At 37.1% G+C, this 288358-nt stretch overlaps 1 non-coding gene across 1 annotated transcript; it reads right to left on the bottom strand.

Annotated features, from left to right (window-relative positions):
- Positions 1-126310: 126310 nt before the first annotated feature.
- On the bottom strand, positions 126311-126417 carry LOC128291211 (small nucleolar RNA R71). The gene has a single exon (XR_008280987.1). It is a non-coding gene; the product is annotated as a small nucleolar RNA R71 (small nucleolar RNA).
- Between the last annotated feature and the right edge of the window lie 161941 nt (positions 126418-288358).

Raw genomic sequence — 288358 nt, 5'->3', positions numbered from 1 at the left:
TTCGGTAAACAAAACATGGGTTTTTTATGGACTGATAAGGAAGTGGCACACTGAATCCCCGGCACCAAGTCTGTAAGTGTTCTTTTTCGCTTACATATTTATATGGGCTGGATGGAAATAATATTGTAGATAGTCTCGAGCCTTAGAGATAGTGCTATTGATAATGTAGTATTAGGGCTACAAAGCGGGACCGTAGCTAAACTGTGATTGCATAAAATAACTCAAACTCTATCTGCTCATAAGACATTTCAGAATAATAAAGTGAAATCAAGACACTAATGTCATAAAATTCGTAATCAGATAAATCGTTATGAGTACAAGGGCTACCCGAGGAAGAGGCCATGGTCGAGGCCGAGGTAGCACTCAAGCTGGATCTGCGTCATCTGAATACATGCCTGCTGGCAAGGTACGTCCACCACCAGTTAATGAAAATGGGCCATATGACCGGGCCGCAGGGGATGACGCTCTGTCTCAGGCTATGTTGAGGGTTTTGGAAAAGGTGGCCGGAGCTAACGTCGGGCCCATGAATAGGGGGTCCATTTCTGAACGACTTCGGGCCAACGGAGCTGAGATTTTTAGGGGCGTATCTGGAGTGGCCCCAAATGTGGCTGAGTACTGGTTGGAAGCCACAGAGTGGATCATGGACGACCTGGACTACTCGAAGAGAGCGGTTGAAAGGGCGGTGTCGTTGCTGCGGGATGAAGCGTATCAGTGGTGGATTACTGTGAGAGAAGGTACCCCAGCTGAGAGGGTAACATGGGAGCTATTCAAACAGACCTTTAAGGCAAAATATGTTGGAGCTAGCTATGTGGATGCACGTAGAAAGGAGTTCTTGAATCTGACTCAGGGAAATAAGACCATTGCTGAATATAAGGTAGAGTTTCTACGATTGAGTCGGTATGCTAATGGCATTGTTTCCACCGAATACGAGCGCAGCGTTCGTTTTGAGGATGGCCTCAGAGATGAGTTAAGGGTGCTCATAGCTCCGCAGAGAGAGCGAGATTTCGCTGCGCTGGTAGAGAAGGCTAAGATAGCCGAGGAGGTGAAGCAAACCAAACGGAAGAATCGTGATAAGGATCGGAATCAGTTCAGGAGGGATGCTGGACCAGCGGGTGCTGCAAATCAAAATGTTAAGAGAGCTAGGATGGAGGAACTGGTTCGAGAAGTTCCGGTGAACACGGGTAGACTGCAAGCTTGTGGGGATTGCGGCAGAATGCATCAAGGAGAGTGCTGGAAGCGGTCTGGAGCTTGTCTTCGTTGTGGGTCTAAGGAGCATAGGATTAAGGATTGTCCTAGAAGGGCCACTCAGACTCAGGGGGCCGAACAAGGGGCTGTGCGACCAGCTCAACCTGTGAGGGATGGACCGCCGCTGCCAAGAGGTCGTGGACAAGGTCGCGGTGGTAATGGCCGTGGACGTGGGACACCCGGTAGGGGTATTGGTAACGCAGATGCTCGTCAGCCAGCTTTGGTGTGTGCTGCTCGTCACCGCGAGGAGGGTGATGCACCTGATGTCATAACGGGTACGTTTTTTATATATGGTGTACCTTATACTGCTCTGATTGATGTGGGATCAACCCATTCATATGTGGCATATAACATTTCGGGGGCACTGGGTGCGCACTTCGAGGAGACTGTGAGTGGAGTGTCTGTGATAAGTCCTTTAGGTCATTCGGTTAAGGTAGAGAAACTCTTCAAGGAGGTGCCTCTGGAGATTCAAGGCGGGGAGTTCTGTGGGGATTTGATGGAGTTACCACTTGAAGAATTCGATTTGATATTAGGGATGGATTGGTTGACCAAGCATAAGGCAACTTTGGACTGTGCAGCTAAGAGGATGGTGTTAAGGACTGTCAATGATGAAGAGGTGATGATTATTAGAGAACGGAGGGATTACTTATCCAATGTAGTATCGGCGTTAAGGGCCGAGAAACTGATGCGTAATGGGTGCGAGGCATATCTAGCTTTGGTAAGCCAAGCTGAAACTGAGGATCTGACTGTGGAGACCATCAGAACTGTTAGGGAATTCCGGGATGTCTTTCCGGAAGAGCTTCCTAGATACCTCCGAATCGGGAAGTTGAGTTTGGAATCGATTTGTTGTCGGGAGCAGCTCCAGTATCTATTGCACCCTATAGGATGGCACCGAAAGAGTTAGTGGAGTTGAAGGCTCAAATCCAAGAGTTGTTAGATCGAGGCTTCATTAGGCCTAGTGTGTCTCCTTGGGGAGCACCGGTCCTGTTTGTGAAGAAAAAGGACAGAACGATGCGCATGTGCATCGATTATTGCCAGTTGAACAAACTGACGATTAAGAATAAGTATCCACTACCTAGAATTGACGATCTGTTTGATCAACTTAGGGGAGCTTCAGTATTCTCCAAAATCGATCTTCGTTCTGGATACCATCAGCTAAGGGTAAAAGAAGGGGATATTTATAAGACAGCATTCCGAACGCGATATAGACATTATGAGTTTGTGGCCATGCCGTTTAATGATTTAACGCACCGCAGCTTTCATGGATCGATGAACCGAGTATTCCAACCTTACTTGGATCGGTTCGTAGTCGTCTTTATCGACGATATCCTAGTATACTCTGAAACGGAGGCGAAGCATGATGAGCATCTCCGTATGGTCTTTGTAAGTGTTAAGGAAAAGGAGCTCACGCGAAATTGAGAAGTGTGAATTTCGGTTGAGGAGGTAACCTTCCTAGGGCATGTGGTCTCTCGCCGGGATTAAGGTGGATCCTCGTAAAATTGAAGCGATTCGGAATGGAAGCCACCTAGGTCGAAGTCGTAATTCGGAGTTTTCTAGGGTTAGCGTGTTACTACTGAAGGTTTGTAGAGGGTTTCTCGGTGATGGCGGCACCCTTGACAAAACTCATAAGGAAAGGAGTACCATTTGTCCGACCGAGAAACAAAAAAGCTTTTGATCGGTTGAAAAAGGTATTGACCAAGCGCCGGTGTTGATTCAACCGGTGTCTGGGAAGGACTTATCTTGTATGACGATGCGTCGCATGTGGGGTTAGGTTGTGTCTTGATGCAAGAGGGCAAGGTGGTCGCTATGCATCGCGACGACTTAAGGCTCACGAGGTGAATTACCCTACGCATGATTTGGAGCTAGCAGCGGTGATTTTTGCGTTAAAAATTTGGAGACACTACTTATATGGGGAAAAGTGCATCATATACACAAATCATAAAAGCCTAAAGTATTTGTTGACTCAGAAGGAGTTGAACCTTAGGCAACGAAGATGGGTGGAGTTGCTTAAGGATTACGACTGTTCGATAGAGTACCACCCAGGAAAGGCTAATGTGGTGGCAGATGCATTAAGCCGAAGGGTAGTTACTGATTTGAGAGCCTTGTTCGCACGATTAAGTTTGTACGACGATGGAAGCTTATTGGCAGAACTGCAAGTAAGGCCTACTTAGACTGAGCAGGTTAAGGAAAAACAATTGAAGGACGATTCATTAGCTCTTCGGTTCCAGCAAGTTAAGAATGGTGAGAACGAGGATTTTGGGTTGAACATTGAAGGAGTTCGTGCTTCCGTGGAAGGGTTTGTATTCCAAAGGACCACGAATTGAGGCGATTAATTACGAAAAAGGCTCATGGTGGACTCGTGCCATGCATCCCGGAGGAATAAGTTATATCGAGACTTGCGAGAGATGTACCGTGGCCCGATTTATAACGAAGGTGATGAATTTGTTGGGAAATGTCGACATGCCAAGCGAGTTAAGGTCGAGCACCAATTGCCTTCGGGATTATTGCAACCTGTGAAAATTCTGTTATAGAAGTGGGAAAGAGTAACAATGGACTTTGTGAGTGGGTTACCTTTGACACCCACCAAGAAAGATTCGGTGTGGGTAGTTGTAGATAGGTTAACAAAATCTGCTCATTTCATACCTGTTCGTACCGACAACTCACTGCAAAAGTTGGCCAAGTTATATGTGGCGGAGGTAGTGCAATCGCATGGGGTGCCAGTGTCGATAATTTCTGATCGAGACCCTAGGTTTACATCTCGGTTCGCGTAAGTCGCAGGAAGCGTTGGGTACACGATTGATTTCAAGATTTTCACCCACGCATGATGGACATCGAAAGGGTTATTGAGTTCGGAGGATATGTTGAGGGTTGTATCATTGATTTTGGTGGAAGTTGGGAGGACTACTTACCATTGGCGGAGTTTGCGTACAATAACAGCTATCAAGCAAGTATTCAGATGGCACCATATGAAGCGCTTTATGGGCAAAGATGTCATACGCCGACGTGTTGGACAGAGTTGGGTGAACGACGAGTGCTTGGATCGGAATTGGTGGCAGACACTGAAAGCAAGGTTAGGCTGATTAGGGAACGGTTAAAGGCGGCATCGGATAGACAGAAGTCATATGCGGATCTGAAGCGCAAAGAGATTGAGTTCGCTGTGGGAGATGTGGTTTTCTTGAAGGTTTCCCCTTGGAAGAAAATTTTGAGATTTGGTAAGAAGGGTAAGTTGAGCCCACGGTTTATTGGGCCTTACTGAATTGTTAAGCGGGTTGGACCAGTGGCTTATCAACTAGAGTTACCACGTAATCGCATCGTATCCACGACGCTTTTCATGTATCCATCCGAGGAGTATCGATCCGACCCAACTCATATCATACCGATTGTAAATCGAGATATCAGATTTAACTTTCAAGAGGAACTCAGTGCAAATACTTGATCGTGATGTCAAGGTGTTGAGAAGGAAATCAGTTCCACTAGTGAAAGTACTTTGGAGGAACCATGGCAAGGAAGAAGCTACTTGGGAGATCGAGGAGGCTATCGTCAACAGTAGACTTCAACTGTTTAATAAGGTAAAATTTCGAGGACGAAATTTCTTTAAGGAGGGTAGAGTTGTAACATCCCGATTTTTCTGATTTATTCGTGGTTTTCAATATTTTATAAAGACTTTAAAATTTTGTATTTGGATGTGAAATTAATATTTTGAGTAAGTAAATGGGCTTATGGAAGGCCCATGAGTTGGCCAAACCCAGCTTGAATTTTTGGAATTTTAGACTTGAGTTAGGGGTTACGGCTAAGTGGCCCTTAAGTAGAGTTGTGGGTAAATTGCATCACAAAAAGAGCCTTGGTAAAGTGGCAAGGGTGACGCCACTAGGCTCCTAGAAAAGTGGCGTGTGGAGCGGTGGGAAGGCATGGGATCGATTTCTGTGTTGACAAATAGATGCATTTATTTTTAAGTGCGGGGAGGGGTAAGTGTTGGAGTTCAAGTGGATTACGCTAGAAGAGAGTTGGATCGGTTTAAATGCTTGGATTAAGGAGGGATAAGGGAGAGATTTAAGGGATTTGGATGAGGCTAGGAGTTGGCCGAATTATGGGAATTGAAGAGGAAAATCGGCAGGGGTATTAGGTTGGTATTTCACACTTAGGGTATTGAGTGGTGCCGCTTTTTCTTCCGCTTAACACCTTAGGGTTGTTTTTCCTCTTTTTCCTCTCTAGCCTAAACTACCACCTCCCTATTCTTCTTCTTCTATTTTTTCTACTTCAAAACTATTCATCAAACACGCTTATCATCAAGACCTTTTAGGAATCACAAAAGCCGAAAACCTGTGATCACTGCTTGTGCCGATTTCTTCAAAGCCAGGTTCTTCTATGTTCTTTGTTTTTATTAATCTACGATTATTTTTTCTTAATCCTAAATACCTGACGGCAATTTTACTTCGAGGTTATAGCCCCACATTATCATCTTCTTCACCACCCAAAAGCCGAAAGTACCATTGGTTTAGGGGCTTATTGCCGAAACTTCTTCAAACCCTTGGATTCAGGTTTGACCATTGTTCTAAGGTTAGATCTGCACCGGATTGCAAGGAAACCAAGTAGGAGTAAGGGGTAAGTACTTATCATCTCAGATCTGTTCTTATTTTGCAAAGTTAAGAAAAGCCGAAATCCCTAAAATATAGGGAGGCTGTCGATTTGAGCATAAGGCTTTAAGGGTTTGTAACTGATGTTTTCTTTCGGTGATTAGTGCCTTCTTAAGTATTGGATTGAAAGCGTGAATCATTGGAGCAATCGGATTCGGAGCTAGCTATCGATTTTGGCAAAAGGTAAGATTTCAAAGGCTTGTAGGGACATGGTTCGATCATGGGTGAGTATGTTTTGGAGTTTAGTGATTATGGTTTGTAAATAAGCACTGTGCTAATCAATTGTAGGATATCGGAAGAGATCTCAGTAGCAGTCGTCGCAAATCAGGTGTGTACCGAACACCCTTCCTTAGTTTAATTTAAAAAGTTTAAATGCCAAATTCCAAAGATTTCATAGGCTTGTGAGTATGCGAATGCTCTCAAGACATAGAGTAATTGTTAGATCTAGCACCGCAAAGTGGTAAGGAGGTTCGTGTGACATTTTAGCGTATTTCGGAAAAAGGGGCCTCGATGGGCCAAAACTGGGCCCAATGGGCTTACGGACCAATATGGGTAAGAGATGGGCAAAGTAGCCTGTCAGTTAGAGGGTAGAATTAAATTGCATAAAATTGTTAAGAATTACTGGAATAGCTTATGTAGTTACGTAAGTTACGAAATTACCCCTAAAGAGCATAATTACCGAAATACCCCTAGGGTTTAAAATGGCTGAAATGCATGAATAATTGATACTGTATTTTGCATATTATGCTTTTATTGATATCTGTTGCATGGGATTGGGGTATTGATGGAGGAAGTACTGAAAGTGGTTCATCCACGTACTGGAGGCTTTGCCTCAACATACTGATATTTGAGCAGCGTTGCTGCCACTGTGGAGTGTAGGGCTGGGTGGGTTGAGATATTCCCCACATGGAGTGTAGGGCTGATACGGGGACTGTGTAGTGGTTGGTGGGTTGAGTAGTCTCCCCAGATGGGTTTGCATGCATTATTACTACTGTTACTTATGTTACTGAACTAGGCCTAAGGGCCACACTGTTATGTAAAAAGGGGCTAAGGCCTTACATCGTATTCAAAAGGGCTTCATCCCATTGTGTATCGTTATCTGAATAGGGCTTAGGCCCAATGGGCTCGAGCTGATTTGGGCTTTGATGGGTCAGATACATCGAAGTTTTCCCAAACTCACCCCTTCCCTTCCATCCTTGCGGTGAGTCCTAGTTGGTGGACTTGGAGTCAAGGGATTCAGAGTGGCCATGAAGATTGATTGCCGATTTTAAATAAGTTTAGCATTTAATTTGGATTATTTTTTTTTATTGTGCTCAAAGTTGTAATAAGGACGCTCTTTTTAATTAATTTTATTTTGGGGATTATTAAACTGGTTAGCACTAGGGTTCGTTTTATAAAAACTACTTGTTTTTAAAGATCACGATGACGCGCAAAGTTTCCGCAAAGTAAATGTTTTTTCCAAGAAAATAAATGTTTTTAGCAAACGTTTTTCAACCTTAATCATTTTCTTAAAATGAGACATAACCAAAAGGTTTTCTCCAAATCATACGAGATGTTAGAGTGTGGCAATGGCGGCGTGCATGTCTAGGATTGGATCTGAAGGGAGCTTGGTACTTAAGCAGTCCGACGGACTCACCTCCTCTCCTTCCTGGTTTCCTACCTAGTGTACGGCTTCCGTTCACTTTAACCTACTTTTAAAAGTGTCTTTTACAATCACCAACTAAGATTTTCCAACTAAGTAATACGGAATGTTTTGAACGCTTCGATGTGGCGCATCAGATCCGGTCATAACGTCTAGGCCGGGTTTGGGGTGTTACACACCTGATTGGAGACTGGAGTTAATCCATGCTCTGAGCACTCTTAGCCGACGCCCAACCCAAACGAGCATGCCATAAAGCGAAAGGGATCAGCCAAGAAAGGTATGCCTACTCTCCTCATGGTTTGCTCTATTTAAAGCCAGCTCTCTATCTACTCTTATGGTAGCTTCCCGATGTGGGATCCCTCCATCATCAGAGTTTAAATTCAACACCAACTCTTGCCACCCCCTGTTAGCAAAATAAATGCTCTTTGCTTGCTATGGGATTCGAACCCATGCCTCCCCTCAAATGCTCCATACGGTACTTGCCACTAAGCCACAAGGCTTTTTGTGTCACAATTTCTCCAACAATATTCTTAAGGCCTACCTACTACACCCAAGGTTTGATTCAGCTTAAACCAAAATTTTTGCTAGAGTCCAGATTTGAACCCAGGACTTCTCCAACACTTCTCAGCACACTTAACCACTAAAACAAGCCTTCATTATTGAAATTTACACGCACAACAAAATATTATAAGTTGCCTTCAACCGGCCCCATGCTCAAGGCCCAAAACTTCTAGGCCCAAATTCAGGGTGTTATAGAAAATTTTATCGTTTGTGTGCTCAATTTACTAAAATTACTTAATCATGTAAAATGCAAAAGTGACTTGCTAATTGTTAACGTGTTATATTGCTATGGCTTTTATTATGTTGGGCCATTATGTTGGAATTTAGCCATTGAACATTAGTATGGACGGTAATTGCTTAAATTATATGATTTTTATGTTTATTTATAAAGGTTAAAAAGGTAAAATGGCTTTTATAATATATTAACTAAAATAAAATATTAAAGAAACACATGCATACTCATCTTTATTTGCCGAAACTTGAAGAACAAAGAAACATTTTTGTTGTTTTAGGTTCGACACTTTGAAGCTTTAAATTAGGTCAAGAAAAAAGGAAATCAGACTTGGATCGGGGGAAATAAAAAATTGTCGAATAGTCATCCCGATCCGTTCGTCTCCGTACAAAGTAAGTTCGTAAGTGAATAAATGATGTTAAATTGAATGTATTAATTTTGTACATAGCCGAATTGAATTGTATGTATGTATAACTACATTGCCGAATTGAATTTAGCATGTAATGATTTTTTACGAGCATGAATCGATCGAATTACAGCGCCTGAAAGCCCCGTACGAACCATAGGAATAGTTAGGATACATATGTCATGACATAGGATTCTGGTATGTAATTTCATGTAAGACCACATTTGGGACATTGGCATTGATTTGAGATTTGCGTGTAAGACCATGTCTAGGACATTGGCATCGTATATGATTTCATGTAAGACCCTGTCTAGGATAGTGGCATCGATATTTGATTACATGTAAGACCTCGTCTGGGACGTTGGCATTGTATGAGCTTTTTGAGCTATCCAAGTATTCTTATTGATTCCAAATGGTTCAATGGGCAATGTTGAGTTAAGATCCAATGTGAAATCGAGCTAAATGGTTCAGGTATGAGCAAAGTTAAATATTCATGAAAATAAGGTAAGTATAGTACTTGAGATGATGATATAAATTATGCATGTTAAAAGAGTGATTTATATGTACATAAGATTGTTCATATTCAACCAAGTTGAAATTATAATGCTAATGTTCATTTGATAATATATTTGCTTATGAATTACTAAGCAATTTAAGCTTATTGTGTGTTTGTTTATTCGTTGTTTTATAGATTTTGGAAGCTAGTTATGAGCTCTGGGATCGTCAAGGAAATCAACCACACTATCGAATGCTATTTTCGTATTTTAAAAGCTTGAACTATGAACATATGGCATGTATAGTCTAGTATTTCTTTTGGTTGGTTTTGAAGTGTGTATATATATAAGCTAGTCTTAATATGTTTAAACTTGAATTTGTATGTATATCAATAGCCATGTGAAAATGGCTTGATTATAATATTATGGCTTGTGTGTATTCGATCATGGTCTAAGATTATTTTGGAAGTGTGTTCTATGCTATAAACTGTGTGGTGGATGGATGTTTGTTTCGGCAATGTGAAGTATTATGTATGGTTTTATAATATGGATTGGCATAAGTTGATATGATGATTATATATTGAATGTGAATTGGCTAAATAGGTTTGGTTATTAAATGACAATCTAGGAAACTGTTTCAGGTTAATTTTGCTAGCTGAATTGATAAAAAGCAAGTTGGTCTTGTGTGATATTTAGGTACAATGCATAATATGTGTAATAAACATGATCTGATTCAGAATTTGTACTTATGAATTAGGATGAATTGGTTTGATTTCATGATTATATTATAAACATGTTGTATTGGTTATATGATTAGTTAATAAGTGAATTAAACGCATGTTTATATTCGGCTAGTAATAGGTTTAATTAATAATTTATGCCTATGAAGTCATTGGTTGTGAAATGATCAACTTTGTTATGATTAGAAAATGGCATATTTTAGCTTATGATTGAATGGCATAATTTGAACTATCTATGTGGTTAACCTTGATAACTGAATAAGCAAGGAATGAATTTGTTAAGTGCGTATAAATTTTGACATGATGATTAGCCTATAATGTTATTATGAATAATTCTGCATTGGAGTTTATTATAGCTATGGTTTTTATGGTGACTTGCGCATATTTCAATAAAGTTAAATGTAGATAGAATTATGTTATAAAGTTAGTTAAGGTTTTATAAGTTAATGATTATATAACCATGTGATACGGATTGGTATGGTTATTTATGTGCTTAGTTTATAAAATGAAACATACATAGTTTTAATTTAAGTGCTCGAATATCATGGATTTAATGGCCATATTGTTTAAAAAAAATGTTTGCTTGATTCATTGCTTGGATTGGTTCATATTTTAGGTATACAATATTTGTAATTCATGATTAGTATTGAATTACTGATTTGGTAAATATATTTAGATATGGCTTTGACATTAGGAAATACTCGCATGGTATAATGGTAATTAAATCATATTTGGTCATGTTTTTATATCACCAATGCCACATAAATGAATGAAAAATTTTAGTAGCGAAATATGGTTCGTTTGATGTTTAATCTGTACATGTGCAAAAGCTTTATAATAAAAGGTTTGATATTCAACTAATGGAATAGTTGTTTTGTTATATGTTCTGTATATGATATGTTTTAAATATATGCTAGAATATATTTTAATTATGCAATGTTATGATTGTTATGATTTTAAGACTCGATATTTGATTAAGTTACGAGTATTGATGTGATTGAATTTCGAGTTGTGAAATGTAATGATTATCTATTTGAACTGTGATATGACTGGTAATGCCTTGTAACCTTAATCTGGTGACGGATACGGGTTAGAGGTGTTATAGGGTACCTATTTCCACTGTTTCAGATCGAGATCCGAGGTTCACATCACGGTTTTGGAAGAAACTAAAAGACGCATTGGGTACAAAGCTACATTTTAGTACCACGTTTCACTCGCAGACGGATGGTCAATCCGAGCGAGTTATTCAGATACTCGAGGATATGTTACGTTGTTGCATTCTTGAGTTCAAAGGTACGTGGGAAAACTATTCGCTGTTGATTGAATTTACTTGTAACACCCCAAACCCGGCCTAAACGTTATGACCGGATCTGGTGCGCCACATCGAAGCGTTCAAAACATTCCAGACACTTAGTTGGAAAATCTTAGTTGGTGATTGAAAAGACACTTTTAAAAGTAGGTTAAAGTGAAGGAAGCCGTGCACCGGTAGGAAACCGGGAAGGAGAGGAGGTGAGTCCGCTTGACCGCTTAAGTACCAAGCTCCTTCGGATCCAATCCTAGACATGCACGCCGCCATTGCCACACTCTAACATCTCGTATGATTTGGAGAAAACCTTTTGGTTATGTCTCATTTTAAGAAAATGATTAAGGTTGAAAACGCGTTTTTGAAAACATTTATTTTCTTGGAAAAGCATTTACTTTATGGAAACTTTGCGTCATCGTGATCTTTTAAAACAAGTAGTTTTATAAAACGAACCCTAGTGCTAACCAGGTTTAATAATTCCCAAAATAAAATTAATTAAAAAGAGCGGCCTTATTACAACTTTGAGCACAATAAAAATAATCCAAATTAAATGCTAAACTTATTTAAAATCGGCAATCAATCTTCGTGGCCACTCTGAATCCCGCCCAGCTCCAAGTCCACCAACTAGGGCTCACCTGCAAGGATGGAAGGGGAAGGGGTGAGTTTGGGAAAACTCAGTGTATACAGAAGTCCATCCAAAGCCCAAATCAGCTCGAGCCCATTGGGCCTAAGCCCTATTCAGATAACAGTACACAGTGGACAGAAGCCCTTTTCAGAATATAGTAGCAAGGCCTTAGCCCCTTTTTACATAACAGTGTGGCCCATAGGCCCAGTTCAGTAACATAAGTAACAGTAGTAATAATGCATGCAAACCCATCTGGGGAGACTACTCAACCCACCAACCGCTACACAGTCCCCGTACTAGCCCTACACTCCATGTGGGGAATATCTCAACCCACCCAACACTACACTCCACAGTGGCAGCAACGCTGCTCAAATATCAGTAAGTTGAGGCAAAGCCTCCAGTACGTGGATGAACCACTTTCAGTACTTCCTCCATCAATACCCCAATCCCATGCAACAGTATCAATAAAAGCATAATATGCAAAATACAAGATCAATTATTCATGCATTTCACCATTTTAAACCCTAGGGGTATTTGGTAATTATGCTCTTTAGGGGTAATTTCAGAACTTACGTAACTACATAAGCTATTCCAAAGAATTCTTAACAATTTTATGCAATTTGATTCTACCTCTAACCTGACAGAGCTACTTTGCCCATCTCTTACCCATATTGGTCCAGTAAGCCCATTGGGCCCAGTTTTGGCCCATCGAGGCCCTTTTTCCAAATACGCTAAAATGTCACACTAACCTCCTTACCACTTTGCGGTGCTAGATCTAACAATTACTCTATGTCTTGAGAGCATTCAGATACTCACAAGCCTATGAAATGCCGAATTTTGGCATTTCGCTTTTTAATTAAACTAAGGAAGGGTGTTCTGACACACCGATTTCTGACGATCGCCATCGAGATCTCTTCCAATATCCTACAATTGATTAGCACAAAGGCTTATTTACAAACCATAATCACTAAACTCCAAAACTTACTCACCCATGATCGAACCATGTCCCTACAAGCCTTTGAAATCTTACCTTTTGCCAAAATCGATAGCTAGTCGAATCCGATTGCTCCAATGATTCACGCTTTCAATCCAATACTTAAGAAGGCACTAATCACCGAAAGAAAACATCGCCATAAACCCTTAAAGCCTTATGCTCAAATTGACACCTCTCTATATTTTAGGATTTCGCTTTTCTTAACTTTGCAAAATAAGAACAGATCTGAGATGATAAGTACTTACCCCTTACTCCTACTTGATTTCCTCGCAATCTAGTGCAGATCTAACCTTAGAACAATGGTCAAACCCGAATCCAAGAGTTTGAAGAAGTTTCGGCTATAAGCCCCTAAACCAGTGGTACTTTCGGCTTTTGGGTGGTGAAGAAGATGATAATGTGGAACTATAACCTTGAAGTAGAATTGCTGTCGGTATCTAGGATTAAGAAAAGATAATCGAGATTAATAAAAACAAAGAACATAGAAGGACACGGCTTTGAAGAAATCGGCACAAGCAAAGGATCACGGGTTTTCGCTTTTGTGATTTCGCAAAGGTCTTGATGATAAGGTGTTTGATGAATAGTTTTGAAGTAGAAAAATAGAAGAAGAAGAATAGGGGAGGTGGTAGTTTGGCTAGAGAGGAAAAGAGAGGAAAAACAACCCTAAGGTGTTAAAAGAAGAAAACGGCACCACTCAATACCCTAAGTGCCAAATACCAACCTAATACCCCCGCCGATTTTACCTCTTCAATTCCCATAATTCGGCCAACTCCTAGCCTCATCCAAATCCCTTAAATCTCTCCCCTTATCGCTCCTTAATCCAAGCATTTAAACTGATCCAACTCTCTTCTAGCAGAATCCACCTGAACTCCAACACTTACCCCTCCTGCACTTAAAAATAAATGCATCTATTTGTCAACAGAGGGAATCGATCCCATGCCTTCCCCACTGCTCCACACGCCACTTTTCTAGGAGCCTAGTGGCGTCACCCTTGCCACTTTACCAAGGCTCTTTTCGTGATGCAATTTACCCACAACTCTACTTAAGGCCTCTTAGCCAGAACCCCTAACTCCAAAGTCCAAAATTTCAAAAATTCAACAGGGTTTTGGCCAACTCATGGGCCTTCCACAAACCCATTTACTTACTCAAAATATTAATTTCACATCCAAATACAAAATTTTAAAGTCTTTATAAAATATTGCAAACCACGAATAAATCCGAAAAATCAGGATGTTACAACTCTACCCTCCTTAAAGAAATTTCGTCCTCGAAATTTTACCTTATTAGAACAGTTGAGGGTACTGTTGACGCATAGCCTCCTCAGTCTCCCAAGTAGCTTCTTCCTTGCCATGGTTCCTCCAAAGTACTTTCACTAGTGGAATTGATTTCCTTCTCAACACCTTGACGTCACGATCAAGTATTTGCACAGGTTCCTCTTCGAAGATTAAATCGACCGCACCTCGATCTCTCAGAATCGGTATGATATGAGTTGGGTTAGATCGATATCGCCAAAGATGGATACATGAAAACGTCGTGGATACGATGCGCTCGTGGTAACTCTAGTGATAAGCCTTTGGTCCAACCCGCTTAACAATTCGGTAAGGCCCAATAAACCGTGGGCTTAACTTACCCTTCTTACCAAATCTCAAAATTTTCTTCTAAGGGAAACCTTCAAGAAAACCATATCCCCAACAAATAACTCAATCTCTTTGCGCTTCAGATCCGCATCGACTTACTTCGCCTATTGATGCCTCCTTTAACCGATCCCTTATCACCTAACCTTGCTTTCGAGTTCCGCCACCAATTCCGGTCCAAGCACTTGTCGTTCACCCAACTCTGTCCAACACGTCGGCATACGACATCTTCGCCCATAAAGCGCTTCATATGGAGCCATCTGAATACTTGCTTGGTAGCTGTTATTGTAAGCAAACTCCGCCAACGGTAAGTAGTCCTCCCAACTTCCACGGAAATCAATGATACAACCTCTCAACATATCCTCCAAAACTTGAATAACCCTTTCTGACTGTCCATCTGTCTGTGGGTGAAAAGCAGTGTTGAAATCCAATCGTGTACCCAACTCTTCCTGCAGCTTCTGCCAGAACCGAGATGTAAACCTAGGGTCTCGATCAGAAATTATCGACACTGGCACCCCATGCAATCGCACTACCTCCGCCACATATAACTTGGCCAACTTTTGCAGTGAGTAGTCAGTAACAGTATGAAATGAGCAGATTTTGTTAACCTATCCACAACTACCCACACCGAATCTTTCTTGGTGGGTGTCAAAGGTAACCCACTCACAAAGTCCATTGTTACTCTTTCCCACTTCCATAACGGAATTTTCACAGGTTGCAATAATCCCGAAGGCAATTGGTGCTCAGCCTTAACCTGCTGGCACGTCAGACATTTCCCAACAAATTCAGTCACCTCTCGTTTTAATCCGCCACAAAGACATCTCTCGCAAGTCTCGATATAACTTATTCCCTCCAGATGCATGGCACGAGTCCACCATGAGCCTCTTTCGAATTACTCCGCCTCAATTCGTGGTCCTTTGGAATACAAACCCTTTCACGAAAGCACGAACTCCTTCAAGTGTTCAACCCAAAATCCTCGTTCTCACCACTCTTAACTTGTCGGAACCAAGAGCTAATGAATCGCCCTTCAACTATTTTTCCTTAATCTTTCGGTCCAAGTAGGCCTTACTTGCGATTCGCCAACAAGCTTCCATCATCGTATAGACTTAATCGATGCGAACAAGGCTCTCAAATCAAGAATTACCCTTCGACTCAAGGCATCCGCCACCACATTAGCCTTTCTTGGGTGGTACTCTATCGAGCATCGTAGTCTTTAAGCAACTCCATCCATCTTCGCTTCCTAAGATTCAACTCCTTCCGAGTCAACAAATACTTTAAGCTCTTATGATCGTGTATATAATGCACTTCTCCGATATAAGTAATGTCTCCAAATTTTTAACGCAAAATTACACCGCTAGCTCCAAATCATGCGTAGGGTAATTCACCTCATGAGCCTTAAGTCGTCGCGATGCATAGCGACCACCTTGCCCTCTTGCATCAAGACACAACCGAACCCCACATGCGACGCATCGTCAGTATACAAGAAAGTCCTTCCTGCACAGGTTGAATCAATATCGGCGCTTCGGTTAGTACCTCTTTCAACCGATCAAAAGCTTTTCTTTGTTTCTCGGTCCGCATAAATGGTACTCCTTTCCTTATGAGTTTTGTCAAGGGTGCCGCCATCACCGAGAAACCCTCCACAAACCTTTCGTAGTAACTCGCCAACCCTAGGAAACTCCGAATTTCCGATACTGACCTCGGTGGCTTCCATTCTAAAATCGCTTCAATTTTACGAGGACCCACCTTAATCCCCTCGGCAGAGACCACATGCCCTAGGAAGGTTACCTCCCTCAACCAGAATTCACACTTGCTGAATTTCGCATAGAGCACTTTTTCCCTTAACACTTGCAGCACAATACGGAGATGCTCATCATGCTTCACCTCTGTTTCAGAGTATACCAGGATATGTCGATAAAGACGACTACGAACCGATCCAAGTAAGGTTGGAATACTCGATTCATCAGATCCATAAAAGCTGTAGGTACGTTCGTCAGCCCAAACGACATGACCACAAACTCATAATGTCCATATCGAGTTCGAAATGCTGTCTTATGAATATCCCTTTCTTTTACCCTTAGCTGATGGTATCTAGAACGAAGATCGATTTTGGAGAATCTGAAGCTCCCTCGCTTGATCGAATGATCGTCAATCCTTGGTAGTGGATACTTATTCTTAATCGCCGTTTGTTCAATGGCGATAATCGATGCACATGCGCATCGTTCCGCCCTTTTCTTCACAACAGGTGGTGCTCCCCAAGGAGACACACTAGGCCTAATGAAGCCTCTATCTAACAACTCTTGAATTTGAGCCTTCGCCCACCAACTCCTTCGTGCCATCCTATAGGTGCAATAGATATCGGAGCCGTTGCAGGCAACAAATCGATTCCAAACTCAACTTCCCGATTCGGAGGTAATCCAGGAAGCTCTTCCGGAAAAACATCCCGGAATTCCCTAACAGTTCTGATGGTCTCCACAGTCAGATCCTCAGTTTCAGCTTGGCTCACCAAAGCCAAATATGCCTCGTACCCCTTGCGCATCAGTTTCTCAGCCCTCAATGCTGATACTACATTGGATAAGTAATCCCTTCGTTCTCCAATAATCATTACCTCTTCATCATTGCCAGTCCTTAACACCATCCTCTTAGTCGCACAATCTAAAGTTGCCTTATGCCCGTCAACCAATCCATCCCTAGTATCAAATCGAATTCTTCAAACGGTAACTCCATCAAATCCCCACGAACACCCGCCTTGAATCTCCGAGGCACCTTCTTGAAGAGTTTTCTACCTTAACTAATCGACCTAAAGGACTTATCACAGACACCCCACATACAGTCTCCTCAAGTGCACACCCAAAGTGCCCCGTAAATGTTATATGCCACATATGAACGGGTTGATCCCACATCAATCAGAGCCGTATAAGGTACACTATAGATAAAAAACGTACCAGTTATGACATCAGGTGGGTCACCCTCCGCGCGGAGCAAAGATACACCAAAGCTGGCTGACGAGCATCCGCGTTACCAATACCCCGGCCGGGTGCCCCACGTCCACGGCCATTTCCACCGCGACCTTGTCCACGACCTCTTGGCAGCGGCGGTCCATCCCTCATAGGTTGAGCCAGTCGCACAGCCCCTTGTTCGGCTACCTAAGCCTGAGTGGCCCTCCTAGGACAATCCTTAATCCTATGCTCCTTAGACCCACAACGAAGACAAGCTTGACCGCTTCCAAAGACTCTCCTTGATGCATTACGCCGCAATCTCCACAAGCTTGCGGTCTACCGTGTTCACTGGAACCGCTCGAACCGGTTCCTCCATCCTAGCTCTCTTAACATTTCGATTTAAAGACCACTGGTCCAAAGATCCCTCCCTGAACCGATTCCGATCCTTATCACTATTCCTCCGTTCAGTTTGCTTCACCTCCTCGGCTATCTTAGCCTTCTCTACTAGTGCAGCGAAATCTCGCTCTCTCTGTAGAGCTATGAGCACTCTTAACTCATCTCTGAGGCCATCCTCAAAACGAACGCTGCGCTCGTATTTGGTAGAAACGATGCCATTAGCGTACCGACTCAATCGTAAAAACTCCGCCTCATATTCAGCAATGGTCTTATTTCCCTGAGTCAGATTCAAGAACTCCTTTCTGCGTGCATCCACATAGCTAGCTCCAACATATTTTGCCTTAAAGGTCTGTTTGAACAGCTCCCATGTTACCCTCTCAGTTGGGGTACCTTCTCTCACAGTAATCCACCATTGATACGCTTCATCCCGTAACAACGACACCGCCCTTTCAACTTCGCTCTCTTCGGCGGTCCAGTCGTCCATGATCCGCTCTGTGGCTTCCAACCAAGATTCACCACATTTGGGGCCACCCAGACACGCCCTAAAATCTCGGCTCGTTGGTTCAAGTCGTTCGAAATGGACCCCTATTCATGGGCCCGACGTTAGCTCTACCACCCTTTCCAAAACCCTCAACATAGCTCGAGACAGAGCGTCATCCCTATGCCGGTCATATGGCCCATTTTCATTAACCGGTGGTGGACGTACCTCGCCAGCAGCATGTGTTCGATGACGAGATCCAGCTTGAGTGCTACCTCGGCCTCGACCACGGCCTCTTCCTCGAGTAGCCCTTGTACTCATAACGATTTATCGATTACGAATTTTATGACATTAGTGCACTCGATTTCACTTTGCTTATTACGAATGTCTTATGAGCAGTAGAGTTTGAGTTATTTTCGCGCAATCACGTTTAGCTACGGTCCCAGCTTTTGTAGCCTTAATACTACATTATCAATAGCACTATCTCTAAGGCTCAAGACTATCTATAGTATTATTTCGATCCGGTTCCATATAAATATTTAAAGCGAGAAAAAGAACACTTACGGACTTGGTGCGGGGATTGATTGTGCCACGTCCTTTTGTAGAAATTAAAACCCTATTTTTGTTTACGGAAATAAAAGATTTGATTGAAAAACACTTTTATTTTAAAACTATTGATTTAACCTGTTTAACAATGGAAAAACTTGAACATTCTTTGAAAAACTTACCATTTCCAAAAATACCCTTCTTAGGCTCGAGTTTTTGAAAAGATTTTGGACCGATCCACAGTACCGAGTTGTTCAAACCAGCTCGATACCACTAAATGTAACACCCCAAACCCGGCCTAGACGTTATGACCGGATCCGTGCGCCACATCGAGCGTTCAAAACATTCAGTATTACTTAGTTGGAAAATCTTAGTTGGTGATTGAAAAGACACTTTTAAAAGTAGGTTAAAGTGAGCGGAAGCCATGCACCGGTAGGAAACCGGGAAGGAGAGGAGGTGAGTTCGCTTGACCGCTAAGTACCAAGCTCCTTCGGATCCAATCCTAGACATGCACGCCGCCATTGCCACACTCTAACATCTCGTATGATTTGGAGAAAACCTTTTGGTTATGTCCCATTTTAAGAAAATGATTAAGGTTGAAAAACGTTTTCTGAAAACATTTATTTTCTTGGAAAAACATTTACTTTGCGGAAACTTTGCGCGTCATCGTGATCTTTTAAAACAAGTAGTTTTATAAACGAACCCTAGTGCTAACCAGTTTAATAATTCCCAAAATAAAATTAATTAAAAAGAGCGGCCTTATTACAACTTTGAGCACAATAAAATAATCCAAATTAAATGCTAAACTTATTTAAAATCGGCAATCAATCTTCGTGGCCACTCTGAATCCCTTGACTCCAAGTCCACCAACTAGGGCTCACCAGGGATGGAAGGGAAGGGTGAGTTTGGGAAAACTTCGTGTATCTAAGTCCATCCAAAGCCCAAATCAGCTCGAGCCCATTGGGCCTAAGCCCGATTCAGATAACGAGACACAATGGATGTAAGCCCTTTTCGAATCGAAGAGCAAGGCCTTAGCCCTTTTTACATAACATGTGGCCCATAGGCCCGATTCAATAACATAAGTACATGTAGTAATAATGCATGCAAACCCATCTGGGAGACTACTCAACCCACCAACCGCTACACGGTCCCTGTACCACCCTACACTCCATGTGGGAATATCTCAACCCACCCACCCTACACTCCACAATGGCGAGAACGCTCAAATATCGATAAGTTGAGGCAAAGCCTCCGAGACGTAGATGAACCACTTTCGATACTTCCTCCATCAATACCCCAATCCCATGCAACGGTATCAATAAAAGCATAATATGCAAAATACAAGTATCAATTATTCATGCATTTCACCATTTTAAACCCTAGGGGTATTTCGGTAATTATGCTCTTTAGGGGTAATTTCGTAACTTACGTAACTACATAAGCTATTCTAGTAATTCTTAACAATTTTATGCAATTTTATTCTACCCTCTAACTGACAGGCTACTTTGCCCATCTCTTACCCATATTGGTCCGTAAGCCCATTGGGCCCAGTTTTGGCCCATCGAGGCCCCTTTTTTCGAAATACGCTAAAATGTCACACGAACCTCCTTACCACTTTGCGGTGCTAGATCTAACAATTACTCTATGTCTTGAGAGCATTCGCATACTCACAAGCCTATGAAATGCCGGAATTTCGGTATTTCGGCATTTGCCGAATTAAACTAAGGAAGGGTGTTCGGTACACACCTGATTTGCGACGACTGCTACTGAGATCTCTTCTGATATCCTACAATTGATTAGAACAATGCTTATTTACAAACCATAATCACTAAACTCCAAAACTTACTCACCCATGATCGAACCATGTCCCTACAAGCCTTTGAAATCTTACCTTTTGCCAAAATCGATAGCTAGCTCCGAATCCGATTGCTCCAATGATTCACGCTTTCAATCCAATACTTAAGAAGGCACCAATCACCGAAAGAAAACATCAGTTACAAACCCTTAAAGCCTTATGCTCAAATCGATGACCTCCCTATATTTTAGGGATTTGACTTTTCTTAACTTTGCAAAATAAGAACAGATCTGAGGTGATAAGTACTTACCCCTTACTCCTACTTGATTTCCTCACAATCCGGTGTAGATCTAACCTTAGAACAATGGTCAAACCCGAATCCAAAAGTTTGAAGAAGTTTCGGCTATAAGCCCCTAAACCAGTGGTACTTTCGGCTTTTGGGTGGTGAAGAAGATGATAATGTGGAACTATAACCTTGAAGTAGAATTGCTGTCAGGTATCTAGGATTAAGAAAAGATAATCGAGATTAATAAAACAAAGAACATAGAAGGACACGGCTTTGAAGAAATCGGCACAAGCAGTGATCACAAGTTTTTTGCTTTTGTGATTTCGGCAAAGGTGCTGATAATAAGCAGGTTTGATGAATAGTTTTGAAGTAGAAAAAATAGAAGAAGAAGAATAGGGGAGGTGGTAGTTTGGCTAGAGAGGAAAAGAGAGGAAAAACAACCTTAAGGTGTTAAAGCGGAAGAAAAACGGCACCACTCAATACCCTAAGTCTTTGAAATACCAACCTAATACCCCTCACGATTTTCCTCTTCAATTCCCATAATTGACCAACTCTAGCCTCATCCAAATCCCTTAAATCTCTCCCTTATCCCTCCTTAATCCAAGCATTTAAACTGATCCAACTCTCTTCTAGCGAATCCACGAACTTCAACACTTACCCTCCCGCACTTAAAAATAAATGCATCTATTTTTCAACACAGGAATCGATCCCATGCCTTCCCCCCGCTCCACACGCCACTTTTCTAGGAGCCTAGTGGCGTCACCCTTGCCACTTTACCAAGGCTCTTTTCGTGATGCAATTTACCCACAACTCTACTTAAGGCCTCTTAGCCAGAACCCCTAACTCCAAAGTCCAAAATTTCAAAAATTCAACAGGGTTTTGGCCAACTCATGGGCCTTCCACAAACCCATTTACTTACTCAAAATATTAATTTCACATCCAAATACAAAATTTTAAAGTCTTTATAAAATATTGCAAACCACGAATAAATCCGAAAAATCAGGATGTTACATTACTTATTATAATAGCTTTCAATTGAGCATTAAAATGGCACCGTACGAGGCTCTATACAGATGTAAATATTGAACACCGTTTTACTGGACGGAGCTCAGCGAGAGTAAGATTCACGGGGTTGATATGATTAGAGAGACTGAAGAAAAAGTGAAAGTGATTTGTGAAAGTCTAAAAGTAGCGTTAGATCGACAAAAATCATACGCAGATTTGAAACGAAAAGATATTGAGTTTCAGATCAGGCATAGAGCATTTCTAAAAGTTTCACTGTGGAAGAAAATACTTCGGTTTGACTGTAAAGGGAAATTGAGTTCATGATATATCGGACCATATGAGATTATCAAGTGAATCAGGCTAGTTGCTTATTGATTATCCTTACCTTTTGAATTAGAGAAAATACATAATATGTTTCACATATCAATGCTTCGACGATACCGATCTGATCCGTCACATGTTATTTCTCCTTCTGAGGTTGAGATTCATTTAGATTTTTCGTGTAGTGAAGAACTGATTCGGATTCTAGCTTGTGAGATCAAAGAGCTGAGAAATAAGAAAATCGCGTTAGTGAAAGTCTTGTGGCATTGGCACGGGGTTAAAGAAGCTACGTGGGAACCCGAGGATATTATGAAAAAGCATTACCCAAACCTATTCATTGGAAAGATTTTCGAGGGTAAAAATCCCTAAAAGGAAGAGTTGTAACAGCCCGGTTTTAGCTAAAACAGAATAGTGGTTTCAGAACCACATATCTGAGGTCGAAAAATTATTTTAATATTATTTTTAATGTCTATGAAATGTGAAAGTTTCGTGTTTTAATTTTATTGATTAAATGGTTAATTTGATAAAAGGATCTAATCGCGTAAAATGAAAAAGTTGCATTCTATAGGTTAAAAGTATTTGATTGCTATTAAATTAAAAGGTGGAAGTCCTTATTCTAAAATTAAACCTATGATAGTGGAAATTGACATGAATAACCATTCATTATGTGTTTTTACATGATATTGAATAAGGTCATTTTTGTAATTAGCTAAATAAATCATAATTTAACAAAACCAAAGCTAAAATTATGTTCATCTCTTCCATTTTCAACCAAAAATAAAGAAGAAAAGAGAATTTTAAAGCATTCTAGGGTTCGGCACCTTTAATACTTGATTAAAGTATGATTTTTGATCCATTTTTGATGGTTTCTACGTTTTTGTGATCGTTGCTTTGAGTACTAACTAGCCTGTGCCCTAATTTTTGAGTTTGTTGGTGATTTTGTAAAATGCCATTGGTGTTGATGATGAAAAATGATAGATAAATGATAAATTTTTTATGTTTTATCAAGTGATTTTTGAAGAAAATACAAGTTAGGGATTAAATTGTGAATTTTATAAATTGGGTGGTTGAAATGTGAAATAAATGCTAAATATGGGATGTTAAGGACCCATGTGAAATTCGGCTAGTTTAAATTAGGGTGAAATTATGTGAAATTTGTGTTTTGTGAATTGAGGACTTAATTGTAAAAATTGTGAAATTTTAGGGGTAAATGTGTAAAAATGCCTTAAAGTGTGTTTTGGGTTGCATTGAGTAAATAAATGAATAAACGAGTTAATTTTGAATATATTTAGATTAAGAAAGAAAGAAATCATATTTAGATCAAGGGAAATCAAAAGTTGTCAAGTAACCGATCCGATTCGTTCATCGTATATACGAGGTAAGTTCATATACAAATAAATGTCTTTAAATTGAATTATAAGTATTTATTTATCATTGAATTGTATTGAATACCGAATGATCGAATACAAGCAAGTATCGCAAGGGTTACGACGTTCAAAAGACCCTACGAACCTTAGGAATAGTATAGGATACAAATGTCATGATATTAGTTTACCGAGATGTTATTACGTGTAAGACCATGTTTGGGACATTGGCATTGCTATATGATTTCGTATTAGACCTTGTCTGGGACAGTGGCATCGATATGTGATAACATGTAAGACCATATCCGGGATATGGCATTGTACGAGCTATATGTGATTTCTGAGTATCCTTAACGATTCCAAATGGTTCAACGGGCAAAGTCAAGACGAGAAAGAATGTGTAAATGAAATTAAATGACACAGGTATGTATAAAATTCTTATGTGTATTGAAAGGAATGGTAAGTGAAGAGTTTAGATGTGGTTGTGTATATTAAATGAGAAAGATGGATACTTATGTATATGTTTTAGCCATGCTTGTATAATTGAATTGAAATATAATTGTTTCATATGGTGATTTTATGTGTATATGGCTTACTAAGCTTTTAAAGCTTACTTTGTGTGTGTTCTTTACCTGTTTTATAGATAATCGAAGCTAGCTCGGACTCGAGGATCATTTGGAAATGTCATCACACTATTGATCACTTAGTTGGTACTTTTGAAGCTTTGTAAATATGGTATATGGCATGTATAGTGTAACAGCCCGATTTTGGGCCTAGTTAGAACAGTGGTTTCAGGACCACAAATCCGATAAGGAAAAATTTATTTTTATTATATTTTTATGGTCTACAATTTCACAGAATGATTTTGTGAAAATTTCGTTTGAAAATTTCGACGTTTGGGCACTCAATTTAGTCAAAAGGACTAAATTGTAAAAAGTGTAACCTTGAGTTCTAGAAGCTAGAGGTGTCTAATTGCTATGAAATTTTTAGTTGGATGTTCTTAAATGGTAATTAGACCATTGGTTAATTTGTTGGACAAAAATGGACATGAAATAGGTGAAATATAATATTTTTAAGTTAGGGGTATTTTGGTCATTTAGTAATCAAAACGAATTAAAAACAAAATTAAAAGCCAATTTTTGTCCATCTTCAACCCCATGGCCAAATTTCACAAGGGAAAGCATGGCTAGGGTTTTTCTAGCTTCCAAGCTCGATTGTAAGTTCGTTCTTGCCTTGTTTTTAATGACTTTTACGTTTTTAAAATCCTCGTAACAAGATCTACCTATTTCTACCATTTGTTTGAGTTATAAAAGTTATAAAATATGTAGTAAACGTGCAATATAGTAGAAATTGTGGGCTGTTATAGTGATGAAAATGGTTCGGCTAGGCTTAAAGTACAAAGAAATTGAATAAATTTCATTTTACGAGGCTAGCAGCAAAAATGTAAAATGACAAAGTTTAGGGGCAAAAATGTAATTTTTCAATAATATGATTTTTGGGTCACAATAAATAATGTGACTAATTAAGAAGCTAAATGTGATATTATAGATCAAAGAAAACGACGTTCGGACCTAGAACAAGGAAAAATGAGTAATTGACGATTAGGTCCCTCTTTGCCATTTTTGGTGTCGGTTTAAGTTCATGTGTAAATAATGCAATGTTGTATCATGTTCTAATGCTTAATTAATGTATGAATTACTATGTTTAATTGTTTCAATGAGTGTATGAATGATACTATGGTCAATGAGAATGACATTGTGAACAAGTTCAACAAAGATGAGACGTCGAGAAAATCCCGTTTGAACCTTAGGAATAGTTTAGGATACAAGTGACATGTCACTAAAAACTATGTGATTATGAGCTCATGAGATTATGTGTATATGTGACTATGTGAATCCGGGCCCTAGTCTTGTACGTTCTACCGGTGGCTGGGTAGCCCGGCATGTGTTGTGGGTACCTATCAGCTTGTGTGAGCAGCCTATGTAGTTACGTCCTGACTGTCTGCTTGTGTGAGCAGGCCTGTGATTAGCTTGAGAGCGAGCAATGTGTGATTGTGATATGAGGTAGCATGTGGCTATGTTTGAAGCACCATGTGCAAGTCTTTCGTGTATCCGATAGTATTCCAAGTGTTCAACGGGTAAATCAATGAATTATGTGGCAAGTAAGTCAATGATGAGGATATATGAGAATGTGCTACGAGTTAGTACAGGTATGTACTTATAACCCATGATTAAAGGTCTATGTATACTATGAATATATGGTAAGAATGCATACAAGAGAGTTATGCTTGTGAAATATTGATCGTCATGTGACTAATGATCTGCAATTATGGTAAATGGATGTATGATAAGATTTGAAAATAATCATGCGTTAGGCTATGAGCCTAATTGAGTTGGGATATAGTACGATGTATATACTTAAGTTGTGATTCAATAGATATGTGAAAGAATGTTAAGCTATATGTTGAAATTATAATTACTCGTAAATGATGTGTGTGTTGTTAAGCAAATTGAAATACCTTGTTAATAATGTGATATGCTATAATGGGGAGATTATGGTTGCTAGCCTAATGACAAGACAATATAATTAGTGTGTGTAAGATAAAAGAGTAAGCATTATGAATGTGTAATAATAGTATCATCGTGGATGTATAAAATAAATGCTAATAGTTGCTCTTATTTGTATATGAACTTACTAAGCTTTGAAGCTTACTCCCCTTTCCTTTCCCATGTCTCATAGGGTTAATAAGCTAGCTCGAGTTGGAGATCACCAGAGATGTTATCACACTATCAAGCTATCATCGTGGGGTAAAAGAGAATACAAGCCTTTTAAGTTTATGGCATGTATAGGGACTTAGTCATTTGGTGTATGAGTCATTATGATTTGGCTAAATACATTAGCTTGTGATGATTAAAGATTTAATGTGATTTGTAGCCATGTAAATTGGCTTATATTGGCCAATGAATGACATGTAAATATTCGATAATGACTAGCCATTGGAATGGCTAGTTTTGGATATGATTTGTTGTTTGGTATGTCTAAATGAAAGTTAATACAAAGAAATCATGAAAGAGTAAAATTAGCATTAAAATAGTTTTGGACAACAGCAATAGTATAACTTTGAAAAATCACCAAAAATTATGGAAATCAAATTAGAGGTTGAATAAATATTAAATTAAAGCCTATTGAGTCTAGTATTACATAGAATAAATGGTGTAAGAAAACGAATATCATTTTATGAGATATTTGAATTTTTGTGAGACAAGCTCAGAATGATTTTGGGTTTCCCTATTCTGAATTTGGAAAATCATAAAAAATTGTATCAAAACATTTTGGGGGTTCAAATTTACATTTTTAATTTCTCAATTAGTCTATTTTCAGTAGAAACAAATGGGAACATGATCTGAATCCTGTACTATGAGATAATTAATCTTTAGTGAAGAAAGGTCAAAACTATCATTTAGCAGAACAGGGACAAATTTGAAGAATTAACTGTATTTATTGGCTAAACCATAAATTCTAAAAACTTTGTGGTAAGAAGATATTTGAGTCTAGTTTTGGAAAAATCAAGAAGATCTAAATTTAGAGTTCTGTAGCTTAAGATATAAATAATTTAGTGACTATGACTCAAGTGGACAATTTTGTTATGAACAGTAAATAATTGTTTTGATATGTTTTTAAGTCTTGAGTATGGTTGTGTTGGTAGCTTAATTGTGCCATGTTAAGTTCCATTGAAAGTGTGTATGTGAGTGTGCAAATGAGGGTGGCAAATGGCTTGGTAAATAGCCATTTCCTTGGCCACAAGGGCAGAGACACGACCGTCTGTCTGAGCTATGTGAAGGACATGGCCACGAGACACGGGTGTGTGACTTGGCCGTGTGACCCCAAATTGTGCATGACATCATAAACAAAGAGTTACATGGGCTGAGGACACGAGCGTGCGTATGACCACACGGCCTTCCCACACGGGTGTGTGATTCTCCAAAGTATGAAAATTTTCTAAATGTAGTAAAAGTTCCAAAAGTTCTCGGTTTAGTCCTGAACCACACCCAATGTATGTTTTGGGCCTCGTGGGCCTGTATAAGGGACGATATGCATGTGAATGAAAAATTTTAAATTTGGGTGAAAATTCATGTCTTGATTTTGTATAATTGTGTGAGTTTATGTCCGGTAATGCTTCGTACCCTGTTCCGGCGTCGAATACGGGTAAGGGGTGTTACATATAGTTATATCAGAGCTATGGTTTATTCAATTCTCAGACTAACATAGTATATGTGAGTCTAGTTATACATGCCATATTACTACTTGTGATAGTGTGATATCTCTCGATCTTGACGAAATTGTTCTGTTGAGATAGAAATGTTTTCCAACTGAGCTACTTTCAATAAGGCCGAAAGTGATATTAAGATGTTTGAAAATGTTTTTGTGATGAGATGAAACTCAGAAAGGTAAGAATAAAATTTCATGATATGTATGTGATTATGTATAAAATGAAATAGACATAAGTTGAGAAATATGGAAAAGTAAAATGAAATGAAAGTTTATATTGTGATAAGCTCACTCATGTTTGTTCGATATCCATATGGTGTTATGTGCCTAACTTATTTGATTAAGTAAACATGATAAGTAATCTTACTCAAATCAGTGGAATATGTGTTTATGTGCACTTGTTTGAATAAGAAAATCGAAAAGTTTATATAACATAAATATGTATGTTAATTTGCTTGAAGTGAATTATGTGATTGTGATGATATTTTGCAGATGATAAATGCTAAGTCATATGTGTGTATTTATGAGAGTCAAATTAGAGGATTTACGACCTCACCCCTTTACCAATATGGTATTTTATAATAAGATTTTACGAGATTTATGTTGAATGAACTCACAAGTGCGAGACTAAAGAGTTCAGTAGTGGAATAACTAGAATGTGGTTAGAGTTGAAAATAGTTGACAAGTGAATACAGTTTTGAAAAAGATATCAGATTATTCTAAAGATTATTCATATTAAGCAATGTCACGGTTAAAGAAAAGTTAATCTCAGCTATTCAAATCATTTAAGTATGATATCTAAAGAATATGTTTGCTGAAATTTCTCCCGAATTGGTTTTCGTTAGTGAGTGGAATAATACGGGGTTCATGATAACAGAATTAGTCAGAGAAATGATGTCTGAATTGTAATGATGTCTGAGTATAACAATTATGCTTGAATAGATTACAATGATCTCTTTTAAGTATTCTATATATATAAATATTCACTCATCCTCAGGGGTTTATGTGATTGTATGTTTCCGGATGAAATCCTTATCGTGTGAGAATGTTAGCTGACTATAATGTTAGACGAAAGTTATGTTGATCTGGTTGGTTCATGATCGGCATTTCTTTATCTCTTCAAAATTCTATTCTAATATGTTGGAATGAAGTCGATGGTAAAAAAAATTTTAAAAACTATTCTTATGTTTCTACCGTTTATGGTTTTGTTTTATATATGTAGGAAATATATTATCTCTGTTATGATGGAAGTCCAGATCTTTTGTCTTTCTCTGAGGAATTATCAAGATCTTTATTATCTTCTTGTGAGTTATGTTCTTGGACTTCTGGTATGGTATCGTATCTTGGATTTCTTTATCTCGATTTTTCTATCATTCTTATTTCATGAATTATCAACCATGGCTTATCTTTAAAGTGTTTTCTTCAGCTTGTGATAACTATGTCTATTATGAATATGCTTATGGTTCGATCATAGAAACGTGGTGATTCTGATATCTGGATTTCTCTAATTTTCGTGTAAGGAATTGACATCGGTAAAGGTATAAGTGGTGAAATCACAAGCTTCAATTTGTATGATGGATTTCTTTTCTCAGATTAGTTAATTAAAGTCAATGTATTCAATCGGAATGTCTTTGTTTCTTTGAGCTAATGCAATTGTAAAGGTCTTGATTAGCATGATAAGAGAATTTTGAACGATTGTGTGTTTGAGTTGTTTTAATAACATGAAAAAAGGAGCATTTTGTTATGTTATTATTTGATAGTCGAAATCGACTTGGTTGTTTTTATCAGAGTGAGCTGGTCAGTTGAAATGTGATTTGAGTTACATGTAGTTAAAGTATCTTCAATTATGGTAATAAATTTTGTGCATTCACGAATATATCGATGGACAGTCTGAATGAAGAATTGATATTCTAGAGAGTATGATACCGAGATATACCTATTAGATTTGTTCTAATCTGATGATGTTATTATGAGTTAAAACTGTTTTGAATGATATGGTTATCACATTTATGAAAATTTAGATGGTTTGTGCATGTTAGCAACGTTGAAAACAGTTGAAGATATTATTAAACGAAGCTCTGGTTCTGAATTTAGTTTGACTTGAGTAATGAATTTATGATTTTTCAATGATGCAGTATTGAATGGATTGGAATGTGTTTTATTACTAGAATATAAAGTGATGGTTCATGTTTTCATATGGTTAATGTCATATTAAAAAGAACTATTCGACCAGTGATTTAGAGATGGTCACTTTTATGTCCTTATTGAGAATTTGATGATATCATTTATTCGACAAAAGGTGTCTCATGTTCCTTGATTTCAAGAATTAAAGTATCAAATGTCATAGAAAGATCTGAAGTTAAGATAGTGTTACAGACTTGAGCTATTGAAAAATCCCGAGCAGTTATTGATTAATCTCTGGGAAAGCAGTTATAGTTACAGATGCCTGGATGGAAAATCTTTATTTATTTATTTTTGTGAGTACTGGTTACGGGGTTGATCTTATTTGATGATAGTCTGATTTTAGTTAAATAAAAAGCTACAGTGATGTTTTCTTTACAAGTTTGAGAATTTCAGAATTGTGTTAGTGAGTGATAAGCTAAATGAGTACAGCGAGGATCGACTTTTGATCCTGAACTTCAAGTTGGACCCGATTCATGTTATTATTATTCTGAGATGGGATTTGTGTACTGAAGAATTTAGAGCATATGCAGGAAAATTTTGTACAAGGCTTAGTAGTAGCTCGTTGGTTCATTCTGGGAGTAATAAAAATGTGTAGTTTTTTGAAATAGATGTTTTGGTGATCAGGTTTCTCATTTGACAGATCAGCCGAGTTATATGTTTCTGAGGTTGTTAGCTCTCACAAAGTGCCAGTCCCCACTATTTCAGATTGAGATCCGAGGACTACATCCCAATTTTGGAAAAAGCTACAGGAAATTATGAGTACATAGTTGCATCTTGGCACGGTAATACATCTGTAAATCGGTGGTAAGTCTGAGAAAGTAATTCAAAACTTTGACGATATGCTCCGACATTGTGTGTTAAAGTTCAAGGTGATTAGAAAGAGATATACGCAGTTGATATGACTTGTGATTCTAGGAAATTAGTTAAAGTGATTCATGAGAGTTGAAAGAAATTTCTTCCGATAAGATTTTCATGGACAAAAATCCCTAAAGGGGGAGAGTTGTAACAACCCGATTTTGGGTCTAGTCAGAACAGTGGTTTCGGGACCACAAATCCAACGAGGAAAAATTTATTTTTGTTATATTTTTATGGTCTACAATTTCACAGAATGATTTCATGAAAATTTTGTTCGAAAATTTCGACGTTTGGGCACTCAATTTATTCAAAAGGACTAAATTGTAAAGAGGGTAAAACTTGAGTTCTAGAAGCTAGAGGAGTCTAATTGCTATGAAATTTTAAATTGGAGGTCCTTAAATGGTAGTTAGACCATTGGTTAATTTTTTGGACAAAAATGGACATGAAATAGGTGAAATAAAATATTTTTAAGTTAGGGCAGTTTGGTAATTTAGTACTTAAAATGAATTAAAAACAAAATTAAAATCCAATTTTTGTCCATCTTCAACCCCATGGCTGAATTTCACAAGGGAAAACCATGGCTAGGGTTTTTCAAGCTTCCAAGTTCGATTGTGTAATATCCTAAATTAGAGCTTAATCGGAATAGTGGTTTCGTGACCACAAATCCGAGATAGAAATAATAATTTTATAATTATTTTGATCATTATGATATGATTGCATGATTGTGTGAAAATTTCGTGATGAAATTCTATGCCTAAAGTGCTTAAATTGAAAGTAGGGACTAAATCGAATAAGTTGCAAAACTTGCATTCTAGAAGTTTTTAGTATGAAATTGTTTTGGAATATTAATGAGGAGGTCTTAAATAGAAATTTGACCAATTTTAAGTTCATGGACAAAATTAGGACATGGAAGGAATTTTTGGAAAGTTTAGTAGTAAGGGTATTTTGGTCATTTAGTTATTAAAATGAATTAAAAACAAAATTAAAAGCCAATTTTGTCCATCTTCTTCATTAGGCCGAAATTTCAAGGGTTCTCCATAGCTAGGGTTTGTTTCAAGCTTCCAAGCTCCATAGTAAGTGATTCCAAGCCCGCTTTTAATGTTCTTTACGTTTTGGAATCCGGTAGCTCGATTAAGCTTATGTTAGCAATAATTCAACCTAGGGTTTATATTTGGAAAAATACCCATAGGTGAAATTTGTGTATTTTGATGTTTTATGATAGAATATGAGGTTTTAAATTATGTTAGACAACTTGTGCTACTCGGTTTTGAGTGAAAACGAGTAAAAGGGCTTAATCGACAAAAATACCTAATAGTCACAAGTATATGTTAGAGAGAGAATTTGATGTTGCCATAGAAGGGAAAAATGATCAGCATGTTATAAAACATAAGAATAAGGAATAAAGTTTAATTCCCGAGCCTAGGGGCAAAAGTGTAATTATGCAAAAGTTTAGGGGAAAAAGTGTAATTTTTCCAAAGTTCGTATTAAATGCTGTTTTGATGAATGTATGCATTAAATAAGATTAATTTGGTATTATAGATCAAGGAAAACGAGATTCAAGTCGCGATCGAGGAAAAGAAAAGATTGTGGACTAAATTGCAAAATCTTTATATTTTGGTACCAAGGTAAGTTCATGTGTAAATGTAGTAACATAATTTTCATTTTAAGCAATTTAATGTTGTTTATATGATATGATGCTGATTATTATCATGAAATATTATGCTTTGTGGTTATTGTTGAATAATATGTAATTATGTGAATTACTTGATGAGTATGAACTATCACCGAAGTACCGATTTCGATATTCCGTGGAAGACGACAAAGATGTGTGATCGAGGAAAACGCCCGTTTGAACCTTAGGAATAGATTAGGATACAAGTGACATGTCACTAGGATGGTTGAGCATCCGAACTCGTTGAGTTGAGTCCGAGTTCACTTATGGATGCGAATGTCCGAACTCGTTGAGTTGAGTTCGAGTTCGTGAAATGTAACTAGGCATCCAAACTCGTTGAGTTGAGTCCGAGTTCACTTATGGATGCGAACGCCCGAGCTCGTTGAGTTGAGTCCGAGTTCACTTATGGGCGGGTTACATGGTAGCTTGATTACATATGAGGCACTTATGTGCAAATTATCCCGTATCTCGAGTTGTATTCGATGTGTTCAACGGGTGAAATTTCTAGTGAAATGGAAGAACACTTAAGATGCAAGCGACGTTTTGGTAAGTGTTGTGAAATGGACACTTTGGATAGGTATGTTCTTAACCCTCGGGTTGAAAATAGATACAACAATGATAAGGTGGTAAGATGAGGAATGATGTTTAGAAATGTGATATATGTTTTGGTGATACCATGCTAAAGTTGTTTGGTATATTTGTATTGTAATGTTACTTGTTATTTATATATGAACTTACTAAGCATTTATGCTTACTCCCTCCTCTTTATTTACTGTAGTTTTGAACAAGCCAGCTCGAGAATCGGGACGGGTCGAAGGTTCGATCACACTATCCAAAAGACTTTCATCTGGGTAAATGGCTTGTAAAACTTAAGTATGGCATGTATAGCAATATACTTATTTTGTGTAAATAATTTTATGATATGGCCATGTTTGGTTGAGAAAATGTTTGATATTGATAAGTCATGGTGATGGATAATTTAGATCATGCTTGATATTATGGAAGTTTAATAGGTTATCTAGTTCATAAAAATTCATGGAAAGATGAAACTTGCCTTAAAATAGAATATTGCTGCAGCAATGACATGAATTTGAAAAATCACTAAAAATAGTATAAATGGAACTAAATGATAAGTAAGTTATGAAATTGAAGCTTAATGAGTCTATTTTCATGTGGATTGAACAAAACAGGCATATAAATTATATTTTATGAGATATTTAAACTTTTGTGAAACAGGGCCATAGTGATTTCTGGATCCCCTGTTTTGAATTTAAAAATTCATAATAAATTTTACAAAAATAATTAGAAGTTTTTCTTTATATGTACAGGTTCTTTATTGAGTCTAGTTTTAAGAGAAACAAATCTCATAGTCATTTAATTTCTGTATAGAGAAATATATCAGATTCGTAATACACAGAGGTCAGAGCAGTTGAACCCTGAAATAGGGGAGACTTTAACTAATAAACTGTACTAATTGGTCCAACCAAAAATTCTAGAAATAAATTAGTAAATAGATATATGAGTCTAGATTTAGGGAAAATTTACGGATCTAGATTTCAAGTTTCGTAACTCGAGATATGATTTTTCTTGCAACTGTGATGCGGGTAGTTAGAAAGCTGTGAATGTAGAAATAAATTATTTGAAGTTCTTAATTTGATAAATATTGTTCGGTAACCCCTCAAGCTCGAATCCGGCGATGGTCTCGGGCATGGGAGCGTTACTGATTGTAAGTTCGTTCTTGCCTTGTTTTTAATGGTTTTTATGTTTTTGAAACCCTCGTAACAAGATCTACCTATTTCTACCATTTATTTGAGTTATGATGAAGGTCTAGGGTTTGACCCATGTTATAAATTGTGCATTTTGATGTTTAATGGTAGATTATGCATATTTATGATTGGAGAAACAACTTTTGGTAAGTGATTTTCGGTGAAAATGCTTAAAATGACTAAATTGTAAAAGTTATAACATATATAGTAAAAGTCTGTTCTAGTGGAAATTGTAGGATGTTATAGTGATGAAAATGGTTCGGCTAGGCTTAAAGTACAATGAAATTGAATAAATTTCATTTTACGAGCTTAGGGGTAAAAATGTAAATATGATAGAGTTTAGAGGCAAAAATGTAATTTTTCCATAATATGATTTTTAGGTCACAATGAATAATGTGACTAATAAATAAGCTAAATGCGATATTATAGATCAAAGAAAATGAGGTTTGGACCTAGAACGGGAGAAAAATGAGTAATTGACGATTAGGTCCTTCTTTGCAATGTGTAAATAATGCAATGTAGTATCATGTTTTAATGCTTAATTACTGTATGAATTTCATTGTTTAATTGTTACAATGAGTGTATGAATGATACTATGGTCAATGAGAATGACATTGTGAACGAGTTCGACAAAGATGAAACGTCGAGAAAATCCCGTTTGAACCATAAGAATAGTTTAGGATACAAGTGACATGTCAATAGGAACTATGTGATTATGAGCTCATGAGATTATATGTATATGTGAAAATGTGAATTCGGTTGCTGGTCTTGTACGTTTTACCAGTGGCTGGGTAGCCTGGCATTTGTTGTGGGTACCTGTCAGCTTGTGTGAGCAGCCCGTGTAGTTACGTCCTGACTGTCAGCTTGTATGAGCAGGCTTGTGATTAGCTCGAGAGTGAACAATGTGTGATTGTGATATGAGGTAGCACGTGGCTATGTTTGGTGCACCATGTGCAAGTCTTTCGTGTATCCGATAGTATTCCAAGTGTTCAACGGGTAAATCAATGAATTATGTGACAAGTAAGTCAATGATGATGAAATATGAGAATGTCCTACGAGCTAGTACAGGTATGTACTTATAACCCATGAGTAAAGGTCTCGGTATACTATGAATATATGGTAAGAATGCATACGAGAGAGTTATGCTTGTGAAATATTGATCGTCATGTGACTAATGATCTACAATTATGATAAATGGATGTATGACAAGATTTGAAAATAATCATATGTTAAGCTATGAGCCTAATTGAGTTGGGATATAGTCCGATGTATATACTTAAGTTGTGATTTAATAGATATGTGAAAGATTGTTAAGCTATATGTTGAAATTATAATTACTCGTAAATGATGTGCGTGTTGTTAAGCAAATTGAAATACCTTGTTAATAATGTGATATGCTATAATGGGGAGATTATGGTTACTAGCCTTATGACAAGAGAATATAGTTAGTGTGTGTAAGATAAAAGAGTAAGCATTCTGAATGAGTAAGTGGTAATCATGGGATTTAGTGCAAATTTTAATAATAGTATCATCGTGGATGTATAAAATAATTGCTAATAGTTGCTCTTATTTGCATATGAACTTACTAAGCTTTGAAGATTACTCCCTTTTCCTTTCCCATGTCTCATAGGGTTAATAAGCTAGCTCGAATTGGAGATCACCGGAGATGTTATCACACTATCAAGCTATCATCGTGGGGTAAAAGAGAATACAAGCCTCTTAAGTTTATGGCATGTATAGGGACTTAGTCATTTGGGGTATGAGTCATTATGATTTGGCTAAATATATTAGCTTGTTATGGTTAAAGATCTGATGTAATGTGTAGCCATGTAAATTGGCTTATATTGGCCAATGAATGGCATGTAAATATTTGATAATGACTAGCTATTGGAATGACTAGTTTTGGATATGCTTGGTGTTTGGTATGTTTAAATGAAAGTGAATGCAAAGAAATCATGAAAGAGTAAAATTAGCATTAAAATCGTTTTAGACAGCAGCAGTAGTATAACTTTGAAAAATCACCAAAAATTGTGGAAATCAAATTAAAGGTTGAATAAAATATGAAATTGAAGCCTATTGAGTCTAGTTTTACATAGAATACACAGTGTATAGAAAAGAATTTCATTTTATGAGATATTTGTGTGAGACAAGGTCAAAATGATTACGGGTTCCCTTGTTCTGAATTTGGAAAATCATTAAAAATTGTATAAAAATAGTTAGGAGTTAAAATTTATATGTTAAAGTTCTTAACGAGTCTATTTTCAAGAGAAACAAACTGGAACATGATCCAATTCTCGTACTATGAGATAATTAATCTTTAGTGAAGAAAGGTGAAACTGTCAAACAGCAGAATAAGGAAAAACTTGAAGAATTAACTGTACTTATTGGCTAAACCATAAATTTTGAAAATTATATGGTAGGAAGATATATGAGTCTAGTTTTGGAAAAATCAAGCAGATCTAAATTTTGAGTTCTGTAGCTCAAGATATAAATAATTTAGTGACTATGACTCAAGTGGACAGTTTTGTTATGAACGGTAAATAATTGTTTTGATATCTTTAAGTCTTGATTATGGGTGTGTTGGTAGCTTAATTGTGCCATGTTAAGTTCCATTGAAGGTGTGTTTATGAGTTTGCAAATGAGGGTGGAAAATGCCTTGGTAAATAGCCATTTCCTTGGTCACACGGGCAGAGACACGGCCGTGTGTCTCAGCCGTGTGAAGGACACGTCCACGAGACACAGGCGTGTCACTTGGCCGTGTGACCCCAAATTGTGCATGACATCATAAACAGAGAGTTACACAGGCTGAGGACACCGGCGTTTCCCAAGCCACTCGGGCCTGTGTATGACCACACGGCCTACCCACACGGGTGTGTGACTTTCCAAAGTATGAAAATTTTCTAATTGTAGTAAAAGTTTTAAAAGTTCTCGGTTTAGTCTCGAACCAAAACCCAATGTATGTTTTGGGCCTCGTGGGCCTGTACAAGGGACGATTTGCATATGAATGAAATGTTTTAAATTTTGGCAGAAATTCAAGTCTCGATTTTGTATGATTGTGTGAGTTTATGTCCGGTAATGCCTCGTACCCTGTTCCAGCGTCGAATATTGGTAAGGGGTGTTACATATAGGCTAGTGTCATTATGGTATATTTTGAGTTGTGGATTTAGCCATGTGAGTTGGCTTGAAAATAACGTTGATGATGGAATGTTATTTGGCTTAGAGTATGAATTGCAATATGGTATGTGATGTATATATGTATGCCTTGTGAATTTTTATGTGATGTATATATGTATGCCTTGTGAATTTGGTAATCTTGGTATGGTTTTGAGATGCAAAAATGACTAGTTGTTGATGGTGTATAATGGCATGATTGGAAATGATGTTTTTGGTTGGCTAAATGGTTGATATTTGGATGCCATATTGTTTGGCAAAGATTCATGAATTGGTATATGATTTAGTAAGTAAGTAATGAATGATGCCTAGTTAAAACAAGTCAGTGAGTTACACGACTTAGACACACGAGCGTGTCTACTGGCTGTGTGAGGCACACGGGCTGGCACAGGGGCATGTCATCAGCCATGTGACCCAAGTCAGTTTACCCTCAAGTTTTCACATGGCTATGAAACACGGGCATGTCTGGTGGCCGTGTGATGCACATGGCCTATTCATACAGGCGTGTGACCCTTGAAGGCTTGAAATTTTTTTTTATGTTTCCCAAAGCTTTCAAATGTTATCAGTTTAGTTCCGAACCTCTTCCAAGCATGTTTTAAGTTCTTGTATAACCTTATAAGAGATAATATGAATATGTTAGATTGATATTTATGTGAAATTGAATCAAGTATGAGAAACGTGTATTATATGCTGTGATTTGATAGGTAATGCCTGTAACCCTTATCCGGCGATGGACATGGGTTAGGGGTGTTACTCAAATTGCCAGGGTACAACTCAATGGCGAACTCCACTTCTGGTAAACCTGGTAGCTCGTCAGGAAACACATCTAGGAAATCTTTAATAGTTCACATCTCGTGAACCCCTTTTGCCAAACTTCCGAGCCCATTACAAATACGAGATAGGCCTCGCAGCCCTTTCGCAACATGTTTTCTTCCTTCAGTGCTGAAACCATGTTACACTAAGCTCACTCACCTACCAAAACTACTATTTTGCCTTCACCACTTTCTAAAGTAACTTAATTCAACTCAAAGTTGATTTTAGATTTGAGCTCTATTAGCCAATCCATCCCAAGGATCATGTCGAACCATAGAATGGTAGCTCTATCAGATTTGTATAGAAGACTTGACCTTGTAGTCTAATGGACTCCTATAGTATACTCTATTGACTAACACACTGTCCCCAAATGAACTAGTGACAATCACACCTTTATCTATGGTTTCAACCATTATTCCCAACTTACTATCTATACCGTTCAAAACATAGGAGTATGTTGAACCGGAATCAATCAACGAAAATATGGGAATAGTTCGCAGTGTGAAGGTACATGTGATAACATCAGTGGCACCTTACTCATGTGGCTTTGACCTACCGTAATTCAGTGTAGCAGATTAAACTAGTTTTCGCACCTTAGGAGCTTGAATATAAACATTTTATTTGCATTTTACTTACATTTCAATAAGTTTAGTTAAGTTTAAATGTGTAATTTGAGTCTTTTGTTGACCTTAGGGGATGAATGGGGCCTACGAGTGAGCTAATATACTTTGTTAGTGCAGGAGACGATCAAAAGATGAATTAACTCAATATTGGCCACAAGGTTGCAATATAGAGCATGCAATGTCGCAATATAGGGAGCAGAATAAGAAAAATCCAAGACTGCCTTCAATGTCGCGACACAGCCTGAGGATGTCATGACATACCTTTGAAGACACCTTAAAGCTGAGCATACTGCCCTCGATGTCATGACACAGGATCTGGTGTGTTGCGACATCACCTTTGTATGGGAAATAATTACGAGCCAAAGGCATTTTAGTCTGTACAATCCGGCTTTAAGCTCGAGAAGGTTAGCTGACCTATGGTTAAGGATGAAAACCATTTTAATTCTATAAATAGGCTCAACTAACAGATGTTATGGACACCTTTTGTATAATTTTCTCTTTAATTCTATTCTTTAGTTTTTTTTCCTTCTTCTTCGGTTTTTCTTGTTCTTTGTATTTACTTTCGGGAAGAAATCAGATAATGGAATTATTCTCAAACTCTGTGAGGATTATGCGCTTAAATTCAATACAATCAAACTTTTTCTAAACTTTATTCTTGAAATTTTTCTTCATGTTCATTCTTTCATTCAAGTTTTTATTGTTTCCTAGATCCATGAGGAACTATTCCTCCTGTGAGGGATTAGCGAGTAGAGGTATGAATAAGTAATTATTTTGTATGGATTTCTGAATAGATCAGCTGTTCAAGAAAGTAAGAACCTAAACCCTAGGTCAACAACCCTAGAAAGTAATCAAGGTGGGAATTGACCCAAATTTAGTATGGCCTATCCGTGAACATGTAACACACCTAACCCGTATCCATTGTCGAAACAAGGTTACAGAGCATTACCAGAGTTTACAAAGTAATTTCATATAATTCATGTCATTTACTTTTCATATCCAAATTTAATCATATTGTCCCTTGAATGGACCCTCGAGGCCCAATTTAAACATTAGAATCAAGTTGGGACTAAATCGGGAACTCAAAAAAAATTTCACAAAATTCTAAATTTTTTCTTATATACAGGGGTCAAACGTCAGTGTCGGTAGGCTGTGTGGCTCACACGGCCATGTGGCATGCCCATGTCTCAAGCTGTATGGGCATTTGATATAAGGCACACAGCCGTGTCCTAGCCTGCGCTCTTACCCGTGTAACTCCCTAACTTGTGCCACACGGCCTACTACACGCCAGTGTGCTAGGCTGTGTGGTCAATTTAATTTCCTCAAATTAGATGCAGGTTTTACATGACCAAGACATAGGCTCGTGTTCTGGGCCGTGTAGAACACACGGCTGAGACAAATGCCCATGTCTCCGCCCATGTGCCCAATTCTGAGCATTCTGTTTCTAAATTTTAAGCTGCAGAGGACACACGGCCAAACCACATGCCTATGTGCCGGGCCGTGTGTCACACACGGTCAAGACACACGCTCGGTGTCTACCCATATGGACAAAATAAGGTCATTTCCTAACCCTGTTTCTCACCCAAATTTAACCTTCAACCTACAAAAACAATGTTATATATTTGCCAACCAATTTAAATCATATAAATCTAGCAAACATCATTAATATGTATGAAATAGTATCACATATTCATATGATCAAGTTTACTTTCTTATGATGATTTATATTTTACTCTAATTCAATTTAACCAAACCTTATACATATATGTATTAAACATGATATAACTTTATATTATCCAAAAGATACCATTAATAGCCATTCCAATGGCTAGATTACAAACATCCATTTACATATCATCATTGGTAAAATTAGCTTATACATGCCATTATGTCAAAGCAAGTTTTCTATTTATACCAAAACAAGTTGGATGATAGTGTAATGATGCTCCGACCGATCTCTAACCTTTACGAGCTTCCAAGTACTATAAAACAGAGAAAAGAAAACCTAGTAAGCATTTAATGCTTAGTAAGTTCGTATAACAGGAATTTAACTTACCATATATTTACATTTAAGATAAAAATACACGAATACATCCAAGCAATTTGGCTTATAGCCTAAAACACAACTTTACAAATGCCAGAACAGGGTTACAGAGCGTTACCAGAGTTTGCAGAGTAATTTCAGAAAATTCATGTCATTTACTTTTCATATCCAAAGTTAATCATATTGTACCTTGAATGGACCCTCGAGACCTATTTTAAACATTAGAATCAAGTCGGGACTAAATCGGGAACTTAGAAAATTTTTCACAAAATTCTAAAATTTTTCTTATATACAAGGGTCATACACTCGTATGGGTAGGCCATGTGGGCATTCGATATGAGGCACACGGTCGTGTCCTAGCCTGTGCCCTTTCCTCTGTAACTCCTTAACTTGTGCCATAAGGCCTGCCACATGCCCGTGTGCTAGGTCGTTTGGTCAATTTAATTTTCACAAATTATTTGTAGGTTTCACACGACTAAGACACACGCCCGAATAGCACACACGGCTGAGGCACACACCTGTGTCTCCGCCCGTGTACCCAATTCTGAGCATTCTGTTTCTAAATTTTAAGATGCAGGGGACACACGGCCAAACCACATGCCCATGTACCAGACTGTATGTCACACATAGTCATGACACACACTTGTGTGTCTACCCGTATGGACAAAATAAGGTCATTTCCTAACCCTATTTCTCACCCAAATTTAACCTTCAACCTACAACAACATTTTCATATATTTTCTAACCAATTCAAGTCATATAAATCAAGCAAACATCATTAATATGTATGAAATAGTATCACCTATTCATATGATCAAGTTTACCTTCTTATGATGATTTATATTTTACTCTAATTCAATTTAATCAAACCTTATACATATATGTATTAAACATGGTATAACTTTATATTATCATACCAAAAGATACCATTACTAGCCATTCCAATGGCTAGATTATAAATATCCATTTACATATCATCATTGGTAAAATTAGCTTATACATGCCATTATGTCAAAGTAAGTTTTCTATTTATACCAAAACAAGTTAGAGGATAGTGTGATGATACTCCGACTGATCTCCAACCTTTACGAGCTTCCAAGCACTATAAAATAGAGAAAAGAAAACCTAGTATGTATTTAATGCTTAGTAAGTTTGTATAACAGGAATTGAACTTACCATATATTTATATTTAAGATAAGCATACAATAAATCATCCAAGCAATTTGGCTTATAGCCTAAAACACAACTTCACAAATCACGTTAGTCAAGTAATTCACATAATACCAAGAACATGGATGAGCTTATCATTTATTGCCTTTCATATTCATATGCTTTCCATAATATTATTCCATATTACATGTACATTTTTATGACAAATCATTTCAAATTCAGTTTAGCCATGCTAGAATTTTACCCGTTGAATTTATTTGAAATATCAATGGATACGCTCATATAGAACACTTTAGTGTACATTACTATAATTCATCAATTCATTTCCAGTGGTACCCAACTAGGGCACATAATCAGGAAGCACACCCTTGAGCCTTATAATGGGAAGCTCACACAGAGACACTTCGGGAAACTCATAAAGAGCCTATCGGGAAGCTTATCCGGGCTATATAATGAGAAGCTCATAAGAGCCATAATATGGAATTTCACAAAGAGCCTTGTCAAGAAGTTTACAAAGAACCATATCGAGAAGATCCGGATAGCCAATATCGGGAATTCGAGCGAGCACTATCGGAAAGCTCACAAAGAGAAAATTTAATGGGAAGCTTTAGAGGGCTAATAACGGGATGCTCTTTCAAGCCATGGTGTGTCCGCAACATATGCTAGACTACAACCAATACGGGAAATCCTGTGTCTATCGATTTTCATTTATTCAAATGGGATTTAACATTTCTCGGGTATATCGGATATATAATTATTTTCATCTATATAAGAAATTTATAATTCACATATACAACATTCAATTCAAACATAAGAATGTACACAATTTAGTTACACGAACTTACCTCGATACTTATTCGTACACAAAATCTACTAATCCAAAACTTTTTGTTTTCCTCGATCCAACTCAGTATTAGGTATTTCAGGATATATATAAATAAATTTAACATCAATTTAATCCATTTCAAACTCAATTTAATTTAATTCACATCCTAGGAAAAATTACTAATTTGCCCCTATACTTTTCCTAAATGACGATTTCATCCCTAGGCTTGAAAATTGAAATTCATGCAACTTAATCCTTATTCCAAGCCTAACCGAAAATTTCATATAACTTTTACAGCACATGTATTTCACAAAATTTAGAATTTTTCCATAACTTTTACATCTTTACAATTTAGCCCCTAAATCATATTTTCATCAAAATTCTCTTTGTAAAAGTTGTTTATCTATCAACAACCTTTCCTTTTCTACCATAAATTTCAAAATTTTAGCATATTCATCCATGGAAAAACTTTGATACTTTGATAACTTTTCAAATTAATCCCCAAAAAAGATAGATTAAACTATCTCGAACTCAAAAATATTAAAATTACTAAAAACGGGACAAGAAAACATACATAATTAAGCTTGATTAGTTTCTTTTCTCTCTCCTAAGGTTTTTCATGGAATTTTTGGGGATGAAGATGATGTAAAATGATATTATTTATATTTAATTATTTATCATCCATTAAATTCTCCACTTTCCAATTTAGTCCTTGCCTTTTTCTAATTTTCCATGGATGATTCATAAAAAAATATCTACTAACTTTTCTTTAATGGCCTAATTACCATATAAGGACCTCAAGTTTTGAATCCCATAGCTATTTGATACTTATAGCTACTAGAATTCAACTTTTGCATTTTATACAATTTGGTCCTTTTCCTAATTAAAACCTTTTCCTAATTAAACACATATTCGATAAAATTTTCTTATTAGAATTTTCATATGACATTCCTATCATAATGCAAATCATGCAATAATATTAAAATAAATTTTCTTTTCGGCTCAAATTTGTGGTCCCGAAACCACTGTCCGATTTCACTGAAAATGGGCTGTTACAATTCTCTCCCTTTAAGATTTTTTGTCTTCGAAAGTCTTACAAGTAAAGAGGTTTGGATATTGCTTTCTCATGGTATTCTCCAGTTTCTAGGTAGCTTCTTCAATCCCATGTCGTTGCCAAAGAACTTTCACTAATGCTACCTTTTTATTTCTTAATTCTTGTGTTTCACGTGCCAAGACTTTGACTAGTTCCTCACTGTATGTCATGTCAGGCAGAATTTCAATTTCTATCATAGAAATAATATATGAAGGATCCAACCGATACCGTCGCAACATAAACACACGAAAAACATTATGAATTCTGTCAAGTTTTGGTGGTAATACTACCAATATGCAACAGATCCATTCTTTCTGTGATTTCATATGGCCCAATGAAATCGTGGACTCAATTTTCCTTTACGACCGAATCAGAGAACTTTCTTCCAAGGTGATACTTTCAAGAATACCTTGTTGCCAACTTGAAATTCTATTTCTTTTTGTTTAAGATGGGCATAAGACTTTTGACGATCTGAGGTTGCTTTCAAACTATCTTCAATTACTTTTACCTTTTCTTCAGTTTCACAAATCAAGTCAACTCTGTGTATCTTTTTCTCGCTAAGCTGTATCCAATACAATGGAGTTCTACATTTACGACCATACTGTGATAGCCCAAAATTGACCCTAGTTGGGAAGTGGTTTCGGGACCACCAAACCAAGGTATAACAATAATCTAATATTCATTTTGATGCCTATAATATGTGTTAATTCGTGTGTGACATTTTTGATGTTTTGATTTAGGGTTTTAAATGTGAATTTCACTAAAAAGGACCTAGTAGTAAACTTTGAAAATAGGATAGGGAAATGTGTGATGACTAGTTGATCATGCATGCAAAAATGAGGGGTTTGCATGTCAAATTTCCCTAAACTAAAGCCTAGCGGCCGGCCATGACAAAAAATTATGGGCAAAACATGTCATAGACATGTTTTGTTGGTGCATCATGGGAGGAAACAATAAAATAAAAAGTTAGTAATAAGAAATGAAAAAAAAAAAAGAGAGATCATCATTCATGTTCTTGCTAGCTGAAACTAGGAAGGAAAAAGAGAGAAAGAAAAGCTTCATCCTTGGGTTCTTCTTGGCCGTTTTGAAAGGAGAAAGGTTGAAGATATTCGGCCATACTTGCATCTAAGTTAAGGTATGTTTGATGATATTCCATAAGATGCATGCATGTTTTAGTTGTTAGCTTGAGTTCTACCTAGCCCCATGGTCTAAATCTTGCTATGTGATAGAGATGATACTCGGCCATGGATGTATCATTCTTGCTTGGTGTTGATGTTATGTTGACGAGATATTAAGTGATTTTTGAAAACCATGTTGAAATTTGATTAAGTGGGGTGAGTATGGTTTTCGGCTATAAAAGATTAATAAGGGTGATGGTTGTGTTTCATGCTAAACTTAGATAAATAATGGTAGTTTGCTTACATCTTGATATCTATGAGTTCCTTTCTTGGTTCTACCATAGATCCACGAAGTATATGTTTATGTGGTGTTGTTGGAGATTATGATAGAAGCTAATGAGTGAGAGTTTGATAGATACTATGAGGTTAAACTTTATGAGATTGTAAGCTTGTAAGTTGGATGATGAAATTCATGCTTTGTGAAGGTAAATGGTGTGGAAGGAGCATTCGCCATGATGAAAATATATGAGATAGTTATAATCAACTTGAGATTCGCCCTTGCACCTACATGTATATATGTTGCACATGATGTATTGGTATGACATATATACTATCTCAAGGTATATATTTGCATATGATGATGTTTGGTTATGAAATAAATGATGGATGCGTATTGAGTTACAATATGGAATCGTTAGTTAGTAAAATGTATGCTGTTTTGTGTGGTATTAAGTGTATAATTGGCCTCAACATGGACATGCATATTCGGCCACATGAAGGGGGTGGTGTGCATGCATTCGGTTAGAGGCAAGTATATTGATGCCTATTCTTGGCTTGGAAAATTGGCTAAGGAGAGTACTAACTAATGTGTTGAATTCGACTCGTGATTTCGTACACATGTGACTCTAATGTCTAATGTATATAAGGGCTAAGTACCTTGAGCTTCACTTTGATGTTTGAATGAATTGTATTGAATTGCTTGTTGTGATTAAAATTGTGCATGACCATTGTGTATTTGAGCTAAAGGATGGCCATATGACCATTTAAACTCCTTGTCATATTCGCCATAAGCTATCATAAAGAGATTTTAATAAGTTAAATTTGTGTGAATTAGCTCAAGAGCTTAGAGGACCACAGTTGGATAAGGGAAAGGAAAAAGTGATCGAATAGCCGTCGAAATCGTTCGACAACATCCGAGGTAAGTCTTCGAGTAATGACCCTACTTGAATTATATTGAAATGATTTGTCATATTATGGCGGACAGCCGAATGTGCGTAGGGACTAAGTTATAAAGTCAATTGAAATCATGCTCTTTGTGTGTGGCTATTGAGCCGAAATTGGAAAGGTTTGATAAATGTTTTGTGTTTGAGCCTTAGTAACGAGAATGAAATATGGATGTGTCGTGATTATTGATATATGTGTACATGAGCATTTGAATGATACCCGGGCTAAGTCCCGAAGGCATTTATGCTAGTGATTCTATCCGGGCTAAGACCCGAAGGCATTCGTGCGAGTTGTTATATCCGGGCTAAGACCCGAAGGCATTCGTGCGAGTTGTTATATCCGGGCTAAGACCCGAAGGCATTTGTGCAAGTTACCAAATCCGGGTTAAGACCCGAAGGCAATTGTGCTTGTGGTTATATCCGGCTAAATTCCGAAGAGACTCGGTTTGAAGGTGAGCGTTTTGATGCTGTAATAAATTCAATTAATACGCTCGAAAAACCCATACGATAAGGTATGTTTACATGTGCATCGGAAAGGTCGATCCGTTTGAAATAGTATTCGTTCAATCGACTAACGAATTTTCGGCTCTTAGATAGGTTGATACCTTGTGTGTATATGTTGATGAAGTAAGTATGATTATGAGAATGTGTATTAATAAAGTGACTCATTTAGCTATGTGAATGTAATACTTTAGCCAAAGCTGATTTCTTTACTTGAGACTTACTAAGCATTAAAATGCTTACCCCGTTGCTTTGGCTCTCTGTTTTATAGATTTTGCTCGTTAGCTATCGGATTCGGGATCATCGAAGTCGAAGTCATCCACACTATCAAATCCCCCTTTTTGGTACAATTTTGGTTGAACTTTGAAATGGCATGTGTAGGACTACTTTTTCGTTTGTTGGTCATAGACCCCTTTGATTTTGTATAAATTTGGATAGCCATGCGAAAATGGCTTATATACAATTTGGCATGGTATCATAATCATTTTGTATGTTGTTCATTAAGAGGTATGGAAATGTTTGGAAACGATTAGCCATTGGAATGGTTAATCATGATCATTCCTTGTGCCATGTATGCTAAAAGGGCTAGTTGAATCAAAGAAATTATGAAGTAGGTAAAGGTTACCTTGAAAACAGATGCTGACAGCAGCAGTGATGTGGATGTGAAAAATCACTAAAAATAGTAGGGATGGAATTAAATAGTGACTAAATTATGTAAATGAACCTTAATGAATCTAATTTCATATGGAAGAAACGAAACGGTCATATGAGTTATATGTTAAGAGATATTAAACTTCTCGTGAAATAGGGCCAGAACGGTTTCTGGATCCCCTATTCCGAATTTGGAAATTCATTATAAATTAACCAGAGATAATTAGGAGTCATACTATATATGTATAGATTCCTCTCTGAGTCTAGTTTCTATAGAAAGAAACGGCACCAGTATTTAAGCCCTGTACAGGGAGATATCCAAGTCTTAATGCGCGAAGGTCAGTGTAGTCGATCCCTGTAACAGGGGAGACTTTAACTAATAAACTGTACTAATTGGCCCAACCAGAAATTCTATAAAAAAATTTTTGGATGGACATATGAGTCTAATTTCAGGGAAAAATTACGAAACTGATTTTCGAGCTTTGAAACTCAAGATATGATTTTTAAGGCAGCGGTGATGCAGTAACCAGCTTGTCTGGAAAATTTTAAATGGATTTGTGAAAATGATTAAGTCAAGTTTGTGTGCACCTTGTGTTCGACTCGATAGCGGACTCGGTGCGGGTGTTACAATTTTATTGGTATCGAGCTACGGTTTAGTCGATTCTAGGACTACCGTAATGCGTTTGGGTCTAGCTATACATGCCATTTTATGTGATTATTTGATAGTGTGGTGATTTACGACGTTTCAATTTGTGTTTATTTATAGTAATGGATCCGATCCCAACCGAGCGATAGGCGATGATGTGGAGAGTGTGGCGCTGCTCCCACACAAGGGACGATCTTGGCGGACTCTCAACTGTTGCTAGTAATCCGAATGATGAGGCTAGGCAAGCTTTTATAGCGTGATGAATGATTGGTTCAACCAATACATTCGAACCAATCTGTTGTTCCACAACCTCCATTCCCGACAAATACCACCCCACACCTACAATGCCTCGTGGCCGACCAAATAAGGTCCAATAAGCCCCAGTTGATGAATCCGAAAACATGGGGCTCTTGAATTTAAAGCTACGGATAGCGGCGATGCCGAGCAAGCTGAATTTTGGTTGGACAACACTATCCGGATACTCGATGAGCTATCTTGTACACCGATGAATGCCTAAAGTGTACTATCTCCTTGCTACGTGATTACGCCTACTATTGGTGGTGTACTCGACTACTGTTGTGCCCGAGAGCAAGTAACTTGGGAGTTTTCCAAAGCGAGTTTGAAAAAGTATATCGATCGAGATTTATGGATCAAAAGCGGAAGGAATTTCTTGAACTTAAACAAGGTTCCATGTCGGTTCTACCGACTATGAGCGAAATTTGTGAGGCTTAGCCGATGCAGCATGAATGCATTTCTTGAAGGTGTGATGTGTAAACGCGAAGATGGGTGAATGATGATATAAAGTTGTATGTTGGCATTTTGGAAATCAGAGATTTTGTGGCTCTTGTCGGCGGCGGGCAAAGCCGAGGAGCTCGATATGGAGAAAAGAAAAGTGAAGTGGGAGCAAGGGAGTTTCAGTAAGAGGTCTTGGGAAGCCCTTCCACGATCATCAAAGAAATTTAGAGATGGCTTAGGCGGTCTAGAGACACTTCGGCTTTTCTAGGCGAGATCGCGATCGACCCCTGTGACCACACGAGTCACTTGATCGCCAATGGTGAAAATGATCGTCGAGAGAGAGCGGAGTGCCAGCATTGTGGCAAATGGCATTCTGGAAGTTGTAGATTCCGTGACCGCTCCTGTTACAAGTGCGGATCAGTTGACCACTTCATTAAAGATTGCCCAAGGTTGTCTGAACAGAATGTAGATCAGAGTGGGAAACCGGGTGCTACCACTGCTCGAGGTAGACCATCTAGAAATACGGGTAATGCTAGTGGTGGTCAGAGAGGATCTAGAGATGCTACGACCAGATCCGAGGCTCGCGCTCTGCTAGGGCTTATGCCATACTGGCGCGCGTGAGGATGCTTCCTCGCCGGATGTTATTACGGTACTTTCACTCTCTTTGATACTAATGTGATTGCTTTGATTGACCCTGGTTCTACTTATTCTTATATATGCGAAACCTTAGCATCCAGTAAGACTTTACCTATTGAGTCTACTGAGTTCGTAATTCGAGTGTCAAATCCCTTGGGTCGTTACGTGCTTGTCGACAAAGTGTGTAAGAAATGCCCCCTAGTAATTCGAGGTTCCTGTTTTCCGGCGGACTTGATGCTTTTGCCGTTCGATGAATTTGATGTTATTCTTGGTTTGGATTGGTTGACCGTGCATGATGCGTGTGAACTGCAAAAGCAAGACTATTGATTTGGGGTGCGCAAATAACGAGATGATCCGAGTTGAGTCTACGGACTTGAAGGGGTTGCTAGCTATACTATCATCAATGTTGGCCCATAAATATGTAAGAAAAGGGTGCGAAGCATACCTTGCATATGTACTTGATGATAAGGAGTTAGAAATAAAACCCGAATCTGTGCCGGTGGTTTGTGAATACCGGATGTTTTCGAAGAATTATCGGGTTTGCCACTGTTAGGAGATAGAGTTTGGTATTGAGCTTGTACAGGACCACATCGATTTCGATAGCTCCGTGTCGTATGGCACCAACGGAATTAAAGGAGTTGAAAGCTCGATTGCAAGAGTTGGTGGATGAGGTTTTGCTCATGAGTTTTTCACCTTGGGGTGCACCGGTGTTGTTTGTGAAAAGAAGGGCGGAACCATGAGGTTGTGCATCGACTATCGTCGACAATAAAGTGACAATAAAGAACAAATATCCGCTTCTGCGTATCGATGATTTGTTCGATCAACTGAAGAACCTCGGTGTTCTCAAAAATAGATTTGAGATCGGGCTATTATCGATTCTTGATTCGAGATTCGGATGTACCCAAAAGCGCTTTCGAGCGAGTACGGTCACTCTGAGTTCTTAATGATGCCGTTCGGGCTCACTAATGCCCTACGGTATTTATGGATTTGATGAATCGGATCTTGAACGATATTTGGACGGTTCGTAGTTGTGTTCATTGATGACATCTTGGTCTATTCAAGAGATGAGACCGAACATCTTTGAACACCGAGATTAGTGTTGCAAATTTTACGGGATAAGCAGTTATATGCTAAGTTCAGCAAGTGTGAATTCTGGTTAAGAGAGGTTAGCTTCTTGGGTCATGTGGTATTTGCATCGGGTATTCGAGTCAACCCAAGCAAAATTTCAGCCATACTTAACTGGAAGCCTCCAAGAAATATTACTGAGGTTCGGAGCTTTTTGGGACTTGCCGGTTACTACCAACGGTTTGTAAAAGGATTCTCAATGATAGCCACACCCATGACGAAGCTACTTCAAAAAAATGTTAAGTTTGAATGGACGGAAAAATGTCAGAAAAGTTTTGATCAACTGAAAACTTATTTGACGGAAGCTCAATTTTAGTGCGGCCGAATCGGGCAAAGAGTTTGTCATCTATAGTGACGCCTCCCTACTTGGGTTAGGTTGCATATTGATGCAAGAAGGTCGAGTTGTGGCCTATGCGTCGAGACAATTAAAGCCACATGAGAAGAATTATCTGACCCATGATCTCGAATTAGCTGCCATCGTATTCGCCTTGAAAATATGGCGACATTACTTATTAGGTGAGAAGTGCCATGTATTTTCGGATCACAAAAGTCTCAAATATTTGATGACCCAAAGAGACTTGAATCTATGACAAAGGCGTTGGCTTGAGTTGTTGAAAGATTATGAGTTGGTCATTGATTATCACTCGGGAAAGGCTAATGTGGTTGTGGACGCCTTAAGCGGAAATCCTTTGTTAAGCTTTGCGGCGATGAATGTACACTTATGCATTCTACCCGACATTGTGTTAGTAGTGAATTAAAAGCCAAACCATTATTGATTCATCAAATTCGTGAAGCTCGAAAGTCGATGATGAAATGGTTGCAAAAGCGGCTGAGTGTGTTCGAACAAGGAATCGGAGTTTCAAATTGATGATGATGATTGTTTGAGGTTCGAAGTCGTTTGTGTGTTCCAAGGAATTGAACTCATTTGAATATTCGAACGAAGCCCATTGTAGCCGAATGTCAATTCACCCGGGAGTCGAAGATGTACAACGATTTAAAGCGTCGGTTTTGGTGGCATGGCATGAAACGAGACATCTCCGACTTTGTTTCGAGATGCTTAATATGTCAACAAGTGAAAGCGAAACATCAAGTGCCTTCAGGATTACTTTAGCCGATCAAGATACCCGAGTGGAAATGGGATCGAGTCACAATGGACTTTGTGTCCGGACTGCCATTGTCAGCAAGTAAGAAGGATGCGATTTGGGTTGTTGTTGATAGACTAACTAAGTCGGCTCACTTTATCCCCGTGCATACGGATTTTCCATGGGATAAACTTGCTGAATTGTACGTTTCTCAGATTGTGAGATTACACAGGGTACCGATTTCTGTTGTGTCGGATAGAGATCCGAGATTCACCTCGCGATTTTGGAAGAAATTGCAAGAAGCTTTGGGTACCAAGCTGCATTTTAACACCGCTTTTCATCCCTAAACCGATGGTCAATCCGAGCGGATAATTCAGATACTTGAGGATATGTTGAGATGTTGCATCCTCGAGTTCGATGGTTCATGGGAGCGGTATTTACCTTTGATTGAATTCGCACAACAATAGTTTTCAATCAAGTATTAAGATGGCGCCTTCTGACGCCTTATGCGAGCGTAAATGCCGTACACCATTGTTTTGGACCGAGCTCTGTGAGAGAAAAATTTTCGGAGTGGATTTGATTAAAGATGCTAAACAGAAAGTAAAAGTAATCCGTGAAAATCTGAAGATAGCCTCCGATCGTCAGAAGTCGTACGCGGATCTGAAACGAAAAGACATTGAGTATCAGGTGGGAGATAAAGTGTTTCTTAAAGTTTCGCCTTGGAAAAAGATACTCAGATTTGGCCGTAAAGGCAAATTGAGCCCGAGGTTCATCGGGCCATATGAGATATCCGAACGAGTCGGTCCAGTTGCGTATCGTTTGATTTTGCCCCCTGAACTTGAAAAGATTCACGATGTCTTTCATGTTTCGATGCTTCGACGCTATAGATCTGATCCGTCGCACGTAATTAGTCCATCGAGGTTGAAATTCAAGCCGATATGAGTTATGAAGAAGAACCGATTCGTATCCTAGCTCGTGAAGTGAAGGAGTTGCGAAACAAAAGGGTTACATTAGTAAAAGTGTTATGGCTCAAACACGGGATGGAAGAAGCTACTTGGGAACCCGAAAACTCTATGAAAGAGCGTTACCCAAACCTATTTACGGTAAGATTTTAGGGACGAAAATTTCTTAAGTGGGGAGAGTTGTGACACCCAAAATTGACCCTAGTCGGGAAGTGGTTTGGGACCACCAAACCGAGGTATAAAAATAATCTAATATTCATTTTGATGCCTATAATATGTGTTAATTGTGTGTGACATTTTGATGTTTTGATTTAGGGTTTTAAATGTGAATTTCACTAAAAGGACCTAGTAGTAAACTTTGAAAATAGGATAGGAAATGTGTGATGACTAGTTGATCATGCATGCAAAAATGAGGGTTTGCATGTCAAATTTCCTAAACTAAAGCCTAGTGGCCGGCCATGACAAAGAATTATGGGCAAAACATGTCATAGACATGTTTTGTTGGTGCATCATGGGAGGAAACAATAAAATAAAAAGTTAGTAATAAGAAATGAAAAAAAAAAAAGAGATCATCATTCATGTTCTTGCTAGCCGAAACTAGGAAGGAAAAAGAGAGAAAGAAAAGCTTCATCCTTGGGTTCTTCTTGGCCGTTTTGAAAGGAGAAAGGTTGAAGATATTCGGCCATACTTGCATCTAAGTTAAGGTATGTTTGATGATGTTCCATGAGATGCATGCATGTTTTAGTTGTTAGCTTGAGTTCTACCTAGCCCCATGGTCTAAATCTTGCTATGTGATAGAGATGATACTCGGCCATGGATGTATCATTCTTGCTTGGTGTTGATGTTATGTTGACGAGATATTAAGTGATTTTTGAAAACCATGTTGAAATTTGATTAAGTGGGGTGAGTATGGTTTTCGGCTATAAAAGATTAATAAGGGTGATGGTTGTGTTTCATGCTAAACTTAGATAAATAATGGTAGTTTGCTTACATCTTGATATCTATGAGTTCCTTTCTTGGTTCTACCATAGATCCACGAAGTATATGTTTATGTGGTGTTGTTGGAGATTATGATAGAAGCTAACGAGTGAGAGTTTGATAGATACTATGAGGTTAAACTTCATGAGATTGTAAGCTTGTAAGTTGGATGATGAAATTCATGCTTTTTGAAGGTAAATGGTGTGGAAGGAGCATTCGGCCATGATGAAAATATAAGAGATAGTTATAATCAACTTGAGATTCGGCCCTTGCACCTACATGTATATATGTTGCACATGATGTATTGGTATGACATATATACTATCTCAAGGTATATATTTGCATATGATGATGTTTCAGTTATGAAATAAATGATGGATGCGTATTGAGTTACAATATGGAATCGTTAGTTAGTAAAATGTATCTGTGTTTTGTGTGGTATTAAGTGTATAATTGGCCTCAACATGGACATGCATATTCGGCCACATGAGGGGGGGTGGTGTGCATGCATTCGGTTAGAGGAAAGCATATTGATGCCTATTCTTGGCTTGGAAAATTCGGCTAAGAAGAGTACTAACTAATGTGTTGAATTCGATTCGTGATTTCGTACACATGTGACTCTAATGTCTAATGTATATAAGGGCTAAGTACCTTGAGCTTCACTTTGATGTTTGAATGAATTGTATTGAATTGCTTGTTGTGATTAAAAATTGTGCATGACCATTGTGTATTTGAGCTAAAGGATGGCCATATGACCATTTAAACTCCTTGTCATATTCGGCCATAAGCTATCATAATGAGATTTTAATAAGTTAAATTTGTGTGAATTAGCTCAAGAGCTTAGAGGACCACAGTTGGATAAGGGAAAGGAAAAAGTGATCGAATAGCCGTCGAAATTGTTCGACAACATCCGAGGTAAGTCTTCGAGTAATAACCCTACTTGAATTATATTGAAATGATTTGTCATATTATGGCAGACAGCCGAATGTGCGTAGGGACTAAGTTATAAAGTCAATTGAAATCATGCTCTTTGTGTGTGGCTATTGAGCCGAAATTGGAAAGGTTTGATAAATGTTTTGTGTTTGAGCCTTAGTAATGAGAATGAAATATGGATGTGTCGTGATTATTGATATATGTGTACATGAGCATTTGAATGATACCCGGGCTAAGTCCCGAAGGCATTTATGCTAGTGATTCTATCCGGGCTAAGACCCGAAGGCATTCGTGCGAGTTGTTATATCCGGGCTAAGACCCGAAGGCATTCGTGCGAGTTGTTATATCCGGGCTAAGACCCGAAGGCATTTGTGCAAGTTACCAAATCCGGGTTAAGACCCGAAGGCAATTGTGCTTGTGGTTATATCCGGCTAAATTCCGAAGAGACTCGGTTTGAAGGTGAGCGTTTTGGTGCTGTAATAAATTCAATTAATACGCTCGAAAAACCCATACGATAAGGTATGTTAACATGTGCATCGGAAAGGTCGATCCGTTTGAAATAGTATTCGTTCAATCGACTAACGAATTTTCGGCTCTTAGATAGGTTGATACCTTGTGTGTATATGTTGATGAAGTAAGTATGATTATGAGAATGTGTATTAATAAAGTGACTCATTTAGCTATGTGAATGTAATACTTTAGTCAAAGCTGATTTCTTTACTTGAGACTTACTAAGCATTAAAATGCTTACCCCGTTGCTTTGGCTCTCTGTTTTATAGATTTTGCTCGTTAGCTATCGGATTCGGGATCATCGAAGTCGAAGTCATCCACACTATCAAAGCCCCCTTTTTGGTACAAATTTTGGTTGAACTTTGAAATGGCATGTATAGGACTACTTTTTCGTTTGTTGGTCATAGACCCCTTTGATTTTGTATAAATTTGGATAGTCATGCGAAAATGGCTTATATACACTTTGGCATGGTATCATAATCATTTTGTATGTTGTTCATTAAGAGGTATGGAAATGTTTGGAAACGATTAGCCATTGGAATGGTTAATCATGATCATTCCTTGTGCCATGTATGCTAAAAGGGCTAGTTGAATCAAAGAAATTATGAAGTAGGTAAAGGTTACTTTGAAAACAGATGCTGACAGCAGCAGTGATGTGGATGTGAAAAATCACTAAAAATAGTAGAAATGGAATTAAATAGTGAATAAATTATGTAAATGAACCTTGATGAATCTACTTTCATATGGAAGAAATGAAACGGTCATATGAGTTATATGTTAAGAGATATTAAAGTTCTCGTGAAACAGGGCCAGAACAGTTTCTGGATCCCCTGTTCCAACTTTGGAAATTCATTATAAATTAACCAGAGATAATTAGGAGTCATACTATATATGTATAGATTCCTCTCTGAGTCTAGTTTCTATAGAAACAAGCGGCATCAGTATTGAAACCCTGTATAGGGAGATATCCAAGTCGTAATGTGCAAAGGTCAGTGTAGTCGATCCCTGTAACAGGGGAGACTTTAACTAATAAACTGTACTAATTGGCCCAACCAAAAATTCGAGAAAAAAATTTGTGGATGGACATATGAGTCTAACTTCAGGGAAAAGTTACGAAACTTATTTTCGAGCTTTGAAACTCAAGATATGATTTTTAAGGCGACAGTGATGCAGTAACCAGCTTGTCTGGAAAATTTTAAATGGACTGTGAAAATGATTAAGTCAAGTTTGTGTGCACCTTGTGTTCGACTCCGGTAACGGACTCGGGTACGGGGTGTTACACATACAGAGCTTCATACGGTGCCATTTTAATACTAGACTGACAACTATTATTGTATGCAAATTCAACCAAAGGCAAATATTTCTCCCGTTTCCTTCAAATTCAAGCACACAACACCAAAGCATATCTTCTAAAATCTGTATAACATATTCGGATTGTCCATCAGTCTGAGGATGGAATGCAGTGTTGAAATGTAACTATGTACCCAAGGTGTATTGCAGTTTATTCCAGAATCAGGATGTATGTAACATCTTGAATTAGGGCCTAGTCGAAATAGTGGTTTCGGGATCACAAATCCATTTTAAGAAAACTTACTTTTATTATATTTTTGGTCTACAATTTCACGGGCCCCTTACCCATATCCAACACCGGGACAAGGTTCGAGGCATTACCGGACTTAAAAGTACACAACTTTATAAATTCGGGCCATAAAATTTCATTTAAATTAAAAACATTCAAACACATGCATAATGCCCCTTACACGAGCTACCGACACTCTAAACATGCATTAAAGGCGGTTTGGGACTAAATCGAGAACTATGGAAAGTTTTGAGAAACATAGAAAAATTTTAATGAAACAGGGTCACACGCCCGTGTGTCTTCAACACGCCAATGTCCTCAGGCTATGTAACTCTCTGTTTATGACATCAGCAAAACAAATTGAACTACACGGCCAGGCCACACGCCCGTGTGCTAGGTCGTGTCCTCCACACGGCTGAGACACATGGCCGTGTCTCTACCCATGTGGCTAGCACTTAGGCTATTTTCCAAGCCTTTTGTTACCATTAATCCCTCATATTTTTACACACATCAAAGATATTCATCATGGCATCATTTTAATGATTTAGCATACTTCACTAAGGTATATTCTTAACATTAACATGCTATTATTTACGACTTACACATACTCGTACAATGCCAAATCTAGACACAACAATCCATATTCTTTCACCCTGTCATATGATGACCTTTTATACCAAATTTTCATGTTTATCGACTTATCAAGTGACCTTATTTAAACATCAAGCATTCGTGTCCAATCATCATCGTCTTATTTCCATATCATACAATTACTTCATGGCTATGGCTATTTCGATTGGTCATGATGCATTTATCATACACATATGTCTTAACACCAATCATGCATGTCCCACAATCATAAACACATCATTGCATCACAAGCATTAGAACTTAGCATGGATAACTAGGCTTACAAGTCACAATCATTATAAGTCACATCTCATGGCTATATACAATGAATCAATATAAGCTAATACATTTGGCTATTCATAACAACATCTATCATAAAAACTAAGTCCCTATACAGGTCACTCACTTGAAGGTGCTTAATATATATATATGAAAATACTCCAAAGGTGATGACTTGATAGTGTGATACTACCTCCGACGATCTCCAACCCCGAGCTAACCTGTCAATGCTAAAGAAATGGAAATGAGGGAGTAAGCTTTATAGCTTAGTAAGCCCATATGAAAATAATAAGCAATTTTATTAACATGTTGCCCACGGTAATAAAATCACAATTTCACTTTTAGTTATGTTCAAGTCAAGTTGTCTATTCGAGTCAGAGTCACTAAATTATTTTTATCTTGAGCTACGAAACTCTAAATTAAGATCTACTAATTTTCCTGAAACTAGACTCACATATATTCTTATTGTAAAATTTTCAGAATTTTTGGCCTAGCCAATAAGTACAGTTTATTCTTCAAAGTTACCCCTGTTCTGTTGTTTGACAGCTTCGACCTTTCTTTACTAAAAATTAATTATCTTACAGTACAAGATTCGGATAGTGTTCTCATCTATTTCTATTGAATATAGACTCATTTAAGATTTATTAAGATGAATTATAACCCATAATTAGTGTCATACAATTTTTAATGATTTTACAAAGTTAAGACAAGGGAGCCCGGAATCACTCTGACACTATCTCAGAAAAATTCAAATATCTCACAATATGAAATTCTTTTTCTTACATTATTTCCTCTATGTGAAACTAGACTCAAGAAGCTTTAATTTCACATTTTATTCAGTCTCTAATTCGATTTCCACAATTTTTGGTGGATTTTCAAATTTGGACTACTGCTACTCCCAAAACTATTTTAGTGCAATATAATGATAACTATCATAAGTTCACTTCCAACTAATCGTGAACTCACCATTTCATGAATTCCATGTTCAAATACGCAATATAAGTTAACATGATATTGCAAAAAAAATCATAATCATAATTGATACATCTTAGCTCACCGATATCTCGACATTTCAAAGTCCCAATAACCATAAGCTTAGTGTACATACCTATACCATACATTCTTACCCATTTTATTCCACTTTTTATCCCAGCATCTTGAATGGCCCATTGAACAAACGGAATACTAAAGGACACTCGGGATTATCATACACCAAATAAAGTACCAATGCCATGTCCTCGACATGGTCTTACATGAATCCACATATCATCGCCGATGCCATGTCCCAGACATGGATTTACACTGGCACACATATCATCGCCGATGCCATGTCCCAGACATGGTCTTACACAGGCACACATATCATCGTCGATGCCATGTCCCAAACATGGTCTTACACAGGCACATATATCATTGCTGATGCCATGTCCCAGACATGGTCTTACACAGGCACTTATATCATCATCGATGCCATGTCCGAGACATGGTCTTACACAGGCACATATATCATCACCGATGTCATGTCCCAAACATGGTCTTACACGGAATCTCATTTAGCAGGTGTCACAACATCCAATTCCTATGTATTCCTTTAGGTCATCCGGGCTTCTGAGACATGAGGCTATCACTAAACTTCCATTGGATCATCGCAAGAAAATTTCATTTAAGCATGCATACATGTATCATATAATGTCAAATATTTAATACGTAATATTGAAGTTATTGAATTACTTACACACAAACTTACAATTCATGTAATATCAAGCATTAAGATTTCAAGTATAACATTGCATTATTTTTATCACACGAACTTACCTCGAATCCGAGCAAAGCTAATTATTCCATTTTCATTCATAACTTCGAACTTTTGCGATTTAAGCCCCAATATTGGTTTTCTTGATCTAACATTTCAAATGTAGCTAATTTATTACTCACATTATTCAAATTGACCCAAAAATCATACTTTTACAAATTTGCATTTTACCCTTAAACTTTCACATATTTACAATTTAGCCCCTAGGCTCGTAAAATGATTTTCATTCAATTTCTTTGTAGTTTAAGCCTATCCGAATCACTTTCATAACTATAGCTACCCACAATTTCCACTAAAACACACTTTTATGACAAATTTTATAACTTTTATGATTTAGTCCTTTTAAGTATTTTCACCGAAAATCACTTAGCAAAAGTCGTTTATTTAACACCCAACATTCATTTTCTACCATTAGACATCAAAGCACATGCATATCGCTCATGGGTAAATTTTTAAACATGAACCCTAGCTCAAAATAATGGTAGAAATAGGTAAATCGAGTTACCGAGACTTTAAAAATGTAAAAGAACATTAAAAATGGGGTTCGAGATCACTTACAAATAAGCTTGGAAGCTTGAACGAAACCCTAGCCATAGCTTCCACGGTAGATTTGCTGGTACATGAAGAAGATGGGCAAATTTGGCTTATTTTGGCTTTTTAATTCTTTTAATAATTTGATTTCCAAAATGCCCCTAACTTAAAAATATTCTATTTCACCCATTTCATGTCTATTTTTGTCCAAAAATTAACCAATGGTCTAATTACCATTTAAGGACCTCAAATTTAAAATTTCAAAACAATTTGATACCTCTAACATGTAGAACTCAACTTTTTCCCTTTTTACAATTTAATCATTTTGACTAAATTGAGTGCCCAAACGTCAAAATTTTCAAACGAAATTTTCACGAAATCATTCCGTGAAATTTTAGACCATAAAAATATAATAAAAATAAGTTTTCTTACGTCAGATTTATGGTCCCGAAACCATTGTTCCGACTAGGCCCTAGTTTGGGATGATACAACTCTCTCCCCTTTAGGGATTTTCGTCCCTGAAAATCTTACCAGAAGAGTGGTTTAGCTTACACATAAACTCCACTATCACATAATCATTGCTAAAGAACTTTTACTCAGGCTATGCTTAACACTTCACTCTTTAATTTCTCATGCTAGAGTCATGAGCAATTCTTCGCCATATGACATATCAACTGAATCTTGATCTCTATCTGCTTAAAGAGAACTAACATACTAAGAAATCTGACAATCTCGGAGATACGTGATTCCATTAATTCGTTAAGCAAAAATTCAACACATACTGAAATGATTTGCAGATCTCATCAAACATTTAGCAACAAGCCACAAAACATTTTTCTCGTTCAAATATAAGAATAATCCTGATAACAATCCATGTATTCAAACATAAAGATTAGAAATGTCGAGTTCCAAACTCGAGCACCAATACAACACTCCTATGAGCTTTCTTACAAACTCTCTGTATAAACTCTGGATTTTCTACCCAAGCACTTGTAACCACATTTTTTTACTCAAAGATCATACAATAACTAACTTAAGTCATTTACGCTATCTCAAACTCAGATCTGGCTGTAACATCAGATACTTTGAGCTATCACATTGCCTTTTTGACTTATAACACCTTGTAAACCATTCAACTACATATCGCTGAAAATATAAAAGTCTCTGCCCAATGCAGATTGAACCAGTTCAAAGGCTTCGGTTAACAATTTTCTCGTCTATTTAAAGCTTTACTAACATGTAACAGACCTTTCGACTTTCACAAGGCGAAAATTTTATCATTCAAAGTAGCTTTAAATCATATCGACATCTTCTAAGATATATACACTCTTCATTCAGACTATCTATCCTTTACCTGAAAAGAAAAGAAATAAAATCTTATTCTCAGACATTGATATTCCATTTAATCTTTCAAACAATAACTAATACCAATTTAACAACCAAGTCTATCTTAATCACCAATAAATGACATTTTAAGAAATCCTCTATTCTAGTTGATAGAATGATTCAAAATGTAATCATTCAAAATTCCCTTATCATGCCAATTAAAGTCTATTTCAATTGCATTAACTCAACGTAGCATAAATATTCCCAATTGAAGGCATTAACTTGATTAACTTACTTGAGAAAAGAAATCCACCATACAAATTGTAACTAGCAATTTCACCACTTATGCCATTGCCGATATCAATTCTTCGCACGAAAATTTAGAGAAATCCAGATACTGGACGTTACTATAATCAACCAGAAGCATGATCATAAAGCATAGTCATCATAGGCCAAAGAACACATTTTAGATATGAGCCACAATCGAAAATTTTCGGAATGGAGATGACATGAAAACTAAGATAAAGAAGTCCAAGACAAAGAAATCCATGATAAAGAAATCTAAGACACAGAAATCCAAAATACAATATCATAATGAAAGACCCAGAACAATGCTCATAAGAAAGTTATGAAGAATCTCGATAATTCCTTAGAGAAAAGAAATCCAGAAGAATACATCAATCCAACTCACTGGAATTAAATGCAATAATGATAATATACCTTCCCATATATGTATCTAATAGAACATCAATTAGAAGAAACAGAATTATAACATGAAGTGTATTTTCTCATAAAGTCCCAATAGATGAAATGTAATAGAATGCCAGAGAGAAATAGAGCAATACATATTATATACTAGTCAGACTTTCAATACTTTCATCTATACATCATGATTAGAAAGCACTCCCATAGAACAAGGATTTTATCAGAAGAGTAATAGCCATAGGAATAATCCCAAGAACAATTAAACATATAGAATACTTCAGAAGAAGATGCCGAAATCTGTTCAGCCATAACTGTCACACTCAGGTATTTTAACTTTCAAATATTGTTCCCTCAACGATTTCTATCATCATAAATCCCATATTATGATTCTCATTGAAGAAGATCTAGTTAATAAATTTCTTGACATTGCACCTTACTAGTTCTGTCTTTACTTATCAATCCAATTTAATCTCTGATCATATTTATAATCACATTACAGCTGAACTCCTTGGTCTCATACTTGTGAGCTTATTCAACACTGATCTCATAAAATCCTTTACAAAACACCACTCTGGTAAGGGGGTGGGGTCGTAAAGTTCCTAACTTGTCTCTCATACACATATATATATAACACGATTTCATCATCACAGTAGCATTTTCACAAGCATATCATTCACTTAGGCAAATTACTATTCACACTTCTATGGTGCAAACCTTCCAATTATCTTATTTAAACTAGTGCACTTATGCATGCATTCTATGGATTTTGAATAACTTTACTTATCTCAATCGTTCAATCAAACAAGTCAGGCACATAACATTATATAAGGGCCAAACAAACATGGATAAGTATATCGCAGTCTAAACTTTAATCTTGCACATCATCATATACATATCATTACATTCATATGAATCAATCCATCAATTTAACATAGATAAGTTTATTACATTATAACCCCTTGTCTCATTTAAAGATATCATTGAAATTTATCAACATTCAACGTCCAATCGGGACAATGACATTTTTATCCATAACACGATATTGTAAACCTTTATTCATACCTTTATGAATTTCTTTTTATCACATTCACTTAATCAAACAAGTCAAGTGCACAATATCATATGAACATCAAACAAGCATAGGTACTCATCGTAACATGAACTTTCATCTCACATGTTATCACGTACATATCATGAACTTTTATTCATACCTTTTTGAATTTAAACTCATTGTAACTATAATTTACTCAAATACCTTAGCTTCACATTGAACATGGTCGGTGTAGCTCGATTGGAGAGTAGCTTTGTCTAAACAAGATAGTTCTCATTCGCGTCAGGAGACATCACACAATCATAGATTGGTGGCATGTATAGCTAAACTCTCATGCATGCTAGGTTAGTCCGAGAATTGACTAAATCATAACTCTGATACCACTAAATGTAACACCCCTTACCCGTATCCGACGCCGGTTTCGAGGCGTTATTAGACTTAAAAGTACAAAATTTCATAAAATTGGGCCATAAAATTTCATTTAAATTAAAAATATTCAATCACATGCATAATGTCTCTTACTGCGGCTTTAAACATGCATTAAAGGCGGTTTGGGACTAAACCGAGAACTTTGGAAAGTTTTGGGAAACCTAGAAAAATTTTAATGAAACAGGGTCACACGTTCGTGTGGACACAGGGACACGCACGTGTCCTCAGGCCATGTAACTCTCTACTTATGACGTCAACAAAAAAAATTGAACCACTGGCTAGGCCATACGCCTTTGTGCTAGGCTGTGTCCTTCATACAGCTGAGACACATGGCCATGTCTCTACCCGTGTGGCTAGAACTTAGGTTTTTTTCCAAGATATTCATCATTTTTACACATATCAAAGATATTCATCATGGCATCATTTTAATGATTTAGCATACTTCACTAAGGTATATTCTTAGCATTAACATGCTACCGTTCACGAGTTACACATACTCGTATAATGCCAAATCTAGACACAACAATCCATATTCTTTCACCCTGTAATATGATGACCGTTTATACCAAATTTTCATGTTCATTGACTTATCAAGTGACCTTATTTAAACATCAAGCATTCATGTCAAATCATTATCGTCTTATTTCCATATCATACAATTACTTCATTACTATGACCATTTTGATTGGTCATGAAGCATTTATGATACACATATGTCTTAACACCAATCATGCATGTCCCACGAGCATAAACACATCACTGCATCACAAGCATTAGAACTTAGCATGGATAATTAGGCTAACAAGTCACAATCATTATAAGCCACATCTCATGGCTATATACAATGAATCAATATAAGCCAATACATTTGGGTATTCATAACAACATCTATCATAAAAACTAAGTCCCTATACATGCCACTCACTTGAAGGTGATTAATACATATATGTTAATACTCCAAAGGTGATGACTTGATAGTGTGATACTGCCTCAAACGATCTCCAAACCCGATAGGCTAAAGAAATGGAAAGGAGGGAGTAAGCTTTATAGCTTAGTAAGTCCATATGAAAATAATAAGAAATTTTATGAACATGTTTCCCAAGGTAATTGTAACAACCTGATTTAAGGCCTAGTTAGATTAGTGGTCTTGGGACCACAAATCTGAAGTCAAAGAAATTATTTTATTATAAAAGTAGATTTATAGCATGTTCATAATAATGCACGAAAAATTTGGTGAGTTAATTTTAACGTTTGTAATCCCAATTGCGAAAAAGGACTAAATCGCATAAAATGCAAGAGTCCTAAATTGATAGCTAGAGATGTGAAATAGCTAGAGAATAAAAATTGGGGGTCTTAAAAGGGCAAATAGGCCCTTTTAAAAAAGCTTGGCCAGCCTGAGACATAGAAAGGTAATTGGTTAAAGTGTTAGGTAAGTGATGACATGTTATGTGATAAAATAATACCCTAAATGCCTAACTTTCATTTTTTTTTCATCCACTCTTCCCTATTGACCGAAAATATCAGCCAAGAGAAGGGTTTTGAAGTTTGAAATTTTAACAACTTATTCTTCTCACAAGTGATTTCCATGTCCTTTGTTGATGTTTTTTGTATTTTTAAGACCCTTGAAGCATGAGTTTTCAAATGAGGGGTATATCTTACAAAATGGTTGAAGGTATAGGGTTTTCCATGAGACAATTTAGGGTGTTTTCTAAAATTTTATGGAAGAATATAAGTCTTAGTTGTGTAATAGGCAACTTTTGTGAAAGGTGTTACCATGAAAACACCTAAAGGGTCTATGTTGCACAAGTTGTAAAATGATTGATAAATGTGTGAAATAGAGAGAATTTGGGGTTGCTATAAGAGTAAAAAGAGTTCAACTAGGCTTAAGATGCGAATAAAATCGATAAAAATAGATTTTCGAGCATAGGGGTAAAATGGTCATTTTTGCCAAAGTCTAGGGGCAAAATGGTCATTTTATCGAAGATGTGAACTTTTAATTGCCTAAATTTAGTGATTAAATGAGTGCATTTTGCTATTATAGATCAAGAAATACCGAATTAGAGCCTAGATAGGGGGAAAGCTAAGCAAATCGACTAAATTGACTAGTCGCCACATTTTGTAATCCGAGGTAAGTTGTATGTAAATAGTACAAATACATTGCTATTATATGTGCTTGAATTGTTATAACGTGAATTGCTTGACTGTGGAATTGAGAATGTTTAATGACATTTAAAATAGTATAATTCCCATTAGAACCTTAGGAAGTACATCAGATATTCAAGTCATGACATTTGGGGTCATTTGAGATGTCGGCCAGTGTAAGACATGTCTGGGACATGCATCGGCCACATTATGAGAGCCAGTGTAACACCATGTCTGGGACATGGCATCAGCATTGAGTCGAGTGCTAGTGTAAGACATGTCTGGGAAATGCATCGACCTCGAGACATAAGCCAGTGTAAGACATGTCTGAGACATACATCGGTTTCAAGATGATAGCCAATGTAAGACCCTGTCTGGAACATGGTATCGACTTGAGATGTGAACGAGTGTAAGACCGTGTCTGAGACATGGCATCGACACTTTACCAATGTTTGAGGTTTAATGAATATCCGGTAGTGTTCCGAATGGTTTAACGGTGAGAGTTATGTTCCTAAGCTAATGAGGAAAATATAACCATGTTGTGAGTGGCACAAGTACCTAATTGGTTTGTATGAGATATGAGCTCATTGTATGTGACTTGTATGGATGGTAATGAGTAAGTTATGTCTATGCCTACCTTGGGATTATGAGTTTGTTGATTATTTATATATTTTTATTGTATATTTACTCATATGCAACTTACTAAGCTTAAAGCTTACTCCCTTTTCTTTCCATTTCCTTACAGTGCCGCCTAATTAGCTCAAGGATCACAAAAGTTAGAGATATCGATCACACTATCAACTGAAGTATTCGGTATAGTTGGGTTTATATTTTTGAATATGGCATGTATAGGACTTAGACTTTATTATTTTGTGTCTTTGAGAATTGGCCAAATGTGTTGGCTTGGGTTTCCAACCCTTCAATTTGTATTAAGTTTTGAATGATAGTTAATATTCATTTTGAATTTATAAAAGATGCATGTGACATCCCTAATTTGACCCTAGTCGGAAAGTGGTTTCGGGACCACTAAACCGAGTCTTATAAGTAATTAAAAGTTATATTCTATGTTTATGATATTAGTAAATGCATGTGTGAAAGTTTCATGCATTAATTTGATCATTTCTATGTGAATTTATTAAAATGGACTTGTATGAAACATTGTTGAAAGGTGATAGGCTAATCTTACAATGGTCTAATAGTACATGCAGCAAAAGAGTGGTTTTGCATGTCAATTTGCCCAAAAAAAGGGAAGAGTGGCGGCCATGACAAGAATATGGGCAAGGGAACATGTTTCCAGCATGTTTAGTTAGTGGATTATGTAGAAAAAATAAAGAAATGAAAAAAAATAAGCATGGATGCCCCCCTTGTTGCCGTGAGTAGAGGAAAAGAAAGGAGAAAAATTTGTTCATCCATTCTCAAATCTTGGCGAAAATACTAAGGGAAAAAGGAAGGATTTTTGCTTCATGCTTGGTTTAGAAGAGAACTAGAAGGAGATTTGGTCATACTTGTGTCAAGATTAAGGTATGTTTGAGGTTGTGTCATGAGATTCATGCATGTTTTAGTTGCTAACTTGATGTTCATGTTAGCCCATGGTTCAAATCCTTGTTATGCCATGGAAATGGTATTTGGCCAAGGTTGATATTGTGTTAAAGCCTTGCATGCTAAATGTGAAGCTTGTTGATGATGCATGTAATGATGGATTGACTACTCTTGAAATTTCCTTTAGCATTCTTGAGTAAGACATGGAGTTTTCTTTGTTTAACCATGACCAAAAATTGAAAGGGATGGTGTGGGATGTATTCGCCATGGCATGCTCATAAGTGCGATTTATGCTTGTTGCATGATAGGTAAAAATTTGTGTTTTGATATGTGTGTATATGTGTTTGTACATGATGTTACAAATGGATGTGAAAATATATGCTAGATTGGGAAAATTTGATTAAATGTTCATGAGATGAAATTAGGTGATTAAAAGATGTTAGTTGACATTGTACATATATATATATATATTCGGCCATTAAAGTGAGTATGTAGGTAATGTTGAATCAAGTTTTTGGTGCATATTCGGTTAGGTGTATAATCGACCAAATGGGCGATTAGTAAGAATGGTTGCGAATATACAAGCATACATATGCATGTGTAGTTGAATTATGAATGTTTAGCAAGATGGTTAAACTAGTGATTTATTGATTAAGCTCAAGGAGTTAAAGAAGGAGAATCAAGCAAGGGAAAGACGAAGGTCATCGAGTAGCCGACTTGGAACTATTTTACCCAACACGAGGTAAGTCATTAAGCATATATTTGGTGTTGATTTGAATGAACATAATATATATGCAAATGTGTTTAAATGAGTTGATGTGTAAATGGAAATGTATGTGTATGGAATGATGCCATTGTTGAATGTATAAAGGCAGCAAAATGCATAAGGTATTGGTCTCGGCACTAAGTGTGCGGGTATAAATGGACACGGTGACAAGATTGGCACTAAGTGTGCGGGTTTAAAATTGTACAGCACTAAGTGTGCGAGTTTGATTATATAGCACTAAGTGTGCGAGCTGAATGTATATAGCACTAAGTGTGCGGATTCACTATATGCTCTTGCATTACAATTGGCACTGAGTGTACGACATTACCGAGTTAATCCCGGACAGCGGATTAGGTAAGTACCTTGAGCTCATGACGAATAGGCAATATGTTCATGCTCGGGGTTGAGCTTGGTAAGCTTTAAATCTATGTGATGATTGCAATTGTATGATTGTGGTGAAAATGAGTTGGTGTGTGAAAATGCCTCAAATATCTTATTGTATAGAATATGAAATGTGGATGTATGACTTGGCATGAGATTGTACCGAAAGGTCCGAGGAATTATAGTATAGTTTCGATATGGATGGAGTACCTAGCCTCGTTTATCGTTTCATGTTGTGATAATTTTATTAATGGTTGGTTGATGAATGCTTATGACTTACTGAGTTATAAACTCACTCGGTGTTTTCTTGTCACCCATTTTAGGTCTCTTGGACTCGTATCGTTTGCATGCTCGGAACTGTCGTTGAAGTCATCACACCGGCTGGAAATCTTTTGGTATTGTCTTCGTAGTTGAACTAGGAGAACATTTGGCATGTATAGGCTATTTTGTTTTGTTGAATTGTGGGTTGTAAACCTTAAGCCATGCGAAAATGGCCTATGTGGTCGGTTGAGTGTGATTCTAAAACCTATGGTCACGAGCCTTAGAAACCTTAATTTTGATAAGGTGGCCATAGTTGCATTACGTATGATGAAATAGTTGGCCATGGAAGAATTATGAAATAGTCATTGTTTGCTTTAGTAACAGATGCTGCCAGCAGCAGCGAGGTGAGATGGAAAAATCACTAAAAATAGTATAAGTAGAATTAAATAGTGAATAAATTATGAAATTGAACCTTGATGAATCTATTTTCATATGGATGAAACGAAATGACCATATGAGCCGTATTTTAAGAGATATTTGAGATTTCGTGAGACGGGACGAGAACGGTTTCTGGGTCCCCTGTCACGACTTTGAAAATTTACTATAAATTATCCAGAAAGAATTAGAAGTCATACCTTATATGTACAGATTCCATTTTGAGTCTAGTTTCATTAGAAACAAACGGTACCAGTATTAAAGCCCTGTAAAGAGAGATATTCAAGTTGTAATGCGCGAAGGTCAGTGTAGTCGACCCCTGTAACATGGGTGACTTTAACTAATAAACTGTACCAATTGGCCCGACAAAAAATTCTAGAAATAAATCCATGGATGGATATATGAGTCTAAATTCAGGGAAAATTTACGGAATCAGTTTCCGAGTTTTGGAACTCGAGATATGATTTTTAAGGCGACAGCAATGCAGTTTTCCAGCTTGCCTGGAATGTCAAATTGGTCGGTGCCATAAGTGGTTTTGGCTTGTTAACCCCTCGTGTCCGACACCGGCAACGGTCTCGGGTTCGGGGTGTTACATAACCCCTCGTGTCCGACACCGGCGATGGTCTCGGGTTCGGGGTGTTACAATTTTATTGCGCGTGTGAGTTTAGCTATACATGCCAAATTGTTAGTGCTTAATAATGTGATGACTTCTGACGGTTGAAATTTTTGTTTTGATTAGCAATGGAACCCAGGATAGAGAGACCCGCCACGTTGAAAGTGTAGCGGCTGCTCCCGCGCAAGGGACACCGCCTGTTGAGCCTCAGTCATCCGCGAATAATCAAAATGAAGGCGAAACAAGCCTTCTTCACCATGATGAATGAGTGGGTCGCATAATATGCCCGAACCAACCCGGCTGTCCAACCATTCCGAATTTAAATACTCCGCCCCAAGAGTCCGCAATGCCTCCGATTCTCGATCCTGTGAGGCTAAGCAAACCACTGTAGACTTGATTAGGAAGCGCGGGCCGAGGAGTTCAAGGCCATAGTCACTGATGATGCCGAAAGAGCTGAATTCTGGCTCGATAACACCATTCGAGTGTTAGATAAACTGTCATGCACACTCGATGAATGTCTTAAGTGTGCTATATTCTTGTTGCGGGACTCAGCTTACTATTGGTGGAGGACTTTAATTTCCATAGTCCCAAATGAACGAGTTACTTGGGATTTCTTTCAATTCGAATTTCGAAAGAAATACATTAGCCAACGGTTCATCGATCGAAGCGTAAGGAATTCTTGGAACTCAAGCAAGGTCGGATGGTCAGATCGAATCTGAACATGAGTTCGTAAGACTCGATCGGTATGCTCGGGAGTGTGGCTGATGAGGTTGCTATGTGCAAAAGATTTGAAGAAGGATTGAATGAAGACTTAAAGTCGCTAGTGGGTATTTTGGAGATAAAGGAGTTCGTAACACTAGTCGAGCGAGCACGCAAAGCGGAAGAACTCGGAAAGGAAAAGAAGAAGGCTGAATTTGAAGCAAGAGATTATCGTAAAAGATCGTGAGTAAAGCTCCGTTCTCAGATAAAGAAGTTCGGGAGGACACTAATAAGTCGAGGCGCGGAATTTCCATCGAGCCCGACCATTGGCGGACTCGAGCTACTTGGTAGCTAGTGTGGGCAATAATCGTCAAGAGAGACTGAATGCCCCCAATATGGGGCGACACCTAGGTGAATGTTGGGGTAAGTCATTAATAGGGCCTTTTATGGATGCGGTTCGAAGGACCACTTCATTAGAGATTGCAGAGCTAGATGAGAAGAATAAGATGCAAGGTACAAGACCTAGTGGAACAACGGCTAGAGGTAGGCCCAGAATTTACGGAGGTAGGGGTGGTAATCGAGAGAGAGCCTCGATCACGGCATTCGATCTGAGACCGTGCTCTGCTAGAGCATATGCCATCCGCGACGAGAGGAGGCATCCTCCCCGACGTTATCTTGGTACTTTTACTCTCTTTGATACTAGTGTGATTGCATTGATTGACCCGGCTCTACTCATTCATATGTATGTGAAACCTTAGCATCCAAGAAGACTCTACTTGTTGAGTCTCTTGAGTTCGTAATTCGAGTGTCAAACCCTTTGGGTCAATACGTACTCGTTGATAAAGTGTGCAAGAGATGCCCCTAATAATTCGAGAATCTGTTTTCCTACCGATCGATGCTTCTACCATTTGATGAATTCGATGTTATTCTTGGTATGGATTGGTGACCAGTACATGATGCAATGGTGGACTGCAAAGGAAAACCATTGATTTGAGGAGTGCAAATAACGAGGTGGTCCGAGTCGAGTCTCTTGATTTAAAAGGAGTGCGAGGATAATATCTTCAATGACCGCTCGAAACATGTAAAAAGGGTGTGAAACATACCTTGCGTATGTGCTTGATAGCAAAGAGCGGAAGGAAACTTGAATCGGTACCGATTGGTGCGTGAGTATTCGGATGTTTTCACGAGGAGTTACCGAGATTGCCACCGGTTCGAGAAGTGGAATTTGGCATCGAAGTTGTACCTAGTACTACACCGATCTCAATAGCCCCGTATCGTATGGCATTAACAGAATTAAAGGAATTGAAGGTTCAATTGAAGGAATTGAAGGTTCAATTGCAAGAATTGACGGATAGAGGTTTCGCACGACCGAGTTTTTCTCCATGGGGCGCACCAGTATTGTTTGTGAAGAAGAAGGATGGAACTATGAGATTGTGCATCGACTATCGTCAGTTGAATAAAGTGACGATAAAGAACAAATATCCGTTGCCACGAATTGACGATTTGTTTGATCAATTAAAGGGAGCCTCAGTGTTTTCAAAGATAGATTTGAGGTCGGGGTACTATCGGTTGAGGTCAGAGAATCGGACATACCAAAAGCGCTTTTAGAGCGAGTACGATCACTCTGAATTCTTAGTGATGCCGTTTGGGCTCACTAATGCCCTACGGTATTTATGGATGTAATGAATAGAATTTTCAGGCCATACTTGGATCGGTTTGTAGTTGTATTTATCGATGACATTTTGGTCTATTCGAGAGATAAAAGCGAACATCTTTGAACACCGAGGCTAGTGTTGCAAATCTTACGAGATAAGCGATTATCATAAAGTTCGATAAATGTGAATTTTGGTTGAAAGAGGTTAGCTTTTGGGGCACATGGTGTCGCATCGGTGTCGAGGTAGACCGAACAAAATTTGACCATAGTCGATTGGAAACCTCAAGGAATGTTACCGAGGTTAGGAGCTTTTGGGGCTTGCGGATACTATCGACGATTTGTGAAAGGTTTTTCGATGATAGCTGCACCGATGACAAAACTACTTCAAAAGATGTTAAGTTCGAGTGGTGAACATTTGTCAAGAAAGTTTCGATCGACTAAAACCTATTTAAGCGAGGCCCGGTACTAGTAATACAGTAGAGTCCGGTAAAGAGTTTGTCATATCTGATGGCGCATCCTTGCAGGTTAGGTTGTGTGTTGATGCAAGAAGGTCGAGTTGTGGCTTACGCGTCGAGACAACTAAAGGCGCATGAGAGAAACTATCCGACCCATGACCTTGAACTAGCAGCCATAGTGTTCGCCTTGAAGATATGGCGGCATTACTTGTTTGGAGAAAGGTGTCACATTTATTGGACCACAAGAGTCTAAAATATTTGATGACTCGAGAGATTTAAACCTGCGACAAAGGCGTTGGCTTGAGTTGTTGAAAGACTATGAACTCATCATTGATTATCACCGGGAAAGGCCAGCGTGGTGGCCGATGCTTTAAGTCGCAAAGGCTTTGGTTGCTTTGAGGCGATGGATGCTCATCTATCCATTTCACCCGATGAGGTGCTAGTAGTCGAATTAGAGACCAAACCGTTATTGATTCATCAAGTACTTGAATCTCGGAAGGTCGACGCCGAATTGGTCGCTAAGCGAGCGAATGTGTTTGAATGAGGAATCGAATTTCAGATTGAGCGACCATGATTGCTTGGCGTTCAAGGGTCGATTATGTATTCAAGGAATTGAGAACTTGTTTCGATGATTTTGAGCGAGGCTCACGATGAGTCGAATGTCAATCCACCGGGTAGTACTAAAATGTACAATGACACAAACGCCAATTTTGGTGGCCGGTATGAAACGAGACATTTCGAATTTGTTTCAAGGTGTCGATATGTCAACAAGTGAAAGCGGAGCATCAAGTGCCATCGGGATTACTTGACCGATCACGATACCCAGTGGAAATGGGATCGAGTCACCATGGACTTTGTATCCGGACCGCCATTGTCGTGAGTAAGAAGGATGCGATCTGGGTCATTGTTGATAGATGACCAAGGCGCTCATTTTATTCTGTCCGCATGATTTTTCGCTTGATAAATTGGCGAATTATCGTCTCCCAAATTATTCGATTGCATGGGGTGCCTATTTCTATCGTGTCGGATAGAGACCCAAGATTTACATCACGATTTTGGAAGAAATTGCAAAAGGCTTTGGGTACCAAGCTGCATTTTAGCCTCGCTTTTCACCCCAAACCGATGGTCAATCCGACGGATAATTCAAATACTCGAGGATATGTTGAGATGTTGCATCCTTGAGTTTAGTGGTTCGTGGGAGCAGTATTTACCTTTGGTTGAATTAAACACAACAATAGCTTTCAATCAAGTATTAAGATGGCGCCTTACGAGGCTTTATACGGATGTAAATGCCGTACCCACTATTCTGGTGAACTTAGTGAAGGTAAAATCTTGAGGTTGATTTGGTTAAGGATGCCGAGCAAAAGTTCGAGTAATTCGTGAAAGTTTGAAGGTCGCCGGATCGCCAAAAGTCGTATGCGGATTTGAAAAGGAAAGACATTGAGTATCAGGTTGGAGACAAGGTATTTCTCAAAGTCTCACCCTAGAAGAAGGTGCTTAGATTTGGCCGTAAGGGAAAATTGAGTCCGAGGTTCATCGGTTCGTATGAAGTATTCGAACGAGTTGGACCGATGGCGTCGATTAATTTTACCCCGAGCTTGAAAGGATCCTAGCGTTTTCCATGTCTTGATGCTTGACGATATAGGTCGATCCATCATGCGTAATCGCTCCGTCGAGATTGAGATTCACCTAATTTGAGCTATGAAGAGGAACCGTGCGCATTCGATGCGTGAAGTAAAAGAGTTGCGCAATAAGAAAATCCCATTAGTGAAGGTCTTGTGGCATAAACACGGAATTGAAGAAGCCACTTGGGAACTCGAGGACTCTATGAAAGAGCGATACCCAAACCTATTTACGGTAAGATTTTCGGGGACGAAAATTTCTTAAGTGGGGAGAGTTGTGACATCCCTAATTTGACCCTAGTCGGAAAGTGGTTTGGGACCACTAAACCGAGTCTTATAAGTAATTAAAAGTTATATTCTATGTTTATGATATTAGTAAATGCATGTGTGAAAGTTTCATGCATTAATTTGATCATTTCTATGTGAATTTATTAAAATGGACTTGTATGAAACATTGTTGAAAGGTGATAGGCTAATCTTACAATGGTCTAATAGTACATGCATGCAAAAGAGTGGTTTTGCATGTCAATTTGCCCAAAAAAAGGGAAGAGTGGCCAGCCATGACAAGAATATGGGCAAGGGAACATGTTTCCAACATGTTTAGTTAGTGGATTATGTAGAAAAAAATAAAGAAATGAAAAAACAATGAGCATGGATGCCCCCTTGTTGCCGTGAGTAGAGGAAAAGAAAGGAGAAAAATTTGTTCATCCGTTCTCAAATCTTGGCGAAAATACTAAGGGAAAAAGGAAGGATTTTTGCTTCATGCTTGGTTTAGAAGAGAACTAGAAGGAGATTTGGTCATACTTGTGTCAAGATTAAGGTATGTTTGAGGTTGTGTCATGAGATTCATGCATGTTTTAGTTGCTAACTTGATGTTCATGTTAGCCCATGGTTCAAATCCTTGTTATGCCATGGAAATGGTATTTGGCCAAGGTTGATATTGTGTTAAAGCCATTGCATGCTAAATGTGAAGCTTGTTGATGATGCATGTAATGATGGATTGACTACTCTTGAAATTTCCTTTAGCATTCTTGAGTAAGACATGGAGTTTTCTTTGTTTAACCATGACCAAAAATTGAAAGGGGATGGTGTGGGATGTATTCGGCCATGGCATGCTCATAAGTGCGATTTATGCTTGTTGCATGATAGATAAAATTTTGTGTTTTGATATGTGTGTATATGTGTTTGTACATGATGTTACAAATGGATGTGAAAATATATGCTAGATTGGGAAAATTTGATTAAATGTTCATGAGATGAAATTAGGTGATTAAAAGATGTTAGTTGACATTGTACATATATATATATATTCGCCATTAAAGTGAGTATGTAGGTAATGTTGAATCAAGTTTTTGGTGCATATTAGGTTAGGTGTATAATCGACCAAATGGGCGATTAGTAAGAATGGTTGCCAAATATACAAGCATACATATGCATGTGTAGTTGAATTATGAATGTTTAGCAAGATGGTTAAACTAGTGATTTATTGATTAAGCTCAAGGAGTTAAAGAAGGAGAATCAAGCAAGGGAAAGCGAAGGTCATCGAGTAGCCGACTTGGAACTATTTTACCCAACACGAGGTAAGTCATTAAGCATATATTTGGTGTTGATTTGAATGAACATAATATATATGCAAATGTGTTTAAATGAGTTGATGTGTAAATGGAAATGTATGTGTATGGAATGATGCCATTGTTGAATGTATAAAGGCAGCAAAATGCATAAGGTATTGGTCTCGGCACTAAGTGTGCGGGTATAAATGGACACGGTGACAAGATTGGCACTAAGTGTGCGGGTTTAAAATTGTACAGCACTAAGTATGCGAGTTTGATTATATAGCACTAAGTGTGCGAGCTGAATGTATATAGCACTAAGTGTGCGGATTCACTATATGCTCTTGCATTACAATTGGCACTGAGTGTGCGACATTACCGAGTTAATCCCGGACAGCGGATCAGGTAAGTACCTTGAGCTCATGACGAATAGGCAATATGTTCATGCTCGGGGTTGAGCTTGGTAAGCTTTAAATCTATGTGATGATTGCAATTGTATGATTGTGGTGAAAATGAGTTGGTGTGTGAAAATGCCTCAAATATCTTATTGTATAGAATATGAAATGTGGATGTATGACTTGGCATGAGATTGTACCGAAAGGTCCGAGGAATTATAGTATAGTTTCGATATGGATGGAGTACCTAGCCTCGTTTATCGTTTCATGTTGTGATAATTTTATTAATGGTTGGTTGATGAATGCTTATGACTTACTGAGTTATAAACTCACTCGGTGTTTTCTTGTCACCCATTTTAGGTCTCTTGGGCTCGTATCGTTTGCGTGCTCGGAACCGTCGTTGAAGTCATCACACCGGCTGGAAATCTTTTGGTATTGTCTTCGTAGTTGAACTAGGAGAACATTTGGCATGTATAGGCTATTTTGTTTTGTTGAATTGTGGGTTGTAAACCTTAAGACATGCGAAAATGGCCTATGTGGTCGGTTGAGTGTGATTCTAAAACCTATGGTCACGAGCCTTAGAAACCTTAATTTTGATAAGGTGGCCATAGTTGCATTACATATGATGAAATAGTTGGCCATGGAAGAATTATGAAATAGTCATTGTTTGCTTTAGTAACAGATGCTGCCAGCAGCAGCGAGGTGAGATGGAAAAATCACTAAAAATAGTAGAAGTAGAATTAAATAGTGAATAAATTATGAAATTGAACCTTGATGAATCTATTTTCATATGGATGAAACAAAATGACCAAATGAGCCGTATTTTAAGAGATATTCGAGATTTCGTGAGACGGGACGAGAACGGTTTCTGGGTCCCCTATCGCGACTTTGAAAATTTACTATAAATTATCCAGAAATAATTAGAAGTCATGCCTTATATGTGCAGATTCCATTTTGAGTCTAGTTTCATTAGAAACAAACGGCACCAGTATTAAAGCCCTGTACAGAGAGATATTCAAGTTGTAACGCGCGAAGGTCAGTGTAGTCGACCCCTGTAACATGGGTGACTTTAACTAATAAACTGTACCAATTGGCCTGACAAAAAATTCTAGAAATAAATCCATGGATGGATATATGAGTCTAAATTCAGGGAAAATTTACGGAATCAGTTTCCGAGTTTTGGAACTCGAGATATGATTTTTAAGGCGACAGTGATGCAGTTTTCCAGCCTGTCCGGAAATGCCAAATTGGTCGGTACTTTAAGAGGATTTGTCTCGTTAACCCCTCGTGTCCGACACCGGCGATGGTCTCGGGTTCGGGGTGTTACAATGCATTATCATAGTTTAAATGAATGTCTATTATGGCTAGATTGGTTATATTTGTGTTGGTATTGGTTGACATGTGTATGAAACTAGGTATGTATATGTGGCAATGAGGCTTGGTAAATAGCCTTATATCGTTCACATGGGTAGACACATGGGCGTGTGTCCAGGCCGTGTATGACACATGGTCTGCCCCATGGGCATGTAGTCCGGCCGTGTATCCCCTGCACGTAAAGATTTCAAGTTAGTATGCAGGGTAATAAATACATGGGCAGAGACACGGCCGTGTGTCTCAACCGTCTGAAGGACACGGCCCAGCACACGGGCGTGTACTTTGGCTGTGTGACATCTTGAGCATACTGACGTCAGAAATAGAATGTCCATGTTTTTACACACGGGCTTGGACAAGGGCGTGTCGTGGCTGTGTGAGAGACTTGACACGGGTGTGTGTCTGGCCATGTAAAAACCCCTATAGGTGTGAATTAGAAATTAATTCTACACGGGTGTGGGACACGGGCGTGTCCCAGAGTGCTTAGTCTATGTGAGCCACACGGGCCATCAGCACGACCATGTCGAAATCATCACACGGGCGTGTGCCCTGTTTTAAAAGTAATTTCTTAAGGTTGATTTAAGGATCCACAATGGTTTTGAATAGTTATCAACGATCGATTTGGGACACGTAGGCCCATAATAAGAAGATTAAAGTAAAAATTGAAAATGTTTTTATTTTAGATCAAGTCTCGGTAATTTGAGATTGGTTGTATGCATGAGATTAAGTTAGGTAATGCCTTGCACTCTGCCTCGGCGTGGGTTACGGGTATAGGGTGTTACATTTAGTAGTATCAAAGCTATGGTTTAGTCGATTCTAGGACTATCCTAGCGAGAGTACGAGTTTAGATATACATGCCATAACTATATATTGATAGTGTGATTATTTCTAACGATTATAAATTATATTTTTATATAGTAAATGGATCCTGCTAGAGCCAAGACGGATGACGTGGAAAGTAATACTCTGGCTCCCACCAAAGGGACTGCGCCAGTAGAGAGTGAGCCCGTAACTAAGAGTCAAGGCGGAGGGGCTAGAGAAGCCTACCTCCGTATGATGGACACTTGGTACACGAATTTTGTTCATACAAATCCAAAAACTCCACCTCCCCTACTTCTTCTGATTCCTTAGTATGCCCTGGTAGCTCCACAAGGTGCGGATATGTTTAGAAGAGAGAAGCCTCCGGTAGATAAGATCTTGAAACAAGGGGCCGAGGAATTTCGGGCTAGCATCGATGATGACCTGGAGAGAGCAGAGTTTTGGCTAGAAAATACCATTAGGGTATTTGATGAGCTAGCATGCACACCTGAAGAGTGCGTAAAATGCGCAGTGTCGCTTCTACGGGATTCAGCTTATCAGTGGTGGAACACTCTCGTGTCCGTCATGCCAAGAGAGAGGATCACGTGGGAATTCTTCCAGGAAGAATTATGGAAAAAGTATATTAGCCAAAGATTTTTAGACCAAAAGAGGAAGGAATTCTTAGAGCTAATGCAATGTTGAATGTCAATGATGGAATATGAACGTGAGTTTATGAGGCTTAGTAAGTATGTGCGGGAGTGTGTATCTACAGAAGCCACCATGTGTAAGAGGTTTGAGGGCGGCCTCAATGAAGATATCCGAGTGTTTGTTGGCATCTTAAAGCTGCAGTAATTTGTAGCACTTGTTGAAAGAGCCTGTAAGGCCGAGGAGTTAAATAAAGAGAAGAGGAAAGCGGCTTTTGAGTCCTAGGATTCAAAGAAGAGAGAGATGGGAAATCACATCAGTCCTCATCCAAAAGATTGAGAGAGTTCACTACCTGATCGAATGCTTTGTGTAATATTCCAATAGGAACAAGAACCGGCAAAACACAACTTTTAAAGCCTAGACCACTTCGGTCGTAAGTGTTGGTAGCACTCGGCCAAATAGGCCAGAATGCTTGCAATGTGATAGGCGTCATTTTTTCGAGTGCCGAGGGAATGAAAGGGGCTGTTTCAAGTGCGGATCATTGGAATACTTCATTCGTGATTGTCCTGAATTAGATGTGAGAGGGAGATAACAAGATGTGAAAGTGAGTAGTGCACCTTTGAGGGGTAGGCCTCAGAAGAACCCCGGAAGTGGGGCTAGCAGTAGAGGCACGCCAAGAGATGCTGCGATGAGGTCCGAAGGCAGAGTGCTTGCAAGGACTTATGCTATACGAGCTCGAAAAGAGGTAGAGTCTCTCGACGTGATCACGGGTACCTTTTCTATCCATGAAATATCTGTTGTTGCTTTAATTGACTCGGGATCTGCCCACCCTTATATTTGTATGGAATTGGTACCCCGTATGAGTATGCTAGTAGAGTCTACTGAGTTTGTAATAAAAACGTCCAATCCTTTAGCTAGACATGTACTAGTGGACCAAGTATGTAGAAATTGCCCTTTGACAATTAGAGGTCATTGTTTTCCGGCTAACTTGATGTTATTGTCATTTAATGAGTTTGATGTAATCCTTTGGATGGATTGGTTAACTACTCATAGTGTTGTAGTGGACCGTGGGAAAAAGATAATTGAGTTGAAATGTGAAGATGGGAATGTTCTTCGAGTCGGACCAGATGAGTCGTATAATCTGCCTGTAGCCATATCATCTTTGACTATCAAGAAATATTTGAGGAAAGGATATAAGGCTTATTTGGCTTTTGTGTTGAATACTCAAGTGTCTGAGTTGAAGATTGAATCGGTACCAGTGGTTTGTGAGTTTACAGATGTTCTTCCAGAAGAATTACCCGGATTGCCTCCAGTGAGGGAAGTAGAGTTTGGAATTGAGTTGGTCCCCGGTACGACACCCATCTCAATCGCTCTGTATAGGATGGCTCCAACGGAGTTAAAAGAGTGAAAGGCAGAGTTGCAAGAGCTAATAGACAAGGGCTTTACGAGACCGATTTTTTCCCGTGGGGTGCTCCGGTACTTTTTGTGAAAAAGAAAGATGGTCGATGAGGTTATGTATGGACTATAGACAACTCAAAAAGGTAACAATAAAGAACAAGTATCCCTTGACAAGGATTGACGACCTATTTAATCAGTTAAAGGGAGCCATTGTATTTTCCAAGATTGACCTGAGATCTGGATACTATCAGTTAAGAGTAAAGGAGCTAAATGTGCCGATGACTGCGTTTCAGACAAGATACGGGCATTATGAATTCCTCGTCATGCCCTTTGGTTTAACTAATACCCTGGTGGTGTTTATGGAATTGATGAACCGCATCTTCTGATTGTATCTAGATAAGTTTGTCATTGTCTTTATCGATGACATATTGGTTTATTAACGTGATGAGAGTGAGCACGTGGAGCATTTGAGAGTTGTGTTGCAAACCTTGAGAAACAAGTAATTATACGTCAAGTTTAGTAAGAGTGAATTTTACTTAAGGAGGTCGGACTCCTAGGACACATTGTGTCAGGAGACGGGATCTAAGTTGACCCAAGCAAGATCTCGGCTATTATGGAGTGGAAACTGCCTAGGAATGTGACTGAAGTCCGAAGCTTTTTGGGTTTGGCTAGATACTACAGACAGTTTATAAATGGATTCTCCATGATAGCTACGCCGATAACAAGGCTACTGCAAAAGGAAGTCAAGTTTGAATGGACAGAAAAGTGCCAACAATGTTTCGAGAAATTAAAGGCTTTCTTGACTGAAGCCTCAATGTTAGTACAACCAGAGTTGGGCAAGCAGTTTGTGGTATATAACGACGCCTCCTTGAATGGTTTGGGGTGTGTGCTTATGAAAGAAGGTAAGGTTATAGCTTACGCTTCAAGGAAACTGAAGCCACATGAGAAAAATTACCTGATGCATGATTTAGAGTTGGCAACTAACTTATTCGCGTTGAAAATTTGGAGACACCATCTGTCTGGCGAGAAGTGTCGAGTGTTCACTGATCACAAGAGCCTTAAGTACTTGATGACTTAAAAGGAGTTGAATCTAAGGCAACGATGATGGTTAGAGCTAATAAAGGATTATGACTTGATTATCAACTGCCACCCGGGAAAAGCAAACGTGGTTGCTGATACATTGAGTAGAAAATCATTAATTGTGTTGAGAGCAATGAATGTCAGTATGGCTTTGTTTGATGATGGTTTGCTTCTAGCAGAGTTGGGAGCTAGATCGACGTTTCTTCAAGAGATCCGTGAAGCTCAGAAAAGTGATGAGAAACTACAAGCCAAGCAAACTCATTGTGAATCAGGAGTTGAATCAGATTTTTGTATTAGTGCTGATGGATGTATAATGTTCAAAAATAGAGTTTGTGTAACCAAGGACAATGAGCTTATTCAGAAGATTCTGAGAGAGGCACATAGTGGTTGTTTGTCTGTCCACTCGGGCAGTGTGAAAATGTATTAGTGGTCGGGTATGAAAAGAGACATTTCAGAGTTTGTGTCTAAATGCCTAGTGTATCAGCAAGTGAAGGCTAATCACCAAGTACCTTCGGGTCTACTTCAGCCTATCATGGTCCCCGAGTGAAAGTGGGATCGGATCACTATAGATTTCGTAATGGGTTTGCCAATGACCTCGAAGAAAAAGGATGCTATTTGGGTTATTGTGGATAGGCTAACAAAGTCGGCACACTTCATACCTGTGCGTACCGATTACTCCCTTGAGAGATTAGCCGACTTGTACGTTTCTGAGATTGTGAGACTACACAAGGTGCCCATATCAATTATCTCAGACAGAGACTCGAGATTTACCTCGAGGTTTTGGAACAAAGTTACAAGGGGAATTGGGAACAAAGTTGAGTTTTAGCACAGCTTTCCATCTGCAAACCGAAGGATAGTTAGAGGGAGTAATTCAGATATTCGAGGACATGGTACGATGTTGCGTCCTTGAGTTCTAAGGCAGTTGGGAAATGTGACAGCCCAAAATTGACCCTAGTCGGGATGGGGTTTCGGGACCACAAAATCGAGGCATAAAAATAATTTAAAATTTATTTTGATGCCTATGATATGTGTTAATTTGTGTGTGGCATTTTTGATGATTCGATTTAGTGTTATAAAGGTGAATTTCACTAGAAAGGACCTAGTAGTAAACTTTGAAAGTATGATGGGGAAATGTGTGATGATTAGTTGATAATGCATGCAAAATTAAGGGATTTGCATGTCAAATTCCCAAAGATGGCATAGTGGCGGCCATGACAAGGAGTTATGGGCAAGGAAAAACATGTTATGACATGTTTTGATAATGCATGATGTGATGAAATGATAAAAAATTTAGTGGTGGGAAGAGAAACAAAAAAAATGTGTGTGAGTGTGGTATTCTCCCCATTGTTGCCGTGAGTGAAAGAAAAGCAAAGAAAAATTTTGTTCATCCTTGTTCTCTCCTTTTGGCCGAAAATACTAAGGAAGAAGATAGGATTTTGCTCCATTTTGGTTTAGAAGAGATCTAGAAGGAGATTTGGCTATACTTGCATCAAGATTAAGGTATGTATGAAGTTGTGTCATGAGATTCATGCATGTTTTAGTTGCTAACTTGATGTTCATGTTAGCCATGGTTCAAATCCTTGTTATGCCATGGAAATGGTATTAGGCCAAGGTTGATATTGTGACACCCCTAATGTGACCCTAGTCGGAAAGTGGTTTCGGGACCATAAAACCGGGTCACAAAAATAATTAGATGTTATATTCTGTGCTTATTATATGTGGGATTTGTATGTGTGAATATTTCGTGCCTTGATTTTATCAATTAGGTGCTAATTTATAAGAAAGGACCCATGTGATAGGACTTGAAAATGTGATAGGTGAAATTTAAAGTGGCCAACTAATGCATGAACTATTGACATGAGGGACTTGCATGTCAAATTAGCCAAAAATCTAAATGGTGGCGGCCATGCTATGGGGTAAGGCATATTGTAGACATATTATGTTAAAAGGTGTGGGAAGAATAATAAATAAAGAAGGGAGTGGGAGGAGAAACCAAAGTTGTCTCCCCCCTTGCCGTGAATGGAAGAAAGAAAGACTCAACTTTCATTTTCTATCTTGCTTCCTTGTCTCTTGCAAAGGAAGCTAGAGAAGATAGGCCTACTGCATGTAGTGGAAAACCATGGAATTTGTTTGCTTCTAAGTTGAAATTTTCAAGTAGAAGGCTAAAAGAGAAATCGGTTCTCTTTGGCGAATTGAAAAGAGAAGAAGGAGGATGGTGCTCATCTTCTTCTCATGCCACTCTCTAACCGAAACAAAGATGAAAGGAAGGGAAAACTTACCTAGAGCAATTCGGCCTTCATCTTTAGCTATTAGGAGGTAAGCTTTGAATTTGTTGATTTGGCTTTATAATATGCTAAGTTAAGTTGTGGATGCACTCTTGGTAATGTCAAGAAAGTTGAGATTTCTTATGGTGATTTGAGCATAATGCCAATGTTTGTGTTTATTGTTTGTGTTTTCAACTATTTTGGAGATATGTTTTATGGTAAATATGCTTGTGGTGTTTGGTTTTGTGATTTGGTAATGAGAAATGCTAGGTATAATATACAATCGGTATTATGGTTAGTTCATTTTGGAGAAAAAAATTAGATAATGGGATGGATTAAGTGTGAGTGATTCTATTATTCGGCTTGACTAAATAGGTGAGGTAATGAGTTTGACATATTGATATGTTTTGTATTTGTGATAGTTATTAGTAGCTTTGGTAAAGGAGTAATGTTCATTAAATGTATATTTGGCTATGATGGTGAGTTGTTTTAAAAGTGTTTTATGGCATGATTTATGTGATGGAAATAATAGATAATATGTACGTGAGCATTCGGCTATTGTTTTAGGTTCAAGTTGATTGAGTATGAAAAATTAGTCTTATATGCATAAGTAGTTAGCAAAGTGGTTAAGCTACCGAATTTAATTATTAAATGAGTTCTAAGCTTGCTGAATTTTGAGATGTGATTGGGAGTGAATTTGACATGAGCATATTTTGTTAATGATATATTGATAAATGTTGAGTTATGATACCATGAAATGAACTTAATTATCAAATTGCGAATCGTTTATAATTAAGTAAGGTTAATAATAGAGCAATGAGTGGCTAGTAGAATCTAGTAGTCTTCTTGTTATATTCGCCATGAGTTTGTATAATTGGTTGGTAATAGATTAAATTTGTTTATGCAAGCTCAAGAGCTTAGGAGTCTAATTCGGAAAAAGAGAACAAGCTACCTAACCGAATAGTCGATTTGTAACCGTTCGCAATTCGAGGTAAGTTATTAAGTATATGAGTTTGATTCCTTTGTAAGTTTTAAGTGATTAAGCGTTGAGTAAATTCAATCATAATAGGACATAATGAGTTGATTTAATAAGATATGATGTGGCCATGATATGTCTTAAACCCAAGTGGTAAGTTCATAAGTGTTTGGACTTGGAAATTTAAGAGCAAATTGTGATAATTTGCTTGAACAGTAGCAGTAATGTGATTTTAGAAAATCACTATAAATTGTCGGTGTGGAATTATAGGCTGAGTAAAATATGTAATCAAAGCTTAGTTGGTCTAGTTTCTTATAAAAGAGACTGTGGAAGCAAAGAAATTTTCTATAAAGAGATATTTAAAGTTGTGCGAGACAGTGTCGGATTGACTCCGAAATTCCCTGATTTGTTTTGGAAAATCATTATAATTTGTACAAAAATGGTTATAAGATAAGATTTATATGCTTAGACTCCTTAATGAGTCTAGTTTCAAATGGAATCAAATAGAACACATTATGAATTCTGTACAATGAAAAATTCGATTAAAGAGCGAAGAGTGGTCAGATTAGTCAAACAGTGAAACAGGGAAACTTTAAGAAAAATCTGGTATTGATTGGCCAAACCTAAAATTCTGAAAATTTTATGGGTGAAAGATACATGAGTCTACATTCGGGAAAATTGACGGCAATTGATTTTGAGTTTTGTAGCTCCAGTTATAAACAACTTAATGACTGTTGGTCAGAAAAACTGCTTGTAGTGAATATGTGATTTTGTTGTAAACTTTGATGAAACTATTTGAGTTGCTTATAAGCTATTGCTGCAATTGATGTACAAGAAAAATATGAAATATGTATGATATACATATATGTGTGATAAGGCCTAATGGCCGATGTGGTGAATGTGAAAGTGTGCATATATGTGATGAGGCCTAATGGCCGATGTGGTGAATGTGAAAGTGTATGTATATGTGATGAGGCCTAATGGCCAATGTAAAATATATGTGTGATATGCATATGTGGTAAAGCCGAATGGCTAATGTGAATGTTGTAACATGTGATTAAATGTACATGAAACTTGGAATATGTTCCGGGCGAGACCCGATGATTACGTGTGGAGATTATGACCGGGTAAGACCCGATGACTACGTGTGGAGATTATGACCGGTAAGACTTCTTTTATAAGAATTGCTTATAAAAATACATAATGCGAAAGGTCAAGCAGTATGTACTCCAAGTTTATATGTGAGCTTGATTTAAACCAAACCATAAGGTAGTTATGTGATGTATCGAGAGCAATCTATGAGACTATTCCTATGATTATGATAAGATGTGCATATTTGGGTAAAGGGTGGTATGCCGAAGGAAGAGTGAAATAAAATACGAACAACTATGTTATAACTTGATTGTTATCTGTTGGCACTGCTTGAAACTTACTAAGCATTGTAATGCTTACTCCGTGTACTTTGTTTCCTCTGTTTTATAGATCTCAATTGGAAGCTACAGGCTCGGGGATCGTCAGCAACTAGTCACACTATCACTATCCACTGTTTGGTACTGCTATGTTTTGGAATATCTTATGGCATGTATAGAATAGACTAGTAGCGAGGGGATATTCGGTTAATGTATATAAGCCATGCGAAAATGGCTTTAAGTATACTTTGATCATAGCACTGTAATCATTTTGTATGTCGTCCATCAAGAAGTATGGAAATGTTGGTAACGGTTAGTCATGGATATGGAAATGTTGGTAACGGTTAGTCATGGGAATGGTTATTCATGATCATTTTTGGTATATGTATGACAAACTCTAGTTGATCCATGGAGGATCATGAAATAGGTAAAGTTTACCTCAAAATAAATGCTGGCAGCAGCAGTGATGTGAATGTGAAAAATCTCTAAAAATAGTAGGAATGGAATTAAATAGCGAATAAATTATGTAAATGAACCTTGATGAATATACTTTCATATGGAAGAAACGAAACGGTCATATGAGTTGTATGTTAAGAGATATTTAGGTTTTCGTGAAACAGGGCCAGAACGGTTTCTGGATTCTCTGTTCCGACTTTGGAAATTCATTGTAAATTAACCAGAGATAATTAGGAGTCATGCCATATATGTATAGATTCCTCTTTGAGTCTAGTTTCTATAGAAACAAACGGCATCAGTATTTAAGCCCTGTACAGGGAGATATCCAAATCGTAACGCATGAAGGTCAGTGTAGTCGCACCCTGTAACAGGGGAGGCTTTAACTAATAAACTGCACTAATTGGCCCGACCAAAAATTCTAGAAAAAAATCTGTAGATGGATATATGAGTCTAGTTTCGGGGAAAAATTATAAATCAGATTTTTGAGTTGTGGAACTCAAGATATGATTTTTAAAGTGACAGATACGCAGTTAGCCAACTGCCTGGAATTTTTTTTTTTTAAAATGGACTGTGAAAGTGAATGGTTTAAGCCGTTAACCCCTCGTGTCCGACTCCGGCAGCGGACTCGGGTACGGGTTGTTACAGATATTGTGTTAAAGCCATTGCATGCTAAATGTGAAGCTTGATAATGATGCATGCAATGATGGATTGACTACTCTTGAAATTTCTTTGTAGCAATCTTGAGTAAGACATTGAGTTCTTTGTTTAACCATGACCGAAGTTGAAAGGGGTATGAATGTGATGTATTCGCCATGATGCATTCATGAGCATGATTTATGCTTGTTACTTGATTGGTAAAATTTGTGTTTTAGATGGTTATGAACACCTTGAGGTTCGCCATGCACCTATATGTGTATGTATGTTTGCACATGATGATTTGGTTATGAAGTAAATGATAAATATGTTTGTTTAAAGAAGAAATTGTTGAAGAATGTTTGTGAAATTGCAAGTACATTCGGCCTAGTACACATATGATGTGAAAATCTTGGAATTTATTGTTGATTTGGTGCAAGTATGGCTAAGTATAATCGGCCATATGAGTGCTTGATGCTATATTATAAGTATTGAGCTACAATATGTAAAGCATTAGCTAGTAAAATGTGTGCCATTCATGTGTGGTGTTAAACATGTAATTGGCCTCAACATCAACATGCATAATCGGCCATGAATGAGTGCCTAAGAGGTTGTGTTGTTCGCCATGAGTAAGCATGTTGAAGGCTTTGTGTGTTAAGTGAATTCATGAATTCGTACTTATGTGACTTTAATGTCTAGTGAATATATGTGGGCTAAGTGCCTTGAGTTCTTCTTTTCGATACTCAAATGATTGAATCAAATTATTTGTTAAATTAAGCTCAAGAGCAAAGGGGACCAAATCCGATAAAGGAAGGAAAAAGTAGTCGAATAGCCATCGGAATCGTTCGACAACATCCGAGGTAAGTTTTCGAGTATCGAAACTTAGATTTTGATTCGATTGAATGAAGTAATAAGCAATCGAAATTCTGCCCTTGTATATGGCCATTGAGCCGAAATGTTATTTTTGTTAAGTGAATTGTGCATAAAAGTTTTGTTGTGAAAATGAAACAAAGATGTGTATGAATGTTCAAGTGATATCCGGGCTAAGCCCGAAGGCAATTGTGCGAGCTATGATACCCGGGCTAAGCCCGAAGGCAATTGTGCGAGTTGTGATATCCGGGTTAAGTCCCAAATGCATTTGTGCGGGTTACCATAACCGGGCTATGTCCCGAAGGTGTTTTGAACGAGTAGCTATATCCGGATAAACTCCGAAGGTATGTGAATTGAAATTTATAAGCTGCTGGAAAATTTTCAGTTATTGCACTTGTGAAATTCCCAACAACAAGGTATGTTTTGTGTGCGCTTTGCACACTATGAGTAAATCTTGTCTGAATATTCGCTCTAATGATAAATGAGCTATCGGCATTAACTAGGCCGTTATTTGTGTATGAATATAAGAGTTGGGATTGTGAAGTAAGCATGTCTTTGAGAAATTGTGCATATGAATTATTGTTTAGCTACTTGAATGCTATGCTTTGGTTGTGTGTATATTATGGCTCAAACTTACTAAGCATAAATTGCTTACTCCGTTTCTTTGTTTCTCTGTTTATAGATTTTGCTCGTTAGCGATCGGATTCGGGATCATAGAAGTTGAAGTCAACCACACTATCAAAGCCCTTTTGGTACTCCTTTAGTTGAGTTTTGGATATGGCATGTATAGGACTACCCTCGGTTATTTTAAGTACTTGTGATGTATATGTGTACGGCCATGCGAAAATGGTTCGTAAAAGTGGAGTATGGAGTTTGACCATATGTGGTTTGTAATTATATTTGGTTTCATGATGTGATTATGGTTTGGAATGAGAGAGTTGGTCACATGATCAGCCATTGGAATGGCTAAATATGATCATATGTGGACCTAAGTATGACTAGACTATAGTTGGTCCATGGGAACTACAATATAGGTAAAGCCTACCTTAAAAACAGAGGCTGCCAGCTGCAGTGACGTGGATGTGAAAAATCACCAAAATTGGTAGGAATGGTGTTAAATAGTGAATAAATTATGTGATCGAACCTTGACGAGTCTATTTTCATATGAAAGTAACTAAATGATCATATGATCAGTATACCGAGAGATATTAAAGTTCTCGTGAGACAGGTCCAGAACGGTTTCTGGGTCCCCTGTCGCGACTTTGAAAATTTTCCATAAATTATCCAGAATGAATTAGAAGTCATGCCTTATATGTGAAGATTCCTTTTTGAGTCTAGTTTCATTGGAAACAAACGGTATCAGTATTGAAACCCTGTACAGAGAGATATTCAAGTTGTAACGCGCGAAGGTCAGTGTAGTTGATCCCTGTAACATGGGCGACTTTAACTAATAAACTGTACCAATTGGCCCAACTAAAAATTCTAGAAATAAATCCATGGATGGATATATGAGTCTAAATTCAGGTAAAATTTACGGAATCAGTTTCTAAGTTGTGAAACTCGAGATATGCTTTTTAAGGCGACAGCGACGCAGTTTTCCAGCTTGCCTTGGAATGTCAAATTGGTTGGTGCCATAAGTGGTTTTGGCTTGTTAACCCCTCGTGTCCGACACCGGCAACGGTCTCGGGTTCGGGGTGTTACAATTTTATTGGTATCAGAGCCACGGTTTAGTCGATCCTAGGACTACCGTGATATGTTTGGGGTCTAGCTATACATGCCATTAAGGGACAAATTGATAGTGTGGTGATTTCTGACAATTTGAGTTTGTGTTTGTTTATAGCAATGGATCCCGATCCCAACCGAGCAATAGCTGATGATGTGGAGAGTGTGGCGCTGCTCCGCGCAAGGGACAGCGCCAATGACTCTCAACCTATTGCCAGCAATCCGAATGATGAGGCTAAGCAAGCCTTTTATAGTGTGATGAATGATTGGTTTAACCAATACATTCGAACTAACACGGCTGTTCCACAACCTCCATTCCCGACTAATGCAACCCCCGCACCTACAATACCTTGATAACCGACCAAGTAAGGTCAAGTAAGCCCCAATGATGTAATTGAAAACATGGGGCTATTGAATTTAAAGCTACGGATAGCGACGATGCCGAGCAAGCTGAATTTTGGTTGGACAACACTATCCGGTGCTCGATGAGTTATCATGTACACCGATGAATGCTTAAAGTGTACTATCTCCTTGCTACGATTCCGCCTACTATTGGTGGAGTACTCGACTTGTGGTGTCTAGAGAGCAAGTAACTTGGGAGTTCTTCCAAACTGAATTCGAAAGAAGTATATCGATCGAGATTTATGGACCAAAAACGAAAGGAATTCCTTGATCTTAAGCAAGGTTCCATGTCGGTTACCGACTACGAACGAAAATTTGCGAAGCTTAGCGGTCTGCTGAAGTGCATTTCTTGAAGTGTGATGTAAACGCGAAGATGGACTGAACGATGATATAAAGCTGTATGTTGGCATTTTGGAAATCCGAGAGTTTGTGGCTCTTGTCGAGCGAGCGTGCAAAGCCGAGGAGCTCAGTATGGAGAAAAGAAAAGCTGAAGTGGGAGCAAGGGAGTTTCAGAAGAGGTCTTGGGAAGCCCTTCCACATCATCAAAGAAATTTAGAGATGGCTTAGGCCGGTCTAGAGACATTTCGGCTTTTCTAGACGAGACCGCGATCGACCCCACAGGCACGCTGAGTCACTTGATCGCCGATGTTGGCAATGATCGTCGAGACAGAGCGAGTGCCAATATTGTGGCAAATGGCATTCGGGAGTTGTAGATTCCGTGACCGCTCTGTTACAAGTGCGGATCGTCGATCATTTCATTAAGGATTGCCCGAGCTTATCTGGACAAAACGTAAATCAAAGTGGGAACCCGGTGCTACCACAACTCGAGGTAGGCCGTCTAGAAACACGGGCAATGCTAGTGGCGGTCAGAGAGGATCTAGAGATGCCACCATCAGATCTGAGGCTCATGCTCCTGCTAGGACTTATGCCATACGCGCACGCGAGGATGCTGCCTCACCAGATGTTATTATCGGTATCCTCACTCTTTTCGATACTAATGTGATTGCTTTGATTGACCTGGTTCTACTCATTCTTATATATGCGAAACCTTAGCATCCAAGAAGACTTTGCCCATTGAGTCTCTGAGTTTGTAATTGGTGTCAAACCCTTGGGTCATTACGTGCTCGTCAACAAAGTGTGTAAGAAAAGTCCCTAGTATTTTGAGGTTCTTGTTTTCCAGCGGACTTGATGCTTTTGCCATTCGATGAATTCGATGTTATTCTTGGTTTGGATTGGTTGACCATGCACGATGCGGTTGTAAATTGCAAAAGCAAGACTATTGATCCGAGGTGTACGAATAACGAGATAATTCGGGTTGAGTCTTGGACTTAAAGGATTGCCGGTGTAATATCAGCAATGTTGGCTCGAAATACGTAAGAAGGGGTGTGAAGCATACCTTGCATATGTTCTAGATGACAAGGAGTTAGAAAAGAAACCCGAATCTGTGCGGTGGTTTGTGAATACCGGATGTTTTCCACGAAGAATTGCGGGTTTACCACTGTTCGGAAATAGAGTTTGGCATCGAATTGGTACCGGTACCATTCCAATTTCGATAGCTCCGTATCGTATGGCACCAACGAATTAAAGGAGTTGAAAGCTCGATTGCAAGAATTGGTGGATAGAGGTTTTGCTCGCTTGAGTTTTTCGCCTTGGGGTGCGCCGGTGTTGTTTGTGAAAAGAAGGATGGAACCATGAAGTTGTGCATCGACTATCGTCGACTTAATAAAGCGACGATAAAGAACAAATATCCGTTACAGCGATCGATGATTTGTTCGATCAAGCTGAAGGAGCCTCGGTGTTTTCGAAAATAGATCCGAGATCGGGCTATTATCGATTCTTGAATTCGAGATTGAGACGTACCAAGGCGCCTTGAGCGAGATATGGTCACTACGAGTTCCTAGTGATGCCGTTTGGGCTTACTAATGCCCTGCGGTATTTATGGATTTGATGAATCGGATCTTGGACCATATCTGGATCGGTTCGTAGTTGTCTTCATTGATGACATTTTAGTCTATTCGCAAAATGAGACCGAACACGCTGAACACCGAGGATAGTGTTGCGAATTTTACGGATAAGCAGTTATATGCTAAGTTCACCAAGTGTGAGTTCTGGTTGAGGGAGGTTAGCTTCTTGGGTCATGTGATATCTGCATCGGTATTCGAGTCGACCGAATAAAATTTCAGCCATACTTAATTGGAAGCCTCAGAAATATTCTTGAGGTTCGAGCTTTTTGGGGCTTGCGGTTATTACCGACGATTTGTAAAAGGTTTCTCAACGATAGCCACGCCAATGACGGCTACTCCAAAAGGATGTTAAGTTCGAATGGATGGAGAAATGTCGAAAAGTTTCGATCAACTGAAAACTTATTTGATGAAGCCCCAATTCTAGTGCAACCCGAATCGGCAAAGAGTTTGTCATCTCTGGTGATGCCTACCTACTTGGGTTAGGTTGCGTATTGATGCAAGAAGGTCGAGTTGTGGCCTATCGTCGAGGCAATTAAAGCCACATGAGAAAAATTATCCGACCCATGGTCTCGAATTGGCTGCCATCGTATTCGCCTTAAAGATATGGCGACATTACTTATTTGGTGAGAAGTGCCATGTGTATTCGGATCATAAAAGTCTCAAATATTTGATGACTCAAAGAGACTTAAATCTGCGATAAAGACGTTGGCTCGAGTGTTAAAGGATTATGAGTGGTCTTTGACTATCACCCGGGAAAGGCGAATGTGGTTGCGGATGCCTTGAGTCGTAAATCATTATTAGCTTTCTGAACGATGAATGTGCACTTGTCCGTTCGATCCGACAATGTGTTAGTAGCTGAATTAAAAGCCAAACCATTATTGATACATCAAATTCGTGAAGCTCAGAAAGTCGACGATGAGTTGGCTGCAAAACGGGCTGAGTGTGTTCCGAACAAGGACTCGGAATTTCAAATCGATGATGACGATTGTTTGAGGTTGAAGTCGTCGTGTGTTTCAAAGAATTGAACTTACTTGATAATTCGAACGAAGCCCATTGTAGCCGAATGGCAATCCACCCGGGGAGTACGAAAATGTACAATGATTTGAAACGTCGGTTTTGGTGGCATGGTATGAAACGAGACATCTCCGACGTCGTTTCGAGGTGTTTAATATGTCAACAAGTGAAAGCGGAACATCAAGTGCCTTCAGGATTACTTCACCGATCACGATACCCGAGTGGAAAGGGATCGAGTCACAATGGACTTTGTATCCGAACCGCCATTGTCGTGAGTAAGAAAGATGCGATTTGGGTCGTTGTAGATAGATTGACTAAGTCGGCTCACTTTGTCCCGTGACGCACGGACTTTTCAATGGACAAACTAGCCAAACTATGACGTTTCTCAGTTGTGAGATTACACGGGTGCCTATTTCCATCGTGTCGGATAGAGATCCGAGATTTACCTCGTGATTTTGGAAAAGGTTGCAAGAAGCTTTGGGTACCAAGTTGCATTTCAGCACCGCCTTTCACCCCAAACCGATGGTCAATCCGGCGGATAATTCAGATACTTGAGGATATGTTAAGATGTTGCATCTTGAGTTCGATGGTTCATGGGAGCGGTATTTGCCTTTGATTGAATTCACTTACAACAATAGTTTTCAATCAAGTATTAAGATGGCACCTTACGAGGCCTTGTGCGGGCGTAAATGCCGTACACCATTGTGTTGGACGGAGCTCGGTGAAAGCAAAATTTTCGGGTGGACTTGATTAAAGATGTTGAACGAAACCGATAGTGATCCGTGAAAATCGAAGATAGCCTCCGATCGTCGAAGTCGTCGCGGATCTGAAGCGTAAAGACATCGAGCATCGGTGGGAGATAAAGTGTTTCTCAAGGTTTCGCCTTGGAAAAGATACTCGATTCGGTAGTAAGAGCAAGTTGAGCCCGAGGTTCATTGGGCCATATGAGATATCCGAGCGACTCGGTCCAATTGCATATCGTTTGATTTTGCCCCGAACTCGAAAATATTCACGATGTCTTTCATGTTTCGATGCTTGACGCTATAGATCTGATCCATCGCACGTAATTAGTCCATCGAGGTTGAAATTCAATCCGATATGAGTTATGAAGAAAAACCGATTCGTATCCTAGCTCGTGAAGTGAAGGAGTTGCGAAACAAAAGGGTTCCGTTAGTAAAAGTGTTATGGCTCAAACACGGATGGAAGAAGCTACTTGGGAACCCAAGAGCTCTATGAAAGAGCGTTACCCAAACCTATTTACGGTAAGATTTTGGGGACGAAAATTTCTTAAGTGGGGGAGAGTTGTGACAGCCCAAAATTGACCCTAGTCGGAATGTGGTTTCGGGACCACAAAATCGAGGCATAAAAATAATTTAAAATTTATTTTGATGCCTATGATATGTGTTAATTTGTGTGTGGCATTTTTGATGATTCGATTTAGTGTTATAAAGGTGAATTTCACTAGAAAGGACCTAGTAGTAAACTTTGAAAGTATGATGGGGAAATGTGTGATGACTAGTTGATAATGCATGCAAAATTAAGGGATTTGCATGTCAAATTCCAAAGATGGCATAGTGGCCGGCCATGACAAGGAGTTATGGGCAAGGAAAAACATGTTATGACATGTTTTGATAATGCATGATGTGATGAAATGATAAAAAAATTTAGTGGTGGGAAGAGAAACAAAAAAAAATGTGTGTGAGTGTGGTATTCTCCCCATTGTTGCCGTGAGTGAAAGAAAAGCAAAGAAAAATTTTGTTCATCCTTGTTCTCTCCTTTTTGGCCGAAAATACTAAGGAAGAAGATAGGATTTTTGCTCCATTTTTGGTTTAGAAGAGATCTAGAAGGAGATTTGGCTATACTTGCATCAAGATTAAGGTATGTATGAAGTTGTGTCATGAGATTCATGCATGTTTTAGTTGCTAACTTGATGTTCATGTTAGCCATGGTTCAAATCCTTGTTATGCCATGGAAATGGTATTAGGCCAAGGTTGATATTGTGTTAAAGCCATTGCATGCTAAATGTGAAGCTTGATAATGATGCATGCAATGATGGATTGACTACTCTTGAAATTTCTTTGTAGCAATCTTGAGTAAGACATTGAGTTCTTTGTTTAACCATGACCGAAGTTGAAAGGGGTATGAATGTGATGTATTCGGCCATGATGCATTCATGAGCATGATTTATGCTTGTTACTTGATTGGTAAAAATTTGTGTTTTAGATGGTTATGAACACCTTGAGGTTCGGCCATGCACCTATATGTGTATGTATGTTTGCACATGATGATTTGGTTATGAAGTAAATGATAAATATGTTTGTTTAAAGAAGAAATTGTTGAAGAATGTTTGTGAAATTGCAGTACATTCGGCCTAGTACACATATGATGTGAAAATCTTGGAATTTATTGTTGATTTGGTGCAAGTATGCTAAGTATAATCGGCCATATGAGTGCTTGATGCTATATTATAAGTGTTGAGCTACAATATGTAAAGCATTAGCTAGTAAAATGTGTGCCATTCATGTGTGGTGTTAAACATGTAATTGGCCTCAACATCAACATGCATAATCGGCCATGAATGAGTGCCTAAGAGGTTGTGTTGTTCGGCCATGAGTAAGCATGTTGAAGGCTTTGTGTGTTAAGTCGATTCATGAATTCCGTACTTATGTGACTTTAATGTCTAGTGAATATATGTGGGCTAAGTGCCTTGAGTTCTTCTTTTCGATACTCAAATGATTGAATCAAATTATTTGTTAAATTAAGCTCAAGAGCAAAGGGGGACCAAATCCGATAAAGGGAAGGAAAAAGTAGTCGAATAGCCATCGGAATCGCTCGACAACATCCGAGGTAAGTTTTGAGTATCGAAACTTAGATTTTGATTTGATTGAATGAAGTAATAAGCAATTGAAATTCGCCCTTGTATATGGCCATTGAGCGAAATGATATTTTGTTAAGTGAATTGTGCATAAAAGTTTTGTTGTGAAAATGAAACAAAGATGTGTATGAATGTTCAAGTGATATCCGGGCTAAGCCCGAAGGCAATTGTCCGAGCTATGATACCCGGGCTAAGCCCGAAGGCAATTGTGCGAGCTGTGATATCCGGGTTAAGTCCCGAAGGCATTTGTGCGGGTTACCATAACCGGGCTATGTCCCGAAGGTGTTTTGAACGAGTAGCTATATCCGGATAAACTCCGAAGGTATGTGAATTGAAATTTATAAGCTGCTGGAAAATTTTCAGTTATTGCACTTGTGAAATTCCCAACAACAAGGTATGTTTTGTGTGTGCTTTGCACACTATGAGTAAATGCGTACGAATATTCGCTCTAATGATAAATGAGCTATCGGCATTAACTAGGCCGTTATTTGTGTATGAATATAAGAGTTGGGATTGTGAAGTAAGCATGTCTTTGAGAAATTGTGCATATGAATTATTGTTTAGCTACTTGAATGCTATGCTTTGGTTGTGTGTATATTATGGCTCGAAACTTACTAAGCATAAATTGCTTACTCCGTTTCTTTGTTTCTCTGTTTATAGATTTTGCTCGTTAGCGATCGGATTCGGGATCATAGAAGTTGAAGTCAACCACACTATCAAAGCCCTTTTTGGTACTCCTTTAGTTGAGTTTTGGATATGGCATGTATAGGACTACCCTCGGTTATTTTTAAGTACTTGTGATGTATATGTGTACGGCCATGCGAAAATGGTTCGTAAAAGTGGAGTATGGAATTTGACCATATGTGGTTTGTAATTATATTTGGTTTCATGATGTGATTATGGTTTGGAATGAGAGAGTTGGTCACATGATCAGCCATTGGAATGGCTAAATATGATCATATGTGGACCTAAGTATGACTAGACTATAGTTGGTCCATGGGAACTACAATATAGGTAAAGCCTACCTTAAAAACAGAGGCTGCCAGCTGCAGTGACGTGGATGTGAAAAATCACCAAAATTTGTAGGAATGGTGTTAAATAGTGAATAAATTATGTGATCGAACCTTGACGAGTCTATTTTCATATGAAAGTAACGAAACGATCATATGATCAGTATACCGAGAGATATTAAAGTTCTTGTGAGACAGGGCTAGAACGGTTTCTGGGTCCCCTGTCGCGACTTTGAAAATTTTCCATAAATTATCCAGAATTAATTAGAAGTCATGCCTTATATGTGCAGATTCCATTTTGAGTCTAGTTTCATTGGAAACAAACGGTATCAGTATTGAAACCCTGTACAGAGAGATATTCAAGTTGTAACGCGCGAAGGTCAGTGTAGTCGACCCCTGTAACATGGGCGACTTTAACTAATAAACTGTACCAATTGGCCCAACCAAAAATTCTAGAAATAAATCCATGGATGGATATATGAGTCTAAATTCAGGTAAAATTTACAGAATCAGTTTCCGAGTTGTGAAACTCGAGATATGCTTTTTAAGGTGACAGCGACGCAGTTTTCCAGCTTGCCTGGGAATGTCAAATTGGTCGGTGCCATAAGTGGTTTTGGCTTGTTAACCCCTCGTGTCCGACACCGGCAACGGTCTCGGGTTTGGGGTGTTACAGGAAAAGTATCTACCTTTGGTTGAATTTTCCATTAATAACAGTTATCAGACAAGTCTGAAAATGGCGCATTATGAGGCTTTGTATGGACGAAAGTATCGAACGCCCTTATATTGGACTGAGCTAAGAGAGAGTCAGATTCATGGGGTCGATTTAGTCAAAGAGACTGAAGAGAAAGTTAAAGTAATTTTTGACTGCTTGAAAGCCACCTCGGATAGACAGAAACCCTACACGGACTTGAAATGAAATGAAATTGAATTTCAAGTCGGTGATAAGGTATTTTTGAAAGTGTTCCCGTGGAGGAAAGTCCTCAGTAGAATAGGCAAGTTGAGTCCTGGATTCATAAGGCCTTATGAGGTTATCGAGAAAGTAGGATAGGTTACCTATAGATTGGCTTTAACACCAGAGTTGGAAAAGATTCACAACGTGTTTCATGTGTCTACGCTACATCGTTATAGATCAGACCCTTCGCATGTGATTACGCCGTCAGAGGTTGAGATTCTTTCAGACATGACATATGGTAAAGAGCTGGTCAAGATTTTAGCCCGGGAAGTCAAACAATTGACAAATAAGAGCATTGCACTTGTGAAAGTTTTGTGGCATAAACATGGAGTCGAGGAAGCCACATGGGAACTCGAGGAGACTATGAGAGATCAGTACCCGAACTTATTCATCGGTAAGATTTTCGAGGACGAAAATCCCTAAGAGGGAGAAATGTAAAGCCCGGTTTAGGGCCTAGTCAAAATAGTGGTCTCGAGACCAAAAATTTGAAGTCAAAAAAATTATTTTATTATAAAAGTAGAGTCATAGCATGTTCATAATAGTGCACGAAAAATTTGGTGAGTTAATTTTAACGTTTGTAAACCCAATTGCAAAAGAGGACTAAATTGTATAAAATGAAAAAGTCCTAAATTAATAGCTAGAGGAGTCAAATAGCTAGAGAATAAAATTGAGGGTCAATTTCCCTTTTAAAAGAGCTTGGTTGGCCATGAGAGAAAGAAGGGTAATTGGTCAAAGTGTTAGGTAAGTGATGACATGTTATGTGAGAAAATAATACCGTAAATGCCTAGCTTTCATTTTTTTTCATCCACTCTTCCCTATTGACTGAAAATATCAACAAAGTGAAGGTTTTTGAAGCTTGAAATTTTTAACAACTTATTCCTCTCACAAGTAAGTGATTTCCATGTCCTTTGTTGATGATTTTTATATTTTTGAAACCCTTGAAGCATGAGCTTTCAAATGAGGGGCATATCTTGCAAAATGGTTGAAGGTATAGGGTTTTTCCATGAGAGAATTTTGGGTGTTTTTTGAAATTTTATGGAAGAATATGAGTCTTAGTTGTGTAATAGGCAACTTTTGTGAAAGGTGTTACCATGAAAACACCTAAAGGGACTATGTTCCACAAGTTCTAAAATGATTAATAAATGTATGAAATAGAGAGAATTTGGGGTTGCTATAAGAGTAAAAAGAGTTCAACTAGGCTTAAGATGCGAAGAAATTTGATAAAAATTGATTTTCAAGCATAGGGGTAAAATTGTCATTTTGCTAAAGTCTAGGGGCAGAATGGTTATTTTACTTAAAATGTGAATTTTTAATTGCTTAAATTTATTTAGTGATTAAATGAGTATGTTTACCTATTATAGATCAAGAAATTCTGAATTCGAGCCTACACAAGGGGAAAGCCAAGCAAATCGACTAAATTGACTAGTCGCCACATTTTGTAATCCGAGGTAAGTTGTATGTAAATAGTACAACTACATTGCTATTATATGTCCTTGAATAGTTATAACGTGAATTGTTTGACTGTGGAATTGAGAATGTTTAATGATATTTGAAATAGTAGAATTCTCGTTAGAACCTTAAGAAGTACATCGGATATTCATGCCATGACATTTGGGGTCATTTGAGATGTGGGCCAGTGTAAGACATGTCTGAGACATGCATTGGCCATATTATGAAAGCCAGTGTAAGACCATGTTTGGGACATGGCATTGGCATTGATTCAAGTGCTAGTGTAAGACATGTTTGGGAAATGCATCGGCCTCAAGATGTTAGCCAGTGTAAGACATGTCTGGGACATGCATCGACTTGATATGTGAGCTAGTGTAAGACTGTTTCTGAGACATGGCATTGACACCTTACCCATGTTTGAGACATAATGAATATCTGGTAGTATTCCGAATGGATCAACGGTGAGATTTATGTTCCTAAGCTAATGAGGAAAGTATAACCATGTTGTGAGTGGCACAGGTACCTAATTGGTATGTATGAGTTATGAGCTCATTGTATAGTATATGACTTGTATAGATGGTAATGAGTAAGTTATGTCTATGCCTACCTTGGGATTATGAGTATGTTGATTATTGATATATTGTTGCTGTATATTTACTCATATGCAACTTACTAAGCTTTTATACTTGCTTATTTTCTTTCCATTTCCTTACAGTGCCGCCTAACTAGCTCAAGGATTGCAGAAGTCAGAGATATCAATCACACTATCGACCGACGTATTCGATATAGTTGGATTTATATTTTTGAATATGGCATGTAGAGGACTTAGACTTTATTATTTTGTGTATTTGAGAATTGGACAAATGTGTTGGCTTGGGTTGGAAACCCTTCAATTTGTATTAAGTTTTGAATGATAGTTAATATTCATTTTGAATTTATAAAAGATGCATTATCATGGTTATATGAATTGTGCTTGTGTTGGTATTGGTTGACATGTGTATGAAACTAGATATGTATAGGTGGAAATGAGGCTTGGTAAAAAGCCTTATATCGTCCATAAGAGTAGACATACGAGCGTGTGTCTAGGCAGTGTATGACACATGGTCTGCCCATGGGCATGTAGTCCGACCGTGTGTCCCCTGCACGTAAAGATTTCAAGTCACTATGCATGGTAATAAATACACGGGTAGAGACACGACCGTGTGTCTCTGTCGTGTGAAGGACACGGCCTAGCACACGGGTTTGTGCCTTGGCCGTGTGACATCTTGAGCATGATGATGCCAGAAACAGAATGTCCATGTTTTTGCACACAGGCTAGGACACGGGTGTGTCGTGGCCGTGTGAGGGACAAAGGCCATTGACATGGGCGTGTGTCTAGCCGTATGAAAACCCCTGTAGGTGTGAATTAGAATTTAATTCTACATGGGTGTGGGACACTGGCATGTCCCAGAGTGCTTAGGCCATGTGAGCCACATGGGTCATCAGCACGACCATGTCAAGATGGTCACATGGGTGTTACCCTCCCACATGGGGGTGTGCCCTGTTTTAAAAGTAATTTCTTAAGGTTGGTTTAAGGATCTAGAATGGTTTTGAATAGTTATCAATGATCGATTTGGGACTCGTAGGCCAATAATAAGAAGATTAAAGTAGAAATTGAAAACATTTTATTTTGGACCAAGTCTCGGTAATTTGAGATTGGTTGTATGCATGAGATCAAGTTAGGTAATGCCTTGCACTCCGCCCCAGCATGGGTTACGTATAGGGTGTTACCTCACAATTTCACTTTTAGTTATGTTCAGGTCAAACTGTCTATTCGAGTTAGAGTCACTAAATTATTTATATCTTGAGCTACGAAACTCTAAATTAAGATCTGCTAATTTTATTTAAACTAGACTCACATATCTTCTTACCATAAAATTTTCAAAATTTTTGGTCTAGCCAATAAGTAAAGTTTATTCTTCAAAGTTAGCCCTGTTGTGCTATTTGACAGCTTTAACCTTTCTTTACTAAAAATTCATTATCCCACAGTACAGGATTCGAATAGTGTTCTTGTCTATTTATCCTGAAAGTAGACTCATTTAGGATTTATTCAGATGAATTCTAACCCATAATTATTTTCATACAATTTTTAAAGATTTTCCAAAGTTAAGATAGGGGAGCCCAGAATCACTCTGACCCTATCTCACAAAAATTTAAATATCTCACAATATGAAATTATTTTGCTCACACCATTTCCTCTATGTGAGACTAGACTCTATAAGCTTTAATTTTCATATCTTATTTAGTCTTTAATTCAATTTCCATAATTTTTGGTGGATTTTCAAAGTCGGACTACTACTACTGTCCCAAAACTGTTTTAGTGCAATATAATGATAACTATAATAAGTTCACTTTCAACTAATCGTGAACTCACAATTTCATGAATTCCATGTTCAAATACGCAATATAAGTTAACATGATATTGAAAAAAAATTCATAATCATAATTCATACATCTTAGCTCACTGATATCTCAACATTTTAAAGTCTCAATAGCCATAAGTTTAGTGTACATACCTGTACCATACATTCTTACCCATTTTTTATCCCAGCATCTTAAATGGCCCGTTGAACCACTGGGATTATCATACACCAAATAAAGTACCAATGCCATGTCCTCGACATGGTCTTACATGAATCCACATATCATCGCCGATGCCATGTCCAGACATGGTCTTACACTAGCACACATATCATTGCTGATGCCAACCTTATTTCTCACCCAAATTTAACCTTCAACCACAACAACATTTTCATATATTTGCCAACCAATTCAAGTTATATAAACCAAGCAAACATCATTAATATGTATGAAATAGTATCACATATTCATATGATCAAGTTTACCTTCTTATGATGATTTATATTTTACTCTAATTCAATTTAATCAAACCTTATACATATATGTATTAAACATGATATAATTTTATATTATCATACCAAAAGATACCATTACTAGCCATTCCAATGGCTAGATTACTAACATCCATTTACATATCATTATTGGTAAAATTAGCTTATACATATCATTATGTCAAAGTAAGTTTTCTATTTATACCAAAACAAGCTGGAGGATAGCGTGATGATACTCCGACCAATCTCCAACCTTTACGAGCTTCCGAGCACTATAAAATGGAGAAAAGAAAACCTAGTAAGCATTTAATGCTTTGTAAGTTCGTATAATAGGAGTTTAACTTACCATATATTTACATTTAAAATAAACATACAATAATGCATCCAAGCAATTTGTCTTATAGCCTAAAACACAACTTCACAAATCACGTTAGTCAAATAATTCACATAATACCAAGAACATGGATGAGCTCATCATTTAATGGCTTTCATATTCATATGCTTTCCATAATATTATTCCATATTACATGTACACTTTTATGAAAAATCATTTCAAATCTGGTTTAAAGATGTCAGAACTTTACCCGTTCAATTTATTTGAAATATCAATGGATACGCTTATATAGTACACTTTAGTATACATTACTATAATTCATCAATTCATTTCCAATGGTACCCAAATAGGATACATAATCAGGAAGCACACTCTCGAGCCTTGTAACGGGAAGTTTACATAGAGCCATTTTGGGAAACTCATAAAGAGCCTATCAGGAAGCTTATTCGGGCTATATAACGGGAAGCTCATAAGAGCCATAATCGGGAATTTCACAAAGAACCTTGTTGGGAAGTTCACAAAGAACCATATCGGGAAGCTCCAGATAGCCAATATCGGGAAATTCAAGCGAGTACTATCGGGAAGCTCACAAAGAGAAAATTTAACAGGAAGCTTGAGAGGGCTAATAATGGGATGCTGTTTTGAGCCACGGTGTGTCCGCAACATATGCTGGACTACAACCAATACAGGAAATCCTGTATCCATCGACTTTTATTTTTTCAAACAGGATTTAACAATTCTAGGGTATATTAGATATATAATTATTTTCATTCACATATATAACATTCAACTGAAACAGAAGAATGTACACAATTTAGTTACACGAACTTACCTTGATACTTATTCGTACATAAAACCTACTAATCTGAAACTTTTTGTTTTCCTCAATCCAACTCAGTATTAGGTATTTTAGGATCTATATAAATAAATTTAACATCAATTTAATCTATTTTATACTCAATTTAATTCAATTCACATCCTAGGAAATATTACTATTTTGCCCCTATACTTTTCACAAATGACGATTTCATCCCTAAGCTCGAAAATTGAAATTCATGCAATTTAATCCTTATTTTAAGCCTAACTGAAATTTTCATAAAACTTTTACAGCACATGTATTTCACAAAATTCATAATTTTTTCTAGAACTTTTACATATTTATAATTTAGTCCCTAAATCATATTTCCATCAAAATTCTCTTCGTAAAAGTTGTTTATCTATCAAAAACCTTTTATTTTCTACCATAAAATTTCAAAATTTTAGCATATTCATCCATGGTAAAACTTTGATACTTTCATAAATTTTCAAATTAATCCCTAAAATAGATAGATTAAACAATCTTGGTCTCAAAAATATAAAAATTACTAAAAACGGGACAAGAAAACATACCTAATTAAGCTTGATTAGTTTTCTTTCTCTCTCCTAGGGTTTTCATGGATTTTTGGGGATGAAGATGATATAAAATGATATTATTTCTATTTAATTATTTATCATCCATTAATTTTTCTACTTTCCAATTTAGTCATTGCCTTTTTCTAATTATCCATAGATTCTTGAAAAATATTACTAACTTTTCTTTAATGGTCTAATTATCATATAAGGACCTCAAGTTTTGAATTCCACAGCTATTTGATACTTATAGCTACTAGAATTCAACTTTTTCATTGTATGCAATTTGGTCCTTTCCCTAATTAAACACATAATCAGTAAAATTTTCTTATCAAAATTTTCATATGACATTCCTAACATAATGTAGACCATGTAATAAAATTAAAATAATTTTTATTTTCGGCTGGAATTTGTGGTCCCGAAAGCACTTTCTTCATTGAAAATGGGCTGTTATAGAACACCTTAACCCTGAATCGGTCTGGACTATGAGGTTGGAAGATAAGTAGTTCTTACCGACTCAGTATTTTAGTGGACATATCAGAAGATCCTGCTGGGGTATTGACTAGTTGGTTGGACAAGAAAGCCCAAGATGGCAGTTGATTAAGATTACTGAAGTAAGCTAATCACCCATGCGCAGATTTGATGCAAATTTTCTTATTTGAATTCTTGCTTTGCATTTATTTAATTTTCTTTTATGTTCTAGCTTATTATTAGTTTAGTTCTTTTAATCTTTCGTACTATTATTCAATTAAAGTATTAATTAGATCTATTTATGTTTAGATTAGAATTAATTTAGTATTTACCTCACTTGGGTACGATCCTCAGAGTACTTACCTAATGTCCAGAGTGTAAATATTGCAGTAAAATATATACCGATGAGGCAGTATTCGCAAGTATACGAGTTCAGTTGTAATATAGTTACAGCAGAATAGGTGAGTACTCTGAGGATCGTACCCAAGGGAGGCTAGTGCTAGATCGATTTTAACCTAAACACTGAAAGATCTAATTAGTACTCTAAATTAGTTATAGTACGAAATCATAATAAAAGGAGCTTTTGAGAAAATACAATAAAGAAAGAAATAAAACTCAAAAGATCAAAAAATAGAATAAATCAAATCTGATTATAGCTGATTAGCTCGCTTCGATAATTCTCATCAATTGTCGCTTCAGGTTCCTCATCAATCAACTAGTTGTTATCCCAGTAAGATCTTTCGATTTTCCACTCAAATAACAAGTCGGCAAGGGCTACTTATCTTCTGACCCCACAATCCAGATCGGCTTAGGGTGAAGGTGTTCACGAATAGGCCATACCAATTGTGGGTTAATTCCTTCCTTGATGACTTCTGTAACACCCCTAACCTGTACCCGTCACTGGAATAGGGTTATGGAGCATTACCGTAAAAACATAACTTAAAAGATTCAATTACATACATTTCATGAATCATACCTAAACTCATTCAAACACATGTATATCGTCCCTTATTCGAGCCCTCGAAGCCTTAGAAACACTTTAGAAGTGATTCGAGACTGATAGCACTAGAAAGAACATAGGTTTTCTTCCTTACTTATTGGTTAAATTGTTCCATTTAGTTATCCTTAGCATATATTTTAGCGTTTTCAGTTTAGTAAATTGTATTTTATAACTCAGTGAATCCTAGCCTATTTTATCCTTAATTTTGCTATCTTTTTGCATTAATGTCATTGCATGAGTTAATTCCAAATTGCATCCAGAATTATTGCCGCACCTAATAGTTTTCCGGATAAGAACTAAAAATGTGTGAGCTATCCAGTCTGGTATAACTAACTTGTACATACAAGGACAAAATAAGTCCGAGGAAATGTCACATGTAGTATTGGAGGAGGACATAAAAGGTTGATGTGAGAAGAAAAAAAAAAGGGGGAGAGCTTTTTTCTATGATCATCTTCTTCATCCTACCTTGAAGCTTGCGACTATGGCAGCTTAACCCTCTCATAGGTGAGCCAACGTGAAAATTAATGCAGATTAGCTTTTGACGAGGAGACCTAAGTGCCAGACTCGGAATAGGGAGATTCAGTTGAGTTGTCTAGGAATAGTATTCTCCACTCGATTCTTTCTTATTTCTTTCTAAATACTAGTGATTACTCTCTGTTTTCTGTTTGTATGGAAGTAACCATGAATTATTGGTTAAATGTTATCTTATTCAATCTTGGTTTTATTGTTTAACCTTAAGGTTTGAATGTTTCTTAACATGGAATTGTTATTGCAGTCACGGACATTGGAAAGTATAGTGATAGTTTGAGCCAACAAGCATTACAACGGAAGTTGAGTGAGGATTAGAGGAATTTAGTCCACTTGCTCTTAATAGCACCATATTGCCATCATCGGAAGGTGGGGTTAATGTGCATGCTTAAGTCTCAGATTAAATAAAGGAGTGACACTTGGTAAGATATACATTGAAATTTATTGCCTCGAGAATCACCTATCCTTTTATACCTTGTGAGCACTTAGTATTCTGCTGAAAACTCATTTTGGGATCCCAATTTATCATTATCATATTTTATTTTACTATTTTCAAGTTTTAGCTCTGACAACTGTCATCACAATTTATCTCGTTTCTATCTAGTTATTGCACCAACATGAATAGACAAAAGACAACCATCCCTGTGGGATCGATCAAGTTTTTTGCGTCTTTATTGGAGATGGTGTTTGTTTGATGTGTATTCTTGTCTTTGTGTGTTTTTGCACTTTATTTTCCTTATATAATATTTAGGATTCACTAACTAGTTTTTGTTTGTTATTATTTCTTCAACTTCATTTTAGGTGTTTTATGACCCGAAGCAAATAAGATTTTCTTGTCGATTTTGATCCAGAAATTGAAAAGACTACTTAGAGTAGACTTCGAGAACAAAGAAATATGGCTCTACCAGGGAGCAATGCAGCCATACCCCTGATGCAACAACAAAATGTTAATAACCCCTTATTATTGCAAGAAGCTCACATACAAAATAGGGCTATATAAGATTTTGTAGTACATGTCTTGGATGATTTACAACCGAGAGTTGTTAAGCAGCAATCCAAGCCGGTAATTTTGAACTCAAGCCAGTAATGTTTCAAATGCTAAATTCTAGTGGACAATATGTTGGACTACCACATGAAGATGCAAGAGAACATCTTAAATCCTTTTTATTGATCTGTTCTTCCTTTAGTAAACAAGGCGTTACTGATGATGCCTTGAAGATGTAATTATTTCCTTATTCCTTACAGGGAAGAGCCCGTACTTGGTTTTTTGGGCTACTTACTAGATCAATTACTTATTGGTATGCACTAGCAACACAATTTATTTTGCGATTTAACCTGCCAATAATGAATGCTTCTCTTCAAAATGATATTACTGCTTATCATCAGCTGGATGATGAAAATCGTCACACTACATGAGAAAAATAAAAATATTTTCTTCGACATTGTCCCATGCACGACATTCAACCAGAAACACAAATTGAGATTTTTTATAATAGGTTGAATTCACATACAAGGAATCTTGTCGATCCATCACCCAATAGACTTTTGTTGGATTGTACTTATAATGATGCTATGAGAATTCTTGATAGAATTACTCAGAATGATTATCAATACCCTATCTCTAGAGATGCACAAGCAAAAACTACTTCAGGAGTTATTGAATTGGATGCAATAACCACACTAAGTGCTCAAGTTTCTTCTCTCACAAACATGATTAAAAATATGTAGGGGACTAGTGGCGTTGCACCTATACAAGTCATTCAGCAAGTTGATGTTCTTACATTTTGTTGTGAGATTTGTAGTGACAACAATAGCTATGAAGATTCTCCACAACATACAGAGAATGCTTGTTATATTAGTAACATCCACAACAATTCTTATGATAATTTTTACAACAACTCTGCTCACAACCATCCATCTTGGGGAACTAAGAATGCTGGACAAAATGCTGTGATATTCAGATATGGGAATACATCTAGTCAGGGCAATTATAATCTAAGATAAGTGAATTGCAATCAACAATAGTAGAACTACGATCAACACACTCAGATGCATCCACAACAAGGTCAGACACATCCACACCAAAATCCAATACAGCCACAACACTCTTCAATATCGAATCAGCATGTTCAACGAGATCGACAGCAACTATACACTCAAGCTTCTACTTCTAACTCGTTAGCAACTCTTGAGGCGTTAAAACGAGAGCATATTACTCACACAAAAGCTATCGTACAAGGGAATTCATCTTTCATTCAAGCATTGGAGGCACAAATAGGATAACTTGCTTCAAATTTGAATACTCGACCACCAATCTTATTACCTAGTGACACGAAAAATCCAAGTCTAATGGAGAAAGATCATTGTAAGGCTATCACTCTTAGGAGTAGTAAACAAATTGGCGAACCATTTATAGACCCTACTGTAGCACCTCAAGATATGGATGGAGTGATTGCTAATGAGAAGGTTGAATATGAAGAGTTAGTTGATGCATCAGACAAAGAAGTTCCACAAATTGTCACTCATATGCCTAATGTCCAACCTTCAAAACTGTCGACGAAATCAAAGGTGTCAGCGCAAGCAGATGTATCCCTACCTTTACCTTTCCCACAAAGATTCAGGAAGAATGAGTATGAAAGGTAGTATTAGCAATTCCTGGACACGCTGAAGCAACTGTAGATCAACATTCCTTTAGGAGATGCTCTGGTACAAATTTTGAGTTATGGGAAATTTATGAAAGACCTCTTATCCAAGAAGAAAAAGCTCACTAATATTGAAACTATTGCATTCATGGAAGGTTGTAGTGTTGTTTTGACAAACAAGTTACCCCTAAATTGAAAGATCTTAGGAGCTTTACCATTCCATGTTCAATTGGCAACTATTATTTGGGCAAGGCTTTATGCGACTAGGGAGCTAGCATTAACCTAATGCCACTATCTACTTTCAGAAAGTTGGGAATTGGTCACATGAAATCTACTACAGTGACATTACAACTAGCTGATTGATCCTTGGCTCAACCTGAAGGGAAAATCAAAGATGTCTTAGTTTGTGTAGATAAATTCGTTTTTCCAGTTGATTTTATCATACTTGACTGCGAGGCAGACAAAGAGGTTCACATAATCTTGGAATGACCATTTTAGCCACCGACTGAACTCTTATTGATGTTTACAAAGGTGAACTAACCATGTGACTTAATGAGAAGCAAGTCACGTTCAATATTTTTGAACCTATTCAATGCAAGGACAAAGAATAATGTCATACTGTCAATGTGCTAGATGATCTAATTAAGGAAGAATTCAATGACTAAAGCACAGCACTTTCTGAAGAGTTTGCAGTGACATCTGATGTCAAATCCTTAGACGATTGTGACAGCATGGTTGAAGTTAATAATCTTGAACTCAAGCATGGATGGCAGTTTAAATCCTTAGACCTAGCCAACAGAACAATTCCAATTTTCAAACCATAATTGAAACTATGTCTTTTTAGTTGATCACAATACTCTTCTAGTTATTCTCTCTACAACACTGGATGTAACTCAAGAAGAAAAATTGGTCCATATTCTCAAGCAACATAAATGAGCTATTGCTTGGAGTATTGTGGATATTTAAGGCATTAGTCCTTTTTTCATGCACAAAATCAAGTTGGAAGATGAAGGCAAGCAATCGATTGAACATCAAAGAAGATTAAACGAGAAGATGAAGGAAGTTGTCAAGAAGGAGAACATAAAATGCCGTGAAGCTAAAATTATTTACCCGATCTCTGATAGCAATTGGGTAAGTCTAGTGTAATGCGTACCTAGCAACAGTGGCATCACTGTGGTTCGTAACGATAAGGATGAATTAATTCCTACATGTATTCCCACGAGATGGTGAGTTTGTATGGATTATCACAAATTAAATGCGGCCACAAAGAAAGATCACTTCCCATTTCCTTTCATTGACCAAATTCTGGATTAGCTTGTTGAAAAGGCCTATTCTTGCTTTTTAGATGACTATTCTGGGTACAATCAAATTGCTATTGCACCAGAGGATCAGGAGAAAATAACCTTCACCTGCCCCTTTGGTACTTTCGCTTTTTACCATATGCCTTTCGGTCTTTGCAATGCACCAGCCACATTTCAAAGGTGCATGATGGAAATATTCTCAGATATGATTGAAGAATATTTAGAGGTTTTTATGGATGATTTCTCAGTCTATGGGAGTGATCATTGCGCTAACAATTTGGATAAAGTATAGAAGCGATGTGAGGACACACATCTTGTCTTAAACTGGGAAAAATGTCATTTCATGGCAACTGAAGGCATTCTGTTAGGACATTGTGTCTCTAGTCAAGGCATTCAAGTAACCAAAGTTAAGGTGGAAATCATTGAGAAATTACCTCCAACAACAAACATGAAAGGTATTCGCAGTTTTCTTAGACATACAAGGTTTTACCGAAAGTTTATTAGAGATTTTTCAAAAATTGCAAAGCCCTTATGCTGGGACAAAATCAAAAATTACTATTTGACGATGCATGTCTAGATGCCTTTATTCAGTTAAAAAAGTAGCTAGTGAATGCACCCATTGTCGTTGCACCAGATTTGTCTCAACCTTTTGAAGTTATATATGATGCAAGTGACTTTGCTGTGGATGTGGTTATAGGACAACGAAAGGGAAAAATATTTCACACTATCTATTGTGCTAGCAAAAATCTTACAAAGGCTCAATTCAATTATACCACCACAGAGAAATAACTGCTACTGTGGTCTTTATTTTTGACAAATTTCATTCATATCTTATCGGTGAAAAGGTTATTGTATTAACTGATCACTCGGCGTTGAGATATCTTTTTGCCAAAAAGGATGCCAAACCAAGACTGATACACTGGATATTACTGTTCTAATAATTTGACATCGAGATAAAAGACCGTAAGGGTTCAAAGAATCAAGTTACAGCCTATTTGTCTCAATTGGAAGTTGGTAGTGAATATAGAAACATACTTCAAATTGTCAACGCATTCCCAGATGAGAAGTTATTTGTTGTATATGCAACCCCTTGGTATGCGGATTTGGTTAATTACCTAGTGTGTGGAAAACTCCTATTGGGTGTCACAGGCTATAAAAAAGAAAGATTTCTTCATGAAGTAGTGAAGTGTCATTGGAATGAGCCATATTTATTCAAGTTATGCAATGACAACATCATTTGGCGTTGTGTTCTAGAAGAAGAGATGCTTTCAGTCCTGAAGTATTGTCATGATGCTCCTTATGAAGGTCATTTCAGTGGTATGAGAACAATCAAGATTTTACTAGTCGTCATAATTCAAAGACGCCCATAATTTTGTAAATCGATGTAATAGTTGTCAGCGCATCGTTCTATATCCCAACATAATGAAACATTGCAGCAGCCAATTATGGAGGTTGAATTATTTGATGTTTAGGGTATGGATTTTATGGGACCATTTTTGAGTTCATTTGGAAATCTTTATATATTAGTAACTGTTGACTACGTCTCGAAGTGGGTTGAAGCTATTGCAGTCACAAAGGATGATGCAAAGACAGTGCTAAAATTTTTTCACAAGCATATACTTACCCGTTTCGACACACCAAAGACATTGATTAGTGATCATGGTACACACTTTCATTGCAACCAAGTGGCAACCGCACTGAAGAGATATGGATTTAATCATATAATTGTTACTACTTACCATTTGCAAACCAATGGACAAGTCGAAGTATCGAATCAAAAAATTAAGAACATTCTTGAGAGGGTTGTAAATCCCTCGAGGAAAGATTGGCCTTTCTAATTGGATGACACTTCATTGGCATTGCAAACAGCATACAAAACTCCATTAGGGATGTCATCGTGTCAATTGGTTTTCGGGAAAGCATGTCACTTGCCAGTTGAACTGGAACACAAAGCAATGTGGGCAATTAAGCAAGTGAACATCGACTATGAAGCGGCTAGAAAGAAAAGGTTGTTGGATATCACTAAAGTATAGAAGATTAGGAGAAATGCCTATGAAAATGCTGTGATTTATAAGGAAAAGACCAAACGCTGGCATGACAAGATTATTTTACAACGACAATTTATCGTTGGTCAATAGGTTTTATTATTCAATTCTCGTCTTAAGTTGCACCTAGATAAATTGCGTTCATGTTGGTCTGGACCTTTTGAAGTTGTCTACGTATTTCCTTATGGTGCAATCACAATTCGAGATTTACGTGATGGACACCAGTTCAAAGTAGATGGACAGAGGATGAAACACTATTGTGGCACTAGTGATCAAAAGTAGGTAGAGACCATCAAATTGGCCGCAAAGTTTTAATTTTTAATTATTACTCCGTGATTTTAGTTTATTTTATCTATGTTTTGTTAAAAAAAATTTCCTTCCTTTTTGCAAAATAATTAGGTACCTTTGTCGACGCATTGAAATTTTGTTGTCAACGTATTCCGTAATTTTGTACTACCATTTATAACTCATGCGAATTCAAGGAAATTCAAATTCCACCATAGGATCAAAAATCACTCAGCCGTTTGATCTTTTTGAACAGGCAAAATTTTTATTGGACACAACTATTCCTGCCAGCTTTATATTTCTCCACAAAACAACACGCCTCTCCATCTTCCATTTTCACTCACTATAAATTCTCCTCCACTGTACCAACTATAGCACATTCAAGCAACCATTTTTATTTCCTTTTTCTTTTCAAGATCATATCTTTTCAACTTTAAACTGTTTTACCTCAACAAAAGATAGAAAAAATGAGAGGCTCGGTCAAGAAAGCCACCAAATCTGCTGAATAACATGCGTCCTCTGCTATCGCAATTTGTGAATTGGAATCCCCCAGGCCAGTGCAGAAGAAGGAGCAATTAATCTTTTTGAATAAAGTGGCAAAGGAACGATTTCAGGATAACATGTTAAAGCGAAACTTCCACCCCGAACAGGGCATTTTCATTTTGCAACAACAAGACTTGGGTAAGCAAGCCTACAAAACCATCTTGATGTTTAAGTGGGAAACTTTTTGGACCCATCCTGTAACAACCCGATTTTCAATGGTGATAGAATAGTGGTTTCGGGACCACAAATTTCTATTTTGTTGACTCATAAATATTATTTTTAGAATATTTATAGGGTCATTATAGTCATGTTAAAATTCGGTTAAGAAATATTAATGTTTATTTAGTTAATTAAAGAAAAAAGACTGAATTGAAAAAGGTGCAAAACTTGCTAACTATAGCAATTAGGTGATGAAATGGTGTAATTATTAATTGAGGAATGACTTAAGTGATAATTAAGCCCTAAATAATATAGTAGGAGGGAAAATTGATGGATAAGGACAAAATAATGAAATTATAATGGCAAACTTGTAATTTAGTTGAAATTAAAACAAAATTAAGTAAGAAGAAATAGGTTTTCTTCTTTATTTTCTTCTTTTGTCATTGCCAAAACACCATAGAAATAGCTTGGAGAACCAGTTGGACATAGGAGTTTCCATGTGAGTTCAGTTCTTACCCGTTTCTTGTAGTTTTTATGTTTTTGATATCATTGCAACTAGGTCCAGTTAGCCTGTACCTTTGTTTTCAATTCTATTAAAAATTTTAGAAGTTTCCATTGATAAATATTAGATGTTTTTTTTATGAGTAACATGGATTTGGAGCTTTGATTGTGTTATGTGATGATTTTGTAAAGTGATTTTTGTTAAATATTGGTTTTTGGAATAAATTGTGAAAATGTCAACATATTAGGGTTTGATAGTGAATTTTAGGTTTAGAGGCTGTATAAAGGCCTAAATATTTGGATATATTATTGATTTGAGAAAATTAGTTAATTTGATAGATTAACTAATTAAGGGATTAAATTGTAAAAATTGTAAAAGTTTGGGGTAATTGCGTAAATTTGAAAAAATAAAAGGGTATTAATTGTAAAATAGATTGAAAATGAAATATATGCTAATAAATGAGTAATTTTATATTTTAGATTAAGATCCTATAGATACTCATGGAAAAGTAAAAATAGCAAAATAGTCCCTAAACTTCTACAATTACTACAATTCAGTGAAGGTAAGTTTGTACGGTTAAAATTTAACATTTGTATAAATTGATGATTGTTATTCTGCATATATTCTATTGTTGGAAATGAATTATTGTTTGAATTATAATATTGAATTGGATATTCTGTTTGAATTGAACGCGAGATTTGAGTACATTCGTGACTTGGTGGATGATGGGGGTTTGGAGTGGAGATGGTGTTAGAGGGAGATATTGGCATTTTTACCCAAGTAAACTGGGGTTTAGCATTTGTTGCAAAATATCGTGTTTTACTTTCTGTTTCACGAGATTGGGTGGATCAGCTCTTACGAGCTTCTGTTTAACTTTTGAGCTTCTCTTGGTGTACTCGAGAGGACCAACACTTATGAGCTTTTTTTGACGATGTACTCTTACCGTAAGTCATTTTTGAATGGAAAAATCTCACTAAGGTGTTTTATTTAATGAATTTGAAAGACATGTCATTTATTTTTATATCGATTTGAATACAGATGTATTTATCGATTGAAGTTGTGAATGACAGTGAGTTGTCTTTGATGATTTTTATTATTTATTATAGTTAATTCAATAAGATTTTTGTTTAACTCGTCGAACTTGGTAAGCTTCATTAAGCTTACTTGTGTTGTTTAATGTCATTATAGATTTGTAGAGGTTGGATGATCGGATCGGCACTCAAGTCACACTATCCAGTTTATCTCGGTAGTTTTTGAAATGTTAAATTTAGATTATATGGAATGTATAGGCTCTTGTACTATTTTGGTTAATGTTTGGCTTATGTAAATGTTATGAATGACATTTCGTGCAAATAACCAATTTGCAAAGGGTATGAGAATGAGGTATAGTTGTTATGTTAGTATGTGTGGCTTACATATATTTGATTTGTTGTGGTTGTGGTAAATTTGTTAGGTATTTTGATTTGGTATTACTTGAATTAATTGATGAATTGAATTAATGTGTATTTTGAGATTAAGTTGTATATAATTGTGGTACCAGTGAGGGTACATTGGTTAGGCACATATTAGGTTGGTTTTGATGTGTTTTTGACCCGATTAATGTCATTTTATTTTGTATTTTGGTTAGTATTTGAGTTTCTTAAGGTCCAAGCAAATTAAAATGGTAAACTTGTGTTTAAAGGTTCATTTTAAGGCCAAATGGCTTGAGACACTGGCGTGTGTCTCAGCCGTGTGTGACACATGGCCATGCGACACGGCTATGTGTCCCATGTAGGTCCAAGGCATGCAAGTCAGTCTGTTACATGGCCTAGCACCCGGGCTAGCACACGGACATGTAAGATCATTTTGAAGGGTACACGACCTGGCACACCGGTGTGTGGCTTGGCCGTGTGACCTAAATTATTGAGTTACTCAGGTACTGGCACGAGCTAGGACACGACTGTGTGTCCCAATTTCGAATGTCTACATGGCCTAAGACATGGCGTGTGTCTCAGCCATGTTAGTAAGACGGCCGTGTGACCTATGCAGTCTAAATTTTTCAACTTTTTCTTAAAATTTCCAAATGTTTCTGATTTAGTCTCAGATTGTTTCTATAGTATTTTTAGGGCCTCTAGGGTTTGATTAAAGGACATTATGGATTTATTTGAATGAAACTTGATTATGTTTATATTAATGTATAATTTGATTAGTTTAATATTTTGTTTGTCTGATAATGCTCCATAACCCTATTCTGGTGACAGATACAGGTTAGAGGTGTTACACATCCTGGAAGCTAAACTCCTTCACTGGTGCATGACTTTTATGCTAACCTTTATGATCATGAGTTAGAGATCATTTTTGTTTGAGAAGGCTTAATACCATAGGACACTAAAAAAATTGAGTTGTACAACACCAAGATGGATGTAGACGAACACTCCGAGTTCATTGAGGATATCACTAATGAAAAACGAGACTTGTTGGTGAAAGACTTGTGTGTCAGAAGAGCATTGTGGACGGGTTTCCATCAAAACAATTATACGATGCATCGTCGCTTCCTGACTCTGCAAAGAAAAATTTGGCTTTCTTTTGTCAACTGCAAGCTAAAGCCCTCTACTCACAGCACCACAGTCACCCTCGATAGAATGTGTCTGATATATTCCATCGTCAAGGGTAGAAAGATTGATGTTGGTACTATACTTCACCAATAAATTGTTGACTGCACCGCAAGACATACTAGAATCTTAGATTTCCAATCATTGGTGATGTTATTGTGCCAGCAAAAAGGAATCGTGCCCCGTGATGGTGAGGAAGTCATAGAAAATAAAGGCCCAATCAATGAAGCCTTTATAGAAAGAACGACTCGCGGTAAAGGTACGCTGATACTAAAGGAGGCAGAAACAAGCAAGATAAGGAACGGCAAAACCAAAGCCGACAACAAAGGAACAAACCTGAATGCAGAGACATCATTATGACACAAAATGAAAGATGTCAAAAAAATGGTCAATTCCATCAACAATAGGCAGATCAGGCTTGTTGCTACAATAAAGGATATGGAGAATTCGGAGAATTTGTTTTATGCTTATACCAAAGCCTATAACAGTTCTATTGTAGCCACATTAAGCCAATTGAGCCTATCCCCACTACCAGAATTCCTAGTGTTTCCACTAATCATTCGAAATTATGACCTCTCATCCATGGATGATAACTTAGAAGACTGAGACAGATTAGTGGCATCGCCTCCCATTGTATAGGTCTCTGATAATGACAAAAAAGAATAATTTAGAGACATTGAAGAATGCCTACGAAAGATTGATAGCTTGTTCGAGGATGGTATTTTTGCTGATCAAGAGGATACTATTGTTGAGAAGGAAGTTGCTGCTACAGAAGAGGAAGTTGTTGTTGAAGAAGAAGAAGTTACTAAAAAGAAAAAGAAAAGGAAGCTTGTGTTGTGAACATTGTCACTGCACCTGAGTCTGTGAGTGTAAATATTGACACTTTGAAGCAAGATAGAGCGAGATTGGCGGAAGCTGCTGAGGTAACTAGTGAGGAGAAATGCAATTCATTAGCAATTGAGGTCTACACTGAACCATTCCAAGTGGCCTCTCCTACACAGGAAGCAGCCGATGATGTCAGGGTAAAGTCAAAAACTGAGGAGCAATCTGAGGACCGTGCGAAGCCCAAAAAAAAGAAGAAAAAACGCTCCAAGGATAAAAACAAAAGAATGAGGAGAAGAAAAGGAGGAAGAAACATCGTACAGCCACAGTAATGGCTGAGAATAACTGAGTTAGTTTATTTTAAGCTTTCACTGTAGTATTCATGCATTGCATGTAGCTGTAACTTTTATTTTGATAAGTACATATTGTCATTGTGTTTTTATTGTCATTACAATTTCATGTTAGTGCATTGGGCACAATGAACCTTTAAGTTTGGGGGAATGCACATGGGGCTTTGAAATGCACCCAAATTTCAAATTTTTTTGGTAATGAAGCATGAAAGGTTTAATTATAGTTAATCAAAATTGTTCAAAAATTTTTTATTCGTTGCTTAATTCTTGAATCATGGGAATTATCAATTAATGAGTTGGATAAATTTGACAGAACGTTGTACTTTCAATTCTTTGATGAACGGATTAGGCTGCATTAGTAATGGATGACTGATATCATTCCTTAAATCTTGACTGAATCTGCTTTTTACAGCTGCTTATATATATAGTTATAAATTAGAGACACTCCAAAATAGGTGTAGTGTAACAGCCTGGCTTTAGCTAAATCGGAATAGTGGTTTTAGAACTACAAATCCAAGGTCGTAAAATTATTTTAATATTATTTTTGGTGTTTATAGCATGTGATTATTTATGTGTGAAAATTTCGTAAGCTAATTTTATTGTTTAATAACTCAATTTGAGAAAAAGGACTTAATCGCGTAATATGCAAAAGTTGCATTCTATTTGATAAAGGTGCCACATTGTTATGGCTTATTAAATGAAAGGTCCTTATGATGATATTAGACCATTTTAAATGATAGTGGCCTATTATGGACAACCATTGTATGTTTTTAATGTTTATTCATTAAGGGTAAATAAGTACTTATATAAATAAGTTAATTAAAATACGACAAAATATGAAATCTTGTCCGTCTTTCTTAATGGTGACCGAATATTGAAGAAGAAGAATGCTTAAATGGAGTTTTAGGTTTCGACAATTGTAAATCTAATTTGGTAAGTGTTTTGAACTCGATTTTTAATGATTTCTATGTTTTTGTAATCGTTGTTTCGTGTTCTAGCTAGCTCGTGCTTTAATTTTCAAATTTGATGATAATTTTGTGAAGTGCCATTGATGAATGCTTGAGCTCTTGAATGTTTGATGATGGAAAATGAGTATTTGTTTATAGATTATCATGTTTTGTAAAGTGATTTTTGGTAGAATACAGATTAGGGATTAAATGGCGAAAAAATGAAAATGTGGGGTTAAAAGTGTGAATAAATGTGAAATATGGGCTATTATGGGTATTTTGGTAATTCGGCTAAGCATGGATTAAATTGAATTGTGTGAATTTGATGTATTTTAAAAATTGGGACTAAATTGAAGAAATATGGAACTTTAAGGCCTAAAGTGCAAAAATGCCCAAATATGTATTTGTGGACTAAATTGAATGTGTTGATGAAGAAAAGAGTTAATTTTGAATGTATATAGATCAAGAACAAAAGAAATCAGATTTAGATCGGGGGAAGTCGAAAGTTATTGAATAGTCAATCTGGCCCCTCTATTTCGACTACGAGGTAAGTTCATGTGCAAATAAATGCCTTTAAATTGAATTATATGTGTTTACTTGTCATTGAAATGTTATAAATACTGGACAAACAATTACAAGTAAAAATCGACAGAGTTACGATGTTTGAAAGTCCCATATGAGCCTTAGGAATAGTATAGGATACGAATCTCATGACATTAGGTTATCGAAATTTGAATACATGTAAGACCATGCCTGGGACATTAACATTGTATTGAGATTACGTGTAAGACCATGTCTGGGACAGTGCCATCGTTAATCGATGTCGTGTAAGACCCTGTCTGGGAAAATGGCATCGATATGTAATAACATGTAAGACCATATCTGGGATATGGCATTGTACGAGCTTAAGTGATTTTTGAGTATCCTTAATTATTCTGAACGGTTGAACGGGCAAAGTCAAGTCGAGAAAGAATATGTGAATGAGCTAAGTGACTCATGTACGTACAAAATTCATACGAGTATTGAAAAGGGGAAATATTTGATGAATTTGATTAAGACATTGAATATATGTTCTATGAGAAAGGTTTGTGAATTTGAATGTGATTAGTTATGTAAAGCATATTTGAATTGATATGCAAATGTTCATGTGATGACACTATTTATATATGGCTTACTAAGAATTTTCAAGCTTACTTTGTGTATTCTTTCCCTATTTTATAGATTACGAAGCTAGCTCAGACATCAAGGATCATCGGGAACCATCATCACACAATCGACTACTTGTTGGTATTTTTGGATACTTGTAAATATGGTATATGGCATGTATAGGCTTGTGAGTTGATGAAGTGTTTTAAGGTTTGATATAGCCATGAGATTTGGCTTGCTTTTGTTGGAAATGTTGGTATATATTTGGCCATATAAGTTGGCTTAAATTATGTGTTTGATAAGTGGTATATGTGAATTATAAATTACCTTGTGTTTTGGCATGTTGTCATGGTTGTTAATATGGTTAAACGGTTCCTCATTTGACTAGTTATAAATTGGTGTATTAATGCTTGAAGAATGGTATATTTTGGTATAATTGATACATGATGAATTGATATGTTTGGGAAGCATGATTTAGTTGATGGAAAGGTGGTAAAATGCATTTAGAAGTTTTGTAAGTTGTGATGATTTTGACTTAATGATTTGGTATGTTTTGAATATGGATTTGAGTAGTTGACATGGTTGAGTATAGATGACATGTTATGTGTATGAATTGGCATGTTTTGGCTGCCTATATATGTGTTGAAATAGTACCAAATTGGTTACTTTGTGTGCATGAGAAAAAAGTGGCAAATTGGCCTTACAAATAGCCTATTTTTGTCCACACGGCCAGAGACACGGGTGTGTGTCTGCCCCGTGTGTTACACACGGTCATGCTGCACGGCCGTGTGTCCCCTGAGGTACCTTTCGAATTAAGTCAGTATACCCTACAGGTTTGGCATAGCCTAGACACATGGGCGTGTTTACTAGTCGTGTGTGGCACACGGGCTGGCACATGGGCATGTGGCAAAGTCAGTAACCTCCATAATTTTCCTATGGCCATGGCGTACGGATGTGTCTCCAGCCGTGTGATGCGAGTCAGTATGTATGCCTTGTTTTCACACGGGCTGTGACACGGGCGTGTCTGGTAGCCATGTGAGGCACACGGCTTGTTCACACGGGTGTGTGACCCTTAAATGTTTGAAAATTTTTTAAGTTTCTCAAAGTTTGCAAATGTTATCAGTTTAGTTCCGAACCACTTCTAAGCATGTTTTAAGGTCTCGAGAGCCTTAGAAGGGACATCGTGAATGTTTTGAATGGATTTTGAGTATGAATGTATAAATATATGTGAATGATGTGTGTTATTCTGTAATGCCTCATAACCTTATTCCGACGACAGATACAGGGTAAGGATGTTACATTTAATTGGTATCAGAGTTACGGTTTAGTCGATTCTAGGACTAACGTAGCGTGTGAAAGTCTAACTATACATGCCATATATATATAAACTGCAATAGTGTGACGATTCCTAACAATTAAAAATGTGTTTTTATATAGCAAATGGATCCCGATCGAGCCATAGTTGATGATGTGGAAAGTAATGCACCCGCTCTCGCTCAATGGGTTGCGTCGGCCGATTCTAGACCTATTTCAAGTAGCCAAGGGGGAGAGGCTAACCAAGCCTTCTTCCAAATGATGAGTCAGTGGTTCACAAGTTCGTTCGAACGAATCCGGCTGCTCAACAACCTCCACCCCCACCTATTTCTCAACAAGTCTTAGTTGTGCCACAAGTGATAGATCTGATTCGATTAAGTAAGCCGCCTGTTGATAAGATTTGAAAGCACGGGGCTAAAGAGTTCTGGGCTATAGTTAATGATGATGCAGAGAGGGCTGAGTTTTGGCTCGAGAACACAATTAGAGTATTTGATGAATTGTCCTATACTCCAAATGAATGTATCAAATGTGTTATATCTTTGCTCAGAGACAATGCATACTATTGGTGAAAAACGTTGATATTTGTAGTTCCGAGGGAACTAGTCACCTAGGAGTTCTTCCAATCTAAATTCTGAAAGAAGTATATAAGTCAGCAATTTCTTGATCAGAAACATAAAGAGTTTCTAGAATTGAAACAAGGCAAAATGAATGTGACCGAGTACGAAAGAGAATTTGTACGATTGACCAAATATGTTCGGGAATATGTTTCTACCGAAGAGATTATGTGTAAGCAGTTCGTTGATGGGTTGAATGAAAATATAAAACTTCTAGTTGGGATTCTAGAAATCAAAGAATTTGTTGTTTTAGTTGAGAGGGCTTGTAAAGCCAAGGATCTCAGCAAAGAAAAGAGAAAAGCTGATTTTGAAGGAAGAGATTCGAGAATGAGATCATCTAGTAAATCTTATCAGTCTATACGAAAGAAATTTTGAGACTCGTTTAATCGTTCTAATACATCAGTGGGACATTCAAATAGAGATCATGTAAGGTAACAGTTGAGCTTCAAAGCTCCAATTACTTCGATAGCTAGTGTTGGAAGTATGAGACCTAACTGACCTGAATGTAAATATTATGGTAAATGACATCCTAGTGATTATAGATTGAATGATAGGGCTTGTTTTAAATGTAGATCATTGGATCATTTTATCTATGATTGTCCCAAGTTGGCTGAGCAAGATATAGTACAGAATACGAGATCGAGTAGCACTGCAGCTAGAGGTACACCACCCAGAAACACAAGAAATGTGAGTGGTGATAGAGGTGCAACACGAGACACTGCTGTAAGATCTGATGCTAGAGCACTTGCACGGGCCTATGCTATTTGCGCTCGATAAGAAGCATCATCTCCAGATGTTATTACCGGTACTTTTACTCTCTATGATACTAAAGTTATTACATTGATAGATCCAGGATCAACTCATTCGTATATATGTGTGAATTTAGTATCCAGTAAGACTTTGCCTGTAGAGTCTAATGAATTTGTAATTAGAGTATCGAACCCCTTAGGCAAGTGCATGTTGGTTGATAAAATGTGCAAGAACTATCCATTGATGATTAAGGAAATTTGTTCTCCGACTAATCTGATGTTGTTACCATTTGAAAAATTTGATATAATTCTGGGTATCGATTGGTTAGCGCTGCATGATGCTGTTGTGAATTGCAAACAAAAGACGATTGATTTGATATGTCAGAATAATGAGATTATCCGAATTGAGTCAGATGATTTGAATGGCTTGCCAACTGTGATTTCATCGATGTTAGCTCAGAAATATGTGAGAAAGGGTTGCAAAGCTTATTTTACTTATGTGCTAGATATGAAAGTGATTGAAAAGAAGATCAAATCAGTACCAATTATGTGTGAGTATCCAGATGTGTTTCCAGAAGAGTTACTGGGTTTACTATCGATCAGAGAGGTTGAGTTTGGCATTGAGTTAATACCGAGTACAACGTTGATATCGATAGCTCCGTATAGAATGGCTCCGATAGAGTTAAAAGAATTGAAAGCTCAGCTGCAAGAACTGATAGATAGAGGTTTTACAAGATCGAGTTTCACACCTTGGGGTGCTCTCGTGTTGTTTGTGAAAAAGAAAGATGGCACGATGAGAATGTGTATAGACTACCGACAGTTGAATAAAGTAACAATCAAGAACAAATACCCTTTATCACGGATTGATGATTTGTTTGACTAGTTAAAAAGGGCTACAGTGTTTTCAAAGATAGATTTGAGATCGGGCTATTATCAGTTGTGAGTTAAAGACTCTAATGTGCCAAAAACTACATTTAGAACTAGGTATGGTCATTATGAATTTTTAGTTAAGCCTTTTGGACTAACGAATGCACCTGCTATTTTTATGAACTTAATGAACCAATTTTTCAAATCATACCTAGATCGATTTGTTGTTGTGTTCATAGATGATATTTTGATATATTCACAAGATGAAACTGAGCATGCCATGCATTTGAGAATTATATTGCAGACTCTGCGTAATAAATAGTTATATACAAAGTTCAATAAATGTGAGTTTTGGTTGCGTGAAGTTGGTTTCCTGGGGCATATTGTGTCAGCATCGGGTATTTGAGTCAACCCGAGTAAGATATCTGCAGTTATGGATTGGAAGCCTCTGAGAAATGTTTCTGAGGTTCATAATTTTCTGGGACTCGCCGGTTATTATAGATGATTTGTGAAAATCTTTTCGATGATTGCGAATCCGTTAATGAGATTGCTTCAGAAAAATGTAAAGTTTGAATGGTTCGAGAAATGTCAGAAAAGTTTTGATCAGCTGAAAGTTCTTTTGACTGAAGCTCCAGTATTAGTACAACCAGAATCGAGTAAAGAATTTATGATCTATAGTAATGCATCGTTGAATGGTCTGGACTGCGTTTTGATGCAAAAAGGCAAAGTCATAGCTTATGCATCAAGACATTTGAAACCAGATGAAAAGAATTACCAGACGCACGATTTAGAGTTAGCAACAATTGTGCTTGTGTTAAAGATTTGGCACCATTATTTTTTCAATGAGAAATGCAATGATTATTCAGATCACAAGAGTTTAAAATATCTGATGACTCAGAAAGATTTGAATTTGTGACAGCGGAGATAACTAGAATTATTAAAAGATTATGAGCTAGTTATTGACTATCATTCGAGAAAAGAAAATGTTGTTGCTGATGCATTAAGCCAGAAATATATGTTTTCTTTACGTCCAATGAATACTCAGTTGGCTCTATTTGATGATGGCTCAATTGTAGTTGAGTTGAAAGCGAGACTGTTGTTTCTACAACAAATTTGTGAAGCTTAGAAAGTTGATAATGAAATGTTACTTATTGTGATTCAAACCCTGATCTAGAGTTTCAAGTTGATTCTGATGATTGTTTAATATTTAAAGGCCGAATATGTGTTCCGAGAAATTCAGAGTTGATTCAGATGATTTTGAATGAAGCACATAGTAGTCATTTATCTGTTCATCCGGGAAGCACGAAAATGTATAATGACTTGAAACGACTTTATTGGTGGCATGGCATGATGATAAATGATAATATATACATGTTTTTACCCTATGCTTGGCATATTTTTGGAAGGATTATCATAAGATTCAATGAATTTGATGCTCCTAATCCTTTAATTTCATGTTTCATACTCAGGAGAGCTTAGGATAGCAGAAAGAGCAAGAAACGGGCCAAAAAAGGGACAAATTGGGTCTAATTCAGTGTTTCACATGACCTAGGCACTTTCACACGGGTAATCCACACGCCCGTGTGTGACATACGGGTACGCTACACGCCTGGGTGGCATGGCCGTGTCGACATTAAACCAAGTCAGAATTGCACACGGCCTGAGGACCTTCATACGGGCGTGGCACACGGCCATATCCCTGTCAAGCCAAAGTCTAATTCTATTCGGAAAAGGCTAATTTTGGGCTATTTTGGGCAATCCAATGTCTTTATAAACACCCTAGAAGAGGATCAAGGGGGAGACGTGGAGTAGAAGGTAGAAAATACTCAAGGACAGCCATTGGAATTAGCTCGGAAGTAAGATCTACTTCAAGATTGAAGATCTCCATTCAATTTCCTTAGAAGTTATTTGGGTTATTTATCTTTTGTTATTTTCCCAATCTTGAGATGTTTTCCATTATTATGAACTAAACTCCCTAAATATCTAAGGGAGATGAAACCTAGGATAGATCTTATTACTATTTGAATTATATGATAAATACTTATTCTTACTCTTAATTGTGAGTTTTAATTCTTGCTTTAATTTTCCAGGTTATTAATTCAGGTTTTGATGTGCTTATTCAATGGAGCAAAAATCTCTGTTTAAGAGTAGATCATTCATAATTAAGTGAAGTTGCATGCAATCCTAGAGATAGGATCACATAAATCTGTCGGATTAGAGTCAAATCTAATAAGGGAATCCATAAACCGAGTTAATGCGACAATAGGGGTTTTAATTAGAAAGAGATTTCGATTAATCAACCTAGAGTTGGTTGTTTTTAATCTCAAAAGAGATATTAACATAAATCAGGGGTTTATACAGATTAAGTTAAGTAAATAAATCGTCTAATTCAGAAGTGATAAGTAAAGTCTAGGTGGATTTTTCCTTGAGTATTGTCTTCTCCATCAATTTTCTAAAAAAATATTTTCCAACTTTAATCTCTGTCGTAATCTTAGTTAATTAGATAATTAGTTTTAGTTTAAAAACATCCTTTAATTCTTAGGCTAGATAATAAAATGATGGTAATTACTAGTAATTTTAGTCCTCGTGGATACGATATTTATGGTCTCACCATAACTATATTATTGTTCGATAGGTACGCTTGCCTTAGTCGAATTTTTAGTTAGTTTTACGACCATCAAGTTTTTGGCGCCGTTGCCGGGGACTAAGATATTAGGAACGCTTCATTTTTATTACTTTAGCCATTTTTTATTGTTATTGTAATTTAATTTTTTTTGTTTTTGTTTTAATTACTTCTGGCAGGTTTTTTTAGTTTATGACTATAAGAAACCCGTCAGGACCTTTGCTTTTTGATATTGAGATCGAGAGCACAGCTCACAGAAATCAAAAAGAAATAAGGCAAAGCCTACAATACATAGAGAAAGAGCGAGAGGGCGATATTCACACTAATACTGAGGAGATGACTGAAAATCAGAATAATCCGCTACCTCTTGTGGTTGCTGTAAATCCAGTAAATCAGTATCCTGCTCCTCGTACTATGTATGATTATGCTAACTTTATCTAACAGGAACTGAATTGACTATAGTTAGACCTGCTGTTGCTGCAAATAACTTTGAACTGAAACCTAAATCTAACAGGAACTGAATTGACTATAGTTAGACCTGCTATTGCTGCAAATAACTTTGAACTGAAACCTAACACTATTCAAATGATACAACAGTTTTTTCTATTTGATGGTTTACAGGACGAGGATCTAAACACTCATTTAGCAAATTTTCTAGAATTCTGCGATACATTTAAGATCAATGGCGTCTCTGACAATGCCATTCGCCTTCGATTGTTTCCCTTTTCATTGAGGAATAAGGCTAAACATTGGTTGAAGTCGTTACCGCGAGGGTCAATCACCACTTGGGAACAAATGACCGAAAAATTTTTACTTAAACATTTTTCGCTGGCTAAACTGAGGAATGATATCTCTTCTTTTGTACAGATGGATTTAGAAACTCTTTATGACGTATGGGAGAGATACAAAGACTTATTGAGAAGGTGCCCTCACCATGGGTTGCCTCTTTGGCTACAAGTTCAAACTTTCCACAACGATTTGAATCCCTCGACTAAACAAATGATTGATGCAGCGACTGGTGGAACTATCAATAATAAGACACCTGAAGAGGCTTATGAGTTCATAGAAGAGATGTCACTGAATAATTATTAGTGGCAAGTCATGAGGACAAAATTGACAAAAGCAGCCAACGTTTTTAACGTTGATTCGGTTACTATGATTTCCAATCAGCTAGAACTTTTGAATAGAAAAATTGATGGTTTACTTGGTTCTACACGGGTTCATTCAGTAATGCAGTGAGATGCAAGTGGAGGTGGAATGAGCAATTTAGAATATCCATCCTACGGCCCTAACATGAAGAACGAGCAAATGAATTATATGGGTAATAATCTCAGCCTCAAAATGATCCTTATAGTAACACTTACAATGCAGGTTGGAGGAACCACCCAAATTTCTCGTGGGGAGGCCAAGGCAATCAAAGACCACCACCCCCTCCAAGCTTCCAACAACAACCTTGCCAGCAAGAGAAAAAGCCAAACCTTGAGGAGATAATGACAAAGTTTATTTTAGTAGTGGAGACTCATTTTCAGAACACTGAAACTGCACTTAAAAATCAGCAAGCATCAATTCAAGGGCTCGAGAATCAAATAGGATAGCTGGCTAAGATGATTTCAGAGAGACCACCAGGGAGTCTACCTAGTAACACCGAACCCAATCCAAAAGAGCATGTGAAAGCAGTTACATTAAGGAGTGGGAAACTGTTAGCTGAATCTGAATAGAAGCTGCAACCAGAAGCTGACAGAAAAGAAGACAATGAGGTAAAACCCGAAAACAACAAAAAACCAGAGTAAAGGGAATATAAAACACCAATCCCGTACCTAGCAAAGTTGAAGAAAGACCGCATGGATGCACAATTCAGTAAATTTCTTGAACTGTTTAAACAATTACATATTAACTTAACTTTTGTTGAAGCTATCTCGCAAATGCCTACATATGCAAAATTTTTAAAAGAGCTTCTAACAAATAAAAGGAAGTTTGAAGAATTGTCTATAGTGGAACTCAACGAGGAGTGCTCAGCCATACTCCAAAATAAACTGCCAACCAAACTGAAAGATCCAGGAAGTTTTACTATTCCCTACTTAATTGGTAGTTTAAATATTGAAAAAGCACTAGCTGATTTAGGAGCTAGCATTAATTTGATGCCCTACAAAATGTTCAAGCAACTTGGCCTTGGGGAACCAAAACGTACTAGGATGAGTATTTAACTAGCTGACAGATCTGTTAAATATCCTAGGGGTATTATCAAGGATGTACTTGTAAAAGTAGATAAATTCATATTCCCTGTCGATTTTGTTGTGCTTGACATGGATGAGGATGTTAAGGTGCCTTTAATTTTAGGTCGCCCATTTTTAGCCACTACTAGGGTTGTTATTGATGTGGATGACGACAAACTTATACTTAGGGTAGGTGACGAAGAAATTATTTTTAAGATTTATGATGCCATGAGATTTTCTAAGGAACAAGATGACTCCTGTTATTTTATTGACTCTATTGATAATTCTACTCAAGATTCTTTACAGAAAATCGTACATAAGGACAAATTGGAACTGTGTCTTGCCCAATGAGAGGAGGTAAATGATGATGATTCTACGATAGGTAAGATAAAAGCTGAACTACGATAGGTAAGAGCTACGAGGGTATTGAGGTAAACAATGAATTAAAATTAAAGCTCTCTGTTGAAGAACCTCCTAAACTGGAATTAAAGCAACTGCCAGATCACTTAGAATATGCTTTTCTTTGAAATAATTCCACATTACCAGTGATTATTGCTTCAGATTTATAGCCAACCAAAAAACACAAGTTATTCCAAGTATTAAAGGAGCACAAAAGAGCCATAGCTTGGAAGATTTCTGACATAAGAGGGATCAGTCCTTCTTTTTGCACACATAAAATTTTAATGGAAGATGAATATAAACCTTGTGTGCAAGCTCAAAGACGGTTGAATCCTAATATGAAAGAAGTTGTAAAAGCTGAGGTAATTAAACTTCTAGATGCTGGAATTATTTATCCTATTTCTGACAGTTTTTGGATGAGCCCTGTGCAGGTTGTTCCTAACAAAGGAGGCATGACTATTGTGGCTAATGAGAAGAAAAACTAATCCCAACGCGAATAGTCATGGGATGGAGAGTTTGCATTGACTATAGGAAATTGAACGATGCTACAAGAAAAGATCACTTTCACTTACCATTCATTGATCAAATGTTGGAAAGATTATCTGGGCATATGTATTATTGTTTCCTAGATGGACTCTCTGGTTATTTCCAAATCCCAGTAGCTCCTAAGGACCAAGAGAAAATGACATTTACATGTCCATACGGTACGTTTGCTTATCGACGAATGCCTTTTGGATTATGTAATGCTCCTGCTACTTTTCAGCGATGCATGTTCGCTATTTTTGATGAACTTGTGGAAGACATTATAGAGGTATTTATGGATAACTTCTCGGTATTCGGTAACTCTTTCCATCTTTGCCTTAAAAATTTAAAATGAGTTCTAATGAGATGTGAGGAAACGAACCTGGTACTGAATTGGGAAAAATGTCACTTCATGGTTCATGAAGGGGTTGTGTTAGGCCACAAAATTTCTAGCAGGGGAATCGAGGTTGACAAAGCAAAAGTTGAAACTATTGACAAAGCTTTTTAAGTCATGCTGGATTTTATAGAAGGTTTATTAAATATTTTTTGAATATAGCTAATCCTTTAACGAATTTACTAGAAAAAGATGTGCCTTTCATTTTCAGTTAGGAATGTTTAGAAGCATTTAATACTCTTAAAGATAAATTAATTCATGCTCCAATTGTAGTTGCACCTGATTGGAATTTACCCTTTGAACTAATGTGTGATGCGAGTGATTTTGCAGTGCGTGCGGTTCTTGGACAGCGGAAAGACAAGCATTTTCAACCAATCTATTATGCTAGCAAAACATTGACAGCCGCACAAGAAAACTATACAACAACTGAGAAAGAATTGTTGGCTGTGGTTTTTGTATTCGATAAATTTAGACCATACTTAATATTATCTAAAGTTGTTGTCTACACTGACCATTCTGCTCTTCGATACCTCCTTACTAAAATAGATGCAAAACCTCGACTAATAAGATAGATTTTATTGTTGCAGGAATTCGATTTAGAAATTCAAGTTAAGAAGGGAGCTGAAAATCTTGCAGCAAACCATCTATCTAGATTAGAAAACCCACATCTCAAGTAGCTTGATAAACATGAGATAAACGACTCGTTCCCTAAAGAACAACTCTTTGCTATATCTGACTCTGAGGAACCTTGGTTCGCAGACATTGTGAATTATTTAGCTACTAACATTGGTCCAAAAGGGTTGACACATTAGCAAAAAAAATGCTTCTTTACTGATGTGAAAAACTACTTTTGGGAAGATCCTTCTCATTTTCGTATATGTGCAGATCAAGTCATTAGAAGATGCGTTACAAAGTTAGAAGCAATTAGAATCTTGGAACATTGCCACTCAGGATCGACTAGAGGACATTACAGAGGGACTAGGACCACACATAAAACACTTGAATCAGGTTTTTATTGGCCCACACTATTCAAATACGCCAACAGATATGTTATTTCTTGTGATAAATGCCAACGAACAAGTAATATCTCTAAACATGACGAGATGCCTCAAATGTACATGCTTTCATGTGAAATATTTGATGTATGGGGTATTGACTTCATGGGTCCATTCCCTAGCTCATTTGGGAATAAATATATCTTAGTAGTTGTTGATTATATGTCTAAATGGGTGGAAGCCCAAGCCTTACCTACTAATGATGCTAGAGTGGTGGTAAGGTTCCTTAAGAAACTCTTCTCTCGATTTGGAACACCTAGAAAAATTATCAGTGATAGGGGTACTCATTTTTGTAATTCTCAATTTGTTAAAACCCTTGAAAAATATTTTACCATAGAACAGCTACCCCTTACCATCCTGAAACTAATGGACAAGTCGAAGTCGCGAACTGAGAGCTTAAACATTTCCTAGAAAAGACTGTAGAGTCAAATAGGAAAGATTGGGCAAAGAAAATAGATGATGCTTTATGGGCCTATAGAACTGCTTTTAAGACCCCCATAGGAATATCTCCTTACAGGCTTGTTTATGGGAAGAGTTGTCATTTACCATTTGATCTAGAACATAAAGCATTCTGGGCTATAAAATTTTTGAACTTTGATCCCAAACTCGCAGGTGAAAAGAGATTTATGCAGATGAATGAGTTAAATGAATGGCGAGCAAATGCATATGAGAACTCATGATTATGCAAAGAAGCAACGAAGCGTCGCCATGATGCTCATTTAAAGCAACACAAGCAATTTGAATTTGGAGACCTTGTCCTACTAAATAACTCAAGGCTCAAATTGTTTCCTGGGAAGATTAAATCACGATGGTCAGGTCCTTTCGTAGTCCAAACCGTCTTTCCATATGGCACAGTAGAGGTAAGTCACCCAACCCAAGGCACTTTCAAGGTAAATGGACATTATTTTAAATTTTATAACGGTGAGGATTTTAAAGACAATGGAGAGGAGCTACAGCTCCGCGAACTGATGCATGATATTCGTGATAGGTTTTAAATATTTATAATGAATCGTTCTTGAAACTAACTATTATCACGATGAAGGCTAGTGTACCTATCGAACAGTAGTATAGCTTTAGCAAGACCGAATTGTCGAACCAAAGGAACTAAAAGTACTAGTAATGACTATCTTTTTATTATCTAGCCTAAGAATAATGGGGTTTGTTTTAACTAACTAATTAACTAAACTAAGAATTAACAGAAAATAGAATTGGGGAATTACTTTTGGAAAAACGATTGAATTAAGACAATACCTAAGGAAAAATCCACCTAGACTTCACTTGTTATTTGACTCAATCGATTTATTTATTCATTTGACTTGATCCGTAGAAATCCCTAAGTTATATTATTATCCCTCTTGAGACTAACAACATCTAACCGTAGGTTGAATAATTTAAATCTCTTTCTAATTAAATCCCTAAGGTTGCATTAACTAGATCTATGGATCCCCTTATTAGGTTTCATCCTAATCCGACAAAACCTTGCCACCTATCTCTAGCGCGCAACCAACTCTGCTTAATTATGACAAATGTACTCTTAGACAGGGTATATTCCTCCTCTGAATAAGAGCTTAACTTGAATCAATATCCTAGAATGTCAAAACAAGAATTAAGAACACATAATTAAGAACAATTCAAATATTTATCATACAATTCAAATAATAATAACAAGATCTGACTTAGGTTTCATTCCCCTTAGGTATTTAGGGGTTTTAGTTCATAACTAAAAAGGTAAACATCTCAGAAGAATAATGAATACAAAACATAAAGAAAAACCAAAAACTCCTGAAGGGAAATTGAATGGAGATCTTCAGTCTTGATGATGAATTCAGCTTCTGAGATGGATCAATCGGCTTTCCTTGAGCAGTTCCCTACCTTCTTCCCTCTGTGTCATTTTCCTCCTCCTCTAGGGTGTATTTATATGCTTTGGAATGCCTAAGAACACTCAAAATTTGCCTTTTCCAAATTGGACTAAACTTGGGCTCGGTAGGGACATGCCCGTGTGACATGCCCGTGTGCGATTGCTTAAAGCCGTGGTCAAGCCTGTTAAATAGGCACAGGCGTGTGGTCCACCCGTGTGAGTTGTGCTTCGATTCTGCCAAATTGACACAGCAGTTTGGTCTGCCCGTGTGAGGAGGTCCAAGCCATGTTGATTTCGTACGTTGTCCCATTTTCTCTGTTTTTGGCCCGTTTCTCATTCCTTTCACTCTCCTATGCTTACCTAAGTATAAGCATGAAATTAAGACATTAAGAGCATCGAATTCACCAATTTTAAGGAAAAATCATCCATAAAATGTGCTAAGCATAGGATAAAAATATGTTTGAATTACGATTTATCACGAACCTGCCTAAACATACCCACAAGGTAAAGTCGAGCTTAGACTTTAAATAAGCGCTCCTCGGGAGGCAACTCGAGCACTACCCCACTAAATAAATTTAGTTTGTTTTCCCATTTTTTCCATATAACTTAACTATAGGTATTTTTGGCACACATGGCCTGGCACACAAGTGTGCCTTAGGCCGTGTGCTCACCACGGGTAAGAGACACAGGCGTTGCCATGGCCATGTTAAAACAAAACAAATATTTTCCCCAAGACAGGGTTACACACGGGCTACGATAAATAGCCACAGCCGTGCGATACGGCCGTGTGCATCACACCGCTACGGGAGATGGGCGTGCCCTAGACCGTAGTGAAACTGCACTTTAATTGCCCCCCCAAAAAATCAATAGTGGCACGGTATGTGTTAAATCACCAATACCATGCAAGGTGGCCATGGAAGTTACACGGTCATGAACATGGGCGTGCTTGAGGCCATGTGGGAAATTGCACAAACAATTGAAACTTTCAACAAGTCAGAATACAACACGGGCTTCAGCCACGGCTGTGCCCAAAAGCTGTGCACAATCTTGATTACCAGACACGGGCATGTTGGACCTACCATGGGCATGGGAGAAGTGAATGAAGCACCAAATGGCTGTACGCTGTGGCCGTGTGGGTCACACAGCCTAGACACAAGGGCGTGTCCACAGACCGTTGCAATACTAACTTAAATCATCAGACCATAAGCACAAGTCATGAACACGTGCGTGTTGGACCTACCACGGGCATGGGAGAAATGAATGAACATGCACACGGCCGTGCGACGCGGCAGTGTGGGTCACACGGCCTATAAACACGGGCGTGTCGAAGGGACCGTATGTGACACTGACTAAGATTTCATGAAAAACACGGGTTAAGAACACACCATATGGGCGTGGGACACGGCCGTGTTGCCCAAAACGGGGCTTATACGACTGTGGCCCCCATTTATTCCCCTCCTCTAACCCTAATTTTCCCCCTTCCCTATTTAAAACCCCACTATCACTATTCATCAACCTTTCCACTATTCACCTTCTCCACTCCGGCCACCATTCTCCAACGAACCTCCGACGACCAACACCCCACTCTCATTTCTTTTATTCTTTCCTCTCTTTCATCTCCCTTTGTCCATCCTTGCTCAACCACATAACCCCCTTTTTCCCTTGCCCTTACACTATGCCCCAAGATGCACGACCCGAGCCCACCCATACCACCTCCATCCGGCCACCACTCATCCCGGCGTCAATTCACCTTCTTTCCCCCATTTCCTCTAATTTCTTTTATTTGCTTATATTTTATCTTATTTATTTTCTATTTTTCTTTTATTCTTGCCATTTTTCTGTATTATTATTAATTTTCTTAGTTTTAGATTCATTATTATATTTCTTTGGTTATGTCTATTTTTGGTTTCACTCTTATTCTACTTTCGACCATGTTGCTTCTAGTTAATTTTGGTATTTTGTTACTTATCGTAGGATTTTCTTTCTTATTCGCTTATTAGGTGCCATGGGTTGTCTTGTTAGCTTAGTTACAATTTCTCTTTGCTCTTATTATGACCACTTAGATTTGTAAGCTCTTAATTTAGATTCACATACTGTCAAATTTTTGTTTTAGTATGTTTGGTTAATGGTGCATATAAGACTAAATTTCCACCTTGTGATAGAGTAGTCTAAATTTCCATCTTATTAGGTTTTGTTTTGTTTTGTCTTATCTCTTCCAAAGCTTCTTGATGTCTTTGATTAAGTGTTAATTATACCGATTCTATTCATATTGAAATGTTTTGCCTGTTAGGTACATCATGACAAAGACTCGAGGAAAGAAAACTTCTATCCCTACCTCTAAAAAGCGAAAGGGATCAGGTGTGACCTCTTCGAGCGCCACCATTGAGATTCGCCATCCGTTCCTCCAATTTCCACCAGGGCCCCAGGAAGAATTATTTCAGATTCTATGTGCCCGACCCCTTGGTGTGGGCTGTTGCATCTTTTGGGCCGCATTAGAGCAGGTCCACCTAGTTGATTCTGTTCGAGCCCTTCTCGCCACTGCTCCGTGGGACCACTTATTTGATATTATCGAGCTGACATATCTAGAGTTCACTTTGGAACTATGCTGACGTTTTAGTTGAAGATAGTTATGGTAGAGTACGACGACCCAGGAATAGTCCAATTTCGCCTTGGCGATCTAGCACGACAGTTGAGTGTCCAAAATTTGGAGCTACCTTGGGACTCTATATAGACGATTTTATAGAGGCCAAAAATTTTCCCCACCTCCACCGCCACATCTATTATGCACCTTTATCGTGTTGTGCAGCCCTCATGCCTGTTACAGGCATCTATGACCCCAGCTACTCAAAGGTATTGGCTCTAGCTCCAACTCTATGATATCTTCATGCCCTCTTGGCACACACATTAAGAGGGAGACGAGAAAGCACTGACGTCATTAACACTTACGATGCATACTTCTTGTGGAGCATGAGGCAAGGGCATATTTTTTATCTCGCATACTTTATTGCCTTTGCCTTTCGCCATCAGACAGAACGACACCAAAAGGGAGTCATCAGCATTGGCCCATATGTGGCTTGACTAGCTCGACACTTTGGGCTCCTGAACACATCAGCACAGTCCTCATCGCTCACACTCATGGGCCAGATGTCCCCACAGGGCATCTCGAGTATGCTCTACATGAGGATGATAGAGCGTCGTTGCGGGTTCGATCCTCCTCAATACTAACTAGCACGAGCCACCAATGAGGATGACCCCAAGGATATTCCTGAATATATCACTTCATTTCATGAGGACCTACCATCTCTGCCACCGCCAACACACTGACTAGTTCATGTGGCTACTTTATTAACAGAAATTTCTAACCACCTGCATCGATTTGAGCAATATTGCACTCGTCGATTTGACAACATAAAGGCGACTCTACAACAGATTTGCTAGCATTTCCACATTTCGCCTCCAGTACCACCACCGGACGATCCAGTTGCCTATGGGGACTTTTGAGTCTATTCATTTTCACTTTAGTTGTTTTTCTTTTTCTTTTTCTTTTTCCTTTTATTTTTATTTTTATTTTCATTTTTTTATGTTCTAAAAAGACTTTGATTAGTATATTTTAAATCTATAGCTGTTCCTATAACATCACTGGTGATATCGCAGTTTCAAAAGGCTCAGTCGATTGGTGCTACTCAGAAATATACAAATAGACCTATGGGAAAAGATAATCCAAGACTGCCATGTCCTGCTCATCCACGACCATAGCCACTACGACACCAACTGCCACGATAACCTCATCGCTGGGCATTGTGATTATGGAACCCAACCTCTACCACCACCTTCACTTTTGTCTAATGTCACATGCACATCATTTCCAATGTCTATAAACCCACTTTCGCTCTTCTAAGGACTACATCTAAATTCAGTGCAGTTTCACTTCTCCCCTTACTCTACGATATTATACTTATATTATTATTATCTATCTTTGTACATTGAGGACATTGTACACCTTAAGTGTGGGGAGGTAATGATATTCTGTTTATCAGAAAATCCCTGAATCATATCGTGTTCTTAAATAATTTTCTCATATCACTATTAGAATGGATTTTGATTGATTTATAATGGTTGTTGATATTTTTTGAATTAAATCAAAGGTAATTATGCTTTGAATGTTTAAACTTTAAAACATTAGAGAATCAAGCATGATAAGTTGACTTTTGAGTAGTAAAATTGCTAGGTTGTTTCCCTGAATTGAGGTATTATCTTGAAGTTTTGAATTTGCAAGAGTGACATCAAATACCTCTAATTTTCATGAGATTTTGAGCCTTTTTGAGCGTATATCTTTCTTGCTCACTTATTTTATTGATTATGAGTGTGTCAACATTGATTTGCTATTCTAGAACTTGCATCGATTATACATGTCGAGACCACACCTTTGATTTGATATACTAAAATGATAAAGGCACTTAGGTTTTAACCCATTTACCCCATAAAAATCCTACCCACATAATTGACCCCTAGTGAACCGCTTTGAGCCTTAACTATTGTTTCTTGATTTTACCCTTAATGATTTACCCACGACTGAACCCTTTTTGATTCATTAAGAATTTCTCTTTTTATTGACTCTTTTTTTTTATCGAGCTTTGATTTGATTAGTTACCTAACTTTTTCCGTCCATTTCAGTTGTTTAATTATTATGTACTATCGATTACTTGTTCTTGTTCTTAAAAAAAACTGTATATTTATTCATTCAATTACATATTGTTTTAAAGAGCTTGCATAAGTTAAAGTTAGTATATTGAGGGAAAGCTCACTTCATCTTAGAAAGTTTTATTTCGCGCACTTGTTTGTAATTTAGTAATTTTTTTCTTCTAAGTTGGGTAATTTATTAAATTAATCTCGATTCTAACCCTCTTTTTCAGCCTTTATCCATACCTTTAACCCAAGCCCCATTACAACCCTGTTAAATACCGTTTGATTCGTGTATCATCTCATTTATAGTTGTGGAGATTTGATTTTCATGCAAGCCTATGGTAATAACTTTTCATGTTTGACTATTGAGTGCTTAATTATTGAACCTTAAACACTTTGAGTGATATGAGTGAATCTTTAGTGAGGATATCAACTCTTGTCAATTTGGAATTAAATGTGATTACTTAGATAAAAGGGGATACCTATGATTTTATATTAAAATGCTCAACTTAGATTTTTTGAAACTTTGATGTTCTTTTAGTTGAATTCTCAATGTCTGATTATCTGTGGATTACTTCGAAACATTTTTTATGAGAATTATAACTCAAGAAGAATTAATTTTAATTCTGAGTGGAGAATTTTGCTTGAGGACAAGCAATTGCTTAAGTGTGGGGATATTTGATAAACAATAATATATACATGTTTTTACCCTATGCTTGGCATATTTTTGGAAGGATTATCATAAGATTTAATGAATTTGATGGTCCTAATCATTTAATTTCATGTTTCATACTCAGGAGAGCTTAAGTTAAAAAAAAGAGCAAGAAACGGGCCAAAAAATAGATAAATTAGGTCTAATTCAGTGTTTTAGACAGCCTAGGCACTTCCACACGGGTAATCCACACGCCCGTGTGTGACACACGGGTAGGCCACTCTCCCGTGTGGCATGGTTGTGTCGACATTAAACCAAGTCATAATTGCACACGGCTTGAGGACCTTCACACGGGCGTGGCACGTCTAATTCTATTCAGAAAAGGATAATTTTGGGCTATTTTGGGCATTCCAAAGTCTATATAAACACCCTAGAAGAGGAGCAAGGGGGAGACGTAGAGTAGAAGGTAGAAAATACTCAAGGACAGCCATCGGAATCAGCTCGGAAGCAGGATCTACTTCAAGACTGAAGATCTTCTTTCAATTTCGATAGAAGTTCTTTGGGTTCTTTATCTTTTGTTGTTTTCCCAATCTTGAGATGTTTTCCATTATTATGAACTAAACTCACTAAATACCTAAGGGAGATGAAACCTAGGACGGATCTTATTACTATTTGAATTAAATGATAAATACTTGTTCTTATTCTTAATTGTGAGATCTAATTCTTGCTTTAATATTCCAGGATATTAAATCAGGTTTTGATGTGCTTATTCAGTGGAGCAAAAGTCCCTGTTTAAGAGTAGATCATTCATAATTAAGCGGAGTTGCATGCAATCCTAGAGATAGGATGACATAAATCTGTCAGATTAGAGTCAAATCTAATAAGGGAATCCGTAGATCGAGTTAATGCGACAATAGGGGTTTTAATTAGAAAGAGATTTCGATTAATCAACTTAGAGTTAGTTGTTTTCAGTCTCGAAAGAGATATTAACATAAATCAGGGATTTCTACAGATTAAGTCAAGTAAATAAATCGTCTAATTCAAAAGTGATAAGTAAAGTCTAGGTGAATTCTTCCTTGGGTATTGTCTTCTCCATCGGTTTTCTAAAAAAATATTTTCCAACTTTAATATCTATCATAATCTTAGTTAATTAGATAATTAGTTTTAGTTTAAAAACATCCTTTAATTCTTAGGCTAGATAATAAAAGGATAGTAATTACAAGTACTTTTAGTCCTCGTGGGTACAATATTCCCGGTCTCACCATAACTATATTACTGTTCGATAGGTGCTCTTGCCTTAGTCAAATTTTTAGTTAGTTTCACGACCATCACATGAAACGTGATATTTCAGAATTTATTTCAAAATGTTTGATTTGTCAGCAAGTTAAAGCTGAGCATTAGGTACCGTCTAGTTTATTGCAGCCGTTTATGATTCCCGAGTGGAAATGGGATAGAGTGACTATGGATTTTGTTTCTGGTTGCCCTTATCTCTGAGTAAGAAAGATGCAATTTGGATTATTGTTGACTGGTTGACAAAATCGGCTCATTTCATTCCTGTAAGAACAGACTATTCGCTTGAAAAGTTAGCTGAGTTGTATATCTCTGAGGTTTTGAGATTACACGGAGTACCTGTGTCTATTGTTTTGGAGAGAGATCCGAGGTTCACATTGAGGTTTTGGAAGAAACTGCAAGATGCACTGGCTACAAATCTACATTTTAGTACTGCATTTCACCTGCAAATAGATGGTCAATCCGAGCAAGTTATTCAAATACTCGAAGATATGTTAAGATGTTGCATTCTTGAATTCGAAGGTACGTGGGAAAAATATTTGTTGTTGATTGAATTTGTGTATAACAATAGTTTTCAATCAAGCATTAAAATAGCACCTTATAAAGCTTTATATGGTCGAAAGTGTCGAACAATGTTGTACTGGACTGAACTTAGTGAGAATAAGATTTTTGGGGTCTATTTGATTAAAGAGACCTAGCAGAAAGTGAAAGTAATTCGTGACGGTTTGAAAGCAGCGTTAGATCGACAGAAATCATACCAGACTTGAAACGAAAAGATATTGAGTTTCAGATCGAGGATAAAGTGTTTTTGAAAGTATTTCCATGGAAGAAAATAATTTGATTCAGTCGTAAAGGCAAACTAAGCCTGATATTCATTGGCCCATATAAAATTATTGACCAAGTTAGACCAGTTGCTTATCGCTAGCCTTACCATCTGAGTTAGAAAAGATTCACAATGTATTTCATGTATCGAAGCTTCAACGATATCGATCTGATCCTTCGCATGTTATTTCCCCAACTGAAGTTGAGATTCAATCAGATTTATCGTACAGTGAAGAATCGATCCAAATTTTATCTTGTGAGATCAAAGAGTTGAGAAATAAAAGAATAGCGTCAGTGAGAGTATTATGGCATCGACACGGGGTAGAAAAAGCTACGTGGGAACCCGAGGATGCTATGAGAAAGCAATATCCAAACCTATTCGCTGCTAAGATTTTCGGGGACGAAAATCCCTAAGGGGGGAGAGTTGTAATAGCCTAGTTTTAGCTAAATCAAAATAGTGGTTTTAGAACCAGAAATTCGAGGTTGTAAAATTATTTTAATATTATTTTTGGTGTTTATAGCATGTGATTATATATGTGTGAAAATTTCATGAGCTAATTTTATTGTTTAACTCAATTGCGTAAAATGCAAAAGTTGCATTCTATTTAATAAAGGTGTCAAATTGCAATGGCTTATTAAATGAAAGGTCCTTATGATGATATTAGACAATTTTAAATGATAGTGGACTATTATGGACAACCATTGTATGTTTTTAATGTTTATTCATTAAGGGTAAATAAGTAATTTTATAAATAAGTTAATTAAAATACAACAAAATATGAAATCTTGTCCATCTTTCTTAATGGTGACCAATTATTGAAGAATAAGAATGCTTAAATGGAGTTTTAGGGTTCGCCAATTGTAAATCTAATTTGGTAAGTGTTTTGAACTCGGTTTTTGATGATTTTTATGTTTTTGTGATCGTTGCTTCGTGTTTTAGCTAGCCCGTGCTTTAATTTTCGAATTTGATGATGATTTTGTGAAGTGCCATTGATGAATACTTGAGCTCTTGAATGTTTGATGATGGAAAATGAGTATTTGTTTATAGATTATCTTGTTTTGTAAAGTGATTTTTGGTAAAAAATACAAATTAGGGATTAAATTGTGAAAAGACAAAAATGTGGGGTTAAAAGTGTGAATAAATGTGAAATATGGGCTGCTAGGGGTATTTTGGTAATTTAACTGAGCATGGATTAAATTGAATTGTGTGAATTTGATGTATTTGAGAAATAGGGACTAAATTGAATAAATGTGGAGCTTTAGGGCTAAAGTGAAAAAATGCCCAAATATGTGTTTGTGGACTAAATTAAATGTGTTGATGAATAAAAGAGTTAATTTTGAATGTACATAGCTCAAGAATGAAAGAAATCAGATTTAGATCGGGGGAAGTCGAAAGTTATTGCATAGTCAATCTAGCCCCTCTGTTCTGACTACGTGGTAAGTTCATATGCAAATAAATGCCTTTAAATGGAATTATATGTGTTTACTTGTCATTGAAATGTTATAAATGCTGAACGAACAATTACAAGTACCAATAAACAGAGTTACGACATTTGAAAGTCCCATACAAACCTTAGGAATAGTATAGGAAACGAATGTCATGACATTAGGTTATCAAGATGTGAATACATGTAAGACCATGTCTGGGAAATTGGCATTGTATTGAGATTACGTGTAAGACCATGTCTGGGACATTGACATCGTTAGTCGATTTCATGTAAGGCCCTATCCGAGACAATGGCATCGATATGTAATAACATGTAAGACCATATCTGGGATATGGCACTGTACGAGCTTATGTGATTTCTGAGTATCCTTAATGATTTCGAACGATTCAACTAGCAAAGTCAAGTCAAGAAAGAATATTTGAATGAGCTAAATGACTCAGGTACGTACAAAATTCATACGGGTATTGAAAAGGGAGAATATTTGATGAACTCGATTAAGAAATTGAATATATGTTCAATGAGAAAGGTCTGTGAATTTGAATGTGATTAGTTATGTTAAGCATATTTGAATTGATATGCAAATGTTCATATGATGACTTTATTTGTATATGGCTTACTAAGCTTTTAAAGCTTAATTTGTGTATTCTTTCCTTGTTTTTATAGATTGTCGAAGCTAGCTCAGACATCAAGGATCACCAGGAACCATCATCACACTATCGACTACTTGTTGGTATTTTTGGATACTTGTAAATATGGTATATGGCATGTATAGACTAGTGAGTTGATGAAGTGTTTTAAGGTTTGGTATAGCCGTGAGATTTGGCTTGCTTTTGTTGGAAATGTTGGTATATATTTAGCCATATAAGTTGGCTTGAATTATGTGTTTGATAAGTGGTATATGTAAATTATAAATTACCTTGTGTTTTGGCATTTGTCATGGTTGTTAATATGGTTAAATGGTTGCTCATTTGACTAGTTATAAATTGGTGTATTAAAGCTTGAAGAATGGTATATTTTGGTATGATTGATACATGATGAATTGATATGTTTGAGAAGCATGATTTAGTTTATGGAAAGGTGATAAAATGCATTTAGAAGTTTTGTAAGTTGTGATGATTTTGACTTAATGATTTGGTATGTTTTGAATATGGAATTGAGTAGTTAAAATGGTTGACTATAGATGACATGTTATGTGTATAGATTGGCATTTTTTGGCTGCCTATATATGTGTTGAAATGGGACCGTATTGGTTACTTTGTATGCATGAGATAAAGGTGGCAAATTGGCTTTACAAATGGCCTATTTTTGTCCACACGGGCATATGTCTCAGTTGTGTGTGACACACGGTCATGCTGTATGGTCATGTGTCTCCTGGGATACCCTTTCGAATTCAGTCAGTATACCTTACAGGTTTGGCACGGCCTAGACACATGGGCATGTCTACTAGTCATGTGTAGCACACGGGCTGGCAGATAGGCATGTAGCCAAGTCAGTATCCTCCCTAATTTTCCCATGGCCATGGCACACAGGCGTGTCTCCGGCCGTGTGATGCAAGTCAGTATGTATGTCCTGTTTTCACACGACCAGTGCCACGAGCGTGTCTGGTAGCCGTGTGAGGCTCACAGCCTGTTTACACGGGCATGTGACCCTTAAATGTTTGAAAATTTTCTAAGTTTCCCAAAGTTTGCAAATGTTATCGGTTTAGTCTCGAACCACTTCTAAGTTTTAAGGTCTCGTAGAGCCTTACAAGGGACATTGTGAATATTTTGAATGTATTTTGAGTACGAATGTATAAATGTATGTGAATGAGGTGTGTTATTCGGTAATGCCTCGTAGCCCTATTCCGGTGATGGGTACTGGTTAGGGGTGTTACATGTAGTATGGAATGTTAAAGAGGAAACACTCAAATACAAGCGTTAGTAAAATCAATTTGGCTAAAGGTTGTCGCTGCATGAGTGTCTGTCGGTGCAATTACGTACTCCCTATGTAACACCCCTAGCCCGAGTCTGATCGCCGGTTTAGGCTATGAGATATTACCGAGCCAAACAATAAATTTTTTTTGTCCATATAATCAATCAACATTTTAATATCTCATTCGCATAGTAGATAAACATAAACAGAGATCGAACTGAATTAGATATTGATATTCAACTTATATGCCATTTTCGTATGGCTAAAATATTTACAATACAAAACATAACCGTCACCGGCCTAACCTATACATGCCATACCAAGGCCAAAATATAACTGTACCTAAAAGATCGATAGTATGATGAACTGCTGATGATCCCCGAGTCGGTGGCACAAATTGACAATCTATAAAACAAAGAAATAAAATAAAACGGAGTAAGCTTTCGAGGCTTAGTAAGTTTTAAGTGTTTCAAACAATTAAAACGTATCATATAAATTCTAACATTAAGTATCACAAGAACCCAAATTTAATTTGTAAATTACTTGGCCAAAAACTCACAAGTACATTAATTATAACCTATTGGCCGAATATATATATATATATACATGAATACACAAGAAAATTCTCAGTACATATTTCACTATACTATATGGTTCATAAAATTTCTTTAAGACACATGCTTTTACAATGACATACATTGACCAAATAAGTCATTCTCTTATTCATAAATATGGTATTCATTCACATACATATACACACACTCACATATATATATATATATACCATTCTTTGATACTAATAATTCGTTCTGAAGTCAATTCACTTATGAGTACATAATATGTACCTTAGCAGGTATAACATATATAATACTTACTCGCACGGATATTCAATGTCGTAATCATACTTAACTTACTGACACCGGTCCTATCAAGTCTTAGGACTCGAAACACATATCTAGCACAGCCTGCAGGTTTTTAACCCGGATGTCATTCCAAAGACGAAGCTCATGGGTCTTTAAGCCGGATACAATTCCAAAGACGAAGCGTGCGGGTCTTTAGGCCCGGATACGATTCCAGCATGAAGCCTGCGGGTCTTTAAGCCCGGATACGATTCCAGCACGAAGCCTGCGGGTCTTTAAGCCCGGATACCATTCCACATCAAATAACATGTGTTTTTTTTATCGTATTCTAACGCATTTTATAGAACATTTCACATTATTAGTAGCCATTGGCTACATTCGGACATGAGCTTCTTATGAACACCATTATTTCATTTCAGCTTAAAATCATGCATGAATATCACACGTACCTTTCATCAATCAAGCTTAACCCTAATTTACCATTCAACTTAATTCAAATAGAACCAAAAAGATCAAAATTCATGTAGTATATATATGTCAAGGCATTATAAATTTTATGCTAAAGGCGATTACTCAAAACTTACCTTGTATCTTTCTGAACAAATTTCGGGTTGGCTATTCCGCGGCTTTAGCTTCTCCCTTATCCGAGGTTGCCCCTCTATGCTCTTGAGCTTTAATTCAATAAATTTTAAACTAATCATTAATCAATTATTCAAGTATTACTTTCAGAATATAATACATATATATTCAACTTTCACACATACAGATTATAGTAAGCTTATAAGAAATCAATAAGCAATTCATTAGTAAAATTTTTCTTTTATCAATGTTTACCATATAATCACAATTTCACTATAAGCTGAATTCCTGACCAACAGTCATTAAATTACTTATAAACGGAGCTACAAAACTCCAAATCAATTGCTGTAAATTTTCCTTGAAAATAGACTCATTTATATTTTATCAATAGAATTTTCATAATTTTTAGTCGAGCCAATCAATACCAGATTTTTCCTAAAGTTTCCCTTGTTTCACTGTTTGACAAATCTAACCATTCTTCACTACGAAATAAATTTCTCACTTTACAGAAATCAAAATATGTTGTCGTTTATTTCATTTGAAACTAGACTCACTAAGGAGTCTGAGCATATAAAATTTATTCTATGACCATATTTATACATTTTATAATGATTTTATAAAAAACAGAATAGGCGATCTAGAAGTCATTTTGACTCTGTCCCACATTACTTCAAATAGTTCATGATCGGTAATTCTTTTTCTTTTACGGTTTCTATTATAGAAAACTAGACTCATCAAGCTTTAATTACATAATTTATTCAACTTCTAATTCAATTCCTACAATTTATGGTGATTTTCGAAAATCACCTTACTGCTGCTGTCCCAAGTAGATTATTACCAATTCACCATTTATCATCAATGCCGCACACACAAATACATACATACTCCTATGTATATAAACCGTCTATAATTAATTTATAACCTATTCGGCCTTACTACTTAAACTTAGCCTTGATATGTAATTATATATTATGACCTAATACAACAATTTCATATAGGTTTCTTCTAAGCTAATATTAACTGAACCATTTAGTCAAGCTTAAGGCCGATTCTATTTTGTTCAAATTAAGGTCACACCTCCCTTAAAAGAAATTCTAGCCTTCTTAACTTTAATTAGCTACTACCTATTCTTTAAACATCAAATACAATGCAATTAACATCTAAACCTTTATACCGAATTTGCTCACACAATAGTCCTTGACCGAAAGTTCTTAGACTCTAGCTACCCTAATGTCATTCCTTGAAACACATCTGAATATCACGTTCAACACCTCCCATCAACAAGTTAAAATTTCTCAAATTCAATTACTAGTGCTTTTATAAAACATAAACAAAAATATATTAAACATTATTTCCCCAAGAATCAATAGCATAACCGAATACATATATTTTTCTTTCTCCCTAAATTAGATTCGGCAATCCCATAAACCATATTAACCTTAACTTTCAAGCTAAAACAATTAACAATTTAACACATCCAACCTAACTATCCATCTAATGTCATCAAAACTTCTACTAAAAATTTTAAGTTCCTAGGCCGAAATTCAACCCTCCTAAATAACCTAATTTCAATCCAAGATTCAAGTAAAATTTAAACCAATCCTTCAAATTATGCATACATTTTCAAGAGTGGCATAAAACATACCTTCTTGTATCAAAACACCTTAGCCGAAATTCAACAAGAGTTTTTCTTCTTCTTTCTTCTAGTTTCGGCAATGGAGAAGTAAAGATGAAACACTTTTGTTTCTCTTCCCACTTCTCATTATTTTATTTCCTTTAATTCTATAATTCCTTTAATTGAAATTTAAAATTATTATAAAATATCTATAATATGCATAAATCCTCATTATGGCCGGCCACTATCAAAGAAATGGACAATTTGACATGCAAGTCCACCTTTATGTTAACATGCATTAATAAACCATTTAAAATTAACCTATCACATTTCACAATGTCTCACATAAGTCCCTATTTAATAATTTCACATGCAATTGACAAAATTAAGATATGAAAATTTCACACATGCATTTACACATATTATAAGCATAGATTATAATGGTTAATTATTTTTGTGATTCGGTTTTGTGGTCCCAAAACCACTTTCCGACTAGGGTCACATTAGGGCTGTCACAACTCTCCCCCACATAAGGAATTTTCGTCCCCGAAAATCTTACCAGTGAATAAGTTAGGATATCGTTCTTTCATAGAGTTCTCGAATTCCCAAGTAGCTTCTTCGATCCCATGCTTGAGCTATAATACCTTTACTAACAGAACCTTTTTATTTCGCAACTCTTTTACCTCGCGAGCTAGGATACGAACTGGTTCTTCTTCATAACTCAAATCAGATTGAATTTCAACCTCTGATGGATTAATTATGTGTGATGGATCGGATCTATAACGTCGAAGCATCAAGACATGAAAGACGTTGTGAATCTTTTCAAGCTCAGGGGGTAAAATCAATCTGTATGCGACCGGCCCAACTCGTTTGGATATTTCATACGGCCAGATGAACCTCGGACTCAATTTGCCTTTACGGCCAAACCTGAGCACCTTTTTCCATGGTGAAACTTTAAGAAACACTTTGTCTCCAACCTGATATTCAATGTCTTTTCGCTTTAAATCTGCATACGACTTCTGATGATCTGAAGCTGCTTTCAGACTTTCATGGATTACTTTTACTTTCTGCTCAGCATCTTTAATCAAATCAACCCCAAAGATTTTATTTTCACTAAGCTCGGTCCAAAACAATGGTGTACGGCATTTACGACTATACAAAGCCTCGTAAGGTGCCATCTTAATGCTTGACTGAAAACTATTGTTGTAAGCGAATTCAATCAAAGGTAAATACCGTTCCCACGAACCACAAAACTCAAGGATACAACATCTCAGCATATCTTCGAGTATCTGAATTATCCGCTCAGATTGACCATTGGTCTGGGGATGAAAAGCGGTGCTAAAATGCAACTTGGTACCCAATGCTTCTTATAATTTCTTCCAAAATCGCGATGTGAACCTCGGGTCTCTATCCGACACAATAGAAGCAGGTACTCTGTGTAACCTTACAATCTGAGAAACATACAGTTCGGCTAACTTGTCAAGTGGATAATCCATATGTACGGGAATAAAATGAGCCGACTTTGTCAATCTATCAACAACAACCCAGATCGCATCTTTCTTACTTGGTGACAATGGCAACCCAGATACAAAATCCATCGTGACACGATCCCATTTCCATTCGGGTATCATGATAGGCTGGAGTAATCCTGAAGGCACTTGATGTTCCGCTTTCACTTGTTGACATATTAAACACTTCGAGACAAAGTCAGAAATGTCTCGCTTCATACCGACCACCAAAATCGGCGTTTCAGATCATTGTACATTTTTGTACTGCCCGGGTGAACTGACATTCGACTATTATGAGCCTCATTCAAAATCATCGAAATAAGTTCCGAATTTCTTGGGACGCACAATCGACTTCTGAACCTCAAACAATTGCCATCATCAATTTGAAACTCTGACTCCACATTTGAAACACATTCAGTTCGTTTAGCAACCAATTCATCGTCAACTTTCTGGGATTCACGAATTTGATGAATTAATAATGGTTTGGCCTTTAATTCTACCACTAAGAAATTATCGGATGACACGGACAGGTGTACATTCATTGCTCGCAAAGCAAACAGTGATTTACGACTTAAAGCATCGGCAACCACGTTGGCCTTTCCCGGGTGATAGTCAATGACAAGCTCGTAGTCTTTCAACAATTCAAGCCAATGTCTTTGTCGCAGATTCAAATCTCTTTGAGTCATCAAATATTTGAGGCTTTTGTGATCCGAATACACATGACACTTCTCTCCGAACAAGTAATGTCGCCAGATTTTTAAAGCGAATACGATGGCAGCTAATTCGAGATCATGGGTCGGATAGTTTTTCTCATGTGGTTTTAATTGCCTCGACGTAAGCTACAACTCGCCTTCTTGCATCAACACACAACCCACCCATTTGAAGACGATCGCTGTAAATGACAAACTCTTTACCGATTCAAGTCGCACTAACACCGAGCTTCAACAAATAGGTCTTTAGTTGGTCGAAACTTTTGTGGCACTTCTCTGACCATTCGAACTTAACATCTTTCTGAAGTAGCTTCGTCATTGGTGTAGCTATCATCGAAAAACCTTTTACAAACCGTCTGTAGTAACCGACAAGTCCCAAAAAGGTCCAAACTTCAGTAACATTTCTAGGAGGCTTCCAATCAAGTATGGCCGATATTTTACTTGGATCAACCCTAATACTCGATGCGGATACCACATGCCCCAAAAAACTAACTTCTTTCAACCAGAACTCACACTTATTGAACTTAGCATATAACTGCTTGTCCCGTAAAATCTGCAAAACTAATCTCAGGTGCTCAGCATGTTCGGTTTCATCTCGCGAATAGATCAAAATGTCGTCAATAAACATAACTACAAACCGGTAAAAATACTATCTGAAGATTTGATTCATCAAATCCATAAATACCGCAGGGGCATTAGTAAGCCCAAACGGCATCACTAAGAACTCGTAGTGACCGTACCTCGTTCTGAAAGTGGTTTTAGGCACATCTGAGTCTCTAACTCGCAACTGATAATAACCTGATCTCAAATCTATCTTCGAAAACACTGAGGCTCCCTTCAGCTGATCAAACAAATCATCAATACGCGGTAACGGATACTTGTTCTTTATTGTCACTTTATTTAATTGACGATAGTCAATGCACATTCTCATGGTTCCGTCTTTCTTTTTCACAAACAATACTGGTGCACCCCAAGGTGAGAAACTTGGTCGGGCGAAACCTCTATCCGTCAACTCTTGCAACTGAGTTTTCAACTCTCTCAATTCCGATGGTGCCATACGATACGGAGCTATCGAAATTGGTGTAGTCCCAGGTACAAGTTCAATGTCAAACTCTATCTCTCGAATAGGCGGTAATCCCGGTAACTCTTCAGGAAAAACATCCGAATACTCACAAACCACTGGCGCCGATTCAAGTTTCTTTTCTGACTCCTTACTATCAAGTACATATGCAAGATATGCTTCACACCCCCTTTTTACATATTTTTGAGCCAACATCGAGGATATTACTACGGTTAACTTGTTCAAGCCAGTAGACTCAACTTGTATTATCTCATCATTAGCACATCTCAAATCAATAGTCTTTCTTTTGCAATTCACAATCGCATCATGTACGGTTAACCAATCCATACCGTGGATAACATCAAATTCATCAAATGGTAAAAGCATCAAATCGGCCGGAAAACTGGAACCTCTGATTATTAGAGGACATTTCCTGCACACTTTGTCGACTAGTACACATCGACCTAAGGGATTCGACACTCGAATCACGAACTCAATAGACTCAACAGGTAGAGTCTTATTGGATGCTAAAGTTTCGCAGACATATGAATGAGTAGAACCAGGGTCAATCAATGCAACCACAATTGTATCAAAGAGAGTGAAAGTACCGGTAATAATATCAGGCGAAGAAGCATCCTCGCGTGCACGTATAGCATAAGCTCTAGCAGGAGCACAAGCCTCCGATCTGGTTGTACCATCCCTAGATCCTCTTTGACCGCTACTAGTATTTCCCGCATTCCTCAATGGTCTACCTCGAGTCAGTAGTAAAGATCTTGCTTCCCACGCTGATTCACATTTTGTTCTGAAAACTTTGGGCAGTCTTTGATGAAGTGATTAGGTGATCCACATCTATAACAGGAGTGATTATGAAATCTACGATTCCCTGAATGCCACTTCCCACAAAATTTGCACTCGGTCCTATCCCTTCGATCATTTCCAACACTGGCAACTGAAATGACTCGAGTACTCATAGGAGGTCGATCACGGTCTTGTCTGGAAAAACCTATGGTGTTCTTAGGTCGACCAAAATCATCTCGAAATTTCTTAAATGATTGCTAAATAGACTTTCCCGAAGATCTTTTATGAAACTCTCTAGTTCCAACATCAGCTTTCCTTTTTTCATTACCAAGCTCCTCGGCTTTGCAAGTTCGCTCCACTAATACCACGAACTCTCTGATTTCTAGAATACCAAAAAACATTTTAATATCTTCATTTAACCCGTCTTCAAAGCGTTTACACATAATAGCCTCAGATGATACACATTCCTGAGCATATCTACTAAGTCGGACGAACTTCCGTTCATATTCAGTAACTGACATGGAACCTTGTTTAAGTTCAAGAAATTCTTTCCGCTTCTGATCGATGAACCTCTGACTGATATATTTTTTTCAAAATTCAGTTTGGAAGAACTCCCACGTCACCCACTCTCTGGGTACAACCGAAACCAATGTATTCCACCAATAATAGGTAGAATCACGTAACAAAGATATAGCACACTTTAAGCATTCATCGGGTGTGCAAGATAATTCATCAAGTACTCGAATAGTGTTTTCCAACCAAAATTCAGCTTGCTTGGCGTCATCACCGTTGGTAGCCTTAAATTCAGTAGCCCCGTGCTTTCGAATTCGGTCAACCGAGGGCTTATTCAACCTCATCTGATCAATTACAGGGGGTATCGTGGGTGTAGGGGGTGTATTTGTTGGAAATGGGGGTTGTGGAGTAGCCGCATTAGTTCGAATGTATTGGTTAAACCAATCATTCATCACATTATAAAAAGCTTGTCTAGCCTCGTCATTTTGATTGCTAGCAATAGGTTGAGAGTCCACCGGTGCGGTCCCGTGTGTGGGAGCAGACGCTACACTCTCAACATCATCAGCTACCGCTCGATTGGGATCAGGATCCATTACTATATGAAAACACATTTTTAACTATCAGAATTCATCATACTATTACATTAAAACTATATGGCATGTATAGCTAGACACAAACACTCTACATTAGTCCTAGAATCGACTAAACCGTAGCTTTGATACCAATAAAATGTAACACCCCTAGCCCGAGTCTGATCTTCGGTTTAGGCTATGAGCTTTTACCGAGCCAAACAATAATTTTTTTTGTCCATATAATCAATCAACATTTTAATATCTCATTCGCATAGTAAATAAATATAAATAGAGATCGAACTGAATTAGATATTGATATTCAAGTTATACGCCATTTTCGTATGACTAAAATATACATGCCATACCAAGTCCAAAATATAACTGTACCTAAAAGATCGATAGTATGATGAACTGCTGATGATCCCCGAGTCGGTGGCCAAAATTGACAATCTATAAAACAAAGAAATAAAATAAAACAGAGTAAGCTTACGAGGCTTAGTAAGTTTTAAGTGTTTCAAACAATTAAAACGTATCATTTAAATTCTAACATTAAGTATCACAAGAACCCAAATTTAATTTGTAAATTACTTGGCCAAAAACTCACAAGTACATTAATTATAACCTATTGGCCGAATATATATATATACATGAATACACAAGAAAATTCTCAGTACATATTTCACTATACTATATGGTTCATAAAATTTCTTTAAGACACATGCTTTTACAATGACATACATTGACCAAATAAGTCATTCTCTTATTCATAAATACGGTATTCATTCACATACATATACACACACTCACATATATATATATATATACCATTCTTTGATACTAATAATTCGTTTTGAAGTCAATTCACTTATGAGTACGTAATACGCACTTTAAGGTGTATAACATATATAATACTTACTCGCACGGATATTCAATGTCGTAATCATACTTAACTTACTGACACCGGTCCTATCAAGTCTTAGGACTCGAAACACATATCTAGCACAGCCTGCAGGATTTTAACCCGAATGTCATTCCAGCACGAAGCCTGCGGGTCTTTAAGCCCGGATACAATTCCAGCACGAAGCGTGCGGGTCTTTAGGCCCGGATACGATTCCAGCATGAAGCCTGCGGGTCTTTAAGCCCGGATACGATTCCAGCACGAAGCCTGAGGGTCTTTAAGCCCGGATACCATTCCACATCAAATAACATGTGTTTTTTTTATCGTATTCTAACGCATTTTATAGAACATTTCACATTATTAGTAGCCATTGGCTACATTCGGACATGAGCTTCTTATGAACACCATTATTTCATTTCAGCTTAAAATCATGCATGAATATCACACGTACCTTTCATCAATCAAGCTTAACCCTAATTTACCATTCAACTTAATTCAAATAGAACCAAAAAGATCAAAATTCATGTAGTATATATATGTCAAGGAATTATAAATTTTATGCTAAAGGCGATTACTCAAAACTTACCTTGTATCTTTCTGAACAAATTTCGGGTTGGCTATTCCGCGGCTTTAGCTTTTCCCTTATCCGAGGTTGCCCCTCTATGCTCTTGAGCTTTAATTCAATAAATTTTAAACTAATCATTAATCAATTATTCAAGTATTACTTTCAGAATATAATACATATATATTTGACTTTCACACATACAGATTATAGTAAGCTTATAAGAAATCAATAAGCAATTCATTAGTAAAATTTTTCTTTTATCAATGTTTACCATATAATCACAATTTCACTATAAGCTGAATTCCTGAGCAATAGTCATTAAATTACTTATAGCTGGAGCTAAGAAACTCCAAATCAATTGCCGTAAATTTTCCTTGAAAATATACTCATTTATATTTTATCCATAAAATTTTCATAATTTTTGGTCTAGCCAATCAATACCAGATTTTTCCTAAAGTTTCCCTTGTTTCAATATTTGACAAATCTGACCATTCTTCACTACGAAATAAATTTCTCATTGTACAGAAATCAAAATATGTTGTTGTTTATTTCATTTGAAACTAGACTCACTAAGGAGTCTAAGCATATAAAATTTATTCTATGACCATTTTTATACATTTTATAATGATTTTATAAATACAGAACAAGGGATCTAGAAGTCATTTTGACTCTGTCCCACATTACTTCAAATATTTCATGATCAGTAATTCTTTTACTTTTACGGTTTCTATTATAGAAAACTAGACTCATCAAGATTTAATTACATAATTTATTCAACTTCTAATTCAATTCCTACAATTTATGGTGATTTTTGAAAATCACCTTATTGCTGCTGTCCCAAGTAGATTATTACCAATTCACCATTTATCATCAATGCCGCAGACACAAATACATACATACTCCTATGTATATAAACCGTCTATAATTAATTTATAACCTATTCGGCCTTACTACTTAAACTTAGCCTTGATATGTAATTATATATTATGACCTAATACAACAATTTCATATAGGTTTCTTCTAAGCTAATAATAACCGAACCATTTAGTCAAGCTTAAGGCCGATTCTATTTTGTTCAAATTAAGGTCACACCTCCCTTAAAAGAAATTCTAGCCTTCTTAACTTTAATTAGCTACTACCTATTCTTTAAACATTAAATACAATGCAATTAACATATAAACCTTTATACCGAATTTGCTCACACAATAGTCCTTGACCGAAAGTTCTTAGACTCTAGCTACCCTAATGTCATTCCTTGAAACACATCCGAATATCACGTTCAACACCTCCCATCAACAAGTTAAAATTTCTCAAATTCAATTACTAGTACTTTTATAAAACATAAACAAAAATACATTAAACATTATTTCCCAAGAATCAATAGCATAACCGAATACATATATTTTTCTTTCTCCTAAATTAGATTCGCAATCCCATAAACCATATCAACCTTAACTTTCAAGCTAAAACAATTAACAACTTAACACATCCAACCTAACTATCCATCTAATGTCATCAAAACTTCTACTAAAATTTTAAGTTCCTAGGTCAAATTCAACCCTCCTAAATAACCTAATTTCAATCCAAGATTCAAGTAAAATTTAAACCAATCCTCCAAATTATGCATACATTTTCAAGAGTGGCATAAAACATACCTTCTTGTATCAAAACACCTTAGCCGAAATTCAACAAGAGTTTTTCTTCTTTCTTTCTTCTAGTTTCGGCAATGGAGAAGTAAAGATGAAACACTTTTGTTTCTCCTCCCACTTCTCATTATTTTATTTCCTTTAATTCTATAATTCCTTTAATTGAAATTTAAAATTATTATAAAATATCTATAATATGCATAAATCCTCATCATGGCCGGCCACTATCAAAGAAATGGACAATTTGACATGCAAGTCCACCTTTATGTTAACATGCATTAATAAACCATTTAAAATTAACCTATCACATTTCACAATGTCTCACATAAGTCCCTATTTAATAATTTCACATGCAATTGACAAAATTAAGATATGAAAATTTCACACATGCATTTACACATATTATAAGCATAGATTATAATGGTTAATTATTTTTGTGATTCGGTTTTGTGGTCCCGAAACCACTTTCCGACTAGGGTCACATTAGGGCTGTCACACCCTAGGCGTTTGTTGCACTTCATTGTTACTTCTCAAGAACAAGGGTACAGTAATGCAACGATGTCCCTTATTCCGAAAAAAAGAAAAAAATTATATATAAATATATATAATATATAAATACTTAGTATTGTACAATAAATGTTGTATTGGTAGATAGAACTTAAGGCTTGAATCATGGTGCTAGCATTGATGAAGTTGCAACCTTATCCATTCATGCTTATGCAGTGTCGATGCAATCTTCTTTTATTTTTATGTGATTCATTCATTCGGAATTTAGAGGGTTCAAGTTGCTAGAATGATCATTTTCCTTAGTAAAATTTTTTGTAGCCTAGCTAGTTTTTGTTTTACTTGAGGACACGTAAAAACTCAAGTTTGGGGTGTGATAGCACTAGAAAGAGCATAGGTTTTCCTCATTACTTATTGTTTAAATTGTTCCCATTTAGTTATCATTAGCATATATTTTAGCATTTTCAGTTTAGTAAATTGCATTTTATAACTTAGTGAATCCTAGCCTATTTTATCCTTAATTTTTCTATCTTTTTGCATTAATGTCATTGCATGAGTTAATTCCAGATTGCGTCCAGAATTGTTGCTGCACCTAACAGCTATCTGGATAAGAACTAAAAATGTGTGAGCTATCCAATCTAGTATAACCAACCTTTACGTACAAGGACAGGATAATTCTGAGGAAAGGACACCTGTACTGTGGAAGGAGGACATAAATGGTTGATGTGAGAAGAAAAAAATTCGGGGAGAGCTTTTTTTTCATGATCATCTTAAGCCTCTAACAGGTGACCCAACGTGAAAATTGATCTAGATTAGCTTCTGACAAGGAGACCTAAGTGCGAGATAAGAGGGAATAAAGAGATTCAGTCAAGTTGCCTAGGAATGGTATTCTCCACTCGATTCTTTCTTATTTCTTTCTAAATTATGGTGATTACTCTCTGTTTTCTATTTGTATGGAGGTACACATGAATTCTTGGTTAAATGTTATCTTATTCAATCTTTCTTCTATTGTTTAATCCTGGGGTTTGAATGTTTCTTAACACGGAAGTGTTATTGTAGTCACTGACACTAGAAAGTGCAGTGATAGTTCAAGCCAACAAGCATTACAACGGAAGTTGAGTGAGGGTTAGAGGAATTTAGTCCACTTGTTCTTAATATGCCATATTGTCATTATCGGAAGGTGGGGTTAATGTGCATGTTTAAGTCTCAGATTAAATAGAGGAGTGACACTTGGTAAGATATTCATTAAAATTTATTACCTCAATAATCACCTATCCTTTTATATCTTGTGAGCACTTAGTATTTTATTGTTTTCACATTGTTGCTCCTACAACTATCTTCACAACTTATCTCATTTCTATCTAGTTATTGCACCGACATTAAAAGACAAAAGATAACCATCCCTATGGGATTGATATTGGACAAACTCACATCTGTCTATTATACTTGCATCGACAGTGTACGCTGGCACATTATTGTTGTGACGTTCAACAGTCGATCAGGGACTAAACCAAAAACATTTAGAAATTTATAGAAAAAGATAGAAAATTTTACACTGTAAGGGTCACATGGCCATATGGCTAGGCCGTGAGATAGATGCTCGTGTCTTTGGCCGTGTGGACATTTGAAGTAGGGACATACAGCTGTATCCCAGCCCGTGTCCATGCCCATGTAATTCTTTGACTTTGGTCACACAGCCAAGCCACACGCCCGTGTGCTAGGTTATGTAACTTTCAAAATAGCCTCACATGCCCGTGTGTCAAGCCGTGTAACTGCCTGACTTGCAACCCTTTGAAATCTACAGGGGACACACGACTGTGTCGCATGGCCATGTGTCACACATGGCTGAGACACACGCCTATGTCTTAGGCCGTGTGGACAAGAAATAGGCCATTTTCAAGTTGTTTCTTTCACCCAAACCAAGCTCACACCTACAAACCTTTTATGCATACAAACAAGCTTCAAAACATACTTATAGTATGCATAATAGGGCAAATTCAATATGGTATTTACACATACATCCAATATGCCAAAAGGAACCTCAACGACAAATCATCAAATCAACCTAAACATAACATACTTATCCATGAATCATCCATATATAACTACCTATTTTCCATACCAAGACATAGCACAATTGACCATATGCCAAACCATATCTAAACATACCAAATTGGCCATTCAAAACATACATTCACTTGACCATTTCAACATTAACCATCAAAGCATTAAAATTTCCAAAAGTTCATCAACCAAAATACCATATTTAAAAACCAAACATAATGACCATCTCATGAAACAAAATTCACCTATACATCCATTATAACCTTGACTTAAAACATCAAAATCTATCGAAAAGTTGCTAGATAGTGTGATAGGTCTCCGACAAGCTTCCAATAATCTATCATACACAGAAAAGAAAAATGACGTAAGCATATAATGCTTAGTAAGTTTGTAATTCATGAACTAAGCTTATCATTTCACAACTTAATCATAAAATAGATATGATAAATCCAACACTAGCTTGGCACAAGCCTAAGCATCACTAACAACACAAGTTAGTTCCTAATCACATAACTTAGAGAAATTCATCACATGGTAAGGTAAATTTCATAATCATAATACATATGAATTCATACTTTTCACAACATAACTATACATACTTTGATCATTAATACTTCATAACTTTCCATAATTTCATAGTGAAATCAATCGGAACCCTTATCGGTTCATCCCTTTTCATACCCGTTGAACCACTTAGGATAATATCAGATACACGGGAAGCTCACACAAAGAAGTGCTAACATATGGTCGAAACCATTCCTTTCCTTTTCCTTTACGTAAACTCTCATACGAGCTATAAATGGTCCTACTCACACAAGTTGATGGTCGAAACGTAGCTACCTGATGTCGCTCACACAAGCTGACGAGTATCAGCAAAAAATGCCAAAACTCAACCATTGGTAGGACGTCCAGGACTAGCACCCGAACATGGTAACCCTAATGACACGTCATTTGTATCATATATATTCCTAAAGTTCAAATGGGGTTCGATAGTCGTCGCAACGTCGTTGGATTTTTCATCGAAGAATAATATTATAAATAACATAATAGCATTTAAATTGAATACATTAAAATGCTATTTAAACTGACGAACTTACCTCGATCACAAAAATGATTCTATTAGTCTGACACTTTATCTTTAACTCGATCTAAGTCCATACGAGGCTTATCTTGATCTAATAAAAAAATTCAATTCATTCAATATCCATTCTATTGAATTCAATCCAAAAATCATATTTTTGCAAAATTATGCTTTTGCCCCTAATATTTTTAACTTCTTTACAATCTAGTCATTAATCTCATAAATTGAAATTCATGCAATTTTATCACTAACCCAAGCTAGCTAGATTCCATATAGATCCATATCAACTCATAAAATTCATTATTTCACAATTTTCACCATGTATTTTACACATTTTACAAATAAATCCCTATATGGCATTTTCAAAAAAAATTCACTTTACAAAAGTTTTTTATCTATCAACAAAGATTCATTTTCTTTGATCAAACATCAAAAACCACACGAATACATATATGGAAAAATCCTAACCTTTAAACACTTTTGCAAATTAGTCCATGGGTTAGCTAGATTAAGCTACAAGGACTTCAAGAACATAAAAATGATTAAAAACTGGCTTGAAAACCTACCTTGTATAAAGAATTTACCCTAGCTGAATGCTCCCCCCACCTTTAATAATGAAATTTTGGTGCTTTTAGGGTTATGAATGAAGAAGATGATATCATTTTACTTTTAATTTACTTAACATTTAAATTAATTGTCCATTTACCAAAATAACATTTAAAATCTATTAATATTTCATTAAAACCTATCCATCACATTCCATTATCAACATGAATGGTCTAATTACCATATAAGAACTCTTACAATTAATTTCTATAGCCATTTGTACCTTTAACCTATAGAACTCTAATTTTACATCTTTTACGATTTAATCCTTTTCACTAAATTAAACATGCAAACAATAAAATTTCTTAACGAAATTTTTATACAACCTTGCTAATATGTCATAGACACTAAAATAATAATAAAATAAATATTTTTACATTGGACTTGTGGTTTCAAAACCATTGTTCCGATTTCACTAAAAATGGGTTGTTCAACTTCTTAGGTTTGTCAGGTCTAGGGTTTAGGTTCTTCCTTTTCCAAACAGTGGATCCGTGGAGTAACCTTACAAAACAGTTATTAGATCATACCTCCACTCATTAAACCCCCATAGCAGGATTAGTTCCTCATGGTTTTCATTAACAATATAGAATCGACATAAAGAATAAGCATAATAGACAAATCAAAAGTATAGAGTTTAAGAAAACACCTGATTTGTATTTAAGATTGAAGTGAATCCACAAGTTTGATTGTATTCCACAAATTAGATCTTTCCAGATAAACAAAGAACAACTTGAAAATAAATCTAAAACCTAAGAAGAAAGACAAACTAAACTGAAATTAAAAGCAAAATTCTAAACTATGTAATTGGTGTCCATAACATGTTACAAATGAGCCTATTTATAGATTCTAGGCAGTTGTCGTCCTTAACCCTTGGTTAGATGATACTCCTAAGCTTTAATTTCATTATGCAGACCAAAACACCCATGGCTCCTGTTTAATTCTCGTCCAGAGTCGATGTCGCGACACACCAGGACCTGTGTCACGACAATGGAGTCAATATATTTCTCTTGGGATATCTTCAAGGGTATGTCATGACACTCTTATTTTGTGTCATGAAATTGAAGGAAATCACATGATCTCTCCTTTCTGTTCATTATTTTACAACATTAATCCTTCCATGTTGTGACATAGTGACTAGTATAACAGCCCGGTTTTACCTAAATCAGAACAGTGGTTTTGGAACCACAAATCTAATGTTGAAAAATTATTTTAATAGTATTTTATGTGTTTACAGCATGATAGTATGTATCTGTAAAAGTTTCGTGAAGGAATTTTATCGTTTAATTGATCAATTTGAGAAAAAATGACCAAATCGCGTAAAATGCAAAAGTTGCACTCTACTTGTTAAAGGTGTTTAATTGCTATGATTTAATAAATCAAAGGTCCTTATGTTTTAAATACCATTAATAGCATGAGTGGACAATTTTGGACAACCATTATGTATATTTAATGGTTTAATATTATGGTTAAAATGGTAAATGATAATTAAAAGGTTAATTAAATAAAATAAAAACCATAATTTTAGTCATCTTCTTTGTTCTAGCCGAAAATAAGTGAAGGAAAACATCCATGAAAAGCTTTTAGGGCTCGATCACTTGGTAGCTCAATTGGTAAGTGGTTTTGACTCAGTTTTTTATGATTTCTATGTTTTTGTAATCGTTACAGCTCAATCTAGCTAGCTCGTACCTTTAATTTTGAAATTTTTAAAGATTTTGAGAGTTTTCATTCATGATTTTATGTGTTCTTTGATGTTTGAAGATGAAATATGAATTTTTGATGATAGATTTTCATGTTTTGTAAAATGATTTTTGACGAAATTGCATAATAAGGATTAAATTGTGAAATATGCAAATTGAGTGGTTGAAATGTGAAATAAATGAATGTTTTGGGTTGCTAGGGACTTATATGTAATTTGGCCAAGCTTGGGTTTAATGAAATTATGTGAATTTTCTATATTTGTGAAATAGGGACTAAATTGTTAAAAGTGTAAAAGTTTATGGGCTAAAGTGCAAATAGACCTAAATTTATGTTTTGAACTAAATTGAATGAGTGGTTGATTAAAGAAGTTAATTCTGAATATATTTAGATCAAGAAAAGAGGATTTTGAAATTAGATCAAGGGAAAGGAAAGATTATCGAGTAATTGACTCATTTCACCATTTTAATACTCGAGGTAAGTTCGTATGTGGTAATTTCATTATAAAAGTATGTTAAAACCTTTGATATTGCATATTCGAATTGTGAAAATAACTCTACGAATACATTCAATGATGGAAACGTAAGGTGCGAAATCTCAGTTGAACTTTAGGAATAAATTTAGATACTAGTGTCTTGTTATTAGATGATAAGTTTAGTTGGCTTCGGGCCATGATATTGGCACTTCGGGTATGAGTTATACCAATTTGGCTTCGGGCCATGCATATCGGATGATTTGGCTTCCGGCCATGATAATTGTTCTTCGGATAAGTTACCTTGATTTGGCTACGGGCCATGGTATAAGTACTTATTGTATGAGACTATTGAGTATCCAATTTCTATTTCGAATGCTTCAACGGGTAAGCGAATGATGTGGTTGAAAAAGAGGTTAGTATGAGGCTCTATAGGTATGTACAGAACCTATTCAAGTATTAAATAGAGAAAGTTTAATGAGATGACATTTAATCATGTTTTAAGACATGAGGAAGGTTTGTAGTTAATGTGAAATTGGTTGATTTACATTTATTTGTTGAAGTAAGTTATTTACATACGAGCTTACTAAGCTATGAAGCTTACTTCATGTTATTTTCTATGTTTTATAGGGACTCAAGGCTAGCTCAGATCCGGAAGTCATCGGGAACATCATCACACTACCAGACATCTATTTTGTACTTTTGAGTTGTGTATATATGCTATATGGCATGTATAGGCTAGGTGTGATATTTTGATTGTGTTTATAGCCATGAAAGTTGGCTTGTAAATGGTGTTAATGTTGATGTGTGTTTGGATAATAGAAATGGTTTATTTTGACATGTATGGTATGAACATGCTAAATTGAATTGTGGAGTTTAAATGCTTGAGAAATGCTTTGATGAGGTATGATTTTAGAAGTTGAATTGATAAGTATTTGATTAGGTAAATGGCAATGAATTTAGTATTGAAATTTGTTGAAATGGATATTGTATGAATGGTATATTTGGTTGATGATTTTGGCTACCTAATTGTATGTTGAAATGGTACATTTTGATTGTTTAGGTGTGCATGAATAAGGGTGGCAAATTGGCCTTGCAAATGTCCTATTTTTTTCCACACGGGCGTGTGTCTCAACCGTGTGTGACACATGGTAATGCTACATGGCCATGTGTCCCCTGGTGTTGTTATTAAAATGAAGTCAGTATACTCCACACGGTCTCACACACGGGCATGTGACTGGCCGTGTGGTACGAGTCAATATACCCCCTAATTGGCACACGGCCTAGCACACAGGCATGTGACTTGGCCATGTTGCATAAGTCAGTATACCCTACAATTTTGGCACGGCCTATTACAAGGCCTGGCACACGGGCGTGTGTGGCCACTTCAAAGGGCACATGGTCTTAACACACAGGTATGTGGTTGGCCGTGTAACCCAAGTCAGTATGTATGCCCTATTTTCACACGGCTTGAAACACGGGCATGTCTGGAGCCATGTGAGGTACACGGCCTGTTCACACGGGCGTGTGGCCCTTGTATGATTGAAATTTTTCTAAGTTTCCAAAATTTTCGTATGATATCAGTTTAGTCTCAAAACACTCAAAAGTATGTTTAATGCCTCATAGGCCCTTATAAGGGATAATGTGATTGTGTTGAATGATTTATGAGAATGAATGCTTTATGGTTGATAAATGTATGTCTTATGTTGTGAATTGATCGGTAATATCTCGTAACCCTACTCCAACGATGGATACGGGCTAGAGGTGTTACATTTTATTGGTATCAAAACTATGATTTAGTCGATTCTAGGACAACGTAGCGTGTGTGTGAGTCTAGCTATAGCCATATATATACTTTGCAATAGTGTGATGATTTCTGATAGATTAAATTGTGTTTTTGTATAGTAATGGATCCTGAAAGAGCTATAGCTGATGATGTAGAGAGTAATGCACCCGCTCCCGCCCAAAGGGCAATGCTATCAGATTCTAGGCCTGTATCGAGTAGCCACAAGGGAGAGGCTAAACAAGCCTTTTTCCAAATGATAAGTGAGTGGTTCACAGAGTTTATTCGAATGAATCCGACTGCTTAACAACCTCCACCCCCACCTATTCCTCAATAGGTCCCTATTGTTCCTCAAGTTGTAGATCCAATATGGTAGAATAAGCAACCTGTAGATAAAATTCGTAAACACGGTGCTGAAGAGTTTTGGGCTACTATTAATGATGATGCTGAGAGAGCTGAATTTCGGCTTAAGAATATGATTCGAGTATTCAATGAATTGTCTTGTACTCCTGATGAATGTATTAAATGTGTTGTATCTTTGCTGAGAGACACCGCGTATCAATGGTGGAACACGTTGGTATCTGTCGTTCTGAAAGAATTGGTTACCTGAGAATTCTTTCAGACGGAGTTTCGAAAGAAATATATAAGTCAGCAATTCCTTGATCAACAGCATAAAGAGTTTCTAGAGTTAAAACAAGGCAGAATGACTATTACTGAGTATGAACGAGAATTCGTCTACTGAAGAAAGAATGTGCAAGCGGTTTTTTGATGGGATGAACGAAGATATAAAACTTCTAGTCAGAATTTTAGAGTTGAAAGAATTTGTTGTTATGGTTGAAAGGGCTTGTAAAGCCGAAGATCTTAGGAAAGAAAAGAGAAAAGTAGATTCAAAGGGTAAGACTCGAGAAAAAGATCAATGAGTAAGCCGTATCAATCTTCAACAAAGAAATTCAGAGATTTGTATGCTGGCCCAAATGTTTCCAATGAATACTCGAACAGAAATCGTAGAAAACAATACTCCGGTTCTAAAGCTCAAGTTACAACAGTATCGAGTGTTGGCTATAATGCCCCGAATTTGGGCCTAGAAGTATTGGGCCTTGAGTATGGGTCCGTAAGGAGGTTGTATATAAGCATTTAATTGTGCAAGGAAATGACACAATTAAATGTCTGCTTTGGTGGTAAATGGCTCTGAAAAGTGTTGGAGAAATCTTGGGTTCAAACTTGGGCTTTAGCAAAAATTTAGGTTTTAAGTGAATAAAATCCTGGGTGTTTGGATGAAGGCCTTTTAAATTATTGTGTTAAATAAATGACACAATGAAGCATGTGGTCTAGTGGTTGTGGCGTCATTAAGGTTGCAAGGGAGCCTGGGTTCAAGTCTTGGCTTTTGCAATTTATTTTGGTTTTTTTTTTAAAGGAACCTGGACTTTGTCTATAGACCTTATAATTAATTGAGGATATTTTAAGACACAAAAAGAGCTTGTGGTGGAGTGGCAAGGTGGCATGTTTTGTAACTGTAAGGTCTGAGGTTCAAGTCTTAGGATGCGCAGTGGAGTATTTATTTTGCTATTTAAGCTGTGTGAGAGGTGGGGTTGGACTGGAACTCTGTGGTTGAAGTGTCATAAGAAAATAGGAAATTTTCTTAATGATTGAAAGTAATCTCACATCGGGAAGCTAACATGGGAATTGGTGAGAAGCTGCCTTTAAATAGGACAAACAAGATGAGTTGGTGAGGGAAAAAGTGATGAAGACTCAATGCAGGATGTGCCGAGGTTAGTGATCGTGGACTTTGGCGCGTTCTCATAAACAGGTGTGTATTTCGCACTACTCTAGCTGTAGAACGACAAATGCCGGAATGCCGAAATGCCGGTCACACGACGATGGCAGCCACACATGCGTGCGAGCGCACGTGTGGGAGCTTTAATGTGATGGTTGAGGCCAGCACGAGTGCTCTCGTGGGCTTAGGTTGCTTTGGGCCATGTGGACCCAATGGGCGCATGGGCCCAAGGGGATAAATTGTATGATTGTGTAGTAAATATTGGATTGGACTATGTGAATCTCAAATCTGTAGGCTAGTATAACTGAAATACCCTTGTAGGGTAGAATTACTGAAATACCCTTGTAGGGTAGAACTACTGAAATACCCTTAGTTTACAAAATTACTGAAATACCCTTGGTTTATAAAATTACTAAATATCCTTGGTTTACAAAATTACCAAAATACCCTCGATTAGCAAAATTACCAAAATACCCCTGATTTGTAAAATTACTAAAATACCCTCGACCTATAAAATTACCAAAATACTCTCGACTTGTAAAATTACTGAAATACCCCCGATTTGTAAAATTACAAAAATACCCCTATTTGGAAAATTATTGAAATACCCTTAATTTGGAAAATTACAAAAATACCCTTAACTTTCAAAAATTATAGAAATACGATTAGTTTGCAAAATTACTAAAATACCCCTGGTCTGTAGATTTACCAAAACACCCTTGTAGGGTGAAATGACTAAAATACCCCTAATAGGTAAAAAGACCGTTCTGCCCCTCTAGGGTATATGAGTCACTGATAATGCAATTTGATTGATTTGACTATGTTTTGACTGAGAATGTATTACTGTGATTGGACTGTTGTGACTGAGATTTGTATGATTTTGTATGTCATGTGTATATTTGCTGCATCCATATAATATTATGTTGCACATGGGTGGGGATTATGAAACGGAGGAAGAAATTGAGGATCGCATGGTTGCTTGACGATCATGGATCCACCGATTGAGGATCGCGTGGTTGCTTGACGACCGTGGATCCACCGATTAAGGATCGCATGGTTGCTTGACGATTGTGGATCCACCGGTGACTTTTAAGCCCAATATATGATTATTGAGGACTCTGTGTCGATCATATTTACCCAAGGCTGTGTGCCGACTATATTACCATCGCTGATGGCTATATGCCTAACATGATACAGTTACCGATGGCTTAAAGCCAATTATTCTGATTATGGCTTTACGCCAACCTATATATGGCTCTGTGCCAACCTGATTATGGCTGTGTGCCAAACGTATTTACCCGTGGCTATGTGCCTAACATACTTATTGATGACTCTGTGTTGATCATATTTATCGAAGGCTGTGTGCCGATTATATTACCATCGTTGATAGCTATTAAGTGCAATATTTGATTAGCAGCTTGCTGCAATGAAGGTAGTACCACAATAGAGTTACCATTAATGTGTATCGGATGGGTGGGTCGATATTTATATCCTCACATGATATGTACCGGGGGACAGAGTTGGTGTGTAGCGGTTGGATTATTGGGGTGGGTTGCACAGCATTGCATGTATGATATTATTGTGATATTATTGCGATGTGGCCTTCGGCCCAACTAAGGCTAATATGGGCTAAGGCCCAAAGGCCACTGTTTTGAATAAGGCTCAGGCCCAGACCGTTACTCTATGTACTGTTACTGTTTTGAGAATGGGCTATGCCCAATTGATTTTGATGAGAGCTGAGACCCGAGTGAAATTGTATTAGGCTTTGGCCCACACACACATTGTTCTGTTACTGTAATGGGCTCCGGCCTAGATTGATTCTGAATTCTGTCGGTTTACTAACTATTTTAGTTTAGGAGGGGATTACATATTGATTTTTCGTAAACTCACTTCGTTTATTAACTGTGCAGGTAATCCCCAGTATTAGGTGGATCGGTGTCGTAGAGGGACTCGGAGACGACCACACAACAGCACATGTTTTTCTATTTCGTTTATTTAGTTAAGCACTTTGGTTTTTGATTTGGGTTGTATTAAGGCCTCTTTATTTTCTTAACTTTTTATTTGGGAAATTTATTTAGTATGCTTAATATTTGTTAGCAGTAGGATGCGGTTTTCCAAAACAACAATTGGTTTTCAAAATATCACATTTCTGTAACTATTTAAAATTAAGTTTTTGCAGCAAGTAAGGTTTTAAGGGAATTAATGTTTCACAAGTTTTAAAATGGCTAGGGGTTTTAAATAATAAGAAGGGTTTTCAATGAGACCATGGTTTTCAAAAAATACTTCAATGTTACATGCCAGATTCGGGCCTAACTTCTAGGCCGGGTTTGAGGTGTTACATTGACAGTGTGCGAGATAGCAAACCCGAATGTCAACAGTATGGGAGACGACATTTTGGAGAATCTTGGACTAAAAATAATAAAGCTTGTTACAAATGTGGTTCGATAGATCATTTCATACGAGATTGTCCTGAGCTAGATGAGAAAAGTAAAGTTCAAAATTTGAGACCAAGTAACACGCTGAATAGAGGTAACTACCTAGAGTTACCAGAAATGTAAGTGGTAGTAGAGGGACAATAAAGGTTTTAGCAGTAAGATCGGAGGCCAGAGAACCTGCCAGAGCCTACGGTATTCGCACTCACAAAGAAGCACCATCTCCAGATGTTATCACTGATACTTTCACTCTCTATGATACTAATGTGATTGCATTGATAGATCCAGGATCAACTCATTCTTATATATGTATGAATTTAGTATCCAGTAAGACTTTTCCTGTAGGGTCTACTGAATTTGTGATTAGAGTATCGAATCCCTTAGGCAAATGTGTTTTGGTTGACAATGTCTACAAGAATTGTCCATTAATGCATCGAGATTTCTGTTTTCTGGCTAATTTGATGTTGTTTCCATTCGATGAACTTGATGTGATTTTGGGTATGGATTGGCTAACAATGCATGAGGCTACAGTGAATTGTAGACAAAAGATAATTGAACTAAAATTTCTTAATAATGAGACTATTAGAATTGAATCTGATTATCTGAGTAGTTTTCCAGTTGTGATCTCGTTTATGTTAGCTTAGAGAGTTGTGATAAATCGGTGTGAAGCTTAACTTGCATATATACTTGATACAAAAGTGACAGAAACAAATATTGAATTAGTACCAGTTGTGTACGAGTATCCAGATGTGTTTCCCAAAGAGTTACCGTGTTTACCACCTATCAGAGAGGTTGAGTTTGTTATTGAATTAGTTCCAGGAATAACACCGATATCGATAGCTCCATACAAAATGGCTCCGACAGAGTTAAAAAGAATTGAAAGCTCAGTTACACGAGTTGACAGATTAAGGTTTTGCTAGACAGACTTTCTCTCATTGGGGTACACTGGTGTTATTTGTGAAAAGGAAAGATGGCACGATGAGAATGTGTATAGACTATCGCCAGCTCAATAAAGTGATGATCAAGAATAAATACACTTTTCCATGAATAGATGATTTGTTTGATCAGTTAAAATGGGCAACAGTGTTTTCAAAAATTAATTTGAGATCGGGTTATTACCAGTTGCGAGTTAAAGACTCAGATGTGCCAAAGATTACATTTAGAACGAGGTACGGACTCTACGAATTTCTTGTTATGCCTTCGAACTAACAAATGCACCAGCCATTTTTATGGATTTGATGAACTAAATTTTTAGGCTGTACTTAGACCGATTCGTAGTTGTGTTTATTTTAATTTACTCTCAAGATGAATCTGAGCATACTGAGCATTTGAGAATCATGCTACAAACTTTGAGAGATAAACAGTTGTTTGCAAAGTTCAGCAAATGTGAGTTTTGGCTACAAGAGGTCGGTTTTCTGGGACATATAATTTCAACCGCGGGTATCCGAGTTCACCCAAGCAAAATTTCTACAATTATAGATTAGAAGCCTCTGAGAAATGTATCCAAGGTCCATAATTTTCTGGGACTAGTTGCCTATTATAGACGATTTGTGAAAGGTTTCTCGATGATTGCGACTCCGATGACACAATTTCTTCAAAAAGATGTTAAATTTGAGTGGTCAGAAAAGTGTCAACAGAGTTTCGAGTAGTTGAAAGCATTATTGACAGAGGCACCAGTGTTAGTTCAGCCTGAGTCGGGTAAAAAATTCGTAGTTTTTAGTGATGCATCGTTAAATGGCCTGGGTTGTGTTTTGATGTAGGAAGGAAAAGTTATAGCTTATGCCTCTAGACAATTGAAGTTGCACGAAAAGAATTATCTGATGCACGATCTAGAGTTAGTTGCAATAGTGTTTGCATTGAAAATTTGGCGTCATTACTTGTTTGGTGAGAAATGCCATATTTATGCCGACCACAAAATCTTGAAATATCTGATGACTCAGAAGGATTTGAATTTCCGACAGTGGAGATGGTTAGAATTGTTAAAAGACTATGAATTAGTGATTAACTATCAACAGGGGCAAGTGAACGTAGTTGCTGATGCTTTGAGTCAAAAGTCCTTATTTGCTTTACGTGCTTTGAACACATAGTTAACTTTGTCTGACGACGGTTTGGTAGTAGCTAAGTTGAAAGTGAGACCATTAGTTCTACAGCAGATTTGTGAAAGTCAAAATTTGATAATGAATTGCAAGCAAAACGAGCTCAGTGTGAGTCGACTTCTGATTCAGAGTTTTGAACAGGGCTTAATGATTGTTTGATGTTTCGTGATAGAATATGCGTACTAAGAAATTCTAAGGTCATTCAAAAGATTCTAAACGAAGCACACAGTAGTTGTTTATCAGTACATTCGAGGAGCACGAAAATGTATAACGATTTAAAATAGCATTCTTGGTGGCATGGAATGAAACGAGATACCTCAGAATTTGTTTCGAAATGTTTGATTTGTCAGCAAGTCAAAGATGAGCATTAAGTGCCATTAGGTTTATTATAGCCTATTTTGATTTTCGAGTGGAAGTGGGATAGAGAAACAATGGACTTTGTATCAGGTTTTCCTTTATCTATAACACCCGAAACCCGGCCTAGACGTTATGGCCGAATCTGGCTGTGTCACATTGAAGTGTTTTTTGAAACCGTGATTTCATTGAAAAATCCTTCTTACTATTTAAAACTTGTGTAAAGTCTCAGTTTGTGTTCGTTTAATTTCAAAACATGGTTCATTGGAAAGTTAATCACTTTTTAAAAACGTTATTAATTTTGTTGAAAATCTCTTATAGTTGCGAAAGCTAGTTTAAATTAAAAAAGTTTAAAACATATGTTTTTGGAAACAGTATTAGGTTTGAAAACTTGTCTTTTCCTAGACTAGCAGTTTAAAGTAAGTAATCAAAAGCCCAATTAAAAGTAAATCCCACAAATGGTCTTATTACAAACTAGAAATCTAAAATTAAAAATACGAGTAAACAACTTAACATAGCAGCAGGAGCAGTCGTGTGACCATATCCGAGTCCTTCGCAGCACCGATCCGCCTAATGCTGGGGACTACCTGTACAGTTAAAAATGGGGTGAGTTTACGAAAACTCAGTGTGTAATCCCCTTACTAGAGTAGTAGTCAGTATACAGAAACAGAAACACTCCGGGCTAGAGCCCTTTAAGAGTAACAGTACAGTCCAGTTCAGAGCATAAGTGGGCCAAAGCTCATTACATTATCATTTGAGTCACAGCCCATAACAGAATCAATTGGGCCTAGCCCATCTCAGTAACAAAACAGAATGTGTGAATGCATGATGCATGCTATCCCATCCAACCCTGCACTTGCCTCCGTCCAGCCATGCACTACCTGTGGGGAATAACTCACCCACGCCATCCCTACATTTACAAAATTACCACCAATTGCAGCACTAACCGAAATTGCTTTAAGCCTTTAGTAGCGGTATTATAATTGGTACAAAGCCATCAGTAACTATAATAAGTTCGGCACATAGCCATCAGCTACGGTAATATAATTGGCACACAGTCATAGGTAAATATGATCGACACAGAGTCATCGATAAATATGATAGGCACATAGCCACTGGTAAATACGGGTTGCACAAAGCCATAATCAATAGAGCACAGATCCATATTTAGGTTGGCACAGAGCATAATCAGATTAAGCAAGACTAAGCCATTCATTGATCCACAGTCGTCTCGTGCAACTCGTATGACCTTAACAAATCAATACTGGAACTACAATTGTCTCATTTGACCCGTACGACCCTATCAGAACTTCCTCTGTATCAATGTCCCAACCCCATGCAATATGTCGTGTATGTTATGCTCAATCATCACACATGTATGCAAAATGGCCATGCTTAGTAGCAATCATTTAAACATATATTAAAAGCATATCATTCATACAAGCACCATCAAGTCAGTTAAAGCACAGTCATACAATCACAGTCAAATCAGTCAAATTCATAGTCCAAGTCAGTCATTTACCCACAAGGGAAAAACAGTCATTTTACCTTACAGGGGTATTTTCGTAATCTAAACAATTTGGCCTAAACATGCTTATCGGGTCATCCGAAGGTTTACAGTCGTCCCGAGCAACTTTTACAACCCTAATGGTCCTATTGGTGAAAATGGGCCCAAGGCCCATTATTCAGCCCAAACGAGCCCATACGCTCGTGCAACCCAATTATCCCAAGATTATCCATGGCTATGCATACTACACATCCCAGTCCAAAGTTTATCACTTATCGAGGATTTTATCCGTGTGAGGCCCACGAGCCTATTCAGCCCATGCGGCCCACTTCAGCCCATTGAAGCCCAAAATGGCCTATGCCATGTGCGCGACATGACAAGCCCCACTATTTCCCACCTAACAGTCAGATTTACACAAGCAGGCCCGTGGGCCCATCGGGCCCATTCGGTCCATTATGTAAGCCAATGAATTCGTTCATGGCGGCTTTTTCTGCCTTACACCTACATTTCGTATGCTCGGTTTACTATGCGTATGATCACACGCTTTAAGCCCCTCCCTTCGACTTTTGGGCTTCTCAGTATTTCGGCATTTCGGCATTTGCTGACCTATGGTCAAATCAATGTGTGTGGATTCACAGACTCTTTCGACTTTTAACCGGTTATCAAATATTGTACTACTACACACCTGATGCAATTTGCTGTAAAACACTATCGAGCACTCCGGGACCTACAGATCCGAACAAGATAGTTCACTATTCCACAATTCGCCGTGGACAATTCTGTAAAGACCCAATACCAACATCAACTCACATTTCATATCCAAGGGAAAAAGAAAAACTTTCCTTTAACACCACCAAAAGATAGCCATTTTACCTACTAACCGCGTAACAGTAGAGTCGCACTACTCTAACGCTAACTGAGTCGTTCTAACCCTTAACCTTCGAAAATAGAACAGTCGATCGATTCACCAAAAATCCATAAACGAAAAGAATACTTCACAGTTGTGACACTTACCAATAACGCAAGAACCCAAAACAAAGGTGGCAAGTTGCAGCAACGAAAACCAAGGATTAAGGAAGGAATGATTTATAAGGAAAATCCAAAGCTGTGAGAAGAAAGAAAAAGAAAGTTCAACAGGTAGTTGACAAAAACAAAATAAGACAATGATAAATCGACAAAGGAGGAGGAGGGTTCAAATGTTACCTTAGAAAAGAACAGAACAAAAAGGGAACCGAATGAAATCGAAAAGAACCATCTAGCAAAAATCGGCAAAGAACAAAATGGCAGACTTAAGAAGCAGAGGAAAACTATCGTCTATAATTTTTTGGGGAAAAAATAGGAACCGAATTCTTTAAACACAAGATAACAATAACCCACATAAAATCCCATATTTTCCTCCTTAAATCTCTCCATAAATCACTCCTTGATTTTCTCCTAATATCTCTCCATGATACACTCCAGAAATCACTCCAACCTCCCATTCAAACTCTATTCAAACTCTCATGACCAATTCAACCTCAGAGTCTCAGTCCAACTCCACCTCCTACACAGTTCAAACAACAAAATAAATACTCCATTGCGCATCCCAAGACTTGAACCTCAGACCTCACAGTTACACAACACGCCACCTTGCCACTCCACCACAGGCTCTTTCTGTGTCATAAATCATCCACAATTATTTATAAAGCCTACATGCCAGAGCCATGGTTCATCCCTTAAAAATCAAAATTTTGCAAGAGCCAAGGCTTGAACCCAAGACTTCTCAGGCTCTTCCCAAGACACTTAATCACTGAAGTAGGCATTTATTTGTGCCATTCACTTGCACAACTAAATTCTAATTCCTCTGATACGCGAAGCCCATTTCTTCTAGGCCCAAAATTTGGGGTGTTACATTATCTCTAAGAAAGATGCGATCTGGGTTGTTGTTGACAGATTGACGAAATCAGCCCATTTCATTCTGGTACGTACAAATTTCTCCCTTGATAAATTGGCTAAGTTGTATATATCAGAAATTGTGAGATTACATGGTGTGTAACACCCCTTACCCATATCCAAGGCCAGAATAATGTACGAGGCATTACTGGATATAATTGTAAAAACACATGCAAATCCAAGCCATAAAATTTTATTCTTTTTAAAAACATTCATACATATGCATGATGCCCCTTAAACTGGCCTACGAGGCCCTAAACATGCATTGAAAGTAATTAGGGACTAAACGAGAACTTTAGAAAGTTTTGGGAAAACTTAGGAAAATTTTCCATGAAACAGGCTCACATACCCGTATGGACATAAGGACACGCTTGTGTGCCCTGGACGCACCTATGTCTTTAGGCCGTGTAACTCTCTACCTATGACGTCAGCAAATGAAATTTAACCACACGACCATGCTACACACCCGTGTGCTAGGCCGTGTCATCCACACAGCTGAGACACACGGCTGTGCCTTTGCCCGTGTGGCAACACTTAGGCTATTTTCCAACCCTTTTTTTTTGTTTCCCTTAATCTCTTTCATACTTAAACAGATCATAAACACATGTTATAACATCAATTCAATGATCAATCATTCTTTAATAAAACCCAATTAAAGCATTTGCATGTTGTCATACATGGGTTTTTCATTTTCTCATGTTACACCAAGTTAGACATTCCAATTCACATTCAATAGCCTTGTCATATTGATGACCACTTTTACCAATTAACCACAATATTATACCTAACACTCAATCTCTACTTATTCAACAAAGGTTCATTTTCAATCATTATCAATTTATTACCATGTCACACATTTATTCCATAGCCATGACCACTTCGAGTGGTCCTAAGGCATTCATTATGCACATATGCCATACACTTCCCATTCATAGTAATCAAGCAAAATCACATAACCACATCGCAAGACGTTAACACATAGCATAGATAAATAGGCTTACAAGCCATAACCATTATAAGCCATACCTCATGGCTATATATAGTTAATCAATATAAGCCAATACATTTGGCTAATCATAACAACATATATCATAAAAACTAAGTCCCTATACATGCCACTCACCTGAAGGTGTTTAGTACACATATGTCAATACTCCATAGGTGATGGCTTGATAATGTGATGCTTCCACTGACGATCTCCAACCCCGAGCTAACCTGACATCACTAAACAAATGAAAATGAAGGAGTAAGATTTACGCTTAGTAAGTCTATATGGAAATAATAAGCAATATGCCAACATGCTTATCAAGGTAATACAACCATAATTATACTTTTACTTATACTCTGGTCATGTTGTTTTCTCGAGTCATAGTTGCTAAATTATTTATATCTGGAGCTATGTAACTCAAAATCAAGATCCACTAATTTTCCCTGAAACTAGACTTATATATATTCTTACCATAAAATTTTCAGAATTTTTTATCTAGCCAATAAGTATAGTTTATTCTTTAAAGTTTCCCCCGTTCTATTATTTGACAGTTTCCACCTTTCTTTACTAAAAATTAATTATCTCTTAGTACAGGATTCGAATGGTGTAATTTATTCATATAAATTCTAACCCATAATCATTTTTGTACAATTTTTAGTGATTTTCCAAAGTTAAGACAGGGGAGCCCGGAATCACTCTGACCCTGTCTCACAAAAGTTCAAATATCTCGTAATATGAAACTCACACCGTTTCCTCTATGTGAAACTAGACTCAATAATATTTAATTTCATGTCTTATTCAGTCTCTAATTCGATTTCCACAATTTTTAGTGGATTTTCAAAGCTGGGATACTGCTGCTGTCCCAAAACTGTTTTAGTGCAATATAATGATAACTATCATAAGTTCACTTTCAACTAATCGTGAACTCACCATTTCAAAATAAAAGTTTCTAAGACTCGTGGCTATAGGTTCTAGCATCCCACTCGACGACCACATAGGCCATTTTCACATGGCTTAAAGTTTACAACCCACAATTCAACAAAACATAATAGCCTATACATGTCAAATGTTCTCCTAGTTCAACTACGAAGACAATACCAAAAGGTTTCCAGCCGGTGTGATGACTTCTACGGCGGTTCCGAGCACGCAACAATACGAGTCCAAGAGACCTAAAATGGGTGACAAGAAAACACCGGGTGAGTTTATAACTCAGTAAGTCATAAGCATTCATCAACCATCCATTAGTAAAATTTTCACAACATGAAACAAGAACGAGGCTAGGTACTTCATCCATATCGAACTATACCATAATTCCTCGGACTTTTCGGTTCAATCTCATTCCAAGTCATACATCCACATTTCATATTCTATACAATAAGATAATTGAGGCATTTTTACACACCAACTCATTCACACCACAATCATACAATTGCAATCATCACATAGATTTAAAGCTTACCACGCCAACCCCGAGCAAGAACGTATTGCCTATTCGTCATGAGCTCAAGGTACTTACCCGATCCCATTGTCCATACTCAACTCGATGGAGACACACCTCCATATAATTGTTCGATCGGATATATATATATATATAGAGTACGCACACACAAGTGCTTAATACTCGATTTCGCACACTTAGTGCCATGCGATTTAAGCCCGCACACACAAGTGCCATACCTTCGAGCTCGCACACTTAGTGCCATATATTTCCAAAGATGCACACTCAAGTGCCATATTTTTCCAAAGATGCACACTTAGTGCCATATATTTCCAGCATGCACACTTAGTGCCATATATTTCCAGCATGCACACTCAAGTGCCATATATTTCCAAAGATGCGACTTAGTGCCATATATTTCCAAAGATGCACACTTAGTGCCAATCTCGTCACCGACACTCAGATTGTTCAAGACACTTAGTGCCGAAAGCAACTTTCTACACATTTCACTATTTCTTTTACATTCAACAAATGTCATCATTCCATACACATACATTTTCATTTGAAAATATATATATCATCCCATTAAACACAATTGCATAAATTTTACAATCATTTAAGCAATATCAAATACGTGCTTAATGACTTACCTTGTTTGGGGTAGAACGGTTCCAAATCGGCTACTCGCTTGCTTTCTCCTTTCCTTTGTCCAATTTAGTTCCCCTTTGCTCTTGAGCTAAATCAAACAATTTACCTCTCCATCAAACACAAACATACGGCATTCACATGCATTATTATGATTATTGCCGAATACTTAACACAACTAAGCTGAAAATTTACTCAATCTCATCTTAGTTTATTGCTACTTATTTATCAAAATTTCCAATACAAGGTATTTAACACCTATACCCATTTATACCCCATATGGTCAATGCTTCATTCATTACCCAATTAACCATTCAACAATTTTCAACCTCATTACCACCCTTTTTATGTCTAATTGTTTAAATACCCTCAAGCTCATTCACAAGTACTATTATACATCTCATTAAGCATTAATCATTTTGCAACATAAATTCTATAGCATGGCCGAATACTCATGCACACACACACATAACAACAAGAACTCAATGGCACAAAATTTCCTTTTGTTAAACATTCGAACTCACTCATCTCCATGCTTTCATCACAACAACATCAAAACACTCACCAAGGAGACAACATTCATGGTCGAAATTTAACTCACCTAACAACCTAGTTTCGATTCAAGATTCAAGGAAAATTTTGAACCAATCCTCCAAATCATGCATGCATTTTCAAGAGTGGCATAAAACATACCTTCTTGTATCAAAACACCTTAGTCTAGTAAGCTCCCATGGCTGATTTTCTCAAGCTTTTTCCCCTTTCTTCTTAGTATATTCGCCAAGCAAGAAAAAGATGAGAGGATGGACACTTTTTTTCTCTTTGTTTTCATCATATCCCTTTTTTTTCAATTTCATTTCTTTATTCTTTCAAGCATAATCCATTAACTAAACATGTTTGAAACATGTTTTCCTTGCCCATCACTCTTGACATGGCCGGCCACTAACCTTAGGAATGGGCTATTTGACATGCAAGTCCATTTATTTTACTTCATCCTTTTATTAATCTCTTAAAATTAGCCACATATATTTAAATCCTTTCACATGAGTCCTTTTCCTTCAATTCACAATCAAATTAACTAAATCAAAGAATTCAAAATTCACACATGCATTTTCACATATTCTAGACAATAAATATTACGCTCGAACATGTCGGTGACTCAGTTTAGCGGTCCCAAACCACTTCCGACTATGGTCAATTTTGGGATATCACAACTCTCCCCACTTAAGAAATTTTCGTCCCCGAAATTCTTCTTTGGTAAATAGGCTCGGTATCGCTCTTTCATAGAGTCCTCAAGTTCCCAAGTGGCTTCTTCCATTCCGTGTTTATGCCACAACACCTTCACTAACGGGATTTTCCTATTAGCAACTCTTTTACTTCACGCCTCATAATGCGAACCGGTTCCTCTTCATAGCTCAAATTAGGCTAAATCTCAATCTCGAGATGGAGCGATTACGTGCGATGGATCGACCTATATCGTTGAAGCATCGAGACATGAAAACGCTAGAATCTTTTCGAGCTCGAGGGCAAAATTAATCGATATGCGATCGCCCAACTCGTTCGGATACTTCATATGGCCCGATGAACCTCGGACTCAATTTGCCCTTACGACCAAATCTAAGCACCTTCTTCCAAGGTGAAACTTTGAGAAAGACCTTGTCTCCAACCCGATATTCAATATCTTTTCTTTTCAAATTCGCATACGACTTTTGGCGATCCGGCGACTTTCAAACTTTCACGAATTACTCGAACTTTTGCTCGGCATCCTTAACCAAATCAACCTCAAGAATTTACCTTCACTAAGTTCACCAGAATAATGGGGTACGGCATTTACGATCGTATAAAGCCTCTTAAGGCGCCATCTTAATACTTGATTGAAAGCTATTGTTGTGTTTAATTCAATCAAAGGCAAATACCGCTCCCATGAACCACTAAACTCAAGGATGCAACATCTCAACATATCCTCGAGTATTTGAATTATCCGCTCGGATTGACCATCGGTTTGGGGGTGAAAGGCGTCTTTGAAATGCAACTTGGTACCCAAAGCTTCTTGCAACTTCTTCCAAAATCGCGAGGTAAATCTCGGATCTCTATCCGACACGATGGAAATAGGCACCCGTGTAGTCTCACAACGAGAAACGTACAATTCGCTAGTTTGTCCATTGAAAAATCAGACGACGGGGACAAAGTGAGTCGACTTAGTCAATTTATCTACAACGACCCAAATCGCATCCTTCTTACTTGTCGACAATGGCGGTCCGGATACAAAGTCCATTGTGACTCGATCCCATTTCCACTCGGGTATCGTGATCGGTGAAGTAATCTCAAGGCACTTGATGTTCCGCTTTCACTTGTTGACATATTAAACATCTCAAACAAAATCAAAGATGTCTCGTTTCATACCATGCCACCAAAACCGACGTTTCAAATCGTTGTACATCTTCGTACTCCCGGTGGATTGCCATTCGGCTACAATGGGCTTCGCTCGAATTATCGAAATAAGTTCAATTCTTTGGAACACACAGACGACTTCGAACCTCAAACAATCGTCATCATCAATTTGAAACTCCGATTCCTTGTTCGTAACACACTCCCGCTTTTGCAAGCAACTCCTCATCAACTTTCGAGCTTCCCGAATTTGATGAGCCAACAATGGTTTGGCCTTTAATTCGACTACTAACACATTGTCGGGTAGGATAGACAAGTGTACATTCATCACTCGTAAAGCAAACAGTGATTTCCGGCTTAAGGCATCCGCAACCATAGTAGCCTTTCCCGGGTGATAATCAATGACGAGCTCATAATCTTTTAACAACTCGAGCCATCGCCTTTGTCGCAGATTTAAGTCTCTTTGGGTCATCAAATATTTGAGACTTTTGTGATCCGAATACACATGGCACTTCTCACCAAATAAGTAATGTCGCCATATCTTTAAGGCGAATACGATGGCAGCCAATTCGAGATCATGGGTCGGATAATTTTTCTCATGTGGCTTTAATTGTCTCGACGATAGGCCACAACTCGCCCTTCTTGCATCAATACGAACCCAACCCAAGTAGGGATGCGTCACTATAAATGATAAACTCTTTGCGGATTCGGGTTGCACTAGGATTGGGGCTTCAGTCAAATAAGTTTTCGATTGATCGAAACTCTTCGACATTTCTCCGTCCATTCGAACTTAACATCCTTTTGGAGAAGCCGTCATTGGCGTGGCTATCGTTGAGAAACCTTTACAAATCGTCGGTAATAATCGGCAAGCCCCAAAAGCTCGAACCTCGAGAATATTTCTGAGGCTTCCAATTAAGTATGGCTGAAATTTTATTCGGTCGACTCAATACCCGATGCAGATATCACATGACCCAAGAAGCTAACCTCCTCAACCGTAACTCACACTTGTCGAACTTAGCATATAACCGCTTATCCGTAAAATTCGCAACACTATCCTCGGTGTTCAGCGTGTTCGGTCTCATTTGCGAATAGACCAAAATGTCATCAATGAAGACAACTACGAACCGATCCAGATATGGTCCAAGATCCGATTCATCAAATCCATAAATACCGCAGGGCATTAGTAAGCCCAAACGGCATCACTAGGAACTCGTAGTGACCATATCTTGTTCAAGGCGTCTTGGGTACGTCCGAATCTCAATTCAAGAATCGATAATAGCCCGATCTCGATCTATTTTCAAAACACCGAGGTTCTTCGGTTGATCGAACAAATCATCGACACGCGATAACAGATATTTGTTCTTTATCGTCGCTTTATTAAGTCGACGATAGTCGATGCACGACCTCATGGTTCCATCCTTCTTTTCACAAACAACACCGGCGCACCTCAAGGCGAAAAACTCGGCGAGCAAAACCTCTATCCACCAATTCTTGCAACCGAGCTTTCAACTCCTTTAATTCCGTTGGTGCCATACGATACTGAGCTATCGAAATTGGAGTGGTACCAGTACCAATTCGATGCCAAACTCTATTTCCCGAACAGTGGCAAACCCGCAATTCTTCGTGGAAAACATCCGGTATTCACAAACCACCGCGCAGATTCGGGTTTCTTTTTCGATTCCTTGTCATCGAGCACATACGTAAGGTACGCCGCACCCTTTTCTTACATATTTCTAGGCCAACATTTCGATATTACCGGCAACCCTTTAAGTCCGTAGACTCAACCCGAATTATCTCGTTATTCGCGCACCTCGGATCGATAGTCTTGCTTTTGCAATTTACAACCGCATCGTGCATGGTCAACCAATCCAAACCAAGAATAACGTCGAATTCGTCGAACGGCAAAAGCATCAAGTCCGCGGAAAACAAGAACCTCGAAACACTAGGGGACTTTTCTTACACACTTTGTTGACAAGCACGTAATGACCCAAGGGTTTGACACCGAATTACAAACTCGAGAGACTCAATAGGCAAAGTCTTCATGGATGCTAAGGTTTCGCATATATAAGAATGAGTAGAACCAGGTCAATCAAAGCAATTACATTAGTATCGAAAAGAGTGAAAGTACCGGTGATAACGTCGGGGAGGATGCCTCCTCTCGTGCGCGGATGGCATATGCTCTAGCAGAGCGCTGGCCTCGGATCGAACAGCCGATCGAGGCTCCTCTCGATTGCCACCCCTACCTCCAGAAATTCTCGGGGCCTACCTCTAGCCATTGTTCCACTAGGTCTTGCACCTTGCATCTTATTCTTCTCGCCTAGCTCGTGCAATCTCTAATGAAGTGGTCCTTGAACCGCATCCATAACAGCCCTATTAATGACTTACCCCAACATTCACCTAGGTGTCGTCTCCCACATTGGGGGCATTCAAGTCTCTCTTGACGATTGTTGCCCACACTAGCTACCAAGTAGCTCGGGAGTCCGTCGACGGTCGGGCTCTAATGGAAATTCCCGTAGTCGCCTCGACTTACTGGTGTCCTCCCTGAACCTCTTTACAACCGATAACGGAGCTTTACTCGTTGATCTTTTACGGTAATCTCTTGCTTCAAATTCAGCCTTCTTCTTCTCCTTCCCAAGTTCTTGCGCCTTGCGAGCTCGCTCGACTAGTGTCACGAACTCCTTTATCTCCAAAATTCCACTAGTAACTTTAACTCTTCATTCAATCCTTCTTCAAATCTTTTGCACATAGCAACCTCATCAGCCACACACTCCCGGGCATACCGACTAAGTCTTACGAACTCATGTTCGTATTCAGATACGGACATCCGGCCTTGCTTGAGTTCCAAGAATTCCTTGAGTTCCAAGAATTCCTTACGCTTCTGATCGATCAACCATTGACTAATGTATTTCTTTCGAAATTCGGATTGAAAGAAATCCCAAGTAACTCGTTCATTTGGGACTATGGAAATTAAAGTCCTCCACCAATAGTAAGCTGAGTCTCGCAACAAGGATATAGCACACTTAAGACATTCATCGGGTGTGCATGACAGTTCATCTAACACCGAATGGTGTTATCAAGCCGTAATTCGGCTCTCAAAGATCATCATGACTATGGCCTTGAACTCCTCGGCCGCTTCCTAATCAAGTCTACAGGTGGTTTGCTTAGCCTCACGGGATCAAGAATCGGAGGCATTGCGGACTCTTGTGGCGGAGTATTTAAATTCGGGAATGGTTGGACACCGGGTTGGTTCGGGCATATTATGCGACCCACTCATTCATCATGGTGAAGAAGGCTTGTTTCGCCCCTTCATTTTGATTATTCAGCGGATGATCGAGGCTCAACAGGCGGTGTCCCTTGCGCGGAGCAGCCGCTACACTTTCAACGTCATCCGCCAAGGGTCTCTCTATCCCGGGCTCCATTGCTAATCAAAACAAAAATTTCAACCGTCAGAAGTCATCACATTATTAAGCACTAACAATTTGGCATGTATAGCTAGACTCACATGCTCTATGGTAGTCCTAGAACCGACTAAACCATAGCTCGATACCAATAAATGTAACACCCCAAACCCGTGACTATCACCGGATTTGAACACGTGGTGTTCTGGGCTTACTTCCTTATTTCTCTCTTTGTAATATCGATTCTTTGTTCGAGCAAAGCTAGCTAAGCGGGTCACTGTCACCTTAAAAATCATATCTCGAGTTTCAAAACTTGGAAACTGATTCCGTAAATTTTCCCTGAATTTAGACTCATATATATATCCATGGATTTATTTCTAGAATTTTTGGTCGGGCCAATTGGTACAGTTTATTAGTTAAAGTCACCCATGTTACAGGAGTCGACTACAATGACCTTCGCGTGTTACAACTTGAATATCTCTCTGTACAGAGCTTTAATACTGGTTCTGTTTGTTTCTAATGAAACTAGACTCAAAATGGAATCTGAAAATATAAGGCATGACTTCTAATTCTTTCTGGATAATTTATAGTAAATTTTTAAAGTCGTGACAGGTGACCCAGAAACTGTTCTGGCCCTGTCTCACGAGAACTTTAATATCTCTCAGTATACTACTCATATGGTCGTTTCGTTTCGTCCATATTAAAATAGATTCATCAAGGTTCAATTTCATAATTTATTCACTATTTAATTCTACTTCTACTATTTTTAGTGATTTTTTTCAATCTCATCTCACTGCTGCTGTCCGCAATAGCGATTCTGCAGAGACTATGCCAATTTCATGAATCTTTCCTTGGCCTTACTAATCATCCATCATACATGACACAAATTATGGCCACCTTATCAAAATAAAAGTTTCTAAGACTCGTGGCTATAGGTTCTAGCATCCCACTCGACGACCACATAGGCCATTTTCACATGGCTTAAAGTTTACAACCCACAATTCAACAAAACATAATAGCCTATACATGCCAAATGTTCTCCTAGTTCAACTACGAAGACAATACCAAAAGGTTTCCAGCCGGTGTGATGACTTCAACGATGGCTCCGAAAGCACGCAACAATACGAGTCCAAGAGACCTAAAATGGGTGACAAGAAAACATCGGGTGAGTTTATAACTCAAGAAGTCATAAGCATTCATCAACCATCCATTAGTAAAATTTTCACAACATGAAACGAAGAACGAGGCTAGGTACTTCATCCATATCGGAACTATACCATAATTCCTCGGACCTTTCGGTTCAATCTCATTCCAAGTCATACATCCACATTTCATATTCTATACAATAAGATAATTGAGGCATTTTTACACACTAACTCATTCACACCACAATCATACAATTGCAATCATCACATAGATTTAAAGCTTACCACCTCAACCCCGAGCAAGAACGTATTGCCTATTCGTCATGAGCTCAAGGTACTTACCCGATCCGCTGTCCATACTCAACTCGATGGAGACACACCCTCCATATAATTGTTCGATCGGAGATATATATATATATAGAGTACGCACACACAGTGCTTAGTACTCGATTTCGCACACTTAGTGCCATGCGATTTAACCCCGCACACACAGTGCCATACCCTTCGAGCTCGCACACTTAGTGCCATATATTTCCAGCATGCACACTCAGTGCCATATTTTTCCAGCATGCACACTTAGTGCCATATATTTCCAGCATGCACACTTAGTGCCATATATTTCCAGCATGCACACTTAGTGCCATATATTTCCAGCATGCGCACTTAGTGCCATATATTTCCAGCATGCACACTTAGTGCCAATCTCGTCACCGTACACTCGTATTGCCCGCACACTTAGTGCCGAAAGCAACTTTCTACACATTTCACTATTTCTTTTACATTCAACAAATGTCATCATTCCATACACATACATTTTCATTTGTAAATATATATATCATCCCATTAAACACAATTGCATAAATTTTACAATCATTTAAGCAATATCAAATACGTGCTTAATGACTTACCTTGTTTGGGGTAGAACGGTTCCAAATCGGCTACTCGTTTGCTTTCTCCTTTCCTTTGTCCAATTTAGTTCCCCTTTGCTCTTGAGCTAAATCAAACAATTTACCTCTCCATCAAACACAAACATACGGCATTCACATGCATTATTATGATTATTGCCGAATACTTAACACAACTAAGCTGAAAATTTACTCAATCTCATCTTAATTTATTGCTACTTATTTATCAAAATTTCCAATACAAGGTATTTAACACCTATGCCCATTTATACCCCATATGGCCGAATGCTTCATTCATTACCCAATTAACCATTCAACAATTTTCAACCTCATTACCACCCTTTTTATGTCTAATTGTTTAAATACCCTCAAGCTCATTCACAAGTACTATTATACATCTCATTAAGCATTAATCATTTTGCAACATAAATTCTATAGCATGGCCGAATACTCATGCACACACACACATAACAATAAGAACTCAATGGCACAAAATTTCCTTTTGTTGAACATTGAACTCACTCATCTCCATGCTTTCATCACAACAACATCAAAACACTCACCAAGGAGACAACATTCATGGCGAAATTTAACTCACCTAACAACCTAGTTTTGATTCAAGATTCAAGGAAAATTTTGAACCAATCCTCCAAATCATGCATGCATTTTCAAGAGTGGCATAAAACATACCTTCTTGTATCAAAACACCTTAGTCTAGTAAGTTCCCATGGCTGATTTTCTCAAGCTTTTTCCCCTTTCTTCTTAGTATATTCGCCAAGCAAGAAAAAGATGAGAGGATGGACACTTTTTTTTCTCTTTGTTTTCATCATATCCTTTTTTTTCAATTTCATTTCTTTATTCTTTCAAGCATAATCCATTAACTAAACATGTTTGAAACATGTTTTCCTTGCCCATCACTCTTGACATGGCCGGCCACTAACCTTAGGAATGGGCTATTTGACATGCAAGTCCATTTATTTTACTTCATCCTTTTATTAATCTCTTAAAATTAGCCACATATATTTAAATCCTTTCACATGAGTCCTTTTTCCTTCAATTCACAATCAAATTAACTAAATCAAAGAATTCAAAATTCACACATGCATTTTCACATATTCTAGACAATAAATATTACGTTCGAACATGTCGGTGACTCGGTTTAGCGGTCCCGAAACCACTTCCCGACTATGGTCAATTTTGGGATGTCACAATACGCCTCGGTAAGAATCGCTTGCCTCAAATCTACATAATGCAACACACACAACCTACCTCAGAAGTTCAATATACCATCACTGTCAACATCAAAATCTCTCTTAACACCTTGCTCAACCTATCGAATTCTCTTTAACAACTCTTCATCTAAAAATTGTTTTTCCTTAACCTGTTGCAATAAATTTGGCCTCACTTGAAGTTCAACTAACAAACCACCATACCTAGCTAAACTCAAACGTACAAACATAGCTCTCAACTCCGTCATCGACTTTCTACTCAAAGCGTCAGCAACAACACTCATCTTGTCAGGATGATATTCTATCACATAATCATAATCCTTTAAAACCTCAATCCAACGCTTCTATCTTAAATTCAACTCCTTTTGGGTGAGAAGGTACTTAAGGCTCTTATGATTCGTATAAATAACACACTTCTCTCCATACAAGTAATGTTGCCAAATCAATAGCACAAATACCACAATAGCTAACTCCAAATCATGAGTAGGATAATTACGCTCATGCTTCTTCAATTGTCTTGAAGCATAAGCCACAAATTTTACCTCTTGCATTAACACAAAACCAAGACCCAAATATGAAGGGTCATAATAAACCACAAAAACTTTCCCGGCTCTGGTTGAACCAAAACAAGTGCCTTTATTAAAACTGCCTTAAGCTGATCAAAACTACCTTCATCAGTCCATTAAAACACCACATCTTTCTGAAGTAGTTTCGTTAAGGGTGTAGCAATAAGGAAAAACCCTTTAACAAACCTACAATAATAGCTAGCCAATCCCAATAAACTTTGCACTTTTGTAACACTCTTAGGCAGCTTCCACTCTAAGATCGCCTCAATCTTCTTTGGATACACTCAAATCCCTTCTTCTGACACAACATGACCTAAGAATGCCACTTCTTTAAGCCAAAATTCACCCTTACTCAACTTCGTATTCAACTTCTTATCTCACAGAATCAGCAAAACAACCCTTAGATGTGCATCGTGATCCTTTCCAAAATGAGAATTCACAAAAACATCATCTATGAAGACAACCATAAATTGATCCAAGTACGAATGGAATACTCAGTTCATCAAATCCATGAATGCAGCAGGGGAATTAGTTAAACCAAACGGCATGACCAAAAACAAATAATGCCCATATCAAGTCCTAAAAGTAGTTTTTAATACATCAGACTCCTTCACCTTCAATTAATAATACCCAAATCTAATATCAATATTCGAAAATAGTATTGCACATTGGAACTGATCAAACAAGTCATTAACTCGAGGCAAGGGGTACTTCTTCTTAACAGTCAATTTATTCAACTGGCTATAGTCAATACACATCTGCATCATACCATCCTTCTTCTTCACAAACAAAACGGGTGCACCTTACAAAGATATACTTGGTCGAATGAACCCTCTATTAAGCAACTCTTGCAACTTAATATTTAACTCCTTGATCTCTTTTGGTTCCATGTGATAAGACGCAATGGACACCGGTGCAGTAATAGGATAGAGCTCAATACCCAACTCAACATCACAATCCAGTGGCAAACCAGGCAACTCTTCAGGAAACATGTCAGGAAAATCCTTAACAGTGCGAATATCCTAAAATCAACTCTTTACTAACCAAATTAATCACATAGGTCAAGAAGCTTCACAACATTTTCCTATCATCTTTCCAGTCTTCATAGCCAAGACTATATTGGATAGAAATCTCGATCTTTCACCAACAACAACAATTTCTAGCCCATCACTATTCTTCAAAGTAATTTGTTTTGTCTCAAAATATAACTTAGCCTTATGCTCAGTCAACCAGTCCATACCAAGAATAACATCAAACCCATAGAAAACTAATTCCATAAGATCAATAGGGAAAACATGCCCTTCTATCATAAAAGGACATCTACGATAAACTTTATTCACTATCACACTATCTCCAAAAGAACTAATAATAGTCGTGCCCAAATCATAGTCTCTACTAGAATCCCTAACCTACCTGCCAATACACTCAAGATATTCAAATGCGTAGAACCAGAATCAACTAAAGAAAATAACGGAGTAGACTGCAGAGTGAAAGTACCTGCGATAACATCATTCTGATCCTGATCCTCTGGTTCCCTAAGAGATAAACCCGAGCTGGTGCTCTAGATTCAACCTATGAAGTAATAGTATTAGCAACAATTCATTGCCCAATCAGCCTCCCATTACCTCTACAAGGGCCACGACCTCTAGTAGGTGTCGAATACTGAATCTATAGAGCCTCAACTTCGTTTGGGCCATCCTTCAAAAAATGTTCCTTCAAACCACACTTAAAACAACCACCTGTCAACTTACGACACTCACCAAAATGCCTACACTCACAATCTACACAAAGTGGCCATCCAGAACCACTTGTTGAACCACCAGTACTCAGCTACGGTCGGATCAGTTCCTTTTATGCCAAAAAACTCTTTACCACCTAATGCCCAAAGATGTTCAAGCAACAACCCTCAATTAAAATGTGCAAGATTGGCAGGTACAGGAGCAGGATTAGCACCAGCAATCCGTTAAAACATTCCAATCATAGCTTCCATTATAGGACCATCAATAAGATACAAGAGGTGTAGAGTATGTACCATCCTCTTGAGCATTAGCTCTCACATTAACACATCTAGGAGGCATTTCGAATCTATTGATCTAACATACAAGAATAAGAAAATGTATGAGTGGCGGGGGAAATGATCCATGTCATGTTCATGCAAACAAACTTTAAGATTAAAGGCAATGTGTTGCGATTCCTACCCTACTTGCAATTCAATCTTAGACATTTCAAACAATTTAAGCAATCAAAGTAACTTAAACTCTTGGGTTTCCGGATCCATAGGTTATGAAACTCGAATCAGTACATCAACAACTAAGGTTTGAGTTTTAAATAATCTAATCTCTGGTACTACCAAATGTAACACCCTATACTCGGCCCGGTCATTGAGCCCGAGTAACAGGATGTGACACCACCGTCACCCATCAAACTCAGAATAATTTGTCCCATTAGTAATAAATCATTCTTTTTTTGAAGCATTCGCGCGAATTTTAAGTCCAAAATACATCAATCAACATTAAAACACGCTCAGCATACTTCAACGGTGTAACACCCCTCACCGGTATCCATCACTGGAATAGGGTTACAGAGCATTACTGGACATATTATACAATTAAATATACATTTTATATACATTTTCAATTTCAAAACAAACATTATTCATAATCAATCACAAACATCCATATCGTCCCTAATACGAGCCTACGAGGCTCTAAACATGAGTTCGGGTGGTTTGGGACTAAATCGATAACTTATGAAATTTTCTAGAAAAATTAGAAAATTTTACAAAATACAAGGGACACACGCCCATGTGGCCTAGCCATGTGCTAGGCTGTGCCAAACCTGTAGGGTATACTGACTTATGTTACACGGCCAAGTCACACGCCCGTGTGCTGGGCCTTGTGGAGCATACTGACTTGATTTTTAAATCCACACTAGGGGATACACGACCGTGTAACCTGACAATGTGTCACACACGGCTAAGATACACGCCCGTGTCTCTACCCGTGTGGACAAAAATAGGCTATTTACCAAGCCATCTTGCCACCCAAATTTGCATACACCTACACCAAAACAAATGGCACCAAACATGACATAAATAGGCATTCATCCAATCTCAAATAAACTTAATTCATGCCATACCAATACCAACATATACAAGACACACAAATACCATAATATGCCATTCAATTTCATACCAAATCACATAGTACCATAACATGCCAGATAACTCATTCATCGGTAGGACGTACGGGCCAGCACCCAAATCATATAATCCCTAATGACATGTCATTCGTATCCTAATCTATTCCTAATGTTCAACTAGGATTTCACATTTGTCGATTCATCGTCGAATATGTTTGTAATCTTGGATTCACAATTTATGCAATATCAAAGCATTTAAAACACAAATATAACAATGTTTATTACATACGAACTTACCTCGATTGCAAAAACAGCGAAATAAGTCGATTAGTCTGATACTTTGTTTTTCCCCCGATTTAAATTCGAATTTTGATTTTTATGATCTAAATGTAATCAAAATTAACTTATTTAATTATCACTCTATTCAATTTAGTCCAAAATACACATTAAGGAAACTTTACACTTTTTGCCCTAATATTTCAATATTTTTACAATTTAGTCTTTATCTCATAAAAACACAAATTCATGAAATTCAACTTATACCCATGCTATTTGAATTTCAATTAAGTCCCTAACAGTCCATATTTTTCACTTATTTCACAATTTATCCATAAAATTTCAATATTTCTCAATTAAATCCCTAAATGACAATTTTGTCAAAAATCAGTTTACAAATGTTGTTTATCTAAAAACAAGCATACATTTTCTACTATTAAACATCAAAACACATGCTATTTCATCAATGGAAAAACCCTAAACTTTTAAAAATTTTGCAAATTAGTCCCTGGGCTAGCCAGATTAAGCTGCAACGATCTCAAAAACATAGAAATCATTAAAAACGATACAAAAATCATACCTAAATGGACAACAATGCTTTGGCCGAATATCAAACCCTAGAAATGGCTTTTCTTCTCTTCAAATTTTAGCTAGGAAGATGATGAATGAAATAAATGGCCTTTTGTTTTATTAATTTATCATTTAATTATCTAATTACTTAATTAACCTTTTAATAAACCATTTAAAATCACTTCAATCATGTACATAAATGTCCACTAACGTTAAAAATGGTCTAATTACAACATAAGGACCTCCACTATTAAATTTCATAGCCATTTGACACCTTTAACTAATAGAACACAAGTTTTACACTTTATGCAATTTAGTCCTATTTATTAAATTAAGCACTTAAACGAGAAAATTTCTTAACGAAATTTTCACACAATCATATTATCATACTGTAGACCTCAAAATAATAATAAAATAATTATTTTGACTTCAGATTTATGGTCCCAAAACCACTTTTCGAATTAAACTAAAAATGGGTTGTTACAACTCTCCCCCTTAAGAATTTTTGTCCCTGAAAATTTTACCAGAAAAGTGGTTAGGGTACTGTTTTCTCATAGCTTATTCGGGTTCCCACGTGGCTTCTTCAACACCGTGTCATTGCCAAAGTATTTTCACTAAAGCTATGCTCTTATTCCTTAACTCTTTAACTTCATGAGCTATGATTATGATCGGTTTTTTGCTATACGTCATATTTGGTTGAATTTCAATTTCTGCCAGAGAAATTACATGCGATGGATCTAATCTATATAAACGCAACATCAAAACTCTCACGGTAAAAATAGTCGATATGCCACTAGTTCTATTCTTTCGATGATCTCATACGGCCCGATGAATCGCGAAGTCAATTTTCCTTTGCGACCAAATCAAAGAATCTTCTTCCACAGAGATACTTTCAAAAATACTTTCTTTCCAACTTGAAATTCAATGTCTTTACATTTCAAATCTGCATATGATTTCTGTCGATCTGAAACTGCTTTCAAGCTATTTCATATGGTGCCACTTTTATGCTCGATTAAAAACTGTTGTTATACGCAAATTCAACTAAAGATAAATATTGCTTCCAGTTGCCTTCAAACTCTAAAACACAACGACGAAGCATATCTTTGAGAATCTGAATTATTCTCTTAGACTGACTGTAACGCCTCCATGCCCGAGACCGTCACCGGAGTCGAGCTTGAGTTGTTACTGAACATAATTTATCAAATTAAGAACTTCGAATCATTTGTTTCTACATTCACTGCATTCTAGTTACCTGCGTCATAGTTACAAGAAAAATCATATCTCGAGTTACGAAACTCAAAATCAAGATCCGTAAATTTTCATAAATCTAGACTCATATATCTATTTACTAAATTTTTTCTAGAATTTTTCGTTGGGCCAATTAGTACAGTTTATTAGTTAAAGTTACCCCTGTTTTAGGACTTGGCTGGACCGACCTCTGTTTACTACGAACCATATATCTCTCTGTGAAAAATTTATATGACTGTGCCGTTTGTTTATCCTGAAACTAGACTCAATAAGGATTCCAAGAATATAAAATAAAACACCTAATTATTTTTTTACAATTTATGGTGAATTCCTAAAGTTGGAACAGGGGATCCAGAAATCACTCTGGCCCTGTTTCACAAAAATTCAAATATCTTCTAACATATAATTCCTTTACCTGTTTCGTTTGTTTTATGTGAAAATAGACATATTGGGATTCAATTTCATATTTAATCCATCACTAAATTCGATTTCTATGATTTTTAGTAAATTTTCAAACTCACGTCAGTGTTACTGCAATGTTCTGTTTATGGCGAATTTCATCTTTTCATGAGTTTTTATGGACTAGATAATTTCCATGACATAAAACATGGTCTAAATTAGTCATTTCCATGACCTATCATTATCAAGCATTTTCTCAACCAAATCACCGCCATATCACAAAATTATTTACACGAAATAGGTATATTGCTATACATGCCATACCTAAGTTTTACAAGCCATTTACCAAAAAATGTCCTTCGGATAGTGTGATCAAACCTTCGACTTGTCCCGATTCCCGAGCCGGCTTGTTCAAAACTACAATGAATAAAAAGGAGGGAGTAAGCATAAATGCTTAGTAAGTTCATATGCAAATAACAAGTAATATAACAATACAATTATACCAAACAACCTTAGCATAGTATCACCAAAACATATATCACATTTCTAAACATCATTCATCATCCTACCACCTTATCGTTGTTGTATCTATTTTCAACCCGAGGGTTAAGTACATACCTGTCCAAAATGTCCATTTCACAACACTTACCAAAACGTCACTTGCATCTTAAGTTTTCTTCCATTTCACTAGAAATTTTACCCGTTGAACACATCGGAATATAACTCGGATACATGGATAATTTGCACATAAGTGCCACATATGTAATCAAGAAATCATGTAACACGCCCCTAAGTGAACTCGGACTCAATTCAACGAGTTCGGGCGTTTGCATCCATAAGTGAACTCGGACTCAACTCAACGAGTTCGGATGCCTAGTTACATCTCACGAACTCGAACTCAACTCAATGAGTTCGAACATTCGCATCCGTAAGTGAACTCGGACTCAACTCAACGAGTTCGGATGCTCAACCATTCTAGTGACATGTCACTTGTATCCTAATCTATTCCTAAGGTTCAAACGGGATTTTCATCGAACACATATCCTTGCCATCTTCCATAAAATACCGAAACCAATACTCGGTAGCACTTTATATTTAACAAATAATACACATAATTTGTATTTTATTCGAAAATAACCACAAAGCATATATTTCATGATAAAAATCAGCATATCATATAATTAACATCAATAACTTATAAATAACAATTATGCTACATTATTCACACATGAACTTACCTTGGTACCAAAATATAATGATTTTGCAATTTAGTCCACAATCTTTTCTTTTCCTCGATTGGGGTCGATTCCACGTCTTTCTTGATCTAAGATAACACATTTAGCTTATTTAATACTCACATTATCAAATTAGTCTTTAATTCAAATTTTAGCAAAATTACAATTTTACCCTAAACTTTTGCATATTTACACTTTTGCCCCAAATCTAGGAATTAAACTTAATTCCTTATTCTTATGTTTTATAACATGCTGATCACTTTTCCTTCTATGGAAACATCAAATTCTCACTCTAACATGTACTTATGACTATTAGGTATTTTTGCCGATTAAGCTCTTTTACTCGTTTTCACTCAAAACCGAGTAGCACAAGTTGTCTAACATAATTTAAAACCTTATATTCTATCATAAAACATCAAAATTCAAAAATTTCACCTATGGGTATTTTTCCAAATATGAACTCTAACTCAAAATATTACAATCATAAGCTATACCGAGTTACCAGGATTTCAAAACGTAAAATCATTAAAAGCGGGCTTGGAATCACTTACTATGAAGCTTGAAAGTTGAAGAAACCCTAGCTATGGAGAGAGGGAGCATTCGGCAGCAACTAAGGAAGATGATAACAAATTTTGTGTTATTTTTCCCTTTTTATTTCATTTAATATCCAAATGACCAAAATGCCCCTCCTTACTAAACTTTCAAAAAAATTCCTTCCATGTCCTAATTTTGTCCATGAACTTAAAATTGGTCAAGGTACCATTTAAGACCTCCTAATTAATAATTCAAAGCAATTTCATACTAAAAACTTCTAGAATGCAAGTTTTGCAACTTATTCGATTTAGTCCCCAACTTTAAATTAAACTCGTTATGCCAAAAATTTCTTCACGAAATTTTCACACAATTATGCAATCATATCATAAACCTCAAAATAATTATAAAATAATTATTTCTATCTCAGATTTGTGGTCACGAAACCACTATTTCGATTAGGCCTTAATTCGGGATATTACACTGACCATCATTTTGCGGATGAAATGCAGTACTATAGTGCAACTGTGTACCTAAAGCTTCTTGTAGTTTCTTCCAAAATAGTGATGTAAACCTTGGATCTCTATCCAAAATAATAGAAACTGCCACCCCATGTAATCTAACGATCTCAGAGACGTACAACTCAGCTAATCTATTAAGAAAATATTCTGTACGTACCGAAATAAAATGTGTAGACTTCGTCAGTCGATCAACGATAACCCAGACAATATCTTTCTTTTTCGGAGATAGGGGTAATCCCAATACGAAATCCATCATAACTCTATCTCATTTCCACTCTAGTATCATCAAAGGTTGTAATAATCCCAAAGGTACTTGATGTTCAGCTTTAACTTGTTGACAAACCATACATTTTGACACAAACTCTGAAATGTCTCGTTTCATGCCCAGCCACCAATACCGCTATTTCAAATCATTGTACATTTTAGTACTTCTCAGATGAACAGATAAACAACCATTGTGTGCTTCATATAGAATTTTCTAAATAAGCTTGAAGTTTCTCAGTATACAAAATCTATTTCGGAACATTAAAGAATCATCGAATCTGATCTGATAATCTGAATCAGTAGTCGACTCACATTGCACTCTTTTAGCTTGCAATTTATTATCACACTTTTGAGCTTCACAAATTTACTGAAGAAATAATGGTTTAGCTTTTAATTCAGCCAAAATCGAAGCATCATCAGACAAAGTTAACTGCATGTTCATCGCTTGCAAAGTAAATAAATATTTTCTACTCAAAGCATCCGCGACTATGTTTGCTTTCCCTGGATAGTAATCAATTACTAAGTCATAATCTTTCAGCAACTTGATCCATATTCGTTATCGTAAATTCAAAAATTTCTGAGTCATTAAATACTTCAAACTCTTATGATCGGTAAAGATATGGCACTTTTCACCGTATAAATAATGTTGCCAAATTTTCGATGCGAAAACAATAACGATCAATTCTAAATCGTGTGTCGAATAATTCTTTTCATGCGGTTTCAACTGTCTGGAAGTGTAAGCTATCATTTTACCCTCTTGCATCGAAACACAACCTAAACCGTTCAATGACACATCGCTAAAAATCACAAACTCTTTACCCGACTCAGGTTGAACCAAAACTGCTGCTTCAGTTAACAATGCTTTCAACTGTTCAAAACTTTGTTGACATTTCTCGAACCACTCGAATTTCACATCTTTCTATAGTAATCTAGTCATCGGTGTAGCAATCATCGAGAATCCTTTAAAAAAACATCGATAATAGCAAGCTAGTCCGAGAAAAGACTCCTAACTTCAGACACATTTCTTAGTGGTTTCCAGTACAACTGTTGAAATCTTGCTCGAATCAACTCGGGTACCTTCTGTTGAAACAATATGCCCTAAAAATCTGACATCTCGAAGCAAAAACTCGCATTTATTTAGTAAATAGTTGCTTGTCCCTTAATGTTTGTAGCATAATTCTCAAATGTTCAGCATGCTCAAATTCATCTCGGGAATAAATCAAAATGTCGTCAATAAATACAACAACAAATCTGTCCAAATACGGTCTAAATATTCTATTCATCAACTGTAGGAGTGTTAGTTAATCCGAAAAACATAACAAGAAATTCATAATGCCCGTACCTTGCTCTAAATGCAGTCTTCGGCACATCTGAGTCTTTAACTCGAAACTGATAATAGCCAGATCTCAGATCAATCTTCAAAAATACTGTTGCTCCTTTCAATTGATCAAAAAAATTACCAATTCTTGGCAAAGGATACTTATTCTTAATCGTAACCTTATTAAGCTAACGATAATCAATACACAGTCTCATCGATCCGTCTTTCTTCTTTACAAACAACACTGGTGCACCCCAAGGAGAAAAACTAGGTCGTGCAAAATCTGTATCTGTTAACTATTGCAACTAAGCTTTCAATTCTTTCAATTCTATTGGAGCCATTCTGTACAGAGCTATTGATATCAGTGATGTTTCTGGTACTAATTCAATGGCAAACTCGACCTCCCTGATCAGTGGCAACCCAGGCAACTCTTCTAGAAACACATCCAATTATTCACAAACTACTGGCACTGATTCAGTACTTCTGTATCCAGTAAATATGCCAGATAAGCATCACAACCTTTTCTCACATACCTCTGAGCTGATATCAATGAAATCACAACAGGCAATCCACTCGACCCATCAGATTCTATACGAAGAATTTCATTATTCTAACATTTCAATTTAATACTCTTGCATTTACAATTTACAACAGCATCATGCAGAGTCAACCAATCTATACCAAGAATATCATCGAATTCATCAAATGGTACCAGCATCAAATTTACCGAAAAACAGTAACCCCGAGTCATCAAAGGACAATTCTTGTAAACTTTATCAACAAGGACATACTTGCCTAAGGGGTTCGATACTTTAATCACAAACTCTGTAGACTCAACAAGTAAACTCTTACTAGACACTAAATTCTCACAAACATATGAATGAGTCAATCCAGGATCTATCAAAGCAATTACATTAGTGTCATAGAGAGAAAATGTATCGGTGATAACATCGGGTGACGACGCATCTTCGTGAGCGCGAATAACGTAAGCTCTGGCTAGTGCTCTAGCCTTAAATCTCATAGCAGAGTCCTTTGTCATTCCTTTGCTACTAGACGCATTTCCCGTATTTCTAGGAGGTCTCCCTTTAGTAGCTGAGTTACTCGATCTTGCATTCTGATATCTATCTTTCTCGGAAAACTCAAGACAATCTTGAATGAAATGATGTTGCAAACCACATTTAAAACAATATTTATTATACATCCAACAGTCTCCAAAATGTCATCATCAACACTGTTGACACTCGGGTTTGTTGTTTCTCACACTACCAACACTCGATACTAAAGTGGCTTGAGCTTTAGGACTTAAGAATTACTTCCCATAATCTCTATTAGAATATCCTACTGAAGCATTTGAACGAGTATACAAATCCCGTCATTTTCTTGATGAAGATTGATGGTGTTTATCCATCGATCTTTTTCTAGGATCTCTAGCCTCAAAATTAGCTTTTCTCTTTTCTTTTCCAAGTTCCTCGGCTTTACAAGCTCTGTCAACTAGCACACAAATTCTTTCAACTCTACAATCCTGACTAGCAATCTGATATCTTCATTGAACCTATCTTCAAATCATTTACACATAATTGCTTTGGTGGAAACACACTCTTCAGCATATTTACTGAGTCTTACAAACTCTCTCTCATACTTAGTCACAGATATTCGAACCTGTTTCAGCTCTAGAAACTCTTTTTGTTTTTTATCAATAAACTATTGGCTAATGTATTTCTTTCTAAATTCGGCTTGAAAGAATTCCCAAGTGACCAGTTCTCTCGGTACCACAAATATTAAAGTATTCCAGCATTGATACGCTGTGTCTCTCAGAAGAGATACGGCACATTTTAAACATTCAGCTAGTGTACAGGATAGTTCATCAAATACTCTGATAGTATTCTCGAGCCAAAACTCGGCTTTCTCAGGATCGCAATCAACAGTAGCTCTGAACTCTTCAACCCAATATTTTTTAATTTTATCAATTGACAGCTAATTCAATCATAGAGGTTCCAAACCTTGAGGAGCTACGGGATTCGGTTGCGAATTAGATGGGGGTGGAGGTTCCTGAGCAGCCGGATTTGTTTGAACAAATTCTATAAACCACTCATTTATCATCTGGAAGAAGACTTCTTTGGCCTCTCCTCCCTGACTACCCGATACGGGTCTCGACTCCGATTGTGCTACTCCGTGAACGGAGGCTGGTGCATTACTCTCAACATCATCAGCTACAGCTCGATTAAGAACCATTTACTATATGAAAACACGATTTAAGCTATCAAGAGATATCACAATATCACAGGTTATATATGGCATGTATACCTAGACTCTCACATACATTACGTTAGTCCTAGAATCGAATAAAATGTAGGGACTAAATCGATAACTTATGAAATTTTCTAGAAAACTTAGAAAATTTTACAAAATACAGGGGACACACGCCCGTGTATCCCAGTCATGTGCTAGGTCGTGCCAAACCTGTAGGATATACTGACTTATGCCACATGGCCAAGTTACATGCCCGTGTGCTGGGCCTTGTGGAGCATACTGACTTGATTTCTATATCAACACCAGAGGACACACGACCATGTAACCTGATCGTGTGTCACACACGACTGAGACACACGCCTGTGTCTCTGCCCGTGTGGACAAAAATAGGTTATTTACCAAGCCATCTTGCCATCCAAATTTGCATACACCTACACCAAACCAAATGGCGCCAAACATGACATAAATAGGCATCCATCCAATCTCAAATACACTTAATTCATGCCATTCCAATACCAACATATACAATACACACAAATACCACAATATGCCATTCAATTTCATGCCAAACCTCACTTTCACAATTCATCAATGTGGACACTTCCAATTATGCATCATTTTGTCTAAACCTATAAGCATACAATTCTCAAATATCAACCATTTACCATAATCATTTGCATAGCAATTATCAACACAAGACAAAGGCTATTTGTATATATACATACACAACCAAATAAACCAAAATAAGCCAACTTTCATGGCTATATACAAAACCAAACATTAAACGTTTACAAGCCAACCTAAATCGCTAAATTCATTACTAACATATACCAAAATGACCAAAGCTCCTATACATGCCATATAACAAAAACATAGATTCAAAAGTACCAAAGTGATAGCTTGATAGTGAGATGAGGTTTTCGAGGATTCTCGAATTTGAGCTAGCTTAGATTTCACTATAAAATATGGAAAAATAAACAATGTAAGCTATAAAGCTTAGTAAGCTCGTATGAAAATAACTCAACTTACCAAAAAAATTGTAACACCCCTATCCCGTAACCGTCGCCGGAATTGGACGAGGCGTTACCAGACAATTTGGAAGCAGATCAAAACAGTAAAAAATTTTTTTTCGTGAATAAAGATTGTTCATTTAATTAAATTTCTAAACACAAACAAAGATCAAACTTATAACTCATAAAAGTAGACTTCCAAAGGATGCCATATTCGCTTGGCTTATAAACAATAGTTATGATACCATTCTAGTATAATATATCCTATACATGCCATAAGCTAAATCCAAATCACAAGGTTTCCATAATAGTAGATAGTGTGATGAAGTGCTGACGATCCCCGAGCTGGTAATCAGAGTCCACAATCTATAAAATAAAGACAAAAGACAAACGGAGTAAGCTTACATAAGCTTAGTAAGTCTTAAGTAAAACAATAATTTTGCAGAATCAAATTCAATTATCATTTATCACTCGATTTTTCTAATAAATGAAGTCAATCTAGAGCTCCATAACGAACTATAATTTCAATAACCACATCATTTAGTTACCACAAATTATTTCATGATAATGACCAAAATGGTCAAATATTCGTATGCTCACAAGGTACACTTAGCTCATAATTACACTCCAATCTAAATGCCTCTATTATAGTTTAATCGAATACATTCTTATGGCATAACACATTGGCCAAATGTATCATAGTCACATGGACTGTGGTCACATTTGTATTCATACACTTATTCACATATGCATCGCTTTGTGTACTTTTGATCTAATCTGAATTGAAAATCACATACAAGTACCTGATACATACCTGGCCAACTTAATGTACTGAAAATCTTTAACTGTCATTTCATTACTAAGCCTCATCGTCTTAGACCTTGCAGAAACCCCATTTAACAATATCAAGAGATCTCACCATTACGTCAATTAGTTCAAACCTCATGCATGCATATATAGTTTATCTATTTCTTCCAAATTTGATTCACATTGTCTTTCGCATCTAGAAACCTCCTATCTACTTCTAATTCAATCAATCAAACTAAAATATAATACTTTTACCACGTTTAGTTTCCCTATTTAGAAGCACATAGTAAAATCATAATCTATCGTGAATAGATTCATAGAGTCACTACTCATTTAGCATAACATATACTCTTTCAATAATCATAATCACTTGCTCAAACGTACTCGTTTTATGCACATACATGGATAAATATATATATAAAACTTAATTCCTTATTTCATAATCGCATCAAAACTTTCGAGTATTTCAACGTGGCATGTATTGAATTACAGTATGGGTACACAAAGAATCAAACATAAACCTTACCACATATACGTAGGTTGACAAAATACAATCCTTCCCTTGCATTTGTACATCTAGCCGAATACAATTTATTCTCAATTTATAGGGCCTTCTTGGCCGAATATGCACAATTACATATATAAATCTCAGCACATACTTTTCTTTACTTAAAGCTCATACGATAAATTTAAATCAAACACTTTGTCATACTAACAACCATTGACCGAATAGATTATTCCCTTATTCAAAGATATAATAATCATTCCCACATATGTATCGTTCTTTAATACTAATAATTAATAATTCACCGAATCGTTGGCCGAATGTACACGAGTACATACATGAAAGCGTAGTATATACTACATTATACAAGCATACCAAGACTGATTAGGTCATCCTCATTTTCGCAATATAATGATCAATCACATATACGTTTTTCTTGAATGCTAGTGATTCACTTTGAGGTAAACTTACAAATGAGGAGGTAATATGTATCTGAACCTCTTAAATGTATAGTACTTATTTGATGGTAGTTCACTGCGAACATTCAAGATCATAATCTTACTTAATTCACCAGCATTAAGCCTGCGGGACTTTAAACCCGGATACAATCCCAGCATGAAGCCAGCGGGTCTCTAACCCAGATACAATCTCAGCACAATTCATTTAATATATATATTTATCATTATTATTATTTTTTACTAACTTTGGCCTCATTAAATATCTAATATTGCACACTTTTCACAATTGTTCATTCGGCCTTATCACATGTATGCACTTCCACATTCATCACATTGGCCATTCGGCCTTATCACATATCATGGCCACATCATATTTTTCAATTTAGCCATTTTTATAATAGTATCCATTTATCAAAACTCAAATTAGGTTTAATTACTTAGAGACTTACCTCGGTATATTAGAACGGTTGAGGATAGGCTATTCACGCTTTCTCTTTTCCTTTATCGATTTAGATCCTCTATGCTCTTGAGCTTAATAAAATAAATAAATTTATTCAATTACTTGTCCAATTTTACTATATCGAATACCTATTTATTAAGATTCATTTCAAACTAAATAATAGGCAACCGATCATATATATATATATATATATATATATATTCCATAGTGATATTCAAACATTATAGCCAAAGAATCATAACTGTCGAATGTTTAACTATGATCGGACATGTGATATTACCCGAATGTCTTAAGCTAATTACCGAACCCATTGCCTCAATTCATGGACATATCGAATAGAGAAATCCTTACTTGAACTATTAGCCAACTTCATCAAATGAACAATTATACTTACAATACCACATATACTTTCATGTATACACTTTGTCTTGGCTGAATCTACATCTATCATTTTCCAATGAATAATTCAATTTCATGCCATACTATCATTTCATATTCGAATACTTATAAACTTACAATTTCACAAATTTTAATATCAAAGATCCATCTAACACTCATATATCATTTTATAATATCACAATTTAGAATTCACGTATGGGTTTAATCAATAGCTTATGAGCAACTAAAACAAGTTTTATCCATGTTTACAACATAACCACAAATCCTCTACAAGCTGTTTTTCTGAGCAACAGTCGTTAAATTATTTTTAACTGGGGCTACGAAATTCAAAATTATGTGCCATTAATTTTCCATGAAAATAGACTCGTATATCCTCTATCCACAAAATTTTCAGAATTTTTGGTTTGGCCAATCAATACCAGATTTTTCTTAAAGTTTCCCCTGTTTTACTGCTTGACTACTCTGACTACTCTTCACTAAGAATTTAATTTCTCATTGTACAGAATTCAAAATATGTTTTTGTCTATTTTGTTTGAAACTAGACTCATTAAGGAGTCTAAGCATATAATTTTGTCTTATAATCATTTTTTTACGATTTATAATGATTTTCCAAATACTGAACAGGGAATTTCGGAGCCATTCTGACTCTGTCTCACACAACTTTGAAAATCTCATTATCGGCAACCCCTTTACTTACACGATTTCTTTTATACGAAACTAGACGCATCAAGCTTTAATTACATAATTTATTCAGCCTTTAACTCAACTCCCACAATTTATGGTAATTTTTCCAAAACACGCTACTGCTGCTGTCCCTAGCAGATTTATACAATTTACTCTGTAAGGTTCTCATTCACATATTTAAAACATAATATCATATATGCCGTCATTTAGAAAAGTCATTGACCTTAACGTATATACATAATTCATATTCATCCAAATTCACATAGTTTTTTGTTATATCTAATTCTAACGTACATAATCATAATTCAATTCAACATTACAAACCATTATCACCCATTTAGCCGATTATAGGGAATTAAATATAATATCTTTAGGATATACTCTACATTGCCGAATATACCACATTAATTTTTTTTTTTTTAACATTACCTATGTAATTACCTATAGGTTCTTATACCTTAAATTTCACACATTCAACCTTTTAGTGCCTATTTATCATTCCTTTGATCTTAACCTAAATGACAACTCCCATTCTTCATATTTCAACCGAATTATTCATAACATTAAGACTAAAATTTCTGCACCTTGAACTTCATACATGTATAAAAACTTTCATAACTCATTCGCCCCTATCAAGAACCATTTAACATACAAGGAAAATAATCATAGAGGAAGAAATCAACATTCTAAATAAGCTCAATTTTTGACCGAATGTACAAGGTGCCTCTAAACTACTACTCATCCCAAAAATCTTTACCCCATTCTAGTCATTCCCTTATTGTTCCATACGACATGAAAATAACCTCTAATTCTAACACTTAATCATTCAGCATATTGCCCAAATCACCATAAGAAATCTCAACTTTCTTGACATTACCAAGAGTGCATCCACAATTTAACTTAGCATATTATGAAACCAAATCAACAAATTCAAAGCTTACCTCCTAATAGCCAAAGATAAATGCCGAATTGCTCTAGGTAAATTTTTCCCTTCCTTTTTCTTTTTTTCGGCTTTGAGAGAGGTAGGAGAAGAAGATGAACACCTTCCTCTTTCTTCTCTTTTATTTAATTCATTTTATTCCAATTATTAAATCATTTGTTACTATAAAATTATTTTAAATTTGAATTAGTGAAGCATTGTCATTTCTTGGCCGGCCACTATGTTTATTATGGGTAAATTGACATGCAAAACCACTCTTTTCAATGCATGTACTAATAGACCATTGTAAGATTAACCTATCACTTTCCAACAATGTTTCATATAAGTCCATTTTAATAAATTCACATAAAAATGATCAAATTAATGCATGAAACTTTCACACATGCATTTACTCACATCATAAACACAGAATATAACTTTTAATTACTTATAAGACTCGGTTTCGTGGTCCCGAAACCACTTTCCGACTAGGGTCAATTTAGGGCTGTCACAAAAATACAATTCAAACATTTGATCACATGAATATACAACTTATATAAAAACACACTATCAAATATTCAATCACAAGGTTAGATGTGAACATCACAAGTTTCTTCGATTTAAAGCTTATACGGTTCATGTACATAACTATATCAACTCGTATCAATTTCATACTCATCCATATCTTTCATATACCTATTGAATCATTTAGAATACTATCAGATACCAGAGAAATTTTCACCCTAAGTGCCACATATATATATAGCTAAAGCTATCTCAATCTCATTTCACATATAATGCTCACTCTCGAGCTATCAACGGGTCTGCTCAAACAAGCTGACGATCATGACGAAGCTACACGGTGCTGCTCACACAAGCTGACGAGTATCCACAAAACATGCCAGATAACTCATCCATCGGTAGGACGTATGGACCAGCACTCAAATCACATAATCCCTAATGACATGTCATTCGTATCCTAATCTATTCCTAAGGTTCAACCGGGATTTCACATTTGTCGATTCGTCGTCGAATATGTCTGCAAGGTTGTATTCACAGTTTATGCAATATCAAAGCATTTAAAACACAAATATAACAATGCTTATTACATACGAACTTACCTCGATTGCAAAAATGGCGAAATAAGTCGATTAGTCTGATACTTTGTTTTTCCCCCTATCTAAATCCAAATTTCACTTTTCATGTTCTAAATGTAATCAAAATTATCTTATTTAATTATCACTCTATTCAATTTAGTCCAAATATACACATTAAGGTAACTTAACACTTTTGCCCCTAATATTTCAACGTTTTTACAATTTAGTCCTTATCTCATAAAAACACAAATTCATGAATTTTAACTTATACCCATGCTAGCCGAATTTTAATTAAGTCCCTAGCAGTTCAAATTTTTCATTTATTTCATAATTTAACCATAAAATTTTAATATTTCTCAATTAAATCCCTAAATGACAATTTTGTCATAAATTTAAAAATGTTGTTTATCTAACAACACGCATACAATTTCTACTATTAAACATCAAAACACATGTTATTTCATCAATGGTAAAACCCTAAAGTTTTTAAAAAATTTCAAATTAGTCCCTGGGCTAGCTAGATTAAGCTACAACGATCTCAAAAACATAGAAATAATTAAAAACGAGACAAAAATCATACCTAAATGGACAACAATGCTTTGGCCAAATATCAAACCCTAGAAATGGCTTTTCTTCTCTTCAAATTTCAGCTAGGAAGATGATGAATGAAATAAATGGCCTTTTGTTTTATTAATTTATCATTTAATTATCTAATTACTTAATTAACCTTTTAATAAACCATTTAAAACCACTTCAATCATGTACATAAATGTCCACTAACGTTAACAATGGTCTAATTACAACATAAGGACCTCCACTATTAAATTTCATAGCCATTTGACATCTTTAACTAATAGAACACAAGTTTTACACGTTATGCAATTTAGTCCTATTCATTAAATTAAGCACTTAAACGAGAAAATTTCTTCACGAAATTTTCACACAATCATATTATCATACTGTAGACCTCAAAATAATAATAAAATAATTATTTTGACTTCAGATTTATGGTCCCAAAACCACTATTTTGATTTGACTAAAAACGAGTTGTTATAAAAGGAGCTAACATTAACAAATATACATACTTTTGAAATATTTAGCAAAATTTCCTGGATAAGTACGTAGGTATCGATAATGAAACAAAGGTATCGATATTCCCTTAAAGGGTACCAATACTGATTGGAAAATCGATACCAAATCAGCATTTTGTTTCTCGTTTAAAAATCAAATTCTCAAAAATTATCGATACCCTTATTAAAGTATCGATGATTTTACCCTGAGTATCAATACTCGTGATATGGTATCGATACCATATTGCACAACTGACTTCCTACACTCTAAAAAAAATTACAGAAGTATCATTTTTAAATCCCAAATATCGATACCTCTGCTCCAAACCATAAAAGTTCAGCGTATAGCAGTATATAGTCCATTTCAGCATAGTATTATTCATCATGCACCTACTAAATCATCATATAAACACTAAAACATCTGAAATAGCGGTTCAAATGCCACAAAAATGTCCGAGCAACAAAAAAAAACCAATTTCAATGTGTCAAAATATTTAAAGCAATAATGACATGTAAACAACCTAAATACCATGGAAAAAATTGTAACAGCCCAATTTTGGGCCTAGTCGGGATAGTGGCTTCGAGACCACAAATCCAACGTAATAAAATTTATTTTTATTATATTTTTATGCTCTACAATTTCACGGAATGATTACATGAAAATTTCGCTTGAAAATTTTGACGTTTGGGCACTCAATTTAGTCAAAAGGACTAAATCATAAAAAGTGCAAAACTTGAGTTCTAGAAGCTAGAGGTGTCTAACTGCTATGGAATTTTAAATTGGAGGTCCTTAAATGGTAATTAGACCATTTATTAATTTTTTGGACAAAAATGGACATGAAATAGGTGAAATAGAATATTTTTAAGTTAGGGGCATTCTGGTCATTTAGTAATTAAAATGAATTAAAAACAAAATTAAAAGCCAATTTTTGTCCATATTTAACCCTATGGCCGAATTTCACAAGGGGAAACCATGGCTAGGGTTTTGCAAGCTTTCAAGCTCGATTGTCAGTCCGTTTTAGCCTGTTTTTAATAATTTTTATGTTTTTGAAATCCTCGTAACAAGATCTACCTATCTTTACCATTTATTTGAGCTAGGGTTCATGTTAAAAAATTTACTCATGTGTGTCATGCATGTATTTTGATGTTTAATGGAGGAATATGTAAGTTTGATGTATGATAAACATCTTTTACTAAGTGATTTTAGTTAAAAATGCCTAAAAGTATTAATTTGTAAAAGTTATGAAATATGTCATAAAAGTGTGATAAATGAAAAATGTGAGTTTCTACAGTTATAAAAAGGGTTTGGCTAGGCTTAAAGAACAAACAAATTGAAAGAAAATCATTTAATGAGCCTAGGGGAAAAAGTGTAAATATGACAAAGTTTAAGGGCAAAAACTTAATTTTTCCATAATATGATTTTTGGGTCACAATGAATAATGTGACTAATAAATAAGTTAAATGTGATATATTAGATCAAGGAAAACAAGCTTTTAACCTAGAACGGGGAAAAAATGCATATTTAACGGTTAGGTCTTTTTCACCATCTCTAGTATCGAGGTAAATTCTATGCGAGTAATGCAATATGTACTCTATTTTAAATGCTTTAATATTTCATGTATGGTAAGTACATATATAATTAATATGATGTTGTATCATGTGTGTAATTCTTAAATTTTATTATGAATTATGCTTTGATTATTCCATGAATATGCAATTGGTGTTATGGATATTGAAGTCGACATTACGAGCAAGTTCGACGAAAATATGGTATCAAAGAATCCCGTTTAAACCTTAGGAATAGTTTAGGATACAAGTGACATGTCACTAAGGACTATGCGATCTGAGCTCATGAGTTATGTAGTCTGAGCTTATGATATATGTGACACATGTTATGGGGTTCCGAGTGCTGGTCTTGTATGTTCTACCAGTGGCTGGGTAGTCTGGAATGTGTTACAGATACTTGACAGCTTGTGTGAGCAACCCGTGTAGCTACATCCTGACCGACAACTCGAGTGAGCAGACCCATGAGTAGCTCGAAAGCGAGCAACATGTGATATGTGATATGAGGTAGCGATGGCTACATATGGGGCACTTAGGTGCGAGATTCTGATGTATCCAATAGTATTCCAAATGTTCAACGGGTGAATTATCAAGTAACTTGATAGAAGACCCAAGGGGTAAGTCAATGAGAAGAATGAGTATGAGTTGTGTTACGAGTTGGTATAGGTATGTACGTCAAGTTTATAAGCTATGGCTTCGTGATATTATGAGTTCATGATCACTATGAAAGTAACTTTGACTTAACCTTGTGATTATTGGTTTATGTGTAAGATGTATAAATACATGGTTAAGTTGATTGATGCTTATGAAAAAGGCTTGTAGGCCAAATTGATTAGAGATATTATTGTTGCTAGATTAAGTCGAGTTATGTGAAATTATGTCGGTAAATCAAAACAATAAGCATTGGGAATTGATTTCATTACAACTTGATATTTATAGCCACTTTATGTTAACTTGTGTTTATATTGTTAGACATGGTATATGATTGGTACGAGTTGCTATTATTTTCATACGGACTTACTAAGCTATGAAGCTTACCCCCTTTCTTTCCCACCTCTTATAGGTTTATTAAGCTAGCTTGGGTAGGAGATCGTTGAAGATTCTATCATACATCAAGCTATAATTTGGGGTATAAGTGAATGTAAGTATGTTAAGTCTATGGCTTGTATAGGGACTTAGTCATTTTGTGTATGTGTCATTATGATATTGCCAAATGTGTTGGTTTGTAATGAATAAGGATTTGATTTGGTATGTAGCCATATAAATTGGCTTATATTGGCTAATGGGTTGCAAGTATATTAATTACTCATATGTCTATGCCAATATCATTTTGTGATGTGGTTTATAATGGTATGTTAATGAAAGTTAGTACAAGAGAATCATGAAAGAGTAAAAATTAGCATCAAAACAGTTTTGGACAGCAACAGTAGTAAAACTTTGAAAAATCACCAACAATTGTGGAAATCAAATTAGAGGTTGAATAAATCATGAAATTAAAGCCTGTTGAGTCTATTTTAAATAGAAGAAACAGTGTAAGCAAAATATTTTATTTTATGAGATATTTGATTTTTTATGAGACAAGGTCAGAATAATTTAGAGTTCCCTTATTCTAACTTTGGAAAATAATTAAAAATTGTATAAAAATACTTGGGGTGTTTAAATTATTAAAGAGTCTATTTATGATAGAAACAAAAAGGAACATCATCCAAATTTCGTACTAAGAGATAATTAATTTTTAGTGAAGAAAGGTCAAAACTGTCAAATAGCAGAATAGGGATGAATTTGAAGAATTAACTGTACTTATTGGCTAAACCATAAATTCTGAAAAATTCTATGGTAGGAAGATATTTGAGTCTAGTTTTGGAAAAATTAGTTAGATCTTAATTTAGAGTTCTGTAGCTCAAGATATAAATAATTTAGTAACTATAACTCAAGTGGACAGTTTTGTTATGAACAGTAAATAATTGTTTTGATATGTTTAAGCCTTGATTATGGTTGTGTTGGTAGCTTAATTGTTTCATGTTAAGTGCCATTGAGAGCGTATATGTGAGTGTGCAAATGAGGGTCGCAAATGGCTTGGTAAATAGCCATTTTCTTGGCAACACGGGCAGAGACACGACCGTGTGTCTTAGCCGTGTGAAGGACATAGCCCTGGGACACGGTCGTGTGACTCGGCTGTGTAACCCCAAATTGTGCATTACGTCATAAACAAATAGTTACACGGGCTGAGGACACTAGCGTGTGTGACCACACGGCCTACCCACACAGGCGTGTCCCAAGCCACATGGGCGTGTGACCCCTATTTTGATGAAAATTTTTTGAGTTTTCCAAAGTTCTCGGTTTAGTCCTGAACCACCTCCAATGTATGTTTTAGGCCTAGTACATGATATTCGCGATAGGTTTTAAAAATTTATAATTAATCGTTCTTGAAACTAACTATTATCACGATGAAGGCAAGTGTACCTATCGAACAGTAGTATAGCTTTAGCAAGACCGGATTGTCAACCCAAAGGAACCAAGAGTACTAGTTATTAGTTTCTTTTTATTGTCTAGCCTAAAAATTAAGGAATTTGTTTATCTAAACTAATTAACTAAACTAAGAATGCACAGAGAGAAATTGGGGAAAAGCTTTTGGGAAAATTCGATTGATTAAGACAATACCCAAGACTTCACTTGTTATTTGAATCTGAATCAGACGATATATTCATTTGACTTAATCTGTAGAAATCCCTAAGTTATATTATTATCTCTCTTGAGACTAATAACATCTAACCCTAGGTTGATTTAATTGAAATCTGTTTCTAATTAACGCCCTTGTGTTGCATTAACTTGATCTATGGATCCCCTTATTAGGTTTCACCCTAATCCGGTAAAATCTTATCACCCTATCTTTAGGCGTGCAATTAACTCCACTTAATTACGACAAATTTACTCTTAGACAGGGTCTTTTCCTCCTCTGAATAAGAGCATTAACTTGAATCAATATCCTGAAATATTAAAACAAGAATTAAGAACACATAATTAAGAACAACTCAAATATTTATCATACAATTCAGATAATAGTAACAAGATCTGTCTTAGGTTTCATTCCCCTTAGGTATTTAGGGAGTTTAGTTCATAATTATAAAAGAAAACATCTCAGAAGAATAATGAATACAAAACATAAAGAAAACCCAAAACCCCTGAACGAAAATTGAAGGGAGATCTTCAGTCTTGACGGTGAATCTGGCTTCTGAGATGGACCAATCGGCTTCCCTTGAGAAATTCCTTGCTTCCTACTCCGCGTGTGTGTTCTAAGTGCCTTCTCTGGTGTTTAAATAGGCTTTAGAATGCCTAAGAGCCCTCAAAAGTGGCCTTTTCTGAATAGGGCTATACTTTGGCTCGGCAGGGACACGCCAGTGTGACACGCCCGTGTGCGATTACTCCAGCTCGTGGTCAAGGCTGTTGAATAGGCACGGGTGTGTAGTTTACCCATGTAAGTCGTGCTTCGATCCTGCCAAATGGAGACGGCCGTGTGAGGAATTCCAGGCCGTGTTGATTTCCCATGTCAGTCCATTTTCTCTGTTTTCGACCCGTTTCTCGCTCTTTTTACTCTCCTATGCTCACCTAAGTATAAAACATGAAATTAAAGGATTAGGAGCATCGAATTCACCAAATCTAAGGAGAAACCATCCATAAATGTGCTAAGCATGGGATAAAAATATGTATAAATTATGGCTTATCAGCCTCGTAAGCCCGTAATAGGGACGATATGCATCTGCATGAATGGTTTTAAATTGGATGAAATTTTATGGCTCGGCTTTGTATGATTGGTTATGTTTAAGTCCGATAATGCCTCGTACCCTGTCCCGGCGTCAGACACGGGTAAGGAGTGTTACAAAAAACTAGTAATAAGTCTACGACATTGCCTTTTTCCCCAAAAAACATAAACAACTAATTAAAGACTTACGAGTTAATGTAAAAGACTTGCCTGGATCACCCGTCGGAACCACACTGCTCACCCTAGAACTTAACTAATCTGCATTGGTGTAAAAAGGAGTGTGTGAGCTTAACAAGATCAGTGAATGCTTAGAAAAACTACCATGCAAACAAGTCATCATGCATTAACGAAACATCTATCTAGCATAATTACAATACTACCAACTTTAATGTCATATTATACTTACTCATGCATTGTTTAATGGTTTATTTACTTAGTAATCACACACACTTTTAGGCATATATCACATTACATGTATAATCACATTTAAAGATAATTTGGCACTTAAGCTATGAAACATAGAAGTGGGCTCTATCACCAACACACCAATTGACTCATAGAGTCGAACATATCCAAAAAAAGTAAAGCATAAAGCTAATACTCTCCAACACACCAAACATGTCCCATTGAATAGAGCTTGGCTCACATTCCCTTATCTCTCCAACCTGTCCTAGGGCCTCAATGCCCAAAAACACAATACATATAGATGAGTACTCAAAGTCCTATGACATGCCTACTATATCCAACGGCCTCAAATATCACGAGGTCAAAATATACGTTATTAACACACAGATTTACTTACAGTTCACTGCACTTATTCACAACAAATATCACATTATAAACACAACATTATCTTTGTCATTTAGCATCTATAGCATGCCTACATTTACACTTTAAAAATGGTAATCATGAACACAACATGCTATAACATCTCGTCTCAGTTCACATTTTCACAACCACACTAGTACATATTTCACAAATTAAATCAAGAGTACGATAAATCTTACACTAGCACATCTAAATTATCAATTAAAAAAATGAATCGTGTCCACAAGCAGTGATTCTAAACACTCACCAACTACCTTTGCTTAGACGCCGAAATCTAAACTATCCTTTCTTTAGCTCGTAGAAGGTCCTAACGAATTCGAAGCTTCAACACAATAATTCACACAACATTACAATCAAGAATCAGCTAAAGACTCACCTCAAGAAATTAAAATCCCAAGCCTAAGCTAGATTCTTATGGAATCGAAACCTACGACATAGCAACTTAGAATTTTGATTATCTCGGTCTATACTCAATCTTTTTTCCTAAAATGAATTTCATCCAACTAATTATTCACCTACGATAGATTCTCAACCTTTAAACTATGTCAAACTACTTAATTCATGGTATCAAAATTTTTAACATGTTTATGGAAATTTTCACGAAATCATTAAAACTTAAGAGAACTTTAACAAAACTTTAAAGTAAGTTTAGAAACCTTCTAATCATGTCAATAATAATTCAAAAACACTTTGAAACCACATTTTTACTCAAAATCCTGAAATCCACCGTTAACGAGCCAATTTTCAGCTTTTATTTAAAACATGTGACTTAATTATTGAAAACTCAGTTTTAAAGACCTAAGCAATGAAACATTAAAATTTAATAAGAAATTGAACCGTTACCTTCAATGGAAGAAAAATGAGCTTTTCATGCAACTCTAAGAAAACCCATAAGTTTGAGAGATGATGAAATTAATGGTATTTTTAACGTTTTTATGAAATTCTATAGGAATTTATTCCTTGGAAGATTGAAGGAAATCAAAAGAATAAAGTTTGGATATCAAAATTTTAATGGGAAGAGCTTGGGAGAGCAAGGGACGGCAAACAAAAGAGGGGAGAAAACTATAGTGAAAGTTATAGGTGGGGGAAGAAAATAGGGTGAAAATTAAAATTTAGTTTAATTTCATTTTAAAAACTCATAATTTAGACCCTTTTACAAATCAATCCTTATTATTGTTGTTGTTTAATAATGAATTCTTTTATTTAATAAATAAAGATTAATTTATTTATTTTAATAAAAAACAAAAATAATACTTCACCTTTTATAAAGGCATCGTCCTTTTTTTTTCAATTTTTATAGGTTTCCCTTTTCATTTCAGAACCCAATTATCAATTTCAATAAATACATATAATGCTTTTATACTTTTATAGCTGAATTTACTACCTAACACCACGTGCACATCTAAGCTCCCATTAGTAGTTTACCAACAATCAATCTCATTTAACAATCTAGCCAAGAACACATAAGACCAAACTTAATCATTTTAAGCAAATCATTTTCAAAGCATTTAGTACCTGTCACGAATATAAAATACCCTTACAACTCCTAGGCCTAATTTTGGGGTGAGACAATTTGTGCAGCACAAGGATGAGAAGGAGGAGAAAAGAGAGAAAACTATTTTGAAAACAAAACAAATGAAAGAGTTAGAGGGGTAGGAGTGGATCGTCACTAAGAGTACTCCCAAAAAAACATTCATGAGTGGGGACAAGGGTGTTAGAGAGAATTAAGCACAATTACTCTAGGAGTTACACCTTTTTAACTTTTAAAATATGGGATCACAAAAAAAATAAAAATATGAGTTACATGCTTATGGTTGGATAATTTTGCAGGGAAAAGTTGACCAAGTTTTTGCATTAATTTATAAAAAATAATTAATGTTATGGAGACTAGAACTTGGGTCATTTAAGAGTTACTTAAATAACTTAACCACTACACTACTTCTCAAGCTTATTCATCAATTAACAACACTTAATAGAATTTTGGGATGTGACAACTCTACCCCCTTAATATAAATTTCATCCTCGAAATTTACCTGGTTCAAAAAGATAAGGATATTGTTGTCGAAAAGAATCTTCTGGCTCCCACGTGGCTTCCTTAGAACCATGATTCCACCAAGAACCTTAACCAAAGTTATTTGCTTTTTCAAATCAAAACTTTAATATCACAATCTAAAATTTTCACTAGTTCCTCCTCAAAAGACGAATCTGATCTAACTTCAAATTCTTCTACGTTAAACTTGTGAGAAGGATCTGAATGTTACTTTCTCAACATAAAGATATGTAAAACATTATGGATACAATACAACTCTGGTGGTAACTCCAACTGATAAGCCACTGGTCCAACTCTTTTCAGAATCTAAGATGGCCCAATAAACCTTGGACTCAATTATCTTTTTCGTCCAAACCTCAAAACCTTTCTCCATGGAGACACCTTTAAAAAGCTTGACCCCCTACACAATACTCAATATCCTTCTTTTTAAGATCAACATATGATTTCTACCTGTCGAAATCTGCTCGCAATCTTCTTATATCAACTTAACTTTACTTTTAGTCTCTTGAACCAACTTAAGTCCCAAAATTTTTCTTTCATCTAACTCAATCCAACACAATGGAGTTTAACACTTATTCCCATACAAAGCTTCATAAGGAGCCATCTGAATGCTTGATTGGAAACTGTTGTTGTATGCGAACTTAGCCAATGGTAGTTGATCCTCTAAACTTCCTTGAAAATCAATGACACAGCTTCTCAACATATCCTCGAGAACCTGAATAACTCGTTCGGAATACCCATCAGACTGTAGATAATAAGTAGTGCTGAAATCCAAAAGATTGCCAAGAGCTTCAAGTAAATTCTTCCATAAGCAAGATGTAAACCGATGATCTTGATCTGAAATAATTGACATAGGTACTCTGTGTAATCGTATGATCTCAAAAATATATAACTTTGCAAGCTTCTAAAGAGAATAATCAGTATGTACTTGTAGAAAATGGGCTGACTTAGTGAACCTATCCACAATCACCCACACAAAGTCTTTCTTAACAGAAGTCAATAGCAACCTAATAACAAAATCCTTTGTGATATGTTCCCACTTCCACTGAGGAATCTTAATGGGCTTTAACAAACTTGATACATCTTATTTCCTCCAAGATGCATAGCATAAGGACTACTATGAGCTTCCCGGAGAATAGATTGCCTGAACTCCTTATCATTCGGTATACAACATCTTCCTCTAAAGCAAAGAACTCCATCAGAGTTAAACCCAAAATCAGTCGTTGAACCATCCTCAACCTACTTGAAGTAAGGTAGAAAAAAAATATCCAGAGGTTGATTTTCTTTAATTTCAAAAATTAACATGGGCTTCACTTGCAATTCTATCAAAATACCACCATCTTTGAACAAACTCAATCTTGCGAACATAACTCTAAGTTCAGTCATCACCTTTCGACTCAATGTATCAACAACCACATCAGCCTTACCAAGAAGGTACTCAATGGTACAATCATAATCCTTGAGTAGTTAAATCCACCTAGGTTGTCTTAAGTTCAACTCTTTTTGAGTGAGTAGACACTTAAGACTTTTGTGATCCATGTAAACAATACACTTCTCACCTTAGAGATAATGCCTCCAAATCTTGAGCACAAATACCATAGCTGCTAGCTCCAAGTCATGAGTTGGATAATTACGCTCATGTGACGTGATTTGTCTTGAAGCATCAGCTACCACCTTTCTCTCTTGCAACAATACAAATCCAAGACCAGTATATGATGCATCATTGTAAACCACGTAATCCTTTTCAAACTCAGGCTAAATCAACATAGGTGCTTGAGTCAACATAGTTTTAAGTTTTTCAAAACTAGCTTGCTGATCATCAGACCATTTAAATGGAGCATTCTTCCTCAAAAATTTTGTTAAATGAGTAGTAATCAAGGAAAACCCCTCAATGAATATCTAATAATAGCCGGTCAAACTAAGAAAACTTTGAATCTCAGACACATTCTTAGGCTATTTCCACTCCAAAATAGATTCAATCTTCTTAGGATCCATAGGAATACCTTCGACAATCACCACATGACCCGAAAAGATAAACTTCGTAAGCTAGAACTCACACTTGCTAAATTTAGCAAAGAATTTCCTCTCTTGAAGAATTTCTAGCACAACCCTCAAATGCTCATCATGCTCAGATTCAGTCCTGGAGTAGATTAAGATATCATCAATAAAGACAATGATAAACTAATTGAGATATTGTTGGAACACTCAATTTATCATATCCATGAATGTAGTTGGAGCATTCGTAAGAACGAAAGGCATTAATAAGAACTCATAATGACCATACTAAGTCCTAAATACAATCTTGGGCACAATCGATTATTTTACTTTGATCTCATAGTAACCTGGCCATAAATAAATCTTGGAGAACACATTTGCTCCTCGAAATTGATCGAACAAATCATCGATTCTAGGCAAGAGGTACTTATTCTTGATGGTCAACTTATTTAATTGTCTATAATTAATACATATCCTCATAGAACCATCATTCTTCTTCACAAACAATATCAGTGCACCCCATGGTGAAACACTTGGTTGAATGAACCCACAATCTAGAAGCTCTTGAAGCTGAATCTTGAGTTATTTAAGCTCTTTTGGTGCCATGCAATAGGGAGCAATGGGCATCAAAGTTTTACTAGTCAATAGTTCGATTCCAAATTCAACTTCACGATTAGTAGGTAACCTAGGTAATTCCTCCAAAAAAAATCCAGAATCTCCTTTACAGTGTAGATGTTGTTCAAAGCAGACCTTGTAACTCCCCGAATTTTGGACTTAGAAGAATTGGGCCTTGGGTTTGGGAGCGCCTAAAATTCTTGAGAGCAAGAAAATGGCACAATTGCATGTTAGTCCTATTGGGTTTGTGATTTTGGATGCTAGGGGGTCTCTATGAAGTCCCGAGTTCAAGCCTTGTCATAGGAAAAATTTTGGTTTTTAGCATTAATGGAACCCTCACTCTAGGTTTAATGCTTCTTAAATTTTGAATGGTAAAATTTGACAAAGAAGCATAGTGGTTTAGGTGGTAAGTGACTCCTCATAAAGGAGTGAGGAATAGGGTTCGAGGCTTGGAAGGAGCACTGGATGTTTTATTTTTCTTCAAGGACGTGTAAGTGGTAGAGTTTGATCAAAACTCTACAGGATAAAGGTTGAATGAGTCTTAGAGGGATATGAGGAGGAAGTTAAGGGATAGAGTTAATTGTTGTAGGGAATCAAGGAGGATTTGAATTAGGAGGAAGTCTAGCCGAATGGGGACTTTGGGTTGCACAGGAATTTAGCAAGGGGGAGATTTGATTCATTTTCAACATTTGGGGTATTATTTTGGTATAGACGAATCTTGATAGAAGAATTTTGGGTGTTTTCTTTTGTTTTGTTCACTCGTTTTGGGTACTTTTGCCTTTCGTTTTCAAGAGTCTTTGACTCCGGGTTGTCCGCTATTTTGTTTTAGCCGAAAGTGCATTACCATTTAGGCCATCTATTAGTCGATTTCTCCCCTATTTCTCATCTTCTAGTCCCCTCCCCCTTTTACCTCTCTTCTTTCCTTTTGGCTTGAGCCGAATGCTAACCCTCTTCCTTTTTTAAACCGTGGCCTTTCTCTTCTATTTTCCCACTAGTCTCTCATAGTAGAAATCCCTCTTCTCTCAACCATCTTCTTGTGAGCCGAATTCCCTTACTGCAGCCCTATTTTCTTTGATCTTAAGGTGTGTAAAGTCGAATACTCCATACTCTTTCTCTATCAGCTATTACTGAATCCATCTCCCTTCTATTCTCCTATCATAAGGCTACGGTTCTTCTCCTCTTTTTCCAAGATCAAGTATAAGTTGTGGTGACTCATTTTCTTTATTTTGGTTTTCATTGTTGGTGTTCTTCTTTGCCCTATTGTCGAATCTTCCCTATCTCTCTTAGTCTGATGTTGGTTGGTACCTAGGTTCGCTCGAGGGTTGATAGTGGGGCAAGTGATGTGAAGCAATCGACATCCCACTTCTAGTTTTGGTCAAGTAAGTGTTTTTGCCTTGTTATGAGTGAAGGCTGAATGTTCTTAATGACCCTATGAATTACCAAGTGTGGATTGAACCACATGTTTTAACAATCCCTTTAAGCGACGCTTCATCATTTAAGGTATGTATTAGTGTGGTTTCGATTCTTGTTGAAGGAAAAGGAGAATAACAATATGAATCGGGTGGCTAACTATTAGTCCTGAATATTGTAGGTTCGTTGCTAGGGGATTCATAGCACGTTTTGTAAACCAGGTCTGTACATACACCACCTTAACTCTAGATCAACAAATCTCGAAATGTCAAAAAGCCAAAAAGCTGAAAGAACAGCAACGATTACTACACGAGTACGTGAACACGCGTATGGAAATTTTGATTCGATAGTAGAGGCCACCATGAGCGAACTCATTGGCTATGGCCGTAATGGGCACGTTGGGCCGAGTTGGGTTGTACGGGCCCAATGGGCCCGTAGGCCCTAGATGTGTAAAACTCACCAATAGGTGAGAAAACGTTGGACCGGCCGTGTCACTTACATGGCTTGGATCGAAATCAGGCTTGTTGGGCCAATGGGTCATGTGGGCCTATGGGCCTACTTAAATGGGCTTTGGGCCCAATCGCTCAGTTTGTTTGCTAAAGGTTGCACGGGTCGCGTGAAACAACTGTGAATCTATTGATGGGTCAGTAAGTGTACTTAGATCCTGATTTACAAAATGAAAATTATGCCCTGAAGGGAAAAATGACTAAAATGCCCCTACATGTTATATGATTGTTATTGTATGCCATTTATGATATGTTTGCATTCATGTGATATTATGTTGCATGGGGGACGAGATCATTAATTTGGAGAAAGTATATGATTTGTTAGGGCCCCTTGGTCGTTTGACGACTGTGGATCCACCGACAGCTTAAAGCCATTATGTGATTGGCAGCTCTGCTGCGAAATTGGTTAGTGCCGCAACAGGTGCTACATTAGGAGTGTAGGGATGGGTAGGTCGATTAAATCCCCACAGGAGTGTAGGCTTGGACGGGATACGGAGTGCAGGGTTGGTTGGGTATTTTTACATTGTATAATCTAATTCTGGTTGTGACGTGGGCTTAGGCCCAACTAAGGTTGCTATGGACTAAGGCTCAAGTGACACCGTTATTGTAATGGGCTTCGGACCAAATTGATGTGATGCATGCTTTATGATCGATGAGGGTTGTACTCACTGAGTTTTCGTAAACTCATCCCCCTCTATTAAATTTTTTAGGTAATCCTCAGTAGGCGGTTCGACGTATGGGAGGACTCGGAAGGACCCACACTACGAACAACTTTAAATATTTTTATTTTTTTTTACATTACTTAAATTGCTTTCTCTTTGGGTTTTTGATGTTATAAGGCCTTTTCTCTAATTCTCTAGCTTTTAATTTGGGGGTTTTTAACTATTATAATTTATTTCTATTAAAAGATTAAAAGTAGAGTGCGATTTTCAAAAATGATATATGTTTTCATAACATCATGTTTTCCCAACATTGTTGAAATGCTTCCACAACAAACATGTTTTTAAAAGTAAGGCTAGTTTAAAATGGTTAACAAATAATTAAGTTGACTTTAGAATTAAACAAAGGGCCTTTTCTCTTTCAAGCGAGATTTATTAATAAGACAAAGTTTTTTGAAAAAGTATTTTAATGTGACACGCCAGATTCGGTCATAACGTCTAGGCCAGGTTTGGGGTGTTACAGACCTATTAAAACTAGTATCTAGAACATAAGCTAGATATGCCACACATTTTTTTCTAACCATTCTCTCAGCAATAATAGCAGATATTACATTTGACAAGTAATGTAACAGCTCGTTTTCAGTGAAATCGGAACAGTGGTTTCGGGACCACAAATCCGAGTTAGAAAGAAAATTTATTTTAAGAATATTTCATGGTCTGTGTTATGATAAGAAAGACGTACGAAAATTTCGATAAGAAAATTTTATTGATTTCATGTTTAATTGAGGAAAGGACCAAATTGCATAAAATGTAAAAGTTTAGTTCTAGTAGCTATAAGTATCAAATAGCTATGGAATTCAAAACTTGAGGTCCTTATATGGTAATTAGACCATTAAGAAAAGTTAGTAGATATTTTTGGTGAATCATCCATGGAAAATTAGAAAAAGAAAAGGACAAAATTGGAAATGGAAATAAATAAAAGATGATAAATTAAATAAATGTTTAACATCATCATTTTATATCATCTTTATCCCCAAATTCTATGGAAACCCTAGGAAAGAGAAAGAAAATCAAGCAAGCCTAATTGGGTAAGTAATCTTGTCCCGCTTTTAGTAATTTTAGATTTTTGAGTTCGGAATAACCTAATCTAGCTATTCTGGGGATCAATTTGTAAAGTTATCAAAGTATTGAAATTTTTCCATGGATGAATATGCTGCAAATTTGAAATTTATGGTAGAAAATGAAAGGTTTTTAGTAGATAAACAACTTTTACAAAGAGAATTTTGATGAAATTATGATTTAGGGACTAAATTGCAAAGTGGTAAAACCCATGGAAAAATTTTGATTTTTGTGAAATTTCATGGGTTGTTATTGTAACATGTAAAATTCAGTTAAGCTTGAAATAAGGATTAAATTGTATGAATTTCTTTTTTCGAGCTTAAGGACATGTCATTTATGAAAAGTATAGGGGCAAAATAGTAATTTTTCCTAGGAAATGAATTGAGTTCAATTGAGTATGAAATGGATTAAATTGATGTTAAAATTCATTTATTTAGATCCGAAACACTCAAATACGAAGTTAGATCAAGGAAAAGAAAAAGTGTCGGATTAGTAGATTTCTGTATACAAACAAGTAACTAGGCAAGTTCATGTAACTAAATCGTATGTATTTATATGCTTAAATTGAATGTTGTATGTATGAATTGTGTAAGTGCTATTGATGTGAAATTGAATACATGATCGATAAAGTTGGATAAATGTTAAGTCTCGTATGAATAATGAAATTTGATGTATACAGCATTTTCCTCATATTGATTATGGTCCTGCATATGTTGCGGATAGAATATAGCTCAAACGAGCAATCCTATTAAAAGCCCTCTCAAGTATTCCTGTTATATAGTTCCTGCGAGTATCCTGATCGGTAGTGATCTTGCATGTGTTGCACACTACCGCAGCTCTTCATGAGCGTCTTGATATAGGCTCTTATAAGCTTCCTGACATGGCTCGCTTAAACTCCCTGCTATGCTATCTGGAGCTCCCTATTAATAACTCTTCAGAGTTACATGTTAAGCTCAACGAGCTCCCTATTCTAAACTCTTAGGAGTTTCCTGTTTAGCCCAGATAAGCATCCTATTACATGGCTCATCTGAGCATCCTGACATATGGCTCGAGAGTGTGCTTCCTGGTTATGTGCCCTAATTGGGTACCCCTAGATATGAATTAACAGATTTCAGTTTTGTACACTTTAAGTGTACTACATGAGCGTATCCATCGATATTTCAAATAAATTCAACGAGTAAAGTTCTGACATGGCTAAATTGAACTTGAGATGATTTGTCATGGAAATGTACATGTAATATGGAATAATGATATGGAATATACATATATGAAAATCATTAAATGATGAGCTCATCCATGTTCTTGATATTATGTGAATTACTTGACTAATATGATTGGTGAAATTGTGTGTTTTAGGCTATTAGCCAAATTGCTTGGATGCCTTTTTGTGTGCTTATCTTTAATGAAAATATATACTTGTTATACGAACTTACTAAGCATTTGAAATGCTTACTCAGTTTTCTTTCCTCTGTTTTATAGTACTAAAAAGCTCGTAAAGGTTGAAGATCGGTCAAAGCATCATCACACTATCCTCCAGCTCGTTTTGGTAAAAATAGGAAACTTACTTTGGTATAATGGCATGTATAGGCTAATGGTGACAAGTAAGTGTATGTAAATGTTTTGGTTATAATTAGCCATTGGAATGGCTAGTGATAACATAGTTAATATTTATGCATGAAGTTATATCATATTTGGTATGTGAGTATGCTTGGATTAGTAACTTAGATATAATCACACTTGGGTAAAAAAATTATTAGAAAAGGGTAAGATAAATACTTGAAAGTGTGAGCAACATCTCATGGATAAAACTTAAATATTAGTCTTATTTATATGCCTTGAATTGGTTGTTGATTATATTGAAGTGTTCATGTAGGTGCAAGGTAAAAAGGGTGAAAATAAGGCTTGGAAAATGGCCTTATTTTGTCCACATGGTGTAACACCCCGAACCCGAGACCGTTGCCGGTGTCGGACACGAGGGGTTAACAAGCCAAAACCACTTATGGCACCGACCAATTTGACATTCCTAGGCAAGCTGGAAAACTGCGTCGCTGTCGCCTTAAAAAGCATATCTTGAGTTTCACAACTCAGAAACTGATTCTGTAAATTTTCCCTGAATTTAGACTCATATATCCATCCATGGATTTATTTCTAGAATTTTTGGTCGGGCCAATTGGTACAGTTTATTAGTTAAAGTCACCCATGTTACAGGGGTCGACTACACTGACCTTCGTGCGTTACAACTTAAATATCTCTCTGTACAGGGTTTCAATACTGATACCGTTTGTTTCTAATGAAACTAGACTCAAAAAGGAATCTTCACATATAAGGAATGACTTCTAATTCATTCTGGATAATTTATGGTAAATTTTCAAAGTTGCGACAGGGGACCCAGAAACCGTTCTGGTCCTGTCTCATGAGAACTTTAATATCTCTCGGTATACTGTTCATATGATCGTTTTGTTACTTTCATATGAAAATAGACTCGTCAAGGTTCGATTGCATAATTTATTCACTATTTAATACCATTTCTACAAATTTTGGTGATTTTTCAGATCCACGTCACTGCAGCTGGCAGCATCTGTTTTTAAGGTAGGCTTTACCTATATTGTAGTCCCCATGGACCAACTATAGTCTAGTCATACTTAGGTCCACATATAATCATATTTAGCCATTCCAATGGCTGATCATGTGACCAACTCTCTCATTCCAAACCATAATCACATCATGAAACCAAATATAATTACAAACCACATATGGTCAAATTCCATACTCCACTTTTACGAACCATTTTCGCATGGCCGCACACATATACATCACAAAGTACTTAAAAACAACCGAGGGTAGTCCTATACATGCCATATCCAAAACTCAACTAAAGGAGTACCAAAAAGGGCTTTGATAGTGTGGTTGACTTCAACTTCTATGATCCCGAATCCGATCGCTAACGAGCAAAATCTATAAACAGAGAAACAAAGAAACGGAGTAAGCAATTTATGCTTAGTAAGTTTTGAGCCATAATATACACACAACCAAAGCATAGCATTCAAGTAGCTAAACAATAATTCATATGCACAATTTCTCAAAGACATGCTTACTTCACAATCCCAACTCTCATGTTCATACACAAATAACGGCTTAGTTAATGCCGATAGCTCATTTATCATTGGAGCGAATATTCATACGCACTTACTCATAGTGTGCAAAGCACACACAAAACATACCTTGTTGTTGGGAACTTCACAAGTGCATTAACTGAAAATTTTACAGCAAGCTTATAATTTTCAAATCACATACCTTCGAGTTTAACCGGATATAGCTACTCGTTCAAACGCCTTGGGACATAGCCGGTTATGGTAACTCAGACAAATGCCTTCGGACTTAACCCGAATATCACAACTCGCACAATTGCCTTGGGCTTAGCCCGATATCATAGCTCGTACAATTGCCTTGGGCTTAGCCCGATATCACAACTCGCACAATTGCCTTGGGCTTAGCCCGATATCACAATTCGCACATTCATACACATCTTTGTTTCAATTTCATAACAAAACTTTTATGCACAATTCACTTAACAAAAATATCAATTTCGCTCAATGGCCACATACAAGGGCACAATTTCGATTGCTTATTACTTCATCCAATCGAATCAAAATCTAAGTTTCGATACTCAAAACTTACCTTGGATGTTGTCGAACAATTCGATGGCTATTCGACTACTTTTTCCTTCCCTTTATCGGATTTGGTCCCCCTTTGCTCTTGAGCTTAATTTACAAATAAATTGATTCAATCATTTGAGTATCGAAAAGAGGAACTCAAGGCACTTAGCCCACATATATTCACTAGACAATAAAGTCACATAAGTACGGAATTCATGAATCAACTCAACACACAAAGCCTTCAACATGCTTACTCATGGCCGAACAACACAACCTCTTAGGCACTCATTCATGGCCGATTATGCATGTTGATGTTGAGGCCAATTACATGTTTAATACCACACATGAATGGCACACATTTTACTAGCTAATGCTTTACATATTGTAGCTCAATACACATCTATCATTTACTTCATAACCAAAACATAATCACAAGAAAATACGTACTTTGAGATAGTATGTATGTCATACCAATACATCATGTGCAAACATATGTACACTTATAGGTGCAAGGTCGAATCTCAAGGTGTTCATATCCATTCAAAACACAAATTTTACCACTCAAGTAACAAGCATAAATCATGCTAATGAATGCACCATGGCGAATACATCACAACCATACCCTTTCAACTTCGGTCATGGTTAAACAAAAAATTCAATGTTTTACTCAAGATTGCTACAAAGAAATTTCAAGAGTAGTCAATCCATCACCACATGCATCATTAGCAAGCTTCACATTTAGCATGCAATGGCTTTAACACAATATCCACCTTGGCCAAATACCATTTCCACGGCATAACAAGGATTTGAACCATGGCTAACATGAACATCAAGTTAGCAACTAAAACATGCATGAATCTCATGACACAACCTCAAACATACCTTAATCTTGATGCAAGTATAGCCAAATCTCCTTCTAGTTCTCTTCTAAACCAAGCATGGAGCAAAACTCCTTCCTTCTTAGAATTTTCAGCCCAAAGAAAATGAGAATGGATGAACCAAATTTTTTTCTTTTCTTTCTCTCAACTCACGGCCAAGGGGGAAGCATGGATGAGACCATTTTTTTCTTTCTTTGCCCATGCTCTTTATTTTATTATTTCACCCTAATGCACCAACAAAACATGTTTCATGACATGTTTTGCCCATCCACTTTTGCCATGGCCGCCACTTCATGTTGGGGGAAATTGACATGCAAATCCCTTATTTTTGCATGCATGTTCAACTAGTCATCACACCTTTCCCCATCATACTTTCAAAGTTTACTACTAGGTCCTTTCTAATGAAATTCACATTTATAACTCTAAATCGAAACATCAAAATGTCACACATGAATTAACACATATTATAGGCATCAAAATAAATTATAAATTATTTTTATGCCTCGGTTTTTGTGGTCCCGAAACCACCTCCCGACTAGGGTCAATTTTGGCTGTCACAACTCTCCCCACTTAAGAAATTTTCGTCCCCGAAAATCTTACCGGTAAATAGGGTTGGGTATCGCTCTTTCATAGAGTTCTCGATTTACCAAGTAGCTTCTTCTATCCCGTGTTTGAGCCATAACACTTTCACTAGCGGAACCCGCTTGTTTCGCAACTCTTTCACTTCACGTGCTAGGATACGAATCGGTTCTTCCTCATAACTCATATTGGCTTGAATTTCAACCTCTTATGGACTAATCACGTGCGATGGATCAGATCTATAGCGTCGAAGCATCGAAACATGAAAGACATCGTGAATCTTTTCAAGTTAAAGGGGCAAAATCAAACGATATACAACTGGACCGACTCGCTCGGATCTCTCATATGGCCCAATGAACCCCGGGCTCAACTTGCCCTTACGGCCGAATCTGAGTATCTTTTTCCAAGGTGAAACCTTAAGAAACACTTTATCTCCCACCTGATACTCGATGTCTTTTCGTTTCAGATCTGCGTACGACTTCTGACGATCGGAGGCTATCTTCAGACTTTCACGGATCACTTTCACTTCTCATTCAGCATCTTTAATCAAATCCACCCCAAAATTTTGCTTCCACCGAGAGCTCGGTCCAAAACAATGGTGTACGGCATTTACGACCGTACAAAGCCTCGTAAGGAGCCATCTTAATACTTGATTGAAAACTATTGTTGTGCGAATTCAATCAAAGGCAAATACCGTTCCCATGAACCATCGAACTCGAGGATGCAACATCTCAACATATCCTCAAGTATCCGAATTATCCGCTCGGATTGACCATCGGTTTGGGGGTGAAAGGCGGTCTTTGAAATGCAACTTGGTACCCAAGCTTCTTGCAACTTCTTCCAAAATCGCGAGGTAAATCTCGGATCTCTATCCGACACGATGGAAATAGGCACCCGTGTAATCTCACAATCGAGAAACGTACAATTGGCTAGTTTGTCCATTGAAAAATCCGCACGTCACGGGGACAAAGTGAGCCGACTTAGTCAATCTATCTACCACGACCCAAACCGCATCCTTCTTACTCACGACAATGGCGGTCCGGATACAAAGTCCATTGTGACTCGATCCCATTTCCACTAGGGTATCGTGATCGGTGAAGTAATCTGAAGGCACTTGATGTTCCGCTTTCACTTGTTGACATATTAAACATCTCAAACGAAGTCGAGATGTCTCGTTTCATACCATGCCACCAAAACCGATGTTTCAAATCGTTGTACATCTTCGTACTCGGGGTGGATTGCCATTCGGTTACAATGGGCTTCGTTGAATTATCGAAATAAGTTCAATTCTTTGGAACACAGACGACTTCGAACCTCAAACAATCGTCATCATCGATTTGAAACTCCGATTCCTTGTTCGAACACACTCGGCCCGTTTTGCAACCAACTCATCGTCGACTTTTTGAGCTTCACAAATTTGATGTATCAATAATGGTTTGGCTTTCAATTCAGCTACTAACACACTGTCGGATCAAACAGACAAGTGCACATTCATCGCTCGTAAAGCGAATAATGATTTACAACTTAAGGCATCCGCAACCACATTCGCCTTTCCCGGGTGATAGTCAATGACCAGCTCATAATCCTTTAACAGCTCAAGCCAACGTCTTTGTCGCAGATTTAAGTCTCTTTGAGTCATCAAATATTTGAGACTTTTGTGATCTGAATACACATGGCACTTCTCACCGAATAAGTAATGTCGCCATATCTTTAAGGCGAATACGATGGCAGCCAATTCGAGATCATGGGTCGGATAATTTCTCTCATGTGGCTTCAATTGTCTTGACGCATAGGCCACAACTCGCCCTTCTTGCATCAATACGCAACCCAACCCAAGTAGGGATGCGTCACTATAAATGACAAACTCTTTTCCCGATTCGGATTGCACTAGAATTGGGGCTTCAATCAAATAAGTTTTCAGTTGATCGAAACTTTTCTGACATTCCTTCGTCCATTCGAACTTAACATCCTTTTGGAGTAGCCTCGTCATTGGCGTGGCTATCGTCGAGAAACCTTTACAAATCGTCGGTAATAACAAGCAAGTCCCAAAAGCTCGAACCTCGAATATTTCTGAGGCTTCCGGTCAAGTATGGCTGAAATTTTGTTCGGTCGACTCGAATACCCGATCTGAGATACCACAAGCCCCAAGAAGCTAACCTCTCTTAACCGTAACTCACACTTCTTGAACTTAGCATATAACCGCTTATCCGTAAAATTTGCAGCACTAACCTCGGTGTTCAAACATGTTCGGTCTCATTTCTTGAATAGGCCAAAATGTCATCAATGAAGACAACTACGAATCGATCCAAATATGGTCCGAAGATCCGATTCATCAAATCCATAGATACCGCAGGGGCATTAGTAAGCCCAAACGGTATCACTAGGAACTTGTGGTGACCATATCTCGTTCTGAAGGCAGTCTTGGATACGTCCGAATCTCGAATTCGCAACTGATAATAGCCCGATCTCAAATCTATTTTCGAGAACACTGAGGCTCCCTTCAGTTGATCGAACAAATTGTCGATACGCGGTAACGGATATTTTTTCTTTATCGTCGCTTTATTAAGCTGACGATAGTTGATGCACAGCCTCATGGTTCCATCCTTCTTTTCACAAACAACCCCGGGCGCACCCCAAGGTGAAAAACTCGGACGAGCAAAACCTCTATCCACCAATTCTTGCAACCGAGCTTTCAACTCCTTTAATTCCGTTGGTGCCATACGACACGGAGCTATCGAAATTGGAGTGGTACCGGTACCAATTCGATGCCAAACTCTATTTCCGAACGGTGGTAAACCCGCAATTCTTGAGGAAAACATCCGGTATTCACAAACCAGCGCACAGATTCGGGTTTCTTTTCCGACTCCTTGTCATCGAGCACATACGCAAGGTACGCCGCACCCTTTTCTTACATATTTCGGGCCAACATTGCGATATTACGGTGGCAACCCTTTAAGTCCATAGACTCAACTGAATTATCTCGTTATTCGCGCACCTCGGATCGATAGTCTTGCTTTTGCAATTTACAACCGCATCGTGCATGGTCAACCAATCCAAACCAAGAATAACGTCGAATTCATCGAACGGAAAAAGCATCAAGTCCGCCAGAAAACAAGAACCTCGAAATACTAGGGGACTTTTGTTACACACTTTGTTGACAAGCACGTAATGACCCAAGGGGTTTGACACCCGAATTACAAACTCAGTAGACTCAATAGGCAAAGTCTTACTGGATGCTAAGGTTTCGCATATATAAGAATGAGTAGAACCAGGGTCAATCAAAGCAATCACATTAGTATCGAAAAGAGTGAAAGTACCAGTAATGACATCTAGTGAGGCAGCATCCTCGCGTGCGCGTATGGCATAAGTCCTAGCAGGAGCACGAGCTTTGGGTCTTGTTGTAGCATCTCTCGACCCTCTCTGACCGCCACTAGCATTGCCGTATTTCGGATGGCCTACTTGACGTTGGTAGCACCCGGGTTTCCACTCGACTTACATTTTGTTCAAGCAACCTCGGGCAATCCTTGATAAAGTGGTCGGCCGATCCACACTTATAGCAGAGCAATCACGGAACCTCTGACTCCCGAATGCCATTTGCCACAATGTCGACACTCCATTCGGTTTCGACGATCATTCCCAACACCGGAGACCGAAGTGCCTCGTATACCCATTGGGGTCGATCACGATCTCGTCTAAAAGGCCCGGCGCCTCTAGACCGGCTCACATCTTCTCGAAATCTCTTCGATGCTGTTGAAGAGACTTTCCGAGGAACTTTTCGAAATTCTCCGGTTCCCACATCAACTTTTGATTCTCCTTTCTAAGCTCTTGACTTTACAAGCTCGCTCAACAAGTACTACGAACTCTCGTATTTCGAGAATGCCAACAAACATCCTTATATCATCATTCAGCCCATCCTCGAAGCGTTTACACATAATAGCTTTGGATGAAACATATTCTGGCGTATCTCATCGAGTCTAACAAATTTTCGCTCGTAGTCGAGAAGCGGACATAGAGCCTTGCTTAAGATCAAGAAATTCCTTTCGTTTTTGGTCGATGAATCTCGATCGATATACTTCTTTGAACTCGGTTTGGAAAAACTCCCAAGTTACTTGCTCCTAGGCACAACCGAAGTCGAGTACTCCACCAATAGTAGGCGGAATCGCGTAGCAAGGAGATAGTACACTTTAAGCATTCATCGGGTGTGCAAGATAGCTCATCGAGCACGCGGATAGTGTTGTCCATCCAAAATTCAGCTTGCTCGGCATCGTCATCATCCGTAGCTTTAAATTCAGTGGCCCCATGTTTTGAATCTCATCGATTGGGGCTTACTTGACCTTATTTGGTCATTTACGGAGGTATTGTAGGTTGGGGTTGCATTAGTCGGGAATGGAGGTTGTGGAACAGTAGTGTTAGTTCAAATGTATTGGTTGAACCAATCATTCATCACGCTATAAAAGGCTTGCCTAGCCTCATCATTCGGATTGCTGGCAATAGGTTGAGAGTCGGCCAGCGCTGTCCCTTGCGCGGGAGCAGGCGCCACACTCTCCTCATCATCAGCTATTGCTCGGTTGGGATCGGGATCCATTGCTATAAACAAACACAAACTCAAATTGTCAGAAATCACCACACTATCAATTTATCACTTAATGGCATGTATAGCTAGACCCCAAACATACCACGGTAGACCTAGGATCGACTAAACCGTAGCTCGATACCAATAAATTGTAACACCCGAACCCGAGACCGTTGATTGTCGGACACGAGGGGTTAACAAGCCAAAACCACTTATGGCAAACCAATTTGACATTCCAGCAAGCTGGAAAACTGCGTCGCTGTCGCCTTTAAAAGCATATCTTGAGTTTCACAACTCGGAAACTGATTCCGTAAATTTTCCCTGAATTCAAACTCATATATCCATCCATGGATTTATTTCTAGAATTTTTGGTCGGGCCAATTGGTACAGTTTATTAGTTAAATTCACCCATGTTACAGGGGTCAACTACACTGACCTTCACGCGTTACAACTTAAATATCTCTCTGTACAGGGTTTCAATACTGATGCCATTTGCTTCAAATGAAACTAGACTCAAAAAGGAATCTGCACATATAAGGCATGACTTCTAATTCATTCTGGATAATTTATGGTAAATTTTCAAAGTCGCGACAGGGGACCCAGAAACTGTTCTGGTCCTGTCTCACGAGAACTTTAATATCTCTCGGTATACTGTTCATATGCTTGTTTCGTTACTTTCATATGAAAATATACTCGTCAAGGTTCGATTTCATAATTTATTCACTATTTAACACCATTCCTACAAATTTTGGTGATTTTTCACATCCACGTCACTGCAGCTGGCAGCATCTGTTTTTAAGGTAGGCTTTACCTATATTGTAGTTCCCATGGACCAACTATAGTCTAGTCATACTTAGGTCCACATATGATCATATTTAGCCATTCCAATGGCTGATCATGTGACCAACTCTCTCATTCCAAACCATAATCACATCATGAAACCAAATATAATTACAAACCACATATGGTCAAATTCCATACTCCACTTTTACGAACCATTTTCGCATGGCCGCACACATATACATCACAAAGTACTTAAAACAACCGAGGGTAGTCCTATACATGCCATATCCAGAACTCAACTAAAGGAGTACCAAAAGGGCTTTGATAGTGTGGTTGACTTCAACTTCTATGATCCCGAATCCGATCGCTAACGAGCAAAATCTATAAACAGAGAAACAAAGAAAGCGGAGTAAGCAATTTATGCTTAGTAAGTTTGAGCCATAATATACACACAACCAAAGCATAGCATTCAAGTAGCTAAACAATAATTCATATGCACAATTTCTCAAAGACATGCTTACTTCACAATCCCAACTCTCATGTTCATACACAAATAACGGCTTAGTTAATGCCGATAGCTCATTTATCATTGGAGCGAATATTCATACGCACTTACTCATAGTGTGCAAAGCACACACAAAACATACCTTGTTGTTGGGAACTTCACAAGTGCATTAACTGAAAATTTTACAGCAAGCTTATAATTTTCAAATCACATACCTTCGAGTTTAACCAGATATAGCTACTGTTCAAACGCCTTGGACATAGCCCGGTTATGGTAACCCGCACAAATGCCTTGGGACTTAACCCGGATATCACAACTCGCACAATTGCCTTCGGCTTAGCCCGGATATCATAGCTCGACATTGCCTTGGGCTTAGCCCGGATATCACAACTCGCACAATTGCCTTCGGGCTTAGCCCGGATATCACAATTCGCACATTCATACACATCTTTGTTTCAATTTCATAACAAAATTTTATGCACAATTCACTTAACAAAAATATCAATTTCGGCTCAATGGCCACATACAAGGGCACAATTTCGATTGCTTATTACTTCATCCAATCGAATCAAAATCTAAGTTTCGATACTCGAAAACTTACCTTGGATGTTGTCGAACAATTCCGATGGCTATTCGACTACTTTTTCCTTCCCTTTATCGGATTTGGTCCCCCTTTGCTCTTGAGCTTAATTTACAAATAAATTGATTCAATCATTTGAGTATCGAAAAGAGGAACTCAAGGCACTTAGCCCACATATATTCACTAGACAATAAAGTCACATAAGTACGAATTCATGAATCAACTCAACACACAAAGCCTTCAACATGCTTACTCATGGCGAACAACACAACCTCTTAGGCACTCATTCATGGCCGATTATGCATGTTGATGTTGAGGCCAATTACATGTTTAATACCACACATGAATGGCACACATTTTACTAGCTAATGCTTTACATATTGTAGCTCAATACACATCTATCATTTACTTCATAACCAAAACATAATCACAAGAAAATACGTACTTTGAGATAGTATGTATGTCATACCAATACATCATGTGCAAACATATGTACACTTATAGGTGCAAGGTCAATCTCAAGGTGTTCATATCCATTCAAAACACAAATTTTACCACTCAAGTAACAAGCATAAATCATGCTAATGAATGCACCATGGCGAATACATCACAACCATACCCTTTCAACTTCGGTCATGGTTAAACAAAAAATTCAATGTTTTACTCAAGATTGCTACAAAGAAATTTCAAGAGTAGTCAATCCATCACCACATGCATCATTAGCAAGCTTCACATTTAGCATGCAATGGCTTTAACACAATATCCACCTTGGCCAAATACCATTTCCACGGCATAACAAGGATTTGAACCATGGCTAACATGAACATCAAGTTAGCAACTAAAACATGCATGAATCTCATGACACAACCTCAAACATACCTTAATCTTGATGCAAGTATAGCCAAATCTCCTTCTAGTTCTCTTCTAAACCAAGCATGGAGCAAAAACTCCTTCCTTCTTAGAATTTTCAGCCCAAAGAAAATGAGAATGGATGAACCAAATTTTTTTCTTTTCCTTTCTCTCAACTCACGGCCAAGGGGGGAAGCATGGATGAGACCATTTTTTTTCTTTCTTTGCCCATGCTCTTTATTTTATTATTTCACCCTAATGCACCAACAAAACATGTTTCATGACATGTTTTGCCCATCCACTCTTGCCATGGCCGTCCACTTCATGTTGGGGAAATTGACATGCAAATCCCTTATTTTTGCATGCATGTTCAACTAGTCATCACACCTTTCCCCATCATACTTTTAAAGTTTACTACTAGGTCCTTTCTAATGAAATTCACATTTATAACTCTAAATCGAAACATCAAAATGTCACACATGAATTAACACATATTATAGGCATCAAAATAAATTATAAATTATTTTTATGCCTCGGTTTTGTGGTCCCGAAACCACCTCCCGACTAGGGTCAATTTTGGGCTGTCACACATGGGAAGACAAACGGGTGTGTGTCTCAACTATTGTGACACACGGCCATGCGCACGGGTGTGTGGTTTGGCCGTGTGTCCCCTACATCTTAAAAATCAAGAAACAAAATGCTCACAATTGAGTACACGGGCATGTATCTCAGCCGTGTGAGACACACGGCCCCGCACATGGGCGTGTGTCCTGGCCGTGTAACCCCTGCACCTAATTTTCAAAAATTAAATTGTCCACATAGTCTAGCACACAGGTGTGTGACTGGCCATGTGACCCAAGTCAGAGAGTTACACGGGTAAGGACACAAGCTAGAACATGGCCATGTGCCTCATATCGAATACCCACACGGCCTGGGACACGAGCATGCCATTGGCCTTCTGAGCCGCACAGTCTAGCCACATAGGCGTGTGTCCCCTGCACCTAAGAAAAATTTTGAGATTTCGCGAAAAATTTTATGTGATCCTGGTTTAGTCTCAACTCGATTTTAATATGTATTTTGGGCCTTGAGGACCCATATAAAGGACATTATGATTGATTGGGCTTGATTTTTGGAAATGAATAATAAATGACATTAATTACTTGTAATTGAACTGTAAACTCCGGTAATGCTCCGTAACCTTGTTTCGACAAGGGATACGGGTTAGGGGTGTTACAAATAATCTCTACGCTCCTCTACAAACACAATTTCCTTTCCACTAGTTGTCTTCAGCGAAACTCTTTTTAAAGCACAATCTAAACTAATTGGTGTTCAACCAACCAGTCCATTCCCAAGATTAAGTCAAATTCATTAAATTGTAATTCTATCAAATTGGCTAGAAACGTTTCACCTTGAAGTTCAAGTGGACATCATCTATAAATTTTATTCACCATGATAGATTGCCCTAGAGGACTAGCCTCAAAAACAGCACCAACAGTATCTTCTACCATAATTCCCAATTTATCAAACATAATGTAGGCAATGTATGAATGAGTATAACCTATATCTATCAAGGAAAAGAATTGTACAGAATTAATTGTCAAAGTACCTGCAATGACATCAGCTACATCACGGTCCGCTTTGCACCTTACTGCATAAACCAAGGCAGGCTGTCTTGCTTCTGTCCAATTTACCCTGACTAGATGCTTTCTGCCCCGTATTACTAGTCTTGTTATTACCTCGTCCCCTTTGATTCTATTTTTGTTTTGTTTGCGATGCTTGCCTCTGTTATGCATACGCGGATAGTCCTTAATCTAATGCTCCAAAGATCCACATCTCAAACATGCCCCTAATTTTCTCCAACATTCCCCTTGATGATGTTTTCTACAGTGAGCATAATCTTGAGTTTTGTCTTGAGTACCAACTGCAACTGAGTTCTGTCATGGTCTATTATCCTTGGCTCTCTTCACAGGACACAGGTTAGAACTACCTTAGCCAAATATTTTAACCAGAGTCTTAACATTATCTCTTCTCTCATGTTCAACACCTTTTACCTCTTCTAGAATCTTAACCTTCTCTACCAAGGTCTTAAAAACTCTCTCCTGCAGGATAGCAACATAGACTTTCAAATTGTATCACAACCCTTTCTCGAACCTTACACACGTATCTTGCTTGAAAGCTACCATCCCCTGTGCATAATGGCTCAATCTCAAAAATTTTTCCTCATATTTAGACACTATCTTATCCCCTTATTTTAGCCTGATGAACTCGAGCCTACGAGCTTCAACATATCTCTTACCCATGTACTTCTTCTAAAATGCATTTTGAAAATACTCCCAAGATATCATCTCGACTTGGGTACCCTAAACAACGGATTGCCACCAACAATAGGCCTTATATCTAAAAAGTGACACCATACCTTTTTGTTTTTGTTCTGGGATACAGGCCAACTCATCTAGAATTCTTTCTGCAACTGTCATTCAATACTTAGCTACTGTAGGGGTTGTCCCAGCAACTCCCCTAAACAGCTTGGCTCCATTAAATCGAAGCCTCTCTATTACAGATTTATGACCCTTAATACCAGTTTAGGCACCAAAAAATCACTACAACACTCTCAATAAAGCTTTAGATATAGCACCATCAATAGGGTCAAGATTAACTTTCTCATTAGCAAACTCTTTAGGCTCCTGACTCGTATTATCCATAGCAGGATCATTATCATTAAGATTGACACCAAGGTCCGGTGTAGGTACTTGAGCAATAGATGACTCATCTTGAGCCGCACGACGACATGCTCCACAAGTTTGGACTCCACGATTATTCATTCTACCTAATGTTTTATGAAAATCATTGTTTTCAAATTTGTTCTTAAGTACTCAAACGTACTTAAAATCTTATGATCAAGAATCTTATAGCATAAGTTTTCAATCTAAGTCTAAATATGTACATCATCTAAAGAGGAATAAGCATCGGAGTCTCAAATTTTCAAAAAATTTTATTTTTAAATTTAACAATAATATATATTTTAAAATACTCTTTAAAACATGTGTGCAAACCTGATTTAAAATCCACAATTTGAGTTTTGGACTCAACTCTGATACCACTAAATGTAACCCCCAAACCCGGTCTAAACGTTATGGCCAAATTTCAGAAGCCACATTAAATTCGTTGAAAAACTTTTACTTGTTAAAAACTATGTTAAAGTCTTTTTTGTGAAAACTTTAAATTTAAATACTAAATAATTTAGTTTTTGAATAACATTTATTAAAACATAAATATTTGAAAATTTCATTATTTTATCGAGTTATTATCTTATATTATTAAAACAAATAATTTGCAACATCAATTTTAAATATTTCTTAAAATGATTTTGGTAAATTATTTCATGGTTGACTTTGAAAATACTTAGAAATAAAATGTAAGTTTATAAGTTTATTAAAATTAACAACAATTTAAAACACTTATATGTTCATCAATCATGCATTCATGGCAATTTAAAAAATATAAGTAAAAACAACCCATAAATAGTCTAATCTCCAAAATAAGAACCCAAAAAAGTTATTAACCATTTTATAAAATATTTCATTTGAGAGACCCCTCCATATGTTGAATCCAAGTCCTACGATCGTAAATCATCTGAAAAGTTTATGAATACTAAAGAGTGAGCTAAAAAGCTCGATGTGAATTTTATAACAAATTAAATATCAATAAACAGATATACATTATACAAAATTACATCTTTTATGAACATGATTATGGCAGTGCAATTTTGATAAAACCATTATGCAATTTCTTTTAAAACATCTCACTGCTACACACCAAAAAAAGTTCCCCATAACTCATCGATCCATAACACAACAACATATATGTGGACAAAGCCACCAAATTCACAAACAAGCTATCAAAACATGTAGGTTGTGGATAAACCACCAAATTTACAGATTATTACTGCCACATCTTCCTCCTTACACATGTTCAAACCCCATGTAATGCATCATAGCAAACAAATCACACAGCAAACCAGTAGACATGATAATCATGCTTTCATGTACATATAAGTTTCAATATTCATGGTAATCCATGTTATCAAGATAATCAAATAGCCATGATTTTTGCACAACATGAGACCAGAAAGTATTTTCAATACATAACAATATTTATCAGATCTTATCATGCAAACTCAAGTAAGAATAACTTACCTTATAACCACAAAGTCACTCACTTGAATAACAAAAACATTATGCTTTCATTTGTATAATAGATCGATAATTTATAATCAATTCCTTACATATTCAACTTGTATACAGTGCACATATTTTACAATTTGAATCGCAAATCCTACTAAGTATAGATCACTTCGAATCCAAGAGAATATGAACTTTGATCTACACTCCTTTATTCCAAGATGATCTAAGATAAACACTTCTAAAAGTTGATGGCTTAAGTTTGTGTGAGGATCAAAATATTGAAAAATTTGTCAAAAGTTGAAGAAGTCTCCAAAAGGAACTTTAAATTTTGGCAATGGAGAAGTATTAAGATCTTCTAAGTGACGATCAAAAGAAATAGAAAGAAAAAGGAGAAAAACAAATAAGAAATCGATTTTTGGATAATGGTACTAGAGTGATGATATGGTTTTGATGTGGTGGTCGTGTGGTGGTATAAGGCGGTTGAATGGTAGTGATTAGGTGGTTGTATGGTGGTGATATGGTTGTTTTTAGGTGATGATATGGCGGTTGTTGGATGGTATTTCGGTTTGAAGTTGGAAAATTAAGCAAAAATGAAAGAAAGAAGCAATCAGGAGCAACCAATTTGGGTGGCACAAGAAGGAAGAGAAGGAGGAGAAAAGATAGAAAATTATTGTGAAAACAAAACAAGTGAAAGAGTGAGAAGGGGAGGAGTGAACAGTCACCAAGAGTAAACTCCCAACAAATCATTCATGAGGGGGGACAAAAGTGTTGAGAATTAAGCATAATTACTCTAGGAGTTTCACCTTTTCAAATTTTAAAATATGGGGTTACAAAACAAAATAAAAATAGAAGTTACATACTTATGGTTGGACTGTTTTACATGCAAAAGTTGACCAAATTTTTTAATGAACTTATAAAAAATAATTGATGCTATGGAGACTAGAACTTGGGTCATTTAGGAGTTACTTAAACAACTTAACCACTACACCACATCTCAAGATTGTTCATGAATTAACAACACTTAATAGAATTTTGGGATGTGACAGATGTGCTTAAATCGAAGGTTGAATAGACCCTGTTTAATATTAGATTTTGCGTAATTGAGTGGAGTTGCATGCAATCCTAGAAATAAGACGACATAAATCTATCATATTAGAGTTAGATCTAATAGGGAACCCATAGTGTAATAGCCTAATTTCAGTGAAATCGGAACAATGGTCTCGGGACCACAAATCCAAGCCAAAAAATAAAGTTTATTTTTATTTTATAATATGGTTCGTATTATGATAGATATGTTGTGTGAAAATTTTGATACGAAAATTTTATCGATTAAGCGTTTAATTAAGACAATGACTAAATCACATAAAATGCGAAAGTTGAATTCTAGTAGCTATAAGGATTAAATAGTTATGGAATTCAAAAATTTAGGTCCTTATATAATAATTATACCATTAAAGAAAAGTATGTAGATATTTTGGTGACTCATCCATGTAAATTTAGAAAAAGCGCAATGACTAAATTGGAAATTGAAAATATTTAATTAATTAAAAGATGATAAAAGAGATATTATCTTATTTTCTCATCTTCTTCCCCAAAATAATACATGGAAACCCTAGGAGAGAGAGAAGAAACTTTCATGGCCAATTTGGGTAAGTTTCCTTGGCCCGTTTTTAGTAATTTTGATATTTTTGAAACCGGGATAGCTTAATCTATCTATTTGGGGGATCAATTTGAGAAGTTATCAAAGTATGGAAAGTGGGTCATCAATGTATATTCTAAAAATTAGATTTATGGTAGAAAATGAAAGGTTTTTGATTGATAAACAACTTTTACAAAGTGATTTTTTATGAAAATATGATTTAGGGACTAAAATGTAGAGTTGTGAAATTGAAGAAAAATGTTGAATTTTTATCAATACATGTGCTGTAAATTTTTTAATGGGATTTTGGTTAGGCTTGGAATAGGGAGTAAATTGCACAAATTTTATTTTTCAAGCCTAGGGACGAAATGGGAATTTATGGAAAAGTTAGGGGCAAAATGGTAATTTTTCCTAGGATGAAAATTATGTCCACTTGAATGTGAAATATGGTAAATTGATGTTAAATTTACTTGTATAGATCCGAATAGACCAAATTCGGAGCTAGAACGAGGACAGAGGAAAATATCGGATTAGTAGATTTCACGTACATGAACATTGTCGAGGTAAGTTTGTGTAACTAAATTGTGTTTATTTACATGCTTGCATTGATTGTGTTTATGTAAATTGCATAAATATCATAAATATGTGAAATGATTACATATCCGATCAAGCCTGATAAATAAAAATGTTTAAATTAAATGACAATGCCCGATAGATGATAAAGGATAAACGATGAAAATGTTACTTTTATGCTTGGAATGAATGTAGAATGTGTTTACTTCAATTATATGAATGTTATGGATGCATGAAATAATCACATGCTTGATAATGCTTGAAAAATGTTTAAATCCCGATTGAATAAATAAAAATCAATTGATAAATGTAACACCCCAAATCTTAAATATTTATTTATGTATGTTGTATCACAAAATGCATGCTTGCTTCAGTGGTTAGGTGTCTTAAGAAGTGTTTGAGAAGTCCCGAGTTCAAGCCTTAACTTGTACAAAATTTTGTTTTTACTTGAATAAGCCCTTGCCTTTAGTTAGTAGGCTTTTAAATTAATGCGGGTATAGCATGATAGAAAGGACATGCTGGTCTAGGGGATAAGTTGCGTGTCACTGTTACCTAAGGTCATGAGTTTGAGACCTGCTACACGCAAAGAGGATTTTATTTTGTTGCAGTGTCCTGTAAGAGGTTGAATATCAATAGAACTCTGAAGCTAATGGGTGGTTGGAGTGTTTGAAGGATGAGGGGAGTGTGTAGCTGAAATTTATGAGGGATTATGGGGGATTTGGATAGTGATCGGCTTGGGGGATTTGAGGAGATAATGGGGGAGATATTTTAGGAGGAAAAATTTGGGAAGTTGAGGTTGTGGAGGAGTTATGCCAATTTTGAATTTAGGCACTCAAAATTCGGCTAGGACTAGGATAATTCTCCCCTTCTCACTTTGGTTTCTGACTTTTGCATTTTGGTGCTTTTCTTTCACTCCTTAGTGCCGAATTTTTGCGGTTGGAGTTTTTATGCTTTTTCTTCTTTCAGGTTTTTCTTTTGGGACCGATTGTTGCTAGAGATACTTCAGGTTTTGCTTGTTTGGTCTATTCCCGATTTTGCTCTTCCCTAATATTCCTTTGGTTGACCTATTGCTTTTTCCTCTCCCTCTCTCATTTAGTTTTCCTCTATGGTCGAATGATCTTGCTTTCTGTCTCTCAATTCTTGTTGTTTTAACTACTTCTTTCTCTACTATCGATTTCTCTTCTCTTCTTTCTCCTTCCCCTCCTTCGATTCTTTCTGTTTTAACAAGATCCCCTCTCTTTTCATATTGTTACCTTGATAGAATATTACTCATTCTTCCACCTCCTTTGTGTAACACCCCAAACTCGGCCTGGAAGTTTGGCTCGAATCTGGCATGTCACATTGAAGTGTTTTTCGAAAACCATGTTTCTATTAAAAACCCTTCTTAATAAATAAAAACTTATACCCTTTTTAAACCTTGTTAGAAACTTCAGCTGAATAACATTCTTAACAACTTTGTAAAAACCTTGGCAGTTGCGGAACTAGCAATTATAAGAACAATTGCGGATACGTGATGTTTTGAACAACAGTAGTTGCTTTGGAAAACCGTGTTCTAGAACTAGCAATTATAAGAACAAGAAGTAAAATTTCAAATTTGAAATCCAGAAAATTACAACGGCTTTACTACAACCCACACAAAACATTTAAAAGTAATAATCAAAACTATAAAATAAACAGTGTGTGTGGCTTCCTCCGAGCCCCTCGTAGCTCCGATCCGTCTAAGGTGGAAATTACCGAAAGGTTAATAAACGGGTGAGTTTACAAAACTCAGCAGAAATCCCTACTATAAAAAGGAACAGTCAGTCATATAAAAGAATTAAAAGTCTGGCCCTAGCCTTACTTACAGTTTCAGTATCAATTGGGTCGTAGCCGACTATAACAGACAGTACCAGATGGGCTTTAACCCATTACAGAAAAAGAAACATTATAGAACTAGAATCGTAATCGTAATCAAAACCGGTGATGTAATCGTAATCGAATTAGTATCGATAATGTAATCAAAATCAGAGTGTGAATGCAATCCCAACCCAATCCAGCCGTATACACCCCCGTACCAACCTTACACCATGTGGGGAGACTACTCGACCCACCCAACACTACACAGCACAGAAATTGCAATGAGGCTACCAGATAATGTGACGAAGTCACCAGATACAGATATTGTAGCTAGGCCACCAGAACAGATATATATAGGTGGCGAAGCCACCAGATTGCAGCGAGGCTGCCAGATATTGTGACGAAGTCACCAGAACAAATATATGTGGCGAGGCCACCAGATTGCAGCTAGGCTGCCAGAACACTTCCTCCATCAATATAAACCCGTGTCCCATGCAACAGATATACATGTCATGGCATGCAACATACAGAATCAAAATATCATGCCCATACTTGAATCAAACAGTCACAGTCAAGTCATTCATATCACCAACATATATTCACAATCAAATCCGTCAACCACACAGTCCAAGTTAGTCACTTGCACACAAGGGCAAAACAATCATTTAACACCCTAGGGGTAAAATGGTAATTTTATAAATCGAGGGTAAAACGGTAATTCTGTAAATCGAGGGTAAAACAGTAATTTTGTAAATCAAGGGTAAAACAGTAATTTTGTAAATTGAGGGTAAAACAATAATTCTATCGATCGAGGGTAAAACGGTAATTCTATAAATCGAGGGTAAAACAGTAATTTTGTAAATTGAGGGTAAAACGGTAATTCTGTAAATCGAGGGTAAAATAATAATTCTATAAATCGAGGGTAAAACAGAAATTTTGTAAATCGAGGGTAAAACGATAATTTTATAAATCGAGGGTAAAATAGTAATTCTGTAAATCGAGGGTAAAACAGTAATTTTTATAATTCGAGGGTACTTTGATAATTTTACATGTCGAGTGTATTTCAGTAATTTTGCAAACTAAGGGTATTTCGGTAATTTTACAAATCCAGGATATTTGTGTAATTTTATAAACCGGGGGCACTTTGGTAATTTTACAACTGGGGGTATTTCAATAATTTGGTAAACTAAAGTATTCTAAACAGGGATAACAATACGAATGGGCCTAAAGCCTATTCTCATTAAATGGGCCCACACGCTCGTGTGGCCCTTTTAGCCCAAATCTAGCCACAAATATGAGATTCACCTAGCCTAGTCCAATATTTACTACACAATCAAACAACTTATCCAATTGGGCCCGTAGGCCCATTAGGCCCACATGACCCCTTTCAGCCCATCGCAACCCGAAGTAGCCATCCTACAGCTAGAGTAGCGAGAAAATACACACCTGATTGGAGATTGGAGTTAATCCACGCTCCGAGCACTCTCAGCCGACGCCCAACCCAAACGAGCACGCCATAGAGCGAAAGGGATCAGCCAAGAAAGGTACCTTTACTCTCCTCATGGTTCTCTCTATTTAAAGCCAGCTTCGCATCCACTCTTATGTTAGCTTCTCGATATGGGATCCCTCCATCATCAGAGTTTAAATTCAACACCAACTCTTGCCGCCCCCTGTTAGCAAAATAAATGCTCTTTGCTTGCCATGGGATTCGAACCCACGCCTCCCCTTAAATGCTCCACACGCTACTTGCCACTAAGCCACAAGGCTTTTTGTGTCACAATTTCTCCAACAACATTCTTAAGCCTACCTACTACACCCAGGGTTTGATTCACTTTAAACCAAAATTTTTGCTAGAGTCCAGATTTGAACCTAGGACTTCTCCAACGCTTCTTAGCACACTTAACCACTAAAACAAGCCTTCATTAACGAAATTTACATGCACAACAAAATATTATAAGCTGCCTTCAACCGTTCCCATGCTCATGGCCCAAAACTTCTAGGCCCAAATTCAGGGTGTTACACTTTGTGTCGATTCTTCTATTCTCTCTATCGACTTTGGTGGTTATACAACTGCTCGGCATTACTCTTTCTTCCTCCTCTATTTTATCTTTTTAATCTTACGCCCAACCTTTCTTGTGCTGTCAATTTATGATAGGGGTACAATTGTTCCTCTTTGCCTCTATCATTCTTTGTACTTCCGGCTTTTGTGTGGGTGTGGCCGATTGTTCTTTTCTTCTAATCTAGACTCTGCATTTTCGGTAAGTGACTTTTCGTCTAGTTCAAACTGTTCATTTGTTTGATGGTTGATAAGTGTTGGTTGGAAAGCAAATAACCCTCTAAGGCCTATTGATTAGTCTCTTGCAAACAGATTAAGTGAGCAAGCCACAATCGATTAATCTAATAAGTGAGAGGTAATCTTTTGGACAAGTATTTTTGGTGGGGGTTTTTGATGGGTCAATTGGGATGCGATTAACCGAAACTTGTGATTAAATGTAGGTTGGAGTACTCGTGGACTATTCGCACGTTTTCGTGAACAGGTATGTACCACACTGCCATAAATCAGCAAAAGCCAATATAGGTGATCGTCGAAACTACACGAGCGTGCGCTCGCTCGTGCGATTTTTTGAATGCTCAAATATGGGCGTAAGACCGTTAAGGCTAGCCATGAGCGATTTTATGGTCTAAGGCTGACTCAAGCCATGATGGGCTGAAATGGGCCGTGTGGGCCCCACGAGCTCGTGGGCCCCACGTGAGTAAACTATACTAATATGTGGAGATTATTGGCCCTGGTTGTGTAGTTCACACGACCAAGGCCATTTTTGCCTTCATGGGCCACACGGGCGTGTGGGCCCACATGGGCTCGTATTATAGGCCGTGGGCCCATTTTCACTGTTTGACTGATAAGGTTGCATGGGTCGCCCGAGACGACTATGGACCTACTGTTGGGTCAGTAAGTACACCTAGACCCTAATTTGGTGAAATGACTATTATGCCCCTATGAGGTAAAATGACTGATTTGCCCATATGATATGTATGACTGTGTTCGAGCATGCCATTCTATATATATTGCATACACGTAAGATATTATGCCACGACGCAATACATATTGCATGGGGATGGGTTTATTATTGATTGGAGGAAATGTACTGTACTGCCAGCTCTACTGCGATCATTGTTTAGTGCCGCAACCGGTGCTATTTTGGAGTGTAGGGATGGGTGGGTTGATTTTATCCCCACATAGAGTGTAAGGCTGGACAGAGTGGAGTGTAGAGGCTGGTGGGGTAGGACCTCTGTTTGCATTCTATACTGATACTGATACTGTTACTAAATTGGGCTAAGGCCTACACTGATATTGGTACTGTAATGGGCTAAGGCCCAACTAATACTAAATTGTACTGAAACAAACTTAGGCCCAGACTATAATTGCCTACTGTATGACTGATTGTTGTTAAGGGATTACACACTGAGTTTTCATAAACTCACCCTTTTGCTTTTCTGCGCAGGTAATTTTTAAGGGATTGGTGCTGCTAGGGACACGAAGGTGGCCACACAACCGCATTTTCTTCCGTTTTTAACTGTTAATTTATAAGTAATTTAATTTGCGTATTTGTTTTGTAATAAGGCCTCTTTAAGTTTTATTTTGAGTTGGGATTTATTTACTTTGATTCATATCTGTTAGTAGTAGGCCACGAATTTTCGAAAAATATAATGCTTTTCAAAACACCACATTTACGCAACATATTTTAAAAGCTTCCGCAACCAACATTGTTTTAATGTGTAATAACAACCTAATATGATTAACATTTTTTGTAGATGACTTGAATTTTAACAATGAACAAGATATCTTAATTTTCGTTAAGATCACAAAGAGGTTTTAATATAGAACGGATTTTTCAACGAAATTATGTTTTCTGTAGACCACTTCAATGTGACATCACAGATTCGGCCATAACGTCTAGGCCGAGTTTGGGGTGTTACAATAAATGTGATTTCCGGAAATGAATGAGGTTTTGCATTTGTTGCTGGTGGGATTTAGCTCAAATGAGTAATCCCATTGACCTCATTTCTGAAAGGATTTAGCCCGGACAGGTAATCCTGATATAAGTCCTCTCGAGCATATGTTATAATTGGATTTAGCCCGGATGAGTGATTTAGATCAAGCTCTTTAGAGCATATGTCATAAAAAGGATTTAGCTTGGACTAGTAATCCTATCGTATACATGTGTGGCTCGAGAGTGTACTCTCTGATACAGTACCCTATGGGTACCATTGGATGTGAATTGATGGATTCTGATTCGTACACCTCGAGTGTACTACCTGCGTATCCATTGATATTTCAGATAAATTCAACGGGTAAAAGTTCTTGACAAGAGAAGATATGATTCTAGACTTGTACACTTTGAGTGCACTAAGCGTGACCTTAATACATATCGGCCTAAAATACATGAAAATGATGATAAATGATATTTGATATATGGAAATATGAGATGATGATATTGTACATGAAATTTATTTTATGAGTATGTACATCCTTGATTCTAGACTTGTACACTTTGAGTGTACTAGGCGTGACCTTAATATTCCGAGTAATATGGATAAAGTTCTGATATGAAATGATCTGAACTCAAGATGAACTATTATGAAATTATACTTGCAATATAAAGAGATGATTTATACATGTTAAATGAATACATGTTATGGAAAGCATATGTGCATGGAAACTTGATTGTTGTTAAGCCCATATATGCTTGTGATGTTATTATGGGTTATATGACTAACAAAGGCAATGAGGATATGTGTAGGGCTTAAAGGCAAATTGATTGAATATGCCTTACATAGTTACCTCAAAATAGAATGAATGGTAAGTTATGTACCATGTTATACGAACTTACTAAGCATTTTATGCGTACTTATTTTTGTTCCCCTGTTTTATAGTAAATTGGAGGCTCGTTGGATTAGAAGCTTGGCAGAGATCACTCACACTATCCATCGGCCCATATTGGTATAATATGGTAAATCAATTATGGTTGTAATGGCACGTATAGGATATATTGGCCATGTTGGCACATAAATGTAAATGATACTTGTAATCTAGCCATTGGAATGCCTAGTAGTGGTTTGTTTGGATATATTTGAAATGTTATACTATGGTAGCTACATACGTGTTAAGTAGATGATCTATTATGTCTAACATATGGCCTAACTAAGGCAAGGTTATGAACATGTATGCATGTAATGGTATGCCATGTTGAATGATAGAATTTATTAATTTGAATACTTGGAATGGTTGGTATTGGATGTGTGTTTCAAGTGCAGGTCATGGTTGTGATTTTGGGTGAGAAATGAAGCTAGAAATGGCTTCATTTTGTCCACACGGGCAGACACACGGGTGTGTGTCTAGACCGCGTGTGACACATGGTTGAGTACATGGGCGTGTAGTTAGGTCGTGTGACTGTTGCACCCTAAATTTTGAGAAACTGAATGCTCAGAATTGAGCACACGGGCAGAGACACAGGCGTGTGTCTCAGTCGTATGTGCTACACGGCTTAGAACACGAGCGCATGTCTTGGCCATGTGAAACTTGTACCTAATTTTGAAAAGAATTAATTAACCACATGGCCTAGCACACGGGCGTGTCGCATGGCCATGTGCACAGGTTAGAAAGTTACACGATGTCAAACATGGCCTACAACACGGGCATGTTCCAGGGTCACACGGGCATGTCCCTTGGACCACATGTGCGTGTGAACCTTGCACCTTTGAAAATTTTTGAAATGTCACGAAAAATTCTTAGAGTTCCCGATTAATTCCCGACTCGATTCTAATGCTCGTGCTGGGCCTCGAGGGTCCAACTAAGGGATGTTTTGAATTATCTCCTTAATGAAAAGTAATTTACATAAATTATTTGTAAAATATTCTGAAAGTTTCGGTAATGCTCTGAAACTCTGTTTCGATGACGGATACGGGTTAGGGATGTTACATTTAGTGGTATCAGAGCTACAATTTAGTTGGTTCTCAGACTGAACATAGTGTATGTGGAGTCTAGAAATACATGCCACTATATAACCTATGATAGTGTGATATCTCCCGACTCTGATAAAAATTGTTTTGCAAATAGACAGAGATGCTTTCCAACCGAGCTAATTTTGATATTGCTGAAAGTGATACACACGTGCCTGAGTAAAAATGTTGCTTATGATAAAAGGGGACTTGTAAAGATATGAAATAATTTTTTTTATAGTGAACATGTTAACGATACACGTTAAGTGATAGGTGTATATTTATTAAAGCTAAATTTTGAGGCTTACGATCTCCACCCCCTTACTAGTACATTTTTATACGATGAAATTGATAAGATTTACATGGATTAAGCTGATAAGTGTGAAAGAATAGTTCAAAGGCTGAATGATTAATAATGTAGTTAGAATTGAGAATGGGTTAGTAAGTAAAGACACTATTAAAAGAGATATCATATTTTTCTGAGGATTTTTCTAAATATGCGAATTATTATTAAGGAAGAAGTTATTCATGAGTAATCGACTTATCCTGATATGATATTTACAGAATGGATTAGCCAAAAATTCTTCCAAATTGACTCTTTTACTGTGAATAATGTAAGATTATTGATGACTTTATTAGCCAGTGGAATAGTGATGAAATTGCAAAGATATTTGAATATAGCTATTATAATTAAGTATATTACAGCAATACCTTCTTGGTACTCTATAAGTTTTGTTATTCTCAAAGACATATGAAATTGTGCATGCTCAGATGCAATATTTATCGTATTGAAATGTGCTGGCTAATTATAATAGATGGAATTACTGAAAGTCTGGTTGATTTATGAACGGTATTGCTCTATTTTTCTTGGGTTTTCTAATTTATCATGATTGATATAAGATTTGATGATAAGGTTCATATGATATCATTAGCTACTTCTACTGATTGAAGCCCTGAATTGCGATTATGCAAGTATGTTTTCTTTATCACGGTTGTTTCTACTAAGTATGCATGATATTACTCTTTTGAATTTTCTTTAAGATATCATCAATATCTTTGTTATGTAAATATGGGTTACTTGTGAAAGATATTCTTTGATCGGAGGTAATTACATTTATTATCATTATAAATATTGATTCGACCATGAGGTATGGTGATAGAGATCACAGATTATAGAAACTGTGTTACTGCATTGGTTATTATTGAGGCCACTTTTGGTATTCCCTCTTTTAAGTTGAGGTGCACTATTGATATTGAAGTGTTGCTTTATCTATACGGTTGAAATGTTGGTCATATTAATGCACTATAGTTTTAAATCCATTTGATGGTTGTGGCTTTGGAAAAACTCAAAGCTTCAATGTTAATAATTGAAATAGCTACATTGATGACCCAGTTATTATAGAAAAGAGGTAAGATTTGAATGGATCGATAAATATCAGTAAAGTTATGACCAGTTAGAAGCTTGTTGACCGAAGTATTAATTTTGGTTCATCCTGAATCGAGTAAGGAGTTTGTTATCATAGAGATGTATTATTGAATGGGATTAGATTATGTTTTGATGCAGTAAGGCAAGGTAATAGCTTGTACTTTCAAACAGCTAAAAACCACATGGAAAGAATTACTCGATACATGATCTAGTATTGACAGCTATTGTTTTTGTGTTGAAATCTGACAACATTACTTGTTTCATGAAAAATGTCATATATTCACCGATTATAAAAGTTTGAAGTATCTGATGTTGCTAAAAGATTTAAATCTGAGATAACGTATACTGTTTTAAATGTGGAAAGATTATGATTTGATAATAGAATATCACTTAGAAAGAGTGAATATGGTTACAGATATTCTGAGTAGAAAATTTTTGCATACTTTGCAAGCCATGGGTGCCGATTATGATTGCCTGGTAATAACTCAATCTTAGCGGAGTATAGAGCTAAATCGATGATTTTACGACAGATCAGTAAAACTCAGAAAAGTAATAATGAGTTGTAAGTTAAATGGGTACTGTAACACCCCGTACCCGAGTCCGTTACCGGAGTCGAACACAAGGTGCACACAGACTTAATTATTTTCACAGTCCATAAAAAAACTTTTTTTCAGACAAGCTGGTTACTGCATCACTGTCGCCTTAAAAATCATATCTTGAGTTTCAAAGCTAAAAAATCAGTTTCGTAATTTTTCCCTGAAACTAGACTCATATGTCCATCTACATATGTTTTTCTAGAATTTTTGGTCGGACCAATTAGTACAGTTTATTAGTTAAATTCTCCCCTAATCCAGGGTTCGACTACACTGACCTTCACGCATTACGAATTGGATATCTCCCTGTACAGGGCTTAAATACTGATGCCGTTTGTCTCTATAGAAACTAGACTCAAGGAGGAATCTATACATATATGTCATGACTCCTAATTATCTCTGGTTAATTTAAAATGAATTTCCAAAGTTGGAACAGGGAATCCAGAAACCGTTCTGGCCCTGTTTCACGAAAACCTAAATATCTCTTAACATATAACTCATATGACCGTTTAGTTTCTTCCATATGAAAGTAGATTCATCAAGGTTCATTTACATAATTTATTCACTATTTAATTTCATTCCTGCTATTTTTAGTGATTTTTCACATCCACACCACTACTGCTGTCAGCATCTGTTTTCAAGGTAAACTTTACCTATTTCGTGGTTTCCATGGACCAACTAGAGTTTTGTCATACATAGGTCCACATATGATCATATTTAGCCATTCCAAGGGCTGATCATTGCCCAACACTTCCATTCCAGTCCATAGTCACATCATGAAACCATATATACATACATAAACACAAATGGTCTAATGCCATACTCCACTCCTACGAGCCATTTTCGCATGGCCGTACACACATACATCACAAAAAGTACTTGAAAAACAACAAAGGGTAGTCCTATACATGCCATATCCAGAGTTCAACTAAAAGAGTACCAAAAGGGCTTTGATAGTGTGGATGACTTCGACTTCGATGATCTCGAATCCGATAGCTAACGAGCAACATCTATAAAACAGAGAACAAAGAAACGGAGTAAGCAATTTATGCTTAGTAAGTTTTGAGCAAGGGATTCCAGCACAACAAAAGCATAGCATTCATATAGCTAAACGGATAATTTCATATGCACACATTCTCAATATCATACTTACTTCACATTACCAACCCTTATGTTCATACACAAAAGATCAACTTAGCCAAAGGCCGTAACTCGTTTATCAACCGGCGAATACTTACTTGTAAGGGCTCAACTAATTCAAAGCACATACGAACATACCTCATTGCTGGAATTTTTGCAAGCGTATTAACTGAAATTTTTACAGCAAGATTGCTCATTCCCGAATCACGTACCTTCGAATTTAACGGATATAGCGACTCGCCGATTGTCTTGGGACATAGCCCGGTTATAGTGATTCGCACAATTGCCTTCGAATTAGCCCGGATTTAGTAACTCGCACGAATGCCTTCGGACTTAACCCGGTTTTGGTAACTCGCACAAATGCCTTGGGACTTAACCGGTTTTGGTAACTCGCACAAATGCCTTCGAATTGACCGGATTTAGTGACTTAGCACAAAACCTTGGGACTTAGCCCGGACACCATTCGAATAAACATGCACATTTAACACTAAATCATGACACATTCAGATTTCATTTTCATTAGCAAAACTCAAATACAATACACTTATCACTCTTGCACATTTCGGTTCAATATCCACACACAAAGAGCATGATTTCGATTTACTTGAGACATGATCTAATCAAATCATAATTTAAGCTCTATTACTCAAGAACTTACCTCGGATATTGTCGAACGATTCCGATGGCTATTTGACCACTTTTTCCTTCCCTTTATCGGATTTAGTTCCCCTTTGCTCTTGAGCTTAATTTAATAAATAAATTGATTTAATCATTTGAGCATCGAAAAGAGGAATTCAGGGTACTTAGCCCACATATATTCATTAGACATTAAAGTCACATATGTACGGATATCATGAATCAAACTCAACACATTAGTTAGTACTCTCCTTAGCGAATTTTCTAAGTCAAGATAAAGCCTTCAACATGCTTACTTATGGCGAACAACACATCAACCTATGTACTCAATCATGTGGCGAATATGCATGTTGATGTTGAGGCCAATTACATGTTTAATACCACACATGAATGGCATATATTTTACTAACTAATGCATTACATATTGTAGCTCAATACACATCTATCATTTACTTCATAACCAAACATCATCATAAGTAAATATAAACCTTGAGATAGTATATATGTCATACCAATACATCATGTGCAAACATATATACATATAGGTGCAAGGGCGAATCTCAAGTTGATTATAACCAAATATAAACATATATCCAAAACACAAATCTTACCTACCATGCAATAAGCATAAAGCATTCTTATGGATATACCATGGCGAATACTTCACAACACCATACCATTTCAATTTTGGTCATGGTTAAACAAAGAACTTAATGTCTCACTCAAAAATGCTAAAAAGAAAATCCAAGAGTCATCAATCCACCATCACATGTATCATTATCAAGCTTCATATTTAGCATGCAATGGCATTAACACAAAATCCACCTTGGCCGAATATCATCCCCATGACATAGCAAAGATTTGAACCATGGGCTAATTAGAACTCAAGCTAGCAACTAAAATCATGCATGAATCTCATGGCACAACCTCAAACATACCTTAATCTAGACACAAGTATGGCCAAACCTCCTCCTAATCCTCTTCCAAACCAAGCATGAAGCAAGAACTCCTTCCTTCTTCCTTAGGATTTTCGGCTCAAAAAAATGAAGAAAGGATGAACAAAAAAATTTTTTTTTTCTCTTTTCTTCAACTCACGGCAAAGGGGGGGGACACTCACCATTCTCTTTTTTTTTTTCTTCCTTTCATTATTCAATTCCCATGCTCATTAGTTTATTTTTTCTTACATACACCATTGTCACAACATGTTTTATGACATGTTTTTCCCATAATCCTTGTCATGGCGGCCACTACCAATTAGGGGGAAATTTGACATGCAAGTCCCCCTTTGATTACATGCACTATTAGGTCCTTATAGATTAGCTTATCACATTTCAAAAGTGTCACACAAGTCCTACTAACTGAATTCACATGCAATCGACTAAATCGAAGCTTGAAATTTTCACACATTCATAATTACATATTATAGACAATAAATATTATGTTCAAACATTTCGGTGACTCGGTTTAGCGGTCCTGAAACCACTTCCCGACTAGGGTCAATTTTAGGCTGTCACAACTCTCCCCCACTTAAGAAATTTTCGTCCCCGAAAATCTTACTGGTAAATAGGTTTGGGTAACGCTCTTTCATAGAGTTCTCGGGTTCCCAAGTAGCTTCTTCCATCCCGTGTTTGAGCCATAACACTTTTACTAACGGAACTCTTTTATTTCGCAACTCCTTCACTTCAGGAGCTAGGATTCGAATCGGTTCTTCTTCATAACTCATATCAGCTTGAATTTCGACCTCTGATGGACTAATTATGTGCGATGGATCAGATCTATAGCGTCAAGCATCGAAACATGGAAGACGTCGTGAATCTTTTCGAGTTCGAGGGCAAAATCAAACGATACGTGAATCGACCAACTCGTTTGGAGATTTCAGACGCCCAATGAATCTTGGCTCAACTTGCCCTTACGGCCAAATCGAGTATCTTTTCCAAGGCAAAACTTTAAGAAATACTTTATCTCCCACCGATATTCAATGTCTTTTCGTTTCAAATCGCGTCACGATTTTCGACGATCTGTGGCGCCTTCGGACTTTCACGGATTACCTTTACTTCTGTTCAAGATCTTTAATCAAATCAACTCCAAAATTTTACTTTCATCGAGCTCGGTCCAAAACAATGGTGTACGGCATTTACGATCGCACAAAGCCTCGTAAGGTGCCATCTTAATACTTGATTGAAAACTATTGTTGTAAGCGAATTCAATCAAAGGTAAATACCGTTCCATGAACCATCGAACTCGAGGATGCAACATCTCAACATATCCTCAAGTATCCGAATTATCCGCTCGGATTGACCATCGGTTTGTGGATGAAAAGTGGTGCTAAAATGCAGCTTGGTACCCAAAGCTTCTTGCAATTTCTTCCAAAATCGCGAGGTAAATCTCGCATCTCTATCCGACACAATGAAATTGTACCCGTGTAATCTCACAACTGAGAAACGTACAATTCAGCTAGTTTATCCAATGAAAATCCGTGCGCGACGGGATAAAGTGAGCCGACTTAGCGGTCTATCAACAACAACCCAAATCGCATCCTTCTTACTTACGGACAATAGCATCCGGACACAAAGTCCATTGTGACTCGATCCCATTTCCACTCGTGTATCTTGATGGTGAAGTAATCTTGAAGGCACTTGATGTTCCGCTTTCACTTGTTGACATATTAAACATCTCAAACAAAGTCGGAGATGTCTCGTTTCATACCATGCCACCAAAACCGACGTTTCAAATCGTTGTACATCTTCATTACTCCGGGTGAATTGACATTCGGCTACAATGGGCTTCGTTCGAATCATCGAAATGAGTTCAATTCCTTGGAACACACAAACAACTTCGAACCTCAAGCAATCATCATCATCAATTTGAAACTCCGATTCCTTGTTCGAACACACTCACCCGTTTTGCAACCAATTCATCATCGACTTTCCGAACTTTACGAATTTGATGAATCAATAATGGTTTGGCTTTTAATTCACTACTAACACATTGTCGGGTAGAATGCACAAGTGTACATTCATCGCTTCGCAGTTTAACAAAGTGATTTCCGCTTAAGGCGTCCGCAACCACATTAGCCTTTCCGGGTGATAATCAATGACCAGCTCATAATCTTTCAACAACTCAAGCCAACGCCTTTGTCGAGATTCAACTCTCTTTGAGTCATCAAATATTTGAGACTTTTGTGATCCGAAAATACATGGCACTTCTCACCAAATAAGTAATGTAGCCATATTTTCAAGGCGAATACGATGGCGACTAATTCGAGATCATGGGTGGGATAATTCTTCTCATGTGGCTTTAATTGTCTCGACGATAGGCCACAACTCGACCCTCTTGCATCAATACGCAACCTAACCCAAGTAGGGAGGCGTCACTATAGATGACAAACTCTTTGCCCGATTCGGGCCGCACTAAAATTGAGCTTCGTCAAATAAGTTTTCGATTGATCAAAACTTTTCGACATTTTTCCGTCCATTCGAACTTAACATCTTTTGAAGTAGCTTAGTCATGGGTGTGGCTATCATCGAGAATCCTTTTACAAACCATCGGTAGTAAGTAAGCAAGTCCCAAAAGCTCGAACCTCGAATATTTCTGAGGCTTCCAGCTAAGTATGGCTGAAATTTTGCTTGGGTCGACTCAATACCCGATGCAGATACCACATGACCCAAGAAGCTAACCTCTCTTAACCAGAACTCACACTTGCTGAACTTAGCATATAATTGCTCATCCCGTAAAATTTGCAACACTAATCTCAGGTGTTCAGCATGTTCGGTCTCATCTCTTGAATAAACCAAGATGTCATCAATGAACACAACTACGAACCGGTCCAAATCATCGTTCAAGATCCGATTCATCAAATCCATAAATACCGTAGGGCATTAGTGAGCCCGAATGGCATCACTAAGAACTCGTAGTGACCGTACCTCGTTCTGAAAGCAGTTTTGGGTACATCCGAATCTCGAATCCGTAACTGATAATAACCCGATCTCAAATCTATCTTTGAAAACACTGAGGCTCCCTTTAGTTGATCAAACAAATCATCAATACGCGGTAACGGATATTTATTCTTTATCGTCACTTTATTCAGCTGACGATAGTCAATGCACAACCTCATGATTCCGTCCTTCTTTTTCACAAACAATACTGGTGCACCCCAAGGTGAGAAACTTGGTCGAGCGAAACCTCTATCCATCAATTCTTGCAACTGAGCTTTCAACTCTTTTAACTCGGTTGGTGCCATACGATACGGAGCTATCGAAATCGGCGTAGTCCCAGGTACAAGCTCAATACCAAACTTTATCTCCGAACAGTGGCAAACCCGGTAATTCTTGGAAAAACATCCGGTATTCACAAACCACCCATGATTCGGGTTTTATTTCTAACTCCTTATCATCAAGTACATACGCAAGGTATGCTTCGCACCCTTTCTTACATATTTCGGGCCAACATTGATGATATTACACCGGCAACCCTTTAAGTCCGTAGACTCAACTCGGATCATCTCGTTAGTTCGCACCTCAAATCAATAGTCTTGCTTTTGCAATTCACAACCGCATCATGCACGGTCAACCAATCCAACCCAAGAATAACATCACATTCATCGAACGGCAAAAGCATCAAGTCCGCCGGAAAATAGGAACCTCGAATTACTAGGGGACATTTCTTACACACTTTGTCGACCAAAGACGTAACGACCCAAGGGATTTGACACCCGAATTACGAACTCAGTAGACTCAATAGGTAAAGTCTTACTGGATGCTAAGGTTTCGCATATATAAGAGTGAGTAGAACCAGGGTCAATTAAAGCAATCACATTAGTATCAAAGAGAGTGAAAGTACCGGTAATAACATCTGGCGAGGAAGCATCCTCGCGTGCGCAGATAGCATAAGCCCTAGCAGAGCGCCGAGCCTCGAATCTGGTCGTAGCATCTCTAGATCCTCTCGACCACCACTAGCATTGCCCGTATTTCCGGATGGTCTACCTCGAGCAAAGTGGTAGCACCGGCTTCCCACTCGATTTATATTCTGCTCAGCAACCTCGGGCAATCTTTAATAACGTGGTCGATCGATCCGCACTTGTAACAGAGCGGTCACGGAACCTCTGACTTCCGAATGCCATTTGCCACAACATCGGCATTCCGCTCTATCTCGACGATCATTTCCAACATCGGCGATCAAGTGACTCGTGTGCTTGTGGGGTCGATCGCGATCTCGTCTAAAAGGCCGAAGTGCCTCTAGACCGCCCACATCATCACGAAATTTCTTCGATGCTGTTGAAGAGACTTTCCGAGGTTTTTTACTTAAACTCTCGGTTCCCACATCAACTTTTTGTTTTTCTTTTCTAAGCTCTTGACTTTACAAGCTCGCTTCGACAAGTACTACAATTCTCGTATTTCAAGAATGCCAACGAACATTTTATATCTTCATTCAGCCCATCCTCGAAGCGTTTACATGATAGCCTCGGACGAAACACATTCCCGGCGTATCTACTAAGTCTAACAAATTTTCGCTCAGAATCGATGAATCGACATAGAACCTTGCTTAAGCTCAAGAACTTCCTCCCGTTTTTGATCAACAAATCTCGATCGATATACTTTTTCCAAACTCGGTTTGGAAAAACTCCCAAGTTACTTGCTCTCGGGCACAATGTAAGTCGAGTACTCCACCAATAGTAGGCGTAATCGCGTAGCAAGGAGATAGTACACTTTAGGCATTCATCGGTGTACAAGATAGCTCATCCAAGACCGGATAGTGTTGTCCAACCAAAATTCAGGTTTGTTCGGCATCGCCGCTATCCATAGCTTTAAATTCAGTAGCCCCATGTTTTCGGATTTCATCAACTGGGGCTTATTTGACCTTATTTGGTCGATTCATCGGAGGTATTGTAGATGCGGGGTTGTATTTGTCGGGAATGGAGGTTGTGGAAACAGTAGATTAGTTCGAATGTATTGGTTGAACCAATCATTCATCACGCTATAAAAGCTTGCCTAGCCTCATCATTCGGATTACTAGCATTAGGTTGAGAGTCCACCGGCGCTGTCCCTTGTGCGGAGCAGCGCCACACTCTCCACATCATCACTATCGCTCGGTTGGGATCGGGATCCATTACTATAAATAAACACAAATTCAAATGTCGAAATCACCACACTATCAATTAATCACATAAAATGGCATGTATAGCTAGACCCAAACGCAGACGGTAGTCCTAGAATCGACTAAACCGTAGCTCGATACCAATAAAATTGTAACACCCGCACCGAGTCCGTTATCGAGTCGAACACAAGGTGCACACAGACTTAACTTAATTATTTTCACAGTCCATAAAAAAAAATTCCAGACAAGCTGGTTACTGCATCACTGTCGCCTTAAAAATCATATCTTGAGTTTCAAAGCTCGAAAATCAGTTTTGTAATTTTTCCCTGAAACTAGACTCATATTTCCATCTACATATTGTTTTCTAGAATTTTTGGTCAGGCCAATTATTACAGTTTATTAGTTAAAGTCTCCCCTAATCCAGGGTTCGACTACACTGACCTTCACGCATTACAAATTGGATATCTCCCTGTACAAGGCTTAAATACTGATGTCGTTTGTTTCTATAGAAACTAGACTCAAGGAGGAATCTATACATATATTGCATGACTCCTAATTATCTCTGGTTAATTTACAATGAATTTCCAAAGTCGGAACAGGGAATCCAGAAACCGTTCTGGCCCTGTTTCACGAAAACCTAAATATCTCTTAACATACAACTCATATGACCGTTTCGTTTCTTCCATATGAAAGTAGATTCATCAAGGTTCATTTAAATAATTTATTCACTATTTAATTCCATTCCTGATATTTTTAGTGATTTTTCACATCCACACCACTGCTGCTGTCAGCATCTGTTTTCAAGGTAAACTTTACCTATTTCGTGGTTTCCATGGACCAACTAGAGTTTTGTCATACATAGGTCCACATATGATCATATTTAGCCATTCCAAGGGCTGATCATTGCCCAACACTTCCATTCCAGTCCATAGTCACATCATGAAACCATATATACATACATAAACACAAATGGTCTAATGCCATACTCCACTCCTACGAGCCATTTTCGCATGGCCGTACACACATACATCACAAAAAGTACTTGAAAAACAACAAAGGGTAGTCCTATACATGCCATATCCAGAGTTCAACTAAAAGAGTACCAAAAGGGCTTTGATAGTGTGGATGACTTCGACTTCGATGATCCCGAATCTGATAGCTAACAAGCAAAATCTATAAAACAGAGAACAAAGAAACGGAGTAAGCAATTTATGCTTAGTAAGTTGAGTAAGGGATTCCAGCACAACAAAAGCATAGCATTCATATAGCTAAACGGATAATTTCATATGCACACATTCTCAATATCATACTTACTTCACATTACCAACCCTTATGTTCATACACAAAAGATCAACTTAGCCAAAGGCCGGTAACTCGTTTATCAACTGAGCGAATACTTACATGTAAGGGCTCAACTAATTCAAAGCACATACGAACATACCTCATTGCTGGAATTTTTGCAAGCGTATTAACTGAAATTTTTACAGCAAGATTGCTCATTCCCGAATCACGTACCTTCGAAATTTAACTGGATATAGCGACTCGCTCGATTGTCTTCGGGACATAGCCCGGTTATAGTGATTGTGACAGCCCTAAAGTGACCCTAGTCGGAAAGCGGTTTCGGGACCGCTAAACCGAGTCACCGAAATGGTCAAATCCGGTGACGGTCACGGGTTTGGGGTGTTCCAATTTTATTGGTATCGAGCGTGTTTCGATCACAGGACCTTTGGGTTATGGGCCCACCATTGGAACACCCCAAACCCGTGACCGTCACCGGATTTGAACATTTCGGTGACTCGGTTTAGCGGTCCCGAAACCGCTTTCCGACTAGGGTCACTTTAGGGCTGTCACAGTGATTCGCACAATTGCCTTCGGGAATTAGCCCGGATTTAGTAACTCGCACGAATGCCTTTGGGACTTAACCCGGTTTTGGTAACTCGCACAAATTCCTTCAGGACTTAACCCGGTTTTGGTAACTTCGCACAAATGCTTCTTGAATTGACCCGGATTTAGTCACTTAGCACAAAAGCCTTGGGACTTAGCCCGGACACCATTTGAATAAACATGCACATTTAACACTAAATCATGACACATTCAGTATTTCATTTTCATTAGCAAAACTCAAATACAATACACTTATCACTCTTGCACATTTCGGTTCAATATCCACACACAAAGAGCATGATTTCGATTTACTTGAGACATGATCTAATCAAATCATAATTTAAGCTCTATTACTCAAGAACTTACCTCGGATGTTGTCGAACGATTTCGATGGCTATTCGACCACTTTTTCCTTCCCTTTATCGGATTTAGTTCCCCTTTGCTCTTGAGCTTAATTTAACAAATAAATTGATTTAATCATTTGAGCATCGAAAAGAGGAATTCAAGGTACTTAGCCCACATATATTCATTAGACATTAAAGTCACATATGTACTGATATCATGAATCAAAATCAACACATTAGTTAGTACTCTCCTTAGTCAATTTTCTAAGTCAAGATAAAGCCTTCAACATGCTTACTTATGGTTAACAACACATCAACCTATGTACTCAATCATGTGGCCGAATATGCATGTTGATGTTGAGGCCAATTACATGTTTAATACCACACATGAATGGCATATATTTTACTAACTAATGCATCACATATTGTAGCTCAATACACATCTATCATTTACTTCATAACCGAAACATCATCATAAGTAAATATATACCTTGAGATAGTATATATGTCATACCAATACATCATGTGCAAACATATATACATATAGGTGCAAGGGCGAATCTCAAGTTGATTATAACCAAATATAAACATATATCTAAAACACAAATCTTACCTACCATGCAATAAGCATAAAGCATTCTTATGGATATACCATGGCGAATACTTCACAACACCATACCATTTCAATTTTGGTCATGGTTAAACAAAGAACTTAATGTCTCACTCAAAAATGCTAAAAAGAAAATCCAAGAGTCATCAATCCACCATCACATGTATCATTATCAAGCTTCATATTTAGCATGCAATGGCATTAACACAAAATCCACCTTGGCGAATATCATCCCCATGACATAGCAAAGATTTGAACCATGGGCTAATTAGAACTCAAGCTAGCAACTAAAATCATGCATGAATCTCATGGCACAACCTCAAACATACCTTAATCTAGACACAAGTATGGCCAAACCTCCTCCTAATCCTCTTCCAAACCAAGCATGAAGCAAGAACTCCTTCCTTCTTCCTTAGGATTTTCGGCTCAAAAAATGAAAAAGGATGAACAAAAAAAATTTTTTTCTTTTCTTCAACTCACGGCAAAGGGGGGACACTCACCATTCTTTTTTTTTTTCTTCCTTTCATTATTCAATTCCCATGCTCATTATTTTATTTTTTTCTTACATACACCATTGTCACAACATGTTTTATGACATGTTTTTGCCCATAATCCCTTGTCATGGCGGCCACTACCAATTAGGGGGAAATTTGACATGCAAGTCCCCCCTTTTGATTACATGCACTATTAGGTCCTTATAGATTAGCCTATCACATTTCAAAAGTGTCACACAAGTCCTACTAACTAAATTCACATGCAATCGACTAAATCGAAGCTTGAAATTTTCACACATTCATAATTACATATTATAGACAATAAATATTACGTTCAAACATTTCGGTGACTCAATTTAGCGGTCCCGAAACCACTTCCCGACTAGGGTCAATTTTGGGCTGTCACAGGTACAAAGTGAAATAATCATTTAATCAGGATAGCAGATTTGAATCTGATAATTGCCTTTTTTTTTGAGATAGAGCTTGTGTACTAAAGAATTTGGAACTTTTACAAAAACTTTTACATGAATGATCATAGTGGTACTAGGTCTGTTTATCTGGGGAATGATAAAATGTATAATGATTTGAAAAAGATGTATTAGTAGCTCAGAATGAAATGTGGCATTTCTGAATCTGTGTTTAAATGTTGGATGTATCAACAAGATAAGGATGAAACTTTCAAGATGATTATAGCCAGTGAAGATACCAAAATGCAAATGAGACAAAGTTACTATGAAAATTTTATTGGGATTATCCTTGTTTATGAAAAAAAAAAGATAATATTTGAGTAATTGTCAATTTTTTGACGAAGCCTGCACATTCCATCCTGGTATGGGTGGAGTTCCCACCTGATAGATTGCTTGAATAATATGTTTTTGAGGTTTTCAGATTATATGATGTGCTAGCTTCCATTATTTTTTATAGAGAACTACAGTTCATATTCCGATTCTGAAACAAGTTACAAAAAACTCTGGATATACAGTTACATTTAGTACCGTGTTTCATTTTCAGAAGGATAATCAATCTAAACATATGATTTAGATCTTGGAAGATATGCTACGATGTTGTGTACTTGAAGGTAAGTGAGAAAAGCATTTACCTTGGGTTGAATTTGCTTATAATAACAGTTAACAGTCAAGTATAAAATTTTACCGTATAAGGTTTTATATAGTCACAAATGTAAAACTCCAGTGTTTTGAACGGAGTTCAGTGAGAAAAGATACATGTAGTAGGTTTTATTATTTGAAACCGAAGAAAGATGAAGTGATCTAAGACAGTTTAAAAGTAGCATTTGATCGTTAAAAGTCTAAAACGAAAAGAAATGGAGTTTTAGATTGGCAACAAAATATTTTTGAAAGTTTTGTCATGGAAGAAAGTTCCCCGGTTTGACCGTAAAGGCAAATCAAATCTATGGTTTATTGGGTCATATAAGATTATTGAAAAGAATTAGACGTAATGCGTATTGATTGTATTATTACCAAAGTTCTATAGAATTCATAATGTTTTATGTGTATATGTGTTATGACAGTATCGACCAGACCTGTTATTTGTTATTTCTCTGATAGAGATTGAAATTCAGCTTGGCATAACTTACAGTGAGTGATCGATTGAAATTTTGGCATGTGAAGTGAAAGAAACGAAAAAAATAAAGGTAGCTTTAGTAAAAGTTTTCTGAAAATAACATGATATAGAGGGAGCTACCTAGTAACTGGAGGAAACTATGAGAAATTAATATCTGAATCTCTTTACTGGTCAAATTTTCGAGGATGAAAATTTCTTAAGGGGAGAGAGTTGTAACAACCCAATTTCGGTGAAATCGAAACAGTGGTCTCGAGACCACAAATCCAAGCCAAAAAATAAAGTTTATTTTTATTTTATAATACGGTCTATATTATGATAGATATGTCGTATGAAAATTTTGATACAAAAATTTTATAGATTAAGCGTTTAAATAAGAAAAGGACTAAATCGCATAAAATGAGAAAGTTAAATTCTAGTAGCTATAAGGATTAAATAGCTATGAAATTCAAAAATTGAGGTCCTTATATAGTAATTAAACCATTAAAGAAAAGTATGTAGATATTTTGGTGACTCATCTATGTAAATTTAGAAAAAAGCCAAGGACGAAATTGGAAAGTGAAAATATTAATTAATTAAAAGATGATAAAAGAGATATAATCTTATTTTCTCATCTTCTTCCCCAAAATAATACATGGAAACCCTAGGAGAGAGAGAAGAAACTTTCATGGCCAATTCAGGTAAGTTTTCTTGGCCTGTTTTTTGTAATTTTGTCCACACGGGCAGACACATGGGCATGTGTCTAGACTGCGTGTGACACACGGTCGAGTACATGGGCATGTAGTTAGGCCGTGTGTCCCGTGTTCTAGGCCGTGTGAAACCTGCACGTAATTTCGAAAAGAATTAATTAACCAAAAGGCCTAGCACACGAGCGTGTGGCATGGCCGTGTGAACAAGTCAGAGAGTTACACTAGGTTGAACACGGCCTGTAGCATAGGCGTGTTCCAAGGTCACGCGGGCGTGTCCCTTGGACCACACGGGCGTGTGAACCCTATTCCTTGGAAAATTTTTTAAATGTCACAAAAAATTCTTAGAGTTCCCGATTAAGTCCCGACTTGATTCTAATGCTCGTGCTGGGCCTCGAGGGTCCAACTAAGGGACATTTTGAATGATCTCGATTAATGAAAAGTAATTTACATAAATTACCTAGCACGAGTTAATGTGATAATAAGGGTTTTAATTAGAAAGATATTTTAATTAATCAAGCTAGATTAAGTTGTTCTTATGCTCAAAAGAGATATTAGCATAATTTAGGTATTTCTAAAGATAAAGGTGTTAAGTAAAAGAAATTGTGTAATTTAGATTGATAATGGTAGATGAAATCTAGCTGAGTTCTTTCCTGGGTATTGTTTCGGTTCTTGGTTGTTAATTGATTATTTTTGTGCTTTGCTCTTTGTCATGGTCATTAGTTAATTAATTTAGTTAATTTTAGTTTAATCAATCACTTGAATTATTCAGTTAAATAATAGAAAGTCAATAATTACAAGTATTTTTAGTGTTAATGGGAACTATATATTTTCTCACCGTAGCTATAATATTAATTGATAGGTGCACTTGCCTTAGTCAAAATTTTAGTTAACTTTACGACGCATCAAGTTTTTGGCGACATTGTAGGGGACTAAAATATTAGGAAAATCTTATTTCTATTAATTTAGCCATTTTTTATTTTAATATTAATAATTTTGTTCTTAATTTAATAACTACATTCTAATTTTTCTTTTGTTTAATTTTTACAGGTTCCCTTAGTTAATGATTAAATGCAACTCATTGGAACCATTAGTTTTTTATAGTGAGATCGAAAAAACTACTCCCAGGAATCAAAGAGAGGTTAGAGAAGCAACGCAAAGTCAACAGATTTTAATAAACAAACAAGAGCAAAAGGACATTACTGTGGATATGGATAATAATCCTATTAATTTGCAACTTCCTGCACATCCTACTTCTCGAACTATGTATGACTATGCTAAACCCACTCTGATTGGGATTGAATCGAGTATTTTCATACCGGCTATTGCTGCAAACAATTTTGAGACTAAGTCGAGCACAATTCAAATAGTGTAGCAATATGTTCAGTTTGATGGGTTGCACGATAAAGATTCAAAAGCTCATTTAGCTAACTTTCAGGATGTCTGCGACACATTTAAGATAAATGGTGCTACTAATGATGTCATACACTTACAGTTGTTCCCATTCCCTTTGAGAAACAAGGCAAAAAAGTGGTTGAACTCACTTCTACGGGGTTCTATCATCACTTGGGCTTAGATGACTGAGAAGCTTCTATTGAAATATTCTCCATAGGCCAAAATAGCTAAGTTGAGGAATGACATCTCATCTTTTTTCTCAATTTGAGCTTAAAACACTGTACAATGCATGTGAGAGATTTAAGGATATTTTAATAAGGTTTCCGCATCATCGGTTACCTTCCTAGTTACAAGTTCAAACATTTTGCAACGATTTGAATCCCTCAACTAAGAAAATAACTGATGCAACAGTTGGTGGAACACTAAATAGTAAGACACCTAAGCTAGCCCAAGAATTTATTGAGAAGATGGCACCGAGTAACTATTAGTGACAAGTTATGAGAACAAAACCAAATAAGGTAGCTATTGTTTTTAATATAGATGTAGTTGTTATGTAGGCATGTCAGGTGGAAGTGTTGAATAAAAATATTGTTGGTTTGATTTTCAATAAATAGGTGAATCCAATAATGCAATGCGATGCAACTGGAGTGGGGATGATCAATCCAGAATGTTTTCCCATCAAGTCTAACATGGAGCATGAGCAAGTCGACTTTATGGGTAATAATTCTAGACAACAGTGCAACCTTTATAGCAACAATTATAATCCAGGATAGAAGAATCATCCAAATTTCTCTTGGGGTGGTCAATGATCTGGAAGAGATTTTGAATAATTTATTTCAGTGTCAGAAACTAGATTCTGAAACACTGAAACAACTTTGAGGAATCAATAGGCATCTATTCAGGGCCTCGAGAATTATATTAGTCAGCTTGCTAAATTAGTTTCAGAGACAACAAGGCAATTTACTATGTAACACTGAAACCAACCTAAAGGAATAAGTCCATGCAATCATTGTACGAAGTGCAAAGGGTGTTACCCAAGCCTGAAAAGAAGCTAAATCTAGAAGCTGTTTAGAAAAACAATGGGGTTGAGGAATGCAAGAAAGAGCCTAAGCAGGTGCTTAGAGAATAAAAACCACCAATTTCATATCCCGCAAATTTGAAGAAATAACGCATGAACGACCAATATGGTAAATTTCTTGAACTTTTAAAAAAAAAATGCATATCAACTAACCTTTTGTTGAAGCCCTTCCACAGATGCCAAAGTGTACAAAATTTTTAAAGGAGTTGTTAACAAATAAAAGGAAGTTAGACAAACTATCCATTGTGGAGCTCAATGAGGAGTGTTCAGCCATTCTCCATAACAAACTACCCACCAAGCTTAAAGATCCAAGGAGTTTTACTATTCCTTATTTTATTGGTAGATTAAATGTAGAAAAATTTTGGGTAATTTGGCTACTAGTATAAATCTAGTGTCTTATAAGATGTTCAAACAACTTGGTCTCGGGGAACCAAAACCCACTGGGATGAGTATTTAATTAACTGACAGATATCCTAGAGGTATTATTGAGGATGTACTTGTTAAAGTCGATAATTCATATTCTTTGTTGATTTCGTTATATTGGACATGGATGAGGATATTGAGGTACCCATGATCTTAGGTCGACCACTTTTAGCCATGGCTAGAACTATTATTGATGAGGGTAATGGTAAACTTGTGTTGATGGTAGGTGATGAAGAGGTTACTCTTCAAGCACGTGATGCTGTGAGAGTTTCTAGTAAGTGACATGATACTAGTTATTCTGTTGATATTAGTAATCATGTGGTTCGATGTTCTTTACAAGAAATCACTCATGAAATCATTTTAGAATTGTATCATGTTCAAGGTGATAGAAATCAAAGGACAAGTGAAGAGAAAATGGTGCAACTTAATGAATTAGATGAATGGTAAGTTAATGAGAACCCGAGAACTTTCAAAGAAGCAAAAAAGCAATGACATCATGTTCATGTAAAGAGGATAAACCAATTCAAAGTGGGAGACAAAGTGCTGCTAGACAATTTAGATTCACTAATGTTCCCTAAAGAGCTTCAGTCAAGATGGTCGAATTCATTTGTGGTACGGAACGTATTCCCAAACAGAACCATTGAGGTAACACACTCTGATTATGGCACATTCAAGGTAATTGGTCATCAACTCAAACTTTATTTTGGTGGTGATATGGATAATGACAGAGAGGAACTCTGGATCCAAAATATGAATTAATTGTGAGCTTGAAAAAGGAAGTCGAGCTTAGACTTTAAATAAGCACTTCTCGAGAGGTAACTCGAGTTTTTTTTTAGTTTTTATTTACATTTAATTATGTAGCATGCTTAGTACATTTAATAATAATAAATTTTAAAAAAAAATGGTCCACATGGTCTAGGGTAAACCACATGGCCGTGTGACACACACGTCCCTATACATAGTCGTGGGAGAAGTGAACAATACACCCACAAGGGCAAAATGAATATATAATCGTGTGGTACACACGGCCTAGACACAAAGGCATGTCATGAATTGTGTGAATACTAGAGCCAATTTTTAAATTTTCTTTTGACACACACGATCTGAGTGGATTCACAAGGTCTGGTGTCATGAACATGTGGTGCACACGGCCTAAACACACAGGCGTGTCCTAGGCCCTAGGTCGTGTGAACGCTAGAACAATTTTCAAAAAGTTTTTAATACGCCATATGACTTTAGAGAGATACATATGTACCCTCTTCTAAAGCTACATTTTTTTCTTTTGTTTCTTTCCTGCTCATTTCATCAGACCCAAACCCTAACAAGTGCTCTATCTTTGCCACTGTCACGAACCCAAAAGTCCCCTGAACTATCTTTATTTTTATTGTTTTTTCTTTTTATTTTATTTTCCAGATTTATATGTTTTATTTTATTATGCAATTTATTGTTATATGTAACACCCTATACCCAACCCAATCGTCGGGCCCAAGTAACAAGACACTACATCAAACATCGAACTCATACATATTCACATTGTCCTAAATACATGCAAGCATCGTCACTTTCAAATATTTAGAGGAGTAATGAGTCTTAAACACCTTAGACGACATTTAAAAAGACTTAACATACCTTAATCAATATTAGAAATAATTTTAAAAAATGCTTATGGACCATTTGATAAAATTATAAACAACCCATATAGGTATCGATGCGCCATCACAGATATCGATATTTTGGAAGATAAGTATCAATACTAGTAAGAAAATTGAAAGAAAACTAACATTTTGTAAAATTTTAAATGAAAGCATTTTACCGATACATGGGCAAAGGTATCGGTATTGTAACACCCTGATTTTTTTAGTATTTTCGTGATTCGTGAGATTTTGGTAAATTTTTTAAAATTGGTATTTGGTTGTGAAATTCATAATTGGAGTATGTAAATGGGCTTATGGAAGGCTCATGTGATGGCCAAAACCTGGTAGAACTTTTGAATTTTGGACTTAAGGGGTTAGGGGCATTGGATAGGTGGCCTTATTAAAAGATGAGGGTAAAATGTAACACAAAAGAGCCCCTGGAAAAGTGGCTAAGTGACACCACTAAGGAGCTAAAAAGTGGCGTGTAAGTGGTTGGGGAGAGCCAAGTTTCGATTCTCTAAACTGGCAATTATGGTGTTCTTTTTATGTCTTAAACAGGCAGGAGTTGGAAGTTGAATGGAACTCTGTTGGAGAGAGCTTGAATCAGTCAAACGCATGGATTAAGGAGTGATAAGGGGAGAGATTTTGGGGATTTGGAGAGAAGCTAAGAGTTGGCCGAATAATGGGAATTAGAGAGGGGATTTCGGTATAGGAGTATTAAGTTAGTATTTCTGCATTTAGGGACTTAGTTGTGTCGTTCTCTCCTGTTTAAACACCATAGGATTATTCTTTCCTTCCCTTTTTCTTCTCTAACCGAAACTGCTATCCTTTCCATTCATCTTTCTTTTGTTCCCCAAAACCAATTACTATTTCCTTTCGTTTCATCTACGACTCCCTTTCTTATCTTCACTTTTGTCGAAAAGCCAGTAAAGCCGAAACCTATGAAGATTGGTTGTGCCGATTTCTTTTTGACCAGCAACCTTCTTTTCTCTTCACTTATTCTTCGTCTGCTAAACTCTAAACAATACACAAGGAAGACTATGGTAAGTATTCATACTCCAACCGATTCAGTAGTATAACTGTTAAGAAAAGTCGAAACTCCCTATAGTTAGGAAGGCTATCATTTTTGAGGTATAGGCCTTATTGGGGCTTTTCATTTGATTTTTATGGTTTGTGTAGTGAAATAGATAACTTTGGAGGAGCAGCAAGGCTTGGGGTATCGACGTGGATAAGCTTGAATCGTATCATCAGACCCGGTGAAGGTAAGTGACCTATGGCCATTAGGGGTTCTTTGGCCGAATATGGTAAGGTGGATTTTGGGTTTGATAAGCATGGCTTGTACACTAAGTATGGTGATGGTTAATTGTAGGTTGGCTGGGAGACTTTGTTAGTGAACGTCACAAAACAGGTGTGTAACAACCCTCATAGTAGCTTAGGCTAATATTCGCAGAAAAGCCGAAATGCCAAAATTTCGGCATTTTGAGAACTTGAGAATTTGCATGTGGTTTTAGATGCGATAAAAGCGATACAATTAGTGTTTGGATTGATGGAATAGGTAAGAGCGCAATTCTGTGCACGTTGGTAATTGGGCCTCAATGGGCTGAAATTGGGCCTAATAGGATTCCGGGCCCATTTGGGTAAATTTGATCAAAAATGGAACTTGGATATATTACATGTTAACACGGTTAGATCTGTTGTAAAAATTGGATTAAGTGGGCTTAAAGGGCTAAATCGGCATTCATAGGGCCCATCAAGGGTTTGGGGCCCAAAAGCCCTGATTTGATAAAGTGCGTTAAAAACACTGTTTAAGCACTTGAGAATAGTGATAGTTGCTAGTAAACATGGAAAACCCTTAATAATTGGTAAATTTACAAATTTAGCCCTAAAATATAAAAAATGACTGTATTGCCCCTAGGTAAAAATGACCATTATACCCCTAGGGTTCAATTATGGATATGATACATGAGATTTTGATATACATGATATGACATGATATGCACATGATATGTTATGAAATGCGCATGATATACTCATTATATGCATGGGTTGGGTAGAATGTTCACAAGACATGTGACCATGACTTATAGAAATGCGCAGATTTGGTAGGTCTCCCGTGAATGAAGTGAAAGAGAAGTCACCTCTCCCGCAGTAGTTATCTCTTTTCCCTGAGCTGAGGGTATGAAAGAACTTGGAGTTGCCGCTCTTGGTGCTTTGGCATTTGCAATAGGAAGTTGAGTAGGGGCATGCCTTAAAGAAAGGACTAAGTCTTATAAATAGAAGAAGTGCAAAAAGGGCTTTGCCCCAGTTTATCAAAAAGGGCTTTGCCCCAGTTATTAAAAGAGGCTAGGCCTCCAGTTATATGATAAAGCGGCTATACTGCCAGTGGAGAGTTTGGTTGGGTGGATTGAGTTATTCCCCACATGGAGAGCTTGGTTGGTACGGGTGGAGAGTAGCTGATGGTGGGTTGAGTAGTCTCCCCAAACGGGCTTGCATACATCCATTAATATTGCATGTGATATTGAAATAGGCCTATGGGCCCCGTTTACAGTAAAGGCTTCAGCCCAATGATATGATTTATGGAAAGGCTTCGGGCCATTAACCGTTAAACGAAAGGCTTCAGCCCAGTATATGTTGAGATTAAATTTGGGCTTAGGCCTAGTATGTTGATATTGGTTTGGGCTCTGAAAGGGGCTTGTTGCACACTGAGTTTCCAAACTCACCCCCTTCCTTAACCTTGCGGGTAAGCCTTGATGTGGAGACTTGGAGCCGAAGGGGATTCAGAGTGGCCATGGTGATCGCTTTTGAACTTTGCCATAAGTAACCGATTTCTTTTTAAGTTTTACCTTAGCTGTTAATATTATTTGTTTTTGGGGTTGTAATAAGGCCATTTTAACTATTTTTCTGGGATTATTTTATTTTATTTTTAATAACTCTAAGTTTTTTGAAAGTAATTCAAAATGGGCTAGAATTAGGGTGCGTTTTCAAAATGATACTCATTTTCAAAATAACGCAACGATACAATTAATTGGTTTATCAAAAATAACTACTCAAATAAATTTCAACTCGATTATCAAAGTGTGGCAATGGTTGTGGGCATGTCTAGGATTGGATCCAATCGAGAGCTTGGTACTTAAGCGGCCTTCATGGCTCACCTCTTCTGTTTCGGATACCTACCTGGTGTACAGCTTCCATTCACTTTGTTAACTTAGCAAAAGACGATCTTTTAAAACACTAAAACGAATCATAGGTTTTTAAAACTTCAATGTGACACGTCGGATTCAGCCAGAACGTCTGGTCCGAGTTTTGGGTGTTACATTTAGTGGTATCAGAGCCAAGTTGCAACAACTCGACTGTGGGTTTTTAACAGGTCTAAATTTAAGAATTTCACAACAAAGGTATTTTAAATCAATTTTAAATTTTTCTTTTCTGTGATCAAATACATGTTTTTTTTTTTGGAGAAAGAAGTGGCACACTGAATCCCTAGCACCAAGTCTGTAAGTATACTTTCCTTTACGTTATGTGATATGATGCTATGGATAGAACTGAGACCCTACTATGATACTTTAGATAGGGTAGAGCTGTAAAATGGTAGGAATGAGACTGTAGCTAGGCTACAACGTTCCGAAAACAATCCTTGAACTGCTATATTTCCATAAGACATCTCGTAATAAACAATTGAATATTAAACTGATGTCATAAAATTCGTAATTAGACAATTCGATATGAGTACAAGAGGAACTCATGGACGAGGCCGCGGACGTGGTCACGGAAGGGTGCAAGCTGAATCTTCATCCTCAAGGCATAGGCCAACTGAGGAGGCATTCGTGCCACAGGCAACTGAGACTGGGTCATATGATCGGGCTGCGGGGACGATGCTTTGTCCCAAGCAATGTTAAGGGTTTTGGAAAGGGTTGCTGGAGCTAGCACCGGGACAGTAAATAGGGGATCCATCTCTGAGCGACTCCAGGCTAACAGAGCAAAGGTCTTTAGGGGCGTATCTGGAGTAGCCCCAAATGTGGTTGAATATTGCTAGAGGCAACAGAGCGGATTATGGACGACCTAGATTGCTCTGTGGAGCAAAAGCTGAAGGGGGTCGTGTCGTTGCTACAAGATGAGGCATACCAGTGGTGGATCACTGTAAGGGAGAGTACCCCGATCGAACGAGTAACCTGGGAACTGTTCAAGACTGCTTTTAAGGAGAGGTACGTTGGAGCTAGTTATGTGGATGCCCATCGAAAGGAATTTTTGAATCTGGCTCAGGGTAGTAAGACTGTTACGGAGTATGAGGCAGAATTCTTGAGGCTGAGTCGATATGCTAGCGGGATAGTTGTAACCTAATATGAGCACAGTGTTCGATTCGAGGATGGCCTCCGCGATGAACTTAGGGTGCTGATAGCTCTGTAGAAGGAGCGTGATTTCGCTGCGTTGGTAGAAAAGGCTAAGATAGCCGAGGAAGTAAAATGAACTGAACGGTAGAATCGTGAGAGGGATCGACCCAAATTTAGGAGGGATTCTGGACCCTCAGGTGCTGCAAATAGGAATGCTAAAAGAGCTAGAATAGAGGAACCGGTTTGAGCAGTTCCAGTGAATACCTTTAGACCACAGGCTTGCAGGGACTATGGCAAAGTGCATATGGGGGAGTGCTGGAAACGAACTGGGGCATGTTTTCGATGTGGGTCAAAGGAACATAAGTTCAAAGAGTTTCCTCGGAGAGCAGCTCAGGATCAAGATGCAGAGCAAAGAGGTATTCAATAGCCGTAAGGAGGACCACCACCACAGAGAGGCCGTGGGCAAAGTAGGGGTGGTAATGGTAATGGACGTGGACGTGGGGCACCTGGCAGGGGTGCTGGACATGTTAAAGCTCAACAGCTGGCATTGGTTTATGCCGTACGGCGTCGTGAGGAGGGTGATGCTCCTGATGTTATAACGGTACGTTCTTCATTCATAGCATGCCTTGCACTGCTTTGATTGATGTGGGTTCCACTCATTCGCATGTTGCCTGTAATGTATCTGGGGCATTGGGTGAGCTTCCTGAGGAGACTGTGAGTGGGGTATCGGTGATAAGCCCTTTAGGACACTCGGTTAAGGTAGATAAACTGTTTAGAGAGGTGCCTTTAGAGACACAAGATAGGATATTTGTAGGAGATTTGATGGAGCTGCCATTTGGGGATTTTGATCTTATTTTGGAAATGGCTAGCTAACTAAGCATAGGGCAACGTTGGATTGTGCTGCTAAGAGAATGGTGCTAAGAACTGCCAAGGATGAGGAGATAATGGTCATAGGGCAGCAAAGGAACTATTTGTCCAATATTGTCTCGGCTTTAAGGGCTGAGAAGTTGATTCGGAAAGGTTGTGAGGCGTTTTTAGCATTTGTGAGTCAAGCTGAACCTAAGGGGTTAACTGTGGAGTCAGTTAGGACCATCAAAGAATTTCAAGATGTATTTTTGGAGGAACTTCCTGGACTACCTTCGAACAGAGAAGTCGAGTTCGGAATCGACTTGTTACCTGAAACAGCTCCAGTGTCCATTGCGCCTTATCAGATGGCACCAAAGGAGTTGGTGGAACTGAAAGCTCAGATTCAGGAACTATTGGATAGAGGGTTTATAAGACCAAGTGGTTCTCCGTGGGGCGCACCAGTGTTGTTCATAAAGAAGAAAGATGGGACCACGCGGATGTGTATTGACTATCGACAGTTGAACAAACTGACGATCAAGAACAAGTATCCTTTTCCAAAAATCAACAATCTGTTCGACCAATTGAGAGGAGCCTCGGTATTTTCTAAGATCGAACTTCGATCAGGATATCATCAGTTGAGAGTCAAAGAAGAGGATATATACAAGACGGCATTCAGAACTCAATATGGTCATTACGAGTTTCTGGTTATGCCCTTTAGTTTGACTAATGCACCGGTAGCATTCATAGATTTGATGAATTGGGTATTTCAGCCATACTTCGATCAGTTCGTAGCCGTTTTTATCGATGATATCTTAGTGTACTCGAAAACGGAAGAGAAGCATGATGAGCATCTTCGTATTGTACTGCAAGTGCTAAGGGAAAAGCAACTCTATGTAAAGTTCAGCAAGTGCGAGTTTTGGTTGAATGAAGTAACTTTCTTGGGGCATGTTGTGTCTGCTGAAGGAATCAAGGTAGACCCTCGGAAGATTGAGGTGATTCTGGAGTGGAAGCCACCGAGGTCAGTAACAGAAATCCAGAGTTTTCTGAGGTTGGCAGGTTATTATCGAAGATTTCTGGAAGGATTTTCTGTGTTGGCAGCGCCGTTAATGAAACTTTTAAGGAAGGGAGCACCGTTTGTTTGGACAAGTAAGTAGCAAGAGGCTTTTGAGAAGTTAAATAAGGTTCTGACTGAGGCACCAGTGTTGGTTCAGCCAGAGTCTGGTAGGGATTTCACTATGTACAGTGATGCGTCACATGTAGGTTTGGGCTGTGTGTTGATGCAAGAGGGTAAAGTGGTCGCTTATGCTTCACGACAGCTTAAGTCTCATGAGGTAAACTATCCTACTCATGACTTGGAGTTGGCAGCAGTGATCTTTACACTTAAGTTATGGAGGCACTACTTGTATGGGGAAAGATGCACTATCTATACGGATCATAAGAGTCTTAAGTACTTGCTGACTCAAAAGGAGCTGAATATTAGACAACGAAGGTGGATAGAATTGTTAAAGGACTATGACTGTTCGATTGAGTACCATTCGGGTAAGGCAAATGTCGTGGCAGATGCGTTAAGTCGAAGGACTGTGGCCGAATTTGTAACACCCCGAACCCGAGACCATCGCTGGTGTCGGACACGAGGGGTTAACAAGCCAAGTTCACATGTTTTGCCCACCAATTTGACATTTCCAGTCAGGCTGGAAAACTGCGTCACCGTCGCCTTAAAAATCATATCTCGAGTTTCAAAACTCAGAAACTGGTTTCGTAAATTTTCCCTGAATTTAGACTCATATATCCATCCATGGATTTATTTCTAGAATTTTTGGTCGGGCCAATTGGTACAGTTTATTAGTTAAAGTCGCCCATGTTACAGGGATAGACTGCTCTGACCTTCGCGCGCTATAACTTGAATATCTCTCTGTACAGGGCTTTAATACTGGTTTCGTTTGTTTCTAATGAAACTAGACTCAAAATGGAATCTGTACATATAAGGCATGACTCCTAATTCTTTCTGGATAATTTATAGTAAATTTTTAAAGTTGTGACAGGGGACCCAGAAACCGTTCTGGCCCTGTCTCACGATAGCTTTCATATCTCTTAACCTGTAACTCCTATGACCATTTCGTTTCTTCCATATTAGAATAGACTCATCAAGGTTCATTTACATAGCTTATTCACTATTTAATACCATTCCTACAAATTTTGGTGATTTTTCACATTCACGTCACTGCAGCTGGCAGCTTCTGTTTTAAGGTAGGTCTTACCTATTTTGTAGTCTCCATGAACCAACTAGTCTTGCCATACATAGGTTCATATATGATCATTTTAACCATACCAATGGCTGATCATGTGACCAACATTCCCATTTCCAATCCATAATCACATCATGACACCATATATATACATACAAACCAAAATAGTCTAAGTTCATGCTTCCTTTTACGAGCCATTTTCGCATGGCCGTATACATATACATCACCACATTTTTAAACCAACAAGGGTAGTCCTATACATGCCATTTCAAAGTTCAAACAAAATTTATACCAAAATAGAGGCGTTGATAGTGTGGATGACTTGACTTTATTGATCCCGAATCCGATTGCTATCGAATAAATCTATAAAACAGAGAGCCAAAGCAACGGGTAAGCATTTTTATGCTTAGTAAGTCTCAAGGAATATAATCAGCTTTAATTAAAGCAATACATTCACATAACCAAATGCATCGCTCCATTAATACACATTCACATAGTCATTCTTACTTCACACTTCATCATTATATACTTTCACAAAGTATCGATCAATTCAATAGCTGAAATTGTTAGACGATTGAGCGAATGTTGCTCAAACATGTCGACTTTCCAATGCACATATAAACGTACCTTATTCTTTGGGCTTTTCGAGCGCATTTAATTGAATTCATTACAGCAACCAACACTCACCTCCAGCCCAAGATTCTTCGAATATAACCGGATATAACCACGCACAAATGCCTTGGTCTTAGCCCGGATAGAATGACTCGCACGAATGCCTTCGGTCTTAGCCCGGATGTAGCCACTAGCACAATTGCCTTCGGTCTTAACCCGGATATAATTTCCAGCATTAACGCCTTCGTGGCTTAGCCGGATATCATTCAATTTCTCATGCACATACATCAATAATCATTGACATACATATTTCATTTTCGTTATTAAGGCTCAAACACAATTATGATCACTAGCATAATCGCCGGACTTAGCCCGTATCATTCAAATACTCATACACACATAATCAATAATCAATACACATCCATACATCATTTCACATAATTCAAGTAGGGTCACTTCTTGAGGACTTACCTCGGATGTTGTCGAACGGCTTTTACGGCTATTCGATCACTTTCTCCTTCCCTTGTCCAATTGTGGCCCTCTAAGCTCTTGAGCTAATTCAAACAAATTCAATTTATTAAAACCTCATTGTGCTAGCTTATGGCGAATATGACAAGGAGTTTAAATGGTCATATGGCCACCCTTTAGCTTGAATACACAATGGTCATGCACATTTTATACTACATCAAGCAATTCAATACAATTTATTCGAGCATCAAGGAAAAGCTAAGGCCTTCAATAGGCTACCCAAGGCCGAATATTCATGTACATGTTAGCCAATTATGCACTTAATACCTCACAAAAACAGCATGCATTTTACTAGTTAATGCTTTGCATATTGTAGCTCAAAACTTATAATATAGCATCAAGCACTCATATGTGTGCTAGGTCGAATGTGCTTGCAATTTCACAATTATTCTTCAACATCTTCTTCTTTAAACAAACATATTCATCACTTCATAACCAAAACATCATGTGCAAACATATATATACATATATGAGCATGGCCGAATTTCAAGGTGTCCATAGCCATCCAAAACACAAATTTTAACTAACATGCAAGAAGCATGAATCATGCTCATGAATGCATCATGGCGAATATGACAATCATGCCCTTTTCAACTTCAATCATGGTTGAACAAAAGAAAACTCAAAATCTTACTCAAGAGTAGACAATCCATCATTGCATGCATCATTATCAAGCTTCACACTTAGCATGCAATGGCTTTATCACCATAACAACTTTGGCCAAATACCATTTCCATGGCATAACAAAGATTTGAGCCATGGCTAACATGCACATCAAGTTAGCAACCAAAACATGCATGAAACTCCCAACACAACCTCATACATACCTTAATCTTGATGCAATTTAGCCAAATCTCCTTCTAGATCTCTTCTAAACCAAGCATGAAGCAAAAATCCTCCCCTTTTCCTTAGTATTTTCGCCAAGAAGTGAAAATGGATGGACAAAATTTCTCCTCTCTTTTCCTCTACTCACGGCAACAAGGGCATCCAAGCTCATCTTTCTTTTTTTTTTTCATTTTTATGCTTATTTTATTATAATACTTCCTACATAACTCACTAGCCAAACATGTTGGAAACATGTTTTCCTTGCCCATAATTTGTCATGGCCGCCATCCACCTTAGGAAATGGGATAATTGACATGCAACTCCATTTATTTCACTTCATGCATTATTAGGCCACTTAAAAATACACCTATCACATTTTCAAGTCCTAGCACATGGGTCCTTTCTTATAAATTTGCACCTAATTAATAAAAATCAAGACACGAAATATTTACGCATACAAATTCCACATACAATAAGCACAGAATATAACACCTAATTATTCTTGTGACTCGGTTTCGTGGTCCCGAAACAACTCTCCGACTAGGGTCACATTAGGGGTGTCACAGAATTGAGGGCAATGTTTGCTCGTTTAAGCTTGTTTGGCGGTGGGAGCTTATTGGCAGAATTACAAGTGAGACCGACTTGGGTGGAACAGATTAAGAAGTAGCAGTTGGTGGATGAGTCGTTGGTTCTTCGGTTTCAGCAAGCTGAGAAGGAGGAGAATCCAGACTTTGGATTAAATGGTGATAGGGTTCTTTATTTTCGAGGAATAATTTGTATGCCGAAGGACTCTAATTTGAGGATGATGATCCTGAGAGAGGCTCATGGTGGACCTTGTGCTATGCATCCAGGAGGGAGTAAGATGTATCGAGACTTGCGGGAGCTATATTGGTGGCCTGGGCTTAAGCGAGAAGTGGCTGAATTTGTGGGAAAATGTTTGACATGTCAACAAGTAAAGGCCGAGCATCAACTGCCTTCAGGTTTGTTACAACCAGTGAAGATACCACTTTGGAAATGGAAAAGGGTAACCATGGATTTTGTAAGTGGTCTGCCATTGACACCTTCCAAGAAGGACTCAGTTTGGGTGATTGTGGATAGGTTGACAAAATCTACCCATTTCATACCTGTCCGAGTCGATTACTCGCTTCAGAAGTTGGCTAAGTTGTATGTGGTGGAGATAGTACGGTTGCACGGTATGCCAGTATCGATAATTTCTGACCGAGACCCAAGGTTTACATCTCAGTTTTGGCAGAAGTTTCATGAGGCGTTGGGAACGCGATTGGATTTTAGTACGGCTTTTCACCCTCAGTCGGATGGGCAGTCAGAGAGGGTTATTCAAATTCTAGAAGACATGTTGAGTGGTTGTGTTATTGAATTTAGGGGCAGTTAGGAGGACTATTTGCCATTGGCGGAGTTCGCGTATAACAACAGTTACCAAGCAAGTATTCAGATGGCTCCTTACGAGGCACTGTATGGGCGAAGGTGTCGTTCGCCTACTTGTTGGGAAGAATTGGGGGAAAAGCAAGTACTTGGACCAGAGTTAGTAGTGGATACTGAAGACAAAGTTAAGGTGATCAGGAATCGGCTAAAGGAGGCAGGGGATCGACAAAAGTCTTATGTCGACACAAGCGTAAGGATATTGAGTATCTTGTAGGGACATGGTCTTTTGAAGGTTTCACCGTGGAAGAAGATTTTGAGGTTTGGTAAGAAGGGCAAGTTGAGTCCACGGTTCATTGGGCCTTATCGGATCCTTGCGGATAGGGCGGTGGCTTATCGCCTAGAGTTACCTCCAGAGTGGATCGATTCACGACGCCTTTCATGTATCCATGCTAAGGCGATATCATTCGACCCTACTCATATCGTGCGCTTGCGAAATTGAGGTACAGTCAGATTTGACCTTCGAAGAAAAACCTGTGCAGATACTTGATCAAGACGTCAAGGTGCTAAAAAGGAAGTCAGTCCCATTGGTGAAGGTACTTTGGAGAAACCATGGCAAAGATGAAGCTACTTGGGAGATAGAGGAGACGATGCGTCAACAGTACCCTCAACTGTTTGGATCAGGTAAATTTCGAGGCCGAAATTTCTTTAAGAAGGGTAGAGTTGTAACACCCTGATTTTTTCAGTATTTTGGTGATTCGCGAGATTTTGGTAAATTTTTTAAAATTGGTATTTGGTTGTGAAATTCATAATCGGAGTATGTAAATGGGCTTATGGAAGGCCCATGTGATGGCCAAAACCCGGTAGAACTTTTGAATTTTGGACTTAAGGGGTTAGGGGCATTGGATAGGTGGCCTTATTAAAAGATGAGGGTAAACTGTAACACAAAAGAGCCCCTGGCAAAGTGGCTAAGTGATGCCACTAAGGAGCTAAATAGTGGCGTGTAAGTGGTTGGGGAGAGCCAAGGTTCGATTCTCTAAACTGGCAATTATGTTGTTCTTTTTATGTCTTAAACAGGCAAGAGTTGGAAGTTGAATGGAACTCTATTGGAGAGAGTTGGAATCAGTCAAACGCATGGATTAAGGAGTGATAAGGGGAGAGATTTTGGGGATTTGCAGAGAAGCTAAGAGTTGGCCGAATAATGGGAATTAAAGAGGGGATTTCGGCAGAGGAGTATTAGGTTAGTATTTTGGCATTTAGGGACTTAGTTGTGCCATTCTCTTCTATGTAAACACCATAGGATTATTCTTTTCTTCCCTTTTTCTTCTCTAACCGAAACTGCCACCCTTTCCAATCATCTTTCTTTTCTTCCCTAAAACCAGTTACTATTTCCTTTCGTTTCATCTACTACTCCCTTTCTTATCTTCACTTTTGCCGAAAAGCCAGTAAAGCCGAAACCTGTGAAGATTGGTTGTGCCGATTTCTTTTTGACCAGCAACCTTCTTTTCTCTTCACTTATACTTCGTCCGCTAAACTCTAAACAGTACACAAGGAAGACTGTGGTAAGTATTCATCCTCCAACTGATTCAGTAGTATAACTGTTAAGAAAAGCCGAAACTCCTTATAGTTAGGAAGGCTGTCGTTTTTGAGGTATAGGCCTTACTGGGGCTTTTCATTTGATTTTTATGGTTTGTTTAGTGAAATAGATAACTTTGGAGGAGCAGCAAGGCTTGGGGTATCGACATGGATAAGCTTGAATCGTATCATCAGACCCGGTGAAGGTAAGTGACCTATGGCCATTAGGGGTTCTTTGGCCCTAGGTAAAAATGACCATTATACCCCTAGGGTTCAATTATGGATATGATACATGAGATTTTGATATACATGATATGACATGATATGCACATGATATATTATGAGATGCGCATGATATACTCATTATATGCATGGGTTGGGTTTGTTATAAATGGAGGAAGTACAAAAAGGGCTTTGCCCTAGTTTATCAAAAAGGGCTTTGCCCCAGTTATTAAAAGAGGCTAGGCCTCCAGTTATATGATAAAGCAGCTATGCTGCTAGTGGAGAGTTTGGTTGGTTGGGTCGAGTTATTCCCCACATGGAGAGCTTGGTTGGTACGGGTGGAGAGTAGCTGATGGTGGGTTGAGTAGTCTCCCCAAACGGGCTTGCATACATCCATTAATATTGCATGTGATATTGAAATGGGCCTATGGGCCATACCATTTATAGTAAAGGCTTCAGCCCAGTGATATGATTTATTGAAAGGCTTCAGCCCAGTAACCGTTAAACGAAAGGCTTCGGCCTAGTATATGTTGAGACTGAATTTGGGCTTAGGCTCAGTATCCTGATATTTGTTTGGGCTCTGAAACGGGCTTGTTGCACACTGAGTTTCCAAACTCACCCCCCTTCCTTAACCTTGCAGGTGAGCCTTGATGTAGAGACTTGAAGCCGGAGGGGATTCAGAGTGGCCATGGTGATCGCTTTTGAACTGTGCAATAAGTAACCGGTTTCTTTTTAAGTTTTACCTTAGCTGTTAATATTATTTGTTTTTGGGGTTGTAATAAGGCCATTTTAACTATTTTTCTGGGATTATTTTATTTTATTTTTAATAACTCTAAGTTTTTTTAAAGTAATTCAAAATGGGCTAGACTTAGGGCACATTTTCAAAATGATACTAGTTTTTAAAATAACGCAACGATACAATTAATTGGTTTATCAAAAATAACTACTCAAATAAATTTCAACTCGATTATCAAAGTGTGGCAACGGTTGTGGGCATGTCTAGGATTGGATCCAATCGAGAGCTTGGTACTTAAGCGGCCTTCATGGCTCACCTCCTCTATTTCGGATACCTACCTGGTGCACAGCTTCCATTCACTTTGTTAACTTAGCAAAAGATGATCTTTTAAAACACTAAAACGAATCATGAGTTTTTAAAACTTCAACATGACACGTCAGATTCGGCCATAACGTCTGGGCCGGGTTTGGGGTGTTACAGGTATTTTCACCCTGAGTATCAATACTCATGATTGGGTATCGATACGAAATTAAGCTACTGACTTCCTACAAATTCATTTCAACATGGAGGTATCGATACTAAAGCCCCAATTATCGATACCACTATATAAAATAGAAAAAATTAGAACATAACAGGGAATAATACACAATCAAATGTTTACCATTCAAAATGTATCAACTAACACATCATCCAACATAAAAATGGCCATAATTATAGTCCCAAATTAACCTCTCAACCATGAATATTCTAACCAAATAAAAACCAGCAGAATAATGATAAAAATCCATCAAAACCTAAAAGTCTATGAACATCTCAAAACATAAAAGACATAATATGCATATCCAACCAACATTCTAACCACATTGCCCTTATTTCCATAGTATAAAAGAATAATAATGTCACCTACTCAATTTACTAAGCCTAACTTGGACCACTTCATTGGAATTCCTGCACCGCTCACATCACCAATTCTAAATATTTGCAATGGTTAGAAAGAGTGGGTAAGCTTAAACAAGCTCAATGAATGTCAGAATAACCACAAAGTATACACAAAATCAAAGGTTAAACAAGAGCATACTACAACACATTCACAACCATATTCTAACTAAGTCAAAATAATATATTCATGCTTCATTAAATCATGAAATTAGCATCTACTCTCACATGCAATTACACTCAACTCGTATATATATAATTTGTTTAACGATAATTTATCAAGACAAAACAACGCATTCATGCTTTAAGGACCTGCAAGTCCAAGTTATATATTCGCATGCATTTACATATAACATTTTCATGTATTAATTATTGATAATTTGGCAACTTGGAAACATGAAACATAAAAGTGGGCTCTATCACCACACATTGGATACACAGATTTCCATCACACCAATTACTCAAAGAGTTTAACATATCCCATAAGTATAGCATAAAGCTAAACACACTACAACACACCAACATATCTCAGTGAATGGATCTTGGCTTGACATTCCCTTATCCTTCCAATCTGTTCCAGGGCTTTAATGCCCAAATCACAAAACACAAAGGTGAGTACTCACAATCCTATGGCATGCCAACTATATCCAATGGTTTCACGAGATCACGAGGCCAAAGTATCCGTAAATACACACATTTAATTATTGTTCTTTTACATTTAATCTCTGTTCATAAACATTAATTCACATCACAATTTGTATACATAGCAAACTTATCGAATTCACATTTAATTGCACTTTAAGTGCCACAACCATGTTCATTGAGTCATCATATGTCCATTCATATAAGAATGCATTAAAACTCAGATTATCATATACCACATACCAATATTCACTTACTTTACTTGTCACACTAGCATCACATTCCATAATTTAGCACATATGAATTTATTGATTTTTGCACACTTTCACTACACACTTATATTGCAAACTAAACATCAATACTGCCACAACTAACACATTCCCAAGAGCTATCACAATATATATCTCATGTCACATTATCACAACTTAATACTCAATCCACTTCACATAATCACATACTTTGCAAATTAGACAAGGGGTATAATAAAGCTTACACTCGAAACCTAGGATAGGGATTTAGGTTATCCCTAAGCTCCCGATTAACACTATGAATCGTGTCTACAAGAAGTGATTCCAAACACTTACTGTTCACACTTTTGCCTAGTCGCGGAAAGCCTAAAGTAGTTTTCCTTTCCTTTTGCCTTGCTCGTCAAAAACTCCAACGGTTCTGAATCTTCACCAAAATTAACCACACAACAAACATAATTAATTTATAGCTGTAGACACACCCAAACAATCAAAAACGTAAGTCTAAGGTTCCTTACTCTTGGAATTGAAATTTTTGACTTGCAAATTTGAAACTCAAATATCTTAATCTTTACTCATTCCATTTTGCCTAAAATAAATTCCAATCAACTAATTATTTATCTAACAATGATTCCCAACCTTCAACCACTTTAAATTACTCAGAATCATGGTTCCAAAATTTTGACATACAATGGCCATCTTCATGAAAACTCAATAGAAACTTCGACTCTTTTAATGAAACTTTAAGGAGAGTTTAGAATCCTTTTAATCACTTTAAAACAAGTTGAAAACACTTTGAACATTGATTTCATTCAAAATCCCAAATTCCACCATTGATGACCCAAATTTCGACATTTATTCAAAACTTTTGATTTAATGAATAAAAACTCTATTAAAATGGCTAGATTACATCAAAAACTATTAGGAAATCAAAACATTACCTTGATTGAGGGAAAAATGACTGATTGGTGTAAATCTAAGAAAACCCACAAGTTAATCAGTAGAAAAATCAATGGTGTTCTTGATGCTCCTTTTGTAATTCTAGAGAAGTTTAATGTTTGGAATATGATAAAAAAAAACAAGAGATTGGAGTAATAAAGACCAAAAATTGAAGGAAAAAGTTTAGGGATTTTTCTTTCCTAATGGGCGGCACAAGAAAAAGATGAAGAATATTTCTCTTCATTTTTTTAAACGTCAAAAGTAGGGTAAAAAGGGGAAAATAGGCTGATTTTAGAACTTGGTATATTTGCTTTAAAACTACTCTTAAATTAACCCTTTTACAAAATAATCATCTTTCTAAATTGGAACTCTTTTCTACATTATTTTCAAATTTTGATTTAATTTCAAAAAGCTATAGTCGAAAATAATTTTGGATTGCCATAATTCAAAATTTTCAAATCCATTCAAAGCCAAAATCCCTAAATCACCCTCAAAACTACTAGGCCTAATTTTGGAATGTGACATTATATTTTTTTCAACTCTTTATCTTCATTTATCTTTGTTTATTTTCTTATTAGCGTGCACCAAACCATGTAATTAATTTAGGATCTCCTACGTTTCCAGATTTCAATATTTCGACACAATCATCGAAATTTAAGGGAGTTACAATTATCTTCCTCCCTTTTCTTAAGATGTTTTGCTTATTGTGGCTATATTTGTTTATACATTGAAGGCAATTTACATCTTAAGTGTGGGGGATATTTTATATGTTTATGTGATATTGTCCCTAAATTGTTTTTTGTATTTAAGTAATTTTCTCAAACCCAGCATTAAAGTTAATCTTTTTTTTTTAATTTGAGTTTTTTATTTATTCTGTTTGAGAATAATTTGTGGACTTTTGTACATTGTTTTATTTATAATTTAAGACACGAGAGAATCAAGCACGATAAGTTGTTTTTTTAGAAATTATCATTTTAGGTTGTCTCCCTACTCTGAAGCATTATCTAGAAATTTTAAAATTTAGAGTTTGCAATAAGAAAACCAAATTTTTTTACGAGCTTTTGAGCCTAGAAAGCATATATTTCTTTTTCATGCTCATTTTATTTTTGGTTGTGAGTATGTCAACTTGATTTGTTATTGTAGAACTTGTTCCGGTTATGCATGTTGAGACCACATTATTAATTTGATATACTGAATTAACTCTTGAACAAGCTTAATCTTTAACACAACTTTATCTTTTATACTATTAAATTTTACTTTATTCTTAAAAACTAAAAAAAGTGAATAAAAATATTTCGATTGAGTTTGAATCATTAATCTCATCTTTTGTATAAAAGCTCTTATCCACTTTTTATTTCTTATTGATGTAATTTTTTTTATTTCAACAATTGATTTTTTTTGTTAACTTATTAACTCGATTCTCAGTTGCAACCAACTTTTATGACATTTTTCGTATACTTAACCAAAGCCCCGTTACAACCTTATAAAGGCCTCTTGATTTTTGTGTCATCTCATTTTTATAGTGGTAGAGATTTGATTTTTCAAGCAAGCCTATGGTAATTACATTTTTTTTTACCATTAAGTGCACATTACTTGAACCTGAAACATTTGAGTGTTTGATTGAACCTTCGTGAGAGTGCTAACTCTTGTTGAGTTGAATTTTAAGTAATTATTGGCATAGGGAGATGCCTAATGTTTTTAAGTCTTAAAGATTATCCTATGTTTCCAAATATCACTATTCTGACACAATCATCCAAAATTCAAGGCAGTTTTAGCTTTTTTTTGCCTCCCTTTTCTTACGATATTTTGCTTATTATGACTATATTTATTTGTAAATCTTAAGTGTGCAGAGAATTTTATATGTTTACGTGATATAGTCCCAAAAATGTTTTCTGTGTTTAAGTAATTTTCACAAACCTAATATTAAAGTTATTTTTTTATAATTTGGAGTTTTTATTGATTATAGTTCATAGTTATTTGTGAATTTATGTGTATTGTATTATTTATACTCTAAAACATGAGAAAGTCCAGCATGATAAGCTTTTTTTAGAAATTATTATTTTAGGTTGTCTCCTTAAACTGAAGTATAATCTTGACATTTTAAAATTTACAAGTTTGATATCAAAACCATAATTTTTTTTGAGCTTTTAAGCCTATAGAGCATAATTTTTTCATGCTCATTTTATTTTTGGTTGTGAGTATGTCAACGTGATTTATTATTCTAGTTACCACCTTCAATTATACATGTTGAGTCCATATTATTGATTTGATATACTAAGATGATAGTGTCACTATGGATTTTACTCCTTAACCTTTAACAAAACTTACCCGTTGAATTAACCCCTAATAAACCCCGTTAATCCTAACACATTTTTTTTCTTTCCACCCGTTCATGTTAACTCAATAACCACATTAATGTTGTAAATCACCCTTTTTATTGACTCCCTTTTTTTTCGAGATTCGATTTAGTAAGTTGTCTGATTATACTTTATCTTTTGTATTACTGAATTTTACTTTGTTCATTAAAAAACAAAAAAAAAAGTTGAAGAAAATGAATGAAAAAAACTTTGATTAAGCTTGGATCATTAATCTCATTTTTTGTATAAGAACTCATATTTTCTCTTTATTTCTTGTTTATATAAATTATTTTAATTCAAAAACTAATTTTTTTTTGGCAACTTATTAACTCGATTCTCAATTGCAACCAACTTTTATTACCTTTTTCGTACCATTAACCTAAGCCCCGTGTAACATCCCAAAAATCGAGGGTTAGTAGAATCAGGTTTGTGAATTGAGAAAGAGTGATCATGGCTTAATTTTTCTTTAAATTATCTATGCATTTTTAGAAAATAAATGAGGTATTGGTTTGTTGGTTAAATGTTAGTGTAATGTTTCTTGGAACCCAAGTTCAAATCCCTTCGCATACAAATAATTTAATTTTTTGACAAAAACCCTATGTTTTAATGTGTGGACCATCCAAGCCTAGTTAACCTAGGTATAAATATTAATTTTTTTACTAATAATCAGGCTCTAATCCTCCTCCTGATTTCCCTATCTGTTCCTCTCCTCCTCTCCTTCTCTTTGATTTTAATTTTTTTTCCTTTCCCCTATTGTTGTCATCACCTACACCGAGTTTTACCAACTCTTTCTCTTTTTTTTTTCTTTTTCTTTTTCTTTTTCCACAAGATTTGTTAACATATTCTCCACCATATTGCTGTCATTTTTCCTCGTTAAAATCAGCCCCAAATCTGAAATCTTTAACTCCACGATCGATCTCAAACATTGCCAAGAAAGTGTCATTGTCGTTTCTCTCGACTAGCTTGGGTAAGGTTTCTTCTCTCTTCAATTTCTTAATTAATCTTGTCCATTAAAAACCTAAATTTAAAAATCTTGAATTTTGGTGATTTTAAATGATTTCAAATGAATTTTTCTAGAATTTAATGAGATCTCAAACTGTTTTAAAATTCAGCCCCCAATTTTGGCCACATGGGTGGTGCGTACGCCTATGTGCAAGAAACTGGTTGTTTTGTTTCTTGGTTCTTTCCTATATTTTTACAGCTTTAATTTGAGTTCTTGAACCCTCCTAATCATATTTTAAACCCATTTCAATTAGGGAAAATGTTCTTGATCAATTGGCCATTTGGATCCCACAATTCGTGAAGCATAAATGCAATTAAGGGTAACTAGTTTGTTATTTCAACATAGTTGTTGGGTAAAGATTATGAATTGATTAAATGAAGGAATTTAATCATTAATTAGATACTTATTTTATAGTATTTTATTGAATTAGGTGCTGACCCAAATGTCCCAAATCATCCGTAAACGCGAAGAACAATTGTACGTATAGTTTGCATTGATACAGTGTAAGGAATCTAACCAGTTTGGATTCATAAAATGGTTATAATTTCAACGATTGGTTTGAACTCATAAGTGGGTTTTTTGGGGCTGGTTTAATGGTAATTTGATTGAATTTATACTGAATTTTGTTTCAGGTTCGTTTAAGGAATTATTAAGGAAAATTGGAAGATTCGCTAGTGTGCTGCGAGGAAGCGAAAAATAAGGTGTAGGTCCTACAGTCATAAAATTGTTTGAAAATGTTAAATATCATGTTATATATGATAAATTATATTTCTGGTTGGATTGTCTTAATAGTCAAATTATTGATTTTGTGAGGGGTCGAACCATGAATGTTTCGAGCCTTAAAAGATTGACATGTTGGCAAAATTGCTAGTTTGATAGTATGGATGTTTGATTGAGTTTGTAATTGCATATTTGAGTTATGAGATATGAGAATGTTTGACTGAATGATATAATGTGTTGAGATATTAGCTTATGTATGATTTAAACGCATGAGATATTTGTTATATTATGTACTGAAAAGGGTGTTATTTATGCACAATGAAAATCCGTAAAAGTATGTGAAATTGAATGATATTGATTGATACCAACACAATGGTAATTTGAAAGATCAGAACGCTGTTTCCATTTACTGAAAGTATGTGATTATTGAGGACTTGCTGAACATGTCAAATGAATGTGAAAAGTATTGAGATATGATTATGTATGAGATTGTATGACATATTGCATATGCATTGGGTTGGGATTTTGTGGTTGATGGAAGAGTTCCGTGGAGTATCGGCCATATATTAAGTCCACATTTTTTGTAGTCAGTGCACTGCACCTGGGGTACAAAGGGGATTGGTAATTTTATCACATATTATATGTTATTAGCGATTGTATCTGTAACACCCCTTACTCATATCCGACGCCGGAACAGAGTACGAGGCGCTACCTATCTCAACACATGCAAACATACATTTCCTAGTTAAAAATTTCGCTCCAATTTAAATGTAAAGCCTCAAATCTTTAAGTGATTAAATTTGTGTGTTATTTATGGTTTGTATGCTTTAATGGTTAAATGTTTTGAGAAGTGTGGGGAGTCCTGGGCTCAAACCTGGGCTTTAGCAAAATCTTTGGTTATAATTGAATTGTAACACCCCGAACCCGAGACCATCGCCGGTGTCGGACACGAGGGGTTAGCAAGCCAAGTTCACTTGTTTTGCCCATCCATTGGACATTTCCAGTCAGGCTGGAAAAACTGCGTCACTGTCGCCTTAAAATCATATCTCGAGTTTCAAAACTCGAAACTGGTTTCGTAAATTTTCCTGAATTTAGACTCATATATCCATCCATGGATTTATTTCTAGAATTTTGGTCGGGCCAATTGGTACAGTTTATTAGTTAAAGTCACCCATGTTACAGGGATCGACTGCTCTGACCTTCGCGCGGTATAACTTGAATATCTCTCTGTACAGGGCTTTAATGCTGGTGGCGTTTGTTTCAAATGAAACTAGACTCAAAATGGAATCTGTACATATAAGGTATGTCTCCTAATTCTTTCTGGATAATTTATAGTAAATTTTAAAGTTGCGACAGGGAACCCAGAAACCGTTCTGGCCCTGTCTTACAATAGCTTTAATATCTCTTAACATGTAACTCCTATGACCATTTCGTTTCTTCCATATGAAAATAGACTCATCAATGTTCATTTACATAGCTGATTCACTATTTAATACCATTCCTACAAATTTTGGTGATTTTTCACATTCACGTTACTGCAGCTGGCAGCATCTGTTTTAAGGTAGGTCTTACCTATTTTGTAGTCTCCATGAACCAACTAGTCTTGCCTTACATAGGTCCACATATGATCATTTTAACCATGCCAATGGCTGATCATGTGACCAACATTCCCATTTCCAATTCATAGTCACATCATGACACCATATATATATATACAAACCGCAAATAGTTTAAGTTGATACTTCACTATTACGAGCCATTTTCGCATGGCCGTATACATATACATCATAACATATTTAAACCAACAAGGGTAGTCCTATACATGCCATTTCAAGTTCAACCAAGAATTTATACCAAAATGGGGGCTTGATAGTGTGGATGACTTCGACTTCAACGATCCCGAATCCGATTGCTATCGAGCGAAATCTAGAAAACTGAGAGCCAAAGCAGCGGAGTAAGCATTTTTATGCTTAGTAAGTCTCAAGGAATATAATCAACTCTAATTACAGCAATACATTCACATAGTTAAATGTATCATTTCATTAATGCACATTCACATAATCATACTTACTTCACCATCCCAACTCTTATGTTCCTACACAAATAACGGCTTCATTAAGGCCGATAACTCGTTCCATCATAGGAGCGGATATTCACGCTCTTACTCCTAGCGCGCAGCACACACCGCACTTACCTTGTCATTGGGAAATTTCACAAGTGCATTAGCTGAAATTTTCCAGCAAGCTTATAATTTTCAAATCACATACCTTCGGAGTTTAACCGGATGTCGCTACTCGATCAATCGCCTTCGGGACATAGCCCGGTTATGGTAACCCGCACCAAGGCCTACGGACTTAACCCGGATATCACGATTTGCACAAATGCCTTGGTCTTAGCCGGATAGAATGACTCGCACGAATGCCTTGGTCTTAGCCCGGATGTAGCCACTAGCACAATTGCCTTCGGTCTTAACCGGTTATAATTTCCAGCATAATTGTCTTCGGGCTTAGCCGGATATCATTCAATTTCTCATGCACACATACATCAATAATCATTGGACATACATATTTATTTTCGTTACTAAGGCTCAAACACAATTATAATCACTAACATAATCGCCTTCGGACTTAGCCGGGTATCATTCAATACTCATACACACATAAATCAATAATCAATACATCCATATTTCATTCCACATAATTCAAGTAAGGTCACTTCTTGAGGACTTACCTCGGATGTTGTCGAACGGCTTTTACGGCTATTCGATTACTTTTTCCTTCCCTTGTCCAATTGTGGCCCTCTTAGCTCTTGAGCTAATTCAAACAAATTCAATTTATCAAAACCTCATTGTGCTAGCTT

This window comes from Gossypium arboreum, chromosome 3 (assembly GCF_025698485.1).
Source record: "Gossypium arboreum isolate Shixiya-1 chromosome 3, ASM2569848v2, whole genome shotgun sequence".
Classification (NCBI taxonomy): Eukaryota; Viridiplantae; Streptophyta; class Magnoliopsida; order Malvales; family Malvaceae; genus Gossypium; species Gossypium arboreum.
This window is presented reverse-complemented; position numbering and strand designations above follow the sequence as displayed.